The sequence below is a fragment of the Ambystoma mexicanum genome, chromosome 3q (genome assembly GCF_040938575.1).
Source record: "Ambystoma mexicanum isolate Mex_15411 chromosome 3q, UKY_AmexF1_1, whole genome shotgun sequence".
Classification (NCBI taxonomy): Eukaryota; Metazoa; Chordata; class Amphibia; order Caudata; family Ambystomatidae; genus Ambystoma; species Ambystoma mexicanum.
In genome coordinates this window covers 1,180,376,782-1,180,665,139 of record NC_090926.1, presented here as the reverse complement: position 1 = coordinate 1,180,665,139, position 288,358 = coordinate 1,180,376,782, and the positions used below count along the sequence as shown (strand labels likewise).

Below are 288,358 nucleotides of genomic sequence, written 5' to 3'. Positions count from 1 at the left end.
TCAGAATCTCTAAATTTAAACTAAAAAAAGCAGGTGGGACCAGCTTTCCAGTTATGGCCACACAACTATGGAACTCTATCCCTGACTCTTTAAGAGCCACACCATCCTTCCATACCGTAAAAAATAGTGCTAAACTATGCTTGCACCCCCTTGACCACTAAACCAGACACCCTCTAAATATTATTCTCCTTTGCACCACTGTCTTCTTCTTGCCTGTACACTGCACACCACAAGTGGCATATTCTGGTCTGTATCTGCATATTATGTTTTTGTAAATAACTGTATCTGAACACTCGGAATCTTTACACAACATAATGAAGAATCTGTATATATTGCATAATACTGTAAATTGAATGGATGTCTAAATGCCTGCAACCTATGTAACTTGTACTGCGTCCAGATACCTAAGGGTTTGCAGCGTCATATAAATGAATAAACAAAGAATACTACAATGTGAAAGGGGAAAGCCAGCTGCAGATGAGACAGGCAATTTGTTGGCGCTCACTCAAGAAACTCTGGGCGATTACCAGATTATTGAAACTAAAGTTACCAGAAGGCTTTGCTACAGGCGAGAAGAGGGTCAAAGTGGCCATATGGGGGTCTAGTAAAATCCTCTGTACAGTGGAAAGTCTTTGACCGGCAGATGATCATAAAGCTAAGGGAAATGAATCCCACATTATAAGAAAAGTGGAAAGAACAGTATGTTGATAAGAGTGAACCTGGCAGAGGGTTGTCCACAGTGAACTGTTTACGAAGAGATTACTATTTGTGAATATCATAAAGGAGATTGTGTAGAAAGCCAGAGTGAACCCGACAGAGTGAGGCAGATATTCAAGCGGGGTCTGAGGCCCGGAAAAGGGGATCCAGAAGTGAGAAACCATCGCACCAACAGCACGTGAATGCGACCGATAAACTGTTTTTGAATACAAGCCAGAGTGAACCCGAAAGAGGGAGGCAGATATTGCAGAAGGGTTTGAGGTCTGGAAGAGGGGGACACGGGTGAAGAAACAGCACCTCAAGTATAACCAAAAAGGAACTTTTTGTTTGTTAATTTTGAATCTATAAGGCCATCGGAAGCAGGAGAGATAAGGTCCTGATATCACCAAGAACTGTTTAAGGATCTGAATCCAGAAGAGGGCGACCCAGGGGTGAAAAGGCATCACCCAATGTACCACTGCAAAGGAGATTTTTGTTATTTTGAACACGTCAGGTCCTTGAAGGCAAGAGACTTGGCCATCGATGGTCCCGATAGCTGAGAACGGAACTGTTGTCTCATGCTTGGGAAGCTCGACCGTGTGTTGTGCTCCAGAGTCCCGCCTTGTCCTGCACTCAAAGCATGAGGAAGCCAGACCACGATTACTGCATCATGACTTATTATTTGTGAACACTTCTTTCTTTCCTGTGAATCCTATTTCACACTCTTTTGTATTTAGCGTAAGGATTTGCAATAGGTTTTTCTTAGTAGATGCCCTTTTACTTTGACGAGACCCCACAAGGACCTTAGATTTAGGTTTAGATTAGGCGGTTTTCCACCGTGCCTATACAGTTTAATAAACGCCCTTGAAGTGTGATAACTTGTCTATGTTTATACTTGATACCATGCAACCCTTGCAGTACACTGTAAAAATGAAAAGACTACTGGTACGGCGTAGCAGTGATTTACAATACACTTGCATCACTGGTTGTGGTTATTCAGCACGGCATGCTGATTGCCAAGCCTCTGGTAGATTTCCCACCATTTTCTAGTTACCAGTTACCACCGACGGAAGATATCATTTATTTGCCCGGCTACTAGTGCTGGTACACAGCTTTTATGGTCATGGATGCTCCACTCCTTTTTTGTGACAGACTATGGTTTAGCCCTTAGTCATTGGGCAGTACTTGATATCCAGGTGGTGCTCATCATATCTTTGTTACAAGCCTTGCACTATATGTATATGATATATACTGTGTTTTTTGGGCTTTCTTCATCTTTACTTTGTTTTTGCAGGCAGGCGCAGTTCTGGTATCCACTGCAGACAGTCTTTAGCAGAGCTAATAAACAGCCAGCCAGGCAAGCCCATCACTGTGGTGGGTAAGTAACCACTAATATTTGTATATATTTAAGGCAGTGTAATGTAAGGTGGTCCTGTTTAGCACACTTCAGCCACTGTGGCGACCTTCATTATGCACACCTTTTGTCACCACCAGGGTCCACCCTAGGGTCCAGTCCAGTCTATAAGCAGCAGCAACCAGGGAGAACTACTATCAAATCCTAGGTTATAGACCCAGCTGGATAGTGTTCTCTTTTTGGGCATCGTGGTTACAGTGAGGATGGGAACAGGCAAATGTGAAAATGCTAACATGATCTAGCAGAAAGCACTTGTTTCTTCTTAATGAAATGCTAGTTTGGATGTTGGCAGCCAGTTTACTTAGACCTACTGTGATAAAAGCAACAATCCGATGCCCATTTAAGGTAATTTTATTTTTTAGTAGATAAATGAATTTAAAAAAAAGAAAGGGGGGGCGCAGAAAATCTATGTGGAAAAGAAGAAAAAGTGGATTGGAGAGGACGTCCGGCAAAACAAAAAAATGTAAGATCCGTTTACAGTTCAGACCATCAACATGTCACGTGGCATTGCTGGCAGAGCAGTGGAGGAGGGTGACCAGGCATCTTCTTCAGACACAAGTGTTAAACCCGTTTCTTCACTGGAGCCCTCAACAAGAGCTCAAGATGTGAGAAGAGAGGAAGTGAAATAGGCCAAAGCCCCTGCAATTATTGGGGACATGATCTCAACAGAGGCAGATGCAGCAGCAACTCAAATGTCAGAAATAATTGAACATGTCCCCATACAGGAAGTGGCAGAAAGAAGTCCATCAGAAAGAATCAAGGATATCCCTTTAGAGGAAGTGGCAGCCAGTGGCGCCTTTCTCTCACAAACCGCTGAAGATGCAGCCACAGAGGAAGTGGCAGAAACATGCCTGTCAGAAAGAATTGCTCATATCCCTCTAGAGGAAGTGGCAGCCGGTGGTGGTACCAGTCTGCCACAAACAATTCAAGATTACCCCAAGGAAGAAGTGGCAGAAACCAGTGAGTCTGAAATAATTGGAGACATCATCCTCCCTCCAGAGGAAGTGCCAGGTACTAGTCATTCGGAAAAATCTTTATCTGCTTTACTACAAAGAGAAGACTCTGAGAATTGGGGTGTGCAGCACACACTACGGAAAGATGATCCACAGGTGGCAGACTGTTTCAACATCCAAAATCAGATCAACTTTCACATTTCTTTCAGCACCATCCAATTCAACCTGCCACACAAACAAATTAAAGCAGAGTTAGCATTTTTGGAGGAAAGATGGGACTAAACGGCATTGGTTAAGTTACTCTGAAATACAAAAGGCCTTTTTTGCACTAAAGGTGGAGAGAGGGGTCCTTTCCTCAATGGGATGAAAAACTGAAGGTGTGTTTATCAGCGCATTGTAGAACCTGAGGCAAGCCAAGGTCGTCAGAGGTGCACGCATTCATATATGATGACCTTTTCAGGGGTCGACATAAGCAGGCTACTCTTCCACCGACAGAAATTAGCTCGAAGCGAGCAAATCACAAAAAGGAGAGACATAATGGAGCGCCTCATTGATGTTGTAAAAGTCATTGGGAAAAAGGGGGCTTAGTTTTCATGGGAAATCAGAGTCCATGTTTGAGCTGCATAACGAAGAGCTGGATCATGGCAACTACCATGAAATCCGTTGAAATCCTTCTGCTACTAAGTAAATATGACTGACCTCTAAAGCAACGTATTGAGGCCATTCAAACTGAATCCAAAAAGCAAACTGGGCAAAGACGGGGTGTTTCTGTGACATTCATGTCAAAGACTACAGTTGGGTAAGTGATTGACGCCATTTCCAAACTGATTACAATGGTAATCAGTCAAGAAATAAAGTTAGCAGGACTATTTTCAATTCAGATTGACTCAACCCAAGATGTGAGTGTTACTGATCAGTGCTCTATAATTATTAGATATGTTACATAGACTGTACATGAACGCCTGCTAGCAGTAACCAACTGCACTTTGTCTACTGGAAAGGGTCTGTTTGAGTTGGTGAACAGTGTTATTAAAGAGAATGGTCTTGACCTGGCAAGTGCGTTGGAAATTCAACCGATGGTTCATCCAATATGCAGGGCCAGTACAATGGTCTCACATCCTAACTCATTAATGAATCCCTTGGTCAATGCACATGTATTAATATGTGTACTTCTAAAAGGGACACAAGCATCAAATTAATCCACATCTTTGTTTGGCCTGTTACACCCCTGTGCGTTTTTTTCCAGGAGTCCTACAAAAGGATGGATGTGTGGTGTGAGCAGTCTGTGGAAGGCCGCACAGTCCAAATAATAGGAGAAACAAGGTGGTGGGCAAATGATGCAGCACTACAGAACGTTTTTGACTCATTTAATAACCTCAACAAAGCAATGTTCATTGATGTGGTTGTAGTACTCAATAATATTGGCTCAAATACAGATACATTCAATTCCAACGAAACGTCCATTAACAAACTTTACACTTTGCGGAAGCTTTATGCAAATTGCAAACAGTGCTCACGGCCCAGTTCTATCTTCAATTATTTCATTCTGCAACCCCATTATCTAATTACCTCCAGGCAAGTGGAATGCACACCCTATAGGCACAGAATGGTCTCGGACACTACAAAACCGCTAGCTGCAGAGTCGAAAATTTTTGATTCTGTGTACTGTGCAGCAGATAGATTTTAAGAATGGGCCAAAGTGGGCTTGGGAAGAAAGAGGCTATGTGTGAAGTAGGAATTATTTGTAAAGGTCTTGTTTTGTTCTTGACTAAAAAAAAAAAAGAGGCTATACTAAAGGAGCAGAACTTGCACTTCCAGAGGGGAGAGTGTCCAACAAAAATAGGAAGCCTGTAATGAGTGCAAGAGATGAGCTAATCACCAGTGCAGCAAGCGCAGTTGTTGAATGATCTCATCGAAGCATTGGCTGAGCCATCAGTGGTTGCTTTGGTGAAATTCCAGGTGCACACCCATAACACTGATGTCATCTCGCTATGGAACGCAGCAGCGGATGCAGTTGCGAAAGAAGCAGCGCACTTCAATAAACCCCAATCAAATGAATGCGTAGTAAAAAATAACTCACAGGACAATAAAGAAGAAGGGTACAATTCCACGTCGATTACACAAATAATTGAGTTACAGAGGCGTGCCCCAACTGAAGAACAGGAAATATGGGTAAAAACTGGGTGCAAACAATCGCCCACAGACGACCTCTGGCGTCAAGAAATGAAGGGAAAAGTGGCGATGCCAGTGGAATTATTGCACGTAGCATTCCAGCAACTTCATTTCCCTGCACACATTACTAAACAATACATAGCAGCCGATATCCAGGAGGAATGGTGTGTTACAAACTCCCAAGAACACCTCGCAAAATTGATAATAGACTGCATTACGTGTCAGATATACAGCTCAGGGATGACTCTTAGAACACTACGGGGAACACTGCCTCGCCCAGTTGGACCATTCTGAGAGTTACACATAGATTATGCAGATATGGGCGAAATATGCAACAGAGTAAGATGCCTTATTGTGGAAGTGTGCTCCTTTTCTCACCGGGTGGAAGCAGGACCTTGTGCACACCCAGGTGCGAAATGCGCAGCAAACTTTCTGGTGAGAGAGATTTACCCAGGTGGGGAATATGTGATGTCATATGCTCAGACAACGGTACTCATTTTGTAAATTACCTTTTTAAAGAAGTGACATCATTGCTAGGTGTGAAACACAAACTGTGTTCAATGTATCACCCACAGGTTAATGGAATAGTCGAGAACATAAACGGTCTCCTTAAAAGCAGACTCTCCAAATTGTGTGACACCCTAAAAAAGAATTGGGTGTATTGCCTGCCCCTAGCACTGTTCCAACTCAGTACGCAGCCAAGTAAGGATAATCATTTGTCCCTGCAAGAGATAGTGACGGGAAGACGCATTCAAATGCCACTGTCTCCAGTGAGATGGGCATCAGAGGCTCATAGAGCTGCCACAGTGCTGGGGGATGAGTTTAAGGAATACACAACTTACAAAACTCACAACTCACAACAGCGGTGTGAAGTATGGCTAAACAGAAAATGCCCCCATTCACACGAGAAGGTGAAACAGATACAAATCCCCCCGTAACAGACAGTCCAATGTCACAGTTAATGCCCAGAGAGAATGTATACATGCGCAGTTTTGTGCGAAGACGGAATTCTCCAAGATTTCACGGCCCTTATGAAGTAGTCTATTGCACACCTTCTGCTGTGAAGGTTAAGGGCCTGAAATATTGGATACACCTCTCCAACGTAAGAAGAGCACATGATAGCACAAGTAAAGAAATGTGAAATAAATGTAACCTCTCTCTCTTTTCTCTCCTCCCCCTCCTCCCCCCTCTCCTGCTCACCCCCTCTTCACTCCCTCTTCTCTCTCCTCTTCTCTCTCCTCTTCTCTCTCCTCTTCTCTCTAAAAAAAAATACATTTTTATTGCTCATTTCCCTTGTCCTCAGTGAACTTTTCTTAACTAAATTGCCTGATGAGGAAAGGTATGACAGTTTATTGTTTATGTGTGTACTTAACCCATTCATATCGCCCCTTCAAATATGGCAGAAAGGAGGGCCCTCACTAACAACACGACAGATGTAGATAGAAATAGGGGAAATGTTAGTGCTACTAGAGCTTATAGTTATGATTGTGGGTTGTATTTTGTTACCATCATTTGCTCTATAATGTTGTTTTGTTTGGGGATGTACTGGAGTATTACTTTTATTTTGGGTGATATAAAGGGGGGCGGGTTAAACTGATACAGGAGGGACCAAGCCTTATTTAGAACGGGTTTAAAGTCATTTGGGCCCACAATGCCTCTACACATCTTAATCTCACTCCTCTGCATAAGAACCGCACTGTGAAAACCCCAACCCTTACATATGCTGCAATTTATTATGATGATGAAGTATCGAATGATTACAATGTCGACAATCCAACCTTTGATGTATCAGTATCACCATAATTACATATGCACGCAACCAGGGAACCTACCTCAGATGGCGAGCATATGCACTCTAAGCCCCTTACCTCAACCCCGCAAATGTATTCAGCCTCACAGTCCTGGCAGAGTAATAGTGAACAAAATGATGAAACATGGACAGACATTTTTCCTATACGATATAAAAGGGTGAAAAAACTATATATTGTTTAGGGGAGAACAGAAGATGGAAAAGGGGGGCAGAACGCAAAAGGTACGATGCGTACAATGACCTGCGATTAGATGCTGTAGAAGACCCCCCGCCATCCTGAGCAATCTAATAAATGGTATTCAGATATGAGTGCCATGGCTAAACAGGCAACCGACAAAAGTTGTTTGTTTATTCATTTATAATGCGCGCCAGACCATAGGATAGCAGGGAGCAGCAGTTAAGGATATGCAAAGCTTAGGTTAAGGTTACACAAAATGACCTGAAGTTGTACAGGTACAAGTAAAAAATAAGTCAATAAATACACTGAAGAGAATATACAGATAAGGGTGTAAATTCACATGAGTAGGTCTTAATGATTGGTGGATTTGAGCCAGTTGATGTAGCTGAGTCTAAAATTTGAAAGGGTTGATCTTCTCTGATTGGGAGTGGCAGGGATTTCCAGAGTTGGCCCGCTTTGACGGGGAAGCTGCAACCACCGAGCTTAAATCTAGGGATGGTAAGGCAATTGGTTTTGATTCGTCTCATGGGTCTGATGGATCTTCTCCTGTGGAATCTATCCATGAGATAGCTGGGGTCCGCGTTGGTCAGTGCTTTGTGTGTAAGGGATGCAGTTTTTAGCTGGATTTTGTTCTGGGTTGAGAGCCAGTTATTTTAGCGCCTAATCACTGATCTATTTGATCTTCTGGCCACCCTGAGGGGTGCTCTTAGGGCATTGGTTTGGAGGATTTGTATCCTGTGTATAATTTATTTGTTGGCACCAATATAGACGGTGTTACAATAGTCTAGCCTAGAGAATATGAGGGCTCTGGCTAGGATAACGCAGTTGTCATCACAGAGAAAGGGTTTGCCAGTTCTGATGAGCTTACAAGTGTAAGCGGTGGCAGAGGCCATGGAGTTCATTTGTTTGTTGAAGGAGAGAGTGTAATCGAGGTAGAAACCAAGGGCCTTTACCTCCTTAGCCACTTTGATGAGGTTACCATTGATTATGAAGGATGAGTAATCCTAGCCTACTTTCTTGAGGTTGTTGTGGGTACCCAGCATGATAAGCTCAATTTTGTCATTCAGGCATAGACCGTGGGTCGCCATCCATGCCTTGTTGATGAGGTACACTCACCAAGGCCAAATCCTTAACGTAATCCCCCGAAAGTGGGAGGATAATCTGAGTATCATCTGCATAGTTAGTGTAGGTGATAGCAAGATGGTCCAGATCGTCGAAAAGGGGCTTAGTGAGTGTATTGTACAATGTAGGGGATACACAAGAGCCCTGGGGCACCCCTCACGTGCTAGGGATAGGGATACGGTCTGCCGCTGCTGAGGGGGAGAAGACCCTCATCGTCCTGTCACTCAAGAAAGACTCAATCCAGATTATAGCCTCTTTGGAGAAGTGGGCGGCTGAGTCTAGGTGGTTGCATAGGACCTTATGGTCCACGAGGTCGAATGCAGCCGAGAGGTCAAGCAGTAGAAGGAGGGTTGTTTTCCCTTTATCTCTTAGCTCATCGACTTGTGTCTTCAGCTCGATAAGGGCAGTCTCCGTTCCGTGTTGGGGGCGGAAGCCTGATTGTCGGGCTCCTAAGAGTTTGTGACGTTCCAGATATATTTTTATTTGAAGGTAGGCAACCTTGTCCAGTATTTTTAACAGAAAAGGTACTGTCGTAATGGGACGGGAGTTGTTGGGTATGAGTGGGTCGAGAGTTTGCTTTTTTTAGCAGTGGGAGCTCCCAAGAATGTTTGAGGTTGGTAAGGATGGTGCCGGATGCAAATGAGGCATTGATAAGTTTGGAAATAAAAAGGGGCGAGATCTCTAGCCGAGATCTCTAGCAGCATCCTTTATGAGCTGGGCAGAGGTCGCCCTGGCAGTTGGAAGGCTTGAGTGTGAGAATAACTTTTCCTACCTCGAGAGTGGATGTTTTAGTGGTATTGAATCGGGCCAGGGAGTCGGATAGAGTTTCTATAATGGGGAGGTCAGGGGTACTGTTTTTCGGAGGCTATATTATTTTGGAGGGTGGATACTTTGTTGGAAAGTGCCTGTTGTATATCTGAGTACCAGGTTTTATCTTTAGTGCAGATGTCAGGAGTAGGGATAGGAGACTCCAATTCCTTTAGCATAGTAAATAATTCCTTTATACTAGAATTAGTGTTCGATATACGTTCATTGTAGGAATTGCATTTGGCCAGGCAGAATTCCTTTTTATATTGTGATGAAATTTCAGTTAATTTAGTTCTGTTAGCTTCTGAGGGGAGTGCTCTCCAGGAAGTTTCACAGCTCCCCTTTAATTGTTGTAGGTTCTTTAACTGTGGGGTGAACCACTTGTTCAGGTTCGTTTTGGACTTGCTAGGTCTAAGTTTGATTGGAACAATAATGTCAAGTGAAGTAAGCCAAATTTTGTTGTACTCGTTACCAAGCGTTCCTGGATCTAGATTGTCAGCAAGTGAGTTAAGGGTAGGGAGAATGGCGGGGATCACTTTATCCACTGTGATGTTCTTTTTATTCCTTGTTAGGCAAGGTGGGGCAGTGGGGGTAACGAAAGGGATAGGTCTAGAAGTTGTGAGTGCAAAGGACAGGAGCAAGTGGTCCGTCCAAAGGTGCGGGGAGATGGAGGTGATGTTGGTGGTGCAGTTGTAATCGGCCACCCAGTTGAGGGTTCTCCCTTTGTTATGAGTGGGTTCACTGATTTTTTGGGTTTGGCCAAGTTCGGACAAGATATTGGCGGTGGCTATCGCATGTTTGTCTAGTGGGTCATTGAAACCCAGGTTGAAGTCACCTAAAAGTAGTAATTGACAGGTTGTTTTGAGATTATTGGAGAGCATTGTGTAGATGTCCTCCTCAAACGTCCCGATAGGGCCGGGGGATCTATATATTAGGTGAATAGTAAGGGTCTGGGAGTTGACTAATGGAAGTTCAACTGTGGGGGCTTCACAGGATTGGGTTATTTGGGAGGGAGCGAGTCTCAAAGAGGCTAGATTTGGAGATAATGGCAATGCCTCTGCCTCGCGCCTTATCTCTGTTCTGTCTAAGTATTGTGTAGCCGTCAGGGACTGCTAGCGAGAGCATTGGTCCTGCCACTTCATGCAGCCATGACTTGGTAATGGCAAGAAAGTCCAGGTTGTCTGCCAGTATCAAGTCAGAAATGTCTGTAGCATGAGCAGCCAGGGACCTAGCGTTTATGTTACGTTTGCTCTTTGATACCCCATGCATCTGGAACACCCAAGGTTCTCATACCCCAAGAAACACCTTTGTCAGCTGCCCAGTGTCTTGTTCATCTAACCCTTTGTAGGATTCAGAACACCTTCCAGGCACACACCGTAACAGTACAATTGCTGCATAACGAGAGAACATGTAACAGAAAACCTCAAGGAGTTCTTTGCTCGAGGGAACCTTTTTTTTATCATCAAAGGGACAATGTCCGCAGAAAATAAGTGGCAAGAAGAGAGGATAACGTGCAAAGCAGAAGCACTAGGAGGGCTGTCGGAGGAAATATTTCAATGGGTCAAAAGAACATGTACTCCAACGTGGTCTCAAAACATTGCCAAAGTGACCTGGGTGACAGCTCTTGAAAAGCCCATCAAAATGCAACGAGAAATACATTATGAACTTTGCTTTCATGGAGTAGGGAAGGTGTCCATGAGATCATACAAATACTCATCCTCCCAGACATGAAAGAGGCACAGCAGCCTTAATGGACACTTACTGGGTATGCGGCAAACAAGCGTACCTGCACCTCTCACTGTCATGGAGAGATACCTGCACCAAGGCCACACTGCATTCCGCCCTGATGGTGATCCCAGAAAGCCAAGCCCACGGGGAGGGGATGGAAAACGAAACGTCCTCGGCACCCCAGTCAAAAACTGAAGAACCTCCCACATACGACATCCTGTCAGAAGATACATTGCAGGAAAGAGAATCCCGCAAGAGACAATCATGAAACTACATCTCCAGCAAGTCCTCAGAACTTTTGGCAGAAATACCTGACCAATATAGACTTTTCAACACAGCAGACACATTTTTTGCCTCATTCATGCCAAGCATTCAGGCAAGAGCAAACGCCAAGTGCCTCCCGATAATAAGGTGGGAGTTGAACCAGCTGTCCAACGACACTGAAGAAGGGTTTAATGTTATCAAGGTGGAACTCAGAGCCCTGTGGCAGATGACCATGCAAAACCAGTACGTCCTGGACCTCCTCACAGCAATGGATGGCAGTGTTTGGCAAAACACTGGGAGTGCATGTTGTACATTCGTACCTTCTGCCGATGCTGATAATGGAAGCTTATCACACGTAATATCTGCAGTCCACAACCTCGGTGAAAGGATAAGAAAAGAAGGTGGGATACAACCATGCAATTGGTTCGATGCTATTTTTGACTGGATCCCTTCCTGGTTCACAGCTATTATGAAAATACTTGTCCCAATTATAGTTTTTCCAGTTACTGATTTTTTGTGTGTGCCACGTAGGATCCCAATGTTGTGCAAAATCAATGCCTAGCTTTGCGATGATGATGGTGACAATGGGCAAAACGACAAAGGTGCAAACAATGAAAGACATGCAAATACAAACTGGGGAGAATAACAATCCCAAATTTCGCATGACAGCAGTGTACCACAACCCAGGGGACAGGGTGTATAGTTTGTATCATACAACAATCAAAGAACCCCGGGAGCTGGAATGGTATAAGGAGGTATGGGTGGTTCTGTATGGGGATGGGGGAATATATATATGACATGCACCCGTGATGAATATGCTAGACGAGGTCAAAGCTTACGAAGTGTTTGTAGAGCTTGGATGCCCATAAAAGTAACACCTGCTTAGGATGAGGCAGTGCTGGAGGCAGAGCACTACAAGAATGCTAGTAATATTGAGAGTAATTTGTTACTTTAAGTGTAACGAAAGGGGGGAATGTAAGGAAGGAGGGGTCGGTTTGCCCCCCTCCCCATACATTCAACACAAAAGGGACCACCTGCTCTTGCAATAGTGGGTGGGCGTCTTCTTTGCACTTCCCTGGTCCCAGTGGACGAGTCCCTGGCACCTACAAAAGCAGGTCTACTGCAAGATACACTTGGACTCCATTTTGTGTACACCAGACTCCATCTTTAGACTAGGCTGCATTCTGGTATCTGTGAAGCCTTCTCTCCCCTTCTGCAGCGCCGCACACAGCGAACACTGACAGCCCCCCACCGCCTCCTCCCACGCCTGTGTCACCTAAGCCCAATTCTCATGGATGCACTGGCGCGAATTTCGTCCTTCCTCTGAGATCACTGCCCTGTGTGTGACCAGGCTGAATAATTACTTGTGGCCCACCCATCTCCACAAATCCGCTCATGCACCTCTCAACCCCACCATTGGAAAGGTATTGCCTGTTCAACTCTGCGCCCCTCCAGTTTTCTTTTGATGTAACAGCAGTGTGACCCTTACTTGCTGACCACCCTAGAGTTACCCCAATATAACTAATCTCATGTTGTCATATATCCTGCCTAAAACCAACACATATCAATCGATCCCCTCCCGCTCTGAAGTGCCAGACCGCTGTTAAATCCCCCTATCCACAGTAAGTCACCTGGAGGGCAAGACCCCCACACCCTTCACCCCTACAAAGGTCTGAGGTGGGATAATGTAAATAAGTGTGTACAATGTATAGACCTCTCGCCGTACCACAGTATAGTTTATGGGTTATTATTTACTGCATGTCACGTGATAGCGTGTAGATTAGTTAGCCAGCACCAGCCGCTGACCTTCACCTCGTATGGCCCCACATGACCCACGTGATGGCTGCCAGACCGCTCATGGAGCCTGCCCCTATAGTGCCATACTAGGACCCTATCGCCCACCAATCCAAAGGTAACTTGTAGCCTGTATGGGAAACGTCATCAATGACGCTGTAACCCTTTAAAATGTATTGTTTTTGTATTGTTTGCCAGAGAGCTCTCAAGGCAGCAGAGTTCTCTGGATGCTGAACCTACTTAAACCTTTATTTTCTCTCACAACCAATCTCCTGGTCTCATTCCCTACTGGGATGTGTCCTTTATTCTGAGTTTCTAATTGTATTGTGGGGAGTGACTACCTTCACCTTGTTCCCATAAATGTCAATGAAAGTATACCTAAAAATGCTCTTAGAAACATTTGCTCCTTGCTTCAAAGACTGGATGACTCCATAAAGATACAGGGGTTAAGGGAAGAGCTCTTGGACTTTGCAACCAAAGTGGAGTAAACAGAAGAGGACACCACCAGAAGAGGATGCCTCTGTAGCCATACGTAGTGAAGATCCGGCACTGCAAGAAAAATTAGGAGAGCAACCTAAACATTTAGTACAGAAATGCAATAGATGCCGTAACTGTGCAGTATGTTTCTACTGAATTCTAAAATAGTATAAACTTATCTTGTACACAAGTAGCATGTGAAACAGGTTTTTCATAATTGAAGAATATTAAAACTGGCCTAAGAAACCACCTCAGCTAGGACAACCTCAAAACCTTTATGCTCATGCCCGTGCAACGGAATGTGCTTGTCCAATTGCAAAATACAGACATAATCAACCTGGTTGCACAAAAAAGTGCATTGTTGAAGGAACTCTTGATTGAGTGATTTCATAGGTTTCCAGCAGGAGTTTTATGCCAGCTTGTCAATGCATGCAACAATGCTCTTGGATTGTTTTGCCAAATGCCTAATATTATCTTTTAAAGGAAAACGGTAAATTTAAGTTTGCTAAAGTCACCAACTAACATCTTAAAAACTTACTGTATGGCACCTGCGAGAATCACATTTCACCATCATCACTTCAATCACTACGACCTTGACTTGGTTCAGTTGAAATGTGCAATACATCATGTACTCTGATTCTGAAACCAAGATGTGTCCAATCAAAGACCAAAGTGGGAAGGGTGACACAGAACTTAAATGATAAAGTTTCTGTTTCTGAAAAGCTGGTACCCTTCATCAAGACGGTTTTAACATCACTCGGGACAATATGAACCATTCAGATCTTTGTGTATCAGATTTTGAGTCCAGCTACATGACTTTCAACAGAAAAAAAGACTTTCCACAGACTTTGGTCCGGCAAGCCTGGTGAGTGTTTGTAACCCGGTAGGCCCTCTGGGCCTCCAATTTCGTTGTGTGCCTTCATAGTACCCGACATCGTCTTCCTGGTTTCAACCTCCCTCCTGCCTCCCACCCACCCACCTCCTGTGATTGGTTGTTTCTCCAGGTCTTAACTGACCCTCCCAGAGCAGCCCTCTGCCTGTGCAGCCCCCACGGCTAAGGACCACAAGGCGAAGGGTGGCTTCTTCAGAGGCAGATCCAGAGAGTGTCAGCAGGTGTCCGCAGGGGAAGCCAGTAGCCAGCCGTTAACCATCAACTACAAGGACCAGTAAGGTAGGAGTGGCCTGGGTTAGGAATAGAGCAACCACTCTACCCTAGATTCCTAGCCACTTAGCAAAACCGACATTGAATAGTGTGAGTATTCCCTGTTGCCTCTCTCTCTTCCACACCCTCAAGTAAAACAAAATCAAGCTGTGTTTAATACTGTACTGATCCGACCTGCTAGGCATAGTCCTCTCCCCCTCTATACAGGTATCTTCAACCTAGCAGGGATCCTTCTCAAGTAGCATTGTATGGTATTTAAATTGCATTGATAGGCCCCTCTCCCACTATACAGGTCTCCCAAATTTAGCAGGGGTTCTCTTTCCAAATTGCATTGTATTTAAATTGCATTGATAGGCCTCTCTCCCACTCTACAGGTCTCCCAAATTTAGCATGGGTTCTCTTTCCAAATTGCATTGTATGGTATTTAAATAGCATTGATAGCCCTCTCTCCCACTATACAGGTCTCTCAAATTTAGCAGGGGTTCTCTTTCCAAATTGCATTGTATGGTATTTAAATTGCATTAATAGGCCTCACTCCCACTATACAGGTCCCTCAGGACTTTCTGGGTTCACTCACTATAATCTTGTGGTCGGCTGTGTCCAGAGTCTGAAGTGTTTGGTATAGTAATCTATCTGATCACCTGCGTCTCAGAGCATAGCTGTGTTTAGATACCTGTTGGGCGTGGGCCTCTCTTCCACTGTGCAGGACTCTCAAATCTAGAGCGCGACAGAATATACCAGCGGATTACTAGGGAGAGACACTGTGATTAGGGCCTAACGCCTCATAAAATGACACGGTGATTCCTAGCTGTGCCCCGAAAAAGCCACTCTTTTAGATAGTAGATATCCTTCTTAAACCCACATAGCTAGCTCGCCGTAGGGAACCTCATCCAGGGAGACGGACATTAAGGGCAGCCACCAATAACGCCCAACTACATAGCCGAAACAACCTCCTCTACTCCTCTCAAGACAGCGACTAAAGGCGGCAGCACCAGCCGACAAAACCACCTACCTACAGACAGAGCCCAAACTGGTAGCAAACAACTCTCCACACCAGTACTACACCACAAGACAACCAGACCAAAGCAAACCAAGTCTTCCTCAACAAACAAATAAAGACTAAACCAACTGTCAATCCCAAAAATACTGCGCAAACGACCCATACCGAGGGAAAGGAAAAGAAGAAAGAACAAACTCTCCATAACAGCAACAAAGACCCACAACTGCAGAACACACCCCCCCACAAACAGGAACAAAAATCAAACCAACACAGAGAAGAGACTAATCCCTCTACTTAACTCCATACACCGCTAACAACTGGTCACCAGAACAAATCAATTTGATGCTAGAAGCAGCAACGTCAAACAATCAAACACAACCACGCAGAAGAAGGATGAACAACACTAGAAACAACAAAAACATGATCGACGCAATAACACCTTACATCCCAAAAACAAGAGGAACTTCCACTCAACACCCACAACTCCTGGAAGCCGAACCCGATGGAAACAAAAATCCAAGACAGAACCTAGAAGAACTCTTCGACGACACAGACACCCCCGCACCAACACCTCAACAAGAGATCGACCAAAAAGAAAACCTAAACACTGATCAGAAGACGACCCCAACTAGACAGCCCAAACCAAACTACACATCCAAACTCCACTGCAATCTAATAAACACAAGATCCATGTCAAAACACTCAGATTTTCGACCTCCTCGATGACAACGGCATTGACATCCTATTCATCAAAGAAACATGGATGGACAACTACAAAAATCACACTCAAACTTCCAACCAACTTAAAATGCCTTCAAATAAACAGGAAAAACCAAAAAGTAGGAGTCATCACAATAGCATTCAAAGAACACCTGAAAATGAAAACAGACAGACAGACCCCTCAACATCATCAACTGTGAAACCATCGTAAAACACCTAACAGCAAGCCCAAAAACCAACATCACATGCAACCTTTGTCGACAACTTCGTAGAAGCCATCACCAACATAGCCATCAAGCACGAACATCTATTCATCCTGGGGGACTTGAACATCTGTTTTGAAGATCATGCCAATTCTCAAAACTCACTGATTGGACAACTCACTATCATGAAACTACGACAGCTGGTCAAAGGGGCAACAGACTCGGCAGGACACACCCTTGACGCAAACTTCACCAAGGAAAAACTCATCACCAGGGCACCGCCGATAGAAATACTGTGGAGCAACCATCTCATCATCCCATTTGCGGTTACTCTGCCAACTCAAGTCTACATTCAACCCCATAAACTCACAACCACCACAAAAGAAACTGGAAACACATCAAACAAAGCAACCTATTCGAACAACTGGAGATGACCAAACCCATAACTAGAGAACTAGAGCTGGCTGACCTAGGCGGGAAAGAGGAGCTACTAAACAAATGTATTGCTGATACAATTCACAAAATAGCCCCAGAAAAACCATTCACCCCATTAAAAAAAAAAGAGCAATGGCAAAATGGTTCACCCCACTACTAAGCACCATGAAAAAGGAAAACAAAAAGATGGAACTGGAATGGAGGAAAGAATACAACCCAAACAAAAAAAACACTGTTCCAGAACAAATCCGAAATTCAAAAGGCGAAGAGAAGGCATTATGACGACAGAATCAACAATGCCACCAACACACAAAAAGAAATGTTCATCATCATTAAAGAGATGAGAAACCCACCAGGCTGCGAAAACACCCCAACTCCCTCAGATAAACTATGCAATGACCTGGCAGACCACTTTAAGAACAAAATCTATGACATTCGACAAATCATACAAAACAGGCCTACCAACCACGACATACAATGAAACAAACCTAACACAGAACCACGGCACAAACTCCAAAACGTTCCCGAAATATCAGCAGACGCATTCGCCATGTTGGTAAAACACAGCAAGAAAGCAGGATCGCCCATTGATTCCTGTCCCCCGGACATCTCCAAATCAATCCTCACACAAGGAGCGCCAGCAGAATATTAAAGAAACCTTCTAAATCTATCACTAGCAACAGTAACTGTACCAAGGACCTTCACATCAGCATATATCAAACCACTTTTAAAAAACACAAGTGGCAATGTAGAAGACCTCTCCAACTACAGGCCAATTTCAGACATTCCCTACTGAGCAAAACTCCTTGAAACCTACGTATACAAACTAACCCAAGAATACGCAGAAAAACACCACCTGCTAGACCAAGCTGAAGTCGGTTTCAGATCAGCAAGAGGAACAGAAACAGCACTACTTTCCATCTGGGACAACCTAAAAACCAACGCAGACTCAAACACAACCTCAGCCCTTATTCTACTCGACCTCTCTGCAGCCTTCAACACAATTAGCCACGACACCCTAACTAGACGACATAGGTATAACAGACATGGTACAACTCTGGATTAAATCATTCCTAGCAGACAGAACAGAAACCGTATGGATCAAACCCTTCAAATCCACCCCACAAGTCAACGACTGTGGATTACCACAAGGATTCTCACTATCACCACTTTACTTCAACATCTACCAGACTCCAGTTATCAGAATCTTAAAAAAATACAACTTTACATGGTACAACTATGCATCGAACACAACCAAACCGATCACTCAACCCTAATTGAATGTCTAAAAGAAGTTTTCAACTGGATGAATGCCAACAATCTGAAAATAACCCAGGAAAGACAAAAATCATGATCATATCCAAAAACCAAGAGAAGGAAACCGCCATCCCGTGGCCAACAGAAATGGGAACCGCACAAACACCATCTAAGGTAGTAAAAAATCTGGGCTTCCTGATGGACAACACCCTAACCTTAGAACCACAAATAAATGCAATCATCAAGAAATGCTTCTTCCTCCTCCATACAGCGAGAAGAATCCTACCTTTCCTCTCCTTCACGCACAAAACACTCACAATCGTCGCCCTCCTCATGTCAAGAATCGACTATGCAAACAGCCTCTACCTCGGAACGCCAGATTACCTCCTGAAGAAACTACAACGGATCCAAATACAGCAGACAGGCTGCTCCTGAAATTATCCAGAAGAGACCACATTATTCCTGCCCTAGAAACACTACACTGGCTCCCAGTAAAACATTGCATCACCTTCAAAACAAGTTGCATAACACACAAGGCAATCAGTGGACAAGGAGCAGAATTCCTACAAAAGAAAATAACGATCTATAAGCAAACAAGACTCCTCAGGTCAAGCAATGAAATCCGCCTGGAACAAAAACCATACCTCAAGAAAAAACTTGGAGGCGCATCCTTCTCCCACTTAGCTGCAAAAACCTGGAACAACATCCCAAAAGAAATAACACCAAAAATCACGTACAATTCAGAGAATTACTAAAAACTTGGCTTTTCAACACCACAGATTCAAAATGAAAGACCGAAACAGAAAGGAAAGGATGACTAAACTTATGTAGACACTGACAACACTGAGACCCAACCAGAGAAACTCTTACCACAACTAGATGGGTCACGCCAGTCAAATAGAACACAAGCAATACTCATAAGGACAGAATCAGCATCCCCAGCCAATCCCTGCCAATAACCTCACCCGCCCATAATTGCTACCAGATATCACACTGATATAGAGTTGTTTGAAGATTAGCACTCACCACACTCAAACTAAGTTGTAGACTTTAGCATAGACACTGGCCGTATGAGTAGCGAAGGAAGGCAGGTAAGGTTATGAAGGAAGTTGATTAAAGTGGAGGCCAGGTGTGAAAGGGACTGAGTACAGGACAGGCCAAGATCAGGACGGAGGCACACTAATGCTACCACACCCCATCGAGGGAGATTACGGAAACCCAGTGCCTCACCTCAAGACAAAAATGTCAACTAACCAATCAACTAACATTTTCCCCCCTGCATACACCTCTCAAACTCTAAACCAAACACAACCACGACCACAAGCCTACAGCACAACAAACCGCACAAACTTCACTACACTGCAACAACAAAACAAAACACAGACTCGCACAACAGTACACGACGAATACCGGCCGCAAACACCCCAAAACCAGCCAACGGATCCACCGGGCTGAGGCCGCCACAAGCACATCACTGCTCTCTTGCACTTTTCCAGCTTCATCTTACTAACTCACCCTCCCTTTTCCCCTCTTTCAGACCGACCAGGGGACCACACTGGTAGTGATAGTGCATGGTACAAATATCCTTTAACATTAACAGATGTTAGGGCTGGGGTCAGGGTCAGGCGCACCCCAACAAGCAAGAAAGGCAAGTGAGCAATATATAGCATTAGTCATGCCAAAGACATTGGGCCTCATTACGAGTTTCGCGGTAGCCATGCTCTTAACAAAGGCACGGCTACCGGCAAACCCACTACCGGCACCCGTGAATGGGTCATTTATAACAGTGCCGGTGAAATCACAAGTTCTGCTTGCGGGTGCCGCTCTGCACACCTGATCTTACCAGGCGTGCAGAGCGGCACCCACATGCAGAACTCGTAATGTGGTGGTATGGTAAAAACGGTTCCGGTAGTACTACCGGCGCTGTTGTTGCCTTACCGCCACATTCGTAATGAGGCCCATTGTAACAGTGCCAAATGCACAGCGAAAACGAAAATGCATCCTCAAATGGACAATCCAGCCTTTTAGAAGACTTCGCTGCCCTTTTTGTAGGTCACCAGCCTACTAAACTATGTTTCCCAGCAGCACCTGGGATCAGAACTACAGGAAGGCCAAGTTTGGAGTGGCACATCATCGCATATGCTCAGGAACAAAGGCACAGTGCTGCTGCTCAAGTCCTCATGCTGAGAAGGCGTGTCTCTGAGCATCTCCGGCTTCATATCCATTGCAAAAGGCCAGATGCCACCGGAAAGACATCCCAGCCCCCAGATAAGTGCTGCAGTGCTCTGCATAAACACAGGGAGCTGTGGGGTCATGCAGGGGGCCCAGCCCCGCCGGACAGTACCAGAGAGAGACTGCATGCCGCCTAATGTAGAGCAACATTAATCAGCGCTTCCTAGCCACGCGCAGCACTATAAATCATTGCATAGCGACTCGCTAGCCATATCCACACAGTTCAGAATACCTTCCTAATGTATTACTAACTGCTTATTCCCACATGCCCTAATTAACACGTTACCACTTACCAGAGCCACATGTGGCCCCTACTGTGCATGTTTAGTAGCTACGTGCGGCCTCGCTAAATCTCCTCCATGTGTATATGCACATGAACAGCCACATGCAGCAATGTTTGATAAGTGCACTAATTGTAGCACTCTTGCAGCATTTGAACAGCTATTACGACACATCATGGCACAACAAAATCGCAGGAGACAACAAGGGGCACGCTGGGCGATAACTAACCTAAGCTTAGTGCTGCAATACCTAATGTGTGTTTATTATGCTGTTGTGCCTTTGCATACTGCGATAGTAAAATTTTATGTATGTGTAGAGTCAGAAGCAGGGATGTATGGTTGTATGAGTGCTGTGTAACAGCTCGCTGGAAGCGTGCACAGTGGTAAAAACCTTACCCCAACATCCTCAACCTATCCATAACCTCTCCCTAAACCTCATTCCGGTTTCCCTATCTCCCCCCCTTCCTATCCAACCATCGTCACCCTAACTCTCCATCCCTGCTGGGGTTGCCGGAGACCTGTACAAATATCGACTTGCAGGTCCCAAAATCGCAGAGTGGGTGATTGGTTCATGCCACTCCGGCGCCTCGGAGCTGTGGACCCTGTCACAGAACTGTAATTATGCAAAGCTATGTTATTTTATGAGTTGTGTTGTAATGTAATATTTGAGCATAAATACAACTGGCAGCAAGGTACTTTCTGGTGTCATCATTTGGCCGTACTGCTTATTAAATGCAACTCTATTGTCATTACTGGTGGCAACGAGTAAACATGCCTTGAGTCTGGCATCGTAAGAAAAGTGGAATGAACAGTGTGTTGACAAGAGTGAACCCAGCAGAGGTTTGTCCACAGTGAACTGTCCAAGACATTAAGATTTGTGAAAGTCACAAAGGAGATTGTGTAGAAAGTCAGAGTGAACCCGGCAGATTCTAGAGGGGTCCGAGACACGGAAGAGGGCGACCCAGGGGTGAAGAAACATCACTTCAGGTGCAACCCAAAAGTAACTTTTTGTTTGTTAATTTTGAATCTATACGGCCTTCAGAAGCAGGAGAGAGCCTCTGAAGGTCCTGATATCACCAAGAACTGTTTGATGATCGGAATCCAGAAGAGTGGGATCCAGGGGTGAAAAGGCATCACTCAACATACCCTGATATCATCAATAATTGTTTGATGATCGGAATCCAGAAGAGTGGGATCCAGGGGTGAAAAGGCATCACTCAACGTACCAATGCAAAGGAACTTTCTGTTGTTATTTTGAACACATCAGGTCTTCGAAGGTAAGAAACTTGGCCATCGACGGTCCTCATAGCCGACAACAGAACTGTTGTCTCGCACTAGGGAAGCTCGACTGTGTTCTGTGCTCCAGAGTCCCACCTTGCCGCGTACTCAAAACGTGGGGAAGGGAGACCACGATTACTTCATCCTGATTTGTTATTTGTGAACACTTCTTTCTTTCCTGTGAATCCTATCCCACACTCTTTTGTATTTAGCGTAACGATTGGCAATAGGTTTTTCTTTGTATAGGCCCTTTTATTTGACAAGGCACCCAATAAGACGGCTTTATTTTTATTTGATGGCCGTAGCTTGCTCTCTTCTTAGATTTAAGTTTAGATTAGGAGTTTTTTCACCAATTAATAAACACCCTTGAAATGTATCACCTGTACCAGAACCAATAGGTAAGAGGTATCCAGTACCCATTGTTAGGGAGAATTCTCTGTTTAGGCTGAATTTCCTAACCTAGTGAGTCCCCCAGCAGCTTTGCTGGATTTGTTTTCTCCTGCCAAGAGTGAGACTCTTTTACCCTCACTCTTGGGTATGATTTAAGTGTGTTTCTTTGAATCTAGATGTGTTTAATGTGCTATGGGGTCTTTTACTCCATAGGGCTTCATGTGTTTTTCTGATGTGTGTTACACAGCCACCTCAGTGCAGTGACACAGGGGTGTCATAGTGACCCCCCAGTATAGACTCCATACCCTGGGACTGACTTCATATTGTGGACGTACTGGCTGGGGCAATTCAATTGCCCCAGGGTCTGTTAGTCGAGGGGGCACGTCTCCGTCCCCCCTGATCGAGTTTTGGCTGGTGGCAGTGGATACTACTTTTTATATTCAACCGAGAATATTTTCCTATGGGATTTCCCATTATTTTAGGCTACTATCTTTATTTAATTATTTACGGTAGCCTCGAACAAACCGCCGGTTTATTTCATTAATATTAATTCTCCGGTTGGTATTTTTTGCCAAAACTTGATTCTAAAATGGCGTTTGTGTTCTCTTCTGTGACTCCAACCCAAGTCGAGCCCTTTGTTCCACTTTTTGGCGGGCTTCTCCACAGAAGCCCTCCAAAGTGGTGCCACTCTGTCTGGGGTACTTAGGAGAGGTGGAGGGGGATTTAGGCACCCTGGACTGAGTTACCTAGGCAACTCAAGTCGCACTCCGTCCTGATTGGCCCAAGTGGTGAGCCGGCCGGCTCACCACTACAGCTAGGCTGAGTGAATGGGGGTTTTCTGCATAAAAGCAGGGCTTTGGGGACTGGAACTTCAGATGTCGCCACAGGACCTAAGAATCCGACGAGGGAGAAGCTGAGCCGACCTGCCACGACACCACCACTGGTGGAGCCCTGCTGGACCGTCTCACCACTTTTCCCAACGACAGGGGAGATCTCCCGCCGGAGAGTCTTCTTCCTTTGACTGGTGGGGATAACCAGTTTCACCATCTTTTCGCCTTCCCGACGTACCTCGTGGCCACCTTGCCTGTGCCAAGCACCCCGGCAACCGGGATACCACGTTTTACCACGACCGTGAAACAAAGGTACCACATTTAACCGGAAAACTCTGCGGCTGGTTTCTTCCCTGGTAGAGCAACGACCTTTATCTTTCCTCCAAGTCGAGATCTTCTCTTCCCCTGGACGACGACGCAACTTGCACCCGCTAGCAGGAACAACTGCCACCGCTGGAGGATCCTTCCCACTTAAGGTACCGTGTCCCGCCTGGCTTCCCTTGCTACCGACTGTACGGGGTGGATTTAGTACCCGGCTTTCGAACCTGGGTTAGCCTGGGACACCCTGGCTAAACTTTCCTAAGCCTCTCTAAACTCTTTTTGAACCCTCTGCAAGACTTTCAAAGCCTAGTGTAACTGTGTGATCTTGGGCGCATTTGTGCTCTGCTCTCTCTAAGAGTGGGCCCAGCCTTTGGACTTTGGCTCACCAGTGACTTTTTGCTCTTCTGCCTTGCTAACAGTGTTCCTGAATCTTAGAGTGTTGTACCTTTCCATATTCTGTCTTTCTCCCTCCCTTTCTCCCAAACTTATTGGAGTGCAATCTAGTTAAGCGCTCACCTCTGTATGAAAATAAGTGGTGTTTTACTGTGACTTATCTGATAAGGAAAAAGGGGTGTACATATTACAATAGTAACTGGGTTTAGAATATTTTACAACAAGAGTGCTGGAATCTTTCAAACTGTGTGTTTTTAAATAAATAATTATATACTTTGATACCAAAGCTCGGGTCAGTGTTTGCTTGTATTATTGTATCTGGGTGCCTATTGTGTATACTTTGCATACTGCCTAACTCTCTTGAGGGAAGTCTGACTGCTCAGCCACAGCTGCCAGGTAAATCTGGGTGGTGCAGACTGCTACCAAGTGGGTTTACTGCAAACACCTGTAGTCTTAAATCTTTTGCAGTGTTCCCTAAGGGAACTGCACAGGTTTCTGCCTAACACCCATACATGATCTAAACCTGAACCCATCAAAATCCTTACTAACCTTTTTCTGTCCATCCTTCTCTCCCCCCGTCTGCACAATTGTTTCTGATGTTTGAAATCATTATAACATGTACTAAATGTATGATGCAACTCCAAACACACCAACTCTCACCCAACACTATGCACTTTGCACTTATCTTAAATACATCATGTCACATTAATGTCACAATTGTCACCTTACATGGTTTTGAATATGTATCAGCCATGATAAGGACCTACGGGTCGAAACACATGTCGGCTGACCACATAGGCTATAAGAGCCCCGGATGTATGTACCAAGACAAACCATTTCACGAATAAACAACAAAAAAAGCAACAGCGTGGAAAAGTAATTTCTTTAAAGCAACAAAAGCAAGATATACAGGAACCCCCCACCCCTTTTTCTACCAAAAAGACGAGGTTTTGGCTACACCTCAAACATCCTGTGATCTTGCATCCTGTGACCCCCACCCAGATTAACCATGAATAACAGCTTAGTAAGATCATTTCCAACCCTAGAGCCCACGTCCCACTTTCTAACTATGTTTTAGCCCCTAGTTATTGGGCAGAGCTTGATATCCAGATTGTGCTCATCATATCTTTGTTACAAGCCCAGCAATGTATTTATATGATAAATACTGTGTTTATTGGTTTTCATCACCTTTAATTTGTTTGTTTTTGCAGGCAGGTGCAGTTCAAGAACCCACTGGAGCCAGGCTTTAGCAGAGCTACCAACAGCCAGCCAGGCAAGCCCATCACTGTGGTGGGTAAGTAACCACGAGTACTTGTATATAAGTCAATGCAGTGTAATGTAGGGTGATCCTGTTTAGCACATTTCGGCCACTGTGGCAGTGTTTTGTATGCACACCTTTTGTCACCACCAGGGTCCACCCTAGCACCCTAGGCTCCAGTTCAGTCAATAAGCAGCAGTGACCAGCCAGAACTATCATATTCCTCCACACCCAAATTAGACTTATAGAATCAATCGCTCTCCTCTTTCAATCTGGCCAAGTTTTGTTACTGTGAATTTGCATCCGGGCTTAATGTGTGCCGGAGCAAAAGAAAACGCTGGATTACACCTCACTCAAAGGCCCTGTTGCAGAACACCAACTGGGTGGAGGGGAGAATGATTACACAAATGTGTGCATGCAGCAGGAATTCCCTTGCTTTATGTATGTATTTCTTCATGACCCTTTGTGATTTTCATAGTTTAATAAAAATGCAGCTTTCCCTTTTGGCTACTATTTTTCTGAGACGTCAGACCATAATACAATGTCCAGGCCACTGGCCAGGAGAAACAACAAGCATGCAGCCAGATCACTTACCATGTGATGGCATGGGGCTGGATAACTGTTAGACTCAGCATTTTATAGACCCAGCAGGATACTGTTCTCTTTTTGGGAGTGGGAGGTTACAGTGAGGCCGGGAACAGCCAAATGTGAAAATGCCGACATTAATCTAATGGAAATCACTTGTTTCTTCTTAATGAAATGCTAGTTTGGATGTTGGCAGCCAGTTTACTTAAACCTACTGTGATAGAGGCAGGAATCTGATGCCCATTTGAGGTATTTTTATTTTTTAGAAGAGAAATGGATTGAAAAAAAGGAAAGGGAGGAGCAGAAAAACTAGAAGGAAAAGAAGATAAAGCGGATTGGAGAGGATGTCCGGCAAAACAAGAAAATTGAAGATCTGTTTACAGTTCAGACCATTAACATGTCATGTGGCATTGCTGGCAGAACAGTGGAGGAGGGTGACCAGGCATCTTCTTCAGACACAAGTGTTAAACCCGTTTCTTCACTGGAGCCCTCAACAAGAGCTCAAGATGTGAGAAGAGAGGAAGTGAAATAGGCCAGCGCCTCTGCAGTTATTGGGGACATGATCTCAACAGAGGCAGATGCAGCAGCAACTCAAATGTCAGAAATAATTGAACATGTCCCCATACAGGAAGTGGCAGAAAAAAGTCTGTCAGAAAGAATCGAGGATATCCCTTTCGAGGAAGTGGCAGCAAGTGGTGCTCTTCTCTTATAACCCGCTGAAGATGCAGCCACAGAGGTAGTGGCAGCAACAAGTCCGTCAGAAAGGATTGAGGATATCATTTTGAAGGAAGTGGCAGCCAGTTGTGCCTTACTCTCACAAACTGCCAAAGATGCACCCACAGAGGAAGTGGCAGATTCAAGTCTGTCACAAAGAATTGTGGATATCCCTTTCAAGGAAGTGGCAGCCAGTGTGCCTTTCTCTTACAAACCGCTGAAGGTGCACCCACAGAGGAAGTGGCTGAAACAAGTCTGTCAGAAAGAATGAATCAACGATATCCCTTCGAGGAAGTGGCAGCCAGTGGTGCCTTCTCTCTTACAAACCGCTGAAGATGCACCCACAGAGGAAGTGGCAGAAACACTTCTGTCCAAAAGAATTGAGGGTGTCCCATTCGAGGAAGTGGCATCCATGGGTGCCTTTCACTTACAAACTGCTGATGATGCACCCACAGAGAAGTGGCAGAAACAAGTCTATTAGAAATAATCGAGGATATCCCTTTCAAGGAAGTGTCAGCCACCATTTCCCTCCTAAAATTGCAAATAACAAAAATTGCTTGGCTAGCATATACCAACAACACCGTGCTACTGGATAAGACACAAATAGGTTTACAGAGACACGACAATGGCATGGTGGAATATTCGCAATCAAATAGCCTGATTTTTAATTACCAAATGAAAAAAATCATGATAATCCGTTCTTGAAGAAAAAAAAAAAGGGTCCCCGAAATACTTATGGATGATGATTGAATAGAGGTTGCCCTCTCATATGTTTACCTAGGTATGTACATATGGGATTCTATGAATGTGGTGCAAATAGAAAAATCTGTTGCCTAGACAATGAAGATTTATGATTGAAAGAAGATTCATGATTATGAATTTCATTAGACGTAAGGTTGGTTTCTCAATAGACGGCTTCCGGAAATTGTATAAAACCTGTCTAATTCCTAGTTTGTGCTATGGGCTCGAGATTCTCAAATTGAAAGAATCAAGATTGTTCAAGATACTCAAGGTTAAACTTTGGAGAAGAGTGTTGGGGTTCCCACAATGTGCCCCTATTGAAGAAATGTGTTGTGAACTAGGTATCATATCCCTGAGTACACAAAGAAAGATCTTGTATGGGCATTTTCTATCTATGAATGTTGCACAAATGTGGTTCTATTGATTTGATGGTCAGGAATGTTAAATTTATTTTGAAGAATTGGCCAGTGGCCAACGCTCTGTCTGAATGAACAAATGATGTAACTACTTTCTTTAGTGATATTGGCTTTGAGATTGAGGAAGATATGATCATCTCTGAGATTGTAACAAAGCAGAAGAAATGTGGCAATATGTGGGACAGAAATTCATGAAACTATTTTCGGCAAGCAAAGAAAGTACCAACTTTATGTGAAACAAAGCTTCCAGGTTGACATTCCATGTAAATACTTGACTAAACATTTTAATCATGGGGTAAGAAGATGTATTACTCAGAATATATTTTTTTCCATCATTGGCCAGAGTCTGGAGAAAGATTACTTACGATATGCGCTTATGTAGGCTATGTGGTCAAGAGATTGTAACAGTCAGACATCGCCTAACCAATTGTATTAATTTAAAAGATATTTATGCTAAAGGTTTTCAGAACTTAAGATACAAAATTGATCATACTCACGGTGATCAAACTTGGAGTTTTTTTTTATTTTCTGGGGATTGCACTATTGTGAACTTTGCTCTATATAATGTGTGGCATGTGATGGAAAAGAGGATAGCAAATATGTTTATGTGTTAGGGTTTTTATAAAAAGTAATTACTAAGATATGCCTTTTGGGATATTAATTCTTGTGCAATATAAGTGTTGTGTATTTTCGAAAGTGAGAGATTAGTGGATTATGTGATTGTGCACTTTTAACATACCCACTGATTTTATATTTTTCAATTAGACGTTATACAATGTGTAAATTGGGGTATTTTAAAATGATTATTTTTGATGTGTTAAAAGGTTTAATTAACCATAAATACCACTTAAATAAAATAAAAAAGATATATTTTAAAACACTAACTGGCCACTAACCATAGACTTTGGCCTTCCCGAGTGGCTACAGCGTTCAGTTGTATCTACTGTATATTATTTACACTAATCAGCCACTAGCCATGGGCTTTAACACAATACTAGCCAGTGACCACAATCTTTGGCTGTGCCTTCTATATATTGAGCACTATCCCTGGCCTTTGACAATGAGCAGTTTGTACATCTCTTGGCCACTGTATATTTTAAAATACTAACATGCTATAAGCGATGGACTTCGAACGTGCCCACTGTGTATTATACAACACTAACCAGCCCCTATCTATGGCCTTCGGCCATGCCACCTGCATATTATATAAACTAACCAGCCATTAGCCATGGTCTTCAACACAATACTAGCCAGTGGCTATGGCCTTTGACCGTGCCGACTGTATATTTTTAATGGGCACTAGCTATGGCTTTTAGCTATGACCACTGACTACAGCTTTCAACTTTGCACACTCTATTTTAAAACAGTGACATGCCACTAGGCAATGCATTCAAACCATGCACATTAGTATTTTGCAACACTGACCACTAACTATGTTGTTTGGTGATGGCCAGTAACCACAGCCTTTGTCACGGCCCGTCCATGGCCTAAATTGTAATTAAGAAAATCTAAGTTTGTATGAGCTAACATATTAATAATGTAATGTCTAATGCCATTGTTAGCTGTTATATACAATGTAATTAGTGATGTCACCAATGATGTCATCAGTGATGCAATTTGTGATGTAATCAGTGTTCTGTAACATGTAATTAGTGATGCCACAGCGATATTATCTGTGATGTCATCATTGTGGTCATAGGCTGTGCAACAGGGGGTGCGAAGTGAAGGTGGTTTAGCTGCACTTCATACAATGAAAAAACATTGTTAAAGGGACGTTATGGTTACAAATAAAAACAAAAAATTTGCCAGTTATGGTAAGTTAAGCAACCATAACTCGCGCCACCACTGTGCGCTGCTAAGACTGACACCCAGGACATCAAAGATGATAGCACAAATGTCATTAATGACCCCACCTTTCAGAGGTAAAAACAAAAAAACCAAAAATCTACAGACTCCATTTACTTTACATTTCTCAGTAAAGTACATAGACTCAATACAATTTTCCAACATTTCCATTATCATTTTGTGTTATGCTAATGGGAATAATGTGGCGTACATTCCCCCGTTGCAAGCACTGGAACGGGGGATAACGGGCAGGCCCCCCAACTTATTGGCCCAATCGAAAACATAGGCGGATAACGAAGGCTCCGGACCAATGTCTCCCATTACAGCCCCTGCAATAATGGATGAAGGCCATTAGAACCACAGGTTGCCAAAGCGGTAACCCTGGGTGCTAAATAAAAAAGGATTGTTCTTCCTACACAGGGACACGCGCAGCGTCCCACTGTAGAAAGGAAAATCCTTTTCCAAGATGGCTACCATGGAAATGGAAGGCGGGGCTCCGTACAGAGCCCCTCTTCCCTTTCCATGGAGGCTGCAGAAGGCGAAGAGTGCGCCCTATGACCATATTAACAAACACATTTTGTTTCCCTTTCAAACCTATCCCAATTTCAAAAAACGTTACCACATAGCCCGTCCCTGGTGGAGGTGGCCACTTTATCCCCATTGGTCTTCCCTCGTGGTCATGGCCTGTAGCCAGATTGTCCAGGTCATGACCTTATTCCATGACCAGGACAATCTGGCCACTGCCCATGGCCACAGGCTATACCTCAGTCACCAAAGGTATATCACTATTTTTTGTACCTACATTATGACACTTGTCAAAAAATAAAACATGGACACATTTGCAAAACCATGCTTTCAGGTCCCTGCCAATGCTCCTTACACAAGTTTGCTGAAAATTCGACTGTTTTATTTTTTCAAAAGTCTCAAAATATATATGTACATACACTAGTCATGTAACTTAGCTCCCACATGAAAGAATCCATTCAGACTTTGCACAAACATTCAAGGTTTGGTCTCTAATCGTTCTGAAAACTTTTGTCCACGTTCATCAAATGACAACAAAGTTATAAGCCATCTAAAAATGTTGAGACCCCCCCTCTAATGTAGCCCCTTCTTGACATAATCCCACCAAACCATGCAAAAATATGTACATCTATATCTAAAATCCTTTTGCAAACATTTGTGCAGATTCATCAAATGACACCACATTTATAAGTCTTTTCAATATTTTGAGACCCCCCTCTAATTTTGCCCCCTCTTGTCAAAATACCAATACACTACGCAAAAATATTTATATCTAGGTCTAAAATCCTTTTACAAACATTTGTGCAGATTTGTCAAATGGCATCACATTTATAATCCTTTACAATATTTTGGCGCTGCCCCTCTATTGTGTTCCCTGAAAAAACAGCACTACACTTTTCAATACCATTCAGAATCTGTTCTAGAATGAAATTCCAAAATTTCATGCAGTTTCATTGAGTGGTGCCAAAGTTATCAGCCATCCAAAAACTGCTTTTCACCAACCCTTTAATGCACAAATAAGCATAGATGCCCCCGAACCTCTAAGATGTTTGCAGCCGTCCCAGACTGTTCGTGGACATCAGGGAAGACAAACGCCAATTTCTTAGCTTTTAAGGCCATTTCCCATCCCATCCTCATCACCCCTCAACTCCCCAGAGATTGTTTCATTAGTTTGACAAGTGCAATGTTGTGTTTTTTAATATGTTTTTACCAGCCACTGTCCGTGAATCCAACATGGCAGGCGTTTCCAAAAATCTGACCCACCTCACTTTTTTTATTGACCAATCAGTGGGTACGAGCGATGTCCACGGACATCACGTCAACCTCTAGACCAATCGGAGGCCCGTCCACGAACTGAACAGGAAAGCGAGTCCGCGGACTGAACCCAGATATCACTAATTTTGTTTGCCCTACTTTTTGGTTGTTTAAAAAAAAAATTACTGAATGGCTTTACACTAAATTTACAATAGCACACTTTCGGGACCAAGTATTGGCCCAAGCATTGCTCCTGCCTCATATTTGGTGAAAACAGTCCAGCGGTTTGAGCTGTAGGCGTGAGCACATTTTTTTTTCCATTGCATCTATGGGAAAAAAAAAAATCACAAATGTTGCGACCCCTGCGTATAACTTTGTCTCCCCTTGACGCAACCTCACCAAACTATGCAGTATCAATCTGACAGGGCCATTTACTTTGTTTGCAAAGTTTCATGCTCCTTTTGCTCCTGTTTCATTGTGTGGCGCTACTCCTTTAACGAGATATACACCCAATTCTAATATTCGTCTCAATTCTACTGTTTATGATCTGGAGACGGTTGCTTTGTCTTCCTTACCTCCTCGCTCGCCGACAGACTTGGGTGCATTAGGAAGGGTGCACACTGAGGTCAGATTGTCCTCCACTGTTAATGCTGCTCCTAGCACTCAAACCTCAGAGGGGGGAGATGTTGTGAATATGTTTGCCAAACGCCGGATTACCCCAGTTAATTTATCATGCATGCTTTTGAACACTAGATCTTTGGTCAAACATGCTCATGAGGTCTGTTCATGCATAGAGCATAACATTGATGTCTGCGCACTGATGGAATCCTGGGGTTCCAGTGCAGCACGCCCGTCTCTCGACCTCGGTATACCCGATGGATACGCCATGTTTCGGCAGGATAGAGTGGAAGGCGGGGGGGTGGCTTTAATTTGCTGAATTGAGTGTTTGGGAAGCATGTTGCCAAATTATGGGCTGCATAGAGTTCCTGCATGTTAAGTTGGGTCTCAACACAGAATCTACTCTGAATTTTCTTCTAATTTATAGGCCACTTTCCTTAACTGAAGACTTCATACTGGCCCTTTCAAATGATCTATTAGCCATCCTTGAGCTGAACTCCAGTTTTGTTCTACTAGTAGATTTTAATTATTGGTTGGGTCATGCAGAGGACGCTCTGGCTGCTGAATTGGAGCAGGTCCTTCTAGATCTGGGATTTGAACAAAACATTTGCGTTCCCACTCATCTTGGCCATACACTTGACTGGGTTTCTATGTCCAATGTTATAAGCAAGGATTTTCAGGTCTCTCCTTGTCCCTGGTTCGATCATGCTTTTGTTCATTTTGCCTTCTCGGCAGATTTACCCAAGAAATTGAAGAACAGGAGAACACAGGTCACCTTGGCAAGAAACTTGAAGTTGCTTACTCAAGATAAAATCAAACCTTTGTTTGATCCCTCTATCTAATTCCCTTTAACTGACTCAGCGGCAGCAATGTCCCATTCTCTTGCAGCTAATCTTGATCTCATTACTAATTCTCTCGCACCACTAAAACAGAGAAAAAATATTGAAGGGAAGAAAAGAAAACCTTGGTTCTCACCGGATTTACAGAAATTAAAGTCCTCAACTCTTAAACTGTTCCATGTCTGGAAATCAAACCCCTGCCCGGGGTCATTGGCAGCTTCTAAAGTAGATGCAAAATCTTACAAATTGGCAATTGGGAAGGGAAAAAAAAAACTCCTTCAACTCTAGAATACAGAATGCCAAATCAGATGTTCAAGAACTCTTCACAATTTTAAAAGAACAAGAAAACATTGAACAGCCCGTGGCTCATCCTCTTATTAAGGATGCAGAGTGGTGCCAGGAAATTCAGAATGCCATGCAAAACAAATTGAATGGCATCAGGACAGACATAGTCCTCAAAAAAGATGATCTCTCTTTGGCCTCCAGTAGCAGTGGGATAGGGTCATTTGTTAGATGTCCCTCTATCCCTCAATTTAATTTCTAACCTATTACTGTGGGTGATGTGTCAGTTGTGGTGGAACAATTGAAGGCAACTAGATGTAAAGGAGACCCTACTCCTCCATGATAATTAAATCTTGCCCACCTTTATTACTGGACGCAATATATACATTTGTGAATTCCTCTCTTCAGGAGGGTTACGTCACAGCTGACATCAAAAAGGCTGCGGTCACCACCATTTAAAAAAAAGCTGGTCTTGCAATGGAGGTGCCGCTTAACTACAGGCCTATAACAAATACACCTTTTTTGTTAAAAATTCTGGATCGCATTGCTTATAGCCAGATTTCTCAACAGCTGAATAAGTTTCCTTTTCTCAATTGCTACCAATCAGGCTTTAGACAAAGTTTTGGAACCGAGACTTCACTTCTAGAGTTGAAGTCGAGGCTCCTGGGGTGTGTTGACAGGGTTTTATCATCTTTGTTGATATCACTAGATCTGTCGGCTGCTTTCGATTTTGTTGACCACTCCATCCTGGTTGCCAGAATGGAAGCAGTGGCCAACTTTTCTCCAGTTGCAGTTCGATGGATTAGTTCTTTCCTGGACAACAGAGAAAGCTGTGTTTTCTTTGAGGAAGCAGAGGCTTCACCGGAATCAGTTAATTTTGGAGTTCCCCAGGGAGCTTGTATCTCTCCCTGATTGTATAACATATGTATGGCCCCATGTTCTGCTCTCTTGGAGCAGGAAGGGGTAATGTTTTCCAACTAATTGTGTCGTCCCCATTTTTGGCATTCACTCACAGGATGAAGAAGAACTTACTAGAGTGTATACTCTGGTGGAGAATTGGAACATGCGCAACAATCTTGCCTTAAACCGAGATAAAACGAAGTTGCTGATTGTGGGCATGCTTTCAATGCTGGCCAGGCTTGACCCTTCCTATAATGGCTTTCGCCTAGAGGTTGAAATAATCCCCCAAAAGAAAGTTAAAATTCTGGGAGTGGTTTTTGATCATCAGCTGAAAATGAAAGTGCACGTTGGGAGCCTTGTCTCAGCGGCAGCTTACTATATTAAGCTTTTGGCTCATCTCAGACATTTCTTTTCTCAGGCTAACGCCAAGACAATTGCTAGAGCAATTATTGCCTCAAAAATAGATTACTATAGTAGCCTTTTGGTTGGGTTTAGCAAAGCTGATACCAATAGACTACAAGTAGGTCAAAATGGCATGGTTAGAGTGGTCGTTGGTCTATCCCGCAGTGACCATGTTTCAGAGGCTAGACGATCCTTGCATTGGCTCCCTCTGGAGGCGCGTGTCCTCATTCGACTTCTGGTTATTACTTTTAAATGTAGACTTATGCCCTTGTATCTGCAAAATCTCATCTCTAACAAAGTGAATAGCAGATCTCGCTGGTCCAGTAACCAGCATTATCTGATCCTCCTTAGATGTAGGACTAAGAAGGTAGAAAGTGGAGCTTTCTTTATCGCTGCCCCAAAAGCCTGGAACCTGCCTCCACCTGTTCTCGGAGGCCAGCACTCTTTGGAGCTTTTTAAGTAAACATTGAAAACATGGTTGTTTGCTTAAACTCTCGTGGCAGCTTAGTCTGAGGTTTCGCCAGTGTGTGATAGTCGTTTACCCTTTTTTGTCATTCTGTTTAATGTTCTTGTCTGCGCCTTGATGCCCATGGGTCCATGGTTGCGCTATATAAATATTTTAAAGTTAAAGGATTGGTCTGGGGGGGTGAAATTATAAGCTGCCCAAAAAGTGCTCTTCCTATGGGTTCAGTAACCTAACCATAACTAACTTTAGTTGACACCTTTAACAAAGCTATGACCACTGCATTAGACACCATCACACCAACCAAACTACGCAAAGGCACGCAGGAAGCAAGTAGGCCTGCATCTTTCTTCTGCGCTTAGCTCCTGCAAGAACAAGAACACTGTTAGGAACAGCCTTACCTTGCGGTGCTTCTGCTCATCATTCATCGCTCCTTCTGTTCTGCGGGCATCTTCGGTGGCGTCATTCCCATCCCGGCACGCCGCTTCCTAAGGAAAAGGGAAAAGAACAGAAAAAAAGGCATCAGTAAGCATCCAGCAAATCTTCACTTATTTTTAAAGACTGTAGGAGCTTCAAACGCTTACCTGAATACCAGCCACTCTGGGGGAACTCTGCCTCTGGGACTCCTCACCGATCTGCAAGAGGGAAAAGACACTCCAGGTTAGTGTGGAAACATCTAGAGGCGCCGCATACCGCGCTTACTCACCGCATTTCTTCTTCATAACCGGCATCCATGCTGAAAACGTTGCAGCACCAAAAAGATACAGAAAAAGAATTCAGTTCAATACAAATACGAAAGCGTCGCATTGCGCTCGCACTCACCTTCAGCGCTACTCATCTCAGCAGCACGTCGCCATCATCTAAGGAAGGAAAGGAACGAAGTTAGAGAACAGTTCAAAAGACTCATTATACTTACCTGTCGGACTCTTGCCAGTGAAGTAACTAAGCATTAACGAGCCCGCATCAATCAACGCGCCCCTGCGCTGAAAGCAGGACGGAGAGCACACTTTCCAAGAAAACAAGGTGAGCTGCGGATCAAAGGGAAGGGTTGGACCCCGGGGAAGAAGGGGTTCAAGCACACAGAGACAATAGGGAGTTAAACTCTATCAGTCCTGTGTTTCAGGCACAGTCTCCAGTCGAGTAGACTCCAGGGAAGGGTTTGAGGTCGTAAGAGGTCAGAACAGGCTGAGTGATGTCCCCGTGGATACCAGTTGAGCGTTACATTAAGGTTATGCCCGAGGTAAAAACCCTAGGATTCTATTTGGACTCTTCTCTCACCCTGAAGAAGCAAATAAACTCCCGCTCCTCCACAACAGCTTACACTTGCAAATGAATTTGAGCCGCCAGACCATTCCTTTCCAGTGCCAGCTGTGTCACCCTGGCCAATGCTCTTATGTCTAGACTAGACTATTGCAATGCCCTGTACTCAGGAGCCAACAAGTATGTCACTGACAAACTTCAAAGATTACAAAATAACGCCTTAAAAGCAGCACTGAACATCCCATACGGAGAGCATATCTCTAAATTCCAGAAAGAGGCTCACTGGCTAAAAATAAAGGATAGAATCCTCCTCAAAACCATCTCTACCACCTCCAAATGCCTAAACAACCTAGCACCTCCTTATCAGAAAAAATCTCCAGGAGATCTACAACCTGACCAATGAGATCTGCCAATACATTCCTGCTCGAAATCCCTAGATTTAAACTGACCACGGCTGGAGGAACTAGCTTCCCAGTCAAAGCTGCACAATCATGGAACACACTCCCATTTGACCTCAGACGCCCCCTACCCTACGCCAGATTTAGAAGTAATGCTCTCAAATGGCTTTGCACGAACGACCGATAACCACCTCTTCCCCTACTGCCTCACTACCCTCTGGACAATACCCCCACAACCACCGCACTTAACATCACTACTGCAACTCACACACCGGACCAGTTTGTCCATAGCTGTATGTGTTTGTTATTTGTTTGCGTTCCCTAAATATACGCTATGTTAAGCCCGATCCTTGTCATGTATCTGACCATTTATACCTCCCATGTTCCCCGACTGGCAAATGTCTGTACTGTATTATACACTGTATTGTTCATTGTATTCACATGTATGTACTGGCCTGTGACAGGCACTGTAACTAAGCTTCGAAACTTCTTGTACTGCTGCGCCTGGCTGCCTAAGGGCTTGGTGCGCATTATCAAAATAATAAACAAGCAAACAAAACAAACAAACTACAGGGCGACTACCACAGGCCCTGTAATACACATGTATAGAGAGCGAGAGATGTATCCAGTATCTTGTTCATATACTGACCAAAACCACTTCTATACACGCGACTCAGCAATATAACAAGAAAGGCTGATGATGTATTCCCTCTTGATGGGGTGCTTTGTTTGTTTCAAGTTTAAATCACTTTGCAGAACGTTACTTCAATGACATTTACATCATTATGCAAATGTTCAGTGATTGCCGGAAGGTGAGACGGAGTACACGATAAACATTGACTTGTAATGTTTCATTATTTGCAGCTTGGAAAAAAACAGATCCATAAATAACCCTCTGCATGAGACGACCCAACAGCAGGCAGACATTGCGTGCAGTAAAAACGCAAGCGCTCCCTAATGTCCATAATGACATGTCACCCACTATGATCGTCTTTCAATTCGTAAACGATGCTGTGATGCTTAGGCGGGGCTGTCTGCCCGCTCCCTGTGACTTTAGTCCAATGCATTGGGCTACAGCGCATGCATTCTAGATGCAGAGCGGGGCGGGTTAAGGCTGATGGGTTTAGGGGGTTGAAGAAGATATGTGGAAACTGATGTGTGCAGAGATGTCCCACCTGATGCTCACGCGTAAAACATGTATTGACTAGCTCCAAGGTGAAGGGTGCTGTTAGCAGATGAGTAAGGCAGGGCTGCCACGGTCATCTCTCCTTCCCAATCCCTCTTCTGTATCCATTGAGCAGTTGCTGTTCTTCTGGTTGCCAGTGTTGTGAGGCCATTCCAAAGGAGCACACCAATAGTTAAGAGCTGCATTCTGAGGAATCCAGTTGGCTGTACGGATCTAGAGATTTCAAAGAACAGTGACAACTAGGGCTCAAGAACACAACAACTCTCGAAGACTGTTCACGGAGTTTTATTTTCAGAACAGTAAAGGGGCTCACTCAGGGCTGTCCCTCTCTCTTCTGCCTAGTGCAGGCTGTTCCCTCCCTGTCCCACGTGTCACTCGACCCCGGGATGGAATCTAGAGATCGGTAGCCACCTCTACCTAGAAAGCGCTATGCCTGGTTGTGGTGGTTCCCTGATGCAGTATAACATAATGATTGGTGGCTTCTGGAAACTTAGTCCTCATTTGGCCATATACCTCCCTGCCCTTGTTCTGTTCTCCCCAGGTCTATCTCTCTCTTTCCTCCACCCTACAACTCCACCTATTGTCTCACCACCCCCTCTCTCCCTCACACACCTTCTATCCCTCCAATATACCTCCACCTCTACTGCCTGCCTCCATCCTCTGATCTTACTCTTCCTCCATCTCCTTCAAACCAATTCTACACTCCCTCCCCTCGCCGCACCGCTACTGCCCTCCCCTCGCCGTACCGCTACTGCACTCCCCTCGCCGCACCGCTACTGCACTCCCCTCGCCGCACCGCTACTGCACTCCCCTCGCCGCACCGCTACTGCACTCCCCTCGCCGCACCGCTACTGCACTCCCCTCGCCGCACCGCTACTGCACTCCCCTCGCCGCACCGCTACTGCACTCCCCTCGCCGCACCGCTACTGCACTCCCCTCGCCGCACCGCTACTGCACTCCCCTCGCCGCACCGCTACTGCACTCCCCTCGCCGCACCGCTACTGCACTCCCCTCGCCGCACCGCTACTGCACTCCCCTCGCCGCACCGCTACTGCACTCCCCTCGCCGCACCGCTACTGCACTCCCCTCGCCGCACCGCTACTGCACTCCCCTCGCCGCACCGCTACTGCACTCCCCTCGCCGCACCGCTACTGCACTCCCCTCGCCGCACCGCTACTGCACTCCCCTCGCCGCACCGCTACTGCACTCCCCTCGCCGCACCGCTACTGCACTCCCCTCGCCGCACCGCTACTGCACTCCCCTCGCCGCACTCTTATTACATTCACCTCTCCAAACTCCACCCACTTGTTCTCTCACAGTCACTCTCCTTTCCATTCTCCAATCACCTCCTCGTTCTCTTCCTGCTCTGTCTCCATTAATTCCACTCACACACCTTGCATGCACACTCAAACTAAAGTGCCCTTTTATCCCACTAAGCAATAGCTCACCATGCACAGTCCTGCATTCTTTCTCCATGCTCCTATAAACCATCCTTCCTCCACTTTGTCTCTTCTCTCTTGGCTTCACCGGAATAACCCATACCTTCATTTTTTGTGTCCCTTTTTCCACTTTCTTCCCCTTCATTGGCTCTCTCCCACACCTGGTTATTCGTCCAAATGCTGTACTTCCATTAACCAGAAAAAACAAGCGAGTGTAAGGCTAGCCCTCCCTCTCTTGGGCAAGTCAGGTAACCTATCTGTGGAACTGTGGAAGGATGCCGTTTGTAAAAAACAAATACTGCCCTTGGCCTCTATTTTTCTATAGAGTAAATATATTCAAAACAGAAAACATATCAGTCTATAATCATTTGTGGCATTCAACACAACGATTGAAGTAATTCATACTTCCTTCAACATTTCACAATGAATAACATTTTTATAGCAAATCACCATGATCAGACAACACATTGACAAAATCAATACATAGCGGTTCCGCTGCTCATTTCCCCAGGGTAGATGTTGCAGGAGAGCAAAAATATGAACAATGGGTCGTAAGCCCTGCCCCTTTCTCATCCGTGGGTCAGCTGGCTCTAGGTACTGGCGGCCCGCAGTGGTCGGAATCATATTCAATGTCCCAGTTCATTTGAGTGCTTTCTGGCTTGTTTGGGATGTCAGTTTTCAGGGGGACCGCTCTAGACTCAGCCACAAGTAAGTGTGTTTGCTTTGTGGGTGTGCAGGTTTAGATTGCTGGAGCGCTGAGTGCAGCACTCCATGTACTTGCTGATATTTGCATATTTGTTCTCTTGCTGTTCGGTGTTACATAGGGTTTTTTCCTCTGCTGGGTTGCCAGATGGATTGTTCTGTGTTACTGCAGCTCTCCCAGTCAGGGTACTCACTGACTTGCTCTTCCCCTGCTAGGCCTGCAATTTATTGAAGTCGTACGGGGCACAAAAGAGATTAGGCAGCATTGTGCAGTACAGGCATGGGCCAATTCAAGGCAGTACAGGTAGAGGGGACAGGGCCTGGAGCCCTCCCACCACCCACACCCCGCTTCTGCAGCAGGACGTGCAGTGGTGAAAACCCGTGTAGGCACCCCACTCCAGGCTGAGAGGGGGCCCGATTCATACTTTACAGAATGAGGTCACTCACACCTGTCAAAAATGTGTCAAAAACTTCTCTTCTCTAGTTAGCTGTCTACTCAGATAACCGCGGCTGAGGGCCTATACAAGCAGCTACAGACTCCACAGCATGCGGTCAAACTCTAAACATTCCAATACTGGTGGTCCAGTGCACTGTATCCCATCAGGACCGAACATCAAAAATGACATACTGGGAGTACAGCTCAGCTAACTTCCTGCACAGAACCCACGAGCCAATCCAAACAGGCATCTGGAAAACCGGAGATTTTCTGCAGCAGTCCGAAATATCACCGAAACTCTGAAGTGATTATGGCAAGCAGGCTTGTGTCTGATGGGCCAGTTAGTAACAATTAACCTCTCAGAAATTTGGCAGACCAAAGTGAACCACAGGTATGGTCATATAAAAGGCCCCTCTGACTTCCTGCTCCGTGGTGGATTGTGATTGGCTGTTAGAGAATGGAATAGGGCTCAGGCATACTAGGAGAGAGAGAGAAAGCATGTGTAGCCACCGTGAGCAACATGTGTCTTTTGGGTTCCTAGTCAATGCATCGACTGCCAAACCGTCGAATGCCATGCATTGAAAAAACCCATTAAAATTAAACTAAACGCATTACCATTTAAAAAATGCATTCAATGCTTTTTTTTTCGATGCTTTTTTTTCAATGGCATGGCATTCGACGGTTTGGCAGTCGATGCAATGACCAGATACCGTCTTTTGTACATGGTCGGGCATGAGGAGGCAGAGATGGAGGGTCAGCAAGAGGCATTACCTGGGGAGTGTGGCGAGTCGGAAGAAGTAGTCAGACACTTTAAGGACGTTACCTTTCTTTAATGAACTTATAGAAAAAAGGTCTCTCTTTCCCTGTTACTAAAGGGATCACCCCATTTATCTAAATTAACTAAAGGTGCTCGTTGGTCATCACAAATTCCAAAGCTAACTGTCCTCAGTCCCAACCTAACTCCACCTGACCCTACGACTAACATGAATATCTCTAAAGGGCCAAACGAATGTCTCTCCTTTTGGTTGTCTCCCTTCTTGCCTTTCTTACCAGTGGCTTTTTCTTTCATTCTGTATCTGGTATTCCGAGGTGGTTGTTGACATTAAAATGTCTCTATTAAGAATTGTTACTTCTGTACGTTCTTTTTCCTGATAGTCTCTAGAGAATTCACTCATAAGCCTCTGTAGCTCTTCCAATATGCTTGTAGGGGCTGTACTTCGTTTCAGCCTTTAGTGCAATGTTCCTTGGAATACCTTCTTGGCCCTTGTATTGTTAATGGTGTGTCTCTTATCTTCTTCAGGGAGAATACTCCATAGGTTTTGTGAGACATGATACCAATTATGATACTCCCTCTCCTGGGTTCCTGGTACTGGATTGTCTCTCTGCTGATTCTGGTCTCTTAACACCACTTGTTACACTTATTTGCAGTGGTCTCTCTCCTCTTTCAGCCTCTGTACCTGTGGGTTTCTCCCTTCCTGCCAGGGTATTTCTTTCCCAAACAGCATTATTTTTCACATGCTGTATTGATTTCACATATCTCCAATTCTGCAGATTTAATGTTCTACTTTAATAAATGTGACTTTGAGAAGCTTCTCTTCTCCCAATACTTTGCCCTGGTGACCTCCAGCCTTTGCTGCTCTCCCCAGTACTTTCCCAATGCAGGTGTACCTCACAGAGATCAGCGTGCACTCAGGTAGTTGGTTTCTCAGTTCTACTCTTCTCGCTTCGTGTCATGTTCTCGGTTCCTCTGTAGCAGAATGCCATCTACAGACTCAGGCGTTAGGGCACCCATGGAACTCTGTTCGAGGGCAGTCTCAGCATTGTTAGATGGGCCCCCCCACCCACCACGATGCAGCTGTGATCTTTAACGCTCACCTTGTATCCACAGCGAGACCCCCCGAACTGGCTGGTTTGCTTCCGACTTGGATCCGCCTTCCTCGGGTACCCGTTCTGCCGAGGATCTATTCTGAAAGACAGGAGTTCAGGTTTAGCCTACAATCTCCTTGTCTCGGGGCCCACCTCCCAGATGCTCCCAGCGATCCCCTCAGAGTCTTCTTCACCTTGTGTTTAGGTAAGATGCGCCCTCCGTCCTGCCGTTCTGTGCAGGGGTGCGTTGTGGCTGGGCACCTTTCTGCCAAGTTGCTTCACAGGCACGGGCCCTGGAGTCTAGACCTGCTGCGACTATTGCACATGATATACTATCAGCTACTCCGGGTTGTACTCTCCTGTTCCACCTGCTGTCCATACCTGCATCCGCCTGCTGTTTCCCATCCCTATATGCCTCCTGTGACAAATAACAGGTATTATTCCCTTCTCTCCAATGCAGAGCCACCCAGGGTGAGTAGCTGATAGTATATCATGTGCAGGAAGTTATGGGAGGAAGATGCAGGGCAGGAGGAATGCACACAAGGATGCAAATAAAGGGCAGGGGCAGCAGCATGTTCAGTACAAGGTGCATGCAGGGCCAGACACCTAAAACAAGGACACAGATATGGGGAAGAAGGAAGAGGCCCTGGGCATGCAGTGGAAGCCAGAGGGGGGTAGTGGAGGAGGAGGCAGATGACACTGACTGAGCAGATGCTGGTGGCCTTATCATGTGCATGGAGCAAGGTAGGCCATAAGGCTATAAGAAAGGACAAAGGACAACTTTCACTTTCTACAATGGCTCCTTCTCCTGAAAGTACTTCCATCTACTTTAGAAGAAGACATAACTAAAGGTGTGGGGAAAGAAGAGTGAGAGTTATACAATTAGCAGGACTACAATTGTTAACCACATTTTGTGGTTATAGGAAAGTACCAGCAAGCTCATTCAGCAGCTCTGTATGGAGTGGTGGATGGCTTGGCTAGCTTCCTGCTAGCAGAACAACTTCCTCCTCCACCCCACTACTCCCGCCTCCACCCCCACTACTCTCTCCTCCACTAGTCCCTCCTCCACGCCCACTAATCTCTCCTACACTCTCACAACTACTTCACATTTACTCCTTACACTCCTGATCACTCACTAGTCCCCCATGCACACCCACAATGCAATATATCACTTGCATATACCAACCAATACCTCGTCTATTTCATAATTTGTCTGCCATATCCTCCTCATCTGACTTCAGCTGAACAATCCCCAACTTCCTGTTTTCTTCGTTCATCCCCCTCAAAATCCTCTTGTTGGTCATCTGGCCCTGGACAATCTGGCCCTGTCTTCCCCACCCCATTGGTGTTACATTCAGGCAAACTTTCAAATAAAAGGCTCATTTCCAGGCCTTTTCTCCATGCGGGGTCACCTGATGCAGAAATTGCGCCCTGCTTTGGACAACATCCAAGTTCGGGTCAGGAGGCTGGTTGTGGCTACCACTAAGGTAAGTATAATCTGTGTTGGTGTTAGTTTTCCAGTCACCATTCGGCCAAATCTTGGCTGAAAAATAGCTATTCGGCTTTGGCTGAATGCTTTCATCAATAGTGACTCAAAGCCCACTTTTATGATAAGCTGTCTTCTCCCTCTTGGGGAGAGTACAGCCAATCATAGAAAGTGAGTGAATTCAGCACTGGCTGTAGAAGCAAAATGCGCTGTTTTTCTATTGGCTGCTGCAGCCTAAGACTAAGCCTGCTTGAAGTAGGAACTGTTCCCTTCCCCCACTTCGTTTGCCATTGATGGATCAGGACCCTTTCCGCTCACCCTCACCCTCAAACAGATGTCGATAAAAAGAATGAAATGCAACATGTCTGAGAGAGAAAAATCGTTTTTTTACCCTGCTGATATTTCGGGCAACCCACTCCCCCCCATCCCCTTTCTACCCTTTTGGCAAAACTTTGCAGTGTGCCACCGACTCCCTGTCTCCCTGCAACGCATGCTCCCTTCACTTATGTGGATGGGAACCAGTGCTGCAGGGTCTTTTTTTAACTTTATTGTTTAGGGTGCAGGGGACACCCTCACAACCCCTGCTCCCCTTGTTCACTTTAATGGCACTCTATGGTATATGTGTTCGAAATGTTCGTACAACCGAAATTTGAACAAATATACCTTTCATTTTTTTTTTCAAAACATTCTACGGATACCCCCTCCAACACATAGCCACCAGAGTGCTCTGCATACCGGCGTCCTCACCCTTCCTCTGATCTGGGTCCACCAGTGCTAGGCCGGTGGCCCCATTGCTTAAATAATATATTGGGGACTGCTCCGCCGACTAGGAGGAGCACCCATCGATACACACAGGGCCACCAGGGGACTTTGCATCCTGCGGCCTCTGAAAATAATTTTAGCAATCTGAGGCAAGGTGCCACTGAATGGAGGATAGCTCAGTGGCAACACGTGGGTCTTGGAAGCAAGACCATGCTGAGCATGGGCAACTGGCATCCCCCTGGATGTTTTGGATTGCAAGTCCCATCAGACCTAGCTAGCGTAGTCAATAGTGAGAGACAAAGGGAGGTGTAGGCCAAATCATGTCGATGGCTGTATGTTCCCCACCACTTCTAAAATTGCAGTTGGGGTGCAGCTGGGGTGATACGGAATAGTTTGTTGAGGGTTGGGCCATCTTTCATTGAGTGCAGGACAAAAAGCAACTTGGTGAGGATTTGTGCAACAAGCGAGGGTGGATGAGTATTTGTAATGTGACGTCTTACACATGGAATGCAAGAGGCGGGGGTCCGATCTTAGATTATATTTTTGTGACAAATGGCTTAGATAAATATATACCCAATCTTACTGTTGAGAAAATGACCACTAGTGACCATAATTTGTTGTCGATTGACATTTTACACACAGAAACTATGGAATATTTTGTAAGTTATGACTAAGGATTATATACGAACATTAGAGGTACTCGTATACGTTGGTCATATACTAAAACAAAAAGATTTACATCTGCATTATTAAAAGACTTTGGCAGTATGTCAACTGAAGACGGTGTAAGAAAACTGTCTGCTACCTACTTCACTAACTATATTAATGAGATTACATTGAACATGTGTCATAATAAAGATTGTAGTGATCGGAAACGTACACAGACATGCTTTCGACATTCAGATTCTAGACAAGAAAAAACAATTAAGACAAGATATCCGTAAGGTAATGAATTGTACAGATGTTGGCAGCGAAAGAAGTAAGAGGATAAGAGTCATTAAAAAATGCTATAAAAACTGGTTAATCTCTCGCAAAGCTATAAGAGATCAAGCTGATGGTGAAAAAATTCTTGCCACGATTAAAGGAAAAGATATATCTAATTTTTGGCCATTGATTAACGATATCCAGCTTACGCAAAAAGAAATTCTTTTAACACAGATAAGTGAAAAAGTGTGGAAAGAACACGTTACTAAAATGTATGAGGAAGTGTGCAGTGGGAAAGCTTGGAAAGAACACGGTACTCAAATGTACGAAGACGTTAGCAATGACAACAGATAAACGTACTTACAAAACTGTAGCTGGTATTTAGACATTTCCTCAAACAATATTAACAGTTTGATTGCGAATTCCAAAAAAACAGCTGCACCAGGCCCTAACAATTTATCCAATCTAATCTTAAGCATGGATGTATTATTGTAGGGAAAAATCTTGCATATTGTATTTAATGACATACTTGTAAACAAGATGATTCCGGATTCATGGAGATTAGCCATTGTGATCCCTATATATAAAAAAAGGTCCTAGGTGTTCCCCTGAAAGTTACAGACCGATTGCTATTTCGGATCCTGAATATAAGATCTTTACTTCAATTATACTGAGAGAGCTGGAAGAGTGGATCAGCAGTTGTGAAGCTCTGGATTTTTAACAAATAGGCTTTAAGAAAAAGTTAGGTACCGACTGCGGGGGTCTTGTTTTGAAAAGTTTACAATCGAAAGCCCTAAATAAAAAAAAAAAAGGTTCAGCAGTATTTGTGGCATCTATGGATCTCTCTAAAGCCTTTGATTTGGTGGATCGGCACACTTTATGGGCAATTTTAAGAGATTTATCAATTCCTAGTCACTTACTTGAAATGGTTATGGAGTTATACTCCGATACTAAGATTAAAGTTAGATTAAACTCAGAAGGGCAGCTCTCTTCAAAGATCACAATTCCTAACGGCCTGAGACAAGGCTGTAAATTAGCTGCAACGCTATTTAACTTATATGTCTGTAATGCTGGCAAGTTGATGTCGGCTAAAGGCTCGATAGCACTGAAATTAGGAGAGACATTGATTGAATGGCTAGCATATGCCGATTACTTTTTACTGTTAAACTGTACTAAGGTGGGCTTGCAGAGAATGATAAACGCTTTTGTAGTTTTTACTTCCAGTATAGACTTGAAAACCAATGCCGCCAAAACTACTATAATACGATTGGGTAAGTTCATGAAAAATCCATCTCGTCTATCTTGGTCCTGTCAAGGGAAACAAATTAGCTGTCAAGAATCCTTTAAATACTTGGGATATCATTTTACAGGTAATGGCTCCTCTGCTATTGTTAAAAGACAACTAGGAGCTAAAGCAGAAATGATATGGAGACAAATGTGTAAAATTGATGCTAAATTTGGCAGATTTACTGTAATACCCTTGAAGCAATGTTATACTACGCCTTGCATACCTAAACTTGTATATGGTTTGGAATTTTATGACTTAGAAAGTATGGATTTTATGAAGAACTTGGAAAGTGATATATGGAAAGGTGTTCTATTCTTTATTCCGAAGTCCCTACCGATTGAAGCGATTAGATATAAATTTGGCTTGCAATCTTTGAGATCAATTATTATTTGGAAAAAAAATTTGTTGTGGAGAAAATGTCTGGTAACCGATACCAAGTCTTTGTATACAATAGCAGGGAAAGACCTATCCAATATTTTTTGCCTGAAACTGAAATCGAGCATGGAAGACATTTTGGGGAAAGGAGGTATTCCGACAGAGATGCTGGCAACAAATCCCTCGAAAGTGAAATATATATTGAAATGTAATGATTGGCAACAGACCCTTAGCTATGTTTCACAATCAAAAATGGTGAATCATATGCACTTGTTTTGGAAATTCCAGGATGTTTTAGAATCATACCTGGAAAAATATCCTTCTCGAAGTTTTAGAAATACTTTTAAGCGATTTCGATTTAATATCTTGAAAACAAATTATATTTTGAAAAGATGGAATCTCCTCAAAGATGCTTGGGGCTGGTGTAGGTAATGTAAAGAAGAAGGGGTTGAAGAAACTCTGTTGCACTTAAAACTGTTATGCCCAGCTCTACTGAAGCAACGTATACTATACTTTGAGCAATTTATTGTCCACTTGCACTGTGTGAACACGGATATGTTATGGTATCAGATAAGACATAACAGCTCCACTGTTTTGGAATTAAGAATCATTGCCTTTTTGAAGAATTTTTGCGATCTTTCCTAAAATTATATATACGAATTCTTGAAAGTCTTGTTGTGCAAGATGGACCGTTTTATATGTTTTATATATCTTAGCTTTGTACTATGACAGATAATGTTGTTAATCGATTCTATTTATGTTCTTAACATGACTGTATGAATTGTTGTTGGATTTTAATTGTCTTAAATGTTATATTTATTCTGTTATTCGATTTTTGTAAAGGTGTAAAACAAACCATAAACAAACAAATAAATAAATGTAATGTAATGGAATTGTTGATTTATTATGCGCCTATACACGTGTGTGTCTCAAGGCACAACATGGCAAAGGGATGGGGCAGGGGGGAACGATTCTACTCGTGCAGGTATGTATAGCGTGCTCATTTTTTTATTTTTTATTAGTGAAGATCCGGGATTCGAACCAGTGTTGCACTGTGCTGTGCAGTACCAATTATTTCTGTTCCTCGCACGTTGCTAGAGGCTTGTACATTATTGTTGCTGTCGGCTCTTGTTGTTTTTCACTTCCCCCTCTCCTCCTACTCCCCCTCTTCCTAAACACCTGCAATCTGCAAACGGTAATCCGCTCAATGGAGCTCATTTGAGCCTTTTACAAGCTGGAGATACAATATTTGTATAGCATAGGAGTCCTCTTTTTTGATAATGGGTGATTTATGGATGAGGACAGGGGCTTAAGGAAACAGATTCCACAGAAAGATACCCCCCTTTTACACACACTGGACGAGTGCACGCAGAGTCAGTATAATATAGAGCTGCTTCGCATTGCTTTAGCAGAATCACAGGGTCGGTAACAGTTTTACCACATTTTATTCAAATACAAAGATAAAACACTAAAATAAGAAATAAGAATATACACAGATTCAATATGGTGTCCAAGGTACATATATGCAAACCAATGTACAAAACAAATTACAATGTTGTCTGTCTTTTACTATTCCGAGACAGTTTTTGTTTCATGTGGGGTTTGTAGCACTCATATTCCCCTCCCTCTATTTTGGCAGAAATCTGATTACCCCCTCAAAGGAGCCCTTCTAAATGCGAGATCCCTTGTGGCCTATGCCATAGATACAGCTGGCCTAATTACAGACGGTAGTCTGGACTTCCTCGCCATAACAGAATCCTGGCTACACAATGCCGCAGGACCCTCACTTATGCTAGCTATCCCAGACGTTTACACTATCTCGAGACAAGATAGAGACGGAACCCGAGGTGGCGGAAAAGCCATCATATCTAGAGAGTCTATTATTCAGACTTCTCCCCCACCAAACCTTGCAATCATGTGAAATCCTCACTGCCAAACTCCCTCTAAACAATTCCCAATCACTTACTATGCACCTAATTTACAGACCTCCTGGTCCCCTCAGGATATCTGAGGAGGACATGCATAGTATACTCGCCAACAACTTCAAACCTACCTCCCAACTACTGTTGCTAGGTGACTTCAACTTAGGATTTAATGATCCAGCAGACAAGCATGCCTTGGAATTAGCCAATTCCATTAAGGCACTCTGCTTGTCGCAAAAAGTAACAAACCAACCCATATCAAGGTTAGACCCTTGGACTGGGTAGCAGACTACAATTGTACAGCTACTATCTCCTCTATCACACCACTATCATGGACTGACCTTTCACTTGTGTCCTTCACATTATCTACTCCCAGACCTCAACATATGGCCTCACAAAAAGTGCCACCTTGTCTAACTAGAAATAAAAAGAATATCCCTGTTATTCTTCCTACCCTAAATTCTCTGCCTGATAATCTTGACCCGAGCACCCTGGTGCATGAAGACAACAAAATCATGCTCTCCACATTGGATAAAATTGCCCCTCTCAAATTGAGATCAAGTAAAGCTAAAGCCCACCTCAATAAGTGGTTCACTCCACAAATAAAGGACCTATGTCTACTGAAAAGAAAGTGTGAAACTGCCTGGAGACTGCCCCTCCTCCAGTGACTATAAAAATAAGGTAACCACTATGTTGACGCCTTATAAAAAGGAAGTCTGCCTGGCAAAACGAAACTCTTACAATGAACGCATTGCCAAATCTAATTCAAGTATTAAAGAATTATTTACCATACTAAAAGAGTCCTCGATCCCTATACCTGACATATGCAACAAAAATACAATCTGGTGTTCAGATATTCAACAGGCACTAATAAAATAAACACTCCCCAAAACAAAATAAAACTAAAGAAAGACTCTCTGAACTTACTACAGCATGCTATCTCCCACCTAGTGATTTGACCACTGGCCAGAATAATAATAGATTCAGCTTCACCAAAACATCAGTTTTAGAGGTAGAAAAAATAATCTTATCCCTCAAACCATCCAACTGCAAAGGAGATATCTGCCCAGCACATATTATAAAAGAGGCTGCCAGTGACCTTTCTCGATTTATGTCTAAACTGATCAACACCTCATTCTCCTCCGGCACTATCCTGGCCAACCTAAAACAATCCTAAAGAAGCTAAAGAAGCCAACCTTAGATCCACTCATTGTCACTAACTACCACCCTATCACGACGGTACCATTTCTACTTATAATACTGGGCAAAGTCGCATATACTCAGATCCAAAAATACCTTGAGCTTCACAAGCTTTTAGGAGTCAGACAATCTGGATTCCGCCCCTTACATGGGACAGAAACTGCCTTGATTGATCTGAAAACACAGATTGATGAGTTGAGAGATAAAGGGAAGACAGCATTGCTCTTATTACTTGATTTCTCAGCTGCATTTGACCTGGTGGATCACAAGGTCCTCTGCAGGCACCTGGACTCAGCAGCCCACTTTACCAAAGAGGCTATTAAATGGATAGAATCATTCTTGAGTGATAGAACCATGAGAGTGTTCACCCCATCGGCAGTGGCTGACCCCACCCCGATCCTGTGTGGTGTACCTCAGGCTTCATGCGTCTCTCCTACTCTTTACAATATATTCACCAAGCCTCTGTTCGATGATCTGGACCTTCTCGGTATCACCTACACTAACTATGCAGATGATACACAGATTCTCCTCCCACTATGTCCTTCGAGAAACAAGTGAAATCTCTGGCCTCTACCACAGCCTAACTGTGCAAGCTTATTAGTGCTGGCAAACCCTTCCTCTCAAATGACAGCTGCATTATCCTGGCTAGAGTATGAATTCTCTCCAGGCTAGACTATTGCAATGCTCTCTACAGTGGCGCTAACAAAGCCATTATGCAGAGATTACAAATCCTGCAAAAAAAACGCTCTAAGAGCTGCACTAGGCATTAACAAAAGAGTACACATGGCCTCGACTAGACATCAGTACAAGTGCTTCTCTACTTACAATAAAATACAGCTAAAAATCGCTTCCCTGACACACAAAGCTTTAAATAACGCTGCCCCTAGTTATCTAACAGACAAACTGATGAGAAGAACTTCCAACAGTCCAACAAGAGTGAATAATATGAACTATCTTGTGGTTCCGAGATTTAGACTTACCAAGATTGGCAGTAACAGTTTTCCTGTGAAGGTTGCCAAACTATGGAACTCCCTGCCTCACGAGTTGAGAACAGACCAACCCTATCCATACTTTAGAAAGAGAAAGAGTATAAAGATATATCGCCCAGCTCAACTGATAGGCAGTGTTAGCATGGTGTAGGCATTATGACAGTCATGTCCAGCCTTCAATCATTGAAAATTATAGTGGGAACTGAACTGTATATAATTGAATTGTATTTTACCGAATGTTTATATCATATCTACACTCTGTCTTGTATGTAATCTTACCTGTATACTTAAGTTCTATTGTCAACCATTTTGAAACTTTGTAAGCCTTGCACCTTCTTATTGCTGTGCCCTGTTACCTCTGGGTTTGGTGCGCATTAGAAATAAATTAACAAACTGACAGAAAGATACATTAATTTTACTCTTTCTTCTTGGCATAAAACCTAATGGTGAGCCAAAGTAACAAGGCGACATTTACCTGAGGTTTCTTATGTCATCTTGTATTAGCTCCTTCGCGGGCAATTAAGGGATTTCCCCAGAGCGTGGCCACCTGTCTATTTGGCTATCATATGGGAAATGATGAGGGTGGGTGTTCATCCAGCTCTATACAGAAGATAGACCGTTGTTTATATAGCCTTTTAATGGAAGTAACTGTATCTGTGCCATGCACAGAGATGGATATTTACCTTTATAAGCTAACGTCTATCGGCCACTGTTCTATCTGGAAATTCCTTGCTCTTACTGCAGTAGTTGTTAAGGGCTGGTGTGTGTTAAAGGTGCTTAATTGGGACGTATAACGTGTTGTTTTGCAGCGGGCTGATGCTGTGAAAACAAAGCACAGAAATGAAATGCTGTTATTTGTGCGGTGGGTGGATGCTGTAAAGTAAAGTGCAGAATGACACTAGATGACGCGTCTTTTAAAATAATATGTGTTAACTTACGGTTGCAGTCCTCACCCAATGCGTTAAGTCTGCAGTGGAGAAGGCAACAAATGCTCCCATGATTGGGTAATCCTGATTATCGAAACGGCAGAAGGAGGCAAAAAAACAAAGACAATCTCGCCATCCAAAAAACGAAAATTCAGGAAGAATCCATTATTCATGATATTACAGTACTACTGGTAAAAATAAATGAAGAAACAATGACATTTAAAACATTCACGATTGATAAAAAAAATCTGGAAACTCAAAAAGATCTCTAACTACAAACAAGAGAAAACATACCCTTTTTTGGTACCAGGTTTTTTTGAATGGATGAATATGAAGCAGGCTAACAGCGGAGGGCAAAAAAACTAAGATCAAACAAGAAATAAGTCAACTTCTCTGATACATCTAACAGTAGTGACTCGGACACTGACAACAGCGGACTACCAACAAATAACAGAGGTGGCCAACATTAGAGAGGCCAACAATGTTTTCAGGGGAGAGAAGACTGGGAAAGATGCTGCAGCCCGGAAATCACGGCATGCGAACACGACAATGGCAAAATTGGCAATTGCTAATTTTCAATTTAATTGAACATATCCTCACCCCAAATGAATACAGTCTCCTAAGCAATGGGCTGACGTTCGTGCCGACCACAAAAGGTAATAGATTTCAAACAGAAATCGAAATGAGAAACTTAGACTCAAATACCTCTTTCATAACTCAAAAGAAGAAAACCCCGCTAAAATAAACTGTTCTGTCCTTAAACCGCCGTCCTTTTCACTCCATTGGCTTCGATGGTGTCTCCTGAAATACTCTCCTTTGAGAATAAAGTACTCAGAGAATTAGACAATATGTTTAGCACCAACAATCAGCACATAGATAATCTCACGAAAGCTTAAAGAACAGCTCTAAAAAATCATAAAGACATCACTTCTTTCATAATCAAACCAGCAGACAAGGGTGGAGGGATAGTACTATGGGCTACCTCATTATACCATGCAGAAGTGAACAAACATCTGCTGGATAGAACATTTTATAAAATCCTCGGCAACCCCACCATCAGACTAACAGAAGAAATCGAAAGCATAATGGGTCATGCCCTTACCAAAGGCTGGCTCAACCAGGATAAAAAGGCTTTCCTAGTAAAACACAATCCCATCGCACTAGCATTCTACTTTATTTATTTATTTGCATTTGTTAAGCGCACTTGCAGCCCATGAGGCATCGAGGCGCTGTTACAGAGGAAACACAGATTAAGATTAGGTTTTTTCTTTGTCTTAGTTACGTATTTATAACGCGCTTAAACACTCGGAGGTTTCTAAGCGCGGACCCGGGGATCGAACCTGTTGTTGCTTTGTGTCGTCTTGCTTCCAAGACGCGCACGCTGCCGCTGTGCTATCCTCTCGGGACTGCCTACCAAAAATTCACAAACATGCATTACAACCACCAGGACATCCCATAGTCTCTGCGATAAGCTCCATTCTAGAACCCCTGTCTATCTACGCAGACTTATTTATTTTTGAGACCCTTTGTATATAACATGCAATCATATGTGCAAGACACCACATCTATGATTAAAATCATTGAAGAGACACAAAATCATTGAAGGGACACACAATAATGCTGGGGATGTACGTGTCACTATGGACATGGACTCACTATATACTAGCGTCCCACAAATGGCCTGTGTGCAGACAAGACCCTAAAGTCCCCTCTGACGTTATTATAGAGTGCATCAGACTGGCCCTTGTAGAAAAATGTCTTTCTATTCCAACATACGTACTACCAACAAAAACATGGTGCAAGCATGGAGGCTACTTTTGCCCCAGACTTGCCAAATCTATATATGGTTAATTTTGAACGGAAATCAATTTACTCAATCACCAACCTCTTTCAAGACCATATATAAACTTGCCATTGTTACATAGAGGACGTCTTCATGCTATTGAATGGAGGCATGGACACCCTAGGCCCTTTTCTGACATGGTTGAACACGTAAGAATAATCTATCAGGTTCACCATGACAGCGAATCAAGACAAAATCCCCTTCTTAGATCTTGAGATAGATAGATCCACTGATAAATTAAGAGCTGATTTGTTCAGAAAAATAACATTTTAATCCATATTAGGTGTAATTGCAGTAAGAAGGGGGACTATGATACAAACAGTAAATAACTTAGTATCAGATTAAAAGACCAAAGTTATCCACCAAAGTTTGAAATCTCTTCACTGGCTCCCAGTGGCTGCGAGGATTAAGTTCAAAACCCTCTGCATTGTCCACAAGGCCTTCTGGGGCTTGGGGCCTAAATACCTTCAACTCTCTCTTCCTAAATATCTTCCTTCACGAGCACTTCGCTCATCCGTCTCCAACTCCCTCATGGTCAGCCGCTTCTCGAAGCAACGAGCTGGGGGTAGATCTCTCTCCGCAGCAGGGGCCTCCCTCTGGAACAGCCTTCCTGCCTCCCTGAAACTTGAGGAGAACCATCTCCGGTTCCGGAAGCACCTCAAAACCTTCCTCTTCGCCTCTGCCTTCTCTCTCCCTCTCCCCTGCTTAACCTGCTTAACTCCCCACTGAATTCTGCACTTAACCTGCATCTGGGCCACTCTCAGCGACCTCGGTCCAGGGCCCAGCCACTCTCCACCTGCACTGCCTCCCTTGGCCCCCCCTGCACCGTGGGACTGTCACTGTATCCCTACAGCCCCCTTCCCAGCACTTGCTATGCACTTACCTCGCACTTGCCACCAGCTGGCCCTTTTTATTCATTATTTATTTTACGCTACTTACCTTGTACTGCACTTTTCCCCCCCACCTCCTCCCCTTGCACTTTCTCCTTTTTCCCCTTACCTCGGCACTTGCGCGATCTGAATGACACCTGGCCTAGTAGGATCGTTTGTCTGTCTTTCCCTTGTTTTCCCCCCCCGCCTCGTCGCGCCTTGAAACACTTGTGTATAGGCGCGTTACAAATACCATATCATATCATATCATACCACACACGAGCAGAAGATCACAAAAATTAGCCTGTAAAATCAGCAGGCAGACATGTTTGACCAAACAATCCAATCAACAGGTTGAGAAAATTAGGCATGTGATATCATTTTCCCCCCATCAGCTATCATCTGCGCAGAACCATCTTAAAAAATTGGGGAAACAAACACACTGAGGATATCAACATCAATAAACCATGCTTTGCATTCAAACCCTGATTTGGATGCATAATCTAAAAGACAAGCTGGTACACAGGAACGCATAACCCAAAGCAAAACCCTCTTCGGAATGTACCCTATGGCAATAAACATCAGTCAAATGCCACTCAAATGCGGTAATTGTCCAGTGCGTAGCCGGACAAAAGATATCCAAGTAGTTGATCTCAAAGACCGAATGCAACAGCTAAAATCATGTACTATCTGCCTCACCAAATGGGCTATATGTGGCATCAAAGGCCCCTGCGGACTCCTTTATATAAGTAAAAGCAAAAGGCCCTTACGCCAGAGAATCTGTTAGCATTGCTCATGTGTAAAAAACTGGGGAGTGGATAAACCATTAGTAGCACATTTCAAAGATGCAAAGTGCACCGACATCTAGAAAGAGCAGTTGAGCCACGGCTTTAAAGTCACATTACTAGCAAGCGATACGCTCTCGTCTTTGAAAAACTGCATCCTGGCAGTCGAAGGTAGACTGAAGGCATTGGGCGAGGACTACAACTGTAAGTTAACACATACTTTTAAAAGATGCAACATCTAGAGTCATACTGCACTTTCCTTTACAGTGTCTGCCCGCCGCACAACTAACAGCATTTTATTTCTGTGCTTCATTTTCACAGCGTCAACCTACTGCAAAACAAACACGGTATACATCCCAATTCGGCACCTATAACACACCCCGGTCCTGAACAACTACTGTAGTTAGATCACTGAATTTCCAGATATAACAGTGGGCGATAGAAGTTAGCTTATAAAGGTAAATATCCATCATGGTCATTAAAATTGGGCAGAGCTCAGGTTAGAATAACACATACAGCAAAGGCCCGTATTAAAATATGGTTTTTGTGTTAATTTTCACTTTAGTGCCAGAGTGCATGACAAAACACCCGTATACCTTATTAACATCTTGTGTCCTGAAGGCGGATTCTAAGGAGCCCAGAAAAAAGGAAAAGATTTATCCATAGATGTGTTCCCTTTTGATCTAGAAACACAAAACTGTGTTGAAGCACTTTTTAATAGGCCCCTCATGTGTGCCACTTACCCCACATGAAACAAAAACTGTCGAAGATTAGTAAAAGACAGACAAAATAGTAATTTGTTTTGTAAATTGGTTTGCATATGTGTACCTTGGAAACCATATTGAATCTGTGTATTTTCTTATTTTAATGTTTTAACTTTGTATTTGAATAAAATGTGGTAAAACTGTTACCGACCTGAAAAGCAATGTTAAACAGCTCTACATTATACTGATTCTGAGTGTACTCGTCCAGTATGTGTAAAAGCGGGGTAGCTTTCTGTGGAATCTCCATAAGCCTTTTACAAGCTTTAATAAGTCAAAAAGAGAAAAGTGGGGCCAACATTTCTATAAGCAGTCCTACCAACATTTCACTCAATCGTGATCTCTATATTTATAGGGAGGGAGGCGGGTCTCTGCTCTTTCCAAAGTCTGTGTTGCCAAGGGGGCAGAAAGCAGTGCCTGCGGGTATTGCTAAAGAAGTAAAATCTCCGATTGGGTCCATTAGTTGTGACTGCGGGCCTTGAGCCTTTGAGCCGTGCCTCAAATACTCCTTTTAATACTTTGTTGGGAGTTACTACTGCTATCTACTGGACTTGCGATCAACCTCAACAACTCCTATTTTTACTCCTATTTATTTAATAAGGGTCTACCCTTATATGCCGCTACAACAGATGGTTGATGTATTCTATGAGTTCATCTAAAAGTGACCTTAGCAGGCTTAAATTACGTATTGTACTGTTTTGTATTCCATTTTGCTCTGTGCCGATCAAAATAGGGCACCAAGCACTTAACTTGTTTTAGACAGAAAGATATTCATCAACCTGGTTGGTGCTTGAAAGGACACATATTGGTTTGGTGGATAGTGACAAGTGCCTTTTTTAAACTGATAATCAATTTCACATGAGCATCTAGTACGTTTTTTATTGGTTTTTATCTGTATTTTATAGATGTCTCCTTTTAGATATGTAAGGTAATCTTATTGCACTACTTTGCTCTACTGTACTACTGTTTAAAGTGCAGTGGTGGTGACAGTGGTTCGTGATTTGCCAACTAATCACCTAGGTTACTGTTGCATAGAAGCAAGATAGCTAAATAAAGCCCACTGCCTTTGGTGCTCTTTCCCCCTTTCCCCTTTCGCTCTGTAGCTATTCGGGGTCCCTGATATGGCATCAAGCTTGAGAAGCAAATCTACCCAGGAGGATATTGGTGTGAGTACTCTAGGGAGCGTGGCTTGGATCCGGCGCTCCTGCCTTGATCCTGTTATCGATCCTCTTGTGTCTCTTTGGGTCCTTTCCTCTAGCGTCGGCGGAGTATCGGCGGAACAGAGGAGCAAGGAGAGAGCCAGCGAGCGAGCCTTGAGAGTCGCCGGACGGACGAAACGAGGCAGTCGGGCATCGGGCATTGGGTCCTGCGCGGCGCTGCCTGGTTTGCCTGGACTACCTAAGAAGTGCAACACGGAGAAGTGCAACGCTGGTGAGAACACAGGGACCCTGTGGGTGAACCCACTCTAGGCTTCGGGCCAGATCCAGTCCGGCGGTTGGGGGCCCGGGCGGGGGCTTCAGTGGTCCGTGGAGCCAGCGTGTGAGACTGGAACGACCTACTGAAAGCGGGTGCAAGGGCTCGGGATTGCGCTCCCTGCTGGGTCTGGATTACGGCAACCCCAAACACTGTGTCATTAACTCCCCTGCCCACCCCTAAACGTGGCATCATTATCAGTAGCCGCCTAAAGGTTTGAAAATATGAGAGCCTTAGATTGTGCGGACTAGTCCCACAACGCGGACATCAGAAATTGGCGTAGGAGCACCTTAGGACGGGGGCTAACTTTGAGTCCTGAGGCCGTTGGTGTACGATCGGAACCACAAAACGTGGCCTGGCCCACCGCATGGTTGACTTCCATTACGCCACTGTATAATTTAACCTTAATCTAAGTGGTCATTACTTGGAGACTGCGGGCTGAGGCCTTTGATCCAGGTATAGTACACTCACAGTGTGTAGCATTGAAAAACAGTGGCGTGAACTCGGTAAACTGAAAGCTGCCGTAACAAGCGGATCGGGCAGCTGCAGTGAGGCTACGCGTAGCACTCTTAATGCAACTAGACCAGAACCCGAGTCACTCTACATACAATCTAAGGCAAACCAAGTCAAGAACAGCGGCTAGGGGCCCTGCTAATTCAAAGGTTGATATGGAAAAGCTGCCAGCTAAAGCAAAAGCGAAAAAAAATCCTACAATCAAGCAAGGTGCGATCACCTCATTTTTCCCACCTCGAGAAATAAATTCAACTATAGTTGAAGAAGAAATTCCCGATCAACATGAAAACCCCCTATTGAATAGCTCAAATGTTGAAGACATTGACAATAACTCTCTATTAGAATTATGTCTAAGTATCCAGAGAAATATGACGCCATTACCCGTAGCAAGATCGGATAATAATAGCGGACTATCAATAGATAATTCAAGAACCTTACAGCCAGGGACCCCTAAGGTGGGAGTAGGCATGGAGAGACTCTCTACATCACCTAACTTGGTATTTGCCTCAATGGAAGACGATCCGGATGAAGCAATTGACTGTAATGACAAAACATGTACAGGGGCCGCCGGTATCGCCGAGATACAGGCTTCGGTAGCCTCACTTCAATTTGCTCTCAGGATCTTGTTGAAAATGTCGGGGCAAATTTTGACCAACATGGATATTCTCATCGGGGGTAACAAGGAGAGAACGAACTCTGCTATCCGAGGCAATCCATATAACAAGTGATACTGAAGAGCGACAAAAATCTGAATCAGAGGAGGAGAGAGACAGACCCGATCCATACTTTTCTAAAAAACAGAAGAGACTGGCAAAGAAAACAAACAAGGGCAAAAGGGACAGTGCCATACATCCAGCAAGGACAGAGAAGAACGAGAGGGAAATTACTACTAAGAAGAGCAGGAAAAGAATAGCAAGAGCCAAGAAGAGAAAGGCCACTCGAGATGGATACCTGACCAGTTGGTTACTCTCCAAACAGGGGCCCGCAGTGGAAAGCGAAGAAAGAACTGACCCCGTGGAAGATGCGGAAGTAAGTCATGGATCCATAGTAGACATAGCCATGCCTACAAGTAATCTGACAGTAAATGAAGATCCACTTTCTGAAGCAATAGCCACGCTGGCTGATAAAAATGAGAAGAAAGGCAGCCGTATATGCCTGATTAAGAACCTTTATCAGAGCAAGGTTAACAAATGGTTATCACGATCAGAGCTCTTGATAAGACTATACTCGGTCCCTCAACTGCGGGTGCTAATCTCAGACAACTTTCAATTTGTAGAACCTCTGAAAGGTCCGAACCCTAATGTTTCCGCCCTTCATTGTAAATGTGTGGCCACCGCGGAGCTGCTAAGAAAGTATAAAGAGGAATTAAAATCAGTAGACGTGGAAGTGGATGTCGACATAAATGAAATAGATCTCAGCTGTAGGGAGGAAGAGATCACTGTTACTACAAATACAACATCTTGCTCTAATAGGGAGACTGATAAGAAAATGGAAGCATCTGAGGTACGACGAGCACTGAAATGGCTGGCTGATGCTCTTCCCGAGATCTTAAGGAAACCATGATACCTCTCTGTTGTATCGTGGAACTGTCGGGGTTTCTCCCATCTACTCTCTTCTGAGGGTTCCACGGAGATGCTCGATAAATGCTGCTGTTTTTCCCTACAAGAGACCTGGGCCCTTGACCCTTTGGTACTAGATGGTTTTACGATGTATCATGCAGCAGCCAAAAGAGGAGAGAAAGGCAGGCCTTTTGGTGGCCTGGCTATTGGAGTGATTAACACTTGGGGGTCCAGGCAGATTGACTGCAACTGGGGGAACAACTTACTTGCAGTTGAAGTGCTATTAAATGGCAAAGATCCTATAGGTTCTCTTCTGCTGGTAAATATATACAGTCCGCCAGGAGGAACGCTGAGTGAACAACTACAAGATGCCTTGCAGGATCTGCTGGCAAACTGGTCACCTGCTACTACCAATTTGGGAATAATGGTCATGGGTGACTTCAACTGCCACATGAACGGTCGGGTGTGCAAAACACAGAACACTAATTTGAAAGAAAAAGGAGCTATGCTTCATAATAAAAAACAAGATCGGGAGGGCAATGCATGGGAATATCTGTTTGACTCCTGGGACATGATAATGCTGAATGGCAGAACGGCAAGTGATTACCCTGGACAACATACCTGGTCAAACGGTGCCTCGTGTAGTACGTTGGACTACGTATTTATTTGCCCGGGGTCATATGATGAGCTGTAAGGGAAACAAGTTACCTTACGATAAAATAATCAGAGACCTCAAACGTAATCTTAGAGCTGATCTATGTAAGGCCAAGAGAACAATGTTCCCGGGAGAGCAATACTATCAAACAATCAGAGTAATTAAAAATAAATATAGAGCGGCCATTAAGAAGAAAAATAGGGGGGATAAGGTTCTCTCATCACAGAAACTGGTGAAGACAATTTGCGAAGGGAAAACCTGTGACATCTGGTCCCTCCTGAGTGAGGCTCAAGGTATACAGAAGGGGGCGCTAGTTAACCCTATCGAAGAAAGAGTGTGGGTCAAATTTCTGGAAGATAGAAATATGGAGGGTGAGAAAGTACCAATGCTGGGCAGCCCTCCTAGTGAGGCCCCATTCCCCATAACAAATGAACTTATCTTGAATAAAATCAAAGAGATAAAATCATCAAGAGCACCGGGACCCAACGGGCTGGCAAATATTACCATTAAAGCGTACCCTGAGTTCTGGCCAAACTTACTAAACATCCTATTCCAGAAAGTATTAAAGATGGGCAATATACCCTATTCCTGGCAGACTGCAATATTAATTCCAGTCTATAAAAAGGGCAATAGATCCGACCCTAGCAACTATAGATTGCTTTCTATGCTAGATGCGACTGGAAAGATATTTGCATTACTTCTGCTCAATGAGCTACAATCTTGGGCAGAAGATAAGGGAATATTGTCTCGATTCCAAAGTGGGTTCAGACAAGGATACTCTACGGCCCATAATATCTTGATAATGGACATGTTACGAACCAGAGCGCTGAGAAGTGGATCGGCTCCGCTCTATGCATTATATATAGATTTCACGGCGGCATTTGATTCGATACCTCGTAGTCGATTGTGGAATAAATTGCACTCTATGGGTTGTCCGTATGGCCTTATTTATTATCTAAAACTTCTGCATTTAAATAACACAGTTAAATTGAAATTAGACCAAGAAGGCCATACAACGCAAAGTGTCATACAAAATAGAGGGGTTAAGCAAGGATGCGTAACTGCACCTTTAATATATAATTACTGCACCTTTAATATATAATTTATATGTGTATGACATCCCAGATGCATTAAATAAGGTTAGCAATTGCCCGCCAAAGATGGGGAAAGCAAGCTGCCCAGTTTTAGCATACGCAGACGACCTAGTGATATTTGATCACACCATTAGCGGGATGAGAAGATCTGCGGTTGCAATATGGGAATATGCTGAAAGGAACGGTCTGAGCATTAATTTAGGCAAAACCAAGATCATGAGATATACAAAAAAAAGGTCATGCAAGTCCAACTAACAGTAGGGGCTGTAAATATAGTATATGTCCCTCATTATTGTTACTTAGGAATAGACTTTGAAAATAATGGGGATTACATGATATGTAAACAAACACGTCGTATTAAAGCTGCGCAGTTGACCGCGCTGTTCCACAGATTTACGGTCAGACAAGGCGGATTCTCACTATGGGGGACACGACAACTCTATATTCAGGTCTTTGCTCCGGCGATAATATACGGCCTGGAAGCTTTATTAGAGTCTGATCTAAAATGGCTGCAGATACTAGAGGGCAAATTTTGGCGACGTGTTCTTGGACTGCCTCCCTCGGTTCCTATGGCCATTATCAGATTAGAACTGGGACTAACCTCCTTAAAGGCTTCAGTACTCAAGAAAAGGGCCTCGTTATATCTCAGAATGACCCGAGATACAACTAATGGACTATTAACAGCGGTTAATCAAGAAATTGAGAAGGAAGGGCTGACCTGTTCAATCACTGACCAGATGAATGACTTGTTCTCCGAAATAGGCTGGCGTCCCAGAGATGGCAAATACTCGGAGAAGGTAAATAGAGCACTGTGTAAACGTGTCGACCTCTGGGACTGGCTGGAGAACTTTAAACATCTTAAAAGTCTGAGCAGCTTCCAATTCGTGCAATATAGATTATTTGATTTTAGGAAACCCCAGAGATACCTAAATATTTGTCCATCTGTAAGACTCAGACGGTTCATATTGCTACTCAGGCTTGAACAACTCCCCACTCTTAGCAATACGGGGAGAAAAGACAGGATTGCCGTAGAGGATCGCAGCTGCCGTCTATGTAAAAAACAAAAGCAGTTGGAGACGGCAAAACATGTGTTGACGGAATGCTTGATGATGGCCAGCATATATTCACCCCTCCTTGGTAGCCATGTACATGGAATAATGCATATTGGGGACGCCTTGTTCTGGCATCATTGCCTTAATTCGAATAGTTTACGTGTATTGACAGCCCTATATACTATCTGGCTACAAGTGGAAATAAGATTGGGCTTAACCCTTTAGAGGTGCATGCAAAAAAAAAAGAAAAAAAAAAGTATATATGTATTTTATTATTTTATTCATATGCTATTTATTGTTAATTTTATTTTCTTTCTTGTGTAAAGTTTATAAATTTAAACTATAACACAATAAATAAATAATTAAAGTTATCGATCCTTATAAACATGACCAGATCTATCAGAACACATAAATAAACACTTGCAGGGAAACAGCGACCAAATCTACCCCTCTGCATTACATTTGTGGGGATAAACGGAGCCGGCATTCAAAAAACGCAGCTTGCAGAGCCGAGCCCCACAGGACCAAAGATGGCGGCTGGGACTCCGCTTTGAGCACTGGGAGCGAGAGGGGCCGTGCACAGAGTGAAGGGGCCGCTACGAACTTAAGCAAGGGGTGTCGGCGGCACCCTCGCACCAGCCCCCGGCACCCCAGTAACACCACCTCCCCACCAAATGGAGCTCCATAGTTACCGGCACCCATAGCTGGCGTGTGGCACTTCGGGGGAGGAGGAGCCGGGGGCCCCCCTGGACAGCCCAATTATACCCGATGGGAATCCTGCAGCACCCCTGCGGGGACCCGAACAGACCGCAGACTACCCAGCACCGGGTGCCTAGGCCCCCGGCCACAGCAGTACAAGCCTTCGGCGGAAAGTCTGGTCCGCTGAATCTTACTCAGCGGCTGCAACAAGGAAGCAGCAACCCACGGGCCGATTGAGCCCCATCACGAGGCCTACACTACAGGTGGCAGATCGCGTGGTCTAGAGCTGGTGCCTGCGGCCCCGAATATGAGCCGGGCGGCGCTCTGCCCCGGGGAGCCTAGCCTCTGAGACCAGATCTTCCCGCTACATCAGACAGGGAGGCACGGGCCCTCCCGGCATTGGATAGCTCAGACGCTCAACCTCCACCGCACAGAGGCCACAGGGCGCTTCTGAGGAGGTAAAGAACTCCCACACCCCAAGTAGCCTAGGTATTCGTGGAGAGAAACGTCATCTTTCTACCCTACCAATCTCTGTGCTTGCCCGCATATCTCCGGAGACAATCAACTTTCAGGAGCCGCTCAGGACAAGGTGAAGCAGATGATATTGACCTTGAAGACCAGGAAGAACAGCCTAAGGAGCCCAGCCCAAGATCCAGCACACCTGAGGAAAAGGACAAGGAGAAATCAGATCCTAGAGGCCATCAGCGGGCCGCGCTTTTTCATAGACACCAAAATCGGTGAAGTGAAAGCAGATGTAATGCTGATGCGCCAAGACCTACGCAACCTTACAGACCGAGTGTCCACCACGGAGGCTGCGCAGAAGGAGTAAACTGAGGCCCTGAAAGACATACAAAGCAGAGTTCAAGAACTCGAGAAGCGCAACAGGTTCCTAGAAGAGAGGGCAGAGGATGCAGAAGGGCGCTCCAGACGCAACAACGTGCGCCTACTCGGAATCCCCGAGGGAATGGAAGGCTCCAATCCCACCAACTTTATAGAAACCCTTCACAACAGGAAGTGGGCGCCTCTCACCTTTCACAATGCTTCGCAGTTGAACGAGCACACCGATCAGGGGTGTTGCTAGGTCTGGTAAAGACCCGGGGCTACGCTAATGTCGGGACTGTCGAGACTGGGGGATAGCTAGCATTTTGTTTGTAGCTCCTGAGATTCTATCCTGGGCTACAACCAAAGGACCCGGGGGCGTTAGCCCCCTTAGCCACCCCCTAGCAACGCCTCTGACACCGATCCCTACAGAAAGAAACACCTCTGGGATCCCATCCACGACCGATGATTGCCAGAATCTTGAATTTCCAGGACAGGGAAGTCATCTTGTGCTTCTCACTGGGAAGGGGGAGAAATCAAGAGAGGCAACGCCAAGATCGCCATTTACCCGGATTATACGCCCCTAGTGCAAAGGGCGAGGAACTTGTTTGTTCCAATCAAGGCCAGACTGCGTCCACTGAACATTAAGTATATGCTAATCTACCCCTCAAGGCTCAAAATAATATACAAAGGCAGAGCAATCTTACTATAATCGCCGGCGGCAGCCACCATGTGGCTAGAACACAATAACTTGGCAGATGGAGAAGAGAAGGCATCATGACCAGCGCGCCGAGCCTACCAGACAGGACCACCCAACTACGAACGGAAGACAAAGACTGGCCCATGGACTGCATAATACAAGGTGGGAGGAGTCGGCCCAACAGACCGGCCCAAGACAACCGCCAGCGAAAGGACTCGCTACAGCATTCTGCTGCCGCACCACACCTGTTCAAGATGACCTGGAAGGGCCCTGACAGAGCGGGCGCACCCGAGCAATGCTGAAAATGCACGTCTTCTGGGTGCAGTTTGTCCACTTGGACAAGTTTAGTTCTTTTTGTTGTTTAAGGTTAAAAGGTCTTGCAGTCCTCAATATCATCATCTTCCGGAGTCTTGGGACACAACACAACGGGCCGGTGGGCCAATGCTGCACTTATGGCAACTGATATCAAAGTACTGACATGGAACGTCAGGGGGATGGGGACATTCATGCGCCGCAACAGGATAAAATCCTTCCCCAGAAGAAATCATATATCCATTGCGATGCTCCAGGAAACACACCTCATTGCGGAAGTCGACTCTCGAATCCCAAACTGGTGGGGGGGACAAGGCTTTGGAGCACCATACTCCAAAGTATGCCCGCGCAGTCCACACACTTTGGTCCAAGGAGGTGGACCCAGAGGGCAGATACCTGATACTTCATGGAAGCATTGAGCAGAATGAAATATGCTTAGTCAACACGTACCTCCCCAATTGGGGAACCGCAGCTTATCTTACTAAACTGCAACAGAAGCTCGCACTCTACAGAAACTGCTTCTTCATATGGGGATGCGACTTCAACTGCGTCTGCAACCGTGCTCGGGACAGGTCCGCTCCCCGATGCAACCATCCAACCAACCTTCATCAGCACTACGGAAAACCATACAAGAGCTGGACCTATCCGAAGTGTGAAGAAACCTACACCCTGAAGGTAGGGAAATTATCATACTATTTGTCCCCACACGGGGTATACACCTGATAGACTATTTACTGATAGACAGGATGTACCTCCCCCAAGTAGAATCCGCATCTTATCTAGGCAGGACTATATCGGACCACTCTCTGCTCCTAATGGTATGGAAACCGAAGGGCCCTAGACCACCCATAACCATTATGTGGCAGAAGCCAACGGACGCCCTAACAGATGGAACATTCAAAGAAGAGCTCCGAGTTAAAATAAGTGAATTCACGGCCAATAACGTGGGTAGTGTGGACATATGGAGCACCATTTGGGAAGCCTTGAAGGTAGCCATAAGGGGGAAGGTCATAGCCAGCGCTGGCGGGATCCGGAGGACACTCAAAGAAGAGTTTGAGGCCGGTGAAGCAAAGGCATGCAAATACGAATGGGTGTGAGTACTCTAGTAAAAAAGTCTATTAGTCCGAAGCCACTGTTGGTGGGGGAAAAAGCCCTGGAAATAGCGATGGCACAATCAGACCTGGTCTTCATTACCGAAACCTGGTTCTCTGACAACTTCGCCCCTATCGCCAATGAAGCCTCCTCCCCCCGTCCGCCCGACTACTCCCTCATCCCACTGAACCGTCCCTCTAGAGGAGGAGGAATAGCGTTTGCCTTCAAGTCTCACTTCCACGCTTCAATCATCGACAACCAACCTTCCATCCCATCCTACGAATCACTCCTCGTTAAACTATCCCTTCCCCCTTCGTTCTCCCACAGCTTCCTAATAATCTACAGACCCCCTGGCTACGATAGACAATTCTCAAACCACCTCTGTGACGCTATTGCCACCCTCCAGCTAAACCATCCAAACCTCACCCTTCTAGGAGATTTCAACATATGGCTCGACATTCCCACCAACCCTATGACACACTCTCTGGTTGACGGCCTAGACGCGATTAACCTCCAACCCCACATAAACGGCCCGACTCACTATAAAGGACTAACTCTTGATGCCATCTTTCGCTCCCACAACCTGATACATCTAAACCCCCCCTATCATCCGGTTCGATCACTTTGTTTCTTTCGCCATTCGCTCACCCAACCCGCTTCCTGTACCTGAACTTGAACCTCCGAATCTACGCAAATGCTGGAAGAAACTAATAATCCTTCCTGACCTAGCCGACAAACTCCTCCAGTCTCCTCCGCCTACCTGCCTTCTCAATCATCTAACCCCCGACGCCTTTGACTCATGGCTCAACACCTCACTAATGCGGCTCACACCCTCTTGCAAACCATCAGCCCGCTGTGGCCTATTCCCTAGAAGGTTCACACCTGAATTGAAGACCAGTAAACAACTATATAAATACCTAGAATGCAAATGGCAGAAAGACAAAACTCCCATGAGCAGATCCACCTTGGCCCGGCACCTTCATCAGTACAAGGCCGAAATCTGGAGAGCAAAAAAAGCCCATTACAACTCCCGAAACCTAAACTGTAAAAACCCCAGCAAAGAACTTCACAAAATCATCACCGAATTCACCAAACCATCATGCACCACCACCGTCCCGACCCCCTCACAATCGCTGTGCGACTCACTCTCTCTCCACTTTTACACCAATGCTCTCGAAAGAACAAACGCTCTATCCAACAAACTAGCTCTCTTACACCCACCAGGCAACCCACCCTCTATACCGACCAATCCACCGCATGCGACCACTACCCAACCAACATTCGACTCCTTTAGTCCAATATCAGCCAACCAATTTCTCAAACTTCTCTTTGCCCGCAAACCATCCCGCTCTCTGCTAGACCCTTGCCCGGCCACAACCCTCAAAGAAATTTTCGCTTCTACCTGCGCTATAGAACACGCAAGAACCATCATAAATGACTCCCTTTCTTTGGGAATTTTTCCCGAAGCATTCAAAACGGTTCATGTCAAACCTCTAATAAAAAAACCTTCCCTTGACCCCCTCAAGCCCAAAAACTACCACCCCATCTCTAACACCAGGTTCCTTGCCAAACTCATCGACCAAACCGCCTACTCCCAACTAAATGCCCTGGTCGAAGCCAACAATCTCCTAGACCACACTCAATCAGGTTTCAGAGCCGACACGGAACTGAAACCACCCTAACCCCCAATCTGGGATGACCTTAAAAACACGGCAGACTCTTCACCTATCCGCTGCCTTCGACACAATCAATCACTCAATTCTCCTTGACCGCCTCCACTCCCTAGGAATTCATGGTACTGCTCTCCAATGGATAGCATCCTTCCCCAAAAATAGGAACCAAATAACCCTACTCTCCAGCTATTCCACCCAAGCCCGACCAGTCGACACGGGAGTTCCACAAGGAGCATGCTTATCAGCTCTCCTGTTCAATCTCTACATGGCCGCCCTCCCACCAATAATTCGTTCACACAACATCCTGTGCTACAACTACGCTGATGACACTCAACTAATTCTGAAACTCTTGAACTCAAAACTACCGACCTGACCTTGCTTCCTGCCTCCTCGACATAGAGCTCTGGATGAACACAAACCACCTCTTGCTAAACCCCTCCAAAACCGAAATCATGGTATGCGGCAACACCAAACTTCTTCCACACCCACTACCCTGGCCACCTGCCATTGGCGACTCACCGACCCCCTCTAATTGAGTAATAAACCTTGGATGCACCCTAGACTCTGACCTAACACTCTCGCGCCAAGTCAACAACGTCTCAAAGTCCTGCCACTACCACCTTAAAACTCTTGGATGCATTTTTCCATACCTCTCCTTTCCCAACAGACTCTCTGCAGTCCAATCAATTGTTATATCAAGACTGGATTACGCTAACCCCCTCTACCTCGGAGTCCACGCATACCAACTGACGAAACTACCAAGAGCACAAAACGCTGCAGCCAAACTGCTACTAGCGCTTGGCCCAAGAGACCACCTCTCCCCAGCCCTCAAAACTCTTCACTGGATTCCGGTCGCCCAAAGGGTGACCTTCAAAACCTTATGCATTTCTCACCGAGCACTGCATAAAACCGCACCTCAATATCTTCAAGACAAACTAAAACCCTATCACCCTGCACGTACTCTAAGATCAAGCTCAGCTGGCCTCTTAGTCATACCAAACTCAGTCAGGTTAGGCGGATCATCATTCTCAGACTTGGCCCCCACGCAGTGGAACGCACTCCCACCACACATCCGACTCACTGAAGACCTCATGTCTTTCCGCAAATTACTGAAAACTTGGCTTTTCCCCTAAAACCGACCCGAACTCAATCTAACTCAAACTGGATAACAGCATCTCAAAGACTTTGCCAAATGCTAGATCATAAATAGCAAGGCAGCATCATGATCCGAGCACGAAATCGAAAACTAATAATCGCTATTGATTATATAAAAAGGACAAACAAAATAGAATGAGTAAAAAGGATCAAACCTGCGAAGTAGATAAAAAGAATAAGTTGTACGAGGGCAGTAAAGTGGCTGAAATTAATGAAATGGACAAATAAATGTAATGGACAAGAGGATCAATGTGGACGTGAGGAATAAAGTGGATAACAACATTTCAACTAACCCAAACTACTAGATCTTAAATAACAATAAAACAAATAACAATCCAACATCAAGCTCCAAGCGAGAAATTGAAAACTTATAACCTCTAATGTGAACTTAAAAAGGACAAACAGAATAGAATGAGTAAAGTAGATCAAAGCAGTGAAGCGGATAAAAAGAATAAATTGTGCGAAAGCAATAAAGCGGTTGAAATGAATGAAATTAATGAAATGATTGCAATGGACGAAAGGAACAAAATGGACGAAAGGAACAAAGTGAAGAGGATGGAAAGATGAATACAGGAGACGGATGAGTGCACAGACAGATGGCATGGATTATATGAGTGCATGGTATAAATGGAAAGTACAGAAAAGAAGATTCGAGTACATGAGACGGGTGCAGTGCATGGGACAGATGGAGAGCATGGAAAGGATTGAGTGCGTGCAACAAGTGACATGGGCTGAACAGATAATGTAGGATTAATGAACAAAGTGGGTGGAGCGGATGAAGCGCCTAGAACGGATGAGTGCGCAGAGCGGATGAGTGCGCAGAGCGGATGAGTGCGCAGAGCGGATGAGTGCGCAGGGCAGGTGAGTGCATGGAACGGATAGCAGAGCAGATAGAGTGTTGGGCAGATGTAGGGCGGGATGCTGTTGAGCCGATGTAGGGTGCAGTGGTGTTGAGCCGATGTAGGGCGGGATGCTGTTGAGCAGATGTAGGGTGTTGAGCCGATGTAGGGTATGGTGCGGGTGCAGAGTCGGTGTAGAGTGCAGAGCCGGTGTAGAGTGCAGAGCCGGTGTAGAGTGCAGAGCCGGTGTAGAGTGCAGAGCAAATGGATGATGTATGTGGAAAGTGAAGTGGTTGGAAGAAACAGGTGAAGTGGTTGGAAGAAACAGGTGAAGTGGTTGGAAGAAACGGGTGTAGTAAGGAGAAGAAACGGGTGAAGTTGGGTGGTAGGAACAGAGGATGGATCTGGAAGAACGGATGAAGTATGTGGACAAAATGGGTCAAATTTATTGAATAGAACAATTGAAGTATGTGGATGGAACGGAGGAAGTATGGATTTGGAACGGGTGTAGCATATGAGTGGAACGGAGGAACCGGGTGGAACGGATGAACCGGGTGGAATGGGTGAAACATGTGGACGGAAAGGGTGAAGTATGTAGATGGAAAGGGTGAAGTATGCAGATGGAACGGGTGAAGTATGTGGATAGAACGGGTGAAAGGAGCAGTGCATAAAATGGTTGGAGTGCACAAAATGACTTGGAATACATGGAAAGGATTGGAGTGCATAGAATGACGTGACTTATATGGAATGGTTTGGGGTGCATGGAACGTTTGAGAGAGCATTGAAACAAATGGCTTTGAGTGCTTGAAACGGTCGTAATGCGTAGAACAGTCGAACTACATGGAACGGATGGAGTACATGGAACTATTGGGAGTGGGCTAGATCGCAAGCACCTAAGTTAAACCACCATATCACGTCTCCACGCTTACTCTCTTCTTTACACCACCACTCAACTAGAACACAGCGATACTATGACACCATTCGGTATAGCTGTTCTCATACCATCATTTTGCCTCATACTCCCCATCACCTTAACTAAACACTGCTGGTTACACACCTTCCAGCCTAGGCGTTCTCCTCAGGCCTAACGCAGCCAGAATCGGTCTGGATGAAAACCTGCCAGAACAAACACATACTCCTGAATGCCACACCAGCTGCACACATATTCGGTGCTCACACGCACCTTGTGACGCCCTCTAGTTCTCTCTACTGTCCTGAACTTCGGTTCCCAAGGGAGTTCAACCGACCAGCGCCTTGAGACCATACAAATGGTACATAAGGCACTACATAAATGCAAAGTAACATAACATAACAAGGCCATGCCCCCAAAATGCTGATTCTTTCACAACAAGCAGCGAAGGAAGCCTTCCTTGACTCTTTGAGGAAGGCCTGTTTATGTCGCTTGGGCATCAGGGATGAAGCCCTGATTTCGCCATGTGCCTCTACTCCTATTCCTTCAAGGTAGGCTGTTGTGGCCTCTAATACGGCCCCAAGTGTCACTGATGACCAGGCAGCTTTGTCACCGGTGCAGATGGTTTTGATCCCAGGTGTAGTGGGAGGAGTTGGTTGGGTCGCCCCTGGAATGTGATGAACTCAGCGACACAAAGAAATTACAGACCAAGAGTTGTTACCCTGCAGGGAATTATCTTTTCTAGGCTGCCTCACAGAGAAGGGCCCTGTCTGAGGATCTTTGGAGAGGATGGTGGCCCCGGGGAAAGTTAATCTTTTGGTTCAAAACAACCTGGTGATGTTTGTGAGGGAGTGGAGCGGACGATAAGCCCTTATTGGATCATCCCAGTCTTTAAAGCGTGCCTCCCTGAGTGGAGGGATGAAAGTATGGCAGAGGTTTCAGGGCCATAAGGTCACAGTGACCATCCTCATAGCCCCTGGGACCATGAGGGTAATTTAGATGCTGTTCCCTCTCCGCTGAAGGCCCAGCGTGAGGGTGTGCCCCCCTCTTTAAATTTGGGAGAAACGTAGGGGCTGGGAGTGTTAATTTCTCCAAAGGGCTATCAGTGAAGGTGGTTGCCCCTAACCAATAATCACCAGTGGGGATGGACTTCCGCAAAGTTAGATGGCACTTTGCGTCAAGACCTCTGTTTCTGTCACCCAAAAGGAAGTGGAAATAGCCGTTCAGCCACCCGATGGTACACCAATGGATTGCGTTGGGCTTTTCTTACAACATGAATAAAAGAAGAACTTGTGATTACAAACTAACTTATGTTGAATTCCTTTCTGTAAATACCTACCATAAGTTGTCTTTTTACCCTATACTTCAAAAAAATAGGAAAACTACCTTTAAGATATTTGTTTGATTTTCAGACTCCAGATAGGTGTGCAGGGTACGCGAGTTCCCTAATTGGGAGCCTTTTCTTTCTCACTTCTAGCCAAGGTTGTCCGTTTCTCCTCTGCACCTCCAATCCATAGTAAAATTGTTACTCACCTCTAGAATGAACCAGAACAACTTGATCGAATCTTAGAAACAACAAAGTATGCCCAGTGTATTTTCCACTTGCACTAAACCTATATGTAGCCACCTGCGAAATACAGGTAATATGAACAGTAAACCACAATAAAGAGGCAGAGATCTGTGGTCCCCCAGACCCTCACAGGCTGATCATTTTACTGTTTGCTGGTATGGAAACTCTGAAATGGCAGTCAGGCAAGACCTGCTTAAAGTGTAGGGGGCAAGGGAATCATTTATGTGGGCATTAATAGCTGTGCTTTCACGTTGGAATTTGTTTTACATAGTGTGCTTTAAATGTATGATGGACTACATGGTCAGCCATACCTTTGAATGGACTGCAGTGTTTCAAAAGGCAATGACTACTTTCCTCAGATCAGAACTGTGAAACCCTTCAGAGCCAGCAACTCTCCTCTGCCCCCACCTTCGCCATGCTTTTGCTTGCTTGTCCGCTGAAATTAATCTCATGTTGCAAACCGTTCTTCCTGCCACCTGTTCTCCTATACTTAGCATTGAGTTGCTTTTCAGACATGCTGGCATCTGGAAGAGGAGTTGGAGGATGCCCACGCCTCTGACCCAATGCTGCCCTGAGATCTACCGGCATGTGCGGACATTGAAATAATTCACAAATATTTCAGCCTAGCATTGTGTAACTCTTTTACATAATTAGAATTCTAGGCTCACTATTTTCACCAGCTTTCCAGGCATCCATGGTCTAGAAAATGTATAGTTATTGCACCATCACCACAGATTTGGTAGGTGGTACATCCTTGCTGAACCCCCCCTGCACCTGTCCTTGGTATGTTCCCAAACACTTGTGCAGAAGAGCCATGCCCAGGTTTGACACGCCTATCTTGCCAGTTCCACAGGAGCCTGTTGGTTGCCCTGGGCTTTCCAGCCCCTCTTCCAGAGAGCCTGCTAGACCATGCCCTGTTTATACGGCACCATAACTAGTCTATATCAAATGAATGCATGTGCCACGCTTTCGAGCTTTAATACTGCATAGTATACTGCTCATACTCATTTAGAGTACTGCTAACATGTAGCTATACTGCCACTCCAAAGTTTGAACATCCATCAATTAGTGCTAGCTAATACTTCATGAGGTTACATGAGATTAAGAAAAGCCTTTGGACAGGACAGCCAAAGACTTGCTGTGGATTGAGAAATTGCATTTATGCAGCAGCTGGAGAGCTACCCGTTTGCCACATTAGCAGCACAGTTGCTTGATGCTTGTTGTTGGGCCGACACAATGACAGTGGATACTTAGTGGGTTTAACAAGTGTTGGGACATAATTTAATTATACAATGTAGCAAACCAGCGCAGAGCGTAAGCAGGAACTTAACCAGGGGGGTACGCGTGGAGGGCCCGGGGTTGGGTTTGCCCCCTCCCCCCCCCCGTGAGGAAATGTTTCCAAAAACCCTGGCAAAATCACGTTTTTTTTTATTAGACCGATTTCTCAAAATAATCAGAAAAGTACATTTGTCTCTTAGTGATCGAAAAGGGCTACCGAATATTGTACTGCTAATAAGCTGCAGACAGCGGCAAGCAGGCGGGACAAAAATACCCAAATAACATAATGAACAATCACTTACAATTCCAACACAGCTTTTTAAACAATGAAATTTGTGGATTGATTCCATTACTGTGTGAGTTACATTTAGTAGAATGCAGCATGGACAGAACATGCTGCAGTAAAAATGAAAGACTTCCCCTTCAGCTGGAGCAGTGCCCCTTGGAAAAATGCAATTATGAGAAGCTCATGACTAACTCAAATTTGGCAACCATTCTAAATGATGTTCATTATTTTGCTCATTACAATACAATTCAAATTTGTAGGTATTCGTGCCACAGGTGTTTCTAAATGTATGGAGTCCCATCCACAATGCTGAAGATGCCCAACCCTTTTCGCAATTGGGCATAAAGTAGTTAGTAAGAGAAAAATGAAGGCAATCGTGACAGTGCTTCTGCTAAAACGATGCACAGCAAACACATAAGAGCAAATATGCTGCAAGGGTCTTCCACTCATCAGACATTGTGCACAGTCTGCCTCATACACATACTGTTTTTACACCAATGATAGCTGGTGAAATTGCAAACTAGTGGGGCATAAATACATTTCATGTTGCATGCATGCAGGTGTGATATGAACAAAAAAAAAACACACATCTATCACCCGAACCCCCAACCTCCCTTACTTCTCTTTCACTGCAGCCGACGCTCCACTGCCGGATCTTTAATCTGCCCTGCTGACCGCTTTCACTCAAAATACGTCGAGCGTGCCGGACAAACAGGATAGCTGACCGAACGTACATCAGAACCCAGCCTGCATGACCCACCCCCAGTACAGAAAAGATGATTAGGGACTGTCCAAAAAGTACTAACCACCTACTAATCCCAATGTACATTCATTTGTACCCTAATGTGGTGACTCGGGGCTAGCCTTTTGCAGTGGCGTAGCACACAATTTGCTCGCCAAGAGTCATACTGAGGGTGCCCCCACACCACATAATCTCCTTAAAGTGCAGAAGCACAGGACACAATATGCCCCAGTACAGACCACCACGTGTGTGCAAAGTCCATGATAATCCTGCTGCTGCAGACGCACACTACTCCAGCTGAAAGATGTAAATATGTTTTTTTTTATCAAAGTTTAAATCTTTCATCTAGCGTAGAAAGAAGGGGTGGTGCCTGGTCCCCAAATATACCAGCACTGGTGGCTTGTGAGTTGTTTTATTTGAGAGTGTAAATATTTGCCACAAGTATGTGATGCGAACAAGCTTTGCGAGTGGACCCAACCAACAAAAACGTGTTTGTGTGGTTGGGGGAATTCTTCCCGCTCCCCAGAGAAAATGTTTTAAATAATGAGTTAAAATGGTGCACCAGCATTACGCAGCACACTGTGAAAAATTGTGTAAAAAGCCAGACAGTTTGCAGTCGATTTTGTAGGGCAACTCCTGAAAAAATACAATAGATGCAAGTCACCAAAAGTGCACAGGAGCATTTCCCAATGCATTTCCATGCCTTTCCCTGCAATACATGCCAGTATGAAAGTGGTTTCAGGCCGGCTGTACCCATACATCTACATGCTGCCTCCACCAACATATGCCAATATTCCCATGCACCCATGTTCTTTTTTACATGTTTTTTAGTAGTATCACAAAATTGGATCTGCCAATATATACTCCTATGAAAGAGCATACTCCTGTTGGCTTGGCCTTTAAAACCACACACACACACACTCACACACTCAGTCAGTCATCTACTTTTCCCCCCCAGCTGGAGTTTGTTAATATTCACGCACCATGTTGTGGATTAGCTGTGGTTATTAATAATAATTCTACTATGGCATTCAATGGATGCCATTTTAATGACTTCCGAATGGTGTACCCAGTGCTCCAGATAAGATGTTGAGGTGTGAGTAATGTACTCCCTATTTTTAAACTTTGTGAGTAAACGTCATTTTAAGAGAGTAAAATGACTTCTCCTTTGCAAGAGAGTAAAAGGTATGTGACATCCAGCCGACATGTGTAAAAACTGTCTGGAAATCATTACTATGCGGCAGCTTTCTGCATTGTGACAGAATACACCTTTCATTATTTCTCTAAGGTCGGACCATTTGATCTCTCCTGTATATATTTAAATGTTGAAAACAAAAACCTAGCCTATTACATAGTAAAGCAAACATGAATTGTATTGTGTGTTTTGGGATTCGATAGCAGAATTGTCTTTTGATGTTTAATGAAAGTCCTAATTTCCTGGAGCTATTACTACCTAAAGGTATGCCAATGTTATGATACAACAGTGCAGAGAGGCAAGGACTCCATACTAAATTCTATATCTAATCTAGTGGTGAAATGGTTATTTATATAGCTCTTTTGGCAAAGCGCTGTACATAGAACATATTTATCACAATTATCACCAAACCGAAGTCGGTACTCCTTTGTCAACCTCGAAAGGATGAAAGGCTGAGTTGGACTTGCGGGATTCGAACCCGCAACCTACAGATCACACACAGATCGTAGCAACGAGTGCTCAACTGGTTGAGCCATTTTATTGGCTAACATCCTTTAGAGGACTGTTAACCGAGTATCGACTGAGGTATAATAATCACAGTGCCTAGATGTTGGATGAACCTCAATGAAGCTCTACATAAAGTTAAATACCTATCTGGATTATCACAGGGACAGGCTTTTCTGATTTTTTTTTCAATTACATATGTAACTTTAATTTGTTTGTTTTTGAACAGCGTTTGCACTTCCTGGAGAGTCAGGTTTTGGATGTTATAATTGTAGTTTTGAAGATTTGAGAGGCTAGAACACTTGTGATTGGTGTAATGACAATCACAAACCCTTGAGAAAAAAGACTGTGCTGCCACTGACCATTTATAGTAATGTACCCCATTGACGGCAAAGTTGAATGAAAGTAAATTAGACCGTGCACAGTCATCATTTTACATAATTTTTATAATTAGAGTGTAAATTAAATTATAAATGTAAAAAGTATCTGCCTCCACATGATTATGCACACAGCACTGGAACTCTGGAAAATACAATTGTGTAATACTTGTTAGCTTTCACTGTAAAAAAAGCATAATTTGTTACAAAATGTTAATTCTCAATTGCAACCTAGTTTTCCATCGTATTAAGTATACAATCCTAAAATGCTAGGAAAATAAATATGCACAGTGCTTCAATTTGCTCCATGAGCGTCAACACAGCAGAAGCTGAATGGAAATAAACCATTCCTTTTATCACAGTCTGCAGTTTCTTTTTTTGAAAGGCTTCAGAGAAATACATTCTGTTTCAGAGGTTTTTATCCATGCCTTACAATTACATCCAGGTAGATACAAATCAAATGAAGTTTCTGGTTTGTCTCAAGTAACCTGACCTTTGCAATGCCCTCTTCTCTAAACTTGTGTGTAAATGTACACAGGAAAATGTAAATGTACACAGGAAAATAAAAAAGCAGTTGTATTTACAAGATTTTAATGCGTAAAAGGCCTAGTACGCACCTTATCTGGAGGCCTGGGTGTACTGCCCTATCTAGGCGATAACTACCTCATGCATAGAGATCTGCAGCTATCGCTGTACCCACTGAGCTATCTTACCAAGCATCACAAAGATGAGCGGAAGGTGGTGCTCACATGCTATGGAACTCTGTAACCCACAGGCCAGGGACAGTGGCAGACTTTGCTGTGTCCTCCAAGGAGGGCAGGGTAACCCAATCCAACCTATATATGTTGTGTAATAATTTAAGCCTCAACACAAAAAGGGCTACCCCGGGATGCACAAATAAGAATATTGGTGCAATATCTGGCCTCTCCCCAGACTCAACACTACTTACAATATACAGGGAAGTCAGATATGTGAATGAATTATTGCAGTTTTAAAATCATACATGTAACTCATAGTTAATGACAGGGATCCATCACATAGCAAAAAAACTATACTAACCCCTCTAATTACAGCCCAATAACTAACGTTCAGTTTCTGTTGAAAATCTTTAACAATGTAGCCTGTACTCAGTACAACAAATTTGCCGAAGAAAGGGACCTCTTGTCCAGCAGTCAGTCCGGATTTAAAAAATGGTGGCACAGAAACAGCCTTAGTGGAAGTTAGATCTACCATCGCTGAAATCATCGACCACAGCAGATTGGCTATGCTGTTGTTCTTAGACCTGTCTGCCGCATTTGATCCTAAAGACGGAAAATGCACCAAAATAGCTGCTAATTGGTTTAGATCATTCTTGAGTCCTAGGAGAGTCAGGGTAGCCGTGGGGGAATGCAAGTCTCAAGAAGTCCTCCTCTGCTGGGGTATTCCGCAGGGATCCAGCATATCACCTCTGCTATATAATATATATTCCAAGCTTCTTTTTGATTTACTGGAAAGCATGTGTGTTAAACACGCGAACTATGCAGGCGACACCCAGATTGTCCTGGAACTATCAGGCCTATATGATGCAGACTTGCTTCTTATTAGTAGAGTGTTTGACAATATTAAAGATTGGATGGGGAAAAGCTCCATGGCTCTAAACAACAAATAAACAGAGCTACAGATAAACCTAAGCTTTTAGGTCGCCAATATTAGGCCTTTCTTATTGGAGGGGAGAGCATCTAGGTGTCTAGCCAGGTTAAAATGCTGGGAGTGATTTTTGACTGTCACCTTGATTTCAAAAAACATGTCTGCTATGTGACCTCCAACTGTACATATATGACCCAGCTCCTATGGCAGATTAGGCCATATTTGTAAGAAGACAATAGGGCTCTGTTAGCCTCCGCCACCATTAATTCCAGGCTTGACAAATCTAACAAGCTTCTGGTCGGTACCACACAGACCAATGTCAAGAAATTGCAAGTTGCTCAGAATGGGACCATTAGAGCCATTTGTGGCATCAGACAGTGAAATCACATCTGGGATGCCTGAGAAAACAGCACTGGCTGCCGATACAGCAGAGGATTCTTTTTAAAGCATCCTGCATGGTCTATAAATGCCCTGAGGGAACGCTCCCAGTTACCTATAATCTCAAATTAGCAGATTGGTCTAATAACAGGGACCTACTTGTGCAACCTTGCACCAAACCTAAAAGGTTTGGAGACATGAGCCTCAATGCCTTGGTTGCAGGAGTCTGGAATAACTTACCCCCTACCAATCAGGCAACTCCCCTCGCTGGCACAGTTAAAAAAGGCTCTCAAAACTTATCTGTTTGATGGTGGAGGAATCGAACACCATCCTCGATTGTACCTTCATCGACTCAGTCCACCTGCAACTTCCTGCATTCCGTTTTGTTTTATATTTGTGTATTCTCTCAGCGCTCTGAAGCCCTCTGGGCGAGTTGGCACTTTATAAACATTCTATAGAATAGAATATAGTATTCATCTATTATATAAAGCCACATAAATCACACACTGTTTAAAAAGAACAATCACCAAATCTCAATCAATATATCCAGATCAATTCCTATACATCTTCCTTCTGCTGAGGTCATCAAATGTACCATATACACTTATGGTCATCAAACTGTGTGACAGTCAAAGAGTGCTTAAAAAGTGACTAAAACAATTGTTAATGTGTCTTTAAGTTACGGAATCAAAATGTCAATTATTAGACTTGTGATACATAGAATAATATGATCATATGCTCTACATGTTTCTATTCAGATGCCATTCATGTGTGAAAATTCGTCAGGAGCTATTATCTTAGTCACCCAACATGCTAAAACAGTTAATACAGTGCATATAATGGCTATGAACAAGCAATATGTATACAGTACAATTTGTCATTGATAAAATGTGTAATTCAGAAAATGCAAGGGAAGGTCATTCGGGTTCTCATATGGTGAGCAGGTCCATTGCTACATAGGAGGTGTTTCGATGTTACAATGTCCAATCCGCTTTGACTGAAGGGAATAACTCTTTGGCCAAATTAATTAGTGTTTATTAGTGTTTTTGGCATGAAAAACATCTCTTGCCACTCATCCAGATCTCCGTTCATGCATCATGTGCCTGGACAACGAAGTTTGCATCCTTACTGTCCTGAATGCTCTGCGCTAGTGTAATAATTGTAAACACACATCGCCACCTTATAGTGACTAAAATGTTATTTTGAATTTGGTTATAAACTCTGAAATTAAAGGTTTGCTCTGGTTTAGAGGGTGTCCTGTCCTCTGTATTGTGTCATCACATTTCATTAAAAACAGATTTCAGCATTTAAAAAACAATGTATAACATTTGTTTAAAGCAGACTGTAGTGTAGCTCCCAGACACAGGCTGCACTAGAATGCATAAACATATAAAAAGATAGGCTATTGTGTAGCACTTAATACCACCTTCAGGATTTTTCAAAAGGCTGGAACGTGCAGTATCATTCTTATGCATTTATCATTAAGAAGACAGTTATGCAGTCTTAAAAGAATACATAATCTTTTGGAAATAGGGCAAACCATGAAAGTCTTGAGAAATGCCTCTAAAGGTTGGCTTAGAAGGTTTTAAAGCTAGGAATTTCCAGCTAAAAGGGAAAAAGATGTTGAAAATTCTCATCATCTGGGATTCTAAAGGTCTTCTAGAAGATGATAAATGAATATTCAGGGGCACAAGAATAACACAAAACGTATTGCAGTGTGTCTCGATAGGCATTTGCACACGATGCATAGTATGAGATAATATATGCATGAAGGCCAGCCATGGGTATTGGAGTTTGATAAGGAAGATATTGACTGGCTAATCCCTCCAGAATGGTGGTCCCTGATTGGCTGCCTAATTATTTATTCATATGTAACCCTAAATTGTGGACGGAAATTCTATTTTTGTTTCAGAATATTCTGTAAACCAAGACAATTCCTGAATCTTGGACACTGCTATTCTGATTCTTATTTTCAAAAAAGGGGGACATCTTGTCCCCTTTGAATTACCACCCAATAGCCCTAATAGATTCTAGTAACATTTTGCAATAACAGTTCCACAAGCTCTTAATGCCTCGGTCAAAGGCACAGGCAGATTAGATGACAAGTAAGCAGGATTTACAAAAAAAAATAATTTCGTCTTGAAAATAAAGGGGATAAATTGGAGCAGGCTAGCCAGTATGTGTATTTGGGCTTTACAATATATAGTAATCAGGGGAAAAGGGAGCACTTGGGAATGTGGAATCTCTATAGCCCAAATGAAAATGCTAAACCAGAAGTAATTCAGGCCCCATTATATGACACAGAGATTGACAGCCTCTTGAGGGATTAATATGGCAAAAGGTACTGGAATTGCCTAACTGTGTTCCAGCATCCATAATTCGCTATGAATTTGGGTTGCTATGAATGGCTGCAAGGATGAAATGGAAATCACTGGCCTTATGTTTTAGTGCCTTTGGAACATAACCATACCAAACAGTCTTGCTCTTGGATTTGGATGTACGAATGGAAAAGGGGATCTCTCCTTGTTTTCTATATTGGATTGTAAATCAATATTAAATTGTTTCGATCGGTCCATGGAATCCCTAGAATTGATGCCTCATAAAATAAAAAGGGATTTGTGGAATGTGACTGGTGTACTGGTGTAAGACACAGGAGGCTCCTCTCCTCCCTCCTCCTCTCCCCTCCTCCCCCCAAGTATGGAGTTAGTAGGTGAAGGCGGCATGCATTTTCTTTTTATATATATTGTAATGTGTAAGGTTTCAAAGGAACCATGGACACAAATACATTTGAAAACAAAAAATATATATCTCCTGGCCAACCTCCAATGTGATAATTTCTTAAACCTTTTTATGAGGAACTTGCGTTGTTTGATAAAAAAAAACATATGCATTTCATGTCATTGGATCTTTAATTTCAAGGTGTATTCTGTTAACAGGCACTTGTGACTTGCAGAGGGTTTTAGTTTATAATGGTGCATAATTTAATGGGTACTACACAGCTGTTGGCATTGCCTACAAAAAGGGCAGAGTTATACATTTCAAAATGGAGGTTAATCACACATTTCCTTATGATGAAAAAAATCCTAAAGGGGACTGAGGAAATTATGAGTGTAGATGTTGAAGCCACCATTGGTAAAATACAAACTAGCGATGCAAACTACGTAGTATGTCACATGGGTCCATTTTGGTTTTTGTACTTAAAATATACAGTCACAAGAAACATATGCATGGAGTGTGTTTGGGAGTCATGAACCGCTTACTGCAAAATTGGTACTCAAAAGAGAATGACGCAGTATTTTACTTTTTTGATGAAAAAAATGTCAGTAATGCTTTAAAAACACAATAAAGCCAACAGTGTTTGTCACACGATTACCACCTAGAACAGAGGATCTAGAACATTGGAAAGCATCAGAGTTTAGAAACTTTTTTGTACAGGAGTGTACCAATCTAAAAAAAATTACTTACACATTCCTATTTCGTACATTTTTGTTTTCTTTCACAGGGTATTTATCTGCTGTCAGGATGTATTGTATAGAAATATGAACATTTGTATGGCAAAATAGGAACGACTCTTAACCTTCACAATCTGATCCATTTGACAGCCTGTGTCAGTTCTACAGGCCTGCTGTATTTCAATAATGTTTATTTTTTAAGATCTGAATGGCTTTTTATTAAAATATATTCATACTAAATAAGGTCTTGACATGCATATTCTGCATGTTGTTTTGGCTCTGGAATAAGACACCTCTGCTGTTCAAGTGCACAAAAACAGCCATCAGCAGAATTGATAGACCTATATCATAGTGCAATTCTACTAGAGTACCAGACAAATGTAAAGAAATCGATATGTGCATATGTACACTGGGTAACCTTTTTTGGAAAGCATTAAATGAAGAGGACTTAAAGCTACTGCAACACATGTACACTTTAAAAGGAAAATAGAGTGAAGTGCTTCCTAAGAGAAATCATTTAAAGAAGGGTTTTTATGTTCACGAGAGTATTGCAGATGAAAGAAGAGACAGCAGAATGCTGTAACCTATAGCAAGGAAAACCAGCTTGAGCGTGTGAGCAATGAATTGCAATTTGTGTTACACAGTTTCAAGTGGGTTTAGCAATATGCAATGTTGCTTTGATAAAACATTTAAAAAAAATTGGAAACATGGGGCAGGTGTGGAGTGAATAAAAGTTTGACTTAGTTTGTGTGTCAATAAATGCCAGCAACCCGGTACAAGTATAGAGTGAAACATGTATAATTGTACCTCCAAATAGATATGACTTAGAAACAGTAAGTGCCAAGGACGAGTATGCGCGTCCTTTTTGCATAGACTTGCATAATACCCTGGCACTTATAAAGCATTGCATTCTTTTAATTGGCCAAACCCACACTGCTTTCAGCGACAGAGTGTTGTTACCATTTTTCCATTCTACACTCTACAACTGACAGATTTTGAAATGAAAGTGGAGTCACGAAAACTGCTTTAAGAAAACACATTGTTATAATGTACTCAAGTAGCCAGGCTGTGAAGTAAAAGTAATGTTCACTTCTACCAAACAATGTTGTATGAAAGTAAATGACAAATATTGAAGAACTTAAACTGCGACTTTTAAAGTTGAAGATTTGAATTCATTCAGACTTTTTGATTAAAAAATATTTCTGGAATTCCTTTTTGAGTCATAGATATTTTGGAAGTTCATTTTGCAAGTGCTGTCGGCTGTGGAGGCATTTGGCTTGGACTGCTGCGGTTTTCTTTCAAGAATATACCTCTTTGGTATGGACCTTAAATAAGGACTTTAAAGGACAGTTATGACAGCGTTTTACGTTTATATCCTTCTAAATTAGTATATACTTATTTTGTTTTATTGTTTTCTCTCGTTTTAGAACTAATCCGGAGGAAAGGCCGTCATCCCTCTCTGCAGCTCCGCTGCGAGGGTACATTTCCACATCTTCAGATACATATGCCGCAATAATATCAGCGAGAACCGATGCCTAGCCTTTGAAGAAATCTCCAGCCGATTCCCCCATTACGAGCCACGAGGCCCGTAACATACATAAGATGGCCGCCGCGCCTATAGTCATGGCAACTACCACAACGAAACTGTCTGGAAGGCAGGATTGGGCCCCACACCTCGCTGTGCCCTCCTCTCCTGCTTTAAAGAGAGAGGAGGCACGCCGCGAGGCAAATCTGCGAAGGGAAGGCCAGGAGAAAAGGCTGCCATCCCTCTCTGCAGCTCTGCGGTGCTCGAGGGTGCTGGATGTGTGCCGCAAGATAAGGCACTATGCCCCCATATGAGCGCTAATGTACACCTCTCTGGCATCCAGAGAGCCAAGCACGCACCCCACCCCTTTCGCCCGCCCACCCTTTCCACTAGGAACGTTTGTCTACGAGCGTGCACCCTCCTCTCCCCGCTGTTCACCTACGAGCCCTGCATCAGTGTGCAGAACCGCAGAGCCGGGACGAGGTGCCCCCCCCCTCCCCAGGTGACCCATTCCCACAAAGCACATCGCGGCCCACCAGATGCTAAAGACACCCGCCCCATGCGCAAAACCTCACCCGATACAGCAATCTCCACCTCCTCACCGCAATCACACCTTCAGGGCCTTATGGGAACCATAGCATCAACGCCACTGTTACCTATGCCTAAAGCCCACAAGAGCTGCTACACATGGCACAAGAATCACTCTAAAGCAGCAATGCCAATGCACAGACCCTAGCTGCACATGCTAAGTGTACACCCAAACTTGTAGACTGTATTGCTGCACTGCCTGTGCCTCTGCTAAGTGTTTGCCCAAACCTGTAGACTGTATTGCTGCACTGCCTGTGCCTAATGATAAGTTTATGCCCAAACCTAATGCTTGTAATGCTGCACTGCCTGTGCCTTTTGCTAAATGCATGCCCAAACCTGTAGACTCTATTGCTGCACTGCCTCTGCCTCCTGCTAAGTGTGTGCCCAAACCTAAAGCTTGTAATTCTGCACTGCCTGTGCCTCCTGCCAAGTGTTTGCCCAAACCTGTAGACTGTATTGCTGCACAGCCTTTGCATCCTGCTATATGTATGCCCAAACCTGTGGACTGTATTGCTGCACTGCGTGTGCCTAATTCCAAGTGTCCGCCCAAACCTGTAGACTGTATTGCTGCACTGCCTGAGCCTCCTGCTAAGTGTATGCCCAAACCTAATGCCTGTACTGCTGCACTGCATGATGTGATTGCCCTACACAACAACTCTGTGCTTCCACCTGCTACTCCCACGCCATCATCACCCGTCACTACTCAGCAATCAGACATTACCCTCAGGTGTGCACTGGTCAACGCACGCTCCATACCTGCACATGCCCTTGACATACATGACCTTATCATCAAAGATAACCTCGACATCCTAGTAGTCACAGAGATATGGCTCAATGAAAGATTAGGACCAGCTCTATCGCTCGCCATCCCAGCAGAATACACTATCTTTAGGAGAGACCGTACCAACCACAGAGGTGGGGGTGTGGCCCTCATTGCAAGGGAAACGCTCAGCATTAGGGAAACTCAAGGACAGCTTGGGCACAACTGTGATAACCTCCCGCTCAAAATCAACTTATCTCACAATTGCACTATTACCATGCATATTGTGTATCGACCCCCTAGTCCTAGTGCTGACTTCCAAGACTCTCATCTGATTACCATGCCAAATCACTCAACAAAGCTCTAACCACTTTAGGATTCACACAAACCATCTCTGAACCTACACATATCAAAGGGTGCACATTGGACTTGATCAATCATCATAACTGTTCTATTTTAATCACCGCCAACACACCTATCCCTTGGTCTGACCACCACTACATCCAATTTAATCTCGCCTCGAAAAAAAGACACCCGGTGCCCACCACCCCCTGTCCAGCAGCCTTCGCCAGACGTTCTCGGAAACTGACTCCCGAGAACCTAGCACCTTTTCTAATGGTGCCCCCGCTTCAGGCGCCATCCTCTAATAACCCAGAAATTCTAGCCAGCACCTTTAAACACCTCATCACTAAAGCTGTTGACGCCATTGCCCCACTGGCCTTAAAGAAAGCCAAAATAACTAAACACTCAAATGATTGGTTCTCGAAGGAGCTGCTTAAACAACGCTCAGAGAAAAGGTCTGCCCTCTCTGCATGGAAAGCCAATCCCTCTGAAACAACGAGGGAGGTCTTCAAGGCCATCTCCAAGTCATACAAAAAAAAATAATGTCATCAAAGCCAAAGCCGTGTCATTTAACTCCAGGATAAACTATGCCAAATCATGCTCCAAAGAAATCTTTTCCATCTTCAGAGAGCTGGAAAAACCATCCACCTCTCCACCCACGCTACTTATGGATGAAAGTTGGTGTAACGGCATCCAGTCTGCCATGTTAGACAAACTTAACACCTTGCAAACCAAAATCACTGGCTATCAAAAATCTCTTAAACTACTAATAGCCAACCAGCACAGCTTAGTGCCTACTACCCCTAAAACTAAACCCTCTCCTTCATTTGACTTCAAAGATATTACAGAATCGAGGTCATCACCCTGCTCAAGTCCATCAAACACTCTAACTGCAAGGGAGATGCCTGCCCAGCCAAACTCATCAAAGACTCTGCTCCCACCCTTACACCATTCCTCACTGCATTCATTAACTCAATCTTCGGTCAGGTCATGTTCCCACTGATCTTAAAGAAGCTTGGGTACGCCCACTCTTAAAAAAGCCATCACTTGACCCCCACCATCCCGGTAACTATAGACCCAACACTACAGTCCCATTCCTGCTAAAAAATCTTGGACAAAGCAGCCTATCTTCAAGTCCAAAAATAACTGGAAGAGAATCATCTCCTAGTCCTGTGGCAATCTGGCTTCCACCCTCGACAGGGCACAGAAACGGCTCTCCTCGACCTAAAGAACATAATGACGACCTTAGAGACATATACAAACCCGGCGCTGCTCTTGCTTCTTGACTTATCTGCTGCGTTCGACCTGGTCGATCACAACACCCTCTGCCACCATCTCGCAACTGCTGTCAACTTCTCTCCTAAAGCCTGTGACTGGATTACCTCCTTTCTCCAAGGAAGGGCCATGAAAGTCTTCTCTGACTCAGCCTGTGCCACTCCTAGCCCCATCAAATGTGGAGTCCCACAAGGATCATGTATAGCACCTACGCTATACATCCTCTTTACTAGACCTTTGTTTAGCATCCTGGACTCCATGGGCTTCTCATACACCAATTATGCAGATGACACACAGGTGCTAGTCCCACTCACACGTGACTACCAGATAGATATTTCCAATCTCACCACCATCTATTCGACCATCCAATCATGGACGGCGGACAACTGGCTATGCCTCAATAGCGAAAAAACGGAAATCCTACTTATCGGTTCACCCACCACCCTGGGTAATCTCGGTCAGGACTACTCCTCCTTCACTATTGACAACACACTCATCAAGATATCTAACAACATCAAAACACTTGGTGTCTACCTAGACTCGTACCTCACCATGGACCGATAAGTGAATTCCATTGCCTCCTCATCAGCTTACTACGCCAAAATTATTGACGCAGCCAGACCCTTCCTATCGCGTCAGAATTGCCTTACCATTGCCAGGGCACTCCTAAAGGGGACCTCATGCAAAAACCTGGCCAAACTCCAACTGTCTCTAAACAACGCCCTTAGGGCAGCCACTGGAACCTCAAGGAAAGAGCACATCTCTGAAATTAGAAGGCAGGTTCACTGGCTCCCTGTGAAACAGAGAATCATCTTCAAAACTCTCTCCCTCGCACACAAATGCCTCCATGATCTTGCTCCCCCATACCTTGTCCAGAGAATTGTTAAACACACCTCCACAAGACCTCTTAGGGAGGGGTACTCCAACATGGTCCTTGTTCCAAAGACCAAAGGAGTCCGCACAGGGGGATCCAGCTTTCCCACGATTGCCGCATCACATTGGAATGCCCTTCCACCACACCTAAGAATGATTGAGTCTCACCAAGCCTTCCGCGAAGCAATCAAACCGAAACTCTTCATATGAATACTAATTGAATGCTGTCTGCTGTAATCCTTGTTTTCCTATGTACCTGCAACTAAGAGACCTCACGGTCACATGCAACCAACTTAAAGCAAAACTCTGCTACACATTCTTGTAACAGCGCCACGATGCCTCTGGGCTGCATGTGCGCTATACAAATGCAAATAAATAAATAAAATAATCACCTACACGCTCCGCCCCCTTCCCAGAATTCCATAAAACCAACAGGCGTGCGCATTTTGGAAGTGCATTTTGCAAGTGCTGTCGGCAGTCAGCTGGCAGAGGGCAGTGGGGAGTGTGAGTTAATTTATTTCTTTTATAACATTCATTTTATTTACGTTGTACTTGTGTGGGAGTATTTTTTTGTATTGTCCTTGTTGCAATCCTGCTCCAAACAAGGATATTTCAACTTTTGTTAGAAGGCATAGTCAGGCAATACTCTGAATTTTTTGTTTGTTTTAATTGTAATGTTGTATGCCGATGCCGTTCTCTCTTACAACTGGCATGCCTGCTTTTAATGAAATCGCAGCTCATGCTGCTGCCACGTTGTTAACCCCTAAGGCTATGACGCATAAGATCCTTCACTCTCGTAGCCGCAAGGCTGCTTTGAATGCTGCCCTCGATTCTAAAATTCCCGACTCCAGGAGTTTGCAATTACCATCTTCAGCTTCATACTTTATTACTCACACCTCTGTAGCCGGAGGCGTTGACCATCCTGATCATGGAGAAATCTGCGTTCGGTGCACAAACTTCGACTTCAGTTCCTGCTCCTATCGACATTACTGGCGCTAGAGCGTGGAGTACAGCATCTAGATGTTTCTGTCGCAAAGATAACTGAATTTGAAGTTGATAAAATGACAGATCAAAAGGCGAATGAAATGTATGACGACTTCCATCCTGCATTGTTGTAAAATACTGGCGCGAACCCACACGTTAAGGACTTATTCCAACTATTGGTTATGTTCTTGACCACGGCTATGAACTCTTCGTCTTTATCTTATCTTATACTCAACCGACACCAAGGCGCAAAATGGTGTCACTGGTTGTTATAGCTAAGGCAGTTACTGTGGATTATTCAGTAGGACTGGATACGTCCGTGCAGTCCATGAATGCAGCCATTTTTTTCCCCTCGCTAGGTTGTATGAGACATTGGATAGTAAATTCAATGTGCAACATACTCTATTAACACAGGGGAATAATACGAGGCTTTCTCACTGTTCAAGCTGTTACAAATGTGTACAGTTTGAAGAAAAACCTGATAAAGCACACATGCCAACAGCGGCAAATGTTGCAGTAGAGGATATTTTACTTATAGACTGCTCTCCTGCCCGGTAATCAAACAAGCCGATTCATGGAATAAATGTGCGCCGAAAATTCCGGCGCAGAGGTGCCAAAACGTGTGATTCGCAGTAAAAGTGAGAAAATCGCAGTGCAACTGCGAAAATCGCAGGGAAACCAGCACACATCGATTCATGTAAGTCTGTGCGCGAGAAAAATATTGGATGAGCGCTGAAAAAGTGGCGGCGCACGCCGGCGCACAGGCCATCCAACGGCGTGCGCCACGGCCACTGCGAAATCGCACATAGCGCAGCGCACATTACAAAAGTAGGCGGAACATGGGGCGTAACACTCGGAATGGGGAACAACGTGTGAAAATATGGCCGTCACGGGGGAAGTACAAGAGGCAAGTGCGCGGAACGCCCACACGCTCACCTACAACTCGTATTCATGGAATCGAATAGGGCAAACCAGCGCAAGGTCAAAGACGCGCACAGGGCCAAACAAGTACGCCACAAGAAAGCAGGCGGTAGCGTCCCTGCACCTGAAATAAATGTGCGCCAAAATGTGCGCTAACAAAAAGCACCCATATACAGCTATGATGAATGATCCATACTGTGGCCGTCTAGGACAAATGAAGTACACGGCCACCCGCTGTGTGAAAAATATCGTGTGCGTGTATTACGGGGTGCGCGGGAAGTTCCACACGCGATTGGCCTGGGCACGTGTATTCTGTGGTGCGCGGGAAGTTTCACACGCGAATTTGCAGGGTACATGTATTTCGGTGTGCGTGTGAAGTTCCACACGCAATTTCAGCAGGGTACGTGTACTCCGGGTGCGCGGGAAATTCCACACGCGAATCCAGCAGCCTACGTGTTTTTCGGGGGTGCCGGGGAGTCCCACACGTGAAGTGGCCGTGTGGGTCCTCCCAGCTGTTCCCTCTATACCCTCCACGGCCCCTGCAGGCGGCCCACACCACAGGGGACTACCCTGCACCCCTGCACATGTCCCGCAGGCAGCCCATCCACCATGGCCATGCCCCCCAGCCCACCCACATGTCACCTTGCACCACTGCCCACCAACGCAAGTCTCCCAGCACCCCCACCCCCCAGCATCCAGGGGCACCCTCCACCAGGCCCCCACTCATGTCCCCCTGCACCCCCAACCCCCTGCATCCAGGGGCACCCTCCACCAGACCCCCACTCCTGTCTCCCAGCACCCACACCCCCCAGGCACTGTAGGGCACCCTCCACCAGTCCCCCACTCCTGTCTCCCTGCACCCCCACCCCCCTGCATCCAGGGGCACCCTCCACCAGGCCCCCACTCCTGTCTCCCTGCACCCCCACCCCCCTGCATCCAGGGGCACCCTCCACCAGGCCCCCACTCCTGTCTCCCAGCACCCACACCCCCAGCACTGTAGGGCACCCTCCACCAGGACCCCACTCCTGTCTCCCTGCACCCCCACCCCCCAGCACTGTAGGGCACCCTCCACCATGCCCCCACTCTTGTCTCCCAGCACCCCCACCCCCCAGCAGTGCAGGGCACCCTCCACCAGGGCCCCACTCCTGTCCCCCTGCACCCTCACCCCCCTGCATCCAGGGACACCCTCCACCAGGCCCCCACTCCTGTCTCCCAGCACCCCCACCCCCCAGCAGTGCAGGGAACCCTCCACCAGGCCCCCACTCCTGTCTCCCAGCACCCACACCCCCCCAGCACTGTAGGGCACCCTCCACCAGGCCCCCACTCCTGTCCCCCTGCACCCCCACCCCCTTGCATCCAGGGGCACCCTCCACCATACCCCCACTCATGTCCAACTCATGTCCCCCTGCACCCCCACCACTGTAGGACACCCTCCACCAGGCCCCCACTCCTGTCCCCCTGCACCGCCACCCCCCTGCATCCAGGGGCACCCTCCACCAGGCCCCCACTCCTGTCCCCCAGCACCCAAAACCCCACAGCACTGTAGGGCACCCTCCACCAGGCCCCCACTCCTGTCTCCCAGCCCCCCCACCCCCCAGCAGTGCAGGGCACCCTCCACCAGGCCCCCACTCCTGTCCCCCTGCACCCCCACCCACCAGCAGTCAGGGGCACCCTCCACCAGGCTCCCACTCATGTCCAACTCATGTCCCCCTGCACCCCCACCCCCCTGCATCCAGGGGCACCCTCCACCATGCCCCCAACCATGTCCAACTCATGTCCCCCTGCACCCCCACCCCCCAGCACTGTAGGGCACCCTCCACCAGGCCCCCACTCCTGTCTCCCTGCACCCCCACCCCCCTGCATCCAGGGGCACCCTCCACCAGGCCCCCACTCCTGTCCCCCTGCACCGCCACCCCCCTGCATCCAGGGGCAAACTCCACCAGGCCCCGAATGCTGTCTCCCTGCACCTCCACCCCCCCTGCACTATAGGGCACCCTCCACCATGCCCCCACTCCTGTCCCCCTGCACCCCCACCCACCAGCAGTCAGGGGCACCCTCCACCAGGCCCCCACTCATGTCCAACTCATGTCCCCCTGCACCCCCACCCCCCAGCATCCAGGGGCACCTTCCACCAGACCCCCACTCCTGTCTCCCTGCACCCCCACCCCCCAGCACTGTAGGGCACCCTCCACCAGGCCCCCACTCCTGTCTCCCTGCACCCCCACCCCCCAGCACTGTAGGGCACCCTCCACCAGGCCCCCCACTCCTGTCTCCCAGCGCCCACACCCCCAGCACTGTAGGGCACCCTCCACCAGGCCCCCACTCTTGTCCCCCTGCACCCCCACCCCTGCATCCAGGGGCACCCTCCACAATGCTCCCACTCATGTCCAACTCATGTCCCCCTGCACCCCCACCCCCCAGCACTGTAGGGCAGCCTCCACCAAGCCCCCACCCCTGTCTCCCTGCACCCCCACCCCCCTGCATCCAGGGGCACCCTCCACCAGGCCCCCACTCCTGTCCCCCTGCACGCCCACCCCCCTGCATCTAGGGGCACCCTCCACCATGCCCCCACTCTTGTCTCCCAGCACCCCCACCCCCCAGCAGTGCAGGGCACCCTCCACCAGGGCCCCACTCCTGTCCCCCTGCACCCTCACCCCCCTGCATCCAGGGACACCCTCCACCAGGCCCCCACTCCTGTCTCCCAGCACCCCCACCCCCCAGCAGTGCAGGGAACCCTCCACCAGGCCCCCACTCCTGTCTCCCAGCACCCACACCCCCCCAGCACTGTAGGGCACCCTCCACCAGGCCCCCACTCCTGTCCCCCTGCACCCCCACCCCCTTGCATCCAGGGGCACCCTCCACCATACCCCCACTCATGTCCAACTCATGTCCCCCTGCACCCCCACCACTGTAGGGCAACCTCCACCAGGCCCCCACTCCTGTCTCCCTGCACCCCCTGCATCCAGGGGCACCCTCCACCAGGCCCCCACTCCTGTCCCCCTGCACCGCCACCCCCCTGCATCCAGGGGCACCCTCCACCAGGCCCCCACTCCTGTCCCCCAGCACCCAAAACCCCACAGCACTGTAGGGCACCCTCCACCAGGCCCCCACTCCTGTCTCCCAGCACCCCCACCCCCCAGCAGTGCAGGGCACCCTCCACCAGGCCCCCACTCCTGTCCCCCTGCACCCCCACCCACCAGCAGTCATGGGCACCCTCCACCAGGCTCCCACTCATGTCCAACTCATGTCCCCCTGCACCCCCACCCCCCAGCACTGTAGGGCACCCTCCACCAGGCCCCCACTCCTGTCTCCCTGCACCCCCCCCCCTGCATCCAGGGGCACCCTCCACCAGGCCCCCACTCCTGTCCCCCTGCACCGCCACCCCCCTGCATCCAGGGGCAAACTCCACCAGGCCCCGACTGCTGTCTCCCTGCACCTCCACCCCCCCTGCACTATAGGGTACCCTCCACCATGCCCCCACACCTGTCCCCCTGCACCCCCACCCACCAGCAGTCAGGGGCACCCTCCACCAGGCCCCCACTCATGTCCAACTCATGTCCCCCTGCACCCCCACCCCCCTGCATCCAGGGGCACCTTCCACCAGACCCCCACTCCTGTCTCCCTGCACCCCCACCCCCCAGCACTGTAGGGCACCCTCCACCAGGCCCCCACTCCTGTCTCCCTGCACCCCCACCCCCCAGCACTGTAGGGCACCCTCCACCAGGCCCCCACTCCTGTCTCCCAGCGCCCACACCCCCAGCACTGTAGGGCACCCTCCACCAGGCCCCCACTCTTGTCCCCCTGCACCCCCACCCCTGCATCCAGGGGCACCCTCCACAATGCTCCCACTCATGTCCAACTCATGTCCCCCTGCACCCCCACCCCCCAGCACTGTAGGGCAGCCTCCACCAAGCCCCCACCCCTGTCTCCCTGCACCCCCACCCCCCTGCATCCAGGGGCACCCTCCACCAGGCCCCCACTCCTGTCTCCCTGCACCCCCACCCCCCAGCATCCAGGGGCACCCTCCACCAGGCCCCCACTCATGTCTCCCTGCACCCCCAGCCCCCTGCATCCAGGGGCACCCTCCACCATGCCCCCACTCCTGTCTCCCTGCACTCCCAGCCCCCTGCATCCAGGGGCACCCTCCACCAGGCCCCCACTCCTGTCTCCCTGCACCCCCAGCCCCCTGCATCCAGGGGCACCCTCCACCATGCCCCCACTCCTGTCTCCCTGCACCCCCAGCCCCCTGCATCCAGGGGCACCCTCCACCAGGCCCCCACTCCTGTCTCACACCCCCACCCCCAGCAGTGCGATTTGCCTGGGAACGTGTATTCCAGGGGTACGCGGGTAGTCTTACACGCGATTTCACCAGGGGACGTGTATTATGGGTCCGCGTGAACTTCCAAAAGCGATATCAGCAGGGTACGTGTATTTCGGTGTGCGCGTGAAGTTCCACACGCGACTGGGCCTGTGAGAGTGGGGTACATGTATTCCAGGGGTGGGCGGGAATATTTACTTGCGACTGTGCCTGGGAGAGCGTGTTACGTGTATTCCTGGAGTGGGCAGGAAGAGTTACACGGTCGCCTACAACGCGCCAAAAAAAAAGGTCCAATCCGGAAACACGTACGCCAGCATGAAGCAGGCGCACGTCCCGCGCAGCATAAAAGAGTGCGCAAACAACAAACAAGCTCAGACGCCAGGATGAATATACCGTTCCTAGCAGCAGTGGCCGTGGGATACCGCAGGAGGAGGAGGAGGATAGTCAGGGCCAGAATCTTCACACCCAGAATCAGCCTATTTGGTATGCCTGATGACCAGGTGTATGGGAGGTACAGGTTTCCACCACACAATACTCGACCTGGTCAGTGAGTGGGAGGATGACCTCACATCACCCAACTTGTGCTCCCAAGCACTCAGCCCCCTGGAGAAGGTCCTCAATCTACTGCACTTCTTGACTACAGGATCATTTCAGCGGACATGTGCCATAGTGGGGGGGGGGGTGTCACAGGCCACGCAGTCACGGTGCCATCATCACTGCATGCCCATCAGTCTGCAGGCACATATACATGCCCAGAACACCTGCAGAAAGGCAGGCTGTCAGCCAGGATTTCTACAGGGTGGCACAATTCCCGAAAGTGCTAGGTGCCATTGATTGCACCCATGTGGCTCTACGTCCCCCCAGGGCATCTGAGCACATCTATAGAAACCGCAAGCACTGGCATTCCATCAACGTCCAGGTAGTATGTGATGCCAATGGAATCATCACCTCAGTATATGCCAACTATCCAGGGTCCACCCACGACAGCTTCATTTACAGGATGTCAACCCTAAACCGGGACATGGAAGCTGGGCGGCATGGCGATGCATGGCTGCTTGGTGAGTATAAATGCCACAGCACACGCATGCATGACAGATACAGAGTAATGTCAATACCCCACTAATGATCCCCATCACCACCTCCCCAGGGGACAGTGCCTACCCTCCGAGCACCCACATGATGACGCCAATTCGGAACCCCATCACGCCTCCTGAGGTAAGATACAACACAGCCCATATTGCAACACGGGGCATAGTGGAGCGCACATTCGGAGTGCTCAAGTCACGCTTTCGCTCCCTTGACCGTTCTGGCGGGCTGCTGTTATATGCTCCCTCAGTAGTGTGCAGGATCAGAGTGGCCTGCACAATGTTGCAACACGCCGGGGCCTGGCTGTGGACATGGTGGTGCCCCTACATCCCCAACCACATGCACTCCCTCTGCGCATGGGAGGGGAAAGGGCACGGGGTGATGCAGCCCGTACGCAGCTGGTGGCTAATTACTTCACATAGAAATCACACCCCTGTGGAGTGCACACAGCCCTGGCACATACCATTTGACAATCAATGATGATTCAATCTGACAATTATGATGAATTAAGGGACAGTCAACTGTCAGAACCATAGCAGCCTGAGATTGTTCATCTGGAAGTGTCACAATGTGTGCATCCCTACCTACACAAACACCACCATCATCAAAAGACACACTTCCATGCAGCAAAAATGAATACCCACTTGCAAAATACAACATGAGAAGAGTGCCATGTCATCCAACCCCTCCCTGGCACTGCCACACAACACACCATGGCATGTCATGCTATGTGAGAGCCAACAAATTAATCCCCACAACATGATCCAAGTGTCACAAACTACAGTGTCCCTAATGGAAACTGGACACATGAAATGCTCACTGTAATGCAGGACCAACAACACACATTACCAAATACTTACCAATAATACTAATCACCTACACAACCTCTAACCTACCATAAACAAGACAGTACGGACTTAAAAAATTGGTAGCCTCACTACCTGATAATGCCAGCACTTCGAACACTTCCAACTGTACAGTGTTAGCGCCACGCAAAAGTGTAGGTGCACTGCTTACAACATGGACTCCATTTCCAAAGTAGACCGCCTTGTGGAGACATGACAAATGGACCTGCAAATTAGGAGGATGAGATGGATGCAGAGGCACATATCAATACACCATGCAGTGTACAATACAACAACAATATGCACTAGGAATGTATACACAGTATTGACTACAGACTGCCCACATATCAAATAGGAGTCCAACGTCACTGTGTAAGTCAATGTCACTTGGGCACACCCTTTGCAAGCTCATGGAAACGGGAAGCAGGAGGGGTGTGTGTCACACAAACCCAAGCATCTGACCCAAATTCAGGACAAGCCTGCATGTGCCCAGCCACAATACAGCGTATGCCCACGGGAGCCACACAAGGCAACACATTGTCCAAAAAATCAAAAAACAAATCAAAAATGGCCATGAATGGGCCCGGGGGGGGTGGGGGAGGCCACCCAGGAGGTCCGAGGACAGGATGCACACCAAAACCCACCTGTGTGGATCTTGCGGAAAAAAAACCTCCATGGGCTCATGGCCTGCACGGCTACCCTATTGTGGGAGAATCGCTGCTGTCGCTCTCCTCACCCTCTGCAGCTGCATCAGGAGGTGGTAGCACTATGGGAGGCAGCCCACGCAAAGCCCTAGTCTGGTCCTGCATGGCAGCAAGCATGCAGGTGTGGAAGGTATGGTTCTGGAGGATAATTGTGCAGAGGTCCCCATGCAACAACTCACGGGATGCCCGGACCTCCTCCCTAGTTGCCTGCATCTCAGCTGAGAGCGTACGTGTGAGCCGCTCCAGCTGCTGTTCTGTCCTCGTGTTAGCTGAAGCCTCAAGCTCAACCAGAGTTACCCTGAGCTGACGGAGTTCCACCCTCAGGTTTCCCTGTGGCCCTGAGACTCAATAGAAATGGCTTCCCGCAGAGTCTCCAGTGCCGCCCGCCTGTCCCTGTTGGATGCCAACATGTCCTCCCTGTGTGACTGGCTAATGGAGTCTGTTGCCTGCTGTAGTTGTTCAATCAGCCTTTCTTGGGGGACAATGGAAGTGGCCACCCTATCCATGGCCTGAGCCATCATCTCAGTTGATGCTGCCTGTTGGTTTGCCATACCGTATATGGATTTCTCCCATGCGGTATTGCCAGGTGGCGTACGGCCACCGCGTCGGCGGGCACCACACCTGTCTGGGGCAAGGCAAACTGCGCCTTGCTGTGCCGGCACTGGCTGAGGCTGCAGGACTGCATTCCCCCTCTGATCTGCTGGCCCAGGAACAGGATCAGATGTAGCGGAGTGTGACCCTGCATCCGTAACCACCAAAGGCGGACCTACCAACACTGACATCCCCATTGAGGGTTCTACCCCTGGTGCAGGTGAGTTGGACAGTACAGAATCCCTCCCAGAAACACTTACCTGCGACGGCACATAGGTCTCATCATCCAAATCGACACCTGAATAGAGCTCGGGGGAGGTGCACCCAGAGACACCCATTGAGATGATGGTCTGCAGCAAGTGTGGGTTCTCACCCACCACCACACCACGTCCCTCACTGGTGCCCGGTCGGGCCTGAGACCCCTCCTGGGTCTGCACCATCTCCACAACCCCAGCAGTATCAAGTGCGTCATCCCCTGCAAAGACATGAAAGAAAAGAAATGGGAACAGGCATTATTACCATGGCACACAATTAGGGCTGAGAAGCAACAGAAACAGTACTTCATTGACACATGTCCCACATGACTATAACCCTCCCATGCTTGCACTGTCGCTGCGTATGAAGGGGAGGCAAATGGGACACACTGATGACACCAAGATGGAAGACCAACACATTTGATGCATGCTGGCTAGCAGTGCCATCACACATTGGCCTGTGATTGGCATGTCCAATACACATACATGACACATGCCATCACACAGATGGCATGTACCCTAGCCATGTCACACATGTGACAATAGGACTGAGAAATGCCTAGTAAAAGTGGTGGAATGCAGACAATCAGCCTGAATGGACACAGAATAATATGCAACTATGTTGTGGCAAGATGACACTTCAAGGGCAACTGGCGTGAGGTTGGGCTGAATGTCTACTGTTGCCAGAAGGGATACTGCAACACCCAAATCCTGATGTGCAGAATGTATTGGATGAAGCACATGGGTGACCCAAACCACTCAGGCACACACCCCCTCACCTGGCACTCAATCAGAAGCACTCACACACACATACCATGCACATGGATGACACACACATGCATGTGCACTCACCTGACAATGCCTCGTAATCTGGCAGGTCTCCCACGCCTTGGATCTGTTCCTCCGTGACGTAGGTCCCAGCAACATACTCATGTGGAGTGAGTTCTATGTCCTCTGCTGGAGACCCACCTCCAGTCACTAGAGTTGTGGCATGACTTGAGGCCAGCTTTTTCTTTGCCCTGCGCTTCAGGTCATTCCAGCGCTTGTAGCAATCATTAGCTGTGCGCCTCACAAATCCAAGGGCACTTATGAGTTCCGCGATGGTCTGCCAGTGCGCCTGACGTTGTGCAGGTGTGGTCTTGCATCCTGCAGTAATCACCATTTCGCGGTCATGTGCGGACACATACTCCACAAGTGCATCAAGTTCGGCCTGATTGAAGCTGGGCTTCCTTGGTGGGCCGGACTGTGTAGCCGTGTCTGGGGCATCAGCCTGTACTGGACGAGCACTCTTCCTCTTCCGCTTGGAAAATGGTGGTGATACTGAGTGTCCTACAACGCTCTGGACACTAGGGGCAGGAGCCCCAGTGGACTGTGGACTAGGAGTGTGGGAATGAACACTCACCATGGGACTTGGTGCAGGCATTAGCTGAAGTGTGATGTAGTCAGGGGGGAACGTCAGCAGGATGGACTAGGATCGACACTGTCCTGGCTGGGAGACTCAGAGCTGGGGTGGATGGAGCCGCAGCTGCCCCTGCAGCCTCCCCACCCTGCCTACTCGGGGCAGCAGATGACATAGCTGCCCCTGATCCACATGGGCTGGTGACACCAACGTGCACCGCCACATGTGGCCTAGACCTGCTGACCTGGAAGTCATCCATGGAGTCACCCTGTGCCAGGTCTGGTGCCACAATGGGCTGGTCCAACAAGGGCTGAGCAGGGATGGTGTCAGCCACGTTACCCTCAACCGGGGGGGGGGGCATGGGTGTCCCTGACTGGTCACCCACACATGGGGGGCTAGGGGCACCCTGCAAGTCCCGGCCACGTCCCCTACCGTATCCACCACGGCCACCTTTTGTGGCTCGCCCACCTTTGCCACCCTTACCGCGTGCTCGCCTCCCAACCATGGCACTGATGTTGTTGTACGTATGGGAGTTGCAGTAAACTATTGTCCTGGGCAATTGGGGGTCAAAGGGATGGGGTACTAGATGGAATTCGTACCCTAGTGCTCTAGCAAGGCTGTATGTGACCCCTGGGGGAAGATGACGGGTCACGCAACGCACAGGCACCCCGAAAAAGGGAGATAATGTACAGGCAACCCCTCCTAGACCACGTGCGTGGAAAAATAAACCTGCACTATGCTGTGGCACCCAGAAACACAAAAATGAACGTATGCGTGTCACAGGCAGCCTAGACTGACCTCTGAAGGGGTAGGCAACACACGGGGCAAGCACAGATGTCAAATACGTGCGCGACTCACCGTCTGCCAGGAAATATCGCGTGAAAAATACGCGCGTGTGCGCGTTGGCAACACCCCCGCCAAAAGAAGAATTGTACGCTGTCTGAGGAGACAGGACAACAGGAGAAGTGAACGCTGTTTGAGGAAACAGGCCCAGGAAAAAGACAAAAAGAGAAAAAGCTGTCCGAGGTAACAGGGAGTACGAACTTGGAACGCCGTGAAGAAAATCGCGTGTGAACCGACAAGTAGTACAGATTTCACCCACTCGCTCTCCACGAAAAGCACGTACAAGGAAATGGCATTCTACACGTACCTTTTAAACATGCCCACACGTCCAGCCTCACTTCCGCGTGTACGCGCTAAGGCCCTATCCTCCAATTACACGAGCTGACACTCTGACGTGCAGTCATAGGGAAAAGCCTGCGCACGATCGTCACCGATGCGCATACGCGCTGAGGCCATTTCCACCGATTGCACGCTATGACAGTCTGACGTGCTTATTTTTTCTACGCGCCATGGAAAACGCTCGTGCGCGTAACATCATAGATGCGCCTACACGCTGGGGGCCTTTGGGCCAATGAATTTGCATACGTGTGCTGACGCGCTAAGGCCCTTTCCTCGAATTACACGCAGACGTGCTTGATTTTCACGTGCCAAATCACTCCGTATCAAGCTGGTCACGCGTAAGCACACGGAAGACCACGCTCCTGCCCAGAAGGCCGAATTACTGCCCCCCAGAGCACTGAGCATGCTCCCACCTGCTGCCTGATTGCCTACTGCCCACGTGCCCTGCCATTTGCTGCCTGCACATCAGCTAGGGGTGCTGTTGCTGTGACCACCCCTGCTGGAACCGAAGACACCCGACTGGGATTCCATCGCTCCACAGACCAGCCCCAGGACCCAGTTGCCCACCCACTCCTGCCTCTGGGGTTGTCATGTCGGGCACTGCAACATCTGACACCACTGGCAACCCCCAGCCAGAGAAGCTGAGGGCCACCAGCTTCACTGCCACCGAACTTGGTGTCCTGGTGGAGCAAGTCCTGGGGCAGTATGATGCCCTCTTCGGAAGTTTGCGCGCCGACAAGGAAGGACGGCTCGGATCTGGACGGACATCATGACTGCCATCAACGCAGAGGGGGTGGCAGTCCGACTATTCCGTCATGTCAAGAAGCGCTGGGAGGACTTCAGGTCCAGGACCCTCAACAAGGCCCGGCGCCTCTTGAAGGCAGCGGATGCTAAGTGGCCACCTGTCGGACGATCAGATGAGGGTCCTGGAACGCATATCCCCAGCGCTCCATGTCCAGGTCCTTGAGAGGCAAACCCGTCTGGAGTCGAGCGGTAAGTGTACATGCATCATGATTGTAAGCTGTGCGTGTGGTGGTGTGCCAGTAGTGTGCAGGTTGCACATGTGTATTTATGGGGGGGGGTGTACAGGGCCGTGAGGCTAACACATGCGAGGGCTCTCATGTGTGAGACATGGATGGTGCTTGTGTGTGTAGGCTTGCATGCCAAATGCAGATGTGTGGGCACACATGTTTGGATGAATGTGTATGTAAGTAGGCATGTTCGTGATGTCACACCTGGATGTTGGTTTCAGCTGCATGTATCAGCACTGTGTACATGTGCATGTGTGTGTATTTGACAAGTGGGCAACAGTGATGCAACATGGATGCATGTGACAGCGGGATGTGGAAGCCTGATTGGCAGATGTGACATGGATGCCAATCTGAACATTGCAACAGTTGGCAGAGGCGTACACATGCATGCAAGTGCGGTGGTGTGTGTGCATGTGTAGTGCACCCCCTGTGTTGCATGTGATGTCTGGCTCACTTTTACCTGCTCATGCTGTTGTATGTGTATGGATGGTGCTGCCTGTTGCAATATGGCTGTGTATGGCTCATGTGTGCGAGTTGAAATGACAAGTGTGTTGGCGAATGTGATGCCATGTCTGAGGTTTCCAAATGCCACTCATGTACAACTGTCATGTGTGTATGTGTCCATTGTACAGTGCCCTGATGCCTGTGTTTTATTTCTCCCTGTCTGCAGCGTCAACTGATGAAGAGGGCGGAGAAGGTGCTGTGGAGCATAGCGGCAGGGATTGCCCGCCAGCCGGACGCGCAAGGCCCGGCTTCCCTCCCAGGTTGTCATCTCGTCGGGGAGTGAGAAGTCCGGTGCTGCGTCCCAGGCCGTAGCTGCCTGGGGGAGGTCCAAGAGGCGGAGATGGACTCTTCGGCAGCAGAATGGGCAGCTGGGACCCCACAGGGCCCAACGGGGGAAGATGGCACAGAGTCATCCAGGTTGGTGGGGTGTTTGGTGGAGGAGGAGGCCGTGCAAGCGACAGAGACGGGGTCTGGAGGTGGGGATTCCACTGGTGCTAGTGGTGCAGTGCAGGACCAGGGACAGGAGGCATCACAGGCAGCCACAGAGGTGCCTGTGTGCAATCCTGTCCCTGATCCTGTCACTGCATCATCTTGCACCAGCAGGGATGCCTCTGTCCAGACCCGTTTTCAGGCAGGGGATGAGCTTACAACAACTGGCCTTCCTCTGCCTGCGGACGTGGCTATCCAGGTACGGGTTGAGCCTGTCCTGACTGGTGTGGCGTTGCGTCAACGGGCCATGCGAGGTGACCTGCAGTCTTTTCATGTGGAGACTGCACATCATCTCGAATGGCTCGTTGACCGCGTCGGCCTACTGGGACAGGTCACCCAGGCCGGATTCCTCCGTCTGATGGGGCTTGCTCCGACCCCCTCCTCAACTGGACCCCCTATGCGCCAGTCGTCCTCTGTGCCATCTTCCCACCCATCAGTCACCTGGGTGCCCTGTGGAGCTGCCTCTGACGGTGCGGCCAGGCTGGTGGAGGAGGCATCCCTGCCACAGTCGGGAGTCGGACGTCCAGCAGGGGTGGCCACATCTACGACTGCACCCCAGCCGGCGGAGGATGTGCAGGCAGCAGGAGGCAGTGCACGGGCAGAGGCACAGCAGCAACGTGGTGGGAGCCATGAAGGCTCGGGGCCTTCGACATCGGAGGGGCAGGCATCGGCCGGAGGGCAGGAGGACCCAGGACAGAGAGTGTCTTCCGTGTGGCAGCGGTTGGGCCACGCCATAGATGCGGAGCGGCAGCGGGCGGAAGAGGCACGGCTCACGATGGCTCACGATGGTCAGGGCGGAGAACTCCATGCGGAGGGCCCTGAGGCGGGCCGAGTGCCTCGAGGCAATCCGAAGGGAGTTGGAGGAGAACATGTCGTCGGCCCTGCGGAACCTCGGGGCCATGGAGGAGGACCGCCTCCGGGACATTGAGCAGGAGTTTGATGATGCCCTGGCCCGGAACATCCAGAAGTGAGCCGTCGGACTAGCCCGCTGCCCTTGTAAATAGTTCTTTAGTGTTAAGTTTCCTTTTGGTTTTGTTTTGTTTTGGGGCGCTTGGACAATGCCCCAACTTCTTGTATATAGTTCTTCATTAGGTAGTATTTTATTTTGTAGGTTTCATTTAAAGGACCCTAGATGTTCACCTTGTACATAGTTTGACAATGGATTTGGAATTTTAAATTATTTTTTTTTCACATGGATCAATGTTTTTTTCTTATTTTGGAACATTGGATTTATTTTCTCACACTGACACTTTGGAGACTTGCTTTTGGATTGCCTTTCATTTGGATTTCATGCATCTTTTTCATTTATTGGACATGCTTGATTTCATTTATTATTTCCATTTTCCTCTGTTCCATTTCATTGCCTTGCTTTTCTGTTTAATACATTATAATTTTGTACTTCAATGTGTGGTATTCTCTCTTTGGTTTCATGCATATCACAATGCGTGTTCTATCATTCACATGCTGTCATTATGTGGGTTTGACGGATATGTGTTGATGTGCAGACTAGCCATTTGGGATGCTTCATGTGCTGGTGATTTCTTTGTCGGGTGGATGTCATACCTGGTGGTGTGTTCGGACTGGGGTGGTGTAGGCAGTGTATTGAGTGCGCATGGGGGCCATGATTATGGATCGTCATGAGGTGTTGGGGGGACATGTATGGGGGTCTGGTGGAGGCTGCCCCACAGTGCTGGGGTGTGGGGGTGCTGGGAGACATGAGTGGGGGCCTGCAGGCAGGTTCCCTGCACTGCTGGGGGGTGGGGGTGCTGGGAGACATGAGTGGGGGCATGGTGGAGGGTGCCGCTGGATGCTGGGGGTGGGGGTGCTGGGAGACATGTGTGGGGGCATGGTGGAGGATGCCCGGCACTGCTGGGGGGTGGCGGTGCTGGGAGACATGTGTGGGGGCCTGGTGGAGGGTGCCCCTGGATGCTGGGGGGTGGGGGTGCTGGGAGACATGTGTGGGGGCATGGTGGAGGGTGCCCTGCACTGCTGGGGGGTGGGGGTGCAGGGAGACGTGTGGGGGCCTGGTTGAGGGTGCCCCTGAAAGCTGTGGGGTGGGGGTGCTGGGGGACATGAGTGGGGGCCTGCTGGCAGGTGCCCCACAGTGCTGGTGGGTGGGGGTGCTGGGAGACATGCGTTGTTGATCAGTATTGCAAGGTGACATGTGGCTTGGCTGGGGGGCATGTCCATGGTGGATGGGCTGCCTGCGGGACATGAGCAGGGGTGTAGGGTAGTCCCCTGTGGTGTGGGCTGCCTGCAGGGGCCGTGGAGGGTGTAGAGGGAACACCTGGGAGGACCCACACGGCCAAATCACGTGCAGTACTCCCCGCGCACCCCTGAAATACACGTACCCTGCTGAATTCGCATGTGAGACTTCCCGCACACCCCTGGAACACACGTACCCAGGACAATCACGTGTGGAACTTCCCGCGCACCCGAGTAATACACGTACCCTGCTCGCACAGGGCCAATCGCGTGTGAGACTTCCCGCGCACCCCAGTAATACACATGCCCCGCTCGCACAGGGCCAATCACGTGTGAAACTTCCTGCGCACCCCTGTAATACACGTGCCCCGCTCGCACAAGGGCCAATCGCGTGTGAAACTTCCCGTGCACCACAGTAATACACGTCCCCTGCTGGAATCGCGTGTGAAACTTCCCGCACACCCCAGTAATACACGTACCCCGCTCGCACAGGGCCAATTGCGTGTAAAACTTCCCGCGCACCCCAGTAATACACGTACCCAGCTCGCACAAGGGCCAATCGCATGTGAAACTTCCCGCGCACCCCAGTGATACACGTACCCCGCTCGCACAAGGGCCAATCGCGTGTAAAACTTCCTGCGCACCACAGTAATACACATACCCTACTGGAATCGCGTGTGTAACTTCCCGCGCACCCCAGTAATACACGTACCCTGCTGAAGTCGCGTGTGAAACTTCCCGCGCTCCCCAGTTATACACGTACCCTGCTTGGCGTTTGCTGTTTTGCAGCCCTGTAAACTGGTCCAGGGTTAGCGCAGACATTTGCGATGATTTGGGGATTTTGATGGATTTTCCTTGTGCGAGGGCGTTCTTGGGGGCGTAACTGGCGCTGCTGCAGGGTCGCTGCGCCACTCTGCGCTACGGCTGGTTTTGGGGGCTAAAATCCATGAATACGCTGTGCGATGAAATGGATTTTATCGCACGGGGACATTGTGCACCAGCTGCGTGCGCCACTTTTGTGCGAAATTCTATGTATTACCCTGTAAGTATTTACAATCTAAGCAACATAATAAAATAACAAATTTAAAGTCTCCGGTTTTGGATGAGGGTAAAGTGCCAAAATCGCTTACGCGTAATACAAATAAAGTCACAGAATGAACCTGTCAGCTTGGCCAACCCTGTTTAATAAAAACAACAAAAAAAGGACAAACTTAAACAAGTGGAACACCTTGTTACTGATAAAGGTGATACCACTATGATTAATATTGAAAGTGAGTCCTCCCAGGCAAAGGGTGATGTTGATTCCATGCCAGCCCTAAACTATAATATATTTGACACCAAAACAAAACCATCTCCTGTTAATAATCCATCAAAAAAATACAAATTCTTAAAATGTGCGGCGGTAACAAAACCACTGGTTCGCGCCAATTCATACGAATTTTAACCTTACCAAAAATGGCTGCTGGCCTAGCAAGAGTAGCTATTTCTAACAAGTATCATAAAGTCCTTCCTCAGAAGACAGTACAGCCCCCTCAGGAGTGGAACCAGGTTCATGATCTAATATTTGAGCCTTTGAATGCCCTAGTTCACCTGAGTGAGCAACAAATAGAGACTCTGCTGCCACCAAGTGTCAATGTGGAGGTAAAAGTATCTACAGCTGATTCTATCACATTCTTGACACCACCTAGGGTAGATCCCTTGCCTGTGCCCCAGAGACAGAATATAGCACTAGAGGAATCGGCTGGTTCAAATCTAAACAAAGTTATGACGCTTGAGGGTTGGAGAGAAGAGATTGCACAGTCTCTGCAGCGCTTCTTTTCTAAACCGAAACATCAGGTGGCGACTACTTTTAGAGGTAATCAACTAATTAGGGAGCCACCAAGGCTTCCAAATAATAGAAGGCAGTGGTTTCTATCGTCGTCCCTATCAGGTCTGGATTTGAAACAAAACTCTAGGACTTTACATGCAAACCATAACTTGTCTCATTTAATCTTGTAATGACGCTCGCATCCATTCCCCACATACGATCTCAACAGGCAATCTGTTATAAATATATTTGCAGAAATACCTTCCTTGGAAGATCTCTCTTCGCATGATATTGCGCAACTAGAATTTCTGCATGACAAAGATTTGTCTGTTGTCAAGGTATGGATGAAATCGGGCCTGATAAGGAATGCATTGTGGCAGGCTAGGACTGAGCTTTAGAATACCGGTTTTCTCTTGATCAATCAATCTTCTTTTGTTCACAAGCACACACCAAACTTTGGGAAGCAATATACCTCTGCCGTTGATGGTTACCTAAGTAGGCAGCAGACTGTAGGACAAGATGATCAATTAAAGGTTGATGCTAAAATTCGAAGAAAACCACAAAATCAGCATTAACAATCCATTCAATCTTTCCCCTGCTCCTTGGCCTCTTGGAACACAAGGGGGTTTTAAGCATCTCACTAGTACCCAAGCCAACCACCTTCAGGATTATGATATCATAGCCTTACAGGAGATTTGGCTTTCTACTCCACCAGTGTGGGACCAGCATGCTGTTTCCTTGATACCTTGATTCCTGCCATCGATCCGATCCGTGGTCGGCCTATGGCAGGACTTGTGGTTGCTGTTAAAATATCTGTGAGCCTAATATGGGAACCATGGGTGTCCCCTAATAGTTTTTTGCAGATGGTACAAATCAAGAGTAATGGTCAGTTCATTGCCCTTATTAATGCGTATTGGAACCACAATAGTATCTCGGATGATGGCTTTATTAAGGATTGGAATCTTTATTGGATTTAACGGCTTTAGAACATGGTTGTGAACATATTTTGGTTGGAGATCTTAACATCATGTGTATTGACCAACCTACCAAAACCCTTTCCCCCATTGCTATTTGATGGAATTTACTAAAGAAAGAGCGTCAGTTGCACATGTTAAATGGGGGTGTTCACAACAATATCCCTCCGGCCAATACTTGGCATAGTAGACGCCAAGTGGCTCTGCTTAAATTTGTTTTTACAGATAGCGGCATGTTTAATCTAATATCCAATCTTCAGGTTAAACCTCAAGCTGCTCGCGATCATTATAATCTTACAGTATAATGGACTTGGTCTAAATCGAGAAAAACTCATTCATACCCATTTGCTACCAGCTTGGTACTGAATAGTTTCATTGGATGCCTGGCTTATTGGATGAATTTAATAGGAGATTGATACGGTCCTCCAATTTGTCTCGCTTGTCCTCTACTACAGACCATTGCTCTTATGTTGGTGTCATGCATATTTTTAAAACTAGGAAGCAAACTCTTTCCAACCAGATTAAAAGCAATTTACATGTTTACAATCCTGAGATGGCTGAGTGGAAAACTGCCTATTGGCCGAAAAAAAGAAAAATGTGCTTACTCCCCAGTGTAATAAAAAATGGCATGACTAAGATCCCTTAAATATACCTTCAAAAATTGGATAAAAGCTAGGCGAGTCTTAACCCATCAACATGATGCCAAGAAAAATTCAGAAACAAAACCTCTGCTAGGATCTGGATCCTTTTGAATAATCTGTTTGGTTTGCCGCAGATAGCTTCTCAATAAATGCCATTCCAGAGGAAGTCTGGGTAACCTACTATAAGACTATTTGCTGCCACCCCAGTATCAGGTAACTCCAAATGTTTGTGTCGGTACGAGGGTTGGCCAGTTGCAATTTGACCTTGAGGATATTATACATTTCATCTCCAAGCTCAGTACCTCTAGTGCAGATCGGTCAAATCCTGGTAATTATAGACCGATCACCTTATTGGGTGTCCCAGGCAAACATTTCACCAAGTTGATCCTCAGACACCTTAACCAGTGGCTTGATTTGACCAAGTTGCGAGAGCCTAATCACACTGTATTTATGCATGGGTTGGGGACAGCAATTAATGTACACACTCTGCAAGCGATAAAATTACAGGAACAACTTAAAAAGCCGCCATTTTATATGGTGTTGATTGATTTCCAGCTGGCATTTGCCTCCGTATGTTGAGAACTACTTATGGAAAAATTATGTAAAGCCGCCTGTCCAGAAAATCTACTATTCTGGATCGATGAACTGCATTCCCAGACCATGATACAAGTGAGGATGGCCCTTGATGGTAATCTATCAGAACCCATTTCAACCAGCAGGGGCCTTAAGCAGGGGGTGCTTATTGGCTTGTACCCTCCAATTTTTGTGTTGCTGATATGTGCCATGAATTTGCCAATATTGTTTCTGACTCACCTAAATTAGGAGGGCAGGCGATCCCCTGGCTGTTCTATGCTGACAACCTTGTGTTGTTGGCCAGAACACCCAGGAGTATGCGTGCCCTCCTCTCACAGCTTGGCAAGTATGATAAAGCCAATTTTGCTTAAGATCAACCAGGCTAAGTGTAAGATCATGGTGATGAGCATGAATAGAAAGAGGGATCCAAAGGCTGCATCACGGTTCTTGCAGCATATTAAGTTGGAGGTAGTTCATGAATACAAGTATTTGGGCCGTTCTAGTCGTAACAATCTGAATGATAAATCGTATCATCGGGATCTGCAGCTCAAGTTGAAGACGGGAATCTCTAAAGCTCACATTATTCAGTTGAGATATGGAAAGTTTTCATACTCAAAGACTATGATCTTTTTTAAACAAAATGTTGCCCCAATCCTTACATAAGGGGCTGAAACAAGACATTGGCGAACAGTTATTTTGGCAGAAAATTGAGGGTTTGTATTGGAGATCAGTCGGTTTCCATGAGTGTAATACGCCATGAACTTGGAACTATATCCCTCTATGTTGTGTATATTTGGAAACTCCTCTCCCTTGATAGGAAATTCTCTTAAGCCGAACTGTATCATGAATACAGTATCAAAATATGTATTGACAACAAAACATGAAAAGATCCAAGCTTGGAGAACAATAATCCAGGACATTTTGGAAACAGAGGGGATTCAAGGGAGCCTCTTAATTACTGATCCAGCCAGGGCCAAAAAAAAAACAAACTCTGGTTGAGTGACTGGATAAGCACTAGGGAAAAATACCTCAAATTTCATTCATTTAGGGACCATGCTTACAGGATAGAAAAGTTACACACAGCAGAGCCTTAAGATGTCCTGACCCTAAGCGAAGGAACTTGTATATGAGACTGAGGATGAATCTATGGTACACTAATGATCGCTTGTATATGGGCAGAATTAGCCAAAATAAAAGGTTGTAGGTTTGGTTTTATAATCTCTCAGCCTGATACGATAAAGAATTTGATTGCCGAATGTCCCTCATTAATCATTTTAAGAACCAGATTGTTTTATCAAATGTTTAAGGACTATCAAATGCAAAATCCAGATGTATTGTGGAGGGCTCTTTTTTACAGTCAGATATGGGGCGAATGTAGCTATGGTAAGCGTTATGCAATCTCTAAATTTGCCTGAAGTAACCAAACCTTTCATTGGACAGTAGGATTAACTTTATTAAGTAGCATCAAACGATGTAAACGTTAGAATTGAGAATTTAATCCGAACGTGATTGCTCTTTGTTATTCAGTGAAGGATTTAATAATTTTGTTATTTTTCCTTTTATTTTTCCCTCTTTTTACTTATACCTTATTGTTAAAGAGGACAGCAAGGGAATAGAGTGAGACTTTTTTTGTTTGTCCTTTTTCTTTTATTAATTATGAGACATGTAAACTGGTTTATTAGTTTTATTAATATTGTGAAACTTGCAAAATGTAAAGCTTTTTTTATTAATATGATGTATAAGTGTTGTTTCATAGGGTAAAATATGTTATAGTTCGAATGTTAATACCTTAAATTTGAAAGGCTGTTTGTTCAGCTAAAACAAATACACATTTTTTTAAAAAGTCATACACAATTTTTTGGGGAAAAGAATGCAGACTGACTACACCCACTCGTGAAAACAAATGATTAGCTCTAGTTTTCAGAGACATAAATGCACACATTCAATAAGCAATGTTCTGCAACACAATGGATGTAGTGGGATTCATACTGCTGCAAAATGGTTGTTGGCTTGAGAACACCCTGACGATAAAGCTTAGTCACTGGCACAGCTCAATATATGGAACACAGGATCAGTCCTGATAAGATAAACGTTTGTCTATCAAAGTCTTTTCCCGTAGTGCCATAGAGAACCAAGCTGCACCTCACTGAGGAGGCCCAACAAGGCCGAAACATGTTTGGGGTTCCTTGTGTTTCCGTGCAGAGGGGACCTGGCCGCGCAGTTCAGGCTGGGATGCTACCATTGGTGGCAGTGTCTGACTGATTTGCATATGGCTGGACCCAGTTTGCAATGCCGCAGACAGGCTAAAATACGGTGGTGTTGAAGGTTGCCCAGAGCATTGCACACGGTTCAGATTTATTCAAAACCTTCCACTCATCACTTTTTTGGTTGTCTATCAAATTCTACGGAGCAACAGCCCCAACCATCCCATACATATCACAAGTAGAGATGTCTCATTTCTTGGTGCAAAAAGGTTTATTGGTTTGTGCGAAGCAAAAGGGTTAGCCGGCATGCGTTTCACTAACTGGGTGCATTTTCAAGGCCGTCAACTCATTAGCCATCTGAAAACAGAAATAACACCAGCCTATACAAAATTAGGAATGTACAACTTCGAAGATTTTATTTCTCAATGTTCTATTCCATTCTTGACAAAGGAAATGCAAGAAAATGATTGTTTTGGAGTAATTTATTTGTATGTACAGATTTGCCACAGGGGGTTGTGCTGGGCCTTCACAGAGCGCAAGGATTGCTCTCTAAAGTGCAAGCTATAAATTAACTAAAAGTGCATGTATAATCATTTTTAATAATGACACAAAAAGTTGACCGAAGTCAAAAAGAAAATCATTATGATGCTCTTTTTAATGTACCCTCTGTTTCAATAAAGGTATTTTAGAAATAGTTTTTAACTCAGACAGGACTGCACATGGTTCCCTGTTGCTACAGGGACGTTTGGTACCATGCACTTAGCGGGAGGGAAAATGCACCCAGCAAATGGAGGTGAATACCACAGGTGGTCATGAAAGTAACTAGCATGGTCCTAGAATGGCATCTCTGAACCCTAAGAGAGGAGGGATTGCCCTTATCAGAATGACTTGCAGAAAACCGCAGAGATGAAGACAAGTATTTGCTACAGTTTTATACAAAGAAGTGACATTAAAATCAGCCTTCAGTGAAGTAAGCATAAAAGGGGTTGTGCGAAATGCTAGTGTACAATACCTGCATTTTGAGGTTTTCATTTTTGAGCACACTGGGTAAATATGCAAATTAGTGAAAGGGATGGCAAAACAGCATGACTTTATGAAGTGTAAATCAATTATTCGCTCAAAAGATAGTTACTTGAGGTTGAACCGCAAATGTGCACCAATAAAATCTAAAAATATTGAAAAAGGGTTACTTTTACTTTTACTCTAACAATTCAAAATAAAAAAATCCAGTATAAATGCGTGGCCTGCATTTTGTCTTATTGGATTGGTTTCACTGAGAAAAAGTTGTTAAAAATCCACAATAAATCTTGCAACCTAAGAAAAAAGAATCCTTGCTTGTAAAAAATCCGAAATAATTCCTAAATAAAGGCAAAGAGAAATATGAAACTTGAAACCAAGACAGAGGTAATCCAAAAACAATCAAAAGAGTGGGTTTCTTTTTTGCTCGGGGCCTTGCAGTATGTGGAAGTGATTGCATACGTGAGGTGGCCAGGGTGCCGCCAGTATTGGAATTGTGCCATGGTTCGAAGCACGCAACAGATGGAAATAGGCAGCAAGAAAAGGGTGCCGGCGCGTGATAACATTGCAAGTGGACTGTGGTCCTCCCATGCATGGCAGCTGCAAGAGGGCTTCCACACCCTGAAGTTACTTATGGCAAGATTGAGCATAGACACTGTGGATGGACTTCAGATACAGTGTGACCCTCAGCAGATCTATAAGTCCCTTGAGCAGGACAGGTGAGGCACAGTGATCAAAGAAGTAGGCCGGCGGGCACGCTTGCCCAAAGGACCGTGCACCTGGGTTATTGCACCTGTGATTGGGAGTGATGGAAATTCATGTGAGATTTGCCCAAATTTATCCCGCCTCAAAATGGTTTTTCGCATGAACTGCAGGGTAATTTAACAGACAAAACCACCACAAAATTACAGCAATGGAAATTTTGCGTTTTGCATAAGAAAACATTTCCTTTTCTCCTTAAACAGTGAAAGTGAGATATAGCGTGAAATTCACCAAGTTTGTTTCATCAGTGGACTATTTGCCCATCCCTTCCTGCAATTAATAGACAATGGCATTCAGGCAGCTGTCATAGGTGGAAGGTTTGACAGTAGTGTTGGAGACATGAAGCAAACACAGTCATGATATGCCATCTCCATTCAAAGAAGCTTTGCCTGCTGTGGCTATTTTCAATGTGAGGCTCTTTGAGGTCAAGGTCCGTGTGAATATTTCTTGAAGGCAACTCAATTTTGTCTCCAAGAGGTGGAAGTGAGATCATGAGTAGTTATGGGGCAGAGGTGATCTTTGACCCTGGAAAAATTATTTGTGTGAATGGCCAGTTGCCCTGGGAAGATTGCTCATTTGGTTGCCCATGTTTGGAGTTTCTAGAGGCAGAGGGAGACTTAGGGCTTAATTTTGAGTTTGGTGGTAATTTGGCAGAATTACTGGCGAACTGCCGCCAAACAGACATACTCTTACTGCCACAAGTTCTTGTTACAGTGGTGGAATGTGGTGCAAGTCCCAATGTTTTGGAGTCCATAGCACACCATAGGGATTTCGACGGAATTACCACTGGTGGCAATTCCACCAATTTTGCAGATTTTTCGGCAGTAACATGGAGGAATTACCTCCAGCAGGACGATGGAGGTAAATCCTCCACTTCATGGCCAAGCTCGAGAGTTGGAGGAGCGGCAAAATTAGTTATAATTCAGTTACCACACCTTTTCTACTGCTCCGTCAAACACAGAATGAGGCCCCTAGTCCTGTCTGTGAGTGGTTTTGCATTGGTTTGGGTTACCATTGCTGCCACGGCTCCCGAAAGGTTCTGCTGAGCAAATTGAGCTGCTACTTCCATATGCACCGTTTTAGGATATATGTCTCATGGACATCATATTAGGAATATACATGTTGCAGTTCATAGTTAACTATAGCAGTACAATTACTGTCTCATTGTTAGGTCAGCATTGTTAGATACTGGTTAGTTTTGCTAGTGGTCGGAGTTACGGAGTTTCTCGCTTTAAAGCTATTGGTGCGGTGGGTGTTACCATCTAATGCTGTCCCTGTAGTGATTCATGGTAGCTCCATTTGCCAGTGGGGTGTTGCGTTACTACATTTAAGAGGTTTATCTAATGTAGGCATTACTACAATGTTGACATTTAAAACATGATTTTGTTGCTATTTGGGATGTACACTGGTTTCTGGTTATTTAGTTCTGTTTGGGTGCATATATACCACCCCCACCTTTGCTCTCCTTATCCATTTCTGCTGCCTCTGATCCACTGCAATCCCCTTCATGTTTCTCCTATGTATGGCACCCTGTTGCTTCAGTGCTATGTTTGCATTTTATACAGCTCATGCATTTGTTCAATTGATGTGCAATTGATTAGCAATTGATTAGCAATGCTGCCTGCATGCTACTGCTTGCTCCAGGGAGGTTCCATGTATGTGTGTCCATGCTAGTGAGGCACGTGAGCACTTTGTACATGCTGATGTCTGAGGTGTAATCATGGGAATGTTTCACATTGACTTTTAAATCTAGTGCATTTGTGTTTTGCAACAATGGGGCATGTGAGTGCATGGAATTTGCGAGGCAGGAATAGGATATCCGTAACCAAGGCTACTGAGGAGACCACCACCATTATGGCAGCCTCAAACAGCAGCAAATACTTGTTCACACTAGTTAAACATTGCTCTAAATCCACACCCGATACGAAGGTCACAGAATCCACGGAGAAGTGTGATGCTATCAATAGGTTCTTCATCAACAAGATAGATGTCATCAGGCTGCACATATGGACCACAAATTCCTGGGCAACCCCACCCCATGGGCTTCTGAAACTTTGACCGGTTTTTCTCCCCTTTTACCCTACGGCCCATCAAACACATGTATATTGTTAAATGTGCCCCCTTACACAGACAATCATCCCAGCCACCACCCTTAACATCTTCCCGGTAAGCGAGGGTCCATTTCCAGACTTCCTAAAGACAAGGCTTATACACTGACAAGGCCTTTGTCAAATGAGTCACTGTCAAACGCGGACCAAATGCCCCGCTCAGCTACAGTTGGGCGGTCTACCAGTGTTATTGACACAGCCACTCTTACCCCTGGAGGAGGACGGTGGCATCAGAGAGGGTCTGAATTCCTGTACCCCCCTCCCTTGTGCCAATGTTTTTTTCTACAGAACCCTTTCTCCAGCCTTACCTCCAATGCAAATGCTTGCAGGTTGTCTTTTGTATTTCCAGAGAAAGAGTCCATGGAAGAAGGACCCACAGAGATGCAGAAGCAAGCAAACCCAAGACGCGATGCCGCACAAGGCGCAGCCAACCTCAGAGCCCTGCATAGCCACGAGAGGAGGAGAAACGGCAGACCCACTTGCACATAGGCTCGGAACAGTCAGGTCACAAGCAGCTGCCCAAAACTGTTGCTTTCAGCAATTAGACCTGCCAGTGGTCTTGTGCCCATACCACTATATCACCAGAGACTTACAGTGGACTCACTCACAGGGCCACATCGGATAGGAGCCTGGAACTGAGAGGGAGGAATAATGGAAGTGAAAGTGGAGGAGTCAGATGAGAGGGAGAAGTAGTAAAAAAGGGTGGGGCTGGGAGATAGGAGGGAACCCAGAGGGAAAGAAGAGTGGTGGGAGGAGCCAGAGAAGAGAAGGTAGATTAGGTAGAGTAGAAAGAGCAGGGTAACAGTCAGTGGATGCCGCTATTATAGGGCGGCCGAGTGCCAACCCCCAGCAATTTAAAGATTGATAAGAAGTTCTTCTGAATCGGTTTGCATTTGCTCGTAGCTCTACACACTCTACGTAACCCCTTTAACTAGGAGGCTGGTGTGGCGCTTGAGGGGTGGGCCCCACCAGTACAATATGAACGCAAACAGCGCACCGAAGATTCCCTCCCTGCATAGATACAGTAATGTCATTGGTTGTTTGCCAGCCAATGACACTTGAGTGTGGGCGTGGGGTGATGGTGCAGGGTGCGTGTGCCACCTTCACACTTCTCTTCTTGGGCCGTTGTGTTTGTGTAAGATGTTGATGAGCTGAACAGCCCACCAGAGAGAATAGCAAGCCAATGAAGTTTGCCAGTAAGTACTAAGTAGTATTCTTTCAGTGACTGTTGGGGCCGTGTATTAACACAGCAACGGGGCCTTCCCCAGGACAGTACTACAGGAGGTCCGTCCTGGTCGTGTTGGCCGTGCCATTGACAGGCTGAGGCCGGGTAGGCCCTGGGCCTGCTGCATCATCATGCTCGACGTCAATCCATCGTTGATAAAATTAATAGATGATTTTGTTCAGTTAAGTAATTTAACTTGCAACCTTTAAATTAAGTTCCTCAACTGAATAAAAATCATCTATTTCATCAACACAACAGTGTGCATGTGCACTCCGGCAGCCAGGCCAGGCAGCAGGCCTTTCCCCGGGGCCCTGACAGTGCTGCAGGACCGTCCTAGAGCACTGCACTGGGCCTTAATGATGTGCTTGCCTGCTTCACATGAGGTTCGCTGGGACCTAGCTCGGATGCCCCTATCAAAATAGCCCCTTTAAAACCTAAAACTAAGAAAGCTTCTCAACCCTGGATTTCACAGAGAACAAAACCGTGGTTAAGAGTGCACTACTGGATTACAAGTTAGCTATCTTTTTGGTCAAGAAATATTTTTGGGGTAAAAAACATAAAACTGCCAGTAATCGACCAAGGGTACTGTTTTCCATTATATCCACATTCTGTAATCCAAGCTGCAATGCAGCATTGACTGATTCTTCTTGTTCATAAGATTGAACATATAAGGGCCGATATTGTACAGGCGGTTATTACAAGCCCACATGCGTCCTTGTATAATCAATCAGTGGTCAATTCGACTGATCTACAAAGCCAGACGTCAACGCCTATTTTTAATTTTCATCCGGTTGTTGAAGATGATATATTGTGAACAAGCGGTGAGGTAACGGCAAAACGCGTCAGATTAAGCCATACATTATGGAGCACCACATTTTAGGTGGTTTTTATTGACAGTCATGTGCTGTGCATGGTCTGCAAAATAAAGGACATTTTTTCCAAAAGAGAATTTATTGCCTGGTGATTTCGTAAGGAACGGGGGAGTGCCTCTCACTCGGACTGTTGAAACACAGTCTCAAGATATATATATATATATATATATATATATATATATATATATATATATCTCAACGTATGATGACCCTTAAGCCCACTATTGATGCTATATCTACTTTGCCGTCCTATGCAGCAAAGAGATTGGCGCACAATTTGACTCCATTTATGACTACTTTTGTTAACAGGTCGTTGACAGGTGGGACTGTTCCAGAGAGTTTTAAGCTCTCAATTGTCTCTCCTTTATTAAAAAAGCCAATATTAGATACAGAGAACCTCCAAAATTACCGTCCCATTGCAGGGATATCCTGGCTGGCTAAAAGGTAAAAGGTAGTCACTAGACAGCTGCAGGAATTTGTCAGACACAAATCACTATTGGACAAGTTTCAATCAGGATTCAGACCAAAATACGGAACTGAGACTGCTCTTGTGGTTGTACAGAATGACTTGTTAAGGGCCACGGACCAAGGGGAATTTTCATGTTTGGTGATGTTGGATTTGTCCGCAGCCTTTGACACAGTGAACCCTAGCATCATTTTGGAACGATTGCAGGAAGTAGGAAGAGTTTCCGATTTGGCATTAGGTTGGTTTAGGTCTTTTTTGACCAACCGACAACAGCGTGTGAGATTGTGGGAGTTCCTGTCGGAAGTTGAATTGTGGAGTCCTGCAGGGATTCTCCCTATCTCCACTGTTATTTCATTTGTATTTTCGGCCCCTTCTGGAAATCGTGAGACGCTATGGGTTGATTTTCCACTCTTACACAGACGATACCCAGATTTTTATCAGAGTCGCTAACTTTAGGGAAGCATTTAGTAGATTACGACAGTGCTTGGATGAAGTGGATGGATGTCAAAAAAACACAACTTAATGCAGCCAAGACTGAACTCATTCTGTTCAGACCTAAGCATTTGCTGAACACAGCTAAAATACTTCCTATCCCCATGCTTCTAGGTAAAATTTGTATCTAAGATAAAAACTATGGGTTGTGTATGTCAAGACGATATTGGTAGTGAAGCTCAGGTGGTAGCAAAGACCCAGGCGGTGCATTTTGCTCTGAGACTCCTACGCCAAGCACTCCCCTACATTCCTAAAGAAGACCATGCGTCTGTGTTGGGTGCACTAACCAGCGCCCATTTGGACTACTGTAACAGTCAAGTGCTGGGTGTTCCATCTAAACAACTTCAGCAACTCCAGAAAGCACAGAACGCGGCTGTCAGGATGATATTCAAGCTGAGCGGAACTGCTCATGTATCTCCATTTCGTCGTGAGCTACATTGGCTTTCAATTGAAGATCGCATCAGGTTTAAGAGAACCTGTATTATTTTTAAATGTGTAAATGGCATCGGCCCTTAGTATCTGAGCGAGCTTATCCAGCCTCATCACCCTGTGAGACAATTGCGTTCTAGTGAGGGTCACCTTTTGGTTGTCCCCCATTCAGTATACAAATCACGGGGCAACAGAAGATTTTCTGTTTTTGGCCCAAAATTGTGGAACTCCGTACCATTAGAAATAAAGACTGAGTTAATTTCTTCACTTTCACTGAGCATTAAAGACCGTTCTGTTCAGATAGAGAGACCTTACATCTAGGGGGTCTTGTATGGATTTAGCTGTGTTCTCTATGAACTGCTGTTGTCATCTGCGCCGCTGTACAGTTTCTTCTGTTCTGTATACGTTAAATAACAAAATACAAATACAAATACAGAAACGTCTGCAGCTCACACAGGGTCTGACACTTTTTCATTGGTGGTCGAGACAATTTTATGGCCCAGGCCCCAGTCTGAGTTGCACTGGGCCATACAATTGTCTTGGGCACCAGTGAAAAAGTGTCCCACCACAGTTGCAAATGGCAATTCATTCCTTTTATGACACTATTTGAATATTACCCAAGGTGGTTTTTTTGATAAAATGTTGTGCATATTTTGCATTTTAAAGAATATTTACTCAGCAACACTGGTCAAAACTAGTAGCTGCATGGTGAAGTTACTTATCACCCTACCTCTCAATGGGCAAAAAAATTACCCACTTTTCAATGCCTGCATGGTTCGATGCCTGGCCCCTGCCAGTCATGCCGGTTGGCAGAGTGCTCGCCTTTTAGACCAGGCGAGCACTGCTTACTTTCAAAGTAAGAGGTGCGCGCGTGGGCCTTTCTTTAACCTACCCGGTCCCACTATTCCACAAGGAATGCCCCAGCTACCTGCCTGTCCCCCATACTAGTGTGAGAGGCGTCTGCAGTGCACACACAGGGTCGTCCACTTTTTCATTGGAGCTCGAGACAATTTTATAGCCCAGGCCACAGTCCGAGTTGGACTGGGCCATAACATTGTCTCTGGCACCAATCAAAAAATGGCCTCCCACAGTTGCAAATGGCAATTCATTCCTTTTGTGAGACTGTTTGAAAATTACCCAAGGTGGAGTTTTTTTTTAATAACGTGGTGCAAATTGTGCATTTTAAAGAATATTTACAACACTTTGCAACACTGGTCAAAACTAGTATCTGCATGGTGAAGAGACTTATCATCAACCTGTCTCAGTCACAATGGCCACAGATTTGATCCACACCAGCATTTTGGGTTTTTGTTTGACCCATGGGCCTAGTGCCCTATGGGCCAGTCCAAGTGATGGCCTGAAGAGCTGCAGCAAATGAATTTTGTAATGCGAACTCCGCAAAGCACACATTTAAAGCCCCAGAACAAAAACATAGAAAATAATCTATTGCAGCGCTATACAACTGATGACTGGAACATGGTGGTAGTTGCTGGGCCTAGACGCCCCTTTCAATTGAAAAATGTTGAAAGGCCCTGGCGCCGTACTTGCCCCCAGCTCATACCCAAAACTGCTCCCCTAACTGTTGGCACATATCCTTGGAACAGAACACGAGTGGTGGTGGTGTGGCGACAGGCATGGCGGCAGTCAGAGAGTACAGATTTGAGAAAGTGACAATGGTGTAGTCCGAAAAGGTTTGTTGTGAATAAACCTGCTTGATTTCATTAGAAAAATGAACATTTGAAAGCGATGTCTAATTATTGAACCAATAAGTTGATTATGTTATGCTGCGGGAGGGGTGGCAGCTATGATGCCCATCACTGATTGCTGGGGGCCCCCACTGAGGTGTGAGTGTTCCAGCAGTTTAAAGATTGATAAGAAGTTCTTCTGAATCGGTTTGCATTTGCTCGTAGCTCTACACACTCTACGTAAACCCTTTAGCTAGGAGGCTGGTGGGGCACTTGAGGGGTGGGCCCCACCAGTACAATATGAACGCAAACAGCGCACCGAAGATTCCCTCCCTGCATAGATACAGTAATGTCATTGGTTGTTTGCCAGCCAATGACACTTGAGTGTGGGCGTGGGGTGATGGTGCAGGGTGCGTGTGCCACCTTCACACTTCTCTTCTTGGGCCGTTGTGTTTGTGTAAGATGTGATATGATAAGCTATGATGCCCATCACTGATTGCTGAAGTGCACGGTTTCAGTGTGGGTGCACTGTGAACAAGTGCATTTGCAGAGTGGGCATCTGACTACTAGGAGATCAAATAAAATAACAGCTCACTATTCTGTCTATGCCGGCCTCTCCTTCACTCTTTTCCTGCCGTCCGCCCACTGTAGATACCCCAGGCTGGGCAATAATGCACAACATTTCTCCAATTGAGTCATTCATTCTCAGAAGACTGCTATGAAAAAACACTGGCAGGCCTTTCGAGCAAACAGTTTGTTGGTTATGCTTGATAGAGCTAGCACAAAGTGATCCCAGGAAGTTGTGTTTTGTACGTGGAAGGGTAGGAAGTGGGTGAGAATCGTCATGGGGATTAGCTTGTCCATTTGCAGTCTATGGGTGGGTAAATAACCATAACATTTAAGTTGTTCTGTTTATAAGTAAGGCAACACATTTCGGTGGGGTGTAGGGGCTAACCCTTCGAATGTAGGGAGGGTAACTTCAGAGACTTTGGGGAAAGGGCAAACTCACTTGTGTGGGGGCATCTCATTTTTTTTACACATAAATCCAACCAGTCCTGGGTAATTGTGAAACTAAAAACAAGACTTCAACCTCCATAGTGCACCTTCTGGGATTTGCTTTTCCCATAGCCTGAAAAGGAGTGTTACGCTCACCTGGTCTCTGCGGAGGCGTTGGGGCACAGTTGCAGCACTCCCTGGTGTTAGATCTCCTCCTTCTGGTTTCATCCCATGCGGATCAGCTATGGGCGGCGGCAATTGGTGGCACTGCTCCTGCGTGGATATGGGAAAACGTGAATGCGCTGGTAGGTGACTGGTATCTCCCAACCCCTTCGACCCAAGGTGCAATTTCTGTGGGCACGTACCGGCCCATAAGGCTCACCTGGCTTATGTGAATGACTAGCTCTCCGTCCTGCTACTTCTGGCAGGGGCGCTTGTTGGTGGAATCTAGTTCCTTCACTGATTCCTGAGTATTAGTCCGGTCCGGCTGCAAATAAGTTCCTCTGTCTGCTTTCTTTCAATGTCTTTGCCTTTTCCAATTCTTTCTGCTTTCATTCAATGTCTTTGTCTTTTCCCTCTCAATGTCTTGATGTTATTGCTCTCAATTAGGTTGTTTTGCACTGAATAACGTTTCTCTTGTTTTCTCCCAATAGGTGGAAATGCGGCCTAACAACGGCTTGAGGCGGGGAAGGCGGCTGAGTGGAAGATGGATGCGACCGCGATGTCCAGCAGCATGTGAGTGATGGCTTTAGGAAAGAGGCGAGGTTTCAATGGCAGCGAGCGCTTAACGTAATGTCTGTTAAGTGTCTAACCATGTCTTTTGCCTTTTCTTTAGAGGTGCTGCGAGTTCAGATGGAGTGTGTCATGCTGCGGTGCCCCGATGATAATGTCTGCGTTCCGGGGTGCTTGCCCGAGAGCCGCGATGCCAGGAGGAAGATGTCTGCGCTCCGGGATGTCTGCAGGTGAGACTCGGAGCCAGGAGGAAGATGTCTGCACTCCGAGATGTTTGCAGGTGAGCCGCAGTGCCAGGAGGGAGCATACAGGTAAGAGCAGGATTCTCCGGTGACAAGCACGGATGAAGATGGCATGATAACTCCAGATAAGATGAGTCCCAGGTGACGGTGAGCGTTACACTGCATGGAGGTGCAGAATAATACGAAGCGTGTGCCTTGGGGTTGAGCTGGCTTTTATAGCTGAGCTCTTAAGGCCATGCCCCCTAGCCAAGTTCTGCATGCCACACTCTGCCACTCATAGAAGTTGCACGTGCAGATGCAGATGAAGATGGAGACCACACCCGGACTAGTTACACAAATGAGTTCTTGAGAGTATGCTTACTCATAATAAAAGAGTTCCTTTTCATTCTAAGCACTTCTGCCCATAATGGAAATGTCCTGTTTAAATCCTTCCATGAGCCTGGTGCTAAAGGCACCAGGACTGTGTCCAACCAGGTCCCCCATGCAAAAATGTCCCAAAGGGATGTGCGTGAACCATGATGCCCCCTGTTCCCTCCACTTGGTGGTGCCAATCTAGTGATCCTGGGCAAGTGGACATGACAAGGAGGTAATTGCAGTAACCATTTTCCAGAACGAAAAGGCAGGTGAGCTAGCAGGAGTCTTTTGTGGGGTTGGGTGCTCAGGGCACTTCAAGTCAGTTTGTGTCCTTTAGCAAAGAAGGCAAACAGCTATCTTGCTTAACTAAATTAAAAAAGAAGCCCATGTTTGAAGGGATCAAAGAGGTGGGGAAAAGTAGATGAACAGTACAGTCTAAAGAATGGTATCTATGGCTAGCTGAGAGGGTGGCATGTGAATTTGGAAAATCATAAGACATAGAATGCTAAAAAGCCTGCATATCGTTCAACGGAAGCAAAAGTATTATCCATTTGGAAACTGTTTTTCAAAGGATAAGATTAGGTGGTGGTTCCCACACCTCATGATGTCCTGGTATCTTCCAGTCAAATGGTATACAGTGATTTCCGTTTTACAGCTGAAAAATCCCACAACCTTTGAAACATCAGAAAGCCTTCTTTCTAATCTTTAGCATTGCTCCCACAGTGCTTGGGAGGGGTAGGAGTCATGATGCAGGTGGAAAAATCAAAGTGTATTTCCACCACATTCTAAACAATGTTTTTTTATAACAGTATAACAGAACAATCTTGCCTCATTTCTTCCATAAGCACTCATTGGCCAAACAAGCTGCAATGCATGCTGTGGGGCCGGTGTCAAAGTTGCTAATGGGCATGTATGTTAACTCCTGCATAGATAACATCAGCATTCTACCCAACTCAACTGTACTGGTCAATGACAAGTTCATCTGAGTTGGGTATAATTACAGAGGTTATCTGTGCATAGTAGCAACAAATTATACTTCTGTGTTATTAAAGAGCATACCTTTAAACAATTACTAAATGATCCCATATACATATTTACATAATGATGTTTCTTATTAACAGGTGTCACTCTTGCTGAAAGTGAATTCACACAATGAAAAACTGGAGGTAAAAAGAATGGGACCTGATCGGCAAGATTTAAAAATGAAACAGTTGTCAGTCCAGGAAAAGTAGACACCCCTCAATCATAAGCGCATATACTATATTGGCCGAAGACCAACCGCCTCATGTGTTTAGTATTAGAAATATATAGCCATAAGCTTGACTAAATTGCGGCCATTCTAAGGTGACGGAAATCGCCATTTTGTTTTCTCTCTAACGTTTGATTTTTGCCTTCTGTTAAACTGCTTTGCTGAAATATTATTCTGCTCTACTGGTGCATAATGCAAGGCCGCGAGAGACATGTTGAAACATAACTTAGCAACCCAGACAGAAATGCCCGGTCTCCTCCCTCGCATATCCTTGGAAGTAAGCAGCAAGGCATCCGAATCAGTCCACAGGTGCCAGTTAGTCTTGAAAACACAGTAGAAATGCTAGAAGCGAACATTAAATGACTTGAATTATGCTCTTCTTTGCGGCCCCCCCTTTCCTGAGCCCTGTAGAGCCCTAGAGAGCAAGTTGACCCCCAGTACACGAACAGAAACTAGGAGATAGCAGGGCCTGGAATGTGTCTCTCCCCTGCACGCAGCTTGCGTGCAAGAACAGAAGCATTGTGTTATTTTAAACAAAGACTTGTGTCTAGGCTCGCGTAAATTGCAAACTGTTGCTAAATGAATGTTCGAAGATGTCGAATGTTCGAAGGTATCATACTCATCACCATTGTCAATCATCATGCCCAATTCAAAGGAAATGTTTTAGGGGCGGTAATGGATGTGTCACTACTGATTACAAAATGTTTGATTTGTATATATTTAACTGTTGTATGATTCTCGCTCTCTTGCGTCCCCTGGGGTCTGGAAACACACGTTGCGGGGCGTGGGACCAAGTTGGCCAACTGAGACTATTTGCTTTGCAATAAACCCTAGATTTTGGGAATACAACCTCGTGTCTGACGTATCAGTTCGTGTGTGGTGATTGTGCCTGGTTTCCTTATGCGAGGGTCCTTCAGGGGCCCCTTCACAGTCTGCAAAAGATATGGGAAAGCCCCACATTTTTCATGGTTTGGTATGAAAAGACGACAAGGCTCACCGGTAGCATTGCTAAGCAGTCTTTGTTCTGCATCCCCTGCCTGCTGTTTGGAGGGGAACCAGCCTGGACAAAAACAGGAGTCACTGACTTTAAGCATTTGTCAGAAAAAAGCAAGAGACATGAATCGTGCAAATTTAATTATTGAGAATATATTACAGCTGCGCATGTTGGCAAGAGTAAACTTTGCAACACAGTTTGACGATGCCTATCACCGGAGCGTGATGAAGAATAATGAGGTTGTGGATACAAACCAATACATCTTGTCAAAGTTATTTGACTGCCTGCGTTTGTGCAGTGCATTTGAATTGGCTTTATGTGGCCATGATGAAACAGAAAATTCTTTGAATCCTGGTGTATTTAGAGGCCTGGTGGTTTTGTATCCTGTATGCAATATAACTGCATTTAAAGAATGCAACAGTATTCAAGGGCACTTCAACAACAATTCAGAATGAGCTGCTGGACTGCATGCTCATAGTCACAGAGAGATCATTGTAGAGCAGTTGAAACACCCAGGTTATGTGGCGATCCAAGCAGACGTACAACCGATTTTTCCACTAAGACTCAGTTTCTGCTAGTCTATTGCTACATTGATGAACAATACAGAACTGTTGGAGGGTTTTATGGATTTATTTATCTTAAAAACTCTAGTGCACATACCATTGCTACTGCCATAATGTAAAAATTGGACAAAGTATTCCCTGAAGATTGCCACAAAAAAAAATAATTGCCCAAACATATGATGGTGCAAGTGTAATGAGGGGGGGTGTCTGGAGGAGTCCAAAAGAAAGTAGCTGAAGTGTATCCAAATGCCCATTATGTAAATAGCAATGCACACCAGCTTAACCTCATTATGGAACAAGCCGTTTCCAAAAGCTCAGAAGCTTGAATTTTCTTTACTGATATCTCGCGTTTCTGTACTTTTTTTTCTCATTCTCCAAAAAGAACTGAAGTTCTAGATGAGGTATCAGATAAAAGACTTCCAAGACCATCTCCCACTCGCTCGAGCTACCATATTCGGGTAGTAGAAGCCATACATCAGTATAGGGACGCACTGCATAGATGCTTTGAGATCATTGAAAAACTGGATGATTTTGAGGGAGATATTGTGCATGAGGCCTGAGGATTAATTCAAACTCTGAAAGAGAAGGCGTTCCTTTTCTTCCTTTTCTTGTTCAATTACATAATACCCCATATTGACATTCTATATAAACAGCGTCAGTAGCAAGATATTGATTCTTTGTATGTGCAGAAAGCTACGGCAACTTTTATCAAGTGCATTGGCAGAGTACGTGAAAGCGCTGATAATTTGGAAGCTAAACTTCCACCAGAGGCAACTTTTGCAAGTTGCAATATAAATATGACCACTTTAAATCGTTTGGCAAAAGTAGTATGTGATGTAATATAGTTAGACAAGCCCAAGAATGCTTTGCATTTACTAAACACTTGGAGGGGGCCAAACTGTTGCAGAGTGACATATTTCAAGCACATGGACATTATGTTCTCATTGATGTCCTGACTGCATATGTCCAAGCATACCCCCTGTTAAACAAGGAAAGACTGCGCACTGAGCTTTGAATTTTTTATTAGACACCGGAATTCTGTAGTGCAAGTGGGGCAATTTCTTTATTAAAATTGTTCATTGAAAACAATCTTGAAGAAGCATTTTGTGAGACAATGCAGTTATTACAAATTCTGATCACTACACCCATGACAACAGCTGAGTGAGCGCTGTTTTTCCATCCTGAAGCAAGGTAAAACATTCTTGAGAAACACAAGGACTGATGATCGTCTGAATGCTTTGGCCATGCTGTCCATGGAAAAATAACTCATTCCAGAGATCCCCGACTTCAATGCAAGGACTATTGATACATTTGCCTCTCTGAAAATTAGACGTGCACAATTTGTGTGCAAACCTTCAAAATGATGGACAGGTGAATGTGTCTGTTACAAGCGATTTGCAGTTACTTTGTGGGTTGTACCTTGATTTTTTAATGGTTTCAATGTCCTTACTTTTTATGATTTTGTGTAAGGTTACAGTGATCTATTTGAAAGAACAGTGAGAAATGTGAAGTTTAATTGTAGACCAGATTATGATGTTATGGTTGTTGGTTTTGATGATAAAACACTGAAAATAATAAACTTAGTAAACTATGTCTGTGCATTTTACATGTTTCAACTGAAGCAATGGTGACTCAGCGAGCAGACAGCCATTAGAGATGGGATAAATGTTGCATTAAGTGGTTAAAAAGTCATATTTTAGCTTAGTTTCTCTCCTTTCATAAAATGCCTAAAATCCCACCTTAGTAAGAGGATGAACACATATGAATGACAGCAACATCATGAATAAATGATATTTATCATCATTACTGATGAGTTTCTTTATGCATACACCATAGTGCAGCTATTCGCAATACAAGCTGCTGTAATATACACCATCACACTTGCACACGTAAGAATAATGTACCACCATTAGTATGCAAAACCTAATGCTTTTTATGTCATATTTCGGTGAGTTTGCATTTTGGAGGCCATTTTTCAAAAACTTTCACAAGGGGAGAATCCCCTGCACGCACCCCCCCCCTTTTTTGGAGGTATGGACTTGCGCGCTCACAAATTCAGCCTGGGAAATGTATGCCCCACCTGCTTTCAAAGTCACCAGCCGCCACTGGTAACAGTGAGTGTGACTGGATTAGGCAAATCACAAAAAAATCAAAACACTTGCCTAACTTGATTAGAAGAGTAAGCTGAGCTACAGAGTTAGGAAATCCCTGAGGGAGTCAGATAGATAAGTCCACAAGCCTTTAAAATGCCACCACAACGCAGTACTAGTTTTAGAATAAGGGTTTAAAAATTGGTTGCACTGATCTGGCGATAAGACGCCTGGGTTAGGGTGGAGGGGGCACAAGTTGAGAGTGAGGGTAAGGGACTGAAGGCTCTCATAACTGGAAATAAAAACTCTCAAAACATCTTTAAGACTTAGTGTTTTCTGTGCACTTTGTGACAATGCCCATTTCTGAAAATAAACTCCTACGTCTTAGAAGACCTAGCAAAGTACTGCTGAGCAGCTTTGTTTGCTCTGTGTTTTGTTACCATGATCAGGGGGGTCAATTACACCTTTCTATTATTGATAAATGGGACCTGTGCCGGCTAATTCTCCTGGATCCCTAGACTGCATTGGCATGGTTGATCATCACACACCACTCACCCTCCTTGCCCACAGAATGGGCTTCTATGGCACCTTTCTGAAATAGTTCCTATCTTCATCCGTCCAGATGATCCGTCCGTTCAGGTCGAAATGCCACTTGAGCCCCGCTGTGATCCATTTTCTCTCCGGTCATCTTTTACCTCCATATGGAACCACTGGTCTCATCCCTAAACGACTCCAAAATCAGGATACACTATTATGCAGTTGAGACATCATTGTACATATAGGTCACAGTCCCACAGGATAGTGTTCACCTTTGCTCATGCCTTGCCTCCATTTAAACGTGGATGAACAGCACCTACTTAAAGCGTAACCCCACCAAGACTGAATTTTCATGCTTGTTCCAAAAGAGGGAAAATCAAAGGTGGCTGTTTTGGGGTAAAAAATAGCCCCTGGATTCCAGAAATACTCATACATGTATGAGTGTGCACCGAAATATAAGGCCAGCACAGAAATGAGGTCTGACATAATGCCTATGGAACCTAAATCACCAAGGAAACAAAGTGGGCCTAAATCGAAAGTGCTAAAATGTGCGCAATGCATTTCAGGAAGGAAAAGGACGACTTGTGGCTGACAATCTATGGAGAGCTGAACTGGCATATAAAGAAACCGCAGTGCACAGTATCTTCAATGGGACACCAGAATTCTGCTCCAAGCAGCTAAAGTGTAACAGAGCATTTTATGTGTAATAAATAAAAGAATGTCATTTTTGTTTTTCCCTCATCCAGATTGACAGTATGCTAAAATAAATGCTCACTAGAGACTTTAAAATTGTGAATATGAGGTTCTCATTTAAAATCCTTATACATATGGACAATTTAAAAGGGACACTCATGTATGTTGAAACTGTGAAAGCCTTATAATATGCTGTGTAAAGTTATAACTATGTGCAAGTTTAAAGGCTATTTGCAGCAGGGTACATGGACGGTAATTTCTCCCAGTGTGAAACTAAGCTCCAGAACCTCCCCTCTGCTGTCTTGACGACAGACCTGGTTGTCATCATCAATCATTGCCCTTCCTTAAAAATACAAGAAAGAAATGCCTCTTCAATCAGAAACACAGTACTAGATTAGCCCCTCTCTGCTCTAGCAGCAGGAGTGACCTCCAGGTCACAAGTCCCATAAAAAGTCCATTAGTGTGTCCATCAGGTATTTAAGGGGGAGGCGGAACATAAATCATGAGCCTCTCTGTGTAGCCACACGCCTGAGAAACGAAATTTGGAGAGCAACGATAGGTGCCCAGTGAAGGAGGAGATGAAACTGCAGTTTGATTAAATGGGAGAAGTACTTTGTATTGCTTAAAAAGGGCAGCATACATGTCACAGCAGTCATTCCAGTCTCTTATTAAAAGGTGACAGTCACCACCTCCTAACCACGCGAAAACGATTTTGGTGGCATAAACATAACTAAAGTTATTAATGAAAATGTGGGTCGTCCCTTTATTTCGAGAGATGTGAACGTTGGTATGAGCGTGCAGATCATAAGTTACATGGGGACTGTAAAGTGGAATATTTTTCAATGATATGGCTCCTCAGTAAATGAAGAAAACCGGCATCTCTGGATAGGGAGGACATGTAGACTCCAGTCTATCCTCATCCAATTAGCCTTAAAATGTAGTTCTTAAAAATATATTCACACATGTAAAGATTTGGAAATCTAGGGTACCTGTCATGCTGAGCAATTTCTGTGCTCTAAAGCATGCTGAGCTCACCAGTCAAAGTGGGACGATGAAGGTCTCTCCTCCCACCGTTGTCCCAAATCACTCCCCCGTCACCCTTGTTATTGAAGTCACCTGTGGGTGTAGGTTGTGTCTGTGGGCCATCCCAAAAGGGTCTTGTCTGATTCAGAAACTCAGAGTGTACAGTATTAAGTGTATTTGTCTGTTACTAGTATATTTCTCACTTCTAAAGAATGCTTTATAAATGACTGATAAATTAATACTTGTTTATGCAAGAAACCTTGGGTGTAAGAGTTTCATTTAAATACGTGTAACTGGGAATCTTTGGGTAACCCCGCTACAGCTCACATTTCCCCTGTTGAGATAAGATTGGCTGCTCAACACGTTACCAAAACTGTGTAGTATAAGCTTATACCAAAGGTTGAGTTGCCTATACCTGTAGTCATAGTTGCTTGTAGTGTTCCCAGAGGGTACTGCAACCAAATTTTGTGATGACATCTTTGATGTCATGGGTGTTTTTCCTTGCAGTGCACACTTGTGGCGCAAGTTATGGTTGCGTAGTTTACCATAACTTGCACATTTTCGGGGGGTTTTCGGTTTTACTGTAACGTCCCTGTAACGTTTGTCCATTGAATTGCATAGGGGAACTCTCTTCCCCGATTTCTCTTCAGCAAGGAACAAAAACAGGGTTGCCCTATGACGCCATTGTTGTATGCCATTGGATTGGACCCCTTTTAAGCGAAAATTCAGCAAATTCTAGATATTCAGGCTATACTATTTGGGGGGATAGAACATAAAATTATGGCCTATGCTGATGATGTTATTAATGATTTCAGATCCGGTTAGATCTCTGTCCGGTATAGAACGTGAGTTGGAACGTTATGCCATGATTGCAGGTTTAAAATGTAATCTGGATAAATCGGAAAAATTGAATTGGTCTTTGCCCACTGCAACTGTGTCCTCTTTACTTACTCAGTCCAAATTTGGCTGGGCCCCAGGTCAGATAAAGCTTTTGAGAGTTACAATAACTCCAGATCTGGAAGGCTTATATGAAGCTAACTTTCCCGCCTTACTGAAGACTTTCACTAGTCAACTTGATCAATGGGGTCCGTTATCACTCTCCTGGATCAGACGGATGAATGTCATAGTGATGTCTATTCTCCCAAAAATTCTTTACTTCTTCCAGGCACTTCCGATCCGAATCACCATGACGCATTTCAAAATGCTACGAAGAAGAATTTCTGCCTATATTCGGAATAACAAACCTCACAGAGTGGCCTATGAGGTCTTCACGCCCACACCGAGAGAGGAGGGTTGGGTTTTCCAGACTTGTATAAATTCTATCAAGCGGCACAGCTTTGTTTTTATCAAAGATTGGTGGGGATGAGAGGCAGAGAAATGCTGGCTACAGATGGAACGGGTATTGGGAGGCCCAAATCTAGGGGAAGTTCTATTGCATGCAAATAACGATTGCTCTCCCAACATTCATAGGAGTAATATTACATATCTGGTTGGGGAGCCACGGGGCGGCAAAATTTAACGGTTTTACGACATTCCCTTCACCATTTACTCAAGTATTTTTTAATCCTGGATTTCCCTCGGGGTGTGATTCTCGGTCATTCCTTAAGTGGAAGCAAGCAGGATGCCGGAAAATGTGTGACCTGTTTGTTGGTAGGGAATTTAAGACCTTCTCTGCATTTTGGCCTAGATGATCGGGAACATTTCCAATCCTTCCAAGTACGGCACTGGATACTGCCTCCCACCCTCTTTTAAACTGGCAGCCATTTGAGAGCTTACCCCTTTTGAAAAATGTTTGATTACTAACCCAGGTAATAAGGCTCTAATATCAAATCTATACAAGATTTCAAAAGGGTCGACTTCTACCCTCCCTTGGCATTATAAATCTAGATGGCATTACACATTGGGTTCTCCCATTACTGACAGGGAATGGGAAGGACTGTGGAAATACACTGCCTATCCAACGGAGAGAGTTCTGGTATAAGTTACTTAATCAGTGGCAACAATGTTGGGGACAATGTGGGACGATTGGGAATTGGGGGCATGTTTGGTGGCATTGTCCCATGTTGGTGGGATATTGGGCAGAGATCGATAGTTGTATGCAACAATTGTTTGGAATATCAAGCCTAAGCTCCATGAAATCAAAGTTCTTGCTGATTTTTGATTCCACCATGCACTGTAATTCGAAGCAAAAATGTACGGTGTTTGTGATATTGCAGTTGGCAGCGCTATTAGGAATCTGGGGGGTTATGGATTTGTTTTAATCGGATATGGAGTTTTTTGGCATTAGAATAGACTACCTACGCGATTCAGGGTGAACAACTGAAATTTTCCACGGACTGGGCAGGAGTTCTTGAATTCTTGCAATCCGACTTTAATCTACAGAATTGTCCCCAACGCCTACGGTTTCTTGATATTTGCTAATTTTGTATTATATGTTTTGTATGATATGATATGATATGATATGGTATTTGTAACGCGCCTATACACAAGTGTTTCAAGGCGCGACGAGGCAGGGAGGGGGGGAAACAAGGGGAAGACAGACAAACGATCCTACTAGGCCAGGTGTCATTCAGATCGCGCAAGTGCAGAGGTAAGGGGAAAAGGAGAAAGTGCAGGGGGAGGAGGTGGGGGGGGGAAGTGCAGTACAAGGTAAGTAGCGTAATAAAATAATAATAATAATAAAAGGGCCAGCTGGTGGCAAGTGCGAGGTAAGTGCAGAGCAAGTGCTGGGAAGGGGGCTGTAGGGATGCAGTGACAGTCCCACAGTGCAGGGGGAGCCAGGGAGGCAGTGCAAGTGGAGAGTGGCTGGGCCCTGGACCGAGGTCACAGAGTGGCCCAGATGCAGGTTTAGTGCAAACTTCAGTGGGGAGTTTAGCAGGTTTAGCAGGGGAGAGGGAGAGAGAAGGCAGAAGCGAAGAGGAAGGTTTTGAGGTGCTTCCGGAACCGGAGATGGTTCTCCTCAAGTTTCAGGGAGGCAGGAAGGCTGTTCCAGAGGGAGGCCCCTGCTGCGGAGAGAGATCTACCCCCAGCTCGTTGCTTCGAGAAGCGGCTGACCATGAGGGAGTTGGAGATGGATGAGCGAAGGGCTCGTGAAGGCAGATATTTAGGAAGAGAGAGTTGAAGGTATTGTGGCCCCAGGCCCCAGAAGGCCTTGTGGACAATGCAGAGGGTTTTGAACTTAATCCTCGCAGCCACTGGGAGCCAGTGAAGAGATTTCAGTCCTGGAGAGATACGGTCCCTGGGCTTGAGGCCAAGGACAAGTCTCACAGTTCTGTTCTGGATAAGTTGCAGAGGGCGGAGAGTGGAGGCAGGCAGATTAAGATAGAGGCTGTTACAGTAGTCCAGCCTTGAGAGAACCAGGGCTTGGGAGACAGTGAGCTTCTGGGGGAAGGAGAGGAAGGGAAGAATACCTCTGAGGAGGTGCAGCTGGTAGTGTGACTTCTTAGAGACGTCAGAAATATGAGGAGAGAAGGAGAGTGTGGAGTCGAAGATGACCCCGAGGTTTTTAGCTTTGCAGGTAGGGGCAGGAAGAGGGCCAAGGGAGGCGGCCAGAGAGCTGCAGGAAAGGAGGGAGTGGGTGTGCCGATGAGTAGAATCTCAGTCTTACTGGCGTTAAGACAGAGGTCATTGGCGGCACACCATTCCTGGATAGCAGACAGACAGTCGGAGATGAGGGAAGGAGAGGAGGAGGCCGAGGGTAGCCTGAAAATGAGCTGGGTATCGTCCGCATAGCACTGAAAGTGGGGGCAGAGAGCGGCGATGCGGTGGGCAAGGAGTGCCAGATACTGATTGAAAAGCCAGGGAGAGAGGTTGGATCCCTGGGGGACACCACAGGTGGAGAAAAAGATGTCAGAGAGGAAGGAGCCCATTTGGACCTGGGAGGGTCGACCGGAAAGGAAAGAGGTCAGCCATGCCAGAGCCTGACCAGTGATACCCAGGTTATCACGGAGACGGTTGAGCAGGATGGCATGGTTGACAGTGTCAAAGGCAGAGGAGAGATCGAGCAGAATGAGAACACAGGTAGTGTTGGAATCGAGGTTCAGGAGCAGGTCCTCACGGATGTTCAGGAGAGCAGTTTCCGTGCTTCTGGCCGCTCTGAAGCCGGATTGATGGTCATGAAGATTACCAACATATTCAGCATGGAGGTTAAGCTGGGAGATGGCCAGTTTCTCCAGGAGCTTGCCCAGGAAGGGAGTAATGGAGATTGGGCGATAGTTGGCCGGGCAGGAGGGGTCGGAAGAGGGTTTCTTGAGGAGGGGGTGCACAAGGGAGTGCTTGAGGGGGGATGGGAAGACTCCAGAGGCGAATGAGTGGTTGCAAAAGTCAGCTAGGGCAGGAGCCAGGGAGTCGATGTGGTCCTTGATGGTTTTGGAGGAACAGGGGTGAACCTGTTTAGACGAGGTTTTCATAGATCGGACTTGTCTGGAAACCTCATCAGCAGAAAAAGGTGGAAAAGCAGAGAAGGAGGGCGGAGGGGCGGCTGCAAGAGAGCAAGAGGAAGAGCAGGGAAGAGAGGGAAGGAGGTGAGAGGAGGAGAGCGAGGACAGGATGTCCTGAGTTTTTGAGATGAAGTGCGAGGCCAGTGCAGTGCAGAGGGCCTGGGAGGGGACAGGAGAGGTAGAGACTGCAGCAGGGTTGGCCAGCTCCTTGCAGATTTTAAAGAGTTCGGCCGAGTTGTTAGATGCCTCAGAGATGCGGGCTTGGATAAGGGCTCTCTTCTTGGTGAGAACGGAGAGCCGGTATTGCCTTTGGAGCAGGCGGCAGGCCAGTTTGTCAGAGGATGAACATGAAGCACGCCATTTCCTCTCTGCCACCCTGCACTTGCGTTTTAGGGTGACGAGATCCGAGTCATACCAGGAGTTACATTTGGCTTTGGGCTTCAGGCGGATTCTCATGACGGGGGCAAGGATATCGAGAGTATCAGATATAGAGGATTAGAGCATGGAGAGGGCTGCATCAGGGTGGGAGTCAGCCGAGGGGGGAGAAGGGGCTGAGAAGGTAGCAGCGAAAGCCTCAGCTGACACGCGCTTCATCGGTCGGATGACCGAGAAGGTGGGTGGCAGTGAAGAGGGTGGCTTTGCCTGTGGGTTAGGGAGGGAGAGGTGGGAGGATAGGAGAAAGTGATCGCTCCAAGAGAGAGGAGTGGAGAGAGGGAGGGAGAGGGGAAGGTCAGAAGAGATCAGAGCATCAAGAGTGTGCCCTGCAGAGTTAGTAGGCCCAGACGGGAGAATAGAGAGTGAGAGAGAGTTGCAGAGTTCGCGGAAGAGACCAGTGGGGGGACAGGAGGCATCGAGGTGGATGTTGAAGTCACCGAGAAAGTGGAGTTGGGTGGTTGAGGACAGGAGTGAGGAGGAGAGGTCAGCCCACTCAGAGAGGAAGGAGGAAATTTGACCAGGTGGCCGATAGATAGTAGCCACGGTAAGGGAATGGCTAGGAGAGAGAGAAAGTCGGCAGACAAGACATTCAAAAGAGGAGTAGGTCTGCGTAGGAGTGACAGTGGCAGGAATCCACTCAGGGAAGATAAGGGCAACACCACCCCTTGAACGGTTGGGCCTGGGCACGGAGAGGATCTTGTAGCCGTCAGGTAGGAGTGTGTCAAAGCTGGTGGCAGAGCTGGCAGTGAACCAAGTCTCAGTGAGACCGAGGACGTCGAGGTCCAGTTCCTCAAGAAGGCGACAGATATCAGAGGAGTGCTTGATGGCAGAGCGAGAGTTTAGAGTGGCAATGTGGAGAAGGTTGCCATCCTTGAAAAACTTCCGGGGAGGGGTACAGATCAGAGGTACGCCCTGCGGAGGTGTTAGAGAAGGAGTTGAAGAGGGAGCAAGAGAAGGGGCAGGGAGGGAGGGGAGAGGCAAGGTAGCCGAGGACAGAGGAGGGGGGACAGCGGGAGCGGAGAGGAAGTTGATGAGGCATGGGAAGCGTCTATCAAAGAGGTGAAGGTTGGCCTGAGGGCCTTGGACCAAGACGGTCCCGTTAGCATAGACATTAATGATGGCTTTAGAGGAGTGGAAAGGGGCCAAGAGGACATCCCAACGGGTGCCACCATTTATGGGAGAGGTGGAGAAAGGAGAGAGCACAGCGACCATGTGAAGGGTCCATAGGTCAGGTGAAGGCACGAAAAAGAGAATGTCAGTGAGAGTTTCCTTGGAGCAGGCGCTCGTGTAGGTGTCAGCGATAGGGAGGCCTGGGTTGGAGACCAGGATGTCCTTTTTAAACTTTTTCCTACCGGATTTAGTGAGGAGAGCAGGATAGTCAATGGAGAAGCAGTTCGAGTAGATAGGCGAGATAGAGAGCACCATGGAGTAGGATGGGAGGCGGACGACACGAAGTATGCAGACAGGAAGTGAGTGGAGGGCACTAGTTTACCACAATGCAGAGCAAACAGTAATGCGTAGTAGGTCAGGGCCACCTAAGTTTGAGAATCCTGCGAGGGGAGAAAAACACCCTAGGGATTGTAGCAGGGATATCCAGCTGGGGGGCTGAGTGGGTGGGAAGAGTTTGTTGTCCAATTTGAAATGCAAATACATTTATTTTTTTTTACAAAGAATACTCTCCAAAAACAACAACTTCCATCTAAACCTCCTGCCCTGAAACGCCCCCCACCACCCATCTGGGCACCGCACTCATCCCACACCATGTCCCCTCCCAAATCCCCACTCTTTCCACAGTCAACATCACTACCCCGATTCAACACCTCAAACCATTCAAATGTAGAGGTGATGATTGCCAGGCACACATTATCAAACTCAATGCTGCTAGTCTAGCACTGGTCACAGCAGACTTTGTTAATGCCACCTTCACATCAAATAACGTCCCGAACTGTTTGAAAACATCATGGGTCTCACCCCTCATCAAGAAACCCTCCCTTGATCCAATCACTCTCGCCAACTACCTGCCCATCACCCCAGTACCCTTCCTCCTCAAAATCCTAGACGGTGTTATCTACTCCCAAATCCAAATCTACCGAGAACAGCATCAGCCCCTAGGCACAATAGAATCAGGATTCAGACCCACGCACAGTATAGAAACAGCAGTCTTGGATCTCAAAATCCAACTCGATCGCATCCGTGACTCTGGCTACATACCCATCCTTCTCCTACATCTTTCAGCAGCGTTTAAACTTGTCGACCACAAAGTCCTCTGCCAACACTTCCTGAAACACTTCCACTTTTCTCATCTGACGGCCCACTTGATCAAACCATTCTTGAGTGAGCCTACTTCCAGGGTCTTTATAGGTGACTACACTGCTGATGCCATCTGTTCCATGCGGTGTCCCCCCCCAAGGCTCCTGCATCTCCCTTGCACTGTATACACCTAACCACTCTTTGACCACCTTGACATTTTGGGAATCCCTTATACAAACCTTGCTGATGACACGTAAGTTCTTCTGCCGATTTCAGGCAATTATGTCCAAGACGTCAAAACGATCAACCAGACAGCGTCATTCAGAACTGTATGCCCTTTCACAACCTCTGTCACAATGATGAGAAAACCAAGCTTCTCATTGTGGGCTCCTCTTGCCACCTAAACACCTTGAACCCATCATATTCCTCCTTCCCTATGTCCCACCATGTCAGTGCATTGGCATTCTACACAGCCTACACTGCCAAGCTCATCTCCTTGAGTATAACATTTATTTCCCCAACAAACTGTATGCACAGTTATTGGCAGTACGCTCGACTACTGCAATGTGCTTTTTACTGGCACCTCCTCCAAGAACCTGGAAAATCCCCAGCTCTTACAAAATAAGGCCATAAGTGTGGCACTGGGCCTACAACTCTTCGACCATATATCAGAAGCAAGAAGAGAGGTGCGCACTGGCTTCCTTTGAAAGCATGAATCTAATTTAAAATGCTAGAAGTGCAGGCTGTTTGACTGGACACGCTGCTAGTTCATCTAATGAACCTTCTTGCCACTTAGTCTACACTCCTGGAAGTGAAGGTCAGATTTCCAAAGTGGATGGCGACACCTTTATAGTGGACACGAAGAACACCTATTTGAACTTTAAGTAGATTTAATGCTTGTTCTTCTACTTTATTTTGTACTTAGCCTGAAGCCCCACCAACCACTTCCCAGAAGTTGTCTTATAGGCACGGGCGTGCACACCAGAAGTGCCTTCGAAGTGCCGGAGGTGTGGCTGTTCGGGTGAGGAGTGGCGTAAAGAAGTCCTTTCATTTTTTTTCTCCCTTTATGTTCTTTAGCGTAATCTTGTCAATTGCTTGTACACACGTTGCTGTGGACTACTGGTCTACGATATTGCTGTGGCGCTGGAAAACACTCTTGGGCTGGGTACTACAAATTAAATATTTAAACTTAACTCTGCGTAGAACATGGGTTTTGTGGATAACGCATCTTTGGGTCCGGATACTAATAGCGGGACAAGCGTTACGCGAGTCCTGATTTTGACCACGTTCTGACGTACTTTTAGCCTGTGTCTCTGCACGTTGGCCAAATCTATTCCTTCCTTTATCCCTCTCTTGGTGACCGCTCCTATGCTGTTGTCAAAATACCTAGTACCGCAAATAGTCAAACTGGACACTATCACAGTGTGGTCTCCTGTTTAAATTGAGAATTCTCTCATTGTTATATCCACCTGCTTGTTGCACGGAGTAATGTTACACACGTCCCGATACTTACTGCCACATGGATGTTGTTTACTGCCTCTGCTGCTAACAACTACGTATTATACCACTTGTTTGTTTGCTTCTTTCCTGTGTTGGGGACTAGATCCTTAAAATTTGAACAGTTGTATTCTACAGCAGTATATGTGTGGATTACAATGGGTGAACGGACGTGCTCAGGGCCTGTGACGCATTTATATAGCTAGTGGTACGCCTGTTTGCTGCTCGTGAGGGTAGCGTGTCTGTAGTCGTATTTTCTGTACTGAATGTTATGTGCGCAATATGGTCCTCTTATTAAGGTCCAGGTGGGGGATTTGAAGCCAGGCAACTACATTATTTCCTCAAGTGGCAAACTAATCTAGACTAGTGCTCAGTACAAATATACGCAATAGCATAGTGCCTGTATCTGTGCAAGTATAGGATGGGTCATCCTCTCTCAACATACTTAATAATCTTGGACCTCCGTTTATTTATTATATTACAGGATGAATCTGCGTTGTCCTGTTTTAAGTCTTCTGTACCATATTTGACCACTTCTGACTGCTGGGTTGCAGCTCCTTAGCATGGTCGGTGGTCTCAGAAGTGGTCGTGTTTGTACAGTCGAATCTGTAAGAGACAGGACAATAACGGACACTCCTCTGCAAGCTGTGGATATGGCTAATGGCAACACAGCTTTACATGGCACTGCATTGACAGCATTGGAAGGGACCTCTTTGGTAGAGGGGACATGGCAACAGTGCTGAGGATGATCGGAAAGATTTGATTCGTCAGGTAATGACATTTGCTCATTTCATGCACAAATTCGCACTCCGTTCAATGCATTACGAGAGACGCAATCTTTTGCTCTCCAAGTGGCACATGATATACATCTTTCCATACACCAAAGCTTCCTCAATCAACGTGGTAACCCAATTAATACTGGTCTATTCTCCAATCCATTGGACTGTTTTAACAAATCAATCTCAGACATATCAATGCTAGCTCCAGCTGTAATGGTCGAATTGGGCAAGAGAATACGCTTATCCCTTGGTCCCAGTTAATGAAATTCATAAAGTTCACTTCCATAACAGGCATTGTGAAGACATTGGATTAGAACTACTGTGCCCTAATGAAATGTATAGCTCATGTATAACAATTCCAACCCTCCCCATGGCTAGCTCCTCAAACCCCAACGTTGTGACTGACACGAAGGAAAATACAGGTTGCACTCCCAATCTCCAAGGTGGTCATCATCCGACAATAACTGAGCATCTAACCCAAGGCACTCATGAACCCTATCTCAATGCCTCGCTTCCATGATTTAAATAATCTGGACACTGATTCTTTCCCTGTTCTCACCTGCATCTTGAATCTGTTGGACAAAGGGCATGAAATCATGCATCATGAGCTCAGGGACATAAAATCTTCAATGTCTGACATCTTAGCCAAACTGAATAAGCTGGAAGGCTTCATGTGTGCACAAGAAACTATGATGGGCTTTCAGCTGTCCAAATAGGTTCCATGTAATAATGTAGCCACAAAAATCAAAAATCTCGCCATGCAAAAATATGGCCGAAAAATTGCCGTTTTTTCTGGCGACATTATTGCATGGAACATGCGGGGGACACCCCGTAACCACCCAAATAATATCGCCACAACATTTTCCCGGCGATATTATTTATGGCGACCATATATATGGGGATATTATTACCCGATACCTCCAAATCACCTCATCCTAAAAATGAGCTAGCTACTTCTTGCTCCTCCCAAACTACGGGGGTTTCACTATGTGCCACTTCAACGCAAACCATCACTTGTAATAGCACAGTTCCCTCTTCTAATATCTCATATGATCAGGCTGCCATCAAATCGTCAGCTACGCAGAAAGGCACGGACTGGGCGGAACCTCAGGAACTATGGCCTAATGTCAATTATAACTCAGCAAAAATTGCAAAAATTGAAATTCAAATTAGAAACTTACAATTGCCTACAAGTTCAATTCAGCCTAACTGTTGTGTCTTTCCACAGGACAAAGTCAGAGCTCATGAGTGGGTATCCTGATTGTCCTACTGTCTTGACCAACTTAATTGAGCAAGCTAAAAACAGAACCTATAAGTAATCCAATGGGAAGGCACTACTTGTCGCGGAGAGCCAAACGTTTCGAAAACCGAGCAAATAAGAGAAGGGCTAGAAAATCTCAAAAAGATGTGCCAACCAAAAAAGCAAAAATGGAAATCTTCCCAAACCCAAAGGGCACAATTCTAACATCAAAAACCTATGCAATTTGTTACATGATTCTGTGACAAAATGCTCAAAATCCCAAATGTTACTATGATCAGTGAATTTATGGATGCTTTCTGCAAACATGATAATTTCCTCAACCTGGGCAAGATGCTTTGCATCTGTATGAAATGCTGCGGTTTAAGATTGGATGGTGCAGTCTATATTATAAAGAGAAGCACTAAACAAAAAATGTGTGAGTATAGTAAACAACAGCATGTAATCCATCTGTTCGCTACTAAAAATCATATCATCTTCTGTGAATATACCATAAGAAGAGATGCTAAGCCTCAATATAAAACAGCTTAACCTAATAGTGCAATAGTTAAGACTTACATTTAAACCGAGTATTGCTTTATTGACTCATGGTGCCCAGCTGGGGATTCCGCGTAACAAACGCTATTGCAGGTTGTCGGGAATTGATATTCAAGAGTTTGGAACATCTTTTATTTGATAACATCTTTTAGTTGATAACAGCTTAACAGACCTGCGCCGGAAACATCTAAAGTGTTATAATAACAGCATTAATATGGATGATCTTACTAGGATATGGCCTGCATTTCTTAAAGGATGTAATTTTAATCTATTTTATATTGGAAAATTTTATTGGAAGTGCACTGAAATTATGAAGATACTGATTTAGAAATGTGTTATTATTTACAAGAGGTCTATTTTTTAAAATGTTATTTTAGGATTTTAAATTTGGTGTTAATCACTGCAGTTTATGAGATTAATTATAACATGTATTATATGTAATGTAGTCTAAATTTATTAGGAACGATGTTGTGATGAATTGTATGTCATTATATGTTGTATACACACAACTTGTTGCTAAATGTGTATTAAATAAAAACACTTAAACTTGTCACATGAAGACGGTGTGCTGGACTTAAACCAACTCAACAAAGAGTAGAGTAGCGCACCAAATGAAAGTAGCGGTAACCGTGACATCTAGTGATGCGGATGACTTACATAAAGGGAAAAAAAATAAAAATGGTTTCCACTGCATCTAGATCTGCTGTTTATGAGGTGATTGTAAATCCAATGCCGCTTCAAAGCTATGATGTGACGCAACCCTCTCCATCTTTAATGTCAGGCATTAAGCAAACTCAACTCTCGACTTTCTTTCCGGTTATTAAAAACAAAAAACTGGATGCAACACCATATTTCATTGCAGTATCGAACAATTACGCACCTATATCTCCTAAACCAAATGTTACGGATAACAATATGCCAATATCACCTAAAAAAACATGGATTATTCCCACTATCGGGCTGTCATTGATTCTTCCTGTAACTGATAAGGCACAAGATTGGACAATGAGGAATGAGATTGTACCATTGTTACCGACTGACTGTAGTGGAAAAGTTGTGCCTTTAGCTGAGCCTCCTGCAACATTTTACCCCTGAAACATCTAACATTATTGGATGGATAAGTGACTTCACCATTAACATCAGGTGCAGAATCAACCGCACTTTTATTCTCCACGCTTTCAATTATATTCCTTCGCAGCAAATCTTAAATTCTGCAGCCATTGATTGGGTTGCACTGAGCCTTACTAATAACAACCGTATGATATGCAAATTTCATTCAGCTATAATCACCAAATTGGTATGGGACCATCGATCTGATCACATCCAAATAGGTCGAACATCACACCTATTTTACTCAAAAGAAGCTGCCTCCATATTTGATGAGATTCAGGTCAGTGTAAGCGAGATGACCAGAGGGTCCTCTCCTTCTAAGGCAACATCTAGCCTCTTGAATGAACTATTATGTCACAGTTTGCATCTCACTCGTCTGTCAAAGGATTGGTCATGGTTGGAGCCCTTAGTCAAAAAAATCTTACCAGCTGCCAGGTTTGAGTCAGCTATTGGCACCATCGGCTGTTATCATGACAATAGGGACACTGGAGTGTGCCCATTTATCTAAGCAGGAATCTCCGCTCCACGCGGCATCTAAAAGAAATAAGATGGCCGTCGATGTTGCCCAGGAGACCCCAAACTTAAGAGAAATGCCTGCGATGTTCACCGCCGCATGCCTGGGTCTGGACGGGCCTCCCCTGCCTGCCAGCCCCTCCCCTCCCATCCCCTCCCCTCTTGCCTTAAAGGGAGAGGGAGGAGGCCGGCAGGCGACGCCGAGCAGGGAAGGCCATAGGGTAAGGCTACTAAGCTCTCTGCAGCTTTGCTGCGAGGTTTGATTCAGCTGTTGGCTCCATCAGCTGTTATCATGAAGAGGGGGACACTGGGGTGTGCCCATTCATCTACGGATGAATCTGCGTTCCACGCGGCATCTAAAAGAAATAAGATGGCCGCTGTCATTAGACCCCGAACATCAGAGAAATGCCTGCAATGTTCACTGCCGCTTGTCTGGGTCTGGATTAGCCTCCCCTGCTTGCCATGCCCCTAACCTCCTGCCTTAAAGGGAGGAGGAGGAGGCCGGCAGGTGGAGGTGAGCGGGGAAGGCCAGAAAGTAGGGCCGCCAAAGCTCTCTGCAACTCTCCGCTGCTCGGAGATGCTGCTGCATGCCCAGCTGAAGTCAGAACAATAGAAGGTAAGAGGCCCACAGATTGCCCCCTGCGGATCCCCATACAGTGGGTCGCCTCAATAACCTTCCTGCACTTCACGGCGTACAAGCGCAGCTATCCCTGAGGGTCATGCATCTCAGAGCGTGCACCCTCTGTGTACAACGCCCCACCGCCTTGTCCCCGTGCTCATTCACCAGGAGCCTGTGGTTAGGTCCCAGATTATTTTACCCACCACTCTCTCCCTTGGTCTGGCAGCCTCCTGCACCCCGTTGTAACCGAGGCTCATACCCACCTTCGTCGGCGTGACTGCCCTCATAGTACCATCATATGAGAGATTTTTCCACTGTAATAATGCTACGACAACCCATAATGGGAGGCTCTGGGAGCCATGGCGCCTGCACACCATGGTGTGGGATGTTTTTACCCATGCATCCGAGCCCTACCTCAAAAACTGTGCAGTACTGGCATTGAAAACATCATGATGGCCAGAGCTTCCCAGAAAATGCCCAGGGAAGTGCATGAAGAATAGGCTGCCACCCATTTTTGCCGATGTTATGGGCACAGAAGGACACTGCCTAAAACCACCAGTGGACTACCCACACAGTAGTCTGAAACCATTGGGAATGGCAATGCTGATTGCCAAAAGCAAACCCATAACTGTTGGGAATTCATTTTCTTAAATCCCAAAAAGGGGTGCAGTACCAGTACTCACCACTATCAGAAAGCCGGCGTTTTAAAACCACCAGATGTTGTGTAAAACTGAATAAATGAACCCAAAGCAAGCCAAAGAAAGACTTACTGAGAGGTGGATCCAATGTAAAGTTATATTCTGAAGTGACTTGAAGGTTTATAACAAGACTGGCTGAGCTGTGGATTTCAGCAGTTTAAGTAAATTTGGACTGAAAGACACTAAAAATCTAAATGTTTAAATTGACTCAGTGACCTACTTTTGAGTGTCACATAGGTTTCAATTGTTTAAATGTCATAGTTTTAAACTTAGAATCAGCATTCTAGCTGCATATGTAAAAATGTTTAGTTTTATTTGAATTCACAAAACTGGGGAACAGAAATGACATGTAGCTAAAAACTGGCTTAAAGAGATTCCAATTTTGCCTGACAACTACCCCCCATCAGGAGTGAAACTTGAGTCACAGCTGTGTTCCCAGGCCTATCTGCCTTTTGCTGGCCACACTAAGGATATGCCATCTCTCTGATAATTGAATTAAGGGGAGCCCCCACAGAATACAGGAGCTCTGAACAAAGCCCTGTCCTGACTCAGGCAAATGTTTTATTGGCGGGAGTCGTAAATGGAGCTTCCTCCTGGAAGGACAGGGGAGGGGCACTGCCTGTGAGAGCAAGCTGGCTTGGCAGAACTGGAAAAACCAGAAATTCAACCTTGTGCTGGGGGGAAACCACACCCCTTTGGGGCCAGAACATAACTCTAAAAAGATGAATAACTCATAGTACGGACTTGTGAAAATTATTTAAATGACACCATAATTCTTGTGATTTTTCTGCCCACATTTTAAGACGTGTTAGGACCCGGTGGTATGTTCAGGGGTGTTTTAGCGGAAAAGAGGATATTACTCAAAATGTGTGCATGTGAAAAATCTGACACTTAAACTAATGTCCATACTCCTTGCGCACATGTGTGTAAATTTGGGTTAATGTCCGAAATTGCAAAATCAGTTAAAAAGTGCAAATATTGCCATTTCTGAATGCAAGCTCCAAGGAAGAGCAGATTTGGACAAGGGTATACCTCCTGTGATATGTGAGGGGTGCGTGTAATTTTAAACGAATGTGTACCTGTGCAAATATGTTTTTTGAGCAAATATAGATTGTGTGTAAAGTTGACAGGGGTGGGTTCTCTGTATCATAAACAGACCTAATCATGATGACACTTCATTTCATTCCCCCAATCAAGGGGAAGCGGATGAAGTGGCCAATGACAAGGGGAAAGGGGTAGGGCCTAGGAAGCTAGCCCCTCCACCCATTTTCAAAACACATAAAAGCAGACAGGCAGGACAGATAGGGACCTTCAAATCCATTTGCAGCTGGAAGCTCTGCCGGGAAAATCCATACTTTACCTCCCTCAACCTTCAGAGAGCAGACATAGAGACTTCAAATCTATCAAATTTCCAGAACCAGAGAGTGAGCAGAGCTGACCCAGATCACTGTTAGCAGAACCAGAGACCCAGACCAGACCAGCAGAGTAGAGCTGACCCAGACGCTGTGCGCAGAGACCGTCCGGGGCGAGTGAAGAAAACCTGACCAGATCCGTGGCGAGGCCCATTTAATTCAAGAATATAGTGTGAGTACCTAGCAGAACTGTGCAGAACCAATCACTTAGTTAAAATAATATAATTCAATCTATTTTAATCTAAGTAGAACTGCCTCCTAACTGTCACTTGTCCTTTTCTAGTTGCTAGCTGTCACTTGTCTTTTTGAACTTTAAAATTTCAAATCTGAAAAACGACCTTTATTTAATCGCTCATATCTCCGTGACCGTTTGTGACTTGCAGTAACTTTCCTCTGAAAGCTGGGAATCGTGGCTTTTCTACGAACCTAGAACCGCATTCCCACCCCCTATAGTTTTGCCGCAATCGTGAAAAACGCACTCGCGAATTTGCCGCAATTTGCAAATTTCTCAACGTGTGAAAACAGCAGTTTTCTTGCTTTCAGTTGCTAAAAATTCATTTAACCTGCTAGTTACACCCTAGATCCTTGCTAAAGTGAGCCTGGACTAATATTAACTTGATACCACTCACCCTGAACCTCTAGAGGGAATTAAAAGCATTTTAGCATATTTTTCACTTCATTGCCAGCACATGTAAAAGCATTTTGGGCCTGTGTTTCCGACTTCTGTAGTGTAAGCTTGCTGGGGTGAACTGAATTACAGTTGATTGCATTTCTGAGAACTGTGTGCTTTCCTTCCATTTCCTTGCATTGCATAAAGGGGGGAGGGGATTGCCAGAGAAAAGTGATTACATTGTTTTGTTGAAATCATATTGAGTATTTTCTGTATTGCATTTTCATTCAACATTACATCCATCTGAACTTATATAAAGCATTCTCTACCACCTTCTTCTTCTGTTCCTATTCACAAGTGTGCTAGTGCCAGATTCTCCGCTGTTAATCTTTATCATATCAGATTAAGTGCGATATCCAATTATTAATTTATTATCAAAGTGTGATATATCTATACATTGTTTAATTTTTTTCAAATAAATCTTTTAAATTTGCAAAACAAACCTACTTCTTGGCTCAGTGGGGTCAGGGGGATTCTAAGAGAGGGGTGTTATATAGGGGTAGTCATCCAGAACGCATGAACTGGACATAAAGATATATCAATAAGGGTTTCCATTCAGTATCCCAGACTTAGCTGTAGTGTTGAATTGAATCCTTTTACAAATTGGGGGCTCGTCCGGGACGTTTGGATTAGATCTATCACTTGTGCAGATTAATACAGCGTGCCAGCTGACCAGATACACATATCCGGTCGGAGCACACGCTGTGTTACGCTGTAAAGCACTCCTCAAAGGAACGCTCTAAGAAAAAGGTCTGTTTTGCAAAAATAAAATACTAACTTCTGTAAGTCAGGACAAAGACCAATCTCTAGAATGACGACCTTGGTAGACATGAAAATAGCCAGAGAGCACTTCTTACATAAGTTATTTGTGAGAGGTGAGTGGACTCACCAGGACCGCATGGTCTGGTTGCAGGCCAATCCGCAACAGGTCACTGAAACAGGGTCAGATATATGGGGAGATCAAAGGTCCCCTACACGTGGCCCTGAGTGAACTATACATGGCTCCTAAGGCTAAGGATGAACAAGACAAGATGGTTAGGATAGCGGCATACCTGTACCTATATATGGGAGACATGCAGGATAAATGTACGGAAAGCCAAGATCTGGCGAACAAGCGACAGATGGCGTTAGAGAAGGTCCAATCTGACCTGGTCTCTTCTGAGCAGAGGCTGCAGGGGAGCCAGGAGTCAGAAAATGAGAGTAGACAGCACATCATTAAAATAAAGAGGGATATGGACATCCTGCAACAGGAAAAGGCTGACCAGGATACCAGATTTCTGGCCTTGCAGAAGGAGTACCAAGAAGGTTTGGACTCCCTACTGCAGAGCCAGAAAAAGCTGGAGCAACAATTAGACTTTAACAGGGCATGCACGGAGCAGGTAGCCACCCTGCAAAGTCATCTAGATAGAGTGAAGGCAGAGAGCAACAAGCTGATTTTGAAAGACCTGGATACCCAGGCAGAGTTTGATGAAGAACGCCAGAAAGCTGGTGCCTTTCAAAGGCAGAGGGACAACCTGGCGGCACAAATGCAGGCTCTTAGCCAGGAAAGACGCTTTAGGCCAGGAAGTCTGCCATTTAAAAAGAAAAACAGAAGAAAATCACCTGGCCCACCAGGGACTGGGTGACCTCCAAAAAGAACACCAGGACTTGCTAGAGCACACCAGGAGGGTGGAGGAGGCTCTGGCAAGACAGGAGCAGGCCAATAGGGACACAGCTCAGGAGGTAACCCTCCTGCAGCAAAGACTGGCCCAGTGCTCCAGGACCAATCAGGAAACACAGAGAGAGAATGAGGCTCTCTGCCAGCACAATGATAGGCTCCAACAACAGGTAGCGATGCAGGAGAGACTGATAGAGTCTAGTAAGGCCTTAAGTGAGGAACTGAAGGCGCAGGCTCTTGCATTGCAACAGGGAGCAGGGGCGGATAGAGACCAAGTTCGCTGGGAAAGGGAAACTCCTGAGCATAACCTCAGGAGCCCTAGTACCAGAGGCCTTTATTTCTCTCAGTCCCTGGACTCTGCCACCCCCATGTCCCCTGGCGCACATGAGCACAGGGCCACAGGGATGGCAGATTACTATCCAGCCAGAAGCATGGGGCTCATAGGCCAGTACCACCGAGGAATGGAGGGGCGGGCATCCGGGTATGGGCACCCAAGCACAGTGCAATTTGATGGGGAACCCCAGGAGAGTAGGCCCATTAAGGGCACCCTGAAAACCTCTGCCCAGTTAGGTCAGTGGGGGGGTACCCATCAAATCCTGGCAGCAAGGAGGGATCTGAAGACTCCTCGGAGCGGTACAGGACACAGGAGACCAGGTCCCCACATTCTGCCAGCCATTCCCAGGCTCGCAGAATCCGTGAAAACCTGGAAGATCAGACAGGAACCTCTGGGAGCAGTGCCTCTGAGTCAGAGGATGAATGGACCAGGGTTACCCGGACCAAAAAGGCCAATAAGGCAAAAAGGGCCTTGCTTAAGGACCCATTGAAGCAGATTAAGGCAATCAGGAATGTCATCACGCCTTATCATAAGAACGCCAAGTACTCTGTTTGGGAACACTTGGAGCTCTATGAGCAAATGATGGAGACTTTCCATTTGAAGGACAGCAGTAGCTGCATCCAGTACGTCAAATGGACATTCTCCCCAGAATACTCCAGTTTCTTTGCGGGGCTGGAGGACCAAAATCATTTAAGATGGTCCACCTATAAGGCGGCCATCTTGAAACATTTTTCTGTTCACAGAAATCCTCAAGAGGCTCGCAAGGCAGCCTACAATTTGCAATGTGGGGAGGATCAGGCCCCACAAGAATTCGTGCAAGAACTGAAGCGTGCTTTTGCACAGACCACAAGAAGGGTGCGCACGGATAGCAGAGAATTTATTAAAACGTTTTTCCATGCCTTGCCCAAATATATAATGACCCAGCTCGTGAGAGATTTTCATGAGAAAAGATCTTTAGACTGGGTCATTGAACAGGCGACCCGGATCTTTGAGGTGCAGAAACCGGTAGATAGCAAAAGTAATGCCCAGAAAAACCCCAAAGCCAACAGCACCCCTGCTGCTGCCAAGGTGGCAGAGGTAAAGGTCACCCCGTTTTGGATTTGGAGATGGGGGGGCCTAAATAAGTTATAAGTGGTAAATTGAGTTAGATTGACACTACTTAATGGTTGAGTGATGAACATTGCGGGATTCGCATTTCAATAAGATATTTTTCCCTAAAAGTTATTTTTGAGTTAAGTCCATGATGGCAGCAGAACGGACTAAGAGTTATGACGATAAATATGTCCTTGAACTGCTGGCACAATCTTCGTTGTTTTCAGATGAAGGAGAAGGGTCCCTCATAGCAAATCTAAGCAATTGGGATGAATTGTTGCAGCTTAAGAAAAGACTAATCCGGACAGAGCTTCATGGTTCAATCATGATTGAATACTTACGGTCAGGCACCCTACCACAAGGTCTTGTGGTTCGCAATGAACCCCGCTTGTTTTTGGACAATAGAGACTTCATTTTGCAATGGAGTTATATTGCAAATAAATGCGGGAGGGACTGGACTATACTTATAATAGATACAGCTCGTGCCATGACAATCAAGATCTCAGGCGATCTTGAAAAAAATGGAAGAGGAAATTAAGAAGCTAGTTCCTCTCGATACCTACAAAAAGCGCCTAGAAGAGATTCTGAAAGAGATTATTGACTTTAAAGAATTCTGTACACAAGATCGCATTACGCGTATGAAGAAAGATCTTCTTCAATTTTCGCATGAAAATACGTTCCGCTACACTAAAGAAGGTTATGATCCTTCTGCTGGTCGACATCCTAACGGACAAAAGCAGGGTGGTCAGAAACGTGTTAATTTTGGCAACACTTCTTTCAGTTCAGGTAGCTCTGACAACAGTAATTTTTTCCAACAGAGAGGCTATAAAGGTTCTCGGAACCGAGGGAGGAACCAAAGGAGAGCAGGACGCAACACACGTAATTCCCGCAACAGCAATAGGAATAATTTTTATTCCCCTCATCAGGGCAATCCTGTAGGTGCCCCCCCACAACAATTGCAACAGCTAGGTTTTTTAGACCCGCATCAGGATACAGACATCTGGGACGAGGCTCCCCGAGTGCTGCGCAGCAACAGACCCTATTAGTAAATCTATCGACTTATAGCCCATCAGCGGAAGAGGTTTCTGTCATTAATAAAGGGTTGGGTTTTGTCCCAACAGTTCATTATGATAAGTTCCGTACACGTGTGGAAGTTGAGCAATTGCTACGCAAAATTCACTTGCAACAATATTTCTCTCAGAACAGTTATGATGATCAGAACAATGAAAGCGGTTTTCGTAATAAATCTTCTTTTAACCCCCCGGCAGCCAGCTTTACACCCGAAGCGATTGTGTTTGCTAAGAGAGTGTGGCATGATATCGAACGTTTCGAAAATCTACTACCGCATCATACTTTACAGAATATGAGTATTTCAGAACGATTGGCGGTTAAACACTTGGCCAGTCACTCAGATATCATTTTGCGAAAAGCGGACAAAGGAGGAGCGGTAGTCATGCTAAACAGGAGTGATTACATTAATGAATGTTTACGTCAGCTCAATGACAAAAGCTTCTACCAACCTATCACTGAAGACCCTACTAAGCGGTTAGCCACACTCATTACCAGCAAAGTTGAGAAGGCACTTGAACGAGGTTGGATATGCCAACAGGAGTGTGATTACTTACAAGTTAAAGACCCTACTATACCGAAATTCTACATTCTTCCAAAAATTCATAAGGCTATGGTGAACCCTCCGGGACGCCCGATCGTCTCAGGCACTGGTGCGATTTTAGAACCACTCTCGCGTTTTGCCGACAGATATCTTAAACCGTATGTCGCAGCCATGTATTCCTTTGTACAAGATACCACAGAAGTGATTAATATGGTTGAAGACATGCAATTCGACCCGCATCAGCAACTAATGGTTAGTCTTGATATAGTGTCTCTCTACACTTGTATCCCTCAGCAGGATACATTACAAGTATTGGAAGAAACCCTCCTAACCAAAAGAACAACGGGCAAAGTACCCAATAGCTTCATTCTGTGGTGCGCCGAAATGGCCTTAACCGAAAATTACTTCGGGTTTAACGGCCAGCTATACCATCAAGTTCACGGCACTGCCATGGGGTCATCAGTTGCCCCCTCAGCAGCTAACCTATATGTAGAAAGCTTTGAAAGAGGCGTTATTTATAACCCCTCTAACCCCTTTTTTAATAACCTGGGGTTGTGGCGACGCTATATTGATGATATATTAATCATCTGGAATGGCTCTCTGGCCATGTTTGAAGAATTTGTAGTATGGATTAATAAACAAAACCGATATCTGAAGTTCACCTCTACCCATAGTAACAAGGAACTTAATTTTCTAGATGTTACCATCTGGGTAGACAGTGGGTCTAATATTTTGAAAGTTAAACCTTTTCATAAACCTACCGACCGCAACTCACTATTAGAATTTAAGAGCTGCCACCCTCGACATACGAGGGAAAATCTTCCTTTCGGCCAATTCCTGCGCCTTAAAAGGAATAGTTCTACACGTGATATTTTCCGTCAAGAAGCTCAAGCCTTAGGGTCCAAATTGAGAGCACGTAGTTATCCTGAAAAGATTATTAAGCGTGCTTACAAGAGGTCCTCGAACAATGACCGAGGCGCACTTCTAGAATATCGGGACAGGTCCACAGAAAGTAAAAACCTAGTGTTTGTTAGTACTTTCAGCCCTTCAGCTAATCAAATTGTGAAGATTATTACGAAAAATTGGCACATCCTTCGTCGAGGCGAGTGCCCGTTGGATCCACCTATGTGTGCATTCAAAAGAGGACCCAACCTTAAAGAACTCCTCACGAAGAATGACATCTCCAAAGGCCAACACCGACAAAAGAGTGTTACTGAAATGTGGGGTCTACCCAAAACGGTGGGCCATGCCCCGTGCGGCCAGTGTACCAACTGTATACTTACCAGCAGAACATTGCAGGTCGACATCGGCCTTAAAAAACTTTGGTCACAGAAAACCTTTACTAACTGCAATTCTAGCAATGTGGTTTATGCAATCTGGTGCCCTTGTGGTAAAATGTACATAGGAATGACCAAACGCAAAGTGAAAGTAAGAATCTCCGAACATAGGAGTTGCATCAAGAATAAAGTGATGACAGCACCTATGGTAGGCCATTTCGTTGTTATGAACCATAAAGCAGATGAACTTAGATGGACCGTGTCATTGCATATTGCTGCTGGCTCGGACGGTGACTCAGTTACGAAACGACTATTGACTAAAGAAACCTGGCTAATTTTTCTGTGCAATACAACAGAGATCGGTTTAAACGAAGCCATTGATTGGAATAACATTTAAAATCCCAGGTCCGTATTTTCTAGTTTTCGCTAGCTTTGCCGTGCAGTACTGAATTGACATATAGTGCAAGTTTTCCACCGCATTTTCCAGACCAGAGCCTACTTCTCTCCAGGACGTTATTTGTGTTTGGGCTCGGCTCCTCGGCGTTCACTAACAGACGTTGCCCCTTTAATGATACAGCCAGCAATACCTTACACAGGTGGTCTTGTTTCACATTCTCCAACGCGGAGCCTTTATAACACGTCACATCCGCTAATACGGCTGACGACGGCCAGAATACGTAACCCGGAAGCAGACACTCGCGAGCTTGACAAACTGACAAGTAGTAAGTGGTGATCGAGTTTAATTACCTTTGAGATCACAGAGGCCAAACAACATCTTGTTGCCACTTTATTTAGTAGTCAATAAGACATTCCTTTAACAGCAACTTTTCTGCTACAATGGCCCTACTCATGGCGCTTCTCCTTCTTTTTATTTAGGAGTTTGGCATTGTATTCAATAGTAAACACAAGTAACGCATGCAACATAGATCCGGCCTTTGAACAGCCTTGCTACGCCGAGTGGTTGTTCCATCTTGTCCTTGTCGCCATCGGGGTTAAGTTTACAATGGGCTAGTATTAGTCCCCACACACTGGAGTTGGCGAGAGTGAACGGATAGGTGCCTAGAATACAAGGTAAATGTTGCTACATGCGAAGATGCTGATTACGAGGGCCTTCAAGCTTTGGTCGAACAGATGTTATACGTCTAACCGTCTCAGAATGTTTTCACGTGGACTTCAGAATAGGTGAACTAGGTATTAAATAACCAACTTTAGATTGTGATGAGTTCTAGTTATTTATCTTTTTATCCATTTTTCGGAGTACGCTCCGCCTGTAAGAGACCCTTCATTCATTTTATGATTTATCTGTTTTTTGAATATTTAGGTTAAAATTACAAAAGTTTTTTGTTGCGAATCCCGTGATTGTTTTTTTCCTCAACCGTTGCTGTATTGTCTGTTCTAGATTCACCTGTATCTACTAAGAAGATACCTTTATCCACCCGTCTCTTCATAGCTTATCTGATAACGTGGACGGTAAGCTCACAGTGGCATAATCTATAATTCCTGCTGTTTTTTGAGCTTTGAATAGTATTGATAGCTTTTACTTATAGCTGTTTTTTCCATATTGTTCCCCCTAGGTAAATGAAAATCACCGTGAAGGAAACCTAACTGAATTGTCTGAAGTTTTGAGTTTCAAGACCTATTACGTTTGTTGTTGTTTTGTTGCTCTACCCCTGATGAATTTCTCGCAATTGTATAAATCGTTGTTTGAGAATGAAACATGTAGGGTTTTTGATTATGTTGTATTACTGCCAACATCTTAATACATTAAAGTTATATTTAACTGTTTAGAACCGCCAATCATACTTAAGGCGGATTCACTGAACCAGGTATTTGTTATAGAGAGGTGGTACTCTGTAAAATAGGGACTCCCGCAGAGTTTAGTATCAAAACACAATTTTTTCATGAAATTGGGTCTTTTTTACTCTGGTCTTACAACTTGTTAATGAAGTCAGTTGTTTGTATCAGAGTTTATCTCCATTTTTTTAAAAAAATGTTTCCCAAGTGTTTTGGGTTCACTGTGCACTTTATTATGAGTGAGAATGTCTTTGAGATTCTTAATGTGATTTTAGGCTTCTAGTGAAAGTCATTGTTTTTTAACAAATATATTTTTTGTAAGAAAATTGAACAGTTTAATATGTCAATTTAATAAAATATTATACCGATTTAGACCACTCAGTGGTGTTTATGGTTTACTGTTTGTAATTTTCGATCTCTGGTGAATTTCAATGCCTAAGAGGGGGTCCTATATGGAAGCTGCGAGATTCTTTATGTTTTGAAACGATCGTAGGCTGTGTCAAGGGGGACGAACCTCGCAGCACTGTCTAGTAGCCCTTTCGTCTTCCTTTTGGTTAATGTTGGGGCCTAAAAACCTACCTGCACCTAATAATGCTAGGCCCAGAAGGTCCTCGGGCCAGTCACAAACAGGGAGTCAAGGAGGTAGTCCCACAAATGGGGTCCCTTGCTCTCCTGACTTTGTAAGTCCCCGTTACAAGGGAAATCGACCCATCCTGGGTTATGTGTGGCTCCTCCAGCCCAAGGGGGGGATCCAGCCAAGCACCTAGCCCAGGGAACTTCCCTCCTAACTTCCCACCGGAGGGCAGAAATTCTCCAAATCCTGGGCAGAACTTTTTCCCCAGGTATCCACCCAACTTCCAACCCCAAAATCATCCATCCTTCTTTCCCCAATTCCCTGAGCCCAGACAACCTAATCCGGGAGAGGGGAGGCCAAGGGTGGAGGGGTACTCAAATCTTCCCAACCCGGGGTACTACCAGAGAAGGGAAAGCTACCCTTCCCGGGATCAGCCCAGGGGAGAGAACAGGGCCCCGTATCGGCCTGAGCGGGTTTCCCAGTTAGAGCGCCAGGTTCAAAACATGGCGCGGGATCTGGGTCACATACTGAGGGCTCAGCAGAACCCTCAGATCGGCATGCCGGCGCAGAACGCACCCAACTCTGGACCTGGTGCCCCAGAACAATGACGGGGGCAGCACCCCGATAACTCACCGGTTCCCAGGGAGGAGGCACAAGGGGAAGGAGGGTGTAAAGCCTTGGAGGAAGCTTCCTTCCTCACTTGTAAACAGCCCCTGGAAACCCAGGAACCAGAAACAAAATCTCTTGCCTCTGAAAGTCTGCCTCCTAAGGAGCAGAGGGGGGGTAGGAGAAACCAAAGACCCAAACAGAAACAGTTTGAGGAGGAGGTACAGATCTTCCAATTTGAGGGAGAGGGATCCTCAGAGGATCCTGGGAAAAGGATCTTCTCCTTCAGAGAGGGGGGAACTCCTCCCAAAGAAAAATGGGTCCCTAGGGATGCAAATCCAGACTGGGGAGATGTGGAGACTGAGCTACCGCCGCCCACCATCTCATCCCAGAACCAACAGCAAGAAAATCCCCTGGTTCAAATCCATCCTGGTGACTGCCTCCAAAAAGGGGGGGGCGGCCCAGAACCGGAGCCAGGGGAACACACAATGGCTCTGATCTCCAGTTGCCAACTTTTTCTTTCAGATTCCCAAGGCTCTCCACAGAATTCTGCCCAAATCTCTTCGCTAGCGATGTCCAAAACCAGAAAGTTAGCCCACCAGTTGTCCAAAAATGTGCATTATCTGTGCCCCCTTGAGGAGAAGGAGGGAAGATACTATGCCCCGGTACAAGTACAGGGGCAGGGGACAATTTTGGCACTGGTGGACACTGGATCTCAAGCTACCCTTCTGTCCAGAAGGGCCTTTGATGAACTGAATACAGGAAGGGGAGAGAATTACCAAATTCCTCTCACCTCTCTTCCTGGACAACTGCAGAACTTTGACGGGAAGGAAATTTCCGTTGAGGGGACTGCAGACTTGGACATTAAAATTGGGCGACACAAGTTGAAACACCCGGTCATAGTTGTGACTCCAGAGGGCACCCCTTGTTTACTAGGGAATGACCTCCTGAGAAGGTTGTCACCCCTAATGGATTGCGTAAACAAGGCCCTCTGGACCCAGACTAGCCGACCAATAAAATTAAAACGGAGTGTCAACCATGTTAGTTTAAACGGCACCTACCACATGGTTGAACAAAAATCTGACCAAGTAGAATTTCACTTCCATAATAGCCAAATTCCTGACGTGACAGTAATAGCAGTAGGACAACAGACTGGTGATGGAGGGTCCTCTCTATTTCTGAAAATCAACCTTCCTTCCAGTCTAAAGTGGTATTCCACGCTGGAAGGAAACACTCTGAGATTCTACACTAATCCACAATCAGAAACTCCCACTCCTATAGTCCAGAAAGATGTGAAATCAGCTCAGAGCCTGGCTGATATTCAGCAAATTGGAGAGCAGTTGTTCATCCCTGTCCAATTAAATGATGGGACGGACTCTGTTCTCGCTCGAGTGTGTGTGAACAACGGTAAGAGCTTCATCAGCGAAGCCATGTTCCGCCAACTCTCAAAAGATCCAGCCATTCCCACATTTAAACTGATAGACAAATGGGAAATGGACCTGGAAGCACCCAATTCCAAACATCTCCTGCCAAGCAGGTGTATGCTTAAAATCTCCATTGGCAACAAGAGCATAGTCCATAATTGTTGGGTCGTGCGAGACGTCCCTGCCGCCTTTTACTTAGGCAGTGACATTCTCAATCGCTTTGCCATTAGTTTGGACCTAATAAACTTCAAAGCTTGGTCCCGATTAGCGGATAATCCCATGGGCTTTGATGATCCAGAAAAAGCATTTAGGTCAGCTCAATTGCTACCTTATGCAGTTGAAATTCAGATCAAAGAGGAAGTCACCATCCCAGAAAGGACCCGACAATTCTCCCTGGAAGTGAAAGTTAAAAGAGGATAATATTTGCAAACCCCTGATGCTTACATACATCTAAACGCTTCTCTCCAACAGCAAGGGTTGGGGGTAAACCCAACTCCATTAGTCAACATAGAACATGACACCATTCCAATAGAGGTGGATAACAGCGACTTAAAGAGTATTACTCTAGCCGCAGGCACCATTATTGGAATGGCGGTTGATGACCGACATTTTTCCATAGATTTAGGTAATGAACTGTTAGGGCCAATCCCCAAGAACTGCGTTGACAGTGACAGTGAGGACAATACAACACCAGACAGGATTTTTACCCGGCATGGGGGGAACTTCCTGGTGTACACTTCCTGCCCCTATGGTAAGGAAGATGTGACTTGTGACTTCAGGAGGGATGAGGTGATTTTCCAGGTCCATGAGGGCTGCCTTTCCCACCTGAAGCCTCCGGTCCAAATCAGCACTCTGACCAGGGACTTCTCCACCCAGCTGGAGGAGGCCGCGGAGATAGCCAAACCAGAAGTCTTTCCAGGCTTCAGGCAGATGGTGGAAGAGAGAGTCAACCTAGCTGATGCCTGTGTGACTCTGGAACAAAAGCAAAAGTTGAAACAAGTTTTCTTGGATTTCCAAGATCTCTTTGCGGTAGACTCATATGACTGTGGTCGCACTGACATCCACACAACAACAATCCCCACGGACCCTGGCATGACTCCTGTGTTTGTGAAGCAATATCGCTTGCCTCTCGCATCAATGGAGTCCCTTACTGAAATAATTAAGAACCTTGAGTCTCGGGGAATATTCCGTCCAGTCCATAGCACCTTCAATAATCCGGTGCTGGGAATATTGAAGCCAAACGGCCAGTGGAGACTCTGCGCCGACCTCAGGGAGCTCAACAAACGGGTCCATACTTCCCGATGGCCTCTTCCCTACATTGACCAAGGGCTGGCCCAGATTCAGGGGTCACAGGTATTCACTGCAATAGACCTGACCAATGGATACTGGACCGTGCCGGTCAGTAGGGAGGACCAATACAAAATGGCTTTTACCTTTGGGGGCCAGCAGTACACATGGACCCGGACTCCCTTCGGATACCTTAACTCCGGTGATGAGTTTAACATTTTCCTACATAAGGCCATGCCCGACCTGGGTGCGAGGGGTAACCTGGCTTATGTAGATGATGTCCTCATCAAAAGTTCATCTGTGGAGGAACACATAGCGGAGATCCGTTATGTTCTGACCCAGTTGAGGGCCGCCGGAGCAAAACTTTCCTTTCAAAAAGCACAGTGGTGCAGAACCCGTGTTAATTTCTTGGGGCAGGAGATTACTCCTCAGGGTCTCTGTCCCCAGGAAAAGAAAGTGGAAGCTCTCCAAAAATTGAAAGACCCCACAACTCTGCGGGAACTAAGGAGCCTCCTTGGACTGACTAATTACAGCAGAAAGTTCATTGAGGGCTACGCAGAGATCACCAGACCCCTGATTCATCTCCTGAAGGGGGGGTCAAGTGGGAATGGGGTCCAGAACAATCCGAGGCAGTAAGACAACTCAAAAGAAGCCTCTCACAAGCGCCTTGCCTAGCTTACCCTGTCAGAAACAAGGAGTTCTTCCTGGAGACGGGGTTCTCTAATACGTGCTTGACGGCAGTATTATACCAAAAGCATGACAAGGTCAATAAAGTAATCTCCTAGGCGAGCAAAACTTTATCCTCTGTGGAGGAAAAATTCAACGATTGTGAGAAGACACTCCTGGCAATGGTGTGGGCATTGAAGAATTACCGCCCGTTTATCCAGGGGGAACACATCAAAGTGGAGACTCCACACCAGCCTCTGCAATATCTCCAAAGTGACAGAATCCGGGCCGGAAATATGAGTAATTCCCAAATTACTTCCTGGATTCTGTCAATGCAAGGCTTTCCTGTGGAGGTCAGATATGGCCAAAACAAGAAGAGTCCCCTCGCGCAAGGTCTGGCTGACTTGCATGATTGTGCCAGAGAAAACTGTCTCGAGGACGAAAGTCTAAAAATCAAGGACAACACGGAGGCATACCTTAATTCCCCACACAAAGTCTTTGAAGAGGACAAGTGTGAGGACAAGTGTGAGGGAATGCCCACTGTCTATGTGGATGGATGCTCTTACCATGTTGACAACGACGGGGAGAAAGAACTGGTGGCCGGCGTAGGGAATGCATGGGTGAATGAGTCCCCAGAACCCTCCGCTGGATACAAAATTGGGCCCCGAAGTAGTCAGGTGGCAGAATTGATGGCTGTGCATCAGGCCATCCTCACTGCTGTCCAGCATCAACTCCACGAACTGGCCATAATCACAGATTCAGATTATGTACGGAACGGGTTCGTGGAGCACCTGGTTAATTGGAAAACCAGAGGCATGTTATGTGCTAACAACAAACCCTTGAAACATGGGAAGTTGATCCAAAACATTGATGATCTGGTCACCTCGAATGAGATGACCATCTATTGGAAAAAGATCAAGGGTCATTCCAAAGTAGAAGGACCAGACAAAACTGGAAATGACTTAGCTGATCAGCTGGCCAAAACCGGGGCCATCCAAGGGGATCTAATTGAGATTGAGTCCCTGTTGGGGGAGATCCAGGTCACTGCTATCACTAGGTCCCAGACAAATGCTCACAATGACCTCTCAATTGCACAATGGAGCAAGGAGACCTCTGATGCTGATTTGATTACCGCTCAGAAGGGGGATCCAATTATTGGTAAGTTTTACCAACACGTTGAGGACCCTGAGAACTTTCCCCTGACGGATACCGATTACATTGGGAAAGAGGACCTAAGAGTGTTGATGAAATGTCCAAAAATGTTCCGAATCCAAGACGGTTTGCTGGCAAGGAAATCCAAAGCTGGCCACGATCAGTGGGTGGTTCCTACCTCATTCCGAAGCCTGATGTTAAGTCACGGCCATGATGCGGCCACCGCTGGTCATAGGGGGTTTCACACAACATTGGAAATCTTAAGAGAGGTTGCATACTGGCCACACCTGGGGCAGGACCTCGACAAATACTTGAAGGGGTGTCTTGTGTGTGCACAAATTCAGCCATCATCCCTCACGCACCGTGCGCCTCTCCAAAAGAGGGGGATGACACTGCCATGGTCAGATTTACAAATCGACTTTGTAGGCCCCATGATTCGCTCTGCTAGGGGGAATAAGTACATGTTGACGGTGACATGTTTGTTTACCAAGTGGGTGGAATGTCTCCCAGCCCCAAACTGCAAGGCAGAAACGGCAGCTGCCTTGATGATTAACCACATCTTTTCCCGTTTTGGTCTACCTCAAAGGATTGAGTCAGACAGAGGTAGCCACTTCACCAGTGAAGTAATGACAAAGATGTGGGAGATACTGGGGGTCAAAAGGAAGTTGCATATTGCTTACCGGCCAGCTTCTTCTGGGGCAGTAGAGAGATATAACCGAACCATTGTGAGCATATTAAAGAAGTTTCTGGCAGATTCTGGGCCAAGTTGGGATATCCGATTACCTCTGGTCCTAATGGCCATCAGATCTACCCCTTCATCTGCAACCAAAATGTCACCATTTGAGTTGATGACTGGATGCAAGATGGTGCTTCCTCAGCATTTGCTCTACAGGACCCAAGAGCAGACACTGATAAATGCCTCCACTACTCATGAGTATGTGGAGAATTTAAGGAAACACCTCCAACATGCTTTTGCTTATGCTCAGCGGAATCTAGAAAGATCAGCTGATAGCATGAAGACCCACTATGACCAGAAAGGAATATCAGGTGGGGGACCGGGTATATCTATACAACTTCCAAAGAAACCAGGCAAAACTGTAACACTCACCTGATTCCCACGGAGGCGCGGGTCTTGGCAGGAAGGTGTCTGTAACACGAAACGTGATGTGCAGGATTCGGTTGGCTTCTGGGGTCGACCCTCTCCGCACCGTGTGTCGAACTCGAAGGGTGAGGTTTCTGCAGGTGAAATAATATGGGGATTAAAGGTCTGGGTTGCTGAGTGTCCCTATCTCTCTCCTCCCAGCTTGACCGTTGAACCCCCCTCCCAGGTCAACGTGCTCACCTTAGATAGGTGAATGCTGGGCTCTCCATCTGCGTCTAGTGCAGGGTGCCGTTGCCAGTTCCTTCACTGGTGAAACGTGGGCCTCTTGACTTCAGAGGATGGGTACCGTCGTTGACTGCACGACCGGTAAGTTTCTGGACACCTTTAGTCTTTATCGTCTTTTATGCATGGCACTGAAGCGCCTGGAGTTGCGTAAGTATGGCAGCGCTCTTACTGTCTCTTTCTTTGTCCTTGCAGGAGACGATGCCGAATGAAGAAATCCGGAATTCGCCACGTGCCGGTAAGTGTGACACTGCTGTTGTCTTTGCAGGTGAAGATGCGGCGTGAAGAATCCGGAATGCACTGCGTGCCAGTAAGTAGAATAATGCTGTTTCTCTTTGCAGGTGCAGATGCAGCGTGAAGAATCTGGAGTGCACAGCGTGCCAGTAAGTATAATAATACCGTTTATCTTTGCAGGTGCAGATGCAGCGTGAAGAATCTGGAGTGCACAGCATGCCAGCAAGTATAATAATACTGTTTATCTTTGCCGGCGGAGGTGCAGCGTTAGACACGGCCGCTGCCGATGGATCAGGTAAGCAAGCACTGCGTGTGAAAGTTCGTTCTGCTAACCTGTTGTTTCTGGTCTTTTGCAGGTGCTGATGTTGCTCAGGTACAGGATTGGTAAGTATAATTCTTGCAGGTTCCGGATCCCAAGAAGTAATGCTGGAACAGACTCGGTGAGCGTTCTGCTGCAGATGCAGAATAACGCGAAGCACGTTTCATCTATCGGGTGTGGTTTAAATAGCCTTGGAGTGATGAGGCGTCTCCTTCCACGGCCCCGCCTAAGTAAGAAAAGAGTTCCTGCTTCCAGAAGAGTTCCAGTGCTGTATCCAGGGAGTGGAGCTGCCCCACCCAGGTAAGAAAGTAGTCCCAGTTCACCGAGGACTTCTAAGAGTCTGGCAAGTAAGCAGCATGGTCTGCCGCAGGTAAGTCCACCCAAGCACCTTCACACCAATGATGAGCCCGGCGCTTCCAGTGCCGGGACCGATGCTTCTGATGAGCCTGGTGCCACCGGCGCCAGGACAAGGTCCAAAAGGTCCCTGTGGGGACCGGCTGGTGCCTAGGATTAGGGTTAGGGGCCTGCTTCCAAGGACGTTGGGCTGGTCCTGGCTCCTTGGAAGCAGTGATCATGACAAAAACAGCGGAAATTCTTGCCTACATGGAAGGGACCCTTTGAGATCATCGACAAGATCTCCCCTGTGGCCTACAAAATCCACATCCCCAAAGGTCCTTTGGCAGCGGGGGAAGACAAGTGGGTCCACATAAACCAGTTGAAATGTTGTCATCCCAGGCACACACTGCAACAACTGGAGGAATCCTCTGGAATCCTAGCGGGTACTGTCTCAGACTAATTCAGTTCCAACCATAAAACATACCACATCTAGTCTCTAAAATATTGTGATTTGCATGAAACTGTCTCTTAGTTATACTGTTTTTTTTTCAAAATAAGAATGTAATGTTTCGTTATGATGAAATGCATATGCTGCCCCACTATCTCAACAGTGGTGGAAAAATGTCTATGAATAGGTATTGCCGCTCTTCCTTTGTCGCCCTAGGACAGGGGTCGGCAACCCGAGGCTCCGGAGCCGCTTGCGGCTCTTTTGCACCTTTGCCGCGGCTCCACGCATTCTTGCCAACCCTACCGATTTAGGCGGTAGGATACCGCTTTTTAAGCAGGTCCTACCGCCTACCGACATTCGTGGTTGCACTATGCTTTTTCAGCCTCTGCCTGAGGCCCCAGAGCACTGGGGGCGTGACGGCCCATTTCCGATTTTGATTGATGACAGAGAGGCGCTGGCGTGCGCCAGGCGCACGCCAGCGCCTCTGTCATCAATCAAAATCGGAGATGGGCGGCCGTCACGTGACTCCGGCTCTGCCCTGCTCTGCGCACCAGTGTCTGCAGTGGCAGTGCCTGCAGCCATCCTTCGGGCACTGCTGGTCTCACGGTGCCTAACTTTCATGGGTAAGTTCTTGTCACACGTCCTGTGCTGCAGATGAGGTTCGTAAGAGCCCCCAAAAGTTGGCACAGTGTGAGTTCCGTGTGTACTGGGGCTGCCTGCTTGTGTTTTGAAACGAACATTTTTATTACGTGGGCCGGCTGCCCCCGTTCCCCTGGAACTACTGGGGCAGGAGTGGAATGTTCCTGTGGAGATAATAATGGAAGTAATTGCATAGATGAATCTGCAAGTGCGGCTGAAAATGAAAATAACAAAACATCCGGATCGAGCAAAGTCACTCTCAAAAGGAAACTAAGGTGTGACTGTTTACTTTACACCCCCACTGGGCACGGCAGACATTCTGTCTCCTCTGCAGCTGCTGGGTTCAGGCTTGGTATAGTGTTGGCATGCATCTTACAAAGCTAGCAAGTGCTGCTCACTTCCAAGTGGGAAAGTGGGGACAGTGCTCGTTGTTCACCTTTTGCTATTTCTTACTTGTTTCTCTAATTTGCTTAATTTTTCTTGCTTTGACTTTTTGTATTTTACTCTATCGCCATTCTTTTTTTCCTGAATTTCTTTCTTTCTGAATTTTTTCTCTTCAGCCATCTCACCTGTCAATCCTCCCTTTTTCTTTGACCCTTTCATCTGCACCCCATGATTGTGCTGCTGTTTCTGTCTCCCTAATGTGGGGGAACTGGCAAATTTTGCTATGGGGCCCTCTGATTTCTAATTACGTCCCTGTTTTCGACCCCTGTAGGCCAGCCATGGATAAAGGCAAGAAAAGAAAAATTTCTGAAGAAAACAGAGTGTTTAATGATACATGGACAGAATCATTTGCATTCTCTACTGACAAGACTGGTTTACCAGTATGCTTAATATGTGGTGAGAAATTTGCAAACAACAAAAAGTCGAATATTGCAAGACATTTCCAGAATAAACACACAGCCTTTGCTGAAAAATATCCAGATGGAGATGAGAGACGAAAAGCCGTTGCAGAACTTATGAGGAAGGTTGATAGGAGCAAAAATAATTTCAAGAAGTGGGTGAAGTCTGCAAATTCCACAACATATGCTAGTTTTGTAGCCGCTCAGGAAATAGTCAAGCACGGGAAGCCGTTCACAGATGGAGAGTATATAAAAGAAGCATTCATTAAGATTTCGGAACATCTATACATGGACTTCAAAAACAAGAATGAAATTGTGCAGAAAATCAAAGACATGCCTCTCTCTGCGAAGACTGTTAAAGACAGAACCCTAAAAATGTCAGAAAACATTAGCAAACAGCAAATTCAGACATTAGTTCAGCTGTGGCGTACTCCATCGCCTGTGATGAGTCCAAAGATAAAGGTGATATTGAACAAATAGCGCTGTTCTGCCAATATGTCAACTCTTTTGGGCCACAGGAAGAACTGATTGAGCTGATACCACTAAAAGGCCAAACAAGGGGTGAGGATATCTGTAAGGTTGTCCTGGACTTTTTAAGTGCTAAAAAAATAAACACCAACCACCTGGTCTCAGTGGCTACTGATGGGGCACCGAGCATGAGAGGAGCACAGAAGGGCTTTGTGGCTCTACTGCAGAAGGCACTGGGTAGAACGCTGCTGTCATTTCATTGCATCCTGCACCAAGAGGCATTGTGTGCTCAAACATTTCCCCCCGAATGCACAAAAGTGATGGATGTGGTCATTCAGATTGTTAATAAGATAATGGCAAAGGGTTTAAACCACCGCCAGTTTCGTTTGCTATTGGATGAGGTGGAAAGCACATATTCTGACCTCCTGCTCCACAACAAGGTCCGGTGGCTGTCCAGAGGCGAGGTGCTAAAACGCTTTGTCACATGTTTGGAAGAAGTAAAAACCTTCCTGGCCAGCAAAGAGCTCCCCTTTGCTGAGCTGGAACAGCCAGAGTGGCTGGAAAAATGTCATTTTATGGTAGATATGACAGCCCATCTAAACACGCTAAATACAACCCTTCAGGGGAAAGGAGGCACAGCCCTGCACATGCTGGAGGAGGTTTTGGCATTCGAGCGCAAGTTGACAGTGTTTGTCAAAGATTTCCAGAGAGGTACACTGTCTCACTTTCCTTCTTTGAGAGAGTTCAAACAAAGTCCTGATACGATAAATTTGGAATATTTCAAGTCTGCAATCACCGCAATTCAAAGCTCGTTTGGGAAACGATTCTGTGAGTTCAGAGAGGAAAAAAACACATTATCCTTCCCTGTCACTCCCCTGGCGATCGTTCCATCCCTATTGAATATGACTGCATTTGCAGGTGTAAGTCAACCTGATCTTGAGATGGAACTGGCCGATATAGCCGACAAAGATATATGGGTGTCCAAGTTCAAATGCTTAACCGCTACTCTTGAGGATGTTGCCCGTCAGAAGGTCATTCTAGCTCAGAATCATAAATGGAGTGATATTGAAAACCTTCCCAAACAGGACAAACTTGTATTCGAAAACATGGAATGCCATCCCCGACACTTATATAAACATGAAAAAGTATGCATTTGGAGTCCTGTCGATCTTCGGTTCCACATATGTATGTGAGCAGGTCTTCTCCAACATGAACTATATTAAAAACAAACATCGATCACCCCTCACAGATGACAGCTTGCAAGCCTGTGTGAAAATGAAGGTGACGTCTTACAGCCCTGATGTGCAGACACTGAGCACTGAGGTTCAGGAGCAAAAGTCCCGTTAACCAGGTAAATTAAATATTTTAATTAGCTATTAATTTGCAAAAATATATTTTACATTGTTAAGTGAAAGTCCTTTTTTTGTTCAGATTGACAGCTGACTGCACGATCCTGTAAATATAGTTTAAGCAGGTAAGAAACAATATATGCAGTGTTATATTTGTTTTAAATGTCGCAATGGTTTTGCGGCTCACAGTTTTTTTTTCCTTCGGAAACGGGTCCAAGTGGCTCTTTTTGTCTTAAAGGTTGCAGACCCCTGTCCTAGGAGAAAGAAAACCTGGAGGTGGGCCAAGGAGGACGATCCGGAGACCGGGAGCAGAGACGCAACGGGCCCGTGTACCGCCCAATATTCCCATCAGGACAGGCGAGGAGAACCGATCGATCAATACCGGATGGAGGAAAAGATGCTGGACTGTGCCATCTATTGGAAGAAGATGAGGAAACATCCCAGGTCTTGCGAGTCCCATCAGGAAACAGAATGGCCATCGCAAGAGGGGGGCTTGTGGGATGTTTTTACCCATGCATCCGAGCCCTACCTCAAAAACTGTGCAGTACTGGCATTGAAAACATCATGATGGCCAGAGCTTCCCAGAAAATGCCCAGGGAAGTGCATGAAGAATAGGCTGCCAACCATTTTTGCCGATGTTATGGGCACAGAAGGACACTGCCTAAAACCACCAGTGGACTACCCACACAGTAGTCTGAAACCATTGGGAATGGCAATGCTGATTGCCAAAAGCAAACCCATAACTGTTGGGAATTCATTTTCTTAAATCCCAAAAAGGGGTGCAGTACCAGTACTCACCACTATCAGAAAGCCGGCGTTTTAAAACCACCAGATTTTGTGTAAAACTGAATAAATGAACCCAAAGCAAGCCAAAGAAAGACTTACTGAGAGGTGGATCCAATGTAAAGTTATATTCTGAAGTGACTTGAAGGTTTATAACAAGACTGGCTGAGCTGTGGATTACAGCAGTTAAGTAAATTTGGACTGAAAGACACTAAAAATCTAAATGTTTAAATTGACTGAGTGACCTACTTTTGAGTGTCACATAGGTTTCAATTGTTTAAATGTCATAGTTTTAAACTTAGAATCAGCATTCTAGCTGCATATGTAAAAATGTTTAGTTTTATTTGAATGCAGAAAACTGGGGAACAGAAATGACATGTAGCTAAAAACTGGCTTAAAGAGATTCCAATTTTGCCTGGCAACTACCCCCCATCAGGAGTGAAACTTGAGTCACAGCTGTGTTCCCAGGCCTATCTGCCTTTTGCTGGCCACACTAAGGATATGCCATCTCTCTGATAATTGAATTAAGGGGAGCCCCCACAGAATACAGGAGCTCTGAACAAAGCCCTGTCCTGACTCAGGCAAATGTTTTATTGGCGGGAGTCGTAAATGGAGCTTCCTCCTGGAAGGACAGGGGAGGGGCACTGCCTGTGAGAGCAAGCTGGCTTGGCAGAACTGGAAAAACCAGAAATTCAACCTTGTGCTGGGGGGAAACCACACCCCTTTGGGGCCAGAACATAACTCTAAAAAGATGAATAACTCATAGTACGGACTTGTGAAAATTATTTAAATGACACCATAATTCTTGTGATTTTTCTGCCCACATTTTAAGACGTGTTAGGACCGTGGTATGTTCAGGGGGGATTTAGCGGAAAAGAGGATATTACTCAAAATGTGTGCATGTGAAAAATCTGACACTTCATCAACTAATGTCCATACTCCTTGCGCACATGTGTGTAAATTTGGGTTAATGTCCGAAATTGCAAAATCAGTTAAAAAGTGCAAATATTGCCATTTCTAAATGCAAGCTCCCAGGAAGAGCAGATTTGGACAAGGGTATACCTCCTGTGATATGTGAGGAGTGCGTGTAATTTTAAACGAATGTGTACCTGTGCAAATATGTTTTTTGAGCAAATATAGATTGTGTGTAAAGTTGACAGGGGTGGGTTCTCTGTATCATAAACAGACCTCATCATGATGACACTTCATTTCATTCCCCCAATCAAGGAGAAGCGGATGAAGTGGCCAATGAAAAGGGGAGAGGGGTAGGGCCTAGGAAGCTAGCCTCTCCAACCATTTTCAAAACACATAAAAGCAGACAGGCAGGACAGATAGGGACCTTCAAATCCATTTGCAGCTGGAAGCTCTGCCGGGAAAATCCATACTTTACCTCCCTCAACCTTCAGAGAGCAGACATAGAGACTTCAAATCTATCAAATTTCCAGAACCAGAGAGAGAGCAGAGCTGACCCAGATCACTGTTAGCAGAACCAGAGACCCAGACCAGACCAGCAGAGTAGAGCTGACCCAGACGCTGTGCGCAGAGACCGTCCGGGGCGAGTGATATGATAATGATATGATCTGATAAGGCATTTGTAACGCGCCTATACACAAGTGTTTCAAGTCGCGACGAGGCAGGGGGGGGAACAAGGGGAGACAGACAACGATCTTACTAGGCCAGGTGTCATTCAGATCGCGCAAGTGCAAGGGTCAGAGTGAAGAGTGAAGAAAACCTGACCAGATCCGTGGCGAGGCCCATTTAATTCAAGAATATAGTGTGAGTACCTAGCAGAACTGTGCAGAACTGTGCAGAACCAATCTCTTAGTTAAAATAATATAATTCAATCTATTTTAATCTAAGTAGAACTGCCTCCTAACTGTTTCTTGTCCTTTTCTAGTTGCTAGCTGTCACTTGTCTTTTTGAACTTTAAAATTTCAAATCTGAAAAACGACCTTTATTTAATCGCTCATATCTCGGTGACCGTTTGTGACTTGCAGTAACTTTCCTCTGAAAGCTGGGAATCGTGGCTTTTCTACGAACCTAGAACCGCATTCCCACCCCCTATAGTTTTGCCGCAATCGTGAAAAACGCACTCACGAATTTGCCGCGATTTGCAAATTTCTCAACGTGTGAAAACAGCAGTTTTCTTGCTTTCAGTTGCTAAAAATTCGTTTAACCTGCTAGTTACACCCTAGATCCTTGCTAAAGTGAGCCTGGACTAATATTAACTTGATACCACTCACCCTGAACCTCTAGAGGGAATTAAAAGCATTTTAGCATATTTTTCACTTCATTGCCAGCACATGTAAAAGCATTTTGGGCCTGTGTTTCCGACTTCTGTAGTGTAAGCTTGCTGGGGTGAACTGAATTACAGTTGATTGCATTTCTGAGAACTGTGTGCTTTCCTTCCATTTCCTTGCATTGCATAAAGGGGGGAGGGGATTGCAAGAGAAAAGTGATTACATTGTTTTATTGAAATCATATGGAGTATTTTCTGTATTGCATTTTCATTCAACATTACATCCATCTGAACTTATATAAAGCATTCTCTACCACCTTCTTCTTCTGTTCCTATTCACAAGTGTGCTAGTGCCAGATTCTCCGTTGTTAATCTTTATCATATCAGATTAAGTGCGATATCCAATTATTAATTTATTATCAAAGTGTGATATATCTATACATTGTTTAATTCTTTTCAAATAAATCTTTTAAATTTGCAAAACAAACCTACTTCTTGGCTCAGTGGGGTCAGGGGGATTCTAAGAGAGGGGTGTTATATAGGGGTAGTCATCCAGAACGCATGAACTGGACATAAAGATATATCAATAAGGGTTTCCATTCAGTATCCCAGACTAGGCATTGACTTAGCTGTAGTGTTGAATTGAATCCTCTTACAATGGCTACAGGAAGTTCCCCCAGACTTAGGGGTGAGGTTCCCTGAGACTCAGCGCTCCGCAGCCGTGGTAATGCATGCAAAGGCCTCTGCGTCCACCACACCAACCACCAGCACCAGCACCAGCACCACCACCACCACCACCACCACCACCACCACTCCAGTAATGGCTCTCCTTGACATTTGTTCGTTTTTGCCCACTGTCAATCCTTATGTTGTTGCTTCTATGCTAGAGCCCCAATACAATTTGCCTTTTATTGTGCCTGTAACCTCCAAACATGCTGCTCCTAAGCCAGGTGCCCATACCAATGTGCCTGTAACCACAACCTATGCTGCACCTATACCAGTGGCCCATATAAATCAGCCGGTTATTGTGCCCACTGTTACGTCCGTTCCTTGTAGCTCCCTCTCGCTCCCTCCCAGCTGTGCTCTTACCAACGCTCATTCACTCCCGGCCCTCGCCCTTGACATTAAAGACCTCATAACGAGCCTTGGACTGGACTTGATTAATCATCAGCGAAACTTGGCTTCATGAAGCCTCAGGACCAGCCCTATCAGTAGCCCTCCCTCATGGCTACACCATTTTTAGGCAAGATCGCCCCATCCAGAAAGGAGGAGGGGTAGTCATTATAGCAAAGGAGTCGAGTAGCATCAGAGAAGTTCCAGGAGGAGACCTGGGCTCCAATAGAGACTACCTGTTCCTCGAAATCAATCCATCCCCTAACTGTACCATCACCCTTCACTTAGTGTACTGACCTCCAGGACCATCTACAGACTTCCAAGACGCTCTCCTAGACGCCATATCCAACAACCTAAAGGAATCATCCAAACTCCTCCTGCTTGTGGACTTCAACCTGGGCCTCTCCAACCCATCAGACGCCCGAGCAATTTCCTTCAACAAATCCTTAACATCCCTAGGATTCCACCAAGTAGTAAAAATGCCCACCCTTAGCAAAGGTCGCAGCCTAGAATGGGTTGCACCCATAATTGCTCCCCGACTACTACTGCCATTTCTCCAATTTCGTGGTCGGATCATCATGCCATTTGTTTCAAACTGAACATCGTGAAAGAGCCACCGCGATCAGTTAAACCGTCTCCCCCAGCATTTTGCAGGAGTTCCCGGCAGCTCACAAAGGTTAGGCTCATTCCCTATCTTCAATCGCCGCCCTCAAGGCACCATTTTCAAATGAGCCAGATACCCTGGCCACCACATATAACACCATTATCACCCAAGCGGTGGAAGCTGTTGCCCGCTCACCCCCAAGAAAGCCAAGCGGAATAAACATAGGAACGCCTGGTTCTCAGCGGATCTCCTTGAGATACGCACTAGAAAGAGTCTCTCACTCTGCCTGTTTAGCCAACCCTTGTGACGCTACTAAACCAGCATTTAAAAATATTGCCAAAGAATACAAAGCGGCTATCATCAAAGCCAAGAGTAACTACTTCAACACAAGGATAGCAGATACAAAATCAGCCTCCAAAGAAATCTTTGCTATTTTTAGAGAGTTGGAATCACCAGCTCCTTCTCCGCCTTCAATCACTATTAATGCAGAATGGCATAATAGCATGCAATCTGCCATGATTGACAAACTCAACCTCCTTCAATGCAAAATCATCACCCATCAACAGGCCCTTAGCTAACTGCTGACCTCTATTGTGAGACCACCCATGACCCCCCCCCTTTTCTTTCAAGGAAATGGATGAAAAAGAAGTAATTGCCCTCATCAATTCTATAAAACTGTCTAACTGTAAAGGGGACGCATGCCTGGCACAAATCATCAAAGAGTGTTCCTCCACCCTAGCTCCGTTCCTGATGGCTTTTATCAATGCCTCTTTCACTTCTTGTCTCGTCCCTGCATGTCTCAAAGAAGCCTGGGTGGACCCAATCGTCCCTGGGAACTCTAGGCCCATTACTACATTTCCCTTCTTATTAAAACTTTCAGACAAAGCAGCCTACCAACAGGTCCAAAATGTATTCTAAGCCAATCACCTCCTAGGCCTGCGGCAGTCAGAATTCCGTCCAGGCCATGGGACAGAAACTGCTCTCCTAGACCTTAAAAATCAAATTGATGATCTCAGGGACGCTGACAAGCCAGATCTCCTCTTAAAAATCAAATTGATGATCTCAGGGATGCGGACAAGCCAGATCTCTTCTTACTACTCAAGCTATCAGCTGCGTTCGATCTTGTGGATCACAGTACCCTTTCCCTGTCATCCACTGCCAACTTCTCCAATGCCACAACCTGGATTGCGTCCTTCTTCCAGGGCAGAGTCATGAAAGTTTTCTCGGACCAAGCGTGTGCCAACCCAGATACTATCAAATACGATGTCCCACAGTGCTCCTGAATTTCCCCAACACTTTACAACCTCTTCATGAAGGCCCTATTCAACTACCTGGATCAGCTAGGCATAACATATACCAACTATGCAGATGACACGCAGGTGCTCATCCCCCTCATAGGTGACCGACATTGACAATGACAAGCTGAACTCCATCTACTCTAAAATTCAAACTTGGATGGCAGAAAACTGGTTGTGCCTCAATGGTGTAAAAAGTAAGATGCTACGCATTGGGTGCCCGGGAAACTTAAAAAAAAAAAAAAAAACCTTGACAATAACTACAATTCCTTTACCATTGACACTACTCCTATCAGTGTGTCTCAGGCGGTCAAAACCTTGGGGGTCTTCCTATACTCCAATCTTACCATGAGCAGACAAGTTAACGCGATTGCATCTGCTGCGGCCAACGCAGCCAGGCACTTATCCGAACAGAACTGCCTCACCATTGCTATGGCGATAATTGGCTCCCAGTTAGGCACGGCTACAAAAAACAAAAGAAATTCAGACCATTTCAAAGAGGGAACACCTCTCTGCTACCAGGAGACTTGTCCACCGGCTCCCCATTAAGGAACACATCTCCTTCCAAACGCTCGCCATTAGACATAAATGTCTCAACACTGCACTCCGTTCTCTCTCGCAGAGATATGCAAAAGTCTGCCTGGACGACCTACAAGACTTGCCTACTCCAACATGGTCATGGTTCTTAAAACCCTACGGCTTGCGCAGGAGGTTCTAGCTTCCCGTTCATCGCTGCGTCCCAATGGAACTCCTTACCAAAGCACCTAAGGTGCATTGATTCACACACAGCCTTCAGGAAAGCCATCAAAACATTGCTATTTGTATAAACTTGACTCCTGGTGGTCTGCACCTGGCCTCCTTCTGTATCCCACCACCCATGTAATGTAACCTGTTTTTTGAGTTATGAATCATGCTATTGTTCCATGTACTTGCCTTCTGTCTCATTATGCCTAGGTCATGCACCATGCAACCCAGGAGCATGCCTGCATAATCTTGTAACTAAGACATCTGCGTCTCGATGCCCGTGGGCTGCAGTGCACTTTACAAATTCAAAAATAAATAAAAATGTATTTCACCCAGTCTCTAGCTCCTCCTCTTGTGGCTTCTCTCAGTCCAGCACAAGAGGACAAAGATGGAGCTCTTTTCTTGCACAATGGGACATCCACTTTGCATGGATTGACAATAACAAACATCATTTTAACTGGCACAGTGGAATTAAAATATCATACATAGATTATTTTGCGGTTTGGACAAATTTGCTTAACTTGTGCGAGACGGTGTCCACCATTACTTCTGGTGATCATTTAATCATTACTCTCTGTATCAATATAGTGCATCATCTTCTTGAGACTCTTCCTAATGTATCTTTCGCCCTGCAGACCCCAAGGTGAGTGGTCCTCCTCCTAAGCCCCCATTCCGGCAGAGAAATCCAAACAAAAGACCCCCAGCCCTCCTGCTCGCAGCCCCTCACTCTCCTGGTTCATTGAAATCCTGCCCCCAGCCTCTGACTTGTGTGATCCGATTGGCCCTAGTACCTTCCTGCTGTGGTAGTCATGCGTGTGAGCGCCACCAAGCTCTCTTTCGCCCTCCAGACCCCGATTGGCCCTTTCTTGAGCACATTAAGGTTCACCCCAGGGCAGCCTCTGCCCGGCAGCCCCATCGGCAGCCCCATCGGCTAAGGACCCCGAGACAAAGGACGGCTCCTACTGAGATGGCACCAAGCAGTATCTGCAGGAGAAGCAAGAAGCCAACAATAAGTAAGTGTGACAAGGGCGGGGACAGAAGCAATAATAGTAATCATTGAGTAAGTCTCCCAATAGCATATCTGTGGCATAATTGCATTTACAAGCTAAACTATTGTAAAGATCCTCATACTGTGGTAGCATTGCATTTGGAAGTCCGCCTTTACAGGATGTCTGTGGTATAGTTGAATTTAGAAAGCGGGAATTCCCCATTGACTTTTGAAGTGTGCCTAATAACGTGTCTGGGTTGAATCTAGAAGTGTGCCTAATATCCTCTCTGTGCAAAGTTGAACTTAGAAGTGTGCCTAATATCCTCTCTGTGCAAAGTTGAACTTAGAAGTGTGCCTAATAGCCTGCTGTGGTTGAATTTATAAGTGTGCCTAACATCCTCTCTGTGCAAAGCTGAACTTAGAAGTGTGCCTAATAGCCTGCCGTGGTTGAATGTATAAGTGTGCCTAACATCCTCTCTCTGCAAATTTGAACTTAGAAGTGTGCCTATTAGCGTGCCTTGGTTGAATTTAGAAGTGCGCCTAATATCCTCGCTGTGCAAAGTTGAAATTAGAAGTGTGCCTAATAGCATGCCCTGGCTGACTTGGTTGCCTAATATCCTCTCTGTGCAAAGTTGAATTTAGAAGTGTGCCTAATAGCGTGCCCTGGTTGACTTTAGAAGTGTGCCTATTAGCGTGCTTTGGTTGAATTTAGAAGTGCGCCCAATATCATCTCTGTGCAAAATTGAATTTGGTTGCCTAATATCCTCTCTGTGCAAAGTTGAATTTAGAAGTGTACCTAATAGCCTGCCCTGGTTGACTTTAGAAGTGTGCCTATTAGCGTGCCTTGGTTGAATTTAGAAGTGCGCCTAACATCCTCTCTGTGCAAAATTGTATAGGCTTGCCTAATATCCTCTCTGTGCAAAGTTGAATTTAGAAGTGTACCTAATAGCCTGCCCTGGTTGACTTTAGAAGTGTGCCTAATAGCGTGCCTTGGTTGAATTTAGAAACGTCCCTAATGTCCTCGCTATGCAAAATTAAATTTAGTTGCCTAATATCATCCCTATCCAAAGTTGAATTTGGTTACCTAAATATCCTCTTTGTGCATAGTTGAATTTAGAAGTGTGCCTAATAGGGTGGCCGGGTTGACTTTAGAAGTGTGCCTATAGCGCGCCTTGCTTGAATTTAGAAGTGTGCCTATTAGCGTGCCTTGGTTGAATTTAGAAGTGTGCCTATTAGCGTGCCTTGGTTGAATTTAGAAGTGTGCCTAGAAGTGTGCCTATTAGCGTGCTCTGGATGAATTTAGAAGTGTGCCTATTAGCGTGCCCTGGTTGACTTTAGAAGTGTGCCCATTAGCGTGCCGTGGTTGAATTTAGAAGTGTACCCATTAGCGTGCCGTGGTTGAATTTAGAAGTGTGCCTAATAGCGTGACCTGGTTGACTTTAGAAGTCTCTTTCCAAAACTGAATTTGGTTGCCTAATATCCTCTCTGTGCAAAGTGAATTTGGAAGTGTGCATAATAGCATACCTTGCTTGAACTTAGAAGTGTGCCTAATATCAATCTCAGTGCAAAGTTGATTTTTTTTTATTGATATAGCTATCAACTTTTCAATATACAAATACAAAATTACAGAATTACATAAAATCTAACACTACAATATCCATAAAAATGTTATAAAACAATTAAATAATTCAGAACATAGGCAAGATAATAAGCAAGATAATAGAAAGAGGAAAAAAGGAATAACGAAAATGGCATATCTCATAAATTATATCATAAATAAGAACATATTTGTTCTTAGAGCTTTTTCATTTCCTCCTCATCTTGTGATGTTACATTGTGTTCATCTAATTTTAACTCATGTAAAAATGCAATCACTCTTATTGATACAGTTGTAGAAATGCCAGAATAAATTGTTCTCCACAAAGTGTCAGATGCAGATACACCAAATGGTTCTGTTATTCGTTTGAAGTAATTTACTTGTTGGGTAAGGAGTGTGTCACATTTAGTCAATAGATGTTTTAAAGTCTCTACATCCTCTTGATGGCTACAACAACAACAGTGCTTCTGCTCTTTGTTAATTAGTTTTCGCCAGGCCATCACTTGTCTTGTGGGCCAGAGGTTCAGTCGGAGGCGTAGTAGGTCATTCCGATACTGCACAGATGGGGACCTGTAAGTATTGTTCTGGGTAAGAATGGTTTTTAATTGTGATGATAGCTGGATGAAAATCACAATTACCAGAGCATTTCACTCTTGTATTTTCTCAGTCCATAGCAAAATAACCTAGTTTTTGTTTGCGTTGGATTTTGAAAAAGTGTTATCAAAGTAACATCTATCAACGCTAGGATATGAATAACTCGATTGCGCCATTTGCATATGAATTTATCTTTGGATGCAAAAATGTAAGCGGCCAAGGTTCCCAATACTGTATCGGAATTCCAAGCTAATAGACATTTTCTGAACATTGCTACTATTAAGCATGTATATCCCATGTTGAGGGAAATCAACCCCAGCTCATATCGAATGATGGGTAAGGGGGTCGATACTGGTAGGTGAAGAACTCCCCGCCAGTATTTCCCCTCGAGGTTATTTCAAAAGATCTCATTTCTAATAGGCCTTGTTTCTGAGGAGTACAACAAAACAGTTACTACTTTTTGGTGGTAAAATGATAGTGTTGGGACGAGGGTAAACTTCCCATATTTTCTTTGCATGATCTTGGTTTGCTGGATGAAAGTTATTACCCTGTCCTGCTGCAGTTGTTTAAAGGCAAGACTTTGATTTTGTGTCAAAATTTGAGCTCCCAAGTATGTATAATGTTTAACTACGTGGAGGTTCTGTCCCATAAGATTCCAGGTATACGATTTTTTTAGTGCCTTCATGGTCACATTGAACATCATGATTTTCGTTTTATCAAGATTTATGCTTAGATAGTTGGTGTGTTAGTATATCTTACTACCGCATCCAGTGCCTTCTGTAGGCCCATTGGGGTTTTCAACATGATTACTAAATCATCAGCGTACATTAGGAATGCAATACGCTTGTTTAGTAATTTCGGCGGATCTGTACAGATGTTTTTGAACGCCTCTCCTACGTCTGAAATGTAGAAATTAAATAACGCTGACGCTAGCGTGCAGCCCTGTCTCAAACCCCTAAATGGCCCGATTGCTTCGGTCAGTTTGCCTTCATTTGTTAACCTAATCTTTATGGTATTATCTGTGTACAAGTCATCAATAAGATGTATAATATATTTCGGACAACCTTGCTGTGATCATTTTTTTATTAAAAGCTTGCTTGAGACTGAATCAAACGCCGCTCGCAAATCTATATAGGTCATATATAGCGGCTGTTTGATTGCTTTATGATGTTCAATGATTGCTGTTAACGTCAAGAGATTGACACATGTTCCCATCCCGGCAACAAATCCGGTTTGGAGAGGGTCTCTAGCTCCCGATTGTGTTGTCCATTGTGTGAAATCCCTGAGAATAAATCTCAAAAACAGCTTGCCTAACACATCAAGCAATGAAATCGGTGTGTAATTATTTGGCAGGTTTCTATCCCCTTTTTTAAATATTGGGATAATTATCGCCGATTCCAAGTAGCTGGTATTGTGTTTGTGGTTATGACTTGCTTAAAGATTAGCGTAAGGATCTTTGACCATTGGACTGGATGTTGTCTAAACACAAAATTGCTCATGCCGTCAGGGTCTGGTGCACGTGAGTTGGAGAGCTTGTTTATGTAATATAAAATATCCTCTTCTACAATTTTGAGTCCTTCATAGTTTGGGCGTTCTCTTGTCACTGGACTCAATTGGGATTCTTCCTTGATATATTTTACTGAAGTGTGTGACCCAATCTGTTTCATTGACCCCATTAAGCTGTACTACTCTTTGAGTGGCATGGTTGCTAGCATTGATCAATGACCATAACTGTCCCATATTTTTATTGAGACTGCTCCTTAACATGGATTCTCCATCCTTTTGTAGCATATACATACGGTGCACTCTTAGCCAGTTTTTATATTGGCAGTTTAGTGTTTTTAATTTCTGATTTTTATCCAAACTGTTTGAATTCAGAATCAATCTTTTGCTTTTCCTTAGTAATGTTTTTTTTTTGCTTGAACCAAAGCATCATATTCATGACATGGTTTAGAGAAATCTAAATTGCGCTCCCGGTAAGATACACGATAAAGATGGAGAAACGATGTATAGTCAGTTAGTGTCTGTTGACTATCTTGCACACTGAATATCATTGTTTTGTGGAAGTCAGACAGTGTGTTCATGTTCCACTTTAGTCTCGTTCAAGCATTATTTACCTTTAACAAATGTGAAAAAGTTTGAATTTTCTCCTGAACAACTGGCTCTGACAAACACTATTTTAGATTCAAGATGTTGTGGTCACTATATGGCTGTGGGAAGATATGGAAACTCACAGCTCTATTAAATGTGTCCGAGTCGAGAAAGACAGTCAATTATTGAGGTAGCTACCCCTCTTCCTCACGTTGCGTTGGGAATGATATCTCCCAATATGGAACCATTACACATGAACAGTTTGCGATCCTTTACCAGTCGCATCCACCTAAAACAGATTAAATTAAATTTTGTGTTATTAACTGGTAATAGTTGCAAATTTAGGTCCCCTGCTACAATCACTATCATAACTTCCGGGGAGTCCATATTGGTGTTTAGTAACAATTCTAACTCAAGAAAAAAGACATTGTCAGAGATGCCTTTTGAATTTCTGTAAACATTTAGAATAGCTATTGTTCCCCCAGGAAATTCCAACCTAACCAGTTGCAAAAAAGGATTCAGAGTCAGCCAGGGAGAGAGGTGCCATCTCCTGTGATTTTTGATTATCACCATTAAGCCAGATGATGGTCTCCCACGATTCGCTGATTTAGCTGGGTTTAAAAGAATAGTATTGCCTTCCCATGTTGGACTATTTATGAGCCAAGTTTCTTGCAAAATTATGATATCATGTGGGGCTAAGACTTCTGTGCTCGGGCCCAGCAAATGCGAATGGCCACAGGTGTTCCAGCTGATCAAGGAGATGGCATCCCTCTCTTGCTCGCTGACTGGTTATGACTTATGAATCCATTCTCTCTGGATTCTGTAGGAGAGATGTCATTGTTCTGTCTGGGTTGTCGTTTGTATTAGCATTGTATTCATGTCCCTGCTTAATCGAGATAACTGTCTCTCTTTTCCATTCTGATGTTTCCTTCCACATTCATGCACAGAGGATCTCTGGCCAATATGAATCCCTACGCAAATATCTCCATTCTGGCTTGCCATAGAGCATTTCTAGTCATTTTGGATTGGATCCAAAGTCTTACTATGGAGTGATAATTTTCTTTAAAGAATTCAACCTGTGCAATGTCGGTGGTAGATCTGTCTTGTAAAGTGTCCACTTCTTCACAAATCGCCAGTATACTTGTGCGATTTAGCACATATTCTGGAAATGGAGCTGGGCGAGATTTTAGAATTAGCCTATGGTACATATTCCACTTTTTTCTTAAGTTGTTATTAATGGCATTGCCTTGTGGAGGCCCTTTTAGTGTTTGTTTTTTGCTTTTTGTCTTTCTCTTGTGGTATGTTGGTACTGTTGGATCTATTTTGTGAGCGTAGTGCTGGTTCACAGTTTTGCTTTGGGGTGTCTTTATTTATTTGACTTTGCTTGGACATGTTGAGTTTGAAATAATTCTCAATTGCCCTTGCGATTTGGTCTTCCATCCTACCCGATTTGGATTGTTGTGTTGATATAAACAACTCACTCTCTTTCTCTTTAATTTGATGAGAATCACTTGCACCTTTTAACGGTTCCATATGATTGCAGGTCCCCTGCTGTGATTGACTCGCCACAGTCATCCATCTTGGCTGAGAATTATGTTGATATTCTTTATATGAGAGCTGGTTATGTTGTTGCAATCGTTATACCTCTTGGTCATACAGTGCTACCTGTGTGTTATTAGTGTTTTGAGGTTGTGGTTTTTGTGTTGAGCTTTTTTCATTGTTGGTCTGTGTTTGTGACTATTGCTGGCTCCACAGCAATGTTTCAGGTCTGAGGATGGCTCAAGGGTGGCATCTTGGCGAGTTGTTGTAATTCAAGATATTTCTTTATGGCATTTTCTATTTCGGCTCTGATGTCCGCCAAAATTGAAAATTCTTCGTCATTTTGTTTTAGAGCAGGCTTCTCCATGTTGTTGACAATCGTAGTAAGTGGTTGAACATTCGATTTTTCTGACAACTTGAGTGCAACGCCAGCAGTTTTCACCATCTGTACCCCCCTGATTTAGTACTAATTCTATTTGTAGCATCTTCTTGCCGGGTCTCTGGTTGGTCAACAGTATGGCATGTTGGTGTCAAGTCTATTGTGCTTGGATTGTTGATTGGCGCCTCTACTACTTCAATCGTTGCAATCAGTTGGTTTAGTGGTGGGTAATCGTCAATGGTAGTTCCGTTGGTCTGGATTGGTGATATAGACTTTTTTTTCCTCTTTTAATTGTTTTCTTTTGCATCAGACTGGATTTATTAGTTTCTTTCAGTTTAGGCATCAGTCGTTTTATTAAGTGATTGATGTCATCTCTTGATCGTACCGGTAGAGCATCTTGGTTTTTAGAGTTTTTCTTGTTTGTTTTGGCATATTTTGTGCCATTTTTCTTAACATTTGAATTTTGTAATAAGTCATATCATTGGTACATTAGCAGATGAACCGATCACCCCCTTTGACACCATATGCACCTTGTCTAGGGTGCTCAGGTCTCCATTTGCACCCATGTCGTGTTGGAGTATGTGGATAACGTCTAGAGCCTCAGCTTGATTTATGGTCACCCCATTGTCAAGATTCTGCACAGGATAATCGGCACCATCAGGAGTGATTTCCACAATTACATGACTTATTTCTGGAACGTTCACACATTCTCTTTCCCTTGTATAGCCTTTAGCTAGTACAATTCCATTGCCAGAGATGGTGAACCTTGCATTGATGTTAATTGGTTCATCTAATGTACTAGCTGGTCAAGTTGTTTTGCTTGTAATGTTATTTTGTGGTCTAAAGTTTCAAACAATTTTGTTGAAGTGACCACCGTCATGTGCATGGAGTTCAAGGTGATTTCCGGTAATTTGCAATGTGATTGGGTTTTATCAGCCGCAGTGTCCTGTATCGGTATTTCACTTTGTCTGCGTGACGACTGGCCTTCCGTCCCTAGGCCCGCCAGTGACATATGTACAGTGTGTGCAGAATTGTCAAAAAGGCTTGGTGACTGATATTATCCCTCGATGATATCATAGAGGAGGATGCTATGAACAATATTTTTTCTAAGTTAATACTTGAGCCCTCACTTCGGTGTTCTAAGTCAATGGCTAAGGGCGAGCCAGGAGTGTGTTTAACTTAGTCTGCTGGTTGTTCTTTTCCCAAGCCTTCTGGTTTTGATGAATTTAAGGTTTCTGGGTTGCACTTTAGGTGTGGTTAAATCCTCAGATTGTGTTATTTGGCTTGTTGCACTATTCAGTTTAGGTTGGCCATCAGCTAACGGCAACTGAGTATCCATTAAGTCCTCAGTTTGTATTACCGGGCTTATTGCACTATTCGGTTTAGTCTGGCCATCAACTAAGACTAACTGAGTTTCCGTTATTGAGTTGTTATTTAAAAAGTCTCCTTTTTTTAAGTAGATTCAGATGTTATATCTTCAATGCTTTTAGATAGTGGAACATTGCTACATGGCTTAGCTTTGCAGAATTCATGGATATCACCTTCACAGGTTTTTGCCCCACAATAGTCTAGGGATTGAGTCCTTATTTTTCTTTTCAGAGTGGTAACCGCCGGAATTCTAATTGGTGTTGATTTTAATGTTAATGACGTGCTGGAAGTTTTAAGATTCTTCGCCATCTTTGATCTTAAATAGTATCCTCGGTGTTGAATGAATAAAGTCCTTCAGATCGTTTTATTGTGGGTTCTTACTAAGGAACTGCTAGAGGGGTTGACCCCACTGTTGTGTTTGATTACGGTTCGTTATGCTGCTCAAAGGGCTTGGCCCCGCGGTCGCAGCTGCCCCACAATAGATGTGTTCAATTACAATTCGGTATGCTGCTCAAAGGGCTTAGCCCCGCAGTCGCAGCTACCCCACAAAGGTTTGTGTTCAATGGGACTCCGTTAGGCTGCTCAAAGGGCTTGGCCCCGCAGTCGCAGCTACCCCACGTGAGTTCTATTTTAATTTGGGGTCGACAGTCTATTCAAAGCATGCATTAATTAACAGCTCTCCCAGTCAATAAATCTGTGCGAAGACATGATGTTAGAATGACCTATATGCTCAATTGAAAAGCAGTATGCGGCTACCAGCTTACCTATGGGCGGACTTGTAGTTAAGTCGGCTTCTCACTTTCCCCCGTACCCCAGAGACCAGACACCAGCGCAGACGTGCAGCAAGGGTAGCCCGCACCGCACCATGCCCAGCGCTTTCCCGGCGCACCCCAAGCAACACAGATAACACACTCGCCGCACTCCGCGAACTAGAAGGTTGAATTTAGAAGTGTATATAACACCACCACTTTGGCATAGCGGAATTTAGTCAGTGTCCCTAATAACGTCACTGTGCCAAAGTCTAGAAAGTCTGCCCTGTAGCTTATCTGTGTCATAATTGCATTAGAAAGTCTGCCCTATAGCATATCTGTGGCATAATTGCATTTACAAAGACTGCCCTATAACTTATCTATGTCATAATTGCAATCAAAAACTCTGCCCTATATGTCATAATTGCATTTAAAAGTTGAATTTAGAAAGCTTAGCCTATAGCATATCTGTATTATAACTGCATTTAGAAAGTCCTCCTAAATTACACTTAAAAGTCCACCTAAAAGCATATCTGTGCTGTTGCTACATTCGAAATTCTACCTAATAGCATACCTGTATCCCAGCTTGCTAGATGAAAGTCTAGCAAACAGCATAACTGAGCTGTAGTTGCAACTAGATAGTCTGACTAATAGCATATTATATGGTCTAGCTACATTTCAAAACTGCCTAAAGGCATATCTACAGCCTAGTTTGCAATTAGAACATTAAAACTTAGTATATGTGAATACTATCACCCTGTTTAGTTGAACCCAGAAACCTTGAATAATCTCACCCAGTGGTATCACAGTTACTAACCATGAGTGCATCCAATCCACAAAGGTCTACCGGAAACGACCCCGGTGCACCACCCCCTTTCCCTCCTGCCAGCCCTACCTCCCGTCAAACACCCCAAACCATCCCACCCTCCACCTCCCCTTTCCAAACACCAAGCCAGAGGGGCACGATGGTGAGTCAACCACCTTAAAACCGCTGCTCCTCTGAACCCCTCGACCGATCAGCCTACTAAGATCATACCCGCTCCCTTCACTAGCCTCCCAGGCCCACCCTGCCCAGCAATCATGCACCCCTCCGCTTTTCCCATCATCCCACCCAACCACACTCCTTCCCCTCCCTAAAAACTGCACGCCTAGCCCTAACAAGAACGGAAACCTTATCCCTCTACCCCTCTGACCCCCCCTTACCCTCTCACACACACCAATCGCAACAAAGACACTAAAGAGGAAACTTACCTGGTCCCCCTCAATCTCTCAGCACTCATTGCCTCCCCTGTCTCGACCCACCACCCTGCCCCCCACGCCTCACCCTGCCTGAAACCCCTCTCTCGATTTCTCACCGACCACAACTAAAACACCTTCAAATCCCCAGTGCCGAACCCAAACATCCCAACACACGCATCCATCCACTCCCACCCGAAACCCACCAACTCTTCTGCTCGCCCCCTTTTCCCATCAACCACCCCACCCCTCTCGCTCACCATTTTCCACTCTCTTCCCCCCACCCCCATCTCTGCATCTCCGACATCAAGCTTGCCTACCAAAGTGAACTGCATCCTATTTAATACCCGATCCGTAGCAAAAAACAGACAGCATCTTTGACGTCCTCTCCTCTGAAAAACCAGACCTGGTCTACATCACCGAAACCTGGTTCTCTGACAACTTCGCCTCCATCACAAATGAAGCCTCTCTCCTCCCGCCCTGACTACTCCCTCATCCTACTGAACCGTCCCTCTAGAGGAGGAGGAATAGCGTTTGCCTTCAAGTCTCACTTCCACGCCTCAATCATCGACAACCAACCTTCCATTCCTTCCTGCGAATCACTCCTCGTTAAACTATCCCTTTCCCGTTCGTTCTTCCACAGCTTCCTAATAATCTACAGTCCCACTGGCTACGATAGACAATTCTTAAACAACCTCTGCGACTCTATTGCCACCCTCCAACTAAACCATCTGAACCTCACCCTTCTAGGAGATTTCAACATATGGCTCGACATTCCCACCAACCCTATGACACTCTCTGGTTGATGGCCTAGAGCGATTAAACCTCCAACCCCACATGAACGGCCCGACTCACTATAAAGGACACTCTTGATGCCATCTTCAGCTCCCACAACCGGATACATCTAAACCCCCCACCCCTATCATCTGGTCCGATCACTTCATTGTTTCTTTCAACATTCGCTCAACCAACCTGCTTCCCGTACACAAACCTCCGAATCTACGCAAATGCTCAAATAAACTAATAATCCTTCCTGACATAGCTTCCGCCTACCTTCCTACTCAATAATCAACCAACCCCCGACGCCTTTGACTCATGGCTCAACACCACACTAATGCGGCTCACACCCTCTTGCAAACCATAAGCCCGTCGTGGCCTTTTCTCTAGATGGTTCACACCTGAATTGAAGACCAGTAAACAACTATATAAATACCTAGAACGCAAATGGCGGAAAGACAAAACTCCCCTGAGCAGATACACCTTGGCCCGGCACCTTCATCAGTACAATGCCGAAATCCGAAAAGCAAAAAAGCCCATTACAACTCCCGAATCCTAAACTGTAAAAACCCCAGCAAAGAACTTCACAAAATCATCACCGAATTCACCAAACTATCATGCACCACCACTGTCCCGACCCCGTCACAATCGCTGTGCCACTCACTCTCTCTCCACTTTTACACCACAGCTCTCGAAAGAACAAACGCTCTAACCGACAAACTAGCTCTCTTACAACCACCAGGCAACCCACCCTCCATACCGGCTAACCCACCGCCTCTGGCCACTACCTAACCAACGTTCGACTCCTTTAGTCTAATATCAGCTATACAATTTCTCTCTGCCCGCAAACCATCCGGCTCTCTGCTGGACCCTTGCCCGGCCACAAGCCTCAAAGACATTTTTGCATCTACCTGCACAGGAGAACACACAAGAACCATCATAAATGACTCCCTTTTTCCCGACGCATTCAAAACAGTTCACGTCAAACCTCTAATAAAAAAAACCTTCCCTCGACCCTCTCGAGCCCAAAAACTACCACCCCATTTCAAACACAGGAGTTCCACAAGGAGCATGCCTATCAGCCCTCCGGTTCAATCTCTACATGGCCACCCTCCCACGAATCATTAGTTCACACAACATCTCGTGCTACAACTACGCTGATGACACTCAACTAATTCTAAAAATCCTGAACTCAAAACCAAACTGCCGACCTGACCTTGCTTCCTGCCTCCTCGACATAGAGCTCTGGATGACCACAAACCACCTCTTGCTAAACCCCCTCCAAAACCGAAATCATGGTATGTGGCAACACCAAACTTCTTCCACACCCACTATCCTGGCCATCTGCGATTCACTGACTCCATCCAATTCAGTAAAAAACCTTGGATACACCCTAGACTCTGACCTAACACTCTCGTGCCAAGTGAACAACGTCTCAAAGTCCTGCCACTACTACCTTAAAACTCTTGGACGCATTTTTCCATACCTCTCCTTTCCCAACAGACTCTCCTCGGTCCAATCAATTGTTATATCAACACTGGACTACGCTAACCCCCTCTACCTCAGAGTCCACGCATACCAACTGACTAAACTACAAAGAACACAAAACGCCACCGCCAAACTGCTACTAGCGCTTGGCCCGATTGACCACGTCTCCCCAGCCCTCAAAACTCTGCACTGGCTTCCGGTTTCCCAAAGGGTGATCTTCAAAACCTTATGCATTTAGCACCGAGCACTACATAAAACCAGACCTCAATATCTTCAAGACGAACTAAAACCCTATCACCCTGCACGTACGCTTAAATCAAGCTCATCCGGCCTCCTAGTCATACCAAAAACAAACTCAGTCAGGTTAAGCGGATCATCATTCTCAGCCTTGGCCCCCACGCTGTGGAACGCACTCCCACCCACATCCGACTCACTGAAGACCTCATGTCTTTCCACAAATTACTGAAAACTTGGCTCTTCCCCTAAAACCGACACTAATTCAAACTGGATAACAGCATCGCATTGACTTTGCCAAATGCTAGATCAAGCAGCATCATGATCCGAGCGAGAAATCGAAAACTAATAACCTCTATTGGTTAGCTAAAAGGACAAACAAAATAAAAAAAAATGAAAAAAAAAAATAAAATAAAAAGATCAAACCTGCGAAGTAGATAAAAAGAATAAGCTGTACGAGAGCAGTAAAGTGGCTGAAATTGATGAAATGGCCGAAATAAATGTAATGGACAAGAGGATCAATGTGGACATGAGGAATAAAGTGGATAAAAGAATAAGTTGTATGAAAGCAGTAAAGCGGTTGAAATAAATGAAATGGATGAAATGATTGCAATGGACGAAAGGAACAAAATGGACAAAAGGAACAAAGTGAAGAGGATGAAAAGATGAATACAGGAGACGTGCACAGACAGAGGCATGGAATGTATGAGGGCATGGTATAAATGGAAAGTACAGAATAGACGATTCTAGTACATCTGACGGGGTAGTGCATGGGACAAATGGATAGCACGGAACGTACAAAGATGTGCGACAAGTGACATAGGCTGAACCGATAATGCAGGATGAATAAACTAAGAGCGTGGAGCGGATAAGAGCGTGGAGCGGATGTAGGGCACTGAGCGGATGTAGGGCACTGAGCGGATGTAGGGCACTGAACGGATTTAGGGCACTGAACGGATTTAGGGCACTGAACGGATTTAGGGCACTGAGCGGATTTAGGGCACTGAGCAGATGTAGGGTGCGGTGGTGCTGAGCCGATGGAGGCTGTTGAGCGGGTGCTGAGCGAGGAGCGGGCGTCGAGTGTGGAGTAAACAGGCGATGTATGTGGAGGGGAACGGGTGGAGTGGTCGGGGGGAACGGGTGGAGTGGTCGGGGGGAACGGGTGGAGTGGTCGGGGGGAACGGGTGGCGTGGTCGGAGGGAACGGGTGGCGTGGTCGGAGGGAACGGGTGGCGTGGTCGGAGGGAACGGGTGGAGTGGTCGGAGGGAACGGGTGGAGTGGTCGGAGGGAACGGGTGGAGTGGTCGGAGGGAACGGGTGGAGTGGTCGGAGGGAACGGGTGGAGTGGTCGGAGGGAACGGGTGGAGTGGTCGGAGGGAACGGGTGGAGTGGTCGGAGGGAACGGGTGGAGTGGTCGGAGGGAACAGGGATCGCGAAGAACGGGTGATGTATATGGACGAGACTGGTAGTAAGTATGAGGAAGGATCGGGTGGAGTATGTCGACAAATTGGGTCAAATATACTGAATAGAACGATTGAAGTATGTGAGAGGAACGGAGGGATCGGGTGGAACGGATGAACCGGGTGAAACGGGCGAAGCATGTGGACGGAACAGATAAACTGATGTAGAATGGGTGAAGTGGATGGAACGTGTGAAATGGGTGGAACCAGTTAAGTGGATGGAACGTGTGAAGATGACATACATGGATGGATGATGCATGGAGAAAGGATAACGTGGGTAGAACGAATGAAAAGCGCATTGCATAAAATGCTTGGCGTGCATGAGACGGACTGGAGTGCACGGGACGTTAGAAAGAACATTGAGGAACGGTTTTGAGTACTTGAAACAATCGTAATGCATGGAATGGATGGAGTACATGGAAATATTGGAGTGGGCTCGATCTCAAGCACCTAAAGTAAACCACCATATTCACATCTCCCCGCTTACTCTCTTCTTTACACCACCACTCAAATAGAACCCAGCAATATTATGACACCATTCGTTATAGCTATTCTCATACCATTATTGCCTCAGACTCCCCATCACCCTAACTAAACACTGCTGGTTACAAACCCTCCAGCATAAGCGTCCTTCTCAGGCCTAACGCAGCCAAAATCGGTCTGGATAACAACCTGCCACAAACACATACTCTTGATCCCTCAACCTTCACAGCTACCGCTAAGAAGCAGCTATCACACCAGCTGCATACATATCCGGTGCTCACAGGCACCTTTTGTCCCTCTCTATTCTCTCTACTGACCTGAACCTCGGTTCCCAAGGGCGTTCAACCTACCAGCGCCTTGAGACCATACCAATGGTACATAAGGCGCTATATAAATGCAAAGTAACATAACATCTGCTCAGTGGAACTCACATGTGTGCCTCAAACTGACCGCTATGGTCAAAAAAGATTATTTTGGGCATTAGTGGCCTGAACTATGGACTAGATATCCAACAAATATATGACAGAAACAACTCTACAATCAAATGTTTGCTTGGTAATTTAGCCGCCAAACATACTAAGATGTGCAAGCAACATACCCACTCTTATAATAGAGAAGTGTGGCTATTAAAATGGCAGAAGAATAAGCAATTGAGGGATTTGAAGTTGCTTAAACTACTGATTGACCTGTATCTTAATAAAAAGAAAAAGATCTGTTATGTGTACAGAAATAAGATTAAATCCATCAAACAGTCCTTATATATCGCAGACAATCAAAAGATTATTTCCCCACTTGTGACTTAACAATAAGAAATCAGTGTGTGCTACCTTAAGAAATACATCACCCACTACTTCGGAAAAAATGCCCTCATCGATATCTGCGGAACAGTGGACCTCTTACATTACAGAAACATTTAAAATGCTGTCTATTTTTACTAAAGTGGTGTTCAAAAGGTGCTTTGGGTTAAACAGGGGCTTATGTCCGTGGTCAGAGGCAGACGTGTAGTGGGGTATTTTGACACTAAAATATTCCAAAGCTCTAGGGCCAGATGGCATTCCTGCATCTGTCCTCAAACATGATCCCCGTTTGTGAGCAACCATATTAAAAATTAAGTTTGACAACATATATAATGCCAACCATTTACCAGAATCTTGGCTTATATCTATTATCATTCCGATCTTTAAAAAGGGGTGCCCTGCTGATCCTACAAATTTACGTCGTATTGCACTCCTGGACGTGTCGGCAAAGGCGTATTTTGATATTAAGAGAACTAGACACGCACATAAAGCAACATAATATCCTATCCCGTTTCCAGGTCGGATTCCTTAAAAACATGGGGACTGCCTTGAACGCCACTATCCTATCTCATATACTTGCTAGGACTAAACAACTTAACACCGGCCCGGTATACATAGCATCCCTAGATATGTCAGCGGTATTCGATTGTGTTATTCGTAATCTTTTATGGGATAAACTGATCAGATTTGGCTTCTCTTCCCAGCTATCCATGCACTCTAACACAAGTTACATTGCAATGATCAACGAAGGCAGTGCGATCACTAAGCCCATTCCTCAATTGTGGAAGTTAAACAAGGCTGTAACTTAGCCTCCACCTTGTTTAACTTCATTTGTGTGAAATGGATGAGTTATGGCAACACACGGTTAGTTTTACTGTTAAACCCGGCAAACTCCACCTTCATTGGTTGGCATTTGCTGATGATATTCTTCTTTTTGACACAACGCCCTTTGGACTCCAGGCTAAACTAAAACTTTGCTCAAATAATGCACTTAAGCTAAATCTGCATTCTAATGCCACTAAATTGAGAATCATTTTTAATAATATTTAAAAAATATGTTCATTCACCTGGTCTATAGACAGACTTCGGATTGACAGTGCCATGTCACTTAGATATTTGTGATAAGATTCATGCAACACTACATCTATATAGAAGATATTGCAGATTCTCCATGGTGCCGTTGATTGACTTCTATATTTTAGAAGTGGAAGCTATTGTCCGTTACGGGTTAGACATGTGCCTTGCTAATATGGAAAACATCCTTGACCAACTACAGGGCCGTATATGGAAGCAGACCCTACAAATAGCCAGCTCTCTGCCTAACTCAATTTTGCTTCAAAAATTGGGGATTTCTTCTCTCGCGTCTAGATATAGTTGGGAGACCTCTGACAAACTTTGCAAAAATGAATTGTCCTCCCATAATTCTTTGTATGAAGACCTTCTAACGATGCTGAATGAAGCCAATCCGCGTTCCATTTCGTTATTTGATGGTAGAATGAAATTGCACAGTTATCGTTTATTTTAACATGTGGTTGCACTGATGACAAAATGCTTAATTTTAATATCACATGATGAGGAGATTTGCACATTCGCTGTTTGCACTTTAAGCAGGCTTGTAGTGCAACCTATGTTTACAAGTTGAATGTAATTTATTTTACCTGATATTTGTTTTAATATTTTGATTGGTTAAGTTAATTTTAAGATCATTATGTGAAATTGTGAATGCTGTATACATATGTGAAGCTTGACGTAAAAGTTTGTTTAAACTAAAAACGACAATAATACAAAAAAGCAAAAGAAAAGCTAGCCATTGCCCACTGTCTGCCCCTGCTTACCTTAACCCCAGTATAGCTGCAAAACCAGTGACTCAATGCCCATTCTCTTCATCAAGACGCCCCCTGCTCATGCCCAGACTCAATTGAAAGCAATCAGGTTGTTAGGGAGAATTCTCATTCAATGGCTAATTTCCTTTACCTAGTGAGTCCCTCAGCAGCTTTGCTGAATTTCTGGAGTTATTCTTTTCACATGGCAAGAGTGTGAGCTTTTCTGCCACTCTTACCCATGTTTTGCCATGTGTATTTCATCTGTTTTTTGTGATTGTGGGATCTGGAGTACACCATTTCAGTAGCCCCCTTCTTTTGTGTGTTACACAGCACCTTCAGTGCAGTGACACAAGGTTGTCTTTTAGACTTCCCACAAACTACATTTCTGGGGCTGACTACCGTCCCCAGAAAAGGGTAAAGTTGGCATTAACTTTACTTAGTCATTTAACCACAGATCCAGTACACCCCATCTTACATGGAGTACTGGAAAGGGTTAATCATTAGTCTGTTTTATCTGTACCTCCTAGAGCATTGTTTCGCTCTTTTAACTTTTAGACTTGGCTGGTGGCAGTGGTATCTACCCTAACTTTTCTACCGCGATTATACTATATACTGCTACTGCTTTAACTTAGTAGTACAGGCTTGTACCAAAGGTAAAACTTGTATTGCCACTTGTAGTCTTAATTGTGTGTAGTGGTCCCTAAGGGCACTGCACAGGATTCTGCTTAACATGGGTGGCTCCAGTTTTTGAGTCACGGCTCCCACCCTCTGGAACACTCTCCCTCACCACATCAGAAATTAACCATCATACCTGGTTTTCAACAAACCTGGTTACTCAACAATATGTATAACTTGTTTAAAACTAGGCATACTGTGTCTTTTTACTGATTCTGTGCAAGTGCTGTGATACCTCCGGGTCTGGGCGCTTCCGATGCTGGAAATGCATTGGAGGGACAGGGCCTCCATGTCCTTGTCCTGTACTACCTTATGTGTGTTCTGTGTTTTCTGCACAGGAGACCATATGGATCTCCTAGCAGTGCAGCTCTTCCTCTTTTTGGTTGTGGTGAACAGAGACACTTGGGATACCCTTATGGCACCCATGGGTGGGGGGGTACAACCCTGTGCCCCTAGTGTATGTTTTTGGGTACCTGTGTGTGGGCCACAGAGCAGGGCATGGGCTGGTGGCAGCTCCATGCTGAATTTGACAAGTGCTCCGAGTATCCTCCATTTTGGGATACCAAGGTCCTGCCATAGGAATCAGTAGATTTCTGATAGGAGACAAGAGGGCCCCTGTGGCCCTCTTGTTTTCCCAAAGTCCTGGGAAGCCCCAACTCTGTCCCTTCCCCTAACTGGTTGTTGGGTGGAAGAACCATATATGGTATCGTGGGGAAGTCCAGGCCAGACTGGCTGGAGCCTTCTCAGTGATTGTATGTTGTGGGTACCCCCTTGGGGTTGGACCTGGGTGAATGGAGTGTGACACCAATATGCACTTCATGTTATGGGTGTCGGGGTATCGTGTGATACACAATGAATGAGACAGCCCTGCCTAAACCTGTATGAATATAGTGTGATGTGCGCTGAATGGCTAGGTTCTTTCCCCAATCCACATTCCTTAATGTGAGTGTCTGGGTGGAAGAGAATGGCCTGAATGCACTGTGAGCCTGATTGGCTGCCTGCCTGCATGTATGCCCTTCTGAAAGATTGGCTGCCTGAGCTTGGCTAAGCAGTATGAATGAGAGAAATAACAGTATATCTGGGGACCTCTCACTTACCAGAATTGTTCAGAAGCTGAAGTTGAAACTTGAAGTTGCTTATCCTTGAAGCCCAGCGGGAAGAAGAAGAATTACTACTGTTTTCCTTCCACCAAATCCAAAAGCTGTCTAGTCTGTCGAGGAATGATCCAAATCTCAAAGTGAAGCACCCGGACCTTGAGGCTCTTGAAGTCCATTGCCGTCGACCGGGTTTATGGAAAATTGCTGTAACCACTGGAAGCCAGTCGAGTCGTGTTGCCCATAAAGGGGGGGGACAGCTTGACACTGTGCTGCACGACGAACAGAGCCGCAACGCTCCACCTTTGTCCAAGACATTTTGAAAGGATTCCCTTGCCATCACCGTCGACCGCTTTGTGACACCAGAGAAACTCGAGGTAGTCGACGAACCGAGGAGAATCTGCCGGTGGGTTTCGCCACCCGAAGTCCACAAAGATGCCAATGAAAATCCTAAAAACAGCCGACACTGGGACTAAGTCCGTCATCGAGTCATCTTTGCGGCAACAAAATGTTCGAGGACTCAATGATAGCATTCACCTTCTTCGAGGACACCCTGTGGCTGCTGCTTTGAAGGATGTTCACCCCCGAGGGATCCGTTGTCGAACCATCGAAGAAACTCTGCTAAACCAGGTACATTGGGGTAGTATAACATTTTTAGTAGGAAAAAGGACTATCTGAAACATGTATGGACTGGGCTTGTTGATACACTTATTTACAGGTTGCCCAGGTGGAGGGATCCTCACACAGAACTGTGTCTTGTGTAGGGACAAAGTAATCTGCCATTGTTTAACCTAACTTGTCTTCCTTCCCATGCCTGAGGTTTATTCACTTTACTATTTGATTTGTATGCCATTGAAACTGTCGGTGCATTTTAATGAGTCAAGAGTTTACTGTTGTACAACAGACATTGTGCTTTCACAAATCTCATATGGTAAATATGTACAAAGTGTATTATTGTTTGTATATGCACATTGTACCGCATTTATATAACAAACTGTGGTATCACATATGTGTGAAAGTTCCTTTGTGGAGGGTTTGGGGGCTACACTGTACTTAAGAACCAGCCTGCATCACCTCCTGAGAGCTTAAGCATTGGCTTCTCGTCCACTGCTACCACAATAGAGAACATTGGTGTGCTTCTACTCTGCCATATGGAGGAGAGGAGTATTGATAAACCGCCCCCCCCCCTCCAGTCTTTACACTGGTGGGATGCGAATGGTTTTAAGAATCAGTGTGTAACCTTGCCACCTACAAAATAACCACACTTTGTTAATTTGAGGTTTAGTTGTGTACTAGGATAACTTCACTACAAGCAATGGCATCTATTGCAAATGGTAAATTGACTAGGATGAGCTTAGAGGCTCTCCAGAGTCCTTATGAAACCAGGGAGTAAGACTTTGAAGATCAGTCTAGGGCTGAGCCGATAGCTGGCCTGGTGGACTACCAGACTGATTGTGATGCTCTTGATGAAAGGGGGGTCGGGGATGAAACAGCTGAGGACCCTACCCCTGCGGTTGTTATTGAATCTGTTACTGGGTGTGCCACCTCCCCTGCAGCCTCTATTCCGAAACCCAGCATTGTTTCTTCAGGAAATTCCTTGGAAATTCCTTCAGGAAATTCCTTGGAAATTGAATTAGAGGATGAACTTGGCTAGGAAAGTTGGAAATTGAAGCTGACCTAAAGAAGGGCGAGTTGGCACAGCAAGCGATACTCAAAGACAGGGGCACAGAATGTCAGAGAATCCAGCTAGAGAAAGCTAGCGTGGAGACTTCTGCCAAACCAGTTGAGAGTGTCAGGTCCCAAGCCACCATGTTTATGAAAGATTTGGTTGGTGTGTTTGTGAAGGGTTCTGATATCTTCCAATCGATTGAAGCATTTCAAATGGCTTCTGGAATCCCTGATGTTGTTAAAAGAGATTGGGTTAAGTGGTTATTAAGTAGAGTGCCTCAGACTGTATTCTGAAACTGAGTGTGGAAGAAAGGGGTCAGAATGCGTGCATGAAATCTGCTTTGATTGCCGAGTTTGGCAAGACACCTTCCCAATACCTTAAAAGGTTCAGGGACTATAAGAAAAGAGAGAATGTGTCTTGGGTTGACTGGGTGAATGCTACATATATGAAGATGATGGGGTGGATTGATGGATACAAGGTGTAAACATTTGCTGAATTGTCCCACCTTTTGTTTTCTGAGCATTTTTCTGAAGCCTGTACACCAGTGCTGCGTCAATATGTCACTGACCAGAACATTTTGGATCTCTTTAAGATGGCCAGGCTGTGTGACAAGTGGGTCTCCCACCGGGTGTCCCATAAGTAACCCAGTGGGAAGGACAAAGAAAAGGGGGCCTCTCAGAAGTCCGAAAATCAGTCACAGTCTAATAAGCCATAACCCAAAAATCTAGTGTGGATAAGTCGTATGGGGGTGGGTGTAAGAGTAGCGGCCCTCCTTTTGCAAAGCAGGCTCCCAGTAGCTCCAGTACTGTACCTTGCATTCCTGGCCCTTGTTGGTACTGTGGGGCTCTGGACCACAACAAGGGTGACCCCAAGTGTAACGGTAAGGCACTTGGAGTCCAGGCTGTCAGCCTGACCTACCCTTGCTCCATGCCTGAGGCAGAGGCCACTGTCCTCCCCTCCTATGCAGGAATCAAATTTGGTGCTTCTACAGAGATTTCCCTAATATCTCTTGGGGCATGGAACCGGTACGCAGAAGCTATTTTGAGAAATGTCCTCCTGAATGGCCAGTCTTCTACTGGTTTGAGAGACACTGGGACGAGTATGACAGTGGTGGACAGGACCCTGCTCATGCCAGAGGACCATGTAGGTGCTTCTCCAAGAACTACCAGGTTAGCTGGTGGGGCTCCCAAATGATCTCCTGTTGTCCTAGTCACCATCAATTGGGGACAAGACATCAAAGCTTCCCATCCTGGTTCAGGACAATGTACCTGCCAATATTTTGTTGGGGAATGATCTAGTGGAGTTGGAGGTTGATCTCGGATGGGCTACCCCCAACTGCTGCTGCAGTCACTAGATCACAGGTCACAAAGGGTCTGACTGCTAGTCAGGTACCAAGCCAAAGGGGAGACCCAAGGCAAGACGGAAGAGCACGAAGGCCACCTCTGTGAAGGGGGTTCCTTCTCTTCCTGCTGCTTCAGCAGCAACCACTGCGATTCAGGCTCTGGACGGGCTGGGTCCAGTGGTAACTCGAGACTCAACTCCTGAGGGAGAAGACCCTACTGCGTGAGATGTGCCCAACCTCATCACTCTGACCTTCAATGCCTGCTGGCTGAGGGGGGGGGGACCTCTAGTGGAGTCTTATGCAAGGGTCAGAGAGATTGCCACTTTCTCAAGGTCTAAGAAAACAAGCCCTGGCCCAAGGTGAAGTGGCTAGGTCATTCAAAATGTATTGGGAGGGTGAACTCCTTTGTAGTGAGGCCACTAAGCCTGAACCTGGTGCCCTCAAGAGGTTGATGGTACCCTAGTTTAGAGGCCCCTCCTGTTGCAGTTGGCGCATGAGGTGCCCTTAGTTGGTCATCTTGGTACCAAGAAGACTAAACAGAGTCTCTCTGCCCATTTCTACTGGCCCCCTGATGGCAGCAGAAGTGCAGTACCACTGCAGAACCTGCCCCCCTTGTCAGTTGCCTGGCAAGACTGGAGGCAGTGTTGTTGCCCCACTGCAGCCTTTGCCAGTGGTTGGCACACCATTTGAGAGGGTTGGCAGCAACATTGTCAGTCCCCTTGACCCTCCCACATCAGGTGGACACCGGTTCGTTCTGGTCATTGTTGATCATTCCACCAGGTACCCTGAGGCTATACCCCTTCCGAACATTACTGCCAAGGTGGTTGCCAGAGCTCTCCTGGGCATTTTTACCAGAGTTGGATTCCCTAAAGAGGTGGTCTCTGACAGAGGATCCAACTTCATGTCTAGTTACATTCACGTGATGTGGAAGGAATGTGGGGTACCCTATATGTTCTCCACCTACTACCATCCCCAGACCAATGGTCTGGTTGAGAGATTTAATAAAACTCTCAAGGGCATGCTGGGTGCTTCGGAAGTGCCCCTTAGGATGAAATAGAATCTCCTCCTACCATGCCTGCTGTTTGCCAACAGAGTAGTGCCTCAAGTGGGTATTTGTTTCAGCCCCTTTGAGCTTCTCTTTGGACATCCTGTGAGGGAGGGGGGCCCTTGCCTTGATCAGAAAAGGTTTGGAAGCCACCCCTCCCAGTCCTGCCAAGCAAGTGGGGGTCTATGCTTTAGGCCTCAGACGGAGAATTGAACAGATGATGGGCCAGGCGACAGCAAATCTTAAGGCAAGCAAGGATTTGAACAAATACTGGCATGACCTTAAAGCATCACAGGACAGGAGATCCTTGTGATAGAGCCTACCAAGCCTCGAGCTCTGGCAGATAAGTGGACTGGACCATTCAGGATAATCTCCAGGAAGGGCAAAGTCAACTATTTGGTTGATATGGGAGTCCCAGGGGTAGCACCTCAGGTATTCCACGTTAACAGGCTCAAGCCTTTCTACAGGCAAGAGGCAGTCTAATATCTTCTGCTAACTTCAGAGCAAGAGGAGGCCGAGAGTGAGCCCCTTCCTGATTTGCTGCATAGCAACACTCAGGATGGCTCAGTTGATGGAGTACATCTCTCTCCAGATCTGACACCAGAGCAGCAAAGGGCCTGCAGGGCTTTGCTACGGCAGTATGCCCCTCTGTTCTCACTGATACCAGGCCTCACCTGTGGTGCACGCACAAAATTGACACTGTTGATAGTGTACCTGTCTAAAGCAGGTGCTATCAAATGTCAGACACTGTAAAGAACCTCATCCAGGCTGAGGTCACCAAGATGTTGGATCTGGGTGTAATTGAACCCTCAACCAGTCCCTGGTCCAGTCCAGTGGTCTTTGTCCCCAAGGCAAGTTCCCAGGCAGGTACCAAGGATTGGCGGTTCTGTGTGGACTACAGAGGAGTCAATGCAGTCACCAAGACTAATGCACACCAATTGCCCAGGGCCAATGAGCTTGTAGACACCATAGGTGCTGCCAAATTTGTGATCACCTTTGACCTTTCCTCAGGCTATAGGCAAATAGCTCTGACGGACCAGGCCAACGTTCTCAACACCTGAGGGGCTCTACCAGTTTAGAGTCATGCTCTTTGGGTTGAAGAATGCACCTGTCAGCTTCCAAAGATTAGTCAACCATGCACTCAGTGGGCTGGAGGCCTTTTGTGTGGCCTGCCTAGATCACGTTGCCGTCTACAGTTTCACCTGGGAAGTGCATTTGCCTCATTTGGATCGCGTGTTGCAGGCCTTGAAAAGGACAAACCTTGCTATCAAGGCCACCAAGTGCCAGGCAGCTCAGGGGAAAGTCACTTACCTTGGTCATGAGGTAGGAGGGGGTCCAATCATACCTCTCCCCAGTAAGGTACAGGATGTAGATGACTGGGAGACTCCCACTACTCAAACCCCGGGGAGAGCTTTTTTGGGCCTCACTGGGTATTACCGCAACTTCATGGCAGATTATATAACCATGTCTGCTCCTCTGACGTCGCCCAAACAACCGAGGACGGTTAATTGGACGGAAGACTGCCAGGGGGCCTTTGTTGGATTGAAGGAAAGTTGGGTAGGGCACCTATGTTGTGTGCACCTGACTACAGCAAACCCTTTATTGTTCATACTGATGCATTTGACACAGCTGTCTTGTCCCAGTTAGATGACAAAGGGAGGGAACATATTCATCAGTTGGCAACTCAAAAAAGGTAGAGAACCCTAGGTGGGCTACTGTTCAAAAGTAATGTTTCAGTATAGTTTGGAGCCTTAGCGTTTTAGGCCCTACCTTCAAGGTCCAAACAGACCATAATGGCTTATGCAGATTAAGGGTGAAAACCCAAATCTGCTCAGGTGGTCCATTAGCATGCAAGGGCTAGACTTCACTATTGAACAGACCAGGGAAGAGTCATGATAATGCAGATGGCCTTTCCAGAAGGTATGTTGACCGTCTGGATGAGGGTGTCAATCTCGTGGGAGACTAGACCACCCTAACTTCAGTCTGGGAGGGGTGACCGAGGTGGGAAATGCATTGGAAGGACAGGGCATCCATGTCCTTGTCCTGTACTCCTTTTATTGTGTGTTGTGTGTTGTTTTCTGCCCAGGGGTCCATGTGGGACCTTATACTTTTTCACTGGCGATAAGGAACCCAAGACTACAGCCCACAGAGTAGCCATCCGCTACTGAACCCATTAGAACCTGCAATCATCTGTAAAGGCCGGCAACGCACTTTCCTGCACTCAAAGAGCAGTACAGGGAAAACTAAGAGCAATCACTTCCAGTCAGAAGCCCTGCCGAGGCCACTGAAGAAACCCGAGCGGCTCAACATCTTCTCACCAGGTATCGAGTGCAAAAAGGGACCGGGACGCGTTAGCAGTCTGACAAAGGAAACGTGAAGGTGCATTTGCATGCCGTGGCTCAGTTCATGTGGCTGAAGCACCAGGGGACAAGAAATGCTCCACACTGAGGTATAGAGCGCTCACCCCAAAGACCACTGCGGCAATCAACTTGCTTCACTTCCAAATATGTGGCAGCCATTTTGAGGTCGGGCATCCTTAGGACGTTACAGGCAAAGGCTACAAGGTGACCATTACACGGTCAGGCAATCTTGGAAAAGTGGCAGCCATCTTAACATCAGACAACTACCAGGCACATTAAATAAAAAGGTTTCAAGTAACCATTATGAGGTCAGGCAACCTGAAATAAAAACAAAATTAATAATAAAAAGGACAGCACAACAGGAAATAAACTCAGTAGCAACAGCCAAGGATAATTAAACAACTTCAGTATTAACAGACAAAAATAATTTAACTACTACATTTACAAAGACCATGCAAGGACTCCCTCCTCCCAACTACTTCCTAGATACCATAGGTGAACCTCCCATACCATAGAAACATTGGAAAAAGCGTTTTGATCACTATGTGTTTGCTGCACATGGCTTGAACTTTGCAAGTAAACAGAAGAAATGTTTATTCATGCATTGTTTAGGCAATTAAGGTCAGGAACAGTTTGAGAATCTACCTCCTCTCTCCGATGAAGAATAGGCAAGTCTCACTGAATCTGAAAAATGCATCGGGATACTTGACAAGCACTATGACAATTCTATGAGCATCATACTTGAAAGGCACCACTTTGGGAAAAGGAAACAAGAGCATGGAGAGATGGTTGAACAATATATTACAGCTCTCAGAGGTCTAGCTTCCTCACGTGAATTTGGCACTACTTTTAATGAGAGGTTACGAGATCAATTCATGCTAGAATGCAGCGATGGGCAAGTAAGAGAAACATTATGGCTGAGAAGTAATCCTTCTATAGATGAAGTCATCAAGGTAGCCAAATAAGTTGCACACATAAGCAAGTGTGCGAGAGTAAGAAAAATGAACAGAAAAAGAAATAAAGAAAGAAGCACTACAGGTTATGGAAGTTTTAACTGTGCAAGAAAGAACCGCAGTCAGAATGAAACAAGAGGCTTTGAAGGAGAACACAACAAAAAAGAAAGTAGGGAGGTTGAAGTAAAGAAAAGATGAAAACGAAAGAGAAAGATGCTTTAATTGTGGCAGTCTATCAATGAGCTAGCAGTGACAATTGTCCTGGTGTTAAGGTGTTGTGCAAGAGGTGCAACAAAAGAGTAATTTCACCAATTGTTGCAAGACAAAGGCTGAGCACATTGACTGCATTGATGAACTCTGAAGAATTAGAAGAATGCACATGCGCCGTAGACAATGAAATGGATCATGTGGAAGCTGAAGACGCTGATGTGGAGAATCCCATGTCAACCATAGATATCAGTGGTTCACAAATGGCGATGGTTATTGGCTCTGGGGTTAAGTTTATCTTATTACCTAGAGTTATTTTTGAAGCAAATATGGGGCAAGGAATCAAGTACCCGAAGTGTACTGCAGTTTGGCTGGCTGCCTTGGAGCTATGGACCCTCGCGTGGACCGCCATCCTCAAGAGGAAGTTATTGCCGTTCCAAACGCGGCAAACTCCTGTGAATGTACATCAACATCTGTACTGCCTCCCTGGCCCTGCCTACCCTCTCCAAGCAAGCCTACATCTGCTGCCAAGTGTACCAAGTGTACCGCTGTTCGGGTGTCCATGGGGGGCGTGGGGCGCATAGTACGAAGCACACACTAATGCGTGATTACAGTTAAACATCTTGTTCTATTTGTATAATCTTAAGCAATAAGGGATTCTAATTGGCGGTTTTCAATCATACAGATTTATGAACTTCCCAGCTACGAACAGCGTTCTTACATGATTTAGGTAAGCAGACCTTCAGACGAGTCGAACTGCCGGATTAATAACTGTAATAATGGATTGTCTTGTAACCTGAACGGAGTGGATTAATCGTGTTCTCACCCACGTAGAGCCTTTATGTTCTGAGGCCGTATGTGAGTATCCTCCGATTACCAATCCTCGGTATGTTGATCCCACATGAAAAGTGCACCGGCGGCTCCTCGCGCTACTGGTGATGAGGAAAGACTGTCTAACTGTATTTTAATCTGGAATGCATTCCGTAACAATAGAATCTATGGGGTATGTCCATGATATGCTAGAATTAACTGCTGCCCAAAATTTTAATAAGTACCATCCTAAATCGGAAGTTGGTTGACTGAGGCTGTCTGAAACTGTTTGTTAGGGATACGGTGGTCCTGTTTAAAGTGGAAAAGTAGATCCTGCCCGATAACTGCGAGCACTACTCCGGGCGACCTGAATAGACTATACCCATAGTATGGTGGGCACCCTAAGGAGTGGTAGGACTCGTAAAGCATTACCAAAAAGGGACATGATACCCAATAAAATCACTGGTGCAGCGTCTGCCTCCACTTCTGATGTAAAAACCCTTAACACAACGTCAACCCATTCAATGCCAAATGGCTTAGGAATGGGTGACTCACATCTTGCTTCTGACCCTAAGAGTAAGCTTGAAATGAATTTTGTGCTGGCCTATATGCAAGCGCAGGTGCACGCCCCTCAAGAAGGATAACGAGATAGGTACTCTTTTCCTATCAATGCCACACATGATTTAGATTTGTCGATTCAGCAGAGCTTCCTGTGTATCCAAGAACAATTCCCTCAGTCTAGCGCTCTGGTGTGTGAATCGCAGATCCCATTCAAACCACTATCGGATACGTGCATGATGGCACCGGCAGTAATGGCCGAACTAGATAAAAAAGTATGTCTCTCTTGGCCCTTCTACTCCAATAGGTGCAACAGTGGGGGTTTTGATCATTTACATTTGCTTAAGCATAGACACACCGATGCTGGACTGTCTTCCCAGCTGACACCCAGGGTACTGCCAGCTTGGTGTCCCTTGGGCAATGATCCAACCCCAAGCCCGGTATATACTAATGATCCACAGATATGCTCTAGCCCTGTTCTACCACTCCATCTTCCCCCATATGATCATGAAGCTTCCCAGATTGATGCTCCATCTAATGTGCTATAGTCACAAGACCTACTCGACTGCGTAATTCCCAGTATTGACGTGCATTCTAAATCTCCTATACAAGGGTCACGATGGAACCCACTATCAGATGAAAGAACTAATAATCAGTTTAGCTGACATACTAGCAAAACTGAATAAATTAGAAGTGTTTGTTTGTGCCCAGGAAACACTCATGGCATTTTAATGCACCAATACTGCAAAACCCGACAAAAGTACACAGAAAACACAGAGTGCGCAAACATGTAATTCCGCGACATGCGAGCGATATTCTCCAACCACTACACCGAACCAATTAAGACCTTTGGCAAGAATATATGCGCATGCCCTATCCAACTCCTCCCCTGACCGGTTGGATGAAATTTATGATGAAATAACACAGCTGGGAAATATTGTGAGCCTGAATACTGCAAAAATTGATCAGTTAGAACTTGTAATCAATGCTAGTCATATGGCCGATTGCCCCGAACAATAGAAGCAGGCTCACTTGACATCTAACTCAGACCTCCCACGGATTGAGATCCCTGATAGCCATTCAGCTCTTACTGACCTGATAGAACGGGAAGCAGGAGTAATGGAGGGCAATGTTGAAGCCTGGGATGATGACACAAAGATAGTTTGCATCCCTCAGGGAAGAAAGGAAGTTTATCAGAGCCTTGAAGAGAAGAATCATGAGACATAAGCAAGGCCAGCAGACGGATAAAAAACAAATAATCTTACGGCTCCTAAAATAAGAAAAACACAATTCCAATATAAAATACATCTGCAGTCTATCCCGGGAAGTAGGGGGGCTTGACTTGAATCAATTGGATGAGGAAAGTAAAGGGTCCGTCGGACCAAAAGGTAAATCATGAAACAATAACAAATTGAATAAAAATAAAAAGGAAAAAAAAGGGGTTACTAGAACCAGCTGCTCCGATAGAAATTGAAATGCCTGGCGTAAAACCGGTTGGCGAAGATGCTATTGACTGCTCGTATCGCGCCCTAGTAGATGGTCAGCTGATGACTGAACAAACCCATTTAAAAATGTTTTATGCTGTTACCAAAAGCCTGAAGGCAACTATCGGACCAAAAACTCCAAAGGTTGTAATACCAAATCCGCACAAAATAGTTGCTCCTGTGAATATGCATACTCCCCCCGCAAGGAAATCCTGTTGACACAACCAAACCGAATCTGCACCCTGTCCCCCAGTTGACACTAAGCACCCAGCTACCAACTATCTCCCCTATTGAAATGGAAGCGTAAAATGATATAATACTGATGCCCGGTAAGGATGTAGTAGCAGAAATACCTGGTGCGGACAGTACTTCAGGTGTGAAAAATCTTCAAAGTCAATGTCATACAAACTTGGGAGAAAAATAGGTTTCTTTTGCAAATACTGTAACCTATGACGTGTGTTTTTGCACTAAGATTTTTCCTTAATATATAACATTTGAATTTTTTCCTAGATATTGTTGGAATGTGCTTTATATGCCCCTAGAGTAGAGACTCGTCTCGAAACGCGTTAGGCCTCAAATAAACCATTTATGTTTTACAAGAAATGTGATTTTGTCAGTTTATCTGATATGTAAATAATTATGAAAGATCCACTGAAGTATATGATGTGAAATTACTCTGAGATAACCACACAATCCATCATTAAACAACTCAGACTCAAAATACTAGTTTGAGCCATTGATAGTGTGCAGCGGACGGGAGTTCCCACATAGAACTTCACGAGCCCTTCGCTCATCCGTCTCCAACTCCCTCATGGTCAGCCGCTTCTTGAAGCAACGAGCTGGGGGTAGATCTCTCTCCGCAGCAGGGGCCTCCCTCTGGAACAGCCTTCCTGCCTCCCTGAAACTTGAGGAGAACCATCTCCGGTTCCGGAAGCTCCTCAAAACCTTCCTCTTCGCTTCTGCCTTCTCTCTCCCTCTCCCCTGCTAAACCTGCTTAACTCCCCACTGAATTCTGCACTAAACCTGCATCTGGGCCACTCTCAGCGACCTCGGTCCAGGGCCCAGCCACTCTCCACCTGCACTGCCTCCTTGGCTCCCCATGCACTGTGGGACTGTCACTGTATCCCTACAGCCCCCTTCCCAGCACTTGCTCTGCACTTACCTCGCACTTGCCACCAGCTGGCCCTTTTTATTTATTATTATTTTGTTTTTTACGCTACTTACCTTGTACTGCACTTTCCCCCCCACCTCCTCTCCCTGCACTTTCTCCTTTTCCCCTTACCTCTGCACTTGCGCGATCTGAATGACACCTGGCCTAGTAGGATCGTTTGTCTGTCTTCCCCTTGTTTCCCTCCCTCCCTGCCTCGTCGCGCCTTGAAACACTTGTGTATAGGCGTGTTACAAATACCATATCATATCATACAAATACCATACCATATCATAGGAACTTTATTGTTTCTTCATATTCCACAACCCATATGCCAGGGCTGACTATTTCCTCTGCACCTTAAGTCTATACAACATTAACTTAATATCATTAAAACATTGCAGTTCCAATTATTTGGAGTTTAACATAGGAGGGCAGGTTGATTATTTACTTTTGTGGTCAAGGGAAGTGAGATCAGGAACAAAATGATGTCTGGTGCCATCAGGCATGTATTTGATGAGTTGCTCAAAAATAAAGTTCTGATTTTCCACACTAGCGTGAAAAAGAATATCCTAGAATGTGTCCATAAGGGCCATCAAGGCATGACTAAAACCAAGCAGCTAATAAGACAAGACTATTGGTGCCCAGGGATGAATTGGCAGGTAGAGATGTTAATCAGGGATTGACACATTTGTGAGGATTCGGACAAGGGTTATACCGCAAGAGTAGAACCAATCATTGCATTGTTACATAGTATTGCTGCTCCTCATGCTTTTTAGCTTATTGTACATATTTTAGCTCTTGAGCTTTTAAACTGTGTTATATATCTTCCTGCACATGTTAATAGCGTTATTCTTGAATTCCTCTTTCTAATAAAATCCTTGTGCGATTTAAAACAGAGCTTGTAGTTCAGCTCTGCCCACACTCTTGTAACTACAATCCTTTCTTTGTAGTTTTCAGTACATTTTATTTGGTTCACAGGCGCAACAGAGCCTGTCGCGACCTAGCCGGTTTGTGCTGTGAAGTGCTGTATTCTGGTGCTATTCTGTGCTCCAGCCTCTGATCACACATGTCCACACGCTGTGTTTTACTAGCTGCTATGCAGAAGAATCGCCGGGTAAAAGGCGGATGTAAGGCTGAGATTGGCCCTGCCGGGATTCAAATCTGCGTCAGCAGGCTCTGCACAAAGGTCAAATCGAGCGCTGTACTCCATGCGCTATCGGACCGGCAATCAGTCTCTTAAGGCGAGGTTGACTTGTGGGGTCCCGCAGAGACCTTGCTTGTCACCACTTTTGTTTAATATCTATATCAAACCACTGTGCTATCTGCTATCCTCATGGGGTGTTCTTTTGCAAATTATGCAGACTACACCCAGATTATGATAGAGCAGTCGGGTCTCTACAGTAAGGACCTAAAGAAGATTCATGCAATTTTTCATGCCATGGCAAAACACTTCCTGGCACTTAATAATAAGAAAACCGAGTTGCTTATCCTGGGTACACCAGCCAAATGTAATCATCTAGATTCTTCCTATGGCAGTTTTTGTATTTCAGGCAACATCATTAAGGTTTCTGATCATGTCAAAACATTAGGGGTCTATTTTGACTCATCTTTCATTTAAGAAACACGTCCTTAATCTTAAATCTTCATGTTCTTTCTATATTCACTAACTATTGAAAATGTTCCCCTATCTTTCTGAGACCAAACAGGCCATGAATGTGGCAGCCATTATCAATACCAAACTAGACTAGTGCAATAGCCTGCTCATAGGCTTTCCACATGCAAATGTAAAAAGCTTACAAGTGATCCAAAATGGAGCAGTTCTGGCCGTTTGTGGCCTTGGTCGACAGACCCATGTTACCGATGCCGCCGGAGAGGACTACATTGGTTACCTGTTAGTCAAAGAACAAGATTCAAAGGCGCCATGTTAGTTCCTAACTGTCTGACAGGCAAATCCCTGAATTACCCGTCAGCCAGAATCTCAAGCAAAGACATTCTTCTGTAGCAACCAAGAGCCTTGCTGAAGAGGACTGGCGGCCCAGGTTTTCATGCCTGGGGCTCGGCTCTCTGAATCAGCTTCCATCTGCTCTTAAGGGCTGTGAGTCATCTGCCCAGTTCAAGAAACTTCTTAAAACATATCTTTTTGATCTGGGCTAGGCCTTGCCTTCTTCATACCGACATAGAATCCTCCATTTGATCATCTGCATGTTTTGTTTTTTGTTGTCTGTCTTGTGAGCGCCTTGAGACCCACGGGTGTTTGGCGCAATATAAGAATATGGTAGATGGATAGATAGAATGACGGTAATGTCTATTCTATCTGTACCTTGGTAACGAGTGGGGTTAGACATTGTAGTGACCTTTAAGAAGTCAAGGGACATCAAGATTTTGTATTGTGTTAGTGGGAATGTTATCTAGATGGGTAGAGATTTCATGGGTCCAGAATGTCTGCTCTAAAGACATAATTACATTTTTGGAAGAAATGTTTAGGAGAGAAGGTTATCCAACAACCATTGTGACAAACAATGCGGTCCAACTTGTATCGGAAGAAATGGAAGCTTTTCTCAAGAGAAATGACATAGAACATAAAACCAGTTCAATGTATGATCCTGAGGCCAATGGAATTGTTGAGTGATTCAATAAGGCCATTAAGAATAGTATCAAGGGTGCCATCTCAGAAAATGGGGATTGGAGGAAACCAGCAGAAGACACACTAGTGGCACCATAGGCTTAACACCTCATGCCACAGCAGGGGTGGCTCCCTTTGAAATATTGAAGGGGATAAATCCAAACACCAGGGTGTGTTCACCTTGTTTGGATAGAGGAGCCTGCCCAGAAGATGGATTTGGCTGCCATTGAAGAGAATATGACCAAGAGACAGATGTGTAACAAAGTTCACTTTGCCATTAGGAGGGCAGCAAAACAATGTCTTGCTGAGGAAGGCGATTGGGTGCAGATAAAGTTTCCTCAGACCAGAACACAAATGAATGTTGAATGGTCTAAACATATAGAGGATGGGCAGGAGTTTCATGGTGCAGTTAAAGGTTCAGATGGTAGAGTATGGAGTGTAAACTGGATTTCCAGTGTGTGAACAGTAAACGCAGTGGCATCACAGAAAGAAGCAGTGGAAGGGAGGGAAGGTGTTTTAATGATAGGAATGAAAAGAAGAGCAACTGTGTGATGTGTGTGAAACGTGTGTGTGTGGTAAACCTTTGTTCTTGAAAGACTATGTAGATTAAGGGTCTAAATGTGATATGCAATTTATCATCATTTGTTTCCTAAAGCAGTGTTACATTAGAAATCTTATATACAAAATATTGCTATTGATGTGTCATCCAAAGTGTAATAACTCAATTTTCTTTTCTTATGTCAAATTCTTAGTGTAGTGGAGTAAAAAAGGGAGATGTGCAGCATTCCATGCTCTGCAGACAATATGCATGCCGAACCTGGCATGGAGTGTCGAATGTAGAGCATTGAATGGTGAAGGAAAAATGCACTTTAGAAAACCTTTGATCATTACGTTGTGATAAGGAGCAGGTGTGCACATGTACAGCTTGCAATAAACATTGCTTCTCACTTCCATGCCTCCTGATGCTTTTTCAAAGCTCTTACCACCTTCCTCCTCTTTAAAGCAGCACTTTGCCCTCACAGCCAGCCACCCACCTTTCATTTTCACAGATGGCTTTAATAAATCAATGATTCACTTATATAGTTCTGAATTTTTATTGGCAGCTTCGACAATTTTTCTGTGGATGGACCGCAGGAAAGCCGTAGTAAATGGAATCCATGGTCTATGCCTCAACCTTCTGTGGGCTCCCTTGAAGCTAGCCCAGGCTCCCCCTACTCCCCAGCCTATCAGAGATCTAGACGACGAGAGCGCGATAACCCCCTCCTCTCTAATCTTATTCTGGACTACAAACGAGACCCTAAAGGCCACATTCTTTTCTACCTAGCCACCTCTGGGAATATCTAAAGAAAACCTTTATCTAAAGATGCCACATGGTATAATGTTATGATATTAAAATTGTACCATTTCTCTCCCTACTCTTTCCACTCCTCCACTTTGGTTCAACTATCCCCCTCCCCTTCTCTCTGGACTTTTTTTTCCATTTCTCTCACCCATCTCTACCGCTCCAATCGTTCCCACTCTCCTCCCTTCTCTCTCCCATCCTACTTTTCCTTTGTGCACCTGCGTATTTCCCTCCAGTCTCCTACTACTCCCTCCTGTTCGCCAGCCTTACCCTCTACACCATCCTCTTTCACTACCCCTTTCCTCTCACTTGCACTCACTCTCTTTACCACTCTCACCTTTCAAATGCCTCCACCTTCTGTCACCTATCTACCCACACCATCGCTCTACAACCAGTCTCTTTGACACCCACTCTCAAGACTACCAGCCCAATCTCTGTACCACTCTCTCCCACAACTGCACTCTCTCCACAATCTCCAAGAAGTGTTCAGCACGGCGCTCCAAATTCCAGTCCACCACCTCTTCTTACCTCCCCTAAACACACTTCACTATATCTTTAAAGCAGATCTTTCACATTTCTTCACTCTTCCCAACACCTGACTGTGCCAATCTGGTCCTATGCTTTCCCCAGGGGCCAGCTTATACTGGTCCAAAATGTTAAGATCATCACTTGGTCTGCCCCATGCTCCCTTGCAGGTGTGTGTGGGGCTTGTGCAGCCAGGTCTCTGTGGCATTTATTTCACCCAACTCAGCTTTGAAGCTGCCAGAAGATTGTGTGTGACGTCTGATTTTCGGTAATGTTGTCTCTTTCTGTGGTGTGTTCTACCGTTACTGAACTTGACTCACCATTTGACAGACTGTGGTTCATGCTTTTTCAGCATACCAGGCACGCTCAAGGACTGCACCCCCACAAACTCTCTCAACCCACCTGTGGGGTGGGTAGGATTGGCTCTGTCATGTGCCCTAGCAGGCCGCCTATGCCTGGTTGGGAGGGCTCACTGTTCCCCCGATAGAGTCAAGCTCCTGACTCTGTTGCGTCACTCACACACCAAATGAGTTTCCTCTTCACTGACTAGTCGGTCTTCCAGATCTCCTAACTGCATTCTGAAAGCTGGTCAGACACCTGGCTGCATTAGACCTTAAGAGAGGACCAGTCGAAATGTATGGAAAACACACTATCTACAACAGCTAGCAATGCCCCCAAACATGCTGATGTTTACTATAAAACACTGCAAGATACTCTAATATTTCTGTGACACTGTCACAAAATCAATATTTTTCTCATTGGGACAATATTGCTTCTTCAAATTACTTACTATGCGCCATGTACTATTTGTTTTCAATATTTATATATCTGGCAATGTTTGGTTATTTATATAGCACCTTTTGGCAATGTAATGTCGATGGAACATATTTACATACAATTAGAATGTGATATATTTCTATCTAATTATACATACAGTAGTATTTCTGCTTAAAAGTATCCATCCGTATATTCGGACGAACCCATGCCTTTTAACTGATGTCAAACCCTTATTCTGGACTGCCTTGGTGGGCTTGGGCATACCTCTAGCCTCCAACCTGCTTCAGAGCTTTCGATGTGGTTCCATGTGATGTTACCGAATCCTCTTTTACTGAAAACGGTAATACCGAACAAATGTTACCCCTGCAAGCAAACCGTTTTTTCCTGTTTGTATCCCCTCCCCATCCTCCTCGCTACCGGTTTAACCCCTTTACCCGACTACCAATCTATTTTTTTAAAATAAAGAAACATTTTTTTAGTAAAATTGTTTCAGTATTACAGATTTTGGTTAATAAAAAAAAAAGAAAAATATTCAGCAACATCACTGCATACCTTTACATATCAGGTTCAGTTGAAAAAGAGTGAGCTCTGGACTATTCTTCACAGGAAGCCTGCCATCAAAGTCTGGTGAGGCGTACCAAGGATTTGGACAAGGATAACCCTCCTACAGTGGAGGTCAGGAAGACTCCAGAGATCATGCAACAAGCCAGCAAAGTCTTTCATAAGTGCAGGCTTCACGGAGGTGCTGTGTTGGATATAGGTATATCATGACCACACTGTCCTAGACCCTGGCTGGAATCCCACAAGTCGAGATTGACCTTGCAGACAGCTTGATCAATGAACATATATGCTTCAGGTTTTGGACTCTCTAAGGAGCTGGAAATGTGCATCAGACTTTTGCATCTAGATTTATATTTTTCTAGACTGTCCCCACATAACGGAAGGTTTGGATGTCGTCTTTGGGAGGATTGATGTAGTGCTGGATGTCCAACTGAAGCCCATCCCAATGGTTATCCCATTTAATGAAGTCCCCTCTCAGTGTCAGCATCTGCACTGGTCTGACAGGTTTTGGCTCTGTGAAGCTCTCGTGGTGTGGAAAAGATAGTTTAAGGTTGTGGGTAAGATGAAAGGCATGGAAACCCTAGCATTGATAGAGCTGGTAATGGTCCACACCAGAAGGAAAGGCTCTGTACACACTCACATGTAGAAGAACTTTCTAGACCTGTATGACCGATGTCTGAAGAGTTGTTATAACACAGGTGTGGGGACAGAGTAGAACAATAGTTGGGAAAGCTTCAGAAGAGGTGGAGAACCTTTTCCTTACTTTGAGTTGTTAGTGTCATTCCTTTTGTAAATGATCTTTATTCATGTTATCAGTTTCAAATGTTTAGAAATCTTGACTATACTTGAATGCAATCCCTTTGCTAAAAGAACCTTAAACTTGCTTAAAGAAAGAACTAAGGATACCCAATGATTTGTATGCTTCAAAAGAATCGACTTGCCCATGCGACGCAGCATTTCCTAAAATAATCTGATATTCTGCTGTGCTCGTTTTACTGGCAAATAGTAAAGCAATATTTGATACCTGGAGGGTCACGTAATGCCCAATCTCGAACGGATCCGTATTCAAATTTCAATTGGATCCTGCAATTGCTGCGGAAGATTACTTTACCTTCTTACGTGCATTAGAAAAATTGCAATCAGTTTTCATTCCACATTTTTTAATACATGTCAAGAACTCTTGGTGTATACCTCGTTTCCTTTCAATGATGAGGTGCATGTGCTATATTTCACTATCATCCTAAATGGAGCGAAATTATTTTAGATTACATTCCTTAATAAAGTGCATAATGCAAAATATTATCAAAGGTGCTTAGTGCTTAATTATACAAGTAATGTATAAACGTTGAATGTTCCAGCTTATTGTCAGGCTTACTAAAGTTGGGCTGATCCTAGATTGCATAATGCTAACCCATCTTATGAAATTAGCACAGTGTTAGGCTAGTTGCCCTCTTATGATCAAATAGAGATATGTCTCATTCCATTATAAGGTTCATGGTTGCCCTCTTGCGATGAAATGAATATATGTTTCGTTCCATAATAAGGCGCATGGTGGCAAGTGTTTGTAAAGTGCTGAATGCTTGATTGTGCAAATTATATGCATTCATTAAGCATCTACAGGAATTGAAAACATATATATATAACACTGAATTATACAGGACATTATCCCTTGTTTGGAGACTAGAGTATAAGCCACGTGGTCCCTGATAGAGTTTATAACGCTCCAATAAGGTGCATAGAGCACAATTCTATAATGCATTTTAGGATATCCTGATCGCTCTCAGTATTATGGGGGACCAGTGCCCTATCATGGTGAGTATGCATTGTAATCCAATGTTAATATTTGAAACATACTAATGCCGGGTACCTAGATTAGGTGTTGCACCATGTCTGAGTTTGGCAAGAGTTTAACCTGCGCTAGACGTGTCACAAATTAATCACAAGTGCCTGGAAGTGCACGATCACCCATGTTTTGGAACAGCAGATTGGCCCTGAAAAATGATTATGAAACCTCATATTAAAAAACAGTGCTAAGACTGAGACTTTGATTATAAAGGTAATACAAACTTATACTTAAGTATGAAAGTTTAAAAGCATGTTCAGTGAAACTAAAATTGATATGTTTAGCAGGGAAACACAAATAGATAATGCTCTACTGGGTAGGTGACACTGTATTTGCACAAGGAATAATACTTCAGTAGAACAACTTGAGGAAAAACAAGAAGGAGGGGGGGAGGGTAGAACATTGTTTCAAGGTTTAAAGACTTTCTCCCACACAGGTATACAGTTCCTCATCTTTGTTGTGTCCTCCTGGGGTTTTGGTTTTATAGTCAATTATATATCTACTCTCTAATTGCCTACCTTTACACTCCCTATCACTCCTCTTGAATGCAATGGAACGTGATCAATGCCGAATTATCAAAAAGACGAGATATCCCCTGCATTTTTGTCTGCAAAACGTTTTGCAAGGCGGTATACCGGGTCGTAGCTGTTAATGGCCCTTAAATGATGGAGTACACAGATCTTTTCTTCTAACTTTATTCATTTATTTGCATTTGTATAGCGTTCAACGGCCCTAGGGCATCGTGGCGCTTTATAAGGATACTTGCTTAGACAAAGAGCATAGCTTATAGGGTTGCAAGAGCATACAGCAGTTTAGACATACATTTCAGTTACGGATTGGGCAATTAACATGGATCAACCCACAGGTCAGGTAAGGTATGTCTGAAGTGTCTAAGGTGGCTGGCCTAGTGGAATAGTTGAGTTTTCAGTAACTTGCGGAATGCTGAGCGTGAGGTCTCTTTCCTGAGTGTTGGTGGTAGTGCATTCCAATATTTTGGTGCTAAGACTGCAAAGCTGGCGCCTCCAGCTTTGGCTCTTTTAAAGGTTGGGATGGGGAGCAGATTGCAGTGTTGGGTGCGTGTAGGTCTTTCTGAAGTGGCGCGTGAATGGTTTCTGAGAGGTATGGAGGTGCTGTGTTTGCTAGGCAGGCGTGTGTAATGGAAAGGGCTTTGAATAGGATGCGCTCTCTGACTGGGAGCCAATGGGCGTCTTTCCGGGCTTGGGAGATGTGCTCCCTTTTGGGAATGCTGAGGGCTGCCCTGAGGGTGTTGTTTTGAGTGGTTTGGAGTTTCTTTAAGTTCTTGGCTGAGGTGCCTAAGAAGAGGACATTGCAGTAGTCCAATCTAGCCCCTACTGTGGCTCTGGCTATGGACAGGCAGTTTTGAGGTGAGAGATAAGGTTTGACAGCATTTATGATTTTGGTGGTAAGAGCTGCCGAAGATGTGATGGCGCTGACTTGTCGCGACATGGATAGGGTGGAGTCTAAGTGTACACCCAGTGTTTTGGCTGTTTTTGAAGTGGTGATGGGAGTGTTGTCTAGGATGGAGGAGTATTTGCTGTCCAGTTTATTGAGTGTTTGTTTGGTACCTACTATGAGTATTTCAGTCTTGTCTCCGTTGAGACAGGGGCCGTTAGCCGCCATCCAGGCCTGGATGATGGCAAATATCTCACTTAGCTTGGCAGTGTCCCATTCATAAGAGCCGGTGAGTAGGAGTATTACTTGTGTATCATCGGCATAATTGGTTTAAGTTACGCTGTGATCATCGAGGTAGTTGAAGAGCGGGAGGGTAAAAATGTTGCAGAGAGTCGGTGACGTGCAGGAACCCTGCGGAACTCCGCAATGGATGGGTGTCGGGGTGGCGCATGCTTGGTCGGAGAATATCCTCATTAGCCTTCCTTCAAGGAAGGAGATGATCCATGTGGTAGCTTGCTGTGAGAAGTGAGCTGCCTTCTTGAGGTGTCTGCATAGGGTCATGTGATCTACCAAATCGAAGGCTTCAGATAAGTCAAGCAGCAAGGGTAGCGCTGGTTTGCCTTTGTCTGTGGTTTGCTCAATTTGCATTTTTAGGTCGAGTAGGGCGGTTTCGGTTCCATGCCTTGGCCAGAAACCCGATTGCCTCTTGCTCAGGATGTGGATTTCTTCCAGAAATTGTTGTATCTGAAGGTATACTGCTTTGTCCAGTATCTTAAGCAGGAATGGGACGGTTGTTATTGGTCTATAATTATTGGGCATGTCCGGGTCAAGTGAAGGTTTTTTGAGTAATGGGCAGACCCAGGCTTCTTTGAGAGCAGGGGGGACTATGCCGGTGGAGAGAGAGAAGCATTATGCTTTAGAGTCTTTGCTGTCATGAGCGAGAGCTGGGCTTTGGGGGGGGCTTGGTTATAGGCATGGCACTGAGGTGTTTTTTTTTTATTTTCTCTTTGAGTGTGTCTATTTTGAGTAACATGGCAGTTTGTATATTATTACACTATGTTTCGTCTTTGACTGTTTCCTGGGTATTGGTGGGTGGGCATACAAGCTCTTTGTAGATGGCGAATAGTTCCTTCGCCTCAGAATGAGCGTTAGTAATTCTGGAGTTGTATGATGCAGCTTTGGCTAATGTGATTTCTTTTTTGTAGCGGGCGGCAAGGGATTTGTAGGCCGCTAGCATGGGTTGGGTTGGGCATGCTTTCCATGTGGTGAGTGCCACTCGTTTTAAGGATCTCAGGTCTAGTAGCTCTTGGGTGAACCATGAGTTGGAGTGCTTCCACATTTTGGCTTTTTTCTTGGTTAGAAGTGCAATGGCGTCTATGGCAGTTTTGATAACTATATTGTATGTGTCAACTAGTGCTACCGGGTCTATAGAGAAGGGAGGCCTCAAGGCTGATGCAGCCTCTAGGATGGAGAGTATTCTTTCTTTAGGGAGGAGTCTGGCTGATCTGGTAGTAGCTGTGGGTATGGGTGCCATGGGTTTGGGTGGCAGTTTTGTTGGGATAAAGAAGTGTATGAGGGTGGTCAGTCCAAGGGCATGGCGTGATGGAGCGGATATCTATGTCACAATTGTGGTCTGATATCCAGTCCAGTCCAGTACTCGCCCTTTGGTATGTGTAGGGTCAGTGACTCTTTGGATGAAGTTTAGGTCATGAAGAGCTTTGTCAACTTTGTTCTTCCTATGCACCAGTGGTTGCAAGTGCAACCGATCGTGTATATGACAAATTTGGTGCGATAGATAGATAGATAGATAGATAGATAGATAGATAGATAGATAGAACCCAAAAAGAATACAAAAAAAAAGACAAAACCATTACAGTTGTCGTGCCAGATATGGCGTATTAGCAGACATCCGCAGATCTCTGGGACCAAACGCCTCATTAAGCTATGAAAAGTATCCATCTATGTGGAGAATGGTTCAATAAGCTGGGTGTCCATTGTAGATGAAGAATTGTTCAGGGCTACAATTCTGATCTCTAGAGACATTTTGGAACAGTGTGTGAAGTTATGAAGTCCCTTTAAATATGAGCAATTTCAAGAGGCTGGGAAGCCTTGGAGTTCAGTTTCTGGACTGCAAAAGGGCACAGGTGAAACCATAGCTGAATCCAAATGAATCTTTCCAAGCAGAGGCCTCTCAAGTATCTACAGCAGAGTAATGAAGATCAACGAAGTGGATCTCCCATGCAAGCATAGCGGGTGGAAGAGTTCTGCCTATCCACTGAAATTATAACTGGCATGTATGGCGGATACCTCCATAAAGGTGAGCGCGGCTTTATTGAACAAGTCACCGTAGGGCATGGTAAGCAATTGGTGTATAAGCACCTGTTCCCCACCAAATAGGTCTTTGTTGGGTGCTGCTTCTAACTGGCATATTCAAGTTATGCAATTGGTCCTAGAGTAAACAGAAGTATACAGACATGTAAAGCCTAACACATAGGAAATGATGATGTAGATTCATGGTTTAATATAAACCGGATAGCCAATGCAGTGAACAATCAAGGCCACAGTTGATGCACGACACACACCGACATGTGTTGCACTATTATCCGAGTCACTGTATTGCACAAACTTTGCTACATTTCTTTCGAACATGCAAACGGAGCGCTTGAAAACAAGCAGGCGCTGCTATCAATTCTACCACCAATGTTGGGGTCCATGGAGGATTTACAGAGTGCAATAGGATAAGGGGCAGTAAACAACCATCACACATTTTCCTGTGGGTGTAACTGCCATCTCATTAGCGGTCCTTTTGGGTAATCATTCTACAAATGATAGCATGGCAGCCCCCTTTTTTTTTTTTTTAATATATATTTTATTCGTTTCGTAACATAAGATAACAGAACTGGCATCAGTGATAATAGATCAAGCGCATCAATAATAAGGCCCGCAACTCCCCCCTCCCCCCTCCAAGACCACGGTTAGTCCATCGTACCACTCGAGTCCGTGCCCAGGCCCGGGTCGCCTCCTCAGTCCGGCTCACCCTCCTGCGATTCGGGATGGAGCAAGGGACCATTCGGGCCATCCAACGGTGTAGCTCCTCAGTCAAGTCTCTGCACTTGGATCGCCGTCTCCCATGCTGCTGTCTCAGCTGTTATCCACTTAGAAAGATCTCCCCACCATAGGGGCATAGGCGGGGCTCTGGGGCTTTTCCACCCAATAGCTATGCGCCTTTTGGCCCTTATATATATATATATATATATATATATATATATATATAAGGTCTCTGAGCTTATTTAGGGGTTTATTCTTCCTACTGCGTTTATACTTGCCCAGGATACATGCCGAATGTTCGCCCACTTCAATTTCAATGTCTGCCCCGGCCACTCTTTCCTTCACTTGTGACCAGAACTCTCTAATCACTGGACATCCCCAGAACATATGGGTCATACCAACCTTGGGTTCCCTGCATTTGGGACATAATTGGGTGCCAGCGCCGGTGAATTTCGATATAGCTGCCGGGGTGAGATATTCTCTGTTCGTGATATATAGTTGGATGAGCTGTAAGCAGGCATTTCGAGAGATCTTTTTGTGGTAGTGGGTTATATCACCCCAATCTTTGTCTTCAAAAACCAGGTTTAATTCAGTCTCCCATTTGCCCCGGCATTTGAGGTCGACCTTGGTGGTGCCCCACAGTAGGGCTTCATAGATACGAGAGGTTTCGTGGCCCCCTTCAGCAGCGTTCAGTATCGTTTCGATGCATTCGTCCTCTTCGGTCTGGTAGGCTGCGACCGGCCATCTGCTATTCAAGGCCTGTATGACTACTCTGTGCAACAGAAATTTCCCCGCCGCGAGGCCCGTGGCGTCGCAGAGATCCAAGAAGGTTAGAACCTCTTGTTCTTGGATCAGATCGCCCAGTGTGGCCACCCCAAACGGCTCCCATTGTGCATGGGTCTCAAATTGCCCCCAGGGATGATTCGACATGAGTGCTGGAATGGGGATATGTGGGGAGTACGGATCTTCAGATCCGTATAGCTTGCAGGCCCTTTTCCAAAGTCGGATCCCTAGCTTGAGAAGGTAAGGGCAGTGTTCAAGGACACCCTTTCTGGTCCATAGCATATCTCTAAGTAGCATCCGGGGGAGGGTCGGTTGGAGGAGGCGAGTGTCCATTGTGTTCTTATCGGCCATCCACTGCACAACATGTCTTAGCTGGCTAGCAAGGAAGTAGAGTTCGAAATTGGGGATCTTCAGTCCGCCCCTCTCGTATGGTCTCTGGAGTCTCCAACGCCACTCCATGCCTGACACTCTGCCAGAGGAAGCCCCTACAGAGTTTGTTGAGGTCCTTAAAAAACGAGGGGGGATGTCGAAGGGAACGTTAGTGAAATTATGCAATAGGTGGGGAAGAGCGACCATCTTGAAGAGTCCCGCCCTCCCGGCCACCGAAAGCGGGAGCCGCCCCCAAAATTCCATGGATTTCGTGAGAGAATCTTTGGCCCTAACGGTGTTAAGAATATGTGACATACCAGGGTTTCTGTGTATAGTGATCCCCAAGTATTTGAAAGATGTCATCTGCCATTGGAGGTCTAGAGGGGGGAGAGATCCATATTCTTCACTGTGTAGTGCAGCTAGGGGGCAGAGGCAAGATTTGCCTCTGTTAATCTGGATTCCGGTGTGCTTGTGAAAGCCGTCCAGGTGTAGGACAGGAGGTGTTCAGGGTCTTGTAGGTACAAGAGGGTGTCACCAGCGTACATAGAGACGAGATTCGTCGTTCCATCAATTTTAATGCCCTCATCACGATATTCCTGTCTCAGGTAGGCTGCCACAGGTTCCGCGGCAATAATGTACAACATGGGGGGCAGAGGGCAACTTGTCGGGTGCCTCTGTGTAGGGACCATTTAGCGAAATAGGTTCTATTGGTGCGTACCCTAGCAGTTGGGTTGGCATAAACCAGTTGAGGAAGTAATAATAATAGGGCGGACCCTCTTTTTTGTACGGGGGCTTTACTTAGGAGGGTAAATAATATAGAGAGGAGGGGGTTGAGTCAAAAGCTACCCAGACTAAAGGTGTAACATAGGGTCACCTAGTTTTTGCAGTAGAGCTAGGTAAATACTAACTCAAAAAAGGGACAGAGAACAAAACCCAGGAGTGTGGAGAATCACAAAGAAAAAGGGTTTTGTTTATTTTACATTAACAGAGAACAAAAGCAATTTAACACACTGCGCCTCGGCGCTGGAAAAAGAGAGAAAGCATTACTAGACACATAGTAATCCGCAATATTTGTGGATTAGTAAGCATAGTGATCAACAATATTTGTGTATTGTTTGTAGTTGCAATACTTTTTACATGGTTTAACATTGTCTTGCATATGCATTGTTAGAAGTGGCAATACATTTGACATTGTCTAGTATCGTCGACACACGATTTATGTATTTCTGGTCTGGTATTTAATTGCTGGAGGCAGTGGCTGTATAGGTTGGGACAGCGCTGCTGAGACGTTACCGAACGGTCATCAGGACAGGTGATTAAAGTCGGGTCGATGTTGAGACGTGGATGTCCACCTAAGGGTCATAGGGGACTGGGTTAGTTCTGGAAATGGTGTCAAGGAAAATTTAAAAACTGCAAAAATGGTGACCTACCATGAGCGAGCAATTTTTGCGCCTGGTCGTAGAAGAAAGTATTCCAGTCGCTAGTTTGTCTGGAGTGGCAGTCTGCAAGCGTCAGAGGACAAGTGCTAAATAAATCAGAAATATATTAAAAGTGTTTAGAGACGGCGGCTGAGGGACGTGATGGCAAGAAAACAGCATTATTTAATGCTGATGCCGAAGTGAAGTGCTAAAGATACTGATAAGTGTTACCAACAACCGTGAGGTCTGGGAGCCGTGGGTGGATGAAACAAAACGGCCAGGTGGAGATGAATCATGTCAAAACCACGATGCGGGCTTAAGTGCAACAATTGCGAGTCATTTAGGGGACTGAAGAAAATGTACACCGACGTGACAGACTCTAAAGTTTTGTGGGACATGGATTAGTTTGAGAGCGCCCGGGTTATTTAAGGCTTAACTCAATATGCTCCGACGTGGCAAGAGGAACTTGTGAGGTACGAGTTAATTAATCAGGCTGAAGCGAGAGAACTTACCAAATCAATGCTTCAAGCGGGTCGGAAAAGAGGCAGCTACTCCGGTCGCCGTCGGGAGAGCTGTGTCACTGAGGTAGTGACTGTGCATGTGCTATTAAGGTGCACGCGTATTAACCGAGTGCGCGTGTCTCACAAAGGGAAGGAAAGGTGCACATGTGCACCAGGAGAGAAGTGTCCTGACGCGTGTGTAAGAAAATGAATGCGCATGTCGGGCAGACGGAAAGAGTAGTGTCGTGTCCCGCAATGGCAGGAGAAACGGGAGGTGGGCCTACCAAGGAGATACTACTGTCACTGTGGAGACAGTGTCACGTGGGACAGATGGTCTGTTGTTGGAGGCTGTTTTGTCCAATATCTTGGTTACGTCAAAAACCCATTACACAGGTAATGATGTTCGAGTACATGGAAACAACCCCAATGAGTATGAAAGAAGGCACACATTATTTGAAACACATACTTTTTTCAAAACGGCAGAGCATGTTTAAAAAGGTTTTAGGAAAAAACAGCAGATGTGGCTATTTAGTACATCAATGCATGACAGTTTAGGAAGCAAATAAATGATGGATCTCTAAATTTAGACCAACCAACTAATAAAAAGGAAGGGGCTGGTTAAAGTGGATAAAAGCATGGATGGTTGGTATAGTTAGATGGACTGTTAATATACCATGTTAGAAGGGTATATCGGGGCTTGCTATTTATTAAAGAACAGGTTCCATTCGATGGAAATGTTTAAACCATGGCGAACTGAATCCAGGCGATGTATCCATCTCTGTTCGAGTTTGCGTAAGGCTAAGTCTCTGTCACCTCCACGGAAAGGGTTTTTTACTGTTTGTAGGATTGTCCAGAAGATGTCGTTTTGGGTATAGTTTTTGGATTTAAAATGTGCGACCAGTGGTTTATCATCGACCTGGTTCCGCACACATGAACGGTGCTCACAGATTCGCTGACGTATTTCTCTCTTGCACTTGCCCACATAGATGAGGTTGCAAGGGCATTTTATGATGTAGATAGACCACTTTGTTCTGCAATTAGTGAAAGAGTTGAAAATCCAAGGGTTACCTTTAAGAGTAATTTCTTTTAGATTTGCTGTCAAAGAGCAGACGGAGCAAGAGCCGCATTTGAAATGTCCTTTTACCATAGGTAAGTCCCACAGAGTTGTTTGCTGGTTAGGTGTTTCGATTTCTGTGTACGTGTGTACAAGGTGGTCTTTTAGGTTCCGGCTTCTTTTGAAAGTGAAACAAGGTTTTTCGGGGCGGAAAGAGTCAGTCTGTAATTTGTCCCAATGTTTGAGGATCACTTTCCTGATGTTGTTGCTCAATGGAGTAAATGAGGTTACACAGGTCATCTTGGTTGTGGACTGATCTCTTCTCTTTGATGTTAGGCAAGATTCAAGGTTAGTGTTTTTCACGCGTTTACGGACTTGGCGAATTAGGTGTTTCGGGTATCCTCTTTCTTTAAGGCGAGTAGCTAGTTCTCTGCTTTTGGACTCATATTCGGACTAATTTGGAAAGTATTTTGGCCGGGTGAGAGGGGCCATCGTGCTTGTTGTCGGATCTATCCAGCAGAGGGTTCAGGGTGCAATTATGGTCGCTTCCCCATATAATGATTCTGTCTAAATATGGGGTAAGTCGTGTATAGAGGGAGTGAAAGAAGACAGTCGCGTCGTGGTTGGGCGCGTAAGTACTAACTAGGCATACCTCTTTACCCTCGATAGAGCCACAAACCACAACCATCCTCCCCTCGTTGTCCGATTTAGTACTAACAAGCCTGAAGGGGATCGAGAGAGCAATCCAAATCAGAACCCCTCTGGCATAGGAGGAGTAAGCTGAACCCACTAGGGTGCCACGCCAGGATTTGGCCAGGGCATCTAGTTTTTGGCAGTAAGGTGAGTCTCTTGAAGCATGGCAATTCCGACCTTGCATCTCTTCAAGTAGGAGTGGACGCGTCGTTGTTCGACAAAGCTATTCAGGCTTCTGACGTTCCAAGTGGCAATCTTTACTGAGTCAGCCATAGGGGTCGCGTGGACAGTCATGTGGGGCGAGCAGGACTCGGGGTCTTGTCAGTGCAGCAATGTGTGTAAAGGGCTCCCGTGGTCTCGGTGTTTCCCGTTTATAACCTGCCTTGAATTCCCAACTTTGGCGCCAGCATCTCCCCTCCCTCCCCCCAATAACTGTAAACACCCCGAAATTTAACAAACAGTTCAAACTGAAAACTGGTCCAGCAGGGTTTCCCCAGTTAAGACTACCCCGTTTCCGCTCCATTCGACCTGACATGGGTCTCGTGGTGCCCTACGGGCGGGTGTACCACACCCGAGAAAAAAACTAGTCTGGGGTTTGAAGAATTGACGTTCCATTCCTAGCGATGCTCTCTTATATAATCATTCCTGCTGCTCTCTCCAGCAGTTACCCATTGCTTTCGTGGATTTGTGTGTTGCCTGCCAAGTCAGGAATCGCTCATGAAGCAGTTCGGCGCGGGATGCGCCCTTTGTCCTCGATGTCAGGGATCTGCTCTCTGTCCATCCAGTCACGAACCTCCGCAGGGGTATCGAATAGGTTTGTTTTGTTATTATGTATTACTTTAAGCCTAGCCGGGTACAGGAGCATATAGCGCAACCCGGCCTTCTTCAACCTGGCTTTAGAATAAATGAATTGCGCTCTTTGCATCTGCACCTGAAATGTATAGTCAGGGTAAATAGCAATCTTCGCCGAGTCCCGCTGTATTTGTCCACCGGACCTCGAGAAAGCCAAAATGGTCTCCCTGTCCTTGTAATTCAGCACTTTTGATATCACTGGTCTGGGGGGTGCGCCGGGGGCCGGTCTTTTGGCAAGTGAGCGGTGTGCTCTTTAAATTGTAAAGCCCTGTGAGAGTTTGCCTGCTCCGATCTCATGAATTAACAGGTTCTCGACAAAGTTAGTGGGGTTGGTTCCTTCAATGCCCTCAGGCAATCCCAAGAGTCTAATGTTATTTCGGCGTGCCCGCCCTTCCGCCTCCTCGGCCCTGTCCTCTAGGTTCTTCACCCTTTGTTGTAGCACGTTGAGGTCTTTTAGGAGCAAAAGTTTTGCCTCAGTGTTGTCGCGGACCTGGGTTTCAAGCACCTCGGTCCTGCCGGATATTGTCGGGTGTCCTGACCCACGTTTGAGCTATCATGCTGCAACATTTGGTGCTGTGGGCTTAGAAAATCCAAGATGGCCAAAAAGCCCACAAGTGCGCCAGAATCCAGGAGAACCACGCAGTTTGTGCGCATACCAAAATGGTTACCTCACTTGCCACACACCAGTGTAAAGAAAGATCTTTGTTAACAAAATCCACTGTTATTGATGTCAAAAAGTTGCTGAAATCGTGGCTCACCAGACCACTTTAAAGATTCAACCCTTTTGTGGGGTTCCACATAACCATTTTACTGTAAGGAGCCCCATCAAAACAATGTTAAGCAAGGATTTACTACCATGTAAGAACCATTCCTGTTTGGAATGCATTAATCCAAGAAAAATCCCAAAAATGGTTGCATTACCAGTACTCACCACTATCAGAAAGCCGGCGTTTTAAAACACCAGACATTTGTGTAAAACTGAATAAATGAACCCAAAGCAGGCCAAAGAAAGACTTACTAAGAGGTGGATACAATGTAAAGTTATGTTCTGAAGTGACTTGAAGGTTTATAACAAGACTGGCTGAGCTCTGCAGGTCTGCAGCGGCTTAAACTGAAACTGGATTTAAAATTACCAAAAATCGAAATGTGTAAATAAACTGAGGGACAGACTTGTGACTGCCACATAGTTTGTCATTGTTAAAATGTCATAGTTTTGAACTTAGAATCAGCATTCTAGCTGCATATGTAAAAATTGTCTTGACTTAAACTGGGGAACAAAAAGTGACATTTTATCTGAAACCTGGCTTAATGAAACTGAATTCTGCCCACCAGCTACCCCCGACAGGAGTTGAGACTTGCACAACAGCTGTGTTCCCAGGCCTAGCTGCCTTTTGCTGCTCCCACCAAAAGGGATATGACACTTCTCTGATTGAATTACCTGGGCTCTGCAGGAAATTGAACAAAGCCCTGTCCTGACTCAGGCAAATGTTTTATTGGGGATGTCATAAAAATGGCTTCCTCTTGGCAGAAACTGGGAGGGGGAGAAACTGGAGACAGAGGCTGAGCTTGAAGAAAGTGGAAAGACTGGTTTCTGTACCATGTGACCTGAAAAGACACACCCCTGTAGCCAGAATATGGTTTTAGAAAAAGATGAATAACTCATAGTACGGACTTGTCATAATTATTTAAATGATACCATAATTCTTGTGATTTTTCTGGCCACATTTTAAGAGGTTTTTAGAACCGGTGGCATGATCTGGGGGCAAACTAGCAGTTAAGAGGGTATTACTTAAAAAGTCTGCATGTGAAAAGTCTGATACTTCATCAATTAATGCCTGCATGCCTTGCATACATTTGGGTAAATTTGAGTAAGAATACGATATTGGTAACCCGACCAAAAGCGCAAAAAGTTGCCATTTCTCAATGCAAGCTCTCAGGAAGAGCAGATTTGGACAGGGTATACCTCCTGTGATATGTGATGGGTGCATGTAATTTTAAACAAATGTGTACCTGTGCAAATATGTCTTTTGGGTCAAAATATAGATTGTGTGTAATTTGACAGGGGTGGGTTCTCTGTATCATAAACAGACCTCATCATGATGACACTTCATTTCATTCCCCCAATCAAGGGGAAGAGGATGAAGTGGCCAATGACAAGTGGAGAGGGGTAGGGTCTAGAAAGCTAGCCTCTCCACCCACTTTCAAAACACATAAAAGCAGACAGTCAGGAAAGAGAGGGACATTCAATTCCATTTGCTGCAACGCGCTCTGCCGGACCACACAACATCCAGAAGATACTAGATTCAACACTTAGACTTTAAAACTCCAAAGAACTTGATTCAGAACTCAAAGCAAGGGCCTAAACCCACAAACTGAGAACTCTTCTCAGTGGGCCTCAGCATCCAGCAAACCTAACAGCGATAGCAGCATCCAGGAGCCGTGCAGATCAGCGCTGGGTCCAGAGAAAGCTGTGCATAAAGATCCAGAAGCAGTGCTGTACCCAGAGAAAGCAGAGCAGTATCCAGAACCAGAGGCAGAGCAGAGCTGACCCAGACCGCTGTTCGCAGAACTAGAGAGCTGACCCAGACCGCTGTGCGCAGAGACCGTCCGTGGCGAGTGAAGAAAACCTGTTGACCAGATCCGTGGCGAGGCCCATTCTATTTCTAAATATATTGTGAGTACCTAGCTCAACTGTGCAGAAACAATCTCTTAGTTAAAATAATATAATTCAATCTATTTTAATCTAACCAGAACTGTCTCCTAACCGTCACCTGTCATTTGCAAAGCTGTCACCTGTCATTTCTAGTTGCTAGCTGTAACTTGTCACTTTGAACTTTTAAAAATTCAAATCTGAAAAACGACCTTTACCATATCGCTCATATCTCCGTGACCGTTTGTCTTAGAGACTTGCAGTAGCATTCCTATTCCCTATACTTTTGCCGCAATCGCGAAAAACGCACTCGCGAATTTTACCACGATTTGCAAATTTCTCCACATGTGAAAACAGCAGCTTCCTTGCTTTCATTTGCCAAAAATTCGTTTAACCTGCCAATCATTCCTAGAACATTGCTAAAGTAAGCCTGAACTTATTTAAACCAACTAATCCTCAACCTGAACCTCCAGAGGGAATTAAAATCATTTTAGCACATTTTCCAATATATTGCTATCACGTTTTAAAGCATTTTGAGCCTGTGTAAAACTCATATCTATTCTCCTCTAAGCTTGCTGGGAAACTGGAACTCTGTATTACATTGTGATTGTATACCTGAACCGTGTGCTCTTCCTTCCATCTCCTTACATTGTATAGGGGGGGTGAATTGCCACAAAGGGAAAGTGATTACCTTGTCTTTTGTGAAACCATATCAGTTTATCTTCTATACTGCATTTCATTCATTCAACCTTGCATTTCCTTGAACCCTATAAAGCATTCTCTACCATATTATTCTTCTGTCCCTATTTACCAGTGTGCTACCTTATCCATTTCAGGTCAACTCCTTAGTGATTATAAAGAAGTGGGCTAGTGCCAGATTCTCCGTTGTTAATCTTTATCATATCAGATTAAGTGTGATATTCAATTATTAATTTATTATAAAGTGTGATATATATATATTGTTTAAATTCTCAAATAAACCTTTTAACTTGCAAAACAGAACTACTTCTTGGCTCAGTGGGGTCAGGGGGATTCCAAGAGAGGGGTGTTATATAGGGGTAGTCATCCAGAACTCATGAACTGGACATAAAGATATATCAATAAGGGTTTCCATTCAGTATCCCAGACTAGGCATTGACTTAGCTGTAGTGTTGAATTGAATCCTCTTACAATATGGCGCGGACGTCCTTTCGTAGTAGGCCCAGATCTATGGCCACCGCATCCATTTTGCTTTCCATTTTGGTTTGAAGGGTCATAATGGCTTGAAGAATCTGGGAGTTGGCGGGTTCTTCTGATCCTTCAGAGGGGGCCTGGGGTACCTTCGTCTCACCCTTTTTTCCAGTGTCGGGTCCCGTGGGCTCACCGGCCGCGTAAGTTTCCATTGTCGTTTGGCGCTGTTTGGCTTTGGCGCCCTTCCCGGTCATGCCACCAGCGCCGACGGGGGACGATGTAGATCCTCTGCTAACGCTTCGTAGCGGTTGTTGCCCTGATTGAGAGTAGGGGTGGCAGCGCTTAATGTGTATGTGCACTCTAAAGTCTGTCAGTTCGCAGTGGGCTGGTTGTGCTCTCAGACCATGCTCCGCGATGCGGACCCGGAGCTGTCCGGTAGTAGCTCTACAGTGGGCTGGTCTAGTCCTGTCCCTCCCTGGGTGCAGGCCGGACCTTCAAGGCGTGCTGCAGTACGGTGGTTAGCGCCGGCGGGCTTTCACTCTGTAGGCTTGCGAGGTATTCCCCCCTCCAGGGCGCTATCTGGGCGCCGTTCCCCGTGTGTGCTTCTGTCTAAGGGGGGGGGGGAGCAGGAATCCCAATGCAGTGGGTTCACCTCCGGGGCTCCTCACCTCTCAAGCCTGCCTGGAGCGGCAGAGCCTCAGCAAGCACGGCTCTCGTCTCCAGAGGCAGTCGCTCCGCTCTCTGCTGCAGGTGCCCCGCTCACGGCCTCCGTTGGGCGGGGATCGCCGCAACTTAGCCTCCCTTCCTCTGCCTCTGCGACCGCCAGGCGGCGGGCGGCCCAGGAGCAGCACCTCGCTCGACTCCTCACGCCCGGCGCCCCCCGGGAAGCGGGTCCTCAGTTCTCAAAGGCTGCCAGTTCGGCCAGACCGCAGCGCAGCCCCCTGGGGGAAGCCCCACGCACAGGGTTCCCGTGTCTGCCTCAGCGTCACACGGAGCGCCACTCTCGCGCCGGGCACAATAACGTCCCACCAGTGCCGGCGGCAGGTCGTGCGCAGGGGTCTATGCTCTACTCCCCGGAGGCCACGAGCAGCGCCGACCCAGTCAGTGGTGCTCCCAGGTGCCGGTGTTCAGGCGGTGGCCGCCATTTTCTCACTCGGCTCCGCGGCGTTCATGGAATGGTGCCCTGGACTCCTCAGGGCGCGTGGAGCCACAGGATTTGCACAGGCGGGTCTCCGGGATGTAGCGATGAAGAACGAGGCAACTGCTAAGGTTATTAGTCTTCGGAAATACGAATTAGGCAGCAAATGTTGGGCGCATCACACAGAGCTCGCCAGGGATGCGTCCTCTTCACATGGCGGTTAACCACACCCCCCCAGCATGGCAGCCCTTTTTAATCACATTATGAACAAAATTGCAGTTGACGCAGGTGGGCAGGTATTTGCATTAATTGGTTGCGTTTGATTCTACATGTAAAAGTCCATTATCCTACCGTCATTCAAGATGGCCCCCTCGCCATCGAGCCACAAACAGTCTACACGACCACTCCCCAAAGATCAATTCCTTCCAGGTTCCAGTCCTCATATGTGCCCTCGGTTTGTTTACAGAGCACTTCCACCACCAACGCTGTGCCTTTATTTGAGCTCTAGGGTGACAGCCAAAACGAATCACTTCCTGCAGTAAAGTGTTGCAGTTTGCTCTGCAAATAAGAGGTGGAATTCATCAACACATCCTTTATGGCTGCGTAAAACCCCTTTCACTAGACCCTAAAATAGAATTCAATTTGTGCATCTTGGCCTTCAAATTTTTACAGGACGCATCGCTCCAATTTACCCAGGATGCTAAGATCAGTTTAATAATTTAGCGTCTGCTGTTTACCGACGCAATAAACTGAAGATGCTCATCACGGTTGATGAAGTAGGAACAAAGCATAATCCTTGGCTGCACTGAAGCAGAGGCTGTACCTACTCTTTAAAAATAAGATCACATTATTCCGCAGTCAAAGAGATTTGAAACTATTTTTCATGTAATCTTGGATAATGGAAAGCAAAATCCTGTTCCATAGCCACATGGTGACCAAGATGGATGCCAAGTTAAAGGTGAGGTTCTCTCAGGAGTTCTATTTCACTAATCGACCAGACATGTATGTTTGAGCATATATATTGATCAATTACATTTTTCCTTTCATGCATCTTGCCATAGCTTTCCAGAAATGTATACATACATACTGCACGGGTCCGTAAATGCAACTTGTGATATTCTAATTAGTCGATGGCCCCATGATCAAATCGGCTAACCCCATAAATCCAGACAGGTCGCCATTACTAGTCCTGCGCCTATCCGGCCCCATCAAACCATGGAGATGTCTGCCCGTATAGTCAGTGTTAACCACCAACTCCCACACCCTAACCCACAGCCCAAACACCCCCACAGCCATACACCCCTCTTGCATCTGTATACTCCTGACCCCTTGGAGCACAGGAATGATCTTCCAGCATCCTGCTTCTCCACTCACGCGATATATACCCCCATTACTATACCTACCACTGGTCACAAGTGCACCCAACTCCCCAAAAAGCCCTGCTCCCTAGAACACAGAAACAAATGCCTAGCCTTCTGCCAAATCTCTTCTCAAAAATACCTACTAACTACCACCCCATCCATTATTTGGAGAAATGAACTACTCAATTCCAGAACGAATACCCCCCCCATCAACCAGAAGTCAACACTCACCCACGCAAATTAGCTCTCCTCCTAGCTGGGTCACTCACACTAGCCTATATGTGACAACCAATCTCCAAACTGATCCAAGCATAGCTATAAAATCTAATTCACTTCCAACCATTAAACCAACATAGAGAAAACCACTAAAACCGAACTATTGGAAAATCACCACCTTGGACAACGAGAAATCAGATACTGCAACCCACATTAAGGGAGCCCTTATTAATGCCAGATCCCTCCTAGCACACGCCCTGGACATCGCTGACCATATCACTACCAACGACTTCGACATCCTTGCTATCACAGAAACTTGGCTGCACCCAGCTGCTGGGCCCGCCCTCTCGATGGCCATCCCAGATGGGTACACCATCTTTAGGAAAGATAGAACGGTCTCCAAAGGAGGCGGCCAATAATAACCTCAGATTGAGAGAAACAACTAATCAATTTCTGTCATTCATAAAGAGACATATTGAGGCTTTGGTCAACTTGTACTATCGTCTGAGAATGTAGGTCTTTAGTGGAGAATTTTTGGTGATTAGCAGGGAATTTCTTCTCTTTCCCTTGGATAATATCTGTATCTGCTTCTTCATGATTTGTTAGTTGTTTGGTGGTCGAAGCAGCTAGTTTCACTTCAAGATGAGTTTTCTGAATTAGCATCAGAGTTTTCATTTTTTCTTGGAAGTGCGTCTTTGCCTTCTTTTGAACGGGACAGTTCTGGTGATTCTTTTACTTGTCTAGGTTCGGCATCAATGTCCATTTGTATGGAGCTAATCATCAGATGATTTGCAGAGTGCGACGACTTTTGCAAGGGAGTCACCATAGTTAAATGAGTCTTTGAGCGATGTCTTGTTTGGGACCCGTTTTGAAAATCTACTGTCTTTTCTTGTGTTTTCGTCTTTACCATCACGATGAGTTTGGGTGTACACCCAGACAAGTCATGTCCGGTGGTAAGCACTCGTAAGTCTTAGCAGCAAGGTTAGGAGAGACTTATCTCTAACACTATAACTGCGAGGTAGAGACCTATAGTGCATAAACCTACAGGCCCCCAAGTTAAACTGTTTTTACTTGTTGACAGGGTCAAAGGCATACGCCTGCAGTCCCCTGCAGAGAGTGTCCGTTGGAATTCGTGGTCAAGACCTTGACAGTACAATCACTACCAGAGTGAGAGTGAGGAGCCTGTGACTCTGAAAAGTAGGTTCCGAATAATATGAGGATTAAAGGGCTTACAGTGTTAGTTATTCGGTGATAGGGAGTCCAGTTGGTTCAAATCGATAGAGTACCAGTTAGTTAGAGGCAGTTCTCGGGATCACTTAAAATAGTCTCTTCATGTGTGTGACATGTCATCCCAGTATGAAATTCAATATGAAGGGAGCGATGTCGAAGTTGCAGTGAGGGCGTGACATACACTGGTTGGGACGGACAGGGTCTACTCGTTTTGAGCCGTCCTACCTGTCACGGCACGGCACCAAGACGCAAAACAGCAGACAGAGCCCTTTCGCAGTAGGGCTTACGACGCAAGGGCGCTCGGGAGTTCTTTTTGTAGTCGGCTGTTAAAAGCATGTTGCGAGGATTCTTAAAGGGACAATGTTAATTCCTCTCCCTTTGAAACACTTCAGGCAAAATGTCGATGAAAAAGATCCTCTTTATGTAGATAGCACTAGGAGCACGTTGTAGCAGTATATGTAGAATACACACAGCCAAATAACAGACAGAGAACTTTCGCAGCATTTCAATAATTACATAATACACTGGTTTGCTAAAATGCACGGTGTGCGGGCAGTGTGCCTTGACTGAGGCTCTGATTGGAAGCAGGACGACACGGAGCAACAGAATGAAAAAACAAACGAGCGGCCACTTGACTTAATATCGCAAAGCCAATCCGTGCAGAGGCACAGCTTGCTTTTACCCTTGCGGCCCTGCAGAAAGCGAGATAACGGTTCTTTCCGTGCTATTCAGCACTACAAGGCCATAAGGAGAACATCTCCAGTGTGCTTCGTTTGGAAGCAGGAAGACACAGAGCAACGACAAGGAAACATTACCGACCAGCTACAAAGTTGGATACTGGAAAACCAAGCAGTGCACAATTTAGCTCATTTACTGCGTGACACACCAGAAGGGAACAAGCTGCATCCTGCTGACACCAACAAGAGCAACCACCCAACACTGCAAGCAGGAGCTGTGTAGTGCCAGGCAGCACCAGGGGTCTGGGCAAAGGAGCATTACACAGACACCCCCACTTTTGCAAAGCAACAAGCAGTAGGACACATGGCGCGCAGCCCACAGGCAGACCCACCCATTCCCTGCCACAATCAAGAAACAGGATGGCTGACTGACTCACTTAAATAGAAGCTGCTCCTGGAGTGGGCCAAGGATGCAGAAGCAGTCCATGGCATGGACCTGGTCCAGAAGAGGATGGCAGAATTGGCAGCAACCAGCTTCAATGCAGTAGCAGACGAGGCATCCGAAGAGGGGGTGGGGCGGCGACGGTGATGAATTAGGAGCCGGCTAGTAAGAAACGGCACATGGGCGTCTGCAGCATGCCAGCCACATCAGACGTCCACCCCGGCAGCAAAAGAAAAGCCAAATCATGTCCTGTGAAAAATGATTTGGGGCAAAAGTTAGAGCAATTTTTAAAATGGTACAAAGATGGGGTAACTGGGAAAAAGAAGAAGAGACACAGGGAAGTCTCTAGCAGCTCCAGCAGCGAGAGTGACAGCTTGGACACAGAGTCTGATTCAGGGAGCGAGGAGGACCAAGGCCACCTCAAGGCCTGGGTCGGGGCTAGCAACCATAGTGAATCACCAGGCCCTCAAATGACCAAATATGGAAGGCGCACAGCTGGCAAAAATGTGAATAGGAGTGCAAAAACAGACTATTGCATGGCAGATTGAGCGTGAAATTAAGAAAAGGATTTGGCAAAAACGATTTATAGAAATGTTCTCCCTTTTGGAATACGAGGAATTAGGCTTTGGCATTCCTACAAAAGACGAGAGAATAAAAAGAGCAAAGAAGCCTAGTTTGGAAAGTAAAATACATAACTGGGAAGCATCTTTTCAAATCCTGTCCACAATTATTTTAGAAAAATTTCCTGAAGAAGGCACAGCATTATTTGCCTACCATGACAGAATCCTGGAAATGCATAACACATTTGGGGGAGAATCATGGCTCAATTATGATAGGGAATTTAGGAAAGAAATGCAGAGATTCCCTGACTTGGGGTGGGAAGAAGAAGACCCCAAACTGTATATGTTTCATGTTTTAAAAGAACACTCAGCTCACAATACACAGAACAATAAAGAGCACAAGTATCAAAATAACAGGAGGGGTAACAATAGGCAGCACAACCAGCGCAGGTACCAGAGAGATAGTTCTCTTGCCAATAAACCTAAGCCATCATTTCGGAGGCCTGCCCCAGGGGGGCAGAAAAAAGGACGGCAAACCCAGGGGCAACAAAACACCCGCAACACAGGAAGGGCCAAAGGGAACACCACAGCAACCTGTTGGTATTTTGACAAAGGGTCATGCAAAAGGGGAGATGAGTGCAGTTACAAACACCAATGCAGTACATGTGGTGGAGGACACAGCAGCGGTAATTGCACCAACCCCTCCCTTTGGGTCAGGGTTTTAGAGAGGGATTTCAAATCCCATTCCTTGGACAGGGAACCCACCACATCTCCAACAACCTAAAATCTGCCTCCTCACTAGCCCCAATAATCAAGGGGAAAATAGAAAAAGAACTAAACCTGGGCAGGATAGAGGAACCTTTCTCCAGCCCCCCCCCCCCAGTTTGTATTCTCCCCCCTGAGCATAGTGCCCAAAAAGGAATAAGGGGGAGTTCAGGATGATCCACCACCTATCCTACCTGACAGGGAGCTCTTTCAACGACGGCATCCCTGCCACAGAGGCAGCTGTTTCCTACAGCAGTTTCCAAGATGCAGTGGATTTAGTTAGACTGTCAGGGAGCCACGCTCTCATGGCAAAAACAGACATTAAGTCAGCATTTAGGCTGTTGCCTGTCCATGAGAGTGCATACCAGTGGCTTTGCTTCCACTTTGAGAACAAATTCTATTTTGACAAAAGCCTCCCCATGGGCTGCGCCATTGCGCGCAACTATTTCGAACAATTCAGTTCATTTTTAGAATGGACACTCCAGCAAGCCATGCCCAGAGCAAGAATAGTGCATTACTTGGATGATTTCTTCTTTACTGGCCCAGAAGGGTCCCTATTATGCAGCTCATCCATCCAAACATTTTGCGAAATCATGCAGGCTTTAGGGGTCTCACTGGCACCAGAGAAGACGGTGGGGTCTACCACCACCCTTTCATTCCTTGGGATTGAAATTGACTCTACCAAGGGAGGATGCCGCATACCCAAAGATAAAATAGAGGACCTGCTAAAAGCAATAAAGATGTTCTTAGGCAAGGACAAGGCAACCCTGAGAGAAATGCAGTCTTTTGCTGGGAAGCTCAATTTTGCAACCAGAATCATGCCCCAGGGCCGGGTCTTCCACAGAAGCCTAGAGCTAAAAATGAGGGGGGTAACCAAGCGACATCACCACATCATATTGGGCAAAGAGATAGCACAAGACCTAGCAATATGGGAGTCATTCCTTAGCATCTTCAATGGGAAGGTTATATGGCGCAAGCCCATAAATGATGCTGGAAAAGGGGCCCTGTTCACTGACGCGGCAGGTATCAAAGGATTTGAGATATGTTTTGGAAACAAGTGTTGCACTGGCCAATGGCCTCCCTGTTGGCATGAGTGGGGTTGGACCAGAAACATCAACCTTATAGAGATATTCTCCATATGGTTGGCACTCTACTTGTGGGGGGGCCTGCTGAGTAATACAGAGCTGGTCACATGGTCAGACAATATGGCAGTGGTACACGTGTTGAACAAAGGTGCTGCATCTTACTCTCTTGTATTGAAGGAGTTAAGAGAAATTACAAAAGTTAGTGTGAAGCACAACTGGATGGCACATTTTAGTCACATTGGACGGCACATTGCAGGCAAAGAAAATAAGGCCGCGTACGCACTGTCCCGTTTTCTCCACTTTCAAGGCGCCAAACCCACAGGCAGAAGGAAAGAGGACAGCTGTTCCAGATGAGGTTTGGGCCCTCCTGGAACAAAACAAGACTGACTACTCCATTCCTCCAAACAAGGCTCCCCCATGAGAACCCCTGCTCCCATCCGCTCCCAAGGCAAAAGTAAGGTGGCAACCATATCCCGGCTCCACACATCAACAAGTGAGCCCAGGGGGATCCTAGGGGACTTGGCCAAAAAAGGCGCTGGCCCAAAAAACGGCTAAAATGTACAAGTGCCTGACAGATTTTGGCAACATTACAAAAGTCACCAACATCAGATGCATACAGGAGAGCCATATCAATGACTTCATGGAATGGGCCTTCAAGCAGAACAAAAAGAAGGCATTGGCTTCCTCCCATTTGGCAGCAGAATCCTACTACACTAGATAGGCGGGGGCCACTGATCCCACCCACGGGGCATTAACTAGGTATGCACTCAAAGGGTGGTGCAAACTGGAAGGGATAGAAAGAAACACCAGGCGTCCTCTTAAATTTGCTAAATTAAAAACCCTCTTAGACACCCTGAATAAAGTATGCAATAATTCATATGAAACCACCTTCTTTAAAGGCAGCCTTTAGGCTTAATTACTTTGGGGCTTTCAGGATTAGAGAGATCGCTTCCAAGAACACAGGTTCTGGGGAAGGGCTGGATGTAGGCAACATCCACCTGGGTAAGAAGTCTATGGCAGTAAAACAGACTGACAAACTAGGAAAAGGGAGGATTATCGATCTACACTGCATAGAAGAAACAGAGTACTGCCCCACCTACAACACCAGAGCTTTTCTTAGCAAACACCCCGGCCAGGGCGTCCAACTTCTCACACACAAAAATGGGTCCGCCTTCAGCAGATTTCAATTAAGGTTGGTGCTCAAAAAGTCCACAATGGCAATAGGATGGAACCCAACTGAATTTGGGTCCTACTCCTTTAGGATAGGAGCAGCAACATCAGCTTGGATGGGGGGTTGCAAGAAAGAGCTATAAAGGCAACAGGAGGCTGGAAATCTGGAGCTTATAAAAGATACATTAGGAAAGACCTGATCTAACAGTGTCTCCCTCCTATCCTCCCCTCTTTTTGCCCTCCTTCTGCTCCCAGGTAACCTCCCCTACAAAACTGCATGGATTGTTGGTCATTCATTTATCACCAGGGCCAGCAGATGACTGGAGGAAACCCAGGAAGGCATGTATTTTCAGGACACTTATTTATTTATTTATTCAGATTTGTAGAGCGCACGTCAGCCCGGGGGCATCGTGGCGCTTGTTACAGACAATATCTTAGTTACATGGGATACAATATTTACATACAAGTACAGTATTTACATTAACCATGGATGTTTGTCCCAATTTACAATGCAGTATATTTACATAGAATCCTGAGATTTCCTATTAGTTTGTGAGGAATGAGGTTTTCAGTTTCCTGCGAAAAATCGGGAGTGAGTTTCCCGCTCTAATGTCTGCAGGAAGAGCGTTCCAGGTCTTGGCTGCAATGTAGGGGAAACTTAGACCTCCGGTTTTGGCTTTTTTGATGCGTGGGATGTAGAGTAGGTTGGAGTATTGCGTCCTAGAGGGACGGGAGGAGGGTAGTTTGAGGATGGTCTCTGACACTTAGGACGGGGTGGAGAGAGAGAGGCATTTGTGAGTGAGGGTGAGGATTTTGAGGGTGATCCGCTGTTTGACGGGAAGCCACTGGGCTGATTGCCTGGCACTGGAGATATGCTCTCTTCTTGGGTTGCTAAGAGCGGCCCGGAGAGCTTTGTTCTTCGTGACGTGGAGCCTTTTTAGGTTTTTGGCTGAAGTTCCTGCTAGGAGGGCATTGCAGTAGTCCAGTTTGGATCCAATGGTTGCTCTAGCTATAGAGAGGCAGTTGGGTTTAAAGAGGTAGGGCTTGATGGCGTTTATGAGTTTGGTGGTATGCGCAGATGAGGACGTGATTGCGCTGACTTGTCTAGTCATAGATAGTGAGGAATCTAGGTATACTCCCAATGTTTTTACAGCTGTGGATACGGGGATGATGGAGTTGTCAATGGTGAAGTTGGCGTACAGTTTGTCGAGTTTGTCTAGGGTGTTCTGTTGACCTAATATCATGATTTCGGTCTTGTCTCCATTGAGGCAGAGGCCGTTAACTGCCATCCAGGCCTTGATGGAGTAAATTGTGTGGAGTGCTTTGGCATCTTCGTTGTATGATCCTGAGAGGGGTAGAAGTACTTCTGTGTCGTCTGCGTAGTTTGTGTATGTGATACCGTATGAGTCCAGTTTGTCAAAGAGGGGCTTAGTGAACAAGTTGTAGAGTGTGGGTGCAGTGCATGATCCTTGAGGGACCCCGCAGTGGATTGTCGTGGGAGTGGCGTTGGCGATGTCCGAGAAGACTTTCATGGCTCTTGTGACCCAGAGAGCTGATTCTTTGGAGGAGTTGGCTGAGTGTGTGAGGTGTGAAGTGAGAGTCTTGTGGTCAACCACATCGAAAGCGGCTGAGAGATCTAGAAGGAGAAGAAGTGCAGGCTTGCCTTTGTCCATGATTTGGGTGATATGACTCTTCAGATCCACCAGGGCTGTTTCTGTGCCATGTCCTTTCCGGAAGCCTGATTGCCTGGTCCCGAGGATAGAGTGGGTTTCTAGAAAGTGTTGGATTTGGCAATGTGCGGCTTTGTCCAGTAATTTCAGGAGGAATGGCACCGTGGTTATTGGTCTGTAGTTGTTGGGTTGTGAGGGGTCGAGAGTAGGTTTTTTTATGAGAGACCGGACCCTGGCCTCTTTGAGGTTAGCTGGGATGATGCCTGTTTTGAAGGACGCATTGATGAATGCCGTAAAGAGCGGCGCAAAGCAGTCTGCGCAGTCTTTGACGAGTTTAGGTGGGCAGATGTCGCCTTTAAAGGGGGAGGGTTTGAGGTTTTTTAGTAGGTTGATGACTTCTGATTCGGTGACGTCCCTGAAGGAGAAGTCAGGTATGGTGGGCTTGGACGAGGTGGGTGGGGCGTTGGTAGGCTTGGTTCCTGTCTGTTGAGGAAGTGCTTTGCAGTGGTCTTTTATTTTCTTTTGGAGAAGGTCAATTTTGTGTAGCATGGCAGCTTGAATGCTGGTACACCAGGCTTCATCTTTGATTATTTCATCCGGTGTATTTGGGTGGGAGATGAGCTCGTTAAAGATGGCGAAGATCTCTTTAGAGTGTGATTTGGCATTGGAGATTTGTGTGTTGAAAGCATTGGCTTTGGCATCAGCGATAGCTATCTTGTATTGGTGGGAAATTAAATTGAATTTGGTTTTGGTACTGGTGCAGGGGTCAGATTGCCAGTTTTTTAGTGCTACTCTTTTGTGGGATCGCATTGAGTGCAGTTCTTCAGTAAACCATGAGTTGGTGTGTAGAGATTTCTTCTCTTTTTTCCATTCGAGTGGTGCTATTTCATTGATAGCTTTGGTGATGACATCTTTGTAGATGTCTGATAGGGTATTGGGGTCATTGGCGAATGGGGGTGCTAACTGGGGGGTATTGAGGTATGGGCGCAGGTTATCCTCTGTGAGTTTTTTCTAGAGCTTCTGACTTGTGCAGCCATAGCAGGGGTCAGAGTTTTGAGGTTTTTGGTGATGGGAATAGTGAACTCGATACAGTTGTGGTCAGTCCAAGGCAGTGAGGAGTTCGAGGTGATAGTGGAGAGGCAATTATGGTCCGCAGTCCAATCAAGAATGCGGCCTTTTGGCGTGAGTGGGACTTTCTACTTTTTGGGTGAAGCCTAGGTCATTAAGTTCCTTAGTGAGGGTGACTGCGGATTTGTCTTTAGTATCGTTGAATCCGAGGTTGAGGTCTCCTAGTAGTAGGGTTTTAGTGGAGCTTTTGATATTATTGCTGAGGATGTGAACGATGTTGTCCTGGGAGTCTGGGGTGATGCCCGGGGGGCGGTATAGTAGGTGAATGTTGATGGTGCTGTTGGAAGACAGTGTGAGTTTAGCCGATAGGAGGTCAGAGTTGTTGGTAGAGGGGTGACTGATAGGTCAGAGCTGGAGGTTCACCTTGTAAATGAAGGCTACTCCGCCTCCTATTCGATCTGGCCTTTCTTGTCCGAGTATGGTGAAGCCAGGTGGAAGTGCAAGTGCAACGGCAGGACCTGATGCTTCGTGTAACCATGTTTCTGTGTTGGCTAGTATGTCAATGTTATTGTTGGTTATGAGGTCATGAATATCTGAAGCATGAGCTGGGAGTGATCGGACATTGGGGAGGGCACATTTGATGTGAGGTGTGTGTGTGGTTTGTTTGTGGCGGTGCGAGTGGAGGTCGTATCTGATATGTTCTGTGTGGTGGTATTGTGGGCTGTCGTGTGGTTAATGGGTGGTGGACTGTGGGAGAGTGAGTGTCCCCTGCAGGGGCAGCATTAGGAGGTGGTGTGGGAACTCAGTCTAGTTTCTGTATACAGTGGGCGGGGGTTGTGTGCCGAGTTCTGAGGTCTGTGTGCGAGCTCTAAGTCTTTCTAGTCTCTGCATAATTGCAGCGCAGGGTGTGCGAGGTGGCTGTCTTTGTGGGGTATCCTGGGTAGTGAGATGCTTTGGGTAGGGTAGTGGGCTAGGTTGTGTGGGTATGGGGGGATGGATAGGTGTATAGAGTTGGAGGGCAGTGAGTGTTGCGAGGAGGGTGAGCAGCGTGGTGGTGGCAGCGGCAAGCTTGCAGGACGCTGTGCGCATGATGTGTGCTGGAAGGGGCTGTGTGTGGAGGAGGGCACAGTCAGGTTGGGTGGGGTGGACCTAGCCTGAGGTAGGCAGTGGATTGGTTCGGAGTGGGCTAAAGGGCATCCTGGGGTACTAGGAGGTATGCGCAACAAGAGGCACCAGGAGGATTGCCGATGAGCGACCATAAGGCACAATACAATTCAAATGTGGTCTGGGAGCGACCATAGAGCACAACACAAATCAAATGTGGTTTGAGGGTGACCATAGGGCACAGCACAAATCAAATGTGCTTTGAGGGCGACCATAAGGCACAATACAATTCAAATGTGGTCTAAGGGCGACCATAGGGCACAACACAAATCAAATGTGGTCTGAGGGCGACCATGAGGCACATCACAATTCAAATGTGGTCTGAGGGCGACCACGAGGCACATCACAATTCAAATGTGGTCTGAGGGCGACCATGAGGCAATCCAACCAATCAAAACAATGAATATTTAGGCACTGTGCTGTGGGCAGGGTGGACAAGACAATTGTGATAGTTATATTGAGAGCTTACAGCAGCCTAGGATGCGCTGCTTTAGGTACAGTTATGCAGAAGGCAACAAAGGCATGGTCAAAGCAAGATAAGCACATACTGGGATTGGCAGTAACGACATTATGCAGGATACATAACGAGATTTCGTGTGCTTCATGGGAGTCACGCTATGGATTAGTGTAGGCGTGTATGCCTGTATGGGTTGGATGATCATAGCAAGTCTACCTTAGCCACGAGTCGGATCGCAGTTGCCCTCGGCATTCTATGGTTAAGTGAGCCTACACGTAGGAGCAGCTAGCATGGGTAAGGCTATATGGTACCAGGGCGGGGGTCAGAAAGAGTGCGTTTGCGGTTAGTACAGTACCTTTTGGATTATCTTCCGTGTAGGGCACGAGCAGCATTTCGGGCAGGGACAGGCAAGGACAGGAGGTATGCCTTTGTGCACACCGCCTTCGTGCTGATGCCGGCTGGTGATTGGCTGTTTACCAGGTCAAGGCGGCCAATGAGGGCGCTGCTGGTAGCCTGGGTGGGCTCATACCAGTGAAATTACTGGTGGGGCAAACCAGGAATGCGCTTGGGGGATATCCACTTCAACCTGACCGGCCTGCTCTAGGCCTGCTGTCCGTCCCCCGATTTCCTCATCCATCTCAGGGGCAATGATTTGCCCCAACTGGGCAGGAAGCCCCTCCTTGCGGAAATCTGCACCTCCCTGGATCTATTGCACACATGTTAAGACTACAAACGGAAGTCATGATGTCTGAAATCATCCTGCACCGGCATTGGCAGGGCGCAGAGTCCAATAAAGCCATTGAAATATCCAGGCGCAAATTAAATAAAGCAGTGGCCAATTTTTGCTTATTCTCAGGTCTGAAATTCATAAAGCACGGGATCACAGTGCACAATCAGGCCCTGTTTTGCAGCGACACCTGTCCATAGAGGCCATGGACATCTTCACCAGACATCTTCACCAGAAATATCTTATGGACCCTGGCAGCCAGGAGCTGTTCTTAGTTTTTGTCATCTATTTTGGGGGGACCTGAGGAGCCGCTGGGCAGCACCCCCTCATGATGGTGGCAGGGATCAGCCTTGAGCTGGCCCTACATGGGAGTGGGGTCCCAGCACACCTGATCCCTCAGTCCCCAAAATATATTCATGTTATTTTCTTATGATGTTGTTTATGGTTGGTTTTCTTTTGCACCATGGCTTGTATTACAATAAAACTTGTGGCCAAAGTTCTTCCACCTCACATCCTGTTTGGCCTCCTCATTGCTGACATTGTCATCAGTGTCACTTGTCACCTGCATGCCTCTCCCGCTGCACTAAAACACTTCCAGGCTTATAAACATGGGTCCTCCCGCATGGGAGGCCTGAGGGCATAAGCTAGGAGGTGGGTTTGTTGTGGGTCCGGTCGGGGCAGCACCTTCTAGGTGCTGCCCCACTTTGCATGTGAGTGCTAGGGTGGGCGCCCAAGTCCCCAAACAATGGGGACCCAGACTTTTGGACGCCCACCAGGGAAGAGAGGTGGCAGGGGCAGGTGACAGCATGTAGTCCCTGCCCGGGACACCTCACATCAAAGGCCCCCCCATCCGGACAGACGTGGAGACATGGGGCCTTTGATGTTCAAGGAGGGGCTACCTTGCCCTCAGGCCAAAATCGGCCTATAACCAGGGATGGCTAGGTAGCCACTCTCATTCCGTGCCTCTCTTCTGCCAGGCACTCATCAGGATTCCCGATCCTGCACCCCTCAACTAAAACCTCCCTCCCACCCCGTAAAAGTCATGAGGCACCACACTAGTAGGGGCCAGGAAGAGCCTCAATAACAGCCAAAAGTTTCACAAATAGATTAGGAAAATATTTAAACACCAAATAAGTATACATAAAGGCTAAAACGCCTTAAAAAATTGTCATATAATAACAATATACAAATTCAAAGGTCAAGAATGGAGATAAACACCAACAGAAACTAGAATTCAATGATTAAAACCCAGACTCAAAGAACCCAGCCCTGAGGAGAAAATTCAATAAAGCTGCATAGGGGGTCCAAACACAAGTGGACCATGAGCTAAGGACTCCGAAAAGGGTGCCTTAAAAGTGAAAGAAGGGCACTTAGCAACAGGGGAGGGGGTAAGGCAGGATGCCCACTCCTTCACCCTGAGAGCATGGAAGGGCACAAGCCCCAAACACAGACCAGGTTGGATGCAGGTGGAAGCTCAATAACCACCCTCTTAGGATGAAAAGTAATAGCGCCTCACCAGAGGCCATATCACAAGTGGGCTCAAAAGGATGCCTAAACACAGTGGAACAGGCTCACACGCCACACCACAAAAGGGGTTCAAGGGAAGGACAATGCCCTTAAACTGAAGAAAAGTAAAGGCAAGCCAATGCTCCAGAATCCACCTCTGTGGATAAAATATTACTAATGCCTCTCAGGGGACCTCAAAGCGCGGGACAGTGCACAACGGTTGTTGAAAGGCAAATACCTCTCCTCCTTACATGGAAAAGACAAAGAACGCAGAGGAAGGTCAACTGCAAAGTCAAAGAAGAGTCACCAGACACAGCTCACACGCTGGGTTGACCAAACACACCAGACACAGCTCACACGCTGGGTCGACCAAACACACCAGACACAGCTCACACGCTGGGTCGACCAAACACACCAGACACAGCTCACACGCTGGGTCCACCAGATACACCAGACACAGCTCACACGCTGGGTCCACCAAACACACCAGACACAGCTCACACGCTGGGTCCACCAAACACAGCTCACACGCTGGGTCCACCAAACACAGCTCACACGCTGGGTCCACCAGACACAGCTCACACGCTGGGTCCACCAGACACAGCTCACACGCTGGGTCCACCAGATACAGCTCACACGCTGGGTCCACCAGATACAGCTCACACGCTGGGTCCACCAGATACACCAGACAAAGCTCACACGCTGGGTCCACCAAAAGTCACAAGCTTTTTGTATGAATGGCGGCAGAGATCAGCCTCGAGCTGGCCCTACGTAGGAGAGGGGCCACCCGCTCACCTGTTCCCTCTGCCCCCAAAATATATGTGTTATTTTCTTATGATGTTGTTTAAGGTTGGTTTTCTTTTGCACCATGTCTTGTATTACAATAAAGCTTGTGGCCAAAGTTTTTCCACCTCTCATCCTGTTTGGCCTCCTCATTACTGACAAAGTCATTACTGTCATACTTGTCATCAGTGTCACTTGTCACCTGCATGCCTCTCCCCCGCACACTAAAACACTTTCAGGCTTATGCAATTCAATGCCTACAAACAAAAAAAGTGTAATTGCCCATTGTATCCAATGACATAATCGTTCCCTGCTTGGTCTGCTGCAGGTCTCAGCAAACTGCTTGCCACCACACCCATAGACATCTGTGAAAAAGGGATCGCTGAGGTTGCCATCATCGGAGGGGGGGTGCCATATTACATCAGGACACAGCGTGAAACCCAAGCACCTAGGAGATAGTTCAGGTTGTATTGTACTCTATAGGCATAACTACTACCTGTCTTCTTGTTGTTTGATCTGCTTCATTTTTGCATGTGTGTCCTGTATTTTCAGATTTCTGTAAATCGCAGGTTTAATTTAATATATAGGTTTGCTGTAATTTGAGAGTCTTGAACTGAGCAGAGCGTCTGGGTGTTGAAAACTAAGCAGCGTCCCCTTCAATTGATAATGGATATTTATGTAGTTTTATTAAACACACGAAGCACCCTTTTTGTGGGGATTGTTCCGCTGTCCTCATGGAAGCCATTGCCCAAGTGTAAGCACAAGATGGCGTCTGTGGTGTCACGTGCCCTGACGTAGAAGGTCACGTGACACGGAGGGGGAGGAGAAATAAAGGAATCACCGGAACTGGCTGGTTCACGCGAGTCCGGGTTTATGCAGCACAACGTGTGGTCGTGTGTTGATTGCTGCGCTGCACCCTGCACGCCGCGCACCCGAGCAGGCCTCAGTCGCGGGCCCGTTTCACCTTCCCGCTGCCGCCCGCATCACCGGCGGCGGCAGACTTCACACTGGCGACGAGGCGGTAGTGGATTGCGCACCTCCCGGCATCGGAGGGAGCCGCCGCATCCACGGACCCACGCAACGTCGCGGACGCCGGTAAGCACCGACGCCGGCTCCTCCCACGATCCCCACCGGCCGCACCCAGAACAGCGCTCGTTTCGCGCTAAAAAAATAAAAATATATATATATATTAAAAGAAAAAGCACAACCTGCTACACCCGTGCCCCAGGAGAGCCGCAGACCACATCACCATACGCGGCCCGCGCGTACCATACGCGGCCCGCTCCGAACTGCAGCATTCCACGTGGAGTCACGTGCCATCCCATAACAGTGCCCCAGCAGCTACAATAAGCTCACCAGTGACGCTTAGCCTCCAAAGACACTCGGTGGCGCAGCATGTCGAGCCCAAGCACCAGCCCCGCAAGAATTAGCACCAACTCATCATCAAGGAGGAGCATCACCGATGAGCGCAGTGACCCTGCGCTGACGACATTCATGCCCCCATTCGACCCTTTCACCAGCGGGGCTGCCATCAGGTGGGAGATATGGCTGCAGCAATTTGAGATGCATCTTGAGGCCAGAGACATTACCGTACCCAAAAAGATGCGCACCTTCCTCCTACTCAACGTGGGATCAGCAGCCCTGCGCCTATTCAACGCCTTGCCAAACCGTGGGAGCGATATCGACTACGCAGCAGCGAGAGCCGCACTCACCAACATGTTCAAGCCGGATCTCAATCCAGACTACGAGCGGTTCCATTTCTGTATGGCGAGACAACGTGAGAGAGAGACGGTGGACAAATTTCACACTCGCCTTCGCGAAATGGCCATAGGCTGTGAATTCCCAGACGAAGAATTCGCCATTCGCCTCCAAATCATCAATGGGATTTCCTCTGAAAAGCTAAGAAGGGCAATTCTATCAGAGAAGAACATGCGGTTGTCACGCATTCTCGAGACAGCACGTCTCCGCGAACAGACAGAAGACCAAGTGGCGGTAATGGAAGCAGCCATCCAGAGACTGCTGCTAGACAGCCCCGGACCCGCAGAAGACGTAGCGGCCATCTCCAAGCAACAAGGCACACGCCCAAAACAGAACCAGAGGCATCACCCGTCACAAGAACGAGACCAAGTCTGCAAGTGGTGCGGAGGCCCATGGCATAAAGGAGAATCCTGCCCCGCCTGGGGATCCACATGCAGAAAATGCAATCGCCTTAACCACTATGCAGCCGTCTGCCTGAATCCGCCGAACAGGAATGACAAAGACTCAGGCCCACGCCCAGGCACAGGAACAACGGAGAAAGTTCGCGCCCAGAGAATCTTCCCGCCAACAAGCGAGGAAAGGTAAAGCTAGAGCAGTCGATGAGTCCCAAACGTCCCCAAACACGAGTGACAGCGACAGCAGCTCATCCCCCGAAAGGCGAGACAAAGGGAGGAAGAAAAAGGGGAAAAGACAAGTGCACCGAGTACACCTAATATCAGCAGTCAAATCAGGCCGATCACGCCAGAAGAAGAGACCATCGTGCACAGTCCTCTCCAACAGAGACCCGCTCAAAGTAGTAATTGACACCGGCGCAACAGTAAACGTCATGCCAGTGACGGCATTCAACAGACTTCACCCAAAACCAGAACTCCACAAGAGGAAGGTCAGGCTGTATGCCTATGGGTCCAAGAAACCCCTCCCAGTGCGCGGGTCATTCAAGTCAGACTTTGCGCACAATAACACCAACTGCCTTGCACGGATCTACGTCGTAGATGCCGGCTGCGAGACTTTACTAAGCTGCAGAACAGCCGAGAAACTGAAGCTGATACACTTCGCATTCAGCGTTCAACACGACGAACTTAACAACCTCCTAGGTCGACACAAGAAGCTGTTTCAGGGCATCGGGTGCCTAAAAGGGAGAACCATCAAACTCCACATAGACCCTACCGTTGAACCCAAGGCAGTACGACACAGACGGATCCCATTTCACCTGAGAGGCGCAGTAGAAAAAGAACTATCCAAGCTCGAAGAGGCAGGGATCATAGAGAGAACATCAGGCCCGACCCCGTGGGTCTCGCCGATGGTGGTAGCCCAAAAACCGTAACAGCCAAATGCAGTAAGGATATGCATTGATATGAGGCTTCCCAACGTAGCCATCGGCCGAGAACGCCATGTAACTCCCACCATTGACAAGCTCATCGTAGATCTCACGGGAGCGAAGGTATTCAGCAAACTCGACCTCCGTTCTGGATATCACCAGCTAAGACTATCCAAAGAATCACGATATATTACCACGTTTTCGTCCCACCTCGGCCTAATGAGGTACAAGCGACTACATTTTGGGATATCGTCCGCCGCGGAAGTCTTCCAGCACGAGATCCGCAAAGTCATCACAGGGCTGGCAGGTACCACCAACATCAGTGATGATATCCTTGTGTACGCCTCAGACAAAGACGAACACCACCGACGTCTAGCAGCAGTCTTAAAGAGGCTTGAAGAGGCGGGTTTGACACTCAATGCGGAAAAATGCGAGTTCAGCAAAGATGAGCTATGTTTCTTCGGCTACATATTCAGCGCAGCAGGAGTATCCCCAGACCCATCTAAAGTACATGACATAAAGGACTTAAGCCACCCCAGTCTGCCTCGGAAGTGAGAAGCTTCATGGGGATGGCAACCTATTGTGCACGCTTCATCCCTGATCTCGCCAGCATTGCGAGCCCTCTCAGGGAGCTAACTAAGAAGGACCAAAAGTGGGAGTGGACCGAAATACACCAACAGGCGTTCCAACAGATCACAGACGCCCTGTCCGCCACCACCACCATGGCATTCTTCAACGTAGAGCAGCAGACTGAACTCCTCGTCGATGCCAGCCCAGTGGGCCTAGGAGCAGTGCTGACCCAAACCGACAGTGAAGGCAGAGTGTTCCCCATCGCGATTGCCAGCAGAGCTCTCACGAAACCCGAACAGAACTACGCCCACATAGAAAAGGAAGCCCTGGCCATCCTGTGGGGGTGCTGCCATTTCAAGGTATAAGCAGGCAAAAGTCCGCCCCTCACCCTCCTGCCCGCATAGAGAAGTGGATGCTGCAGCTGCAGCCGTACAACATTGAGGTGGAATATCGGCCAGGATCGGGCAACCCGGCAGACTACCTGTCCCGCCATCCGCGACCCGCTACAGACAGCGAACAGCACCACGTGAGAGAAACGGATGAGCATGTCTGTCACGTGGTGGCCTGCGCGTGGCCTGCGCCCGGCCGCGAGCCCTGACACTGCAGGAAGTAGTGCAAGAGACAAAAGAGGACACCATCCTGCAACACACAGCCTCCGCCATTCAATCAGGAAGCTGGAAAAACTATCTCATGTCAATGACCCACCGCACAGTGTCAGCTCAAACCAAACTCGGAGCCATGTTTGGGATCAGGCACGAACTCTCAATAGCACCGGAAGGGGTGCTTCTGAAAGGTCACCGAATCATACTGCCAGAGTCCCTCGAAGAAAGGGCGCTCAAACTAGCCCACAGTGGACATCAAGGGATTGTCAAGTCTACGGCGTACCTCAAGTCCCGAATGTGGATGCCAAACATGCACCAAAGAATAACAGAGCTTGTAGAGTCATGCGCAGCCTGCCAAGCGTCCAGGAGGCCGGAGAACCCGGAACCAATCAGCAGTGTCCCACGAAGCTGCAAACGTTGGGACGCAGTCAGCATGGACCACTGCACCATTGCCGGCGAAGGGTACCTGCTCGTAGTGATCGACGAATTTAGTAGATACCCTGAAGTAGAGCATGTGGCATCCACCAACGCCGAAACCACCATCCTCACGCTGGAGAAGATGTTTGCCACACATGGCATCCCGAGGAAAGTGAAAAGTGACAACGGACCATCATTCACCAGCCAGGAGCTGCGTGAATTTTTCAAAGAAGTGAACGTAAAACATCAGCGTATTACCCCAAGATGGCCTCAGGCAAATGGTGACGCGGAACGCTTCATGGGGTCACTAAACAAAATCATCAGAATCGCCAAGGAGCAAGGGCACCCCTGGCTGAAGACAGTGTATCGGTTTCTAAGAACGCACCGGCAAACCCCACACTCAGCCACTGGGATCAGCCCAGCAGCCCTCATGTTCGGAGTACCGATACAGGCAGAACTCCCCGTACATCCCCACTGGATTGCACCAGAGCCAGACATCCCAGAAATGGACGCAAGGCGGAGGAGGCACAACGAGCAAGAAAGCATCGCCAGACGAGCGTGCCATAGAGAACTAAACCCAGGGGACACGGTCCTCGTCAGGAACCGGGCACCGCCGAAGAAGATGTCCCTCAACTTTGAAGTTCGCCCGTGGACAGTTAAGACCGCTAACCATAGCATGGTCACTGCCACCCGAGGAGGGGAGACCGTGACCAGGAACGTATCCCATTTCAGGAAGGTACCCCCGGAAATGTGGGAAGAACACCCACCATCTCCGAGAGAAGGGACAACCAGCACGCCTCAAAGACGCACACTACCGAGTAGCGAAAATGCGCCGGAAGAAACGGACACACCGCACCCGCAAGAGGCGGAGACTGGAGCAGAGACCACCATAGAAGACCCGCTCAGGGAAAGGAACACCTGCTACAGCCTGAGAGAGAAGCCCAAGCCGTCATCTCGCCTCCAGGGATATGTCGTGGACGGAGTATACCGTCAAAGAACTGGTGCAGAAAGACGGTAGTCCAAGCTAAAATGTTTTCTGTTGATATCTGTGAAATTGCCTCCAAGTTGGGGAGGAATGTGGTGTCACGTGCCCTGACGTAGAAGGTCACGTGACACGGAGGGGGAGGAGAAATAAAGGAATCACCGGAACTGGCGGGTTCACGCGAGTCCGGGTTTATGCAGCACAACGTGTGGTCGTGTGTTGATTGCTGCGCTGCGCCCTGCACGCCGCGCACCCGAGCAGGCCTCAGCCGCGGGCCCGTTTCACCTTCCCGCTGCCGCCCGCATCACCGGCGGCGGCAGACTTCACAGCGTCCATGCCTTGTTAATATGGAGTGCCTCCATATGTTTCCCCTCATTTAACAAGGTGAAAGTGATCAGTTCTCTGAAGGAAACTAGAAAAATAAAGTGCACACCAGCTCTACCTGTGACACAGCTAAACGCACCTGAAAGTTACAAAGGCTAATCCAGACGTGGAATCCTTGCTCACTGTAATAGAGGCACATCTTCACCTCACTGATGATGCTCAACAATCCTGAAACACAGGCCATAAAATGGTCTCGGTTACCAATGAAAAAGTGACCCACAGTTGTAAATGGCAATTCATTCTTTTTGTGACTGTTTGAATCGTACCCAAGGGGGAGTTTTCTGAAAAAATGTGATGCAAACACTGGTCAAAACTATTAGCCACACCTTGAAGTTGTTCATCAAACTGGCCCACTTTGACCAAAGAACCTGGCCCACACCAGCCTTTTGTGTTTTTGTTTCAGCCATGGGCCTATTCCCCTATGGGCCAGTACTAGTCCACTGAATCAAACACATCCCTGGCCCCTGCAGCATAGCGAGATCAGGGGATCACAAGTAAAAGAGTGGTTTCAGTGTCTCCTTGCTGATGGCATGCAAAGAGGTATGGTTTGTAAATACCCTGATGCATCCCATAAAGGCTGTATCTGCTTCAATAGCCCTAGGACTGCCTAAAGAAAGGACTTTGGTGATTAAAGCCAAGCTCAAAGCACGCAAATTGACTTAGCATATTAGGGTTAAACTCTGCAAGATTGCACGTTGTCTTTTTTAGAACAAAACATTAATGAGCTCTAACAAACGATAATCTTACGGTTTGTAAAGCGCACACTGACACCCATCTAACTTGGTATGCTTGACAAATGGGCGAGGCAGAAGGCAGCCAGAATCGCATAAATATGCATCCAAAATGGCAGCCTTGATAATTAAAAAGATTGCGGCAGCGAGGGGAACTTAGCTCCGTTAATACAGGTGAGTGGGGCCCCTTGCCACTATTATTTGCTGCGTAATACTTTGTGAAGTAGAAGACACTCATTAACACAGGGCAGGATATTTAAGTGATGTCAATGGGCTGTTTTTATATATAATCGTCAATGTTTGGAAGATTCTGCTCTTCTTTACTTATAGGGCGCAACTAGGAGTCACTGGGTTGATGATGATCTATAATTTATAAGCCAGGAACAATGAGGCATGAGGACCTTCATCCATAAAACCAATTGGATGAATACTGTGAGTGGGAGCTGCACTCGGAAAAATACAACAACAGCAATACATTGGCGCTTTAGAGTAAATCTCCAGGTTCACAAAGAGTATTACAGTATATCACCATAGGGGCCATTTAGATTAATTGGAAAAAGTGTTCTACAACAGAACTGGTAAAAAGGTTGCACACTGAAGAATTTAAAGAATATGTACTTGGTACATGGTTTATTTTTTAACAAGGGATTAACCCAGAACTGAACTAACTTTGAAAACTGCCTTACCCAATTGCAAGAAACTAAGCTACGCACTATTTATTTTTTATTGAAAGTTTTGCTGAAATAAATCAACTTTTTTTTTCAATTTAACATTTTGAACATTATTAAATACAAATATAAGCTTAAAATCTACAGTATTTACATGAATACATAGAATCAAACTTTTGAAAGCAGTTTTTAGAAGTAAAAGTAAAACACTGATCACTATGTTAAAGAAAGAAAACATTCTAATTATAATTGGCCAGTTCACGTACCAAGAGAATCACTAGCAGGTCACCGTTAACCACATTTCAACAACAGTTTTTACATATTCCATTAATCATATAAATGAAGGGCGTTAAGAAGTTCACTGATGCAATAAGTAAGCTCATATTAGCTGAGTTTAGCAAACATGCCCATCTCAGATTTGGCTGAACATTTGCAACAGTAGACATGTGCTTCACATATAGTTTGTTTCTTAATGGGCACAAGGCTGTGCATTCAATAATTATATGTTCCAAGGTTTCCTTTTGTAATACATCACTACAGAATCTACAAAAGTTATCTTTCATGGCAATTTGTTTGCGTTGAGCTAAGATGTCCTGAGTCGGCCAAAGATTAAATCGCATTCTCAAAATTGCCATGCGAACTTGAGGCGAAGGGGGATTTTAACAGATAGTTTTCCACAGAGCCCATTTTCTTATCAGCATATAATTGACTGGAAAAATGCTTATATTGAAGGCATAGTACACGAGTCTCAATCCAATCATGAAAAGATATTTTCCTTTTTACTCTTACAGGGTTCTGTATAAGTGTGTCTAAATCATCATCTACCATGGACATAATTTGGTAAACATACTTAGTCCATTTCAGAATGAACCAATGACTCGAGGTGAACAAATATGTAGACAAATTAGCTAGGATCGACTCGACCCTTCATTGGTGTTCAAAAGGCATTTTTGAAGTAGAACACATAGCTGCCAATGATATTTTGCACTAAGTGAAGTGAGACCTAGCTCATATCATATACATGGGCCAGGTGTTGATTGTTGAACATTTAAGATTTGTCTCAAAAATGTGGCTTCCAATTTGTCTAGGTCTTTGATGTTAGTTATGTCTCTTGCCTATAACCCATACAATAACACTAGTGTTACTTTTTGTTGCCAAAAGTGTAGTGCAGGGTTGATAGTAAATTTACCATATTTATAAAGAATTAGTTTAGATTCAGATATTGCAGATGTCAATTTGTTTTGCAATGACTGTTGATGTTCTGTGGTAGATGAATTTGCTTCAAATTGGGAATCCAAATATTTATAATACGGAACAATCTCTAGGTTGATATCCTTGACCATCCAGATAAACTTACGTCTTTGTGTTGGTTTAGGAGTATCAGCTACTATCTGAGATTTCTTTACATTCATCGACAACTCATTCTCTTCGAAATAAGTGTCGAGAGCAGATATTAGCTTCTGTAAACCTGTCGGTGTCTTGGAAATGAGGACGAGATCGTCAGCATACCATAACACTTGGATAACTGTAAAATTAAATTTGAGCCAAATCAGACACTATGGAGAGGAAGATCTCTTTCACATCATGGATGTAAAAATTAAATAGGGCCGAGGCAAGGATACAACCCTGTTTCAGCCCTCTCGATGTTTCAATCACCGTAGATAACAAGCACATTGTAGATAAGAGAACCTGAATGGACGTTGATGAATGTAACGCAAATATAATATCAATTAAGTCTTGTGGACATTGAGCTTTGATGAGTTTTTCAATGAGTCTCACTCGAGAAACTGAATCAAACGCTGCATTTAAGTCAATAAATGCGAAAAACAAGAATGTTTTTGTGTTTTGCGCTTGTGCTTTTAATGCATTGAGGATCATAAGATTGACTGCTGTCCCAAGACCCAGGACAAAGCCTGATTGATTTTGATCACCGCAGTTATTTTCGTATGTCCATCTGTTAAAGTCCCTTAAGACTAGGTGATTAAAGATTTTGCCTGGAGAGTCCAAGAGCGCTATTGGGCGATGATTCGCCGGTGTTCCATGGTCTCCCTTTTTAAAAATAGGGACAATAACAGAGGTGCGCCAAGAGTCCGGAATTTTCTGAGATTTTAAAATGAGCTGATGAGGATTATGGCCCAATGCTTAGGATGTTGTTTTAGCATGTAGTTGGTGATGCCATCCGGTCCGGCCGCTCGCGATGATGCAGACTTAGCTATTAGATCTTCTATTATGTCCTCAGAACATTCCAGATACCAAGGGATTGTTGATGGACTTTTATACTCGTAGAGTTCAAAGAACTTATCTGCATAAAGAGCCGTGAAATGTGATACCCATTGAAATTCAGAAACACCATTTAATTGAGAAAATTGATTAGTATTTGTGTTTACATTTAGTAGCTGCCAAATTTGAATGGCATTTTTATTTGATGTAGCTACCAAAAATGCCTCTCCATCTTGCTGAAATAGTTTGCCTTTATGGGATCTCACCCAATTTCTATAGCGTGATTTTAGTGCCTTGCGAGTTTTGATTCTCTCTGTCCAGGGAAGATGTCTGGTTGCTCTCAGTGCCTTTCGGTGTTCTTTTTTTGTTTGGAGCATTATTGGGTCAAATGTATGGAGATGTAATCTTCTAGATGGAATATAAAGCTTTTTGTAAGATGACAGGGCCTCCACATATGGATTTGTGTGCTGCGATTCATCTTGTATCAACAGAGTTTCATTCAGCGAGTTCACATTTCTTAGGGACCACTTAAAGCGAGACTTTGCATTATTAACAGTCAATGTTTGAGGCATCCATTGTTGATCGCGCCAATCATCCTGAGTATCTCTTGGCCAAGTTAGCATAAGCATATGATGATCACTCCTTGATTGTTTTATTGTCCTAAACCTGGGATAGAATATCTCCGGGGAGTGATCCATTGGCCATTCTCATGCCAACATGAGTCATAAAACAGAAACTTTTATTAGTTCGTGTTTTTTTCCCTTTAGTGTATTTAATGGAATCGAGATTAATATCTCCAACTAATAAGACAGAAGTTATTCCTTTGGTTTTAGCGATTCATTCAAATAATTCCGATAGATCTTTGTAAAAACGCTCATCAGATATCGCTGCCAGATTTCTGTATAGATTAATTAGTGCCAACACTTGGGAGTCATTCGAGATTTTTACCATTTGGGTGTATTTGTTCGGGCTAACCCAAGGATGTAGTTTTAATCTCAAATTCAATTGAACGGCAACTAAAAGACCTGCAATAGGACGACCCTTCTGTGCTGGAATCGCAGGAATGAGGGATACTTCATGGTTGTCCCATATTGGAGTAGTGGATATCCAGGTTTCGTGCAGGGCTACAATATCTGTTTCAATGAGTGAATCGTTCTGGTCTGTTAGTAAGTGAGCATAGCCTCTCGTATTCCAGCTCACTAATGTCAAATAACTTGATTTAATCTTACTCACTTTTTGCTGCAATGGTGGTTATGTCTGAGGTATAGATGGATATCCTGTTGTAGATTCATCAATAGTGCAATTAACACACTGGCATTCAATTATGGGAGATTTAGTGTTTGTTTTTCCGGTGGAGACTCACAATTTTTCCTTTCTGGATTTTGGGCCAGCAGAAAGCCCATTTTAAAGAGTTCCATTCTAACTTGCCATAAAGAGTTCATCACAAGACCGGATTTCATCCATAATCAAACAATGGCTAAGTTCATATCACAGATGAATTCCACTTGATCGATGTCTGATGAAGTTAAATCTCCTAATTCCGGCACATCACTGAAAATGTTAAGCACACTTGCCCGTGATAAGTCATATTGTGGATGGGGGGTAGTACGACACTTCAGGATTAATGTGTGATAATTTGCAAAAGCCTTTTTTCTTTTGGGATCCATCTTTTGCTTTTTGGTTGAGGGATCTTGAGTTCTACTTTGCTTTTTACAAGACAAATTTTTCGTCAAGCTGTTCGCCTTTTGACATAGTAAAGGTTCACAGACCAAAGTATTTTCATCAGAGATGTAGCTTTGTGGTGGTTTTCCCTCGATCCAGCAGGGACATTTGGCATCTCGAAGTGGGTTGCAAAATAGGTTTCAATTGCGGTCCTAATATTCTCATTCTGATCGTTTCACGTGCCAATGGCAGGTAATTCCCTTAGTAGAGTCGGTGCAGTCGACTTCTTCGAGCTGTTCGTCTTTTGACGTAATAGAGATTCACGGACCGAAATATTATCATCGGAGAATGTAGCTTTTTGGTGGTTTTCGTTCGATCGAGTATGGTCATTCGACATATGGAAGTGGGTTGTAAAGTAGGTTTCAATTGCGGACCTAATGGTCTCATTTTGTTCCTTGTTCGTGTCGATGGCGGGCACTTCCCTTATTAGTATCGGTGCAGTCGTCTTCTTTGAGGTAAATTGATTTGTTTCTTCTCTATAACTCAAGTAGTGGATTTCGGGTAAATCTTCATTAGAAGACACTTCTCGAGATAGAATGTTCGCAGCATAATTATGTCTGTTTTTTTGATGCTAGTACCTTTGCTTCGTTTGATCGTTGAAAAGGAGATAAGCATCCACCGCGGTTTTGATTTGATCAATCTGCAGTTGGTTGGTATTTGTAGGGACAGCTTGATGTGTTGTAGCACCTTGCGGCCGGAGATTCGTGGTGTTTAGGGCACCACCGTGATGTGTTAATAGATTTGTTTTATTGTGAGGGGTCTGATTCACTGTATCAAGTGCTGTGACAAGTTGACTTAATGGAGAATGATTCGTTGATGGTTGGAATTGATGTGGAGTTTGGTTTGAAGAGGCTGTCTTTTCAACCAGTAGATTAACTTTGGTCAAAGGAACATCAGGAATCTTTATTGAGCCAGTCAAGTCCACTATATGAGAACGTGGAGCAGGAATAGAAGTTTTATTACTTCTTTTTGTTGGTTGAAACGGTTTAGTAATAAGGTGCCTAGCTCTGCCTTTTATACGAGAGCGTTTAGTAAAGACATCATAAGATACCTTATTAGTTTGTTGATTAGTTATTGTGAGATTGTTATCAACACTTATCCATGAAGAATTTGGATCAGCTGTTTTCGGAAAATTTACTTCAATTGGACAAATTATATGCTCAAATGCAGGAAGAGTTGATGGAAGTGTTGAAGGTACAGTCAAAATTTCCACACTCCTAGATAAATCATTTATGGATAATTCATCATATTGAGACTTCTCACTCCGAGGCTGATGTGCTTGAATCCATGCTGTAATATGGTCAATCTTTTCTGATTGTAGGTTGATTTTTTGTTCAAGTGTTTCAAATAGCTTAAATAGACTCTGAATCGTATTTACTGCCACGAGCATAACTTCTAAAAGCCTGTACTTCGCTGCTGAACCTTCTTTTTCTCTTGAAGACGCACAATGTCTCAGCGTGGGTAGTATGTATGAGGCAGCCTCAGAGATGGAGGAATCCATTGAGCAACGCTGATGATAGTCCACGGGCGAGGTTCTTGGTGACGTGCTCTTTCCTCTAGTACTCGGATGAATTGGCACCTCTAAGAATACATCCTCATTACATTCAATGGTTTCAGCCTCGGGGATTTCTTCTATTTGTTCTAAATGTAGCTTCAATACCTTATCTTGGTCAGATTGTTTAAGTGTTTGTAACATAGTGTTATCAGAGACCGGAAGTTCTTCATGCAACTCCGGTTCGGTATCCGAAATCTTAAGATTCGTTAAGGGTTCAGTTTCTGATGATGGGGGCGTAGAGTTCTGGGCCATTTGTTTCAAACTGGTTTGTATCATCGTGCTTCTGGGATTACTTCCAGGAATAGCATTTAGTTCTGCAATAGGGATACCTACTTCCAAAGGATGGCCCTTCTGTGGTGTTGAAATTGTAATATGATGTGGGGTATTTTTCAGTGACGGGCAAAATTTCCTAATATCCTTACTCGCCGTAGGAGTTTTCAATCTTGTTTTAGCACAAGGTGTAAGTGTGATTGATGTGGATGACATTACTTTTTTTAAGGTACTTTTTAGTTTGTTTGCACTAGCGTTCAGAGGTGAGCCTAACTGAGCTGCTAAAAGTGGCATATTGGTTTTGAGAGTGTAAGGTACTAAACTCATGACAATTTCCCTTAAAGTAACCTGTACAATGTGACAGTGATGAAAATCAATGGAACTATGCCGCTTCACAGCACTTTTTTAAAAAAAGAAAAAATTGAAACAATACCGTTCATAAATCACTTGAAAAAGCATGTTATTTGTCAACAAAAGTGAATACAACAGCAAAAGAATATGAGTATGCAAAAGTTAAAATGTAAGCACAAAAAAAATGAAAGCATACACAAAGTTGAGGAGCAAGGAAAATCAAAATCAAAAAGCAAGAAACATAAATCCCCTGACCGCAACGGAGCGGCTAAGCGGGACTTGAGGGGACTTGCTTGGGTGCGCGTGCACAACAATTTATATAGTCCCGCCTCTAAGGAGGCAACGCCTGAAGAAAAATGAAAACACAGTGTTTTAAAATGTTCTGTAGCACTGTAGCACTAAAGAAGTAAGTGCTAATAAAAGTCCATATGAAAGGATGATATGTTCACCTTCTGGTGTCTGTAGTTCGCCGAGAAGAGAGCTTTCCAGCGACTTCTTAAAACACGTCCAACAGGAGCTGCAGCAGCAGGAATCACCCGCAGCAAAGCGGGACTTGAGGGGACTTGATTGGGTGCTACGCACTATTGGGGTGAGTACAATACTTAGAGCAATGACCGTTTGGAATCCAGCCCTGTGGTTGGAGAATGATTTACAGTATTTGTGATCCATGTACAATTTGAATATATTTCTCATTTTGTCTACCGTTCTGTTTCTTCTTCTTTCCTTTCAATTTCCCATTTCTTCAAACCATATAATCCCCCTGCTCGAACCCCTTTTTGTCTGTCTTGCATTAATTTGTTATCCAATATGTATGATTATGTAGCTCATGTATGGTTTTCAGAAATGCCTCAAGGCCGAAACACGTGTAAACCGAAGGGCATAATTAGCAATAAAAATTAATGGTGCATTTTGAGAAGTGGCACTTGAATCTTATGTACCAACTTGTAGAGTAGGGGGCTCACTCCTAAAGACACTTCCTATGCAACAAAGTTCACAAAAGATTGATGTAATGATTCAAATGAATGCATCCAGGTCGCAGTGAGATTCTCCCTGAATACCCCAAGCTTAACCTTACAATTCTTTGATAAAGGGGAACCTCACCGCTGAGGAGACTGTTATGTACGCCTTAAGTCCCGCAAGCGCAGTGACGTAAGGCGCATGTAAATAAAGCGCCTGCCCTGACGGAAGGCAGGTCATTTCCAGGCATGAGCTACACGAAGCGTGTCGTGCCTTTTGTTCAGATCCTCAGCCCGGCCCCTATGCATGCCCTGACTCTCTCTCCCTTCGCCATACGCCCTGGCAGGGAGGGATTCAACATTGACGATGAGGGACGGATGAAGTATATACCAGCTTCCTAAGCCATAACTTGGCCCAAAAGCCCTCGGTAAGGGCACATTTTTGGAGACACGGTAGGGGAGCCATCCCCCAGCCAAAAAAAAGCAATTATTTTTATCTTTTCTCTTCAATGCTCCCACGTCCACAGAGCACAACTTTCAAGCCAGGTGACAAAAGCAGTACCACTACACCACCTGTAACGACGAAGCAGAGCTGCTTGGTTCCTCAGTGCTCCATCAACGAAAAGGTGACAAAGGTGAGGAGATACCCATCGTTCACACACATCAACCATGGTAACTCCAGCACCGGAACATCATGGCGACTGGCCTTTCCACACCCAGGCCTGGCACACCGTCAAGAATTGCAGCGTCGTTGACACCCACGACTCCGTCCCCTCGACTTCATGGTTGGACCACAGCTGTGCTGGGGCTGTTTCACCCCTAAACCGACCCATCGTCAGTGGGCTCCGGCTGGAGGCTGTGGATCCATTAGTTGAGATGGCGATTGACTGCAAGGACATCACAACGCCCAGGAAGATGAAGTCACACCTTCTGCTCAACATGGACGCTAGTCATCGGCGATGGTGCAGACATCTACCAACTGGCCAAAGACGCTCTCACAGCACATTTTTTATGCCACAGTTGAACCCGGAATACGAAACCTTCAACTTCTGCACCACGATTCAGATGGAGGAGGAAACACTTGACGCCTACCCCACAAGACTGATGAAATGTGCACTCCCGTGTGAATTCGACAACGTCGAGAAAGAGATAAGGCGCCAGATCATCAACGGTATGCCCTCCGAAAACCTGTGCAGAATGGTGTTGGGTGAGAAAGGCATTCCCCTAGACAGAATCCTCGAATATGGGTGTCAAAGAGAGCTGTTGCAAGCAAGGACAGCACACATGGGCACCACATTGTAGAACCTTCAACTGATGCTGACGACAGCGGTAATAGCTCAAATCGCCAACCGCCAACCACCGAGGGAGGAATTCAACGAGACAAACCATACACCACGGTGGCAACCAAGGATCCAGGGGCCCACCAAGTGTGGATGGTGCGGAGGTGCACGTCATGGAAGAAGAAACTGCCCAGCACAAGGAACCACGTGCGGAGCATGTGGCCGGAAGGACCACTACGCGTGTGTCTGCAGATCATCAGGGCAAACAATGCCCACAACCCAAACCGCAACAAGACAAAGGCCTCCCCAAGAAGAAGCAAGCTAACACCCACAGCATAGGGACTGCTAACTCGTCAACCGACGAATCCGGTGATGACGATGGTGTGTCATGATCCCCAGCCAGTCCTCAGAGTAAGCCTATGGGTCCCTTAAGGGGTTAACCTCGCTCTAGTATTGGGAGGTCTAATGTTCAAATTAGATCCATATAGAAAAGCAATGGGAATTTGTGTTCCCTTAATGGGCGCCTGGTGGTGCTAATAAGGAACTAATCTAGCAGGTCTAGTCTTTGATCGCCCTCTGTTATAATTAGCCGTTCCCTGAGGAGACTTGCGCTTCGCGTTGCTGACTGCCTTGCAGTACGGACGCTTACCGCGGTCATCACAGAATTCCAGTCAGAGTTGGAGTCTCTAGTTCTGCCCATTTTATAGTTACTCAAATTAGTTTTTCTGTTAGTTTCCCCTTTCCGTAGTCTGGTGTTGGCCTGTTTAGTTTTTCCCCTTTTACCCACGTTCGCACTTCAGAGTTCTAGTCTCCTTGTCCCTTTCCTCAGAGGTCAGGAAGAAAACAGCTGATTCCTCACGCAAGTACTGTTTCGGGTTATTCCCGTGTTATGCAAGCTAGTTTTAGTGGTATTTTCTGTGAATTTTGAATCAACTAGCAACTGGCGTGTTGGTCATCTCATTTACAGTGCATACCCCATTCCCCTCAGCTTGCGCGTTTATGGTGTTCCGTGCTCCGATGCTTACGCTCATTTGCTGAGGTGTTTTTTGTGTCAAACTGTTCATTATATACATATCTGGTGTTGCCGCTTTAGTTTTCCTTCAAAGTAGGGTTTAGTATATTGGGGAATTCTATGAGAGTCGTGTTGTTTCCTCTGTGACCATTCATTAGCTTTACCTGCCTGTTTTGAACATTTACTTCTGCTTACAGTTTGCGTCCTCATTTTAGGAACTACCTTATTTTAATGTTTCCTCCACAGCTAGGTTTCCACATCAGTCATTGTTATTAAGGGTGCCTTATTTTTTTGATACGAAGTTGCCCATTGTCATTCCTTAAAAGATTTAAACCCTGGCATCCACCAACACTTCTCTTCAGGACATGCTCTCCTGTCTGAACGCAGGATGGAGAGCTCACAAAAATAGAACTTAAGGTGAGCTTCTTGAGGTGTTGGGTTAGCCAATTCCCTACCGTTTTTTTGAAGAGTTAGATTACTGAGGGAATCCTGATTAAAGAGGGTTATTCTTTTTGTCATTTTTTCTACAGGAATTCTTATTCTCTGAAGTCCAAGGGAGTTCTCCTAGGGCGTACCCGCAGAGTTACAGGTGAGCGCTACCTGGTGACCCAGCAAAAGACGCGGGAAGTGTACGGACGAGGAGAAGGAAAGTCTACTTGGTCTCGACACTTGAACACAGAGGAGTGGAGTCGACGAAGAGACAGAGAAGACGCAAATGCCTAGTCTCCATACAGGGTCAGGAGATGCAAATGACGATCGATACTGGAGCATCAGTAAACGTAATGCCAGCAAAAATGTTCCAAACGCTGTGTCCGCGTCCTGGCCTTAAGCCAACCGACACAATATTATTTGCCTACGGATGCAAGACCCCACTACCAGTGGAAGGACGTTTCAGAACAAATCTAATTAGGGGTGATCGAGTCCTCCAGTCAAAGATACACGTTATTAATGCAGGAATTTAATGCCTACTCAGTGGGGATGCAGCGGAAGACCTAGGATTAATCAGTTTAATATGCAACGTCACAGACTCAACGGACATCTCCAGCCTCCTGGGGAATACCCGGGCATCCTCAAGGGCATCGGATGCTTAAAAGGAAAGCTCAAAGCTCTACATCGACCAGACAGTACAGCCCCGGGAAGTATGCCACAGAAGGACCCCATTCCATATGAGGGACCTGGTCGAAAAGGAACTGCGAGAACTCGAAAAGGCCGGAATCATCTAAGAGGTCACAGGGCCTTGGGTGCCACCAATGGTGGTGACAAAGAAGCCGAAGCAGACGGGGAAAGTAAGAATCTACATTGACATGCACCTACCAAATGCGGCAATCAAAAGAGAACTGCACATCACCCCCACGCTGGGTACTACAAGTTAATACTACATTGCGACTCAAGATACATCACTACCTTCTCCACGCACCTGGGCCTACACTGATACAAGAGACTGAGTTTCGGCATCTCCTCAGCGGCAGAGGTTTTCCAGCAGGCCATTCAGGAGGTAATACAGGGCATCCTAGGAGTGCTAAATGTCAGTGATGACATCCTCATCCACGCCAGCGACAGGCAGGAACACATGCGTCACCTCGACATGGTGCTCAGCAGGTTAGAGACTGCAGGCTTGACCATCCACCGGGAAAAGTGCGAGTTCCTGAAAGAGGAAATTACATTCTTTGGATTTTGGTTTTGAGTCATTTCTTACGCACGCCAAGCAAGAAATTGCATTCGGGCACAGATGTTCACTAAATGTTATATATTTCGCTGTGGAGCCTTAAGATCACCATGGTTACTTAAGTTCATTTGAATAGGAATTCTTTTATTCTTTTCTGAACGTTGCCAGTGTAGTGCATGAACGTATGCCAATAGGCAGCTGATTCCACAACTTGGGACCGAACACGGAGAACCTCCTGTCTCCTTTAGAGGTGTATTTAGGGACACATAGCAAGAGTTCATCTCCTGAACGGAGTTCTCTGGTACGGTAATACTTGTGGATTCTCGTATTCAAGTATCTGGGTGCGAGTTTGTGATAACATTTATAAACCAAACACGCCACCTTGAATTTCATACTGTCCTCCACCATCAGCCAATGGAATGCTTTCCGGGATGTGGAAACATGGTCTCTTTTGCCCAAGTGGGCAGTTAACCTCACTGCCGCATTCTGAGCCTTTTGTAATCTTGTCATTTGTTTCATAGGAATCCCTGTCATGAGGCTGTTACAATAGTCGAGATGGGCGTTTCCCAAGGCTCCCACCACCACTGGTTGATCTTGGGAAGTTAGAAAAGGGAGTAGTACACTGCTTTTACTTTTGCCCCCACTTGAGCTTCACTGGCCAAATTTTCTTGCCAGATGCAACCAAGATTTCTTACTATCCTTGAGAACAGGATGTTTTCACCTAAAATCTGTGGAGTTGCGAGTTCCTTCCTCTCTATTTTTGTTTTCTGATCTAAAAAGGATTACCTCCGTTTTGGCTGCATTAAACTGTAACTGGTTGCAAGCCATCCATTTTTTGATATCTTGTATACACCGGTCTATCCATTCAAATGCCTCTTATCTGTCTCCACATAGATCTGAGTATCGTCAGCATAAGAGTGGAAACGTAGGCCGTGTTTCCTCAGGATATCAAACAGTGGTCAAATATATAGATTGAAGATCAGATGTGAGAGCGCTGAGTCCTGGGGGACTCCACATCTCAGTTGTATTAACTCTGAGGGGAAGGCTCCCAGGGCCACCTGTTGAGTTCTATCTTGTAGGTTGGAATCAAACCAGTCCACCACTACTTTGGCTGATCTGCCTATACTTCCAATCCGTTGGAGTATGGCCTTGTGGTTAATTGTGTCGAACGCTGCCGACAGATCGAGCATCAACAGTATCGTGTTGCTTCCTCTTTCGTCGGCTTGTAGTAGATCATCCTGGACTGCCAATAAGGCAGACTGTCCCATGATTGGGGTGAAACCCTGATTGGTGTTCATCCAGGATGTCTCTATTGTCGACGAACTGCTGGAATGGAGTACAAACAATCTTTTTCCAGAATTTAAGTGAGCCATCATAGATTAGCCACAGGGCGATAATTTTTGAGTATCATAGGGTCCAACTTGGGATTTTTAATAGCGGTTTTACCACTGCTCGCTTAAGTGAAAATGGAACATAGCCTTCTATTAGGGATTTGTTCACAAAGTTTGTTAAAAAGGGGTGAGGATAGCTGCTAAACGAATAGCGGTACATGCTGGTATGGGAAAAGCCAAGTCCTTAGTGGGTTTTAGTTTGAGTATTAAAGCTTCTATTGCTTCCTTCTCGATAGGTTGAAAGCAGAAATTCTCCTCGGTTTCCTGGCTTTCTGCCACTTCTCCCTCTACTCCAGAGTCTCCCCATTCTTCCACAGTCATCGATTCAGTGATGCTTTTCTGAATGTCAATGATTTTTTTTTTTTAAAACAATCGTTGAACTTATTTGCCTGTTCCTTTGAGTCGGCAGTCGGTACTGCCATACATTCAGGGTTCCTAAACGTAGCCACTACATTAAACAGGGTTTTTGCCTGATTACCTGCTAGCTTAATTTCCTCTTGGATTAATTTTTTTTTGCCACAAAAAGGGCATTTTTATAATCTTTTATGTGGGCTCTCGCCTTCACTGCGTCTTCAACTAATTTAGAGGACCTCCAAAGTTTATTCGCCTGGCAAACCTGTTTACGCATAAGGCCCAGTGCTGGGGTAAACCAGGACTTGGATTTATTAACCATCTTGAGTCTTGGGTTGAACCAAGCCTACTGACCATAACAGATATTGAAAACACTTTTCTTTTAAGATCGCTTGATCAAAATGAGGACTTTGAGATGAGAAATTTTCTGCAAGACTTAAGAATCCTACCAACCAATATCGCATTTCAGGAACTTAAACCTAAGTCCGAATGTGTACCACAACTAGCCCAGGACAACATTAGACACATTTTGGAAAGCAGTTAGAAATGATATAAACAATGAACGTCTCAACTTCAAGAGAGAACACCTAATCATCTAAAAGGGGGCAGTCTCTCCCGACAAGAAAGACAGGCACTCTATGTTTTAAAGAGCAGTGTATGGCTGAGTGTTGGCCATACAGGACGAGTTTCGTTTGGGAGCCCAGCTGCTGCTTACTGAGTCTGTTTACCTTGTTTATTGTTGGAATAGCCAAAATCCAACCAAAACACCTGCCACAAGCGGAGCGTTTGGCGGAATGTTCGGCTGTGGTGTGTGGCCGTTAGCCATCCGCCAGTGGCCAGAGAACTGTGAAAGTATCTTATGAGTACAGTGATCGCTGGTTCTTGCACGATATAACAAAGATCAAGAGTGCCTCTTCAGATAAAGCAGGTATCGCACCCCTTGCGCTATCTGCGATTCCCAGCGATTCCTATAGAGATGATGGACCTAGGACGGGATACGGCTATGGAGGAGGAGTCAACGATCGAGGATGTTGGAGCGGGTGAAAAAAGTGGTTCTAGGAGACTGCGGTGAGTGAGCAGCATGGCTCCCCGCTCCCTGTGATAGTTGCGATTGGGGCAAGCACAAGTACATATATGGAGGAAGAGGCGGGGGGAGTCAATCATACTGTTAAACGGAATGAGGGGTGGACTGGTATCCCCCCCCTGCCCTCCTTTAATGCCTCTGCAGGTCATAGAGAGGTGGTCCTTTGACCTTGATAAATTGGAATAACTTAACTCCAGTCCTAAAAGCAAACAAACGCATAGATCCAGAAACAATGTCGTGGGAGAGGGGGTCTTTGCTCCTGACCTTTCAGGGGATAACCCAATGGAGTCCATGTTGGAGGGAGATCCAAAGCTAACCGAAGATACTAACAATGGATCACTGGTTAATTCTAATGCACGCACGGAAATGAACAGGAGTAAGATGGCGGGTCAAGTAAGCCTGAATAAACCGGTGGATAAGCTGTTAAGTATAACCAACTCGCCTATGCAAGTGACTAAAATACTCGCCTAACCTCCTGGTGGTGTGTGCCTGCAGCAAACAGGCTTATCTAAACATGCCCGTTGGTGGCCCAACAGGACAGGACAAGAACAATAACCGGATGGTGAGCCCTAGAAGCCCAAGAAGCCAAACAAATAAAATGCTGTTGAGTCAGGGGCCGACACAGCACTCACTGGAAGATCAACCCATAGCCCCGAGGCGATATGAGCGGAACATTTGGAGGCCATCGGGCCTCACTAGATCAGGGAAGTGTATTTTTCATATCAGGATTTGACATCCGACAACAGGGGGTAAAAACCATCTACAAGATTGTGGTAGGACCGAAATTCCGGACAAACTACTGTTGGAAAGTGCCTCTCAGATAGAAGGAAGAAGCTTTCAATTTACACAAAATAACCCCTTTAACCAAACAGACTAATTTTCAAATAAATTCTACAAGGTGTGCGTCATCTCAAGTAACCCAAGCTAGCCAAATTAGTGAATATAATAGTGGAGTAACAGCCTACAGGTTTATGGCATCAGATAAAAGACCTTGTGAAGGAAACTTGAGATCAAATAACCAAAACATAAATGGTGAACGGCAACATCTCCCCCCCCCACTTTGTACTCCGATAAGGGCGCTAACACTGAGACGGAGCATCAAGGAGAGAAGATTGGAGCGACAGACGTTTCAACTATTGCAACCCTCATGTCCATTATGGCCTCCTTTATGAAGCCCTATGAGCAAATGGGAGACCAGTTTAAAGATCAGGCTATTCTGTTGGCATTACTACATTCAAAAATGATATTTGAAGGATTTGTGACGGCTATTCAGAAGGACCCAGACACCAGTACAGCAAATGTAGCTACCTTAATGCACACAATCTTGGACCCTCTGACTGTCGAAAAAGAAAGGCTTAGAGCATCAAGAAAATTTGACACATGGGATATTATAAATCAGACACCACTGCAGATGAAAATAAGTAAGTCCCGAATTGGAGAGTCTGCCAATACTGAAGCGGATAATAATGTTGGGGGAGTTTTGATCATTGAGCCTGTGACATCAAGCGAAAACGACGCAGGGCTTGGGCACATTGGTAGGGTATTAAAAATACTGGGAAAAAATCCAAATGTGCCTATGAGAAATCCCATGATATGTACTAATATGATGGACTTGGTCAGAATAACAATTTCTGATGAATCATGTATTTAATAACTCAAAGAGCGCACATAAAATGATAAAAAAAAGATGCTGCTGATGTTAAAAGTAGCCAAAAATCTAAAACATCAATATCATCAACGACAGGACAATAATCACTTAAACAAAGAGCCACATGAACGCAAACATTTGTCAATAATATGACGGTTCCACCTAAAACTACTGATGCAATTTCTGGAGGTGTTAGAAAACCGGCACTTGAAACCGCTAATAGCGATACAAATGTAGTTGCAAAGAACCAAGTGGTTGTACCTTAAGAAGAAATGCTAGATGAGAACTCCTCATTAAATCTAGAGGATCTCTCCACTTAATCCATTTCAGATCAAAGTGGAAACGATGATCAACTACAGGAAATTGACGATCGAAAGCAGCAAGAAGTGGAGACTGACCACGAAGTAGAAACTCCGAACATAAATCGAAAATCTGAGTGGAATAATAAGCCAATAGGAACATCGGCCTCTAACAGAATACATCCTACAGTGGTGCCTATAAAACGTAATGCAGCAGTGGTGGGTGGGCACAGGACCAATTCCTCTGGTAACATGGCAAATGGAGGGAGAATTACAGTACGAAAGGAGAACCAATAACCTCAAGCGCAAGAGCAGAAGAACCTAATACTACACAAAAACATAAAGAAGTGGAAGCCGTAGATAGCACTCAAGAACACTGCGCGAATAGCGGAGAGATGCAAACTATTCTATATGTAGTGGAAAAAATGTCCACGAATGTACAGAATAAATCGTGTGTCATCTCGCCTCTTAAACTAACAAAACAACCTAGAACAACAAAGTGGGAAAAAGAACAGAAGTGTAATTCACTGGCCGTTAACAACAGAGGTAAAATAGATGGATCAGACCGTGGCTCAAAGCACAACATTCATCATCAAGATGGCCTGTTAGAAAGATTGTTACGAACATCAGATGGCCTTATTCTAAAATGGAGCTAAGACTATTACCATGTGCCATCTCTAAGATATTTGGCAATAATCAAATTCTCAGATGACACTTGAACTGATAATGTGACTATTTATCCCACGACACCTTTGATAGCGCAATTGCTAAAAGAGGAAGCAGGTTGTTTGAGACAACTGGGATTTGATCTGATCAAGCAAACATCATCAATAAGATCATCTAGAAGATTTCCTCCCAAACAGTTGGATAATAACCGGAATCTGAACAGTATGTTTTCTGATCATTATAATAAGAGAGCCAACTCAAGAGAATGAGGGCTAGAAAGAAGGCACACGAGGGAATGAGGCCATGAATGAAAGTACTCAAGGGAGCATGGAGAGTAACGATACCATCGGAGAGAAGAAAATAATACATCTAATTTAAGGAAAGACGACGCAAAAGTGGAAATGAAGGGTACAGAAGAGAAATGGAAGTGGCTGAATGGACTAGTAGCAGATAAAATTAAAATGTCAGACTGCTATATGGCCAGAAATGATGCCCCTTAATGTAGCAAATTGGAACACCAGGGGCCACGTCCATCTGTTTGCTAATATAGAGAACAAAATAAAAGGTCATGATTTCATTTGTCTCCAGGAGATATGGCCAAGAACTGTACCAATGATTGACGGATTCTCTGCTAACCTAAATCCTGCACTAAAAGGACTAATGGGTCGACCAAAGACTGGCCTGTTTATACTTATCAAGTATCAGATCCAATTTAAAGTTGTGGAACATCTTATGCCAACCTCCCTAATACAAATTCTAGTAGGAAAATTGACCCTGGAACATCAAAAGCAAGTGAAAACTCTGGTTCTGATGAATCTGTATTGGACTCCTGCCAATATTGCTAGTCTTAATTTTGCAAAACAGGTAGCGATACAGATAGACGGATGTCGAATCAATTGGAAAGACCCATCATTTATACTATGTGGGGATCTAAACTGCACATGCCTTAATAAACATGGTGCACATTTGGATATCGACTCTGTAAACTGAAATCCAAAGGAAAAAAGAGGAATGAAGTAGAAACAGATTATGCAACTGAAAAATGTGATCATCCTTAATGGTAATGCTCCCAGAGACACACCGGCAAACATCACAAGAAATGGGACATCTGATGGACAGATTTTGGATTATGTCTGCATCTCGAGTACAATGGCACCTTTTAAGGATAGAATGAAAGTTGAACATATGTCGCCCAGCGATCATAACTTAATAAGCCTGTGCCTTACGTTGGTACCGCATAACAATGATCAATTTGATCTGCCGTATCTGGAAGTCACACAATGGTGGAATTGACATAAAATCGCAGTACATCATTTAAAAAACCTACAGGAGAAAGTAAAATATCTGATTATCCAATCAGAGGTAAATACTGAGGCTAAAAAACTGGACTATTAGGACTCCTTCATGAGTTTAAAGTCAAAAAGGGATGGTCAAATCAGCCAAAATGTAAGCATAGTCATATCTACGACCCACTAGTAGTTATGAAAAAGAAGATGCTGAGAAAGTGTATTGTGGACATCACCAACAAAAATCTGCTGCAAGTGGATCCATTAAAGAGAAAGGCCCGCCAGAAATATCGAAATTGGCAGAGATTATACAAAATAACTCAGCTAAGAAAAGATGCAGAGGCGATGTTATACCAGCTAAAATCCAGAAATACAGCAGGGACATGGGCCCTATATAAGCAATCAGATACCCCTCAGGAGGCCATTATGTTAACTTCTATAACAGTGACAACTTGGGTTACATACTTTGGGAAATGTTACGATCACAACAAGAGAATAACCTGAGGATTTCCACTTAGTGTCAAGATACAAAATGGGATGCTTTTGAGGTAGCAGAGGAGCAGCCAAGTACCCCCACTCCAACTGCCCCGCCTACCTTACCTAAAAAGTTGAAACAAAGTATATGACGTATACTGAACAGTTAAACCAACAAAGAGTAGAGCGTGGACTCTGTGCAGTACCCATAAGAGTACTTATACCTAAGAGAATATGGGAGGTAAAGTACACATTGAGGAAAGCATACCTGCATACAAGACAATATGATGGCCATTTGAACGAGTTTCCGGAAGAAGCAGAGAAACTAAAAGACAAAGATGAATGGTGACGTCATAAAAAACTGAATTAACACCCACAGACCAGAGGATGCACACAATTTATAAACCAACAATTTGTACAAAGAATAAGTGACATCTTGGGATCAAGGTGAAGAAACTTATGCCACAGACCTGATGAAGATACTTAGTTTAAATGTGTACAGATGCAATGAAACGCAAGCAGCAAAGCAATCATGAAGCTAGCCACATGCTTTTAAATAGTTAGACCGCAGCAAGCACCAACATATACATATTTATATATATACATATGGACAAGTAAAGGATGAATGGTTCCACTACGCATATAAGCAGTACTGAGCAAAGCAAGAAGGCCTCATTTCAGTGTCGCAGTTAAGAAAAGCAATTGAATTAAACAAAATAAAAGCTCAGCTAGGGAGTTGACTGAGCCAAGCTCAGTAGTAAGTAAAAACCGCGTCTTTAGTAGAGAATAAGGTACGGTTGAACTATTAAGAGATGAACCATGCCTTTTCTTTGCTAGAAATAAGAAAACAGCAGTACACACATGAGATAGCTGTTGTTAAAGTAATCCCCCCCCCCCCCGATGTAGGAACAATATGACGAACTAAGCCGGCATGTAAGTGCATCCTTTGATGTTTTATGATCTCGCAAACATGCTTGAAGTTTGAGAAACATTTCAAACGTTGTTTGGCTAAACAAACCATGTTGATTTTCTGGCACCTTGTGCATATCATACTGTGGGCCCCTAAAGTGTCAATCGTATAAAAATACCTGACAGAGAGGAATTTTTTCAAAAGCAAAATTATAGAAAGACGTCAGAATGACTTTCACATAGCACTCTGAGGTAAAAATTTTGATGCCCATTGTAAAGATTACATGAATAGTGGGAAAAAGATGTGAATGCTTCCCTTTTCTGTATTGTGAATATTTCTGAATAAGTTTGAGACCTATAGAAAAGCAAAAATCCCTCAATATGACCAAGGGGTTAATAAATAAAAAAACATAAGATATTGTAGCTTTTCACCGCGTGAACTGACACATAAAGGTAAGCTTCTTTTGATTTTTTGACACACATGGCTACCCAACAAATAAATAGAGGGCTGACCGACTCCTTCGGTTCTTTCTGCCCCCATGCAGGTCTTGATTCCCTGGTCTGGTTGACAATGCGAACTGACACTTAAAAGTAACGAAAATAGGAGATAAAAAGCAAGATAGCTTTTGGGACATTCTCTGTCAAGTAAGTGCGGAGTGTATGTAACCCCTACACTTTCTAAATTAAACCAGCACAGAACTGATATATTCCTTATCTTTTATAGATTCCATGGTGCATTATGGGACATGTAGTGCCCAAATGATTACATAACCTATGTTCACGATCAACACACCGTGCGGGAACTTATAATTGAATTGAGGTCCACGCCAAACGGTAAATATTTAACTTTGATATACCGGATCGTGATTAGTATCCCTTGAAAATCGTATTATTGATTGACTAAAAACTTGTATTGATCTACAGCTGTTACTATTTGGACGGACTTGTGGGCCGCCATTATAAGATTGACGAATGCAATCGCCTCTCATCACACCAAAAGAAATCACCATAAGGTTAGCAAATTGGCTATTTCTCTGTATTACACTCACACCACAGAGATAAAGGTTTTTACTAAAAAGGTATTGAGTAAATCTTATATTTGCTTCAATTTTTTTCACTTTATAGGCGACTACACTGCTACATATGCGCCATGGTGACAGTGTAACCGCCCTTCTAACTCACTGACGGGTCCTGGGACACTACTGACGAGCCTTTGACTGCAACAGTGCTGTCCTTTGCCCCAGAAACACATCAGATTGTAGACGCCATTATACCATATTTGTGTATAATAGTTATGCGATTCAGTCACACTATTACTAACATCACGCCAAATACCCAATGTTGATAGATCGTAAACATTGTGATGTGAACTACAGCCATAAGTGTGAAGTGTTGTTTTCTTTCCATCTTGTCCATTACGGCTTTCGTAAATGATGAACACTGTATATGGCTTTTTATGTTGTGTTTACTGTTATGTTTGGAGTAAATATTGATTAAAATATGTTTAAGATAACTTTTTGACTGTGGTGGTAGACAGAATTGTATGAAAATTCCACTGTGAGGATATTGTCTGATAAATAACCTTCCCCTTGGGTGTGTTAGAGGTGAGTAGCTAGTGGTTAATGTACTCGCTTGTTTGATGTATCCTTCCTCACATACCACAGCCCCCCTTACAAAAAATTGAGGAATCCTGTGTGCTCACAACATTTGTTTACCCATAACATTTTTGAGGCATTTCAGCTGGCTGCCAGGCATGTCTTCATGCCACGTGTCATAAATGCCACACAGAATGCGACGCAACAATAATTTCCCTTAACAAACAGTTCCCGGAAGCGTAAGCACGCTCCTATGGGTCCTTTGCTCGGCGCAAGTCACTCTACTCCAAAATGATGGTTGCAGGGTCAAAAATACCTGTGGTAAACTCTAACGTATCTGGTGGTATGCATGAATACGAGTAATATAGACGCCAAAAACATGACGTCCCTGAGAGGCAAAGCACAGAACTTGGCGGCACAAGGAAGCATCCTCTTAAAAAGGTTTGGTGGTTTTTCAATCCTTCCGTAAATTTTATTCTACCGCCTAAAGGCTGCACCAATCTTAACCTACGGAGCAGAGCCTTCTTTAAACTTTAAAATAGAAAATTGGTCAATAATTGAAGGACTGTTCTGGAAGAATATCCTGAGTCTACCTAGATCTACTGTTTCACCAGGACTGGATAGAGACTGGATAGAGACTCAAGAAGAAAGATTTAAATACAAAGGCTACGGAAAGCCAACTGGGGAATCATGAAAATTAAACTCCATACTGAGATATTTGCAACTATTCCCTAACTGGTTCTTTAGGAGACAATTTTTGATCTTTCGATTAAACCTTTTTCCAACCAGAGATGCACAACGATGGAAGAAAGGGGTCAAAAATGGGTTAACACGGAGACTATGTAAAGAAACTGATTCTGTGGAAACTTTTAAAAAACGTGGTGATGAGTTGTCCGACTTTAGATACTCAGTGATCAAAACTAATGTCTGAGGTTATTGATAAATATGGCCATAACTCACCGGAAAAATGGTGGAGGATTCTGCTGGATGGTCAAAAGAATTTCAATAGCCTTAGTAAAACTGCTAATAACTATTTTTGAGTGCATTAAAGTTCAATCTGGAGAGGTGGAAAAGGACAGCACTCAATAGGACAAATTAACTCATGTTTAATGCATAAAGTTAACTTGAATGACAGTAGGAATGTTGTGCTTTGTTTGTTTTTTCTTTTTTTTGTGATTTAATTTGATGGATTTCATGTGGCTAAAGGTTGTCTTTTGTATAGCCATTTATGTCACTGAATAAAAAATAAAATAAAAAAAGAGCGATACTTCAATTGTTATCAAGGAGGCCGATAAGGGTGGTAACATTGTTACAATGGACAGAGAACTATATTCTAATGGAAATGCAACATCTAAATACCCCCGGATGCTACAATGTATGACTACCAAATGGCTAAGGGAGGGTCTTGTAACCAATGCTGGAGATGCATTTCTTACCATTAAGGAACCGACTCTTCCTACTATGTACTTTTTGTCCAAAATTCACAAGGCGATTGATAAAATACCGGAAGTCAGAACCATCTTAAGCAGAATTGAGTGGGCGACAGAACCATTATCGGAGTACATTGTTACTATATTAAGGCCTTACATTAGTAAACTAAAATCCTATTTGAAGGATACAACCAGTGTACTTAATACCATCAAGGAATACTAAATGGATAATGAATATCTGCTGGCTACACTTGACATTCGAGTGCTATACACATCAATTAGGCATGAACTGGCACTTAAAACCATCCGATATGTATTCAGAGACAGTTGTGCCTCACACTACCATCACATAAATATATTACTTGAGATGCTGGATGCGACATTGCTACACACCAAATTCATATTTAACAATAGTTATTATCAACAAGTTCAGGGCGTGGCAATGGCCACAAAGTATGCGCCAGCATTTGCTAAGCTCTTCATAGGGTTATTTGAAGATACAGTTATCTACACAAATCACAAGTATTCTAAACACGTAATGCTGTGGGCGAGCTGCATATATGACATTTTAATGATTTGGAAGGGAAATGCTCTGCAGCTTGATGAATTTATTAATGACGTTTTCTTGATCTTGAAATGTATGTATTTGGCATTAAATTGCGACCCTGGACTTTTGGGAAACCGGCTGAGGTAACTCAACATTGTATGCAAAAAGTTATCATCATGATGCAGTGGTTCGAAATATATCCATGGGGGAATGTGTTATGGCCAGACGGAACTGTAAAGTCCAGAGCATATTTGAGAGAGAATGTAATCTGCTAACAAACAGATTTCATGAGAGAAGTTACCCAAGGATCCATGTACAAGCTGCACTAAATAAAGCCAAATGTATAGATAGGGAAGATACTCTGAAACAAAAAGGATCAAAACACCCAACCTATGGAGATTAAATTCATAGCGAAATACCGCCAAAATCATTTCAAGATTTGAATAATTTTCAACAAACATTGGCATCTGCTGCTACTGGATAAAGACCTAGAAGGGCATTTCGGAAACAAGCCAAGGAGGGTATTCAAGAGAGCTAAAACTGTGAGAAACAGACTCAGCCCATCCTTTTTACCAAGTCCAACGATGGACGTAAACACTACCTGGTTGAATCACAAGAGAAATGGCTTTCACAAATGCAGAATTTGTACACTGTGCAAATATGCATTTGAAACAACAAACAAATTTACAGATTCCACTAGGTATTTCATTGCTAGTGACAGATTTCCTTGATTGTCAAACATCATATGTCATATGTCTATGCAATAATTTGTGTGTTTTGAAAGATTTAGATTGGTAGTACGATTCAAAGTCTCAGAACCAGGATAAGGGAACACATTACATCTATCAACAGCCAGGATCCTAGACTCCCAATGTCAGTGCATTGGCAAAGGAATCAACAAATGGAGAACAAGAACAAGATCGGGTTTACAGGTCTCAACATAATTACATTGAGTAAAAGAGGAGGCAACAAGGAAAGACTCCTGAGACAAACTGAAGCCAGAATAATTTGCCGCTTTAGGGCAACAGAAAATTGATTTAAATTTCGACCATGAGTACACTTTTGTAACATTGCGTAATCTTGCAAAATTTCAAACATAAGGACAATGGTTCCATTAATCAAGAGTAGATGTTTATCCAATTTTGAAGGCCATATCAAAATGGTTATTGTTGTGTGAATATGTTTCCGGAAAAGTCTACATTGGCAGTTACATAGGGAAAGGATAAATGTGCAATGGACACAAGTGATAGTATATTCACTTGGGTCATTTATCCAAGGTGCCTTTGATGATCACACAAACGAACATTAGATGGTGTATAATCATTTTGACAGGACTTACAAACAATTGATTTAATGGGGCAAATGATATAACAGATAACACTGTACATTACTGCAATTTTATGTTTATTTTGAAATTTTATTTTAAGAGAGGAATGGGTGGTTATAATACTCCTTTTTTGTAGATGCAAACACATTTTCAAAAGTATTCATGAACAGCTAAATATATATATATATATATTGCTAAAGTTAAATCCATTTAAACATATATCAATGCACTTAGGTATAAGTGAATTAATCAGCTCTAACGAACGATCATTTTTCGGTTTGTAAAGCGGACACCAACTTGGTATGCTCGAAAAATGGGCGGTTTACAAGGCAGCCAGAATCACATAAATATGCATCCAAATGGCGGCCGTGATTCGTACAAGGACTGCAGCAGTGTGGAGAATTTAGCTCCGTTAATACAGGTGAGTGGATGGGCCCATCTAGAAGACGACTCATTAACACAGGGCAGGATATTTAAGTACTGCCAAAGATTCTGCTCTGCTTTATTCATAGGGTGTGTGGGATGTTTTTACCCTTGCATCCAAGCCCTACCATAAAACTGTGCGTTACTGGCATTGAAAACATGATGGCCAGAACTCCCCAGAGAGTGCACAGGGAAAACATGAAGAATAGGCTGCCACCCATTTTTGCCTATGTTATGTGCACAGGAGGGCACTGCCTAAAACCACCATTGGGCTACACACACAGTAGCCTGAAACCATTGGGAATGGCAATGCTGATTGGCAAAAGCAACCCAGAACTGTGGGGAATTCATTTTCTTAATGTCAAAAATGGATGCAATACCGGTGCTCACCACTATCAGAAAGCCGGCGTTTTAAAACCACCAGACTTTTGTGTAAAACTGAACAGATGAACCCAAACCAGGCCAAGGAAAGACTTGCTAAGAGGTGGATACAATGTAAAACTACATTCTGAAATGACTTGAAGGAAGTAATTATTTAATGTATATATAAAAAATAGCTGCATGTAAGTTGGATTTGAATGTAGAAAACTGGGAACTAAAGTGACATTTAGCTGAATTCTGCCTGACAACTACCCCCAACAGGAGTTGAACTGGCTCAACAACTCTTCCCAGTCCTGGCTGCATCCTGCTGGCCCCACCAAAAGGAGATCGCATGGCCCTGTTGAATGAAAGGGGAGTGGCACCTGGGGACTGCAGGGAACTGAACAATGGGCCTTCTTTGGCTCAGGCAAATGTTATATTGGGGGGGTCATAAAATGGCTTCCTCTTGGGAGAAACTGGGAGGGGCAGTGCCTCTGCTAGCAAGCTGAGCTTGGGGGAAGTGGCTAAACCAGTTATTCCACCTTGTGATGTGGGAAGCCACACCCCTTTTGACCAGGGCATAATTTTAAAAAGATAGCTAACTCATAGTGCGGACTGGTCAAAATTATATAAGTAATATCATTATTTTTGTGATTTGTTTCTGTGCACGTTTTAAGAGGTGTTAGGACCCTGTTGTGTATATTCTGGGGGGTTGCTAGCGGAAAATAGGGTCTTACTCCAAATGTCTGCATGTTAAAAATCTGACAGTTCATCAATTAATGTCCATACTCCTTGCGCACATTTGTGTAATTTTAGGTAAATGTCCGATATTGGTAAACCGACCAAAAAGTGCAACATGTTGTCATTTCTGAATCCCAGCTCGCAGGAACATGGGGCTTGAACAGAAACCTGTCTTAATTCACCTGTAATATGTACATGTAATGTCAACCACTTGTGTATCTGGGAAATATGTATTTGAATCAAATATAGATTTGTGGGCATATTGACCAGGGGAGGATCCTCTGACCCATAAACAGACCTCATCATGATGACAATCCATTTCCTTCCCCCAATCATGGGAGAGGGGAGTTTTGGGCCAATGACAAGTAGAGAGGGGCAGGCTCAGTTATGCCACGCACGCACCCACTTTCTAAACTCATAAAAGCAGACAGTGCAGGACAGGCAGGACATTCACTTTTCACTTTCTTGCGGGCTGCTTTGCCGGGAGACTCCAGACTTCAAATCCATCAACCTCCAGAGACCAGAGATCCAGAGAGACCAGAACTGTGCAGTGTTGTGAGCAGAACCGGTGCTTGACAGACCCAGAGAGCAGAGCTGACCCCGGTAGCCGGGACTTCAGAACCACCCGCCGGAAGTCCCGTCCAACCTGACCAGACCTTGACGGCTTATTTCAAAAATATAGTGCGAGCACTCACTGTGCCAAAACCAATCTCTTAGTTTAAAATAATCTAATCCAACTATTTTAGCCTATTAGAAATGCCTCTTAGAATCGAGTCATTCTGTCATCTTTAAAACTGAAAACTGTCATCTGTCATTCTGAGCTTTAAAATTTCAAATCCGAAAAACTACCTTGACTAAATCGGCCGTATCTCCGGAACCGTTTGTGCTAGGAACGAAATAACTTATCTTAAAGCTAAGATTCTAGGCTTTCCAACGAACCTAGAACCGACTTGCTACTCTTTATAGGGCCTCTATAATTACGCTCGACGCACGCGATTAAATTTGCCGCAATATGACATTTTGCATAATTTCAGCCACATGTAAAAATCAGCAGCTCCTTGCTTTCCTTTGCTAAAATTCGTTTTAACCTGCTAGTTACTCATAGAGCATTGCCAAAGTGAGCCTGAACTAATATAAACTAGATATCACCCACCCTGAACCTCTAGAGGGAATTAAAAGCATTTTTAGCACATTTCTCACTTCATTGTCATCACATTCAAAGCATTTTGGGGCCTGTGTTTCAAACTTCTACCTTTTTTCCTCTAGGCTTGCTGGGGGGAACTGACTTTCGTATTGTATTGATCATATCACGTTATTTCTGTACTGCATTTCATTCCTCATGGCTTTTCCCTTGAAACCATAAAAGTATTTTCGCTGCCTTATCCATCCTATACCAACTCCTCATTGATTGTAAAGAGGTGTGTTAGTGTCAGATTACCCATTGTTGATCAACATTATATTCATAAGTGTGACATCAATTATTAATTTATTATAAAAGTGTGATATATATATATATATAGTTTAATTTTTCAAATAAACCTTTTAAATTTGCAAAGCAAATCTACTTCTTGGCTCAGTGGGGTCAGGGGGATTCTAAGAGAGGGGTGTTATACAAGGGTTCATCATCCAGATTATAACTTGCCATAAAAATATATAAATAAGGGCTTCCCTTGGGCATCCCAGACAAGGCACTGACTTCGTGAGATTGCTTGTTTGGAGTCACTTACAGGTGCAACTAGGAGTCACTGGGTTGATGATGAGCTATATATAATTTACAAGCCAGGAAAAATTAAGAGGCATGAGGACCTTTATAAATAAATCCAAATGGATGATTTTAAGTGGGAGCTGCACTCGGAAAAATACAGCAACAGGAATACATTGGCACTTTAGAGTAAATCTACAGGTTCACAAAGAGTATATTACGGTATATCAACATAGGGGCCATTTAGATTAATTGGAGAAAGCATTCAACAACATAATTGGTAAAATAGTTTCACAAATGCCTCTCATTTTGTCTCCCGGTGTTTTGTTTCTTTTTCCTTTCAATTTCCCATTTCTTCAAACCATATAATCCTCCCCAGCTACAACCCCTTTTTTGTCCATCTTGCATACACACCTTCATTTGTTGCCCAATATGTATGATTATGTAGCTCATGTCTGCTTTTGAAAAAGGCCTCATGGCCGAAACACGTGTAAACCGAAGGGCATAATTAGCAATAAAAGTGAATGGCGCTTTTTAAGAAGTGTCACTTGAATCTTATCTAAAAAGACAAGAGCAGGCTCCAGGCTGAGCTATTAATGCCTGACACCACACCAGCCCCTTTCTTTAACAAATTGCCCCTTTATGCAATGGTCGTCATCACCCTACTCAGTGTCTATTTTAGTCGCAGTGTCCACTTTACACACACAATACTCCATTCTCTCACAATACTCCCCACCCTCACATAGTCGCTACCTTGTTCAGTGGGCCCCTTCTCTCACACAGTTATGTACTGTGTTTTCTCAAATGACATCCAATTTCCTCACACATGGTTCTATTTCAGTAGGAGTTTAGAGAACAGCTATTTTATGTTTCTTGTGGTGCAGCATTGCTTTTCTTACATAACTCTGCTTGGATCCTGCACTTTGAATCAAAGGCAGAATCTAAGCAACTGAGCATAAATCCCACCCCCGTGCTATCTGCAACTCTGGAATGAAGATTTGTATTGTACTAAATTTGGCTCTCGTGCACTAAAGTAGCTCATACATCTATTCTTAATTAAAATGTAGGTGAGGAGGACAGAACAAGTGCTCTCTGCAGTCCTTAGGCCACCACTTGGTGTACATTCAAAGACTTCCTTATTGAACAAGAAAGAAATAAGGGCAGCACGTAGACACAGTTAAGACAGAAGCTGAGCTAAGTAAGTTAAGGACATCCCTGAGCCATAACCTGCTCTGTGTATGCTTTAGTCGGGGGACGTAGCAACCAATCTCCCTGGTCCCCTGCCCAACACAGCACCTGCAGTGTGAACATGAAATTATGCATGCTTCCACTTCAAATGTCTTACTTGGGGTTTCAAGGACATGAATTACTATTGTCTTGTTGGCTTGGATGATTATTGCCGTTAGGCCACATGGTAAGTCACCTTTATCGATAGGTATGGTATCTAAAAGCCATTTTCTGCATTACTTTCCAATTTAGTACCAATGTGCACTGTCCACTACACAGTGTCTGCTTCATGTAAAGTGGGCTAGGGACTGTCACACTCAATCTGTACATACATTAAATAACACACAATTTTTTAAATGGATAATCGACAACTGGAGACAAGCCTCTTGGGGCCTAATGGGTCACCTTTTTTTCGATGGCTCAGATTATGCTTTGGTTCCCAGAGCCAAACTACACTACTATAGCACTCTGGCAAGTGCTGTGAAAGTCTTGGCTTACCCACACCTCTACTCACATTGGACTGATTTATAATCCTAAAATGTACTTGCTGATTGAGTCCGATTTTGATATAACAGTGTTTTTGACTAGTTAGCGATAACAATTAAGTTACATATCTACATTTCATAGCAATTCACTACATCTCTCCAAAGCAGAAAGAGTGCAGATGAAGCACCAAAGGGAAGGCCAGCCTACCATTGAAGCCTTTTTCTAAAGACCGGATGTTAACCCTGCAGATCATATTAAAACTGCATCAATTAGTGCTCCTCATGAAGAAGCAAGGCACACATAGTGTAACGATGAGCATGAATCGGAATACCTAGTTGAATCACAGTCACAACCAACAAACTGTGCTGGTGATGACATCGCTACAACAAGGTCTTTCACACCATAGAATACACTGTCAGTCTCCAAATGACAATGTAACCCAGATGTCAATCCATACTTTGCAAGAGCCCTTTCAAACACCTTCTGAGGACATACCGCCCCAATTCTGTGGTCAAAGAAGCTCTGTTTTCAAAGTGCCTGGTACAAAGAATTTGAGTGGCTTGATTTCAGCCCTGATTTGAAGGCTGCGCTGTTTTTCACTTGCGGAAAAAATCCAAACAAATAGGTTTGCTTGCCATGTCAAAGACGTGACCCAAAGTTTTCTTCATTTGGATTCTCCAAGTGGAAGAAAGGACGTGAAAGATGTGCAGCTGACCAGTCATCTGAAACTCACTAGCACGCATCTTGGAAAATGTTACATGCCCTACATGGACAAAGCCTTGATGCTACTCTGCAAGAGCAGTGAAGGAAGTCACAATAACTTTCAAGGAAGTGCTTATATAAGCTTGTCATCGCTTTGCACTATCTGGTTAGACAAGGACTGCCACTACGGGGTCATCAACGGGATGGGGGAAATGACAATGAGTTACTAAACAATTTCAGCGGCTGTGAAGGGAATAAAACTTCCAAAATGTGGCTACAGTGAGAGAAGGACTACACCAGTCCAGCAATACAGAATGAAATCATGTGTTCAATGAGTCATTACATTTTCCATTCCATCATAGCCGACATGAACTGCAGCTCAATGTATTATTCCATTATTGTTGATGGAACCCAGGACTGCTCAGGAAAGGATCAAGAAAGCATCTGTGTTTGTTATGGGGACTCTGACATGAATCCTCATGCAGAGTTTATTGGTTTCTATGAGCCCTAGGATACGATGGGAGATTCTATTGCCAACCTCATTTCCTGTTGCTCTCCTCTGAGATATGACATTTGATGGTGCTGCTAACATGTCTGGGGAATATCACGGAGGCCAGGCTTTCATCAAAAAGAGCCACAAGCCTTATTTGTACACTGTGGTACACAAGATAAAATCATACCTCCCATAACCACACCCTAAAATCAAGCGCTGCCTTCCTTCTAGTGATTCCAACCTCTAACTGTCAGGATCGGAGGATCCGCCTTCTCAACCTCGGCCCCAACTCTGTGGAACTCGCTTCCCGCTCATATCCAACACACCCAAGACTATTTGACGTTCCGCAAAGCTCTAAAAATGTGTCTCTTTCCGTAATACCAACCACAACTTTCTGTAGTGATTGAACCCTAGCAACCCGATGACTAATGCTCAATGAGATCCCGAACAATGTTATTACTAAATACATTTATTAATTCTCTATTAAGAAACCGCATGCCTGAATTGCAGAATATCGATCTCCTTAGATCATAACTCCATGCAAACGCTCCTCCCATATCACTATGCTTACTCTCTACTCTACACCACATAATTTGAGTGCAGCTACACCCCCTCAATCAATTCAGCCGAAGCTGCTCACATATGAACATTACCCCATGAACCACATTATTCTAATAAAACACAGCTATATCCCACAACAAACTGGCCTAGCTGCACACATAAGCGTCCTACAGGCCTAACGCAGCCAGAACCCAGTCTTGGTGTCCACCCGGCAGACTGAACACATTCTACCGCTATCAATACCACCCTACCTAATCCTAGGATGCAGATACCATCAGGCAATTTCATCAGCTCCACACATAACTGGTGCACCCAAGAACCCTATGACACCTTACTCTCTCAACTGACCTGGACTGCGGTCCTAGAGGGCGTTCAACCTACCAGCACTTTGAGGTCATACCAATGATATATAGAGCGCTATATAAATGCCAAATAACATAACATTGTGTGAACCTAGTAGTGAAAGAAAGGTGCGACGCAAGCCCCCTGCTATAAAACACCCCAAATTGGGTAAAGTTACTTGGTGAATCTTTGAGGTTCAGACCAATGTTTTTAGCTATTGCCCACACGGAAAATGTATAAGCCAACAACATTAAAAAAATGCAACCTCTTTGCCCTGCCCAGTGGTCGGTCTGCTTTCGTTTCTTTTCCTTACTGGCCCTTAAACATTGGAATGCAATTGAAGCTGTACTATGACAGTAATGAACTTGTCATACAAAGCCTTCAAGGAATAGAGGTAAGTACTGAGAAGTAGCTGCAAAGGCAAGAAGTCTCCTGGAGCACTTTCTTAAAGAAAATATTATTCTAATACAATAATTAATGGAACCACTCAAAATACTAAATAAAAGCTTACAGGAGGGGAATTGCATTTCATCATGCATGCTGAAACAAGTAAATCTCATACAAGAAAACCTAACAAGGCTCAGATGAGCCACGTCTTCTTTTTTTTTCAGAAAGCAGGGGCAATAGTTGAGAAGCTGGATTTAGAGCCAATCACCCCTCCACGACTAGAAGATTTCCAGTATGTCTAGCTGATAATGGAGAACAACACACTGCCAAAACAGCTGAGCATGGTCTTCAAAATTGAGTATGTCAAAATCAACAATATGGCCCTTTCTCAGCTACACCACCAGTTTAGTCAACCAGGATTGCAAGAATTTTCCCAACTGGAAGAAATACTTCTCAATGCAGCGAAGTGCAGTGCTGGCCTCACTAATGAAAGCCTTAAACATTTAAAGTCAAATCAGGACATCAATGTTAGATTGCTGCAAGTACAAATGGAAATGTTCTCGCACCATTACACATACACATCCGTAAATGAGGCTATGAGCCAGTTTCAACAATGTGGGAGTGATGTTAGGAGACTATTTGGTGAGCTGGAAAGATTTCTTAGGCTGCTGATGGTCATCCCTGTAAGCACATGTTAAGCAGGAGGATTTCAGTGCTCTTCGGCGCCTAAAAACATGGCTGCACTCCACAATGACACAAACTCGTTTAAACAGTGTTGCTGTTTCACATGTGCATCAAAGTCGCCTAGATCCGGTGGCTTTAGACAAGGTTATCCAGCAATTCATTCAAGGAAATTAAAGCTGTCTAGTGTATGGGAGTGAGGGGTCCTCGGGCCCCCTAGCGTCGTATGCTCCTCAGTACAAGGCTTGGACCGTGTGCCTCCGGTAGTGGGATTGCCCCTTGTTCTTATGTAAAGTTAACCACGGTTGACTGCTGCATAGATGGGACTACTGAGCAGGACACGGGGCATCCATTTTTTATGCCCCCTTTCAACTCCATCTTGGGTAAACAGGCCTCACTGCGATAGTACAGCAATGCTCAGCTCCCCATCCACCGCAGCAGCCAAGGACAGAGACACACACACACAAGGCGCGCAGGCACCTGGCTGGCCCCCACCCTTGCACTCCCCTGCGAAGGAAAGTTCTGCGCTTCCATTCTCACGCTGAAGCGGGAAAAGGTTGCAACAATCAATATGCTACAGTTTTCTTCCTCTGAGATCACTGTTCGTCTGAAAACCGGCATGTGAACCAGGATGAGCTAAGCACTTTCTGCTCGATTCGTCCTCATAAACGTGCAAGCCACCCACCCCCATTAGAACAATTTATTGCCATCCTGACCCTGCACCCCCTGTAAAGTATTTCTTTCAAGTGTCAGATCCTCGCCTGTGCTGCAAAACCCACCCAACACACACACTACTAACCCTAAGCATTTTTTCTATTATATATGTTTTTATTTGTACTAATGGGTTTGAAACCTAGAAGAGATGCGAAACATAGCCCGATTCTTTTACATGCACAATAAAGGTCAAGGCCTTCAATTAAAGCCACGAAGGACCCAATTGTACTGACAATGTGTGTGTGACTTATGTAGAAATGTGACAAGTAGCATAAAATGTTTTAAATAATTTGTTATTTAGTATGTAACATGTTAGCTTAGGTAGTGACCACAGTGACCGGACCCTGACCTGCATGGAGCACAAGATGTTTGACGTCCGTCAGCTACTCAGCCAACCAGGAGGAAGAGATGCTACCCACACCTACAGCACCACACCGTCTGGCCAATCGGGTCCATTTAGCATTTTTTGTTAGAGTTACTTTAACTAATATAAATGTTGGCACTGATGTAAATGGGAAGAGAGTTTTTTGGGTTATTTCCTAGCTGGAGAAATAAACCATCCTTTGAACTCTTGCAGCCGGGTCTCAGTGCCTCTTTCCCCGACAAGGGGTTTTGTCTGCTATTTTATTTTTTCTCTCACACGTAGTCAGACGGGGAAAGGCACCTACATTTTTGGTGACCCTGACGTGATTTAGAGAGGTGCCTTGTGGCCTGCGCCGCCCGGCAGCGAGTCCAAGGGCACCCCCCAGCAGAACCATCGCCTCTGCGGTTGACCAGACTGTGCACACCAAGAAGAAAGGGTAAAGGGTTCCCGGTTGATGAATACCTGATCGAAAAAGCTGCTCGCCAAGACAGGCCACGGCTTGGTTGGGGGACGGACCTGAGCGAGGTCCGGCTGTGAGCGGCGACCCTCGGAGTACCTGACTGAACACGTGGAGTACCGGTTGCGAAAAACCCAAAAGGAAGGTAAGGGGAAATACGGGAAGAAGGGAATTAGCAACAAAGGGAAGGTAGCCAAGAATAGGGTCTGCGTGAGTGACGGTGAGGCTTTTCTGATCTATCCTTTATATGGCCATTAGGTGTTGTAAGAAGTGAGAAGAAGAAGAGAAGTGGTATCCTAGCCCTTAGGGCGTAGAAGGCGGTGCCGCGTAGCATTTGTCCCGACCAAGTGCAGAATAGAGATAAAGAGAAAAATAGTAGGGGTCTCGTGTAGGCTCGGAGTAGTTTTTAGAATATTATTTTTCCGTGGAAGAAAGAAATCTTAAGACATAATAAAGGTGAAAGAGGTGGGGAGTGAATGCAAAATAGTAGGAAGTATAGGGAAGAAGAAAAAAAGAGGGACAGTAACGGGAATAGGGCAAGAACAAACGCGCGCAGGCAGTGCATGTGTATGTTGCATGATTATATGTTTGTTGGTCTGCTTTTATGTATATGTCTTGTTGAACATGCTAAAGTATTTTAATACAAGTAATTTGTGATTGATATAGGGTAAAGCAGAAGAAATAAACTGTGAGGGGTGATCAGGTAAACACCTCTCAGAAGGCTAATGTGACATATGGTAATTGTGAGCATTGATAAAGAATGTATTATTTCTACATATTGTAACTGACATACCAAGTTAGAGGTGGGAAGAGATTCAAAGGTACTAGAATACACAAGAAAGGAAAAGAAACATTGCCATGGGGGGAGTAACACCACTGGGACATATTTGCCAGCACCTTCGACTTTATAGCGACAGGATACAGAAGTATCACGATCAGTGGATCACTGAGATAAAGGGAGACAGGGTTTCACCAATTTGGCCAGAAGGAGGATCATTTGACAAAAGACTGTTGGACCTAGTATCAACACATTTGCCATTGCGATACAAAGGGAAACAGTTACAGAACCGGAGAGAAGTGTTAGATTTATGGCGAATGTTTGAGGAAGTTTCCCCCACGGCAGAGGAAGGTACAAGCCGAATGACAGAAAAGCAGAAAACCCTGAAGAAGTAGGTGGGACACCAAAAGGGGAATGCTCAACAACTACAACCGAAAACGAAGTAACAAAAATCTATCCCTTAATGACTAGGCCAGCGGTAGGGTTTAGTGAACCCCTGTATATACCTCCCACCGCCACTGCCCAGAGCGGGGCAACAGCCCCCGAACCTCCACCATATGACAAAGGAGGCCTGTATGGCCCCACGAATGCGCCTCCTGTGGACATAGCACGTTTAACAGGTGATTTGAACCGTCAGCTAGCACACGCACAAATGGAAATAACACGGTTAAGAGCTTTATGTGACAAAGGGCAAATGCTGCCAGGGGGAGGGGAGGTACCCCCGCTGTCACTGGCAGATCTCACCCTTCCGATCGGGGCAGCAAGCAATGCAACCCCAGTAGCCTCGGTATCAGGGCAGTCTATAGTATCGCAAGAGACGTCATCACAGCAAAGACAAGAACAAGAGAGGCAGTCAGGGCAGTTCCTGTTCCAATTGAATAACAAGCCAGTGAGAATTATACGCCCAGATACACCAGAGAGTCAACAAAGTGGAGACCTGGGTGAAAGACAAGGAAGTGAACCCAAGGAAAACTGGGAGGATAATAACGAGCTAGAGTCAGAAATAGAAGAAATATGGGACGATTTAGATGAATATGAAGAGGCAGCTGCCGCGGAGGGTTCCCCACTGCCAAACCGCTGTTACCCAGACACACTATCGCCACCATTATGGCAAGGTAGATTAAGACAACGAACAGGGAGGATAGGAAACATATTGGTAAGTAAAACGAATAAAGGGAAGACAAGCAGAATGGGAAAGAAACAAAAACTACAAATGCCACTGATACATAAAGGAGCAGGTATGCCAAACTACATTCCGTGGGCCCAAATAGACAAAACCAACCTGTTAAAGCTCCTCCCCCCGCCGACGGGAGGGGCAGGTAAGTGGATACATGTATTTGAGAAGAACACGGCAGGTGTGCCGTTAGCTATAGGTGATGTAAAAAGTCTATTAGTTTCAGCAATCGGGAACCAAGCAGACACAATCTGGCAAAGGGCAGCGTTCCCGGGAGTAACGATGAGCTGTGACCGACACGATGGATCACCATTTAACAATGTTCGAGCACAAGTGTGGGATGCATTGCGGCGTGCATTTCCAGACGTTCCAGATTTACATGCAGTGATGCAGTGCACGATGGAGGAGAACGAGGATCCTGCGCAATTCATTTTGCAAGTGCAAGACTTATGGAGAAGCGAAACTGGTACGGCATGGAATCAATCAACAGCTTTATTCTATTTTATCATTAAAAAGGGGTTACCGAAAGAGGTGCAGAAGGGCTTGGATAAAATAGCTGGGATCGAAGCCAAAGGGTGGCCTGAAATTCAGAGCAAAATTGTACACCACTGGAGGAGGATCAAAGAGAAGGAAAAGGAGGTCACGCAAAAGAGGCTGGCTGATGAAGCAAAATTGGTACATACGAAACGAGTGAAGGTTGCCGCCATTCCTGCCAGTACAACAGCAGACAGAGGAAACGAAGGAGAGGAAAACACGGGAGGAAGGCCCGTTGGGATAGCAGCGCAGTGGGTGGGAGAAGATCAGGGACAGTGGAACGGAGAGGAACAGCCATGCCAAGGATCTCAGTGGCAGAACAGGCCGGCCCAAGGAAGAGGTGGGTACCGCGGGCAAAGGGGAGGATACGGAGGAATGGGAAAGAGAGGGTATGGTGCGCACGGACCAAGGGGAGGACAACAGGGGTCGTGTTGGAATTGTGGAAGATGGGGACATTATTCACGAGATTGTAGAATGCGACCATCAGGGTATTTTCAACAGCAGCAACAACAGCCCGTGAACAATGAACAGGGGTGGGGCTGCCTACACCCAGGTAGCCCTTGTGGAGCTCCAATGGGGAGGGGGGGACAACAGGATCATGGCAAGACAAAACCCAGTAGGGAGCAAACAATAACCCTTTTGCAGCGGCTGCAAATGGTGCCCCTGCACCATTCCGCGGCGTGACGGTTGTGGGTGACAACGTTTTTTCAATGTTAATGTTAATGTTAAAGGTCATTTGTACCGCGCACTATCACCACCGAAGTGGTCCCCTGGCGCTCTGGCGGCTCTGAAAAGGGGAGGAGAGGGGGTGGGTTAGTAGGAATAAGCTGGAAAAGTGCAAGAGAGCAGTGATGTGCTGTTGGCAGCCTCAGCCCGGTGGTTCCGTCGGCCGGGCTTGGGGTGTTTTATGGTCCGTAGTCGTCGTGTGCTGTTGTGCAAGGCTATGTGTGGTTTGTTTTGTTGTTGCATTGTTGTGAAGTTTGTTCGGATTGCTGCGTTTAAGGCTTGTGGTTGTGTTTGGTTATAGTTTGAGAGGTGTCTGCAGAGGGATGGAGTTGTTAGTTGGTTGGTTAGTTGGCATTGCTGTCCTTGCAATTGTGGGATTCCATCTAGGTCCGGTACATGCTAACAGTCACATTTCTATCTAGATGCGACGCAAGCTAGGGTTCATAATTCTAAGTGTGGTGCATGCTAAGAGTCACATATGCTAATGGTCCCATTCCTGAAATTCCATCCGAGTGTGGCATATGCTAACCATCATATTTCTATCTAGATGCGACGCGGGCTAAGCTTGGGAATTCCATCTGAGTGTGGCATATGTTAACCATCATATTTCTATCTAGATGCGACGCGGACTAAGCTTGGGAATTCCATCTGAGTGTGGCACATGCTGACCATCATATTTCTATCTGGATGCGACGCGGACTAAGCTTGGGAATTCCATCTGAGTGTGGCACATGCTGACCATCATATTTCTGAAATTCCATCTAAGTGTGATATCTGCTAACATTCATATTTCTGTCTAGATTTGGCGCAGACTAAACTTGAGAAATTCCATTAAGTGTGGCACATGCTAACAATCACGTTTCTGTAGTTACCTCTAAGTGTGGTATATGCTAGCAGTCACATTTCTGCAATTCCATCTAAGCGTGGCACATGCTAACAGTCATATTTCTGTCTAGATTTGGCGCAGACTAAACTTGAGAAATTCCATTAAGTGTGGCACATGCTAACAATCACGTTTCTGTAGTTACCTCTAAGTGTGGTATATGCTAGTAGTCACATTTCTGCAATTCCATCTAAGCGTGGCACATGCTAACAGTCATATTTCTGTCTAGATTAGGCGCAGACTAAACTTGAGAAATTCCATTAAGTGTGGCACATGCTAACAATCACGTTTCAATGCCAGGTCAGCAAAGATACCAAGACTAGGACAGCCCACAGGGAGCACTTGCGTGTCCAGTCCTATCCACCACACAAAGTGCAAATGAGGAACCACTAGTGGCGGCAGAGATAGGAAACAAGCAGTTTATCTTTATGTTAAACTCTGGAGCAGAAAAATCATGCCTCACAGAAGGGCGGTTTCAGCTCTCGGGAAGAAATTTGAAGACGCAGGGGTTCTCTTGGGCTATTTTAAAAGTTCCTTATACAAAAGATCTTGATGTAACAGTGGGGGGGGGAAACAGTGCGTGCACCCTTATTGTATTACGAAGACGCGCCAATCAATTTGATGGGACGAGACCTACTCAGTAAGTTAAACATGACCATAGCCTTTACTGAAAGAGGAATAGTGTGCTCGACGCCAGGCATATGCCCTGTACGGGCACTCTTGATAATAAGCACGATTACAAAGGAAGTTGCAGTAAGAGGGATTCCCATTGACATGGACATGTTAGTCTATGGAATACAGGTATTAGCCAAAGTAGTGCCTGAAATAACACAAAAAGAGTGGAGAATACCATCCGACTTCATATTCCGCCCAATCACAGCAACAGATGTAATGCCAGGCACAATTATGTCTATAGACATTGAGGCAGTTCAAGTTTCCAACAAACGCATTGTGGTCATAGGCCTGGATACACAAGGACGCGAGTGGAGAAGTGTGCTATGCATAGAGCCAAACATAAAGCTAAAAGATATTACTGATGAAGAATTGTTTACTGATTACGAAGGGGATGGAGAAATAATAATGGAAATAAGCATACCATGTGACATTATGATTCAATACATAGAGATACACAACCCACTCATGGCTAACATAAAAGCCCCACTGACAATATTTGAAGACGACATGGCCAGGGTAGCACCTGAAATTTGGACTACAGGACCACACGATGTAGGATTGTTGCACGAGGTAACTCCCATAAAAATAAAATTGAAACCAGGTGCCCTCGCACCCAGAGTGAAACAATACCCAATATCCAAAGAAGCAGAGGAAGGTATTAGAGAAACAGTGAATGCACTCCTAAGCCAAGGTATCTTCGTCCCATCAACTTCTCCATGCAACACAGCGATTTTTCCGATTAAGAAAGCAAAAGGAGGGGCGTGGAGAATGGTCCAGGACCTCCGACCACTCAACAACGTCATCCAAAAAGAGTTCCCTTTAGTGCCTAACCCGTCATCAATATTGTGCAGTATACCAAAAGAGGCAACTTGCTTCACTTTCATTGATCTGAAAAATGCCTTTTTCTCTGTGCCACTTGCACCATAGTTGCAGTACCTTACAGCTTTTACATTAGGAAACAGCAGATATGAACATCGCAGACTCCCACAGGGGTATTGCGAGAGCCCAAGCATTTTTAACAGATTACTACGAGAAGACATTGGCAACATAGATGTAGGGAGCACCATTATACAGTACGTAGACGATTTACTCGTCTGCAGCAAAACTGAAGAAGAGTGTAGAGAAGACTCGATAACACTGCTTAACGTATTGGCTGCCAAGGGATACAAAGTGGACAAAGGAAAGTTGCAATACTGCCTTGCTGACGTTGTGTATCTTGGCCAGCAAATATCTAAAGATGGAAAAAGAATACTACCAGACAGAGCAGCAGCCATTCGACACATTATCATACCAAAAACAGTGAAGGACATGCAGAAATTTCTTGGTATATGTAACTATTGCCGAGCATGGATCCTCAATTACGCAGCATACACACGGCCAATGCTACAAGCACTAAAAGAAGCACAAAAGAACAGAGCCCCAATAAAATGGACACAGGAGACAATTGCTCAATTCTCTTGATTAAAAGACCTTATTTCAGACGCCCCAGTCCTTGCAAATCCAGATTATGAAAGGGAATTTTTCCTGTTTTCACACACCAATGGAACATTGATGGCAGCAGTATTGACACAAAAGACATCGCTAGGCCACAAACCATTAGCGTCCTACAGTGGAATATTAGACCCAGTAATGCAGGGATATTTCGCTTGCGAACAGGCCCTCGCTGCAGCGGCCTTCGCCATTGAGAAAAGTGCCACGATCGTAATGGGATGTTCACTGACGTTGTATGTGGAACACTCGTTATTTGCTATCTTGGAAAGATCAAAATCTACCCTCACAACACAGAGAGCCTCTGCTTATGAAATAATAATATCAAGTCCAAATGTACATGTGGTCAGATGCAAGACAGTGAACCCAGCCACTTTCATTACAGAGCCATGCACAACTGAGGATCTACAGGAACACGATTGTAGCACATATGAGGGAGAGGGCGATGACATTCCCAAAGCAAGCGAAAACGCCCTTACAGAAGGAGAAATATATTTCATAGACGGGTCAGCATCAATAAACTCAGAGACAGGAGCGAAACATGTGGGGATGGCGGTAGTACGCATGGAAGAAGACACATACAAAGTGATTGTTCAAAAACGCCTCCCCTCACACTACTCTGCACAAGCAGCCGAATTGACTGAACTAATCAGCGCATTACACAGCCAAAGATTGTGCCGTGACAATATATTCAGACTCAGCTTATGTCACCACAACAGTTCACTCAGGGCTATCACGTTGGCGAAGGAGAGGGTTCAGAAGAGCAGACAGGTCCCCTGTACAACATGCCACATTGCTAAATGAACTAACAGAAACTTTAGCAGAAACATCGGTAGTAGCGGTGGTTAAATGCCAAGCCCATACCCATAACACAGACGCCGTCTCATTGGGGAACGCGGCAGCCGACGCAGCAGCAAAAGAAGCCTTGTACTTCAATAAGAATCCAACATCAGCGTACATTGTAAAAACAACCATAGCAGAACAACCAGCCTCTCATTCTTTCTCCTAAATTATGCACTGCTGTTATCACATGTGACAGTGTCCCGTTATCAGCATCGGAGGTTGGTACAACGTGTAACAAGCCCCCCCCAATTTTTTTGCAAACACCACCGTCCATCGCTGTGATAAGATCTAAGACATATCTGTTTTGCATCGTCATCAGGCGCAGTGCACGGAGCTC

General features: G+C 45.4%; 1 long non-coding RNA gene across 1 annotated transcript; it reads left to right on the top strand.

Moving 5' to 3' along the window:
• The first annotated feature begins 152,321 nt into the window (after positions 1-152,321).
• LOC138581973 (uncharacterized) lies at positions 152,322-153,090 on the top strand. The gene is made up of 2 exons (XR_011304911.1): positions 152,322-152,392; positions 152,497-153,090. It is a non-coding gene; the product is annotated as an uncharacterized lncRNA (long non-coding RNA).
• The last annotated feature ends 135,268 nt before the right edge of the window (positions 153,091-288,358 follow it).